A 288,358-nucleotide genomic window follows, 5' to 3' on the forward strand; every position below is an offset into this window, starting at 1 on the left:
AGTCCCCACAACCTTACCTTTGGAAGCATAATTTAGTTAGGAATCTTCAAAACTATAAGTTCTATTTAGGTTGGATGTAAAAACATAAGAAGAGTGATCCTTGGAAACATGTGCAGTAGTTGTGGCTGTCTCCGTTCTTATCTCCTTTACTAAAGATAACCACTGTTGAACTGCTAAATTATTAGAAATGACAATCGACATTAGACAATAGCAAATTTGTACAAAACTCGTACGAAAGTCCAAATGCGTTTCGGATTTTGTACCAGAGTGATAGGATGAAATTTCATCAAAAACAAAATGTGTTTAACTAAAAGGTGAGGATCTTTGATCTTCTTTGAAAATCATCTCTCTCTCTCTCTCTCTCTCTCTCAACATCATTTGAGGCCTCATGTATTTACCTATGATAGCATCCTCGGAAGCCCTGTTTGATGAAAAATTATAGGGTATGAATAAGAGGCTTCAAGCAAGCCACATATGAGAGATAGTGTTTAAACCAAACCTCAGCTACATAGAGTTGACCTCTTGTATTAGGAAGGCCCTAATGTATAGACAAGAATCATTAGTCATACCTTCGAAGGAGAATATAGCTCTAAAGAAGGTATAGAAACAAAAATTAGTATTGATTCTTTTCAAGAAGTTATTTCCAAGGCAGTTTAAGAATCTCGTAGTGCTCATAAGACTTATGGGGAGAAGTTATACATCCTAGAATGGGTCAGTATTAGGCATAGTCGAGAACCCAAGGTTGCATGTATTGATAGGCTAGGTGGAGTAATCACTACCAATAATAAAAATACAATGTATGTGTGTGTGTGTGTGTGTGTGTGTGTGTGTGTGTGTGTGAGAGAGAGAGAGAGAGAGAGAGAGAGAGAGAGAGAGAGAGAGAGAGAGTGGGCGCACATGCGCCACCCTTTCCCCAGGCACCACTCTCAATGTAATAGACCCATTGAGTATGGGCCTACTACCTCATCAAGTTTGATGAGAGCACAACAAACAAGCTTGAAAACAAGCTAGTTGATATACTTTAATAGTACAGTTGATAGTATGACAAAAGTCACGTTTTTAAGAACCATTAAAGCAATGCTTCTTGAATAAGAAATATCAAACAATTTCTCTCTGAATATTATATTCCAATAGGACTATTAAGGCTTTGTGAGCCAATGTATGTCAGTGTTGATAAACCTTTCTCACGCAATCCATTAAGAAGTAGTTTCTCCCTAAAACAAAGATAGTCGATCTAAATTCAAAATCTAACAAGAGGTAGTAAGAATGGTAGATCCTATTTCTTGAAACCATCCAAGTGAAAGGGCCAAAATGGATATGATTAGGAACCCCTTCTAGAGTCAAAGACGAACCATCTAACACATGTCTACCTATAAGGAATTACTAACAATGGTCAAAGACTAAAGAAAATAAGTAAGCCAAAGATACACTCCCAACCTGCCAAGTTTCCTAGGAAGGCCTTGCGTTTAGGGTGTGTGTTGTGCCGTTTTAAGAATAATACTACACACAAAAAGAACACTTTGTTCAAAAGACTATTGACTTTAGACGACATGAAGGTATTTGTACACAAACTTTTGTGCATTTCAATCATTTATGTACAATAAGGTGATAATGACGCAATATTCTAGTTATCCTATAAATCTGGAATAAAAAAAGAATTATTAGATGAACTAGGTCTTCATCTTCAGGGTCAAACTGCAACAAAGCTAATCCTCTTTAAACAAAGATAGAATTCTCAAATGCATCCATAGAAACAAGACAAGAGATTCATTACCTTGGATATCTTTTACAAGTGTCAAAGAACCTATTAATTGTGATCTATGTCGTACCTAAAAGTTTTAAAATTAGCAACTACTTGAGCTAATAGAAAGTTTTTTTGAAGTAAAAGAATTTTCTTTTTGCATTTTGAGATTTTTTTTTGTTTTTTTTTTTTTGTCTTTGAGTTTTAAGTTTTGAATTTTGAATTTTCGTTGTGCTATTAGGCCATCACCCCTAGTAATAGAAATGTTTGAAATCTTTTGTTTAAGCAATTTATGTTTTTCAAAGTTATGTAAAAAACAAACATGTTTTTTTAAAAACCCATCAAGAGGGTAGTTTTCGAATAAATTCAAAAAAGCTCGAGGCTCTTTCTTTTCATAAGCCAATAGTCAATGTAACAAACCATCAATATTCTCTCAGATTAGTATCCAAGTGATCATGAGAGACTTCAAATTATTTTTATGCTTCTTCATAGAGTTAAAAAGTTGTCCACAAACTACCCACTATCTTGTTTGTAAACCTCAAAAGTTAATAGGGAAAAATAAAGTTGAAACTAGACCCACAGTGCAAGGGTCATGTAAAAATTTTAGCAAGGTCTATATAAGTTATTGTAAAATCTACATATGAAAGTCAATCAAACTAATGAGGGCTAGCAATGCTATTAACTATTCTCAAAACATTAACACCTTTTTTTTTTCTAGGGAGAAAATGTGCAAAGGCGGAAATTGGTAAGAGAACATTCCTCAAAAATGCTTACAAGTACCCTTATACTCCGAGGAACACATCTGGGAATAAAACTAGAACTAGATGTAGACTAGTAGGACTCAAGGTACAGACAAAAGGAGACAATAGTCATCGGGTATAAAATCAAGAGGAAAGGCCAAGAGGAGGTGATGAGACTAGTTAGTGAAAAAATTTCAAAAATAGAAAAACACAAATCTGGTGTGGTGTAGAACATATGAAAATGACTACCCAATTCATACACACAAGGTAGATTGATAGAAGTTCGTCAAATTATTCATCATAAAATGATCCAAACACTTGAAAAGCTATATGATTTAAAAGTATACTTTCATTTCTCCATCAGTATAGCTAGAAAATGGTATCAAACTAGAGCACACCAGGTAATCGACAAGACTATAAATAATTCCATACCCTGTGCCTGAGGCAGAACCATTCTACCAAGAGGAATCCTTGTGTTTATCAAAACAAACAAGCGTGGTATCACATAAAGGAGCCAAGTCCTAAATAGATGATTAGTAGCAAAAATCATTGAAAACAAATAGAGCAAAGACAAGTAAGATCAGCTATGTCGCTTCAAAATATGGGATCTTTATTAATTTCAAAACAAATAGCACCATTATGGTGTTGCCAAGAGCAACAAAACCTTCTAAGAAAGTTATGGATAAGAGATCAACATACCAATGTTAAAATTGTAATGTAGTTATACAATGAGGATTAGAAATTTTCAAGGAGTATAAAGACAATTGGAGCAACCTAGTCATAAAATTTAGACACATGCCAAATCAACCAGTCATAGTTAGAATTTCATAAAAATAAATGGCCACAAGTTCTATATCAGTATAAACATCATCATCAAAGAAGTGAAGTCCCCTAGAAAAAAGATTTTTGAGTGAAGCATATTCCTTTAGACTTCCTAACTACAAGATAATCATCAAGGTAGGTCATTCTCACTACATATCATCAAGTCAGCTACTAGAAAAAGCCTCCCCAAAATTCTTGGTACAAGCCAGTCAAAATCCACACAATATCATGCCATTAGGTCTCCCCAATCTTGGAAAATTAAAAAGCCTTTCAAAACATCTTAAGTGCATAAGTGAAGGGTGAGTTTAGGAAATGAAAAGACTATGTAGGGATTCATCGCCTGGGGGGGGTGACGATAGGGAGACATGGCGACCTGTTGAGAGCATACAGAGTAGAGAAAGAGCAGAAAAAACGAGAGAGAGAAGAGAATGACGCAGAAAAATGAGACAAAAGGAAAAAAACGCTATATTTCTTGTATTGAGAGGCTTACATATATAGAGATCTTTAGCCATGCAAATTTCTAAAAGAAGTGGATGCATCTTTGCATGTTCTAAGAGAGTGTTCCTATGGGTTTCACACCAGAGTAGGGCTTGAAAACCTAACAATCCCCCCCTCAAGCCCGAAACTAGACTTAAATGGACCACTCGCATGATACAGAGTTTTAGGGTTACTCTTCAACCGTGAGTTTTAGGTTCTCTCACAACCAAGGGTTTTGGTATACCCATAACCTGGTGCTATGATAATGAACCCCCCCTTAAACACATAGGGTGTAGGCCAAAATTAGCTACTGCGACAGATGGAGTTTTTGGTTTACTTCCAAACCTTCGGTTTAGGTTTACCCAATAACCTCATGAGAAGTGGTTTACAAATGGACTGAGAACTGAATAGATTTTTGGGAGGTCTTACCACTTATATGTGGCAGTGTCTATAACCCGTACAATTTATTTGACTATAAAGGACATAAAATAGGACTGAGTTTAAAGAACATCGTTGAAAACTGAAAGTACTTGAGATTTTGTATCACCATCAACCACATGGATATGATTTTTATTCATTTTGAAGCACTTATTGGAGGGATGATTCGTCTTACCACAATGAGTATAAGGATTTTTTCTAAAATTTGATAATTATTGCGCCCACAAATGGCACAAGATGTGGTACTAGCAGATAATCTGGTTAAAGATGAGGTTGAAGCGCAATTACTGATCGCATATGCATTGGGAATAATGGAAGAATTGGCACGAGATACTCTTTTTCTTCTTCCTACAAGGAATTAATAATATCATCCAAGGAGGGCAACGAATCTTTTTCTTTTAAAACAGTTTGACAATTTGATGAAGTTCTGCAGGTAAGCTATTTAGCAACAAAATAGCTATGAGATCTTCATCCAAAACCGTGGCTTCAACATACACTAGTTGAGCTCTTAAGCACTTCAATCTATTGGCTAATTCAATTATGTTCTCATCAGCACGCATAGCAAGAGAATATAATTGCATTTTGAGTTTCATCATGGAATATTTGGCTTTAGCACCAAAGGGAGTCTCTAGCTCTTTCCAGGCTGCACTACAAGAACTAATGTCATTCAAATAATGAACAAAGTCATCTTTTAGAGAAGTTAGAATAATACCTAATGCTTTCTCATCCTTTTTCTGTTGCTCGGCAGATATTCTCTGGTACTACACCCAATGTGCTTGATCCATCCGTTGAAAGAGGTTTTATGACACTCCACATATTTTTGCACATTTGATAACCTTTTACCTTTATTTTCCAAGTGTGAAAGCCAGATTCAATGAATTTGTCGACTTTCGACGCCATATTGAAGTCTTCAAGAAGCTTGGTAACGAGGGTTGTTGTTGGTTATTGCACCATCTCGAAGAGCGTGTTTACCTTTGTCTTCGTGTTTACATGCTGAGAAGTTGCCAACATCAATGCCCAAGTACCACTTTTTCACCTACATCAATTGCCTTAGGGAGCATTTTGACACACTTGGCAAAGCACCACCGATGGCCACAACAACGCTTTAATATGCTCTTAATCACCACCATTGTCGTCAAGCTTGTGGTTGGACAGCGTTTCAAAACGTTGAGTATTATCCCTAGCCTATGACTGCATATCAAAACGCTGTAAAAGACCTCCACTAGAGGTGTTCTCCCCCAATACGCAGACAACATTTCAAAACGCCATGCCTATGAGCGTTTTGAGAGGGTGTCTTTCTCTGCTGCAACGGTCGACAACATTTAGAGCTCTACTAGGTTTGTTGCAGTCGTAGACATCGTTTTACAATGCCTATGAGGTGTTGCATTGCCTGTGCTCTGATACCACATTGTGAGCGGGATGGAAATACACACAACGCCTCTATAATCACCCGACACACTCTCTTGGGATAATACACACATACACTATGGGGCACCACTCACTCGGCTTACACAACCCACCTGATCAAGACAGGGAACACACCGATGGAGTGAGAGGAGAGAGACTTTCCACTTGCCCACTCAACACACACACACACACACACACACAGAGAAATCAGCTCAAAGAAGGAATATTTATGATGTTTAGATACAATTGAGCTTGGACCGACACCAATGAGGCAAATAGCTCACACCATATGGATGAAATATGCTAGATACAATCACAAATTTGAGCAGAGGCTTCGCTCACAGGAGAAACTTACACTGCCAAAATAGCAAGAAAATAGTGAGGAATTTGGTAAAATGGACTGTGCCATTGCGTCTAGAACGGCCATAAACCACAGTCTACAATATCAAAGTGCTCAAATCCGAGCTCGGATGAGCAGTTTATGGCCAAAACAGGCTCCAAACACAGCAAAAACTGGGTAGCGGTTGTTCATCCTCTTCTCTCCATGTTTTTCTGGTTTTTTTCTCATATTTTTTAGTGTCCACACTTCACTTGTCCCTTGGGCACCTTTGGCCTTTAGATTGACCTCACACGGACCCCGAACATGCCAAAAAATGACCATGCAGTGCGTTTTTGTTACCTTTTTACATCCATCCGCACACTTGGCACTCAACTTTTCCCAATAATGCATTTCGTAATCTCGTGAAGTGGCCCCCAAATATAGTTCTCATGATGAACTTTCTACATAATTCATAACAAGAAAACACTCCCGTTGTGTCCTCACTTATCCACGTGCAAGACTTGATCCCATTCGACCTACTGACACCACTGGATGTCATCTGACGCACCTACTTACCTCATGGCGTGATCCCATTGATAGCTTCCTTGAGAAGTTTACGCTCCACCAACTGCTCATTATTATAATATAAAAACACAATGAAAATCGATGTACTATGTACACGCTGTTCTACCTGTACACATGTGGGCCACACGTAACCACCTGGCTCTGGACAATGGGCAATTCTTTATTTGATTCACCATGCATGTGTATGTACATATGTGCAATCACTTTTTCCAAAAAACTCCTAACGGAATTTGCCCATCCCCTAGCCTGCTAGATCATTCATGATCAACAATAGCAAAAAGAGATCTCAGACTTGCCGCATCATAGGTCTCCTCATCCCTCACAGACATTACTTGTTCTGCAGACAACTCATCTTGCTCCACTATCATTAATCTAGCATTATATAATTTAAGACGCATTCCATTTATCCTTTACTTATGTAGAATCCCAGCGAGGTTAGCCAGCTGATATGTACCATTCAGAAAACACTCAACTACCTTGAAAGGGCCTTCCCACTTAACTTTAAAACTTTTTTTGGAATGTCTTGTCCAGCTTACTATTGTAGCGCAAAACCAAGTCATATTTCTTGATACCCTTACTTCATTTATCTTTGCTAAAGCCTCATCTTGCATATGTCCATAATGTTCCAATGCGCTCATTCTATCTAGCTGAACCTCTTGTAATTGTAAGAGCCTCTCTTTGAATGCATCACTAGACTGCCCAAGCAACTTCTCTAACATCTTGACCGCAGACAACTCTACTTCCACAGGCAATAGTGCTTCCTTTTCATATACCAAATGAAATGGAGTAAACCTGTACCTGTCTTCATCGAAGTACGGTAAGCCCATAATGCACTAGGCAATTTCAAATCCCAATTCTTTGGTGCTCTGTCACTTTCAAAAGAATTTGTACCAACTCATCATTGAATCTTTCATTTAAGCCATTACATTGTGGATAATAAGGAGTGGTATAGTGGTGCCTAATCTTCATCTTCACACATAAAAAGTCTAATAGTTTAGTTATAAATCCTGACCCCTTATCCGAAAGTAGCTTCAGTGGCACCCCAAACTTGCAACATATTTCATCGTACACAAATTTTGCCACATCCTTCGTAGTGATTTGTTTTACTGATGTGGCCTCTGCCCATCTGGAGAGATAGTCCACTGCAGTCAAAATATAGCCTTTTCCCCTGCTTGTGATAGGTAACGGGCCTATTGTAGCAATCCCCCACTTTTCAAACACATCAAGCGCCATAATGGTTTTTCTTAGCTCTGGCTTCAATACTCTCTTCCCAAATGCTTGACATCTATTGAAAGACCTACACCAATGGTGAACATCCTTGTGCAAACTAGGCCACACATACCCCTCTTCCAAGATCTTATGCAAGGTGATCTTTAGAGCAAAATGTCCGCCAAATGCGCCTTCATGATTCTCTTCCAACACTCTATACAGCTCCTCCCGCCAAGGTACATGTCTCAACACGAGATCAGCCCCTTTCATGTACAAGACATCACCAATCAATTTGTACTTGGATGCTCTACGCACAAAACCATACTTACGCACAAAACCATACTTCTTAGACTTCTGAATGTCCTTCGGAATGATTCCTGTTAGCAAAAAATCCTCTTCTTGAGCCAAACTTTCCCAGCCATGATAAAGAGGTGAATTAGTCCTTAACACAAATAGCTCCTCAATCATGCTTTGAGCTGCTTCATGTGCCTCTCCATTTAGAGAACATTCAATGTGTCTGATGCTCCATGCTTCGAACTTTTTTAACAGGCCTTTAATTCTGAAACACATTTCCTTCAATGAGGTGTTCTTGCTCTTCCACACACCCAACACTTGCTTCACAACTAACAAGGCATCACCTTTTATGCTCAACCTTTTAATCCCATGCTTCAAACAAATGTGTAATCCGGCTTCCAAAGTAGCATATTCAGTCTCATTGTTACTATGAGCATCCAATTTGAACCCTCTCTTATATACTAGCTTTCCCTCTGGATCGTAAAGTGCTATACCCCCTGAAGCCGCATCATGGCTCTTTCTGTATGAGCCATCAAAGAACAACACATGTGCATTGTTGATCTATGGTACTTCTTCAACTACCCTTCTCACCACATCTTCCTTAATAAGAAGGGGATTCTCCTTGTAAATCAACAAATCAGCTAGGGTAGCTCTTGTATTGTCTTCCACTAAAAAAGAGAACTCAAACTCTTGCAACTCAATTACACATTTCTTGACCACATTTGACATGTTAGTGCCATTAATTAATTGTGGAAAAAAGGTGTAACTCGTTAAGAAAACAAAAGGTCGTGGTAGCAAGTAATGACAAAATCGTCGACAAGCAAATATTACATTGGCCATCACTAGCTCTACTTTCAACAATTGTCTTTCTGCTACCAACTTCACTCGGCTTGCACAATACACTGGCCTCATATAATGGCTGCCCTTCCCCTTTTGCAATAGCATGGCTCCAATGACATCATCCCCTACTGATAGATTTACATAAAACACTTGCTCCCAATGAGGAGCTTGCATGGATGACAGCCCCCCTAACACCTCTTTCACCTCTTGAAACACTTCTTCACACTTGTCATCCCATTGCAATGGATCATGCTTTGCCACTTGTTGTAATGGATAAAGGAGTTGTGAAGACAATGGAATAAATCGCGCCATGTACTTGACTTTGTGTATAAAGGTTGCCAATTGCTTTGTACTCTTAGGTGATGGAAGAAGAATGATAGACTTAACCTCGTCTGGATCAGCCTCAATGCCATTTTTTGACACCATATGGCTCAATAACTTCACCCTTGGCTGTGCTAGATGACATTTCTTTGGATTTAGTTGTCCTCCACATTCATCATATCGAGCCAATACCATTGGCAGCTTCTCATGGTGTTCAATCCTACTACTGTAGACACAAAAGTCGTCCATAAAATCTTTAACACAACTACCAATGAATGGTGACAATCCCCAATTTGCTCTCTCTTGATAGAAGGGTGAAAGCATGTTAACCTGTCGCGCTTTTTGTGCTAGTTAGCAGTTTCAAGTTAGCACATCTTCGAAAGTTGGGCGTCCGGTAAATTTTTTACAAATAATAGCAAAATTTGTCGGAGGTTGTACATTTGGATTTCTTGTTTCAATTGCTTTCTATTGATATATCATATATCATAGATCTTGGAGATGTAGCTCAAGTTATTGTACTAGTTAGCATATGTCAAAATTGTGCTAGTTAGCATTGTCCGAGACATGAAAAAGCATGACAGGTTAACATGCTTTCACCCAGAAGGATGGTCCATTTGACAACCCAAATGGCAATACCGTTTAGCAATAACAACCTCACGGCATAATGAAAGTTGTCTTTGTTCGGTCTCTAAGAACAATCTTCAATTGAAATAGCCTGAAAAACCATCACACACACTGTACCTCTCATAACCTGCCACTGAATCCAAGATTTGATCGATGAATGGAAGAGGATATGGGTTCTTCTTGGTGGTTGCGTTTAAGGGTTTAAAATCTACACAAATCCTCCACTTTCCATTCTTCTTTGGGCTGACTACTACTGGACTCACCCATTTTGTAGTCTCTACTGGGACTATGAACCTTGCCTTCAATAACTTGTCCACCTCTTCCCGCAAGGCTTCCATCTGCTCTTGACCCATCCTTCTTAGCCTTTGCCGCACTGGCTTAGCACCTTCCTTCAGCTCTATATACATCTCTTCTCCTTTGAACCCTCTAATCTCTTCATATGAAGTAATGAACAAATAAAAAAAACTAGCCAGCTATCTCCTTCTCCATAGCTGAGAGGTCTCCACTGATCATTTGTGTCATCGATTCCTACTTCTTTGAAAATTCAACCTTGGTTTGCATCAGCCCTTCAATCACTTCATAAGGCCCTTCACTTTCATCTGCAATCTCATTTGCAAATGCAACTAAACCAGACTCATGGATTTCTTTGTCCATTAGAAGAAATGCAACATCAACATCCTCATCACTGCTGGTAGTACTATCACTGTCCTCGTCAGACAATGTGGAATAGTCTTCATCACTAGACTCATCCTCATCTTCATAAAGTTCCTCCAATAGTTTCCTTGTGTCCATATTATATAGCTTCTTTGCACCTGTGTTTCCATAGAGGCTAATCGTACCATGTCTCCAATCTTAAACAACTCCCACTGTACATAACCATGGTGTGCCCAGTATAATAGGAAATGCTCCCAACCCCGCTGGCATCAAATGAAAATCAACCACTACCTTTGCATCATATGCATCCACTTCTAAGCTCTTTAGAACACCTAAACATTTTTCTTTTTGATGGTTTGCCAATCTGATCCGGAAGCTTGCCACCCCAGTCACTATAAGACACATCTTCTCAACGCATGAGTGTGTTATGACACATATTTGGGCTCCACCATCAACATAACCTTGTCACATATTTTTTCTTCAGTGCCACACATCTACTATTGGGCAAATGTCTGGTAGCTCATCCATCGCCAACACCTTCACTGAATCTCTCTCTGATTCTTTCTCCATTTGGTTAACCATCCTCTTCCACTATCGCTTTAGCTTAAGCACCATCTCTATAAGCTGCCCAAAAGTAACCTTGTCACATATTTTTTCTTCAGTGCCACACATCTACTATTGGGCAAATGTCTGGTAGCTCATCCATCGCCAACACCTTCACTGAATCTCTCTCTGATTCTTTCTCCATTTGGTTAACCATCCTCTTCCACTGTCGCTTTAGCTTAAGCACCATCTCTATAAGCTGCCCAAAAGTAACATCTGCTTTCCTGCTAGTCAAATCCTCCTTCAAGTCATAGATTAATTGCCCATCTCCTAGTGCAAAATCTGAAACATGAAACTTGCGATGAGCCCTTCTTTTCCTCTTGGCCTTGACATCCTCGTCTTCATGGATCTTTCCCTTCTTCTTACTAGTACCTACACCATTTCTTCCTTCCTTATCTTGTGTGGTCCACTTCCCAATAGGCATCACTAACGTATCCTCCAACTTTGCTACCTTCTCCAAGGTGACCACACTTATCACTTTTGTCTTTCCCTTTTCCTCTTGGGTTAATCCATTGGTTCTTTCTCTTCCCTTAATTAAAATGCCATAATCATTTGACCTAGTCAGCACATGTCTTGGTAATGGATACATGTCTCCCCCCATCCTTGGTGGCTTATCACATTGTGGGCTGATGTGGCCCAACTCTCCACAATTATAACACGTGAGCGTCTGCCTCCAGACCCTACCATTGCTTTGTCCAGCACCATTCATGGGTTTTTCTTCACCTCTTGGCTGATTTGCAAACCTCACACGACCTTGATTATTTCTCACATTACCTAGCATGTTTCGGCTGAGATTCTTCATTAAATATACCACTTGCCTTATGTCTTGCCTTAGCCTATCATTTTGCACTGTAGTGACCATTGCTAGCATAACCTGAGGAGTAACAAAAACCACTGGTTCATGATGAACCCCTAGCATGCGACCTTGCAAAGAATCCATAGGCTCAAATTCATACCTCCTGGGCAAAGACTCTACTCCTAGCTGACTCATTCTTCTCAGCTTCCACTCTTTGTTCCTCGCTACATCTAGTACATCTTCATATGTCCTAAGCTTTTTTAGCTCCACTCTCCAACGTATAAAAAGACCATCCAAGAACCTGTCCTTCTTCATCATATCAGGTGGGGATACCTGTGGTGCTGAGGCCTTGCACATCCTGATTCCTCTCCCATGCCATTGAAAACTTATGTATGTACTCATCTACTGGCTCACCTTCCCTTTGCATCAAACCCTGTACTTCTTGCCACACTTTGTCAGGATCTTCTATCTTCACAAACTCCACTTCCAATTCATGCCTTAGATTGTCCCAACTTAATCTCACAAGTGGATCAGCCGCACGCAACTCCTCTTCAAATGCTTTGGACCAAACTCGTGCATCACTCTTTAAATAAATCTGGAGAAGACGTAACATTTGCGCAGGATTGTGAATCTAGTTGCTAATGCAGGCCACCTCCATCTTTTCCAAAAAGTCATCTATACCTTCATCACTTCTTCGATGAAATTCCGGATAAGAGAAACCCATGGCTACCCAAGTTTCATTGCTTTGAGAACCCCTTCTAACACAGGTGCAAGAACCCAAAACTTTTACTAATTCAAGCCACAAAAACTTCAATGGAGCTCAAGATTTAGAAAAGGATGAACACATGCACACCAAGTGAGTTATCATAGTTAATCATCGGAATTACAACAGGCAAAGGAGATTCCATTATCTCTCTTAATCTTCTTGGCCCAAACATAAAGACTATGCGCTGCTGGTAAAAAATCTTCATGTCCACATGAAAATTTATCTCGATTTTTTGTGCAAAATGAAAAGGAGTGAACTGAGGTTCGTTATGATTATCCATTAAAGGCCAACCATGCAGCTCCGAAGAAAGAACACTTGACTAATTACCCTCTGATTTTGCCAAAATTTCAGCAGCATAACAACATAAATGGCTCAAAAGACCAAAAAACCAGCCATCACAACTTGGAAAAAAATTTGGCAGTTTCCCCAGAATTAGAGCAATAAAAACCCAAAATATAGACTATATATGTATGCATAACCTGCCAACAATAGCACCCAAGCATCAAGTAGGAATCACTAGTACATAGCCTATGATGAGGTCACGAAAAGGGTGCTCCAGCTAGCTGTGTCACCGAAAGGATGTCACTTTAGAATCCCCCAGTTCAATAAAACCTCACCACGACCCTCTCACGAAGGTTTATGCAAAAATCGTATAGTCAAGTCTCAGAAATGACTATCTTCCAGCCAAGTCTCATAAATGGTTGGAACTGCCAAATAAAACCAAGTATGGCTTCACAAAGGCGTAAAATGGCAATATCCACAAGTAACGTATAATACCAGACAATGCGCTCAAACAAACGCCAAATGATGTATACCCACGACAATTGCAAGTGACTCCCTCTTGCCTGTATATCACTCTACTCCAGCTACCTGTACCTATGTGAATCACGTGTACCTATACATGTACCCTGTAATATGTAACCTGTAATCTCAAAGTTGAAGGTACTCGAAGAAGATCCTCCGTGGGGGCACCAAAAGAATGTGAGCGGGATGGAAATACACACAATGCCTCTATAATCACCCGACACACACTCTTGGGATAATACACACACACACACTATGGGGCACCATTCGGCTTACACAACCCACCTGATGGAAGTAGGGAACACACCGATGGACTGAGAGGAGAGACTTTTCACTTGCCCACTCAACACACACAAATACACACACACACACACACACACACACACACAAATCAGCTCAAAGAAGAAATATTTCTGATGCTTATATACAATTGAGCTTGGGCCAACACCAATGGGGCAAATAGCTCACACCATATGGATGAAATATGTTAGATACAATCACAAATTTGAGTAGAGGCTTCGCTCACAGGAAAAACTTACAAAACCAAATTAGCAGGGAAACAATGAGGAATTTAGCAAAATGGACAGCATCATTGCGTCCGGAACGGCCAAAAACCACAGTCTACAATATCAAAGTGCTCAAATCCGAACTTGGATGAGCAGTTTATGGCCAAAACACGCTCCAAAAACTGAGTAGCGGCTCTATAACTGTCTTGCGAGGACTTATTGCACTAGCAACAATGAACTCGACACAAAAGGCAATAGCAAAACATGTGGCATGAAGGTTTTGCAAATCATTTTCCATGAAGCAAAGTTTATTTTAATCTTGAAAGTTTAACCACATGATTTTGTGTCCACAACTTAAAAGTCTATTTTTCTATAGCCTTCAATATTTTCTTCGATGTGTCAGAGGCAACCCAAGTTTTCTCGATATTATTTTCTTGTAGCACAAGGCTTAGTCCTCTAGAATTAGTTGCATCTTCACAATTATTGTTAGATTCTTTGAGCCATCAACATTGGCTACAACCTTTCTCGAATAGGTGGCAGTCTAATCATTGAGAGGATGTATCTCTCAACCCAAAAAACATTGTATGCTTTCTCAAAACTATATTTACAGGATGGAGGTATTTTCTTCGTATAGTTGGTCAAGTTTTCTCGATGTTTTTTCTTGTATATTATCCTCACAATTGCTATCACTATCTTTGAGTCAACTTTGGCTACAACCTTTGTCAAATAGGTGGTTGTTTAAATCATTGAGAGGATGTATCTCTAGTAATAGTTGGTCCATCCATTTAAATCATTATTGCACATTCTCAAACATTGGCACAAACTTGAGCACCCTTAAATTAAGTATGGCATTGTTGCTTAAACTTTTCATAAATTGCATTTTGTTGTTTCTAAACTTTCCACAACATGCATTATTTTGTTACCATGCACATTAGTTTATTCTTTAATATACATGGTGCATCCTAGAAAGGAGAATTTCAATCACATCAAATGGAATGCCACGTGTCATGAAAATCCAGCTCAAAATGAAATCCGAGCATGAACTGAAATGCACTTTGCATACTTTTATCTGTGAAATGTTTATTAGTAGAACATAATTGACACACACTAAGGATACTTATGACCAAGAGCTTTGGTCTAGGCAAATCAAGATGTTTGTCCTCTTCATCATTTGGCATGAGAGTTGATCCAATCATAGAGATGTTTGCTCTGGATTCTATGCACTCTACTCTCTAATAAGATCACTTTCAAGAGTTGAACTTCAAATGCTCTCCCCTTTGCACACCATCCTATGGTCTTTTACTGTTCCCTTGCAATGGGTTGGCATGCAATATTGCAATATATCTGTACAAGTGCACATATCTATATATCGCGATTTGCCAAGGGGGGAAGAAGAATCATTTGCATTCACCCCGGACAATGAACAAGTGCTGTTTGGTTGTAGTTCCATTACCGTTTAAAGAGTGGCCATAACTATTACATCTAATTTTCGAAAGGTACCTTCAGGTCATGCAGATATGGCCACTCCTTGGGACAACCAACAATAAATTTCAATCCAAGCACACAATGAATGAATGAAGCTTCAACCACACTAAGTAATCACCATAATGCAATAAAAAATTCCATCCCATCTACCAACTCACTTTCCTTGAAGATCGTATACTCCTTCCTATTCTTACATTGTAAGAATATTTTTAAACACAAACAACAAAACGTTCGTTACTCTTACTAATGAGAGTACACAAGCAAATCGACTTTCCTGTTCTTATTCTTAGATTGTGAGTCAGAACTCAGACAAGATACTAACCTGGATTTCTTTCGCATGGAGCGTATTCATGTCAGAAAGCAACAAAATAACTTACTAAGAATCTAGGTTTTAATTGAGAGCTAAAGATACAAAAACCATAAAATTAAGTTCTGTAAAAGTGGACTAAGTACTACAAACACAATTGAAAAGAAACTTTATGGATATTACACTGGTCTTCTTAAAGGAAGAAGTTACGCTCCACAAACTTGAAAAGATTAATCAAACCTTCAATTACTTCTCTCTCAATTGCCACTAGACTCAACATCTCAACACATTCATGTATAACAAAACATTACCTGCAAAATTGAGAACTGAAATCTTTCTGCACTAATTAGAATATCCATCCCAGGAAATACGTTGATATCCGCCATCACCGATTTACTGTTACAAATTGACTCTGCAATGTATCTCAGATCCATCCTTTTTAGGTATCAAAGAATCAACCACATTCTTTCCTGTGGCTAGAACTGCTCAATTAGAGGACAAAAGAATACAATTTTGACCATGCTTCATCTCCATGGTTTGCTGATGCGTGCCTATATGCTGTTGCGCCCTAAAGTATCTGGTTAACACCAGGTAACTTTACTCCGATCTTTTGGGGGAGGGAAGATCTACAACTACGCTTGAAACACCTCTTCTTATGTTTAGCAGCCTCTGAAACTCCTCCTGACTGGCACTGATTAGGTTCTTAGCAGCATCAAAGGTTGTTAAGCGGATACTGCTCACATAACGCATTAGGTATTAATATAACCATGACAAAGGTTCTTGCCCACATTTACATATGAAGAAAGCCCACTTTATAGCATGGGTACCCAAAACTCCACCTTTTTCCCGTTTCCCCATATTGTTGTTGTTTCCATTCTCCCCACTTCCTATACTTACCCGAAACTTCTGAAAACTTCCTATAGTTACCCAAAACTCAACTTTTTTCCTGTTTCCCATTCCAGATATTGTTGTTGTTTCCATTCTTCTCACACCCTACGGTTACCCGAAACTTCTGAAAACTTCCTATAGTTACCCAAAACTCAACTTTTTTCCTGTTTCCCATTCCAGATATTGTTGTTGTTTCCATTCTTCTCACTTCCTACGGTTACCCGAAACTTCTGAAAACTTCAGTTTGTTTCCATTTTCGTTTCTGTTACCGTTTCCATAACTAAGCATTATAGACATTATCATGGACCTTAACAAGCCTGTATGAGCATCAGCTCCATTGTGCATACCATTTCGTTTCCCATAGCTAAGCATTATAGACGTTATCATAGACCTTAACAAGCCTATATGAGCATCAGCTCCATTGTGCTTACTGTAGCCTACATATTTTTGTCAATTTGACTGATGTCATCAATGCCCAATTTTGTGTTTGACTGATGTCATTAATGCCCAATTTTGTGTGTAGAACTACAAATGCTCCCACATACATCCCCCATTTAAACAGAGGTTTGCATGCATATACATATGAAACCTGCACCCTTCAATTGCGTTACCTGCTATTAGGAAGATTTTTTAGTGCATTTGGAACAAACCCTCTGTACAGCCCAACAAGACCATCGCTTGCGACAATACCTATCGAAACAACCCCAATGTCACCCAAATTATCAAACTCGAAAATAGATATAGATGAGATCATTAGGAGGAGGATAAGAAAAATAACAATGAAGCATTGCTAATACTGGCCTGGAATTGCATCCCACACAGAGAGGTAAGGAGTCCCTTTCATTTGCAGCTGCCTTCTAACAGTGTCAAGAGGATAACACATTGCGGTTGCTAAGCTAGCTGATAAAAAGGCAGTTAGGAAAGATGCTGCTGGAGTCTTCCTCATCTCTTCAGGAAGAGACTGTTTTATCCTGCAATTGCAGTGATTAGAATCCGCATGATTGAAGGCAAACATGAAAACCATCACTGCTCTAGTAGCAACTTACAAGTCAAATGCACAAAAATTTAAAGCTATATAAGGGGCAATGCCAAGGAGAGATGGGCCAAGGCCCCTATAGAAAGAAGACAAGCCTTCTTCTCTTAGCATGGTTGATGCTACCTACACAGAGTCAAGAGCCACAATATCAGCCATGATAACAATCTAATGGCGCGCTTAACAAATCATATGCAGACCTGAGCCATAGTTTTACAAGCAGGATCTACAGCCAAACGTAAGCGAAGAACATCCAGCGGATAAGTGACCTGTGTAACAAACAGCCCACAAACATGACATTCAATGCCGATCCCACGTATTAAACAATTAATCACACAAGACGAAGGTTCCTCAGTATTGACAGCATACTAAGCTCACACACACACACACACACACACACAAAAAAAAAAAAACTAAAAAAAACTGAGAAACTTCAAGGAGCCTTAAAGCGGCAGAATTTCACCAAAGTTGAAGTCATGCCTGCACATGCTCCTGCCACTAACCGGCCAGCCACTGACAGCTCCTTATTATTGCCTTTGAAAAGCTTCTGTTAAGTTGTGAAAAGTAAATACATGATGCAATCACAGAACTTAGAAGCCAGTGACATATCCTGCAGCCAGCTTACTTTGCATGTATAATTACCATTAAACTCAACAAACATGCATTTGATTCTTTAAAAAAACAGACCCACCTTGTAAAGCTCGTAGGACAAAAGCTGGACAGCACTGTAAGGTATGACCCGAATCACCTGACAGAAAAAAATTGTAGTTAAAGAAACTGCACATAATCATAGAGGAGAACGTGAACTGTATTGCAAGCAGTGAAAACTCAAGTTTGAAACCATACAACCGGGTCTGCAAGGAGTACCTGAGGCAAGTTCCCCTTCCAATAGCCTTGCATTCCCTCTTCTTTCCCAATTTTCATTGCTGCCTGAAAGATTGTTATCTTTAGAATTTAGATATCATCATCACTCTTAAGGAGGATAGAAAATTTTTAATGATGTATGTTGTCAGAAGAAAACTTTCAGTAACAAATTGGGAATGAGATAGAAAAGAAGAGATGTTACAATCACAAAAAGGACATTAAAGCAAACTGAGCATCTAGAATTTTGTGGAGATCAAGACAACTCCAGTAAATAATGCATTCATTTAAAAGATGGGCGGCACCAAAATGTGGGAAAGGATGTTTGTCAGAGTTCAAGAAGCCGTGTGAGTTCACGAGGAGCAGGTTAAAAACATAGAGGGCACCCCATGCTAACTGAAAGAGCAAAACTGGAACAGACTTTTAATACGACTGAAACTGAGAGAGAGAAAGATTCCACACGGTAGACACAGACTGGCGGAGTTCCACTCCGACGTGCAATGGCCCCAAAACCCTAGCGCCCCTTCCGGTATTTCGTTTATATTGATCTTCATAGAGTACAACTACCGGAGGAACGCACTTTGCAATCTACTACAAAGCTGATCTGCAAAAGTGACCCTCAAGGCGGTTTAAAGGCCTCTGGCTGAAAAGCAACAGACACAAAAAGCTGGAACTGGAATTCAACAGCATCTACTAAAAACCTAGTGCCCAAAATCTGTTCGACTTTGCATTCTCATCATCTCCCAAAAAGAACAGGTACAAAGATATAGACGGCATCCGACATCTCCTGCGTCAGTGACGTGGCAGCTGGACGGACGCCTGGGAATTGCGCTGATTAATGACATGACAGCAGCTGTATGGAAATTCCACCATTTGCACTGCTGGTGATAACATGGCAACTATACGGATTTCTGAAACTCGTGCTGGCTGATTTGGCAAATTTTAGCGCTATCTTTTTGGAGCAGTTGCTTTTGGGATAAGATGCTTTTAAAACTTACGCTTTTGGGGATCTGCTTTTGGCATCCCATGTACTCTTTATAAGTGCCCACAGGCCACTCTTCTGAGAGCATCTGGACGCAGAGTCTCGGAGAGAGTTGGACCCTCGGGAGTTGTACCTTTGCGATTCAATAATAAAGAAATATCGAAAGGGGTGCCAGTCCTGCCAATACATCTTGGCTTGGAACTCCGCCACACCGTGTCATCTTTTCTCTTTTCCTTTCAAGTTGTTTTGTAGTACTTAAGTGTGAAGTTTGCAGTTATCTCTGTGTTTTCGTCCGATCACTCGCCATAAGTGATTATAGAAAACACGGTCAAACAACTCTCCTTTGAATAGAGTTGGAAAAATGCAGCTTTAGCTACTCTCTAAGGGCCAAAAGACGCAAGTACAATAGACTTTTTGAGGGGGTAGAAAACACAGCAGGACCACCACCTCTCCTAATCCCAAAATGCAGATGTAGAGAGCTGCCCAAGGTGGGAAACACGACTCCAGACCCATTCTTGTTGCTAGCGTTTTGTGTGCACCACATTCTCTCCCTAGCGTTTTCTCTCACCTCCATCGATCTCTCTCTCATGCCCTCAGAGATCCCTCTTCCTATAGCTAGCACTTCCTCATCCTTGCCATGTGCACCCCCTCTCGGTGTGGCACTGCGTGCGGTGAGTCCCCGTGCACGTTCAGTGGGCAGTACACACTAGGAGCTTGATGACGAGGAGATCCATCGTGATAGATACAAGATATATTGGCTGCCCGATACAGAGAGGAGGTTTGCTCGCAATTGCAGACAAGTTCATCACCCGATTCACCCTTTTCCGTTGCACCTTTGACAGTAGTTGCCTTCCAAAATCTCCATTTAATGCAACATTGGCCATTTCCCACTTAGTTGGACAATATGGGCCTAGTGCTGAGAATGCAAGGATGCAGCATGTTAGTGAGGCAAGTGTCTGAATGCCACAGCACTAGTACATGTCACAAGTTGGTGACGTGGCAATGCCCAACTGGAAGGAATTGGCCGCGAGAGCAAGAAATTGAACGCTCAAAAGAACTGAAGAAATTTTGAACCCTGAAGATATGGCGGAGAGGCCTAAAGAGGGTTAGGAATAAAAACCTAACCCCTACTGACTTGGAAGAACTTATGGAGCACCGGCCGAAGGGCCTAACCCAAAAAAAAGTCAAAGCTTGAAATCCATAAATCGTACTAACATGATGATGTGGCAGACTATATGGATTTCTGTGTTTTGGCAGATTTTGGGGGTTTTCGCGTGGAGCTTTTGAGAGCAGATGCTTTTGGGTGATGGTACTCTTGATCAAAAGCTTGAACTCTGGGCTGAACTTCCATAAATCGCACTGACATGATGATGTGGCAGACGGTACGGATTTCTACGTTTTGTGCTGGTAGATTTTCGCATAGAGCTTTTGATAGCAGATGCTTTTGGGTGATGGTGCTCTTGAACTAATGCTTTAGGGGCTCTGCTTTTGGGCATCCCTTGTAAGTTTATAAGGACCCATGGGACCACTCTTCCGTAGAGCATCTCGACGCAGAGTCTCCGAGAGAGTTGGACCCTCGGGAGTTGCACCTTTACAAAGTAATAATAAAGAAATACCGAAAGGGGGGCCAATCTTTGGGACCAGTGCGTCTTGGCTTGAAACTCCACCATGCCATGTCGACTCTCCTCTCTCTCTATTCAAGTCAAGTTCAAATATTTGCAATTTCTATTCATATGTTGCTATTGATTTCTCGCTTAGAGTGTCCAAGCCTATAACAGTGGTATCAAAGCTCAGGACGATTCTTCTCCTACGAAGAATCCGATGCTTTCTGCAGCACACATGGGTTCTCACGAAGAATCTGACAAAGACGACACCCCTCGGACCTTCGGTCTGCGGGGAGATGAAGAAAAGCTGAAACCCAACGTGGGAACAAAAGAAACCAACGGAGGGTTTAGCAAATTTCCGATGGGGAATCTCTACAGAGCGGAGTACAAACGTCAACTGCAAGTTGACACGTGTGAAACGATTGACAAGTACTCCAAAGACTCGAAATATGTGAATCACCTATAGAATTACCCAATTGATGAGATTCACTCGAGATGTCCAATTCTCCTCTCAAGATAGTGAGGAGGCAAAAAGAAAAGCCGAGTGCAGAAAGCAAAAACTATACTCGCCGAAAGAGCTTGACAAAGCTCTAGAAAAAAAACAAAACTGTCATAAAATCTAATATCTAACTAACCCAAATGATTTTCTCATATTGAATTGATCATTTAATGTGGGAGAATAAATGGGAACAAGAGTTGGAATATAGACATATGCTTATGGATCTATCTCAACACGCGACCAAAGGCAATGGGTCCAAATGGGAGATGGTCTGTCACAGAGCAATGCCAACTAATGGAGCTTGAGAGACCTTAGGGTTAGCTTCATTAAAGACCTCCAAAGGTTAGTGTTAAAAGTCCTTAGAGCTACCGCCTTAGGTTAAGCTAGGCCCATGCTTTAGGTGTTTAATAGTTAAAGTGCTAGGCATGCTTGATGGCTAAGGTCCTTGGCCAAGCAGGCCCTGTGCTTGAGGAGACAAAGCTGAGCCCTACAAAGAGGGGGGCGAGCCTACAACAGTGTAACACGGAACGGGCGGAACACAATCCAAACGTTCCGAAACGGCGTTCCGAACGAGTCCCGCTCGAAACGGAGTCGAGAACGGAACACCATTCCAGAACGGGGTGTAACCGGAACGGGGGGAACGAGGCAGAACATGAGGCGGAACGGCGAAACGCGGGACGGAACGGGCAAAAGTAGGCATTTGGGGGCAAAAAAGTAGGCTTTTGGGAGTAGATTTGGAGCTGTTTGAGAAACATATTTAGTGTAGTTTTGGGGGCAGTTCAGGAGTTTATTTGGGACTAAGCTCAATGGAGGTAATTCAAGCCTTACTTTGGTCGACCATTCCCGTTCCGGCCCCCCCTCCTCCTCACCGTTCCAGACCCTCCCGTATTGTTCCCCGTTCCCGTTCCAAGTAACTATGGCCCACAAGCTAGGGGCATGAGAGAGAGAGAACCCATGCTCATACTGTACTTGCTGACTAATGTAAGGTGCAGCGGAATGAATGTTTAACTTTGCTCAAGATGAGTGCTCCGAAATGTGCTCAAGGTTCCTTTTGTTCTTATGGAAGGGAGAGCCTTCCATTCTTAATGAGAGAGTGCAATGATCATAAACAAAGTGAAAGGACACTGTGTGTGAAGTGTATGAGACTGAGAGATAGAGAGAGAAGAGAAATACGACACCGGAGACGTTGTAAAACCCTCCTCCGAAGGCCCCACTCTCGTCGGCGAGAGTGGTCTACTATTGATTGCACAAACTGGTACAAAGTGGATGCATGTGACTGATGCAAGTCTAGGCTAGATCGATGACGACGACGGGGATGGCGAGACCAATCTAAGGGCTGAAAACTGACGCTTTTGTACTGCTGTCCAAAAACACTACTGGCTGAAATCTGAGGCTGGTTTGCTGCTGTCCCAAAAACGCTGATATGGGCTGGTGCTTGCGGCTGAAATCTGCTGGTCTTTAGGGGGGTCAAGGCTGAAATCTGCTGGTTCTTTATCTGCTGAAAAATGCCATGCAAGGGGAGGGCGATTTGGGGATTCTAGGAACCGCTAGGGCTGCAATCCGTCTTGGAGGAAAAACGCTAGCAGAATGGGGATCATGGCGATGATGCTTGCTAAGGAAAACGCCGAGGCTGAGGTTATCCTGGCGGTGACACTTCTTAATGAAAAACGCTAGGCAATGGATGTCTTGCTTGGAGGAGAAAACGCCACCAAGGGTTCTTGCTAAGAAGTTGCCTTTGAGCGATGGTGCTCCTGCTGCCTCTTTTGCCAATTAGTGCGAGTCTAAGTTTGCTTATATACAAACTTACTCAATTTGCCCTACCTACTTTCCAACAAAAGTCACTTAAAAATAATAAGTGAAAAATGTCAAAAATAAGGAAAATAGGCTAAATGCACTAGAAAATTCCCTTGAAGGATTCTGATGGATTCTGATGGGAATGCTTATGATCATGCTTTGTGCAACCAGAGGATATGCATCTACACTAAGTGACTGGGCATGCACGGTTTACGAATAGACTCACAAAAGTGCCAGATCACCTCTAATCTAAACTGACTGGACTGACTGAACCCTTGTCGTCTTGTAGCTTGTCCACGGACACATAGGGTTGGATGTGTCACGTGACAACTAAGGTGCTTGAGAAGCTTCTCATGCTTGGAGGGTAAGGTGCTTGAGGGGCTTGAGTCAAAGAGGTGCCCTACAAAGGAGGGGGGAGCCCCAAAGCTAAGGGAATGTTTGACTTAACCTCTCACTCACCCAAAGGCCACCCCTTCCTCAAGGGGCACATGGACACATATCAGGTTCTCCCCATGCTTATCCACATGGTGTGCTTCAATCCTATTGGCTAGGCTAAAGAGGGGTCCAATGAGCATTTAGATTAATTAATCAAATATCTAGGTATTATAAGCCCTCTATCTCAAGAAGCAAGGAGGACACTTGTCCTAATGTTACCCTTGTTGCTTAATGTCACAAACTGGTGACGTGTCATGGCCCTGGAAACTATGGTAAGCAGATACAGACACACCTCGGCTGGCTGGAAAAACAGGCCCGGAAAATCCACTGCAGTGCTGACGTGGCAGTGTACGGACCTCCGTGATTTGTAGCAGGAACTGCGGCAGCATGCTGACATGGCAGAGCGTACGAACCTCCGTGATTTACAGCAGCTGTACGGATTTTGCTTTTCCTACGCAAGGTTGAAAATTAGAAGTTTTTTGGGCATTGCTTTATTTTTGACAAGCTTTTTACTGAGAGCTTTTGGAGCTCTGCTTTTGGGCATCCCTTGTAATCAATAAATAGGTGGGTTGGGCTCTCACAACTTAGAGCATCTGGACGCAAAGTCCATGAGAGAACCCTCCCACTCCCTTGTACTTTGAACTCAGATTAATACAAAAAGAATTACCAAAAGGGGCATCAGTCTTTGGGGCCAATATCTCTAGGCATGGAACTCCGTCGGACCATGTCGAATCAATTGTGAACTGTGAATTGTTTTGAAGTGAATCTCTGTTGTGTCGCGATAGAATCTTGACTTGGAGTGTCCAAGTTTGTTACAGTGGTATTAGAGCGCGGCCGATTTCTCTTCTACCAGGAAATCCGATCCTTTTCTCGTGACACTTATGGATTCAAACAGAGAACAGCCGACTTTTTTTGCATCTGGGGATGCGGGAAGAGATCACGAAGAAGATTCTCACGAGGAGTACGGCCCGCCTCAGCCTACTCAGGCGGAGATTGAAGAGATGGAGCGTCGACAATTGGTTGACGATGCGACAAAGATGATGATCAATCTTGCAAAGGATCCGAAATTTGCAAAATTTTTTACTCAGACATCCTTTGACGAAGTGCACTCTCAATGGCAGAAGACCCCAGAACCACCCCTCAAACCGGCACTCAAGAAACCTCCTACTCCGAGGATGTTTACAAAGCAAGAATTCGCAGAGGTGGTTGATACACAGATTACACAACTTTTTGACGCAACCAACAAAGCCAAAAAGCACGACAAAAAGCGGAAGAAAGGAACTGACTTCCCGGGTTACTTGGGTCGTCAATCTGCTTTTGCCTCGGCTAGAAAGCAGAAAAAGCATGTCAGATTTGAAGGAGTATCCAGTTCTTCTTCTTCTTCTTCTTCTGACAGTTCTTCTAGCTCTTCTGACTCGAACGAAGAAGACAGAAAAGGAAAAACGCGAAGCAAAAAGCAAAGCTTCGGCAAGGGCAAGAAAAAGACAAAGAAGCCTAAGTTTCGCCTAGTTTCTGAGAGTTCTACAGAGGACTCGTCTTCAGATAGTTCGGACTCCGATGATCACACATTTTATGCAAAGAAGAATTTCTATAAAACCAACCAATATGATTTTCTAGAGGATCAAAGCAAGAAAGTTTAAGAATTTAAAGAAGGTGGACAATCAATTAAATTTGACACGTTTTCTGGATTCCGAGATGCTTCGAGGGCTTTGGCCTTTATATAGCAATTTGATATAGCTTTCTCTAGAGGGCGTTACTCAGAGCACACCAAGATTCGGAGGGCTACCTCTTACTTTAAGGAAAATGCTCGAACATGGTGGTCCACCCTTCTCTTGAACAAGAAAGCGCCAGTTAAATGGCTGAAATTTAAAAGGCTTTTCATTTCTTCTTGGTTGACTCGAGAGTACGAACGCGACATACGAACTGCTTGGAACCATCTTCGGATGACCAAGACCAATACCTTGGAAGCATATTACGAGAGATTTTGGAGCTCTTTTCTACCCGCTTCTTCATTTAAGAAGATCTCATTTAAAGAACAGATTGAGCGGTTCACCTTGGGACTTCCAACGGAGATCCGAGATCACTACTTAAAGCAAAAGTCAAATTCTATTCAAGAACTGATGAGTCATGCGAAACGAGGCTTTGCCATACACTGAGGCAGTTTGACTTACCCCACAAATGAGGTCATGATGCAGAAAACAAAACAAACTTCTAAAAATGAAAGTAGAAAGAAGAAGAGCCCCCAACATCAAAAAGATAAGGATGGACGACCCCGGCTCACTCCGGGGGAGTGAGCCAACTACATCAAAGAGGGGAAGTGTTTCCTGGGCACATCTTTGCGAAGTGCCCTAAAAAGGCACAGAAAGAACAAGATGAAGAAAGGCCAGAGAGTTTGAAAGTAGCTCAGGAACGTGGACGAAAAGGCAAGATGAAAACAGGACTGGTTCCAAATTGCATGGGTACTGACCCAAGCACGATTCATGAGAGTACAAAACTTTGCCGAGCTTGGGGCAAAGTGAAAGATCAAGAAGCCCTGATTTTCTTTGATGGAGGAGCCAAGACCAACTTCATTTACCTGAATTGGCGGCGCGGCCCGAGATTACACCCGATCGGATGGGGCCACAAGTAGAGGCAGTTCTAGCGGCACCCGGCAGGGACGTGGCCATTACACTTGTCATTGGCAAACTTTGGTTGCATTGTCAGGGGTATTTGGGGCACGAGGACTTCTACATAATACCCTTGGAAGGTTGTAATGTCCTCCTAGGTGTCCCTTGGTACCATAAGAACAATGCTGTGGCTGATTATTGGGCAAAGAAAGCGACTTTGACTACAGAAAAGGGCCGAACCATTGTACTTGATATAAAACTTAAGGGCGACTTGAAGATCATTGTTACCATATACATGTGGTAGTGATGTGTGTGAACATACTAGGACCGCCGGGGCATTTTTTCCCTCTTTAGGAGGTTTTTTCCCCGTGCATTGTATATACACCCATCACTCTAGGGCTATCTATCTTTCCATTGCACACTAAGTAACACACTCTCTATTGTGTGCCTTGAGCTTCCTTCGTCTTCTCCAAGTTGTGTGTGTTTCTCTGCAACCCTAATTTCAACAATTGGTATCAGAGCAGGTCACGTCCTCCCGGGCTTAGTCGCCAGCTGCTCCAGCACACGCCTGCTCACTTTCTCCGATTTCAGTGAGCTTTGGCAAGCGTTTGCAGGTCAACAAATATTTTGATTTGGGCTCATTTCGGCCTCCGTTTCCACTACAGGCAGTACTGCACATGCTATTTCATCATTTTGTGCAAAATTTCTATCAGTGCCGTTTTCTGCATAACAGGTGCCTTATAGTCTTCTACGGTTTGTGCTATATAGCACAGGTTGTTCCTGCTCCGTTTCTCCTATTTTTGGGCAGTTTTCACATCAGGTGCAGTATTTACCATGGCTGACAACAACAACACAGATGTGTTCAAGATGTTTGCTGCTGAGGACAGGTTGGATGGGGACAACTACCCTATGTGGGCTTATATGATGCAACATGTTCTTGTGTCAAAGGGTGTCTGGAACATTGTGCAGGGCATTGATGTACGTTCTGGTTCTGAGGATGTAGGCGATGTTGAGGATGTTGCAGGTCTTGTTGCAAGGATTGCAGCTGTTAGAGTTGTTTTGCCTACGGCAGAACAAGCTCGTTGGGATATTAAGGATGCGCAGGCTCATGCATTGATTGCGTTGTCTGTGAAGCGCACCATTGTTCCTCACATTCGTTCAACAAAATCTACAAAACAGGCTTGGGATATTCTAGCAAGTCTTTATGCAAGCCGCAATGAGGCTAAAATTGCTTTGCTGCGTAAAGAGCTAAAGTCGAAGATTATGCATGAGGAAGATGATATGGACACTTTCCTTGCTAGTGTCAAGGATATCAATGAGCAACTTATTTCTGCAATTGAAGTCATTTCAGACAGTTTCCTTGTGCAGACTGTTCTTGATGCCTTACCAGATTCCTACCAGACTTTTGCTAGTACTTGGAGACTGATGACCCAAGGAAATCCTGAAGTTATTAAGTTTGATGCATTATGCACATTGCTGTTGCAAGAGTCACTTTCTAAAAAAAACAGGACTAGGCAGCGTGCAGTTGAACAAGCTTTTATTGCTTCTCAAAGAAATGGTGGTAACAGTAATGTAGCCACTTCTTATGGTTCTGCTGCGAGTGGCAAAATTTTTGTTCCTAATGCTTTTGCTGGCAGCACTTCGTCTGGCAATTCTGGTGATAAGGGCAAAAAGAAGATGCGTTGCCATTATTGTAAAGCCAATAATCACTTGATCAAGTCGTGTCCTAAGTTGAAGGCCAAAGAGGCTAAGAAGAAAGAGGGTGGTTCCACTGCAAATGCTGGTTCCACTACAAATGCAGCCATTGTTGAGTCTTCTGTGAAAGAAGACTGTGTTGTTGATGTTGATGCAGAATGGGCTTTTAGCGCAGAGTGCACTTACAATCCTGCTGTCCATGATGCATGCTTGTCAGTTGCTGCAGATTCATATGTGTGGTATTTCGACAGTGGTGCTACAAAGCACATTACCTCACATCGTGAATTGTTTACCTCTCTCGAGTCTATCCCTCATGGGAATTCAGTCACTTGTGCCAACAACGCCTCTTATCCAGTTCAGGGAGTTGGAAAGATTGTGCTCATTGCTGCTAATGGCAGTTCCTTCACACTTGTTAATGCACTTTATGTATTTGGGATCAAGAAGAATCTCTTGTCTGTATCCGCACTTGCTAGACTTGGACTTGTAGTCAAATTTGTGGATGACAGATGTACAGTTCATGATCTCAGTTCTGGTGATGAAATTGTTGCATCTGGGCTTTTGTGCCGTGGGCTGTATAAGCTCACTTTGTATGACAAGTGTGGACAAAATTTTGCAAATGTTGTTGCAGATTCAAGGGCTATTTCAGATGCAAAACTTTGGCATGTACGTTTTGGTCATCTGAATTTTGCCAGTTTGCTGCGTTTGCAGAAATCTGATATGGTTGCTTCTTTGCCGCCTCTTGAAGCACCTGTCAAACATGTTTGTGAAGGCTGTATTTTGGGTAAGATGCAGCGTTCTAAATTTCCAAAGGATGGTTCAGTTCGGGCCACATGCAGGTTGCAGCTTGTGCATAGTGATGTTTGTGGGCCCATGCAAACTCCATCCTTGGGCAATTACCTATACTTCGTGACTTTCATTGATGATTACTCCAGGCATGCATGGGTATTTCCGCTTAAAGCTAAGTCAAGTTTTTATGTGCTTCAAACAATTTCTGGCTATGGCTGAAAATGTCTCGAAATGTACTATGGGCACCCTCCGTTCCGATCGAGGGGGGGAGTATATGTCTCATGAATTTAATGCATTTCTGGCTAGTCGTGGGATAAAACACCAATGTACAGTGCCTTATACACCTCAGTAAAATGGTGTTGCTGAGGAAAAACAAGTCACTTACGGAAATGGCACGATGTATGGTCAAAAGTCAAACTTTGCCGCATTCTTTTTGGCTTAAAGCCATCATGTGTGCCACTTATGTACTTAACAGGTGTCCTATGAAAGCTTTGCAGTCTATTACTCCATATGAAGCATGGCATCATAGAAAGCCTTCTATTGAGCACATGCGTGTTTTTGGCTGTTTGGCATATGCTTTGGTGCCACAAGTGCAACGCAAAAAATTGAATGATAAGGCTGTCAAGTGTATTTTTGTTGGTTATAGTGCTGAAAGCAAAGGTTACAGGTTGTATCATCCGCAAACAAAACGTATTCTGGTTTCTCGGGATGTAGTGTTTGTGGAAGATTCTGTTCAGCCCTTGCTTTCATGTACTAGAGACAGTAATGTAAGCTCACAGGACATTTATGACACTTTGTTGCCTCTTTTCAGTGGTGGAAATACGAATGTAGGTTCCAATGAGGCAAATGTACAGCCTATGGGGGTTTCTGAAAATGTTTTAGATCAGTCTATTACTGATGCAAATGTACATGATGTACTTGATGAAGAAAGGACTGAAAATGAGCACGCTAGAGGTATGCCAAAATGGCTGGTGCACACTTTGCGTGACAGTAAATTGGATGCACCTTTGTCTAGTCGTACTCGTTCAGGCTCTCGCCATGCATCTTATGCATCAGATTGTTATGCTTTGGCTGTGTCTAGCTTACATGATGTTGAGGAGCCTCTGTCTTTTGATGAAGCACAGAATTCAGAAAATTGGATGGTTGCCATGCAATCAGAATATGATGCACTTATAGAAAATGACACATGGACTTTATGTGATTTGCCTCCTGGCAAAAAGGCCATTGGTACGAAGTGGGTTCACAAGTTGAAACGCAAGCCGGATGGTGAGATCGATCGCCATAAGGCACGACTTGTTGCAAAAGGTTATGCACAGCAAAAAGGCATAGACTATGAAGAGACTTTTGCTCCCACTTGTCGTATGACTACTATACGTTTTCTTTGTGCATTGGCAGCTCATTTTGGTTGGGATGTACATCAATCAGACATTGTTACTGCTTTCTTGAATGGTGACATATTTAAGGAAGTTTATGTAACGCAGCCTCGCGGTTTTGTCATAAAAGGACAAGAGGACAAAGTGTGCAGATGTAAGAAGGCTTTGTATGGGTTGAAGCAATCTCCTCGTGCTTGGTATGAGAAAGCTGAGACTCATTTGGTTAAACGAGGCTTTCATAACAATCCAATAGAAAGCACATTGTATGTAAAGCGTGAGGGTGATGTACTTCTCATTGTGGTTCTTTATGTTGATGATTTGTTGATCACTGGACCAAATGAGAGACATACTGCTGAATTTAAGGCTGATTTGAATGCTACTTTCAAGATGAAAGATTTGGGGCTGTTGCATCATTACTTGGGTATACAGTTTAAGCAATGTGATGGTGGTATTGCCTTGTGTCAAAAAAGTTACATAGAGACATTGCTATGTAAGTTTGGACTTGAGGATTGCAAACCTATTGCCACTCCCATGGAAACAGGTTTGAAGTTAAGTCTACATGATGCTCGCAATCCTGCTGATGTCACTCTTTACCAAACTGTTGTTGGTTGCCTCATTTATGTATGCAACACGAGGCCAGATATTCAGTTTGCAGTCTCACAGGTCAACAGATTTATGCATAGCCCAAGGTCTAAGCATTGGCAGGCTGTCAAGAGGATTTTCCGCTACCTTAGTGGCACTTTACATCTTGGCTTGTTTTATCCCAAGGGGGTATCCTTGCCGCCAGACTTACATGCTTTTTCGGACTCAGATTGGACTGGTTGTTTTGACACGCGAGTGTCCACAAGTGGTTTTTATTTCATGCTTGGCAGTTCATGTATATCATGGTTGAGCAAGAAGCAACCTACTGTGGCCACTTTGAGTTGTGAGGTTGAGTACAGGGCAGTCTTCACAGCTACGGTTGAGTGTGTATGGCTCAGACGCCTTATGGCTGATTTGGGTGTTGGACAGGATACTGCCAACACTATCTACACTGACAATCAGAGCGCATTGGCAGTTGCGAGGAACCCAGTTTTTCATACTCGCACAAAGCACATTGAGATGCATTACCACTATGTCAGGGAGAGACTCTCAGCAAGAGAGATCAGCTTGGCTTATGTGCCAACACAGGACAACCTTGCAGATCTTTTCACAAAGGCATTGTCTCGTGAGAAGCTTGAAGCTTTCCGCAAAGCTTTGGGCTTACTCCCCTTTGTGGACTGATCTTGTCCTCAGGGCATGACACTTCCCTTTACTCATGTGCCAACTCTCGTTCACCGCATCACTCTAGGGGGGATTTGTTACCATATACATGTGGTAGTGATGTGTGTGAACACACTAGGACCGCCGGGGCATTTGTTCACTCTTTAGGAGGTTTTTTCCCCCGGGCATTGTATATACGCCCATCACTCTAAGGGGGGATTTGTTACCATATACATGTGGTAGTGATGTGTGTGAACACACTAGGACCGCCAGGGCATTTTTTCCCTCTTTAGGAGGTGTTTTCCCCCGTGCATTGTATATACGCCCATCTCGGGCTATCTATCTTTCCATTGCACACTAAGTAACACTCTCTATTGTGTGCCTTGAGCTTCCTTCGTCTTCTCCAAGCTGTGTGTGTTTCTCTGCAACCCTAATTCCAACAATCACCCCATTGATTTGATACCTGGAAGCACACCACCGAACCGGCCACCTTACCGTGTGAGCCGAGCCCAAAATAAAGAAATTATGAACCAGTGAAAGACCTCTTGGAAAAGGGTCTTATCCAACCAAGTACTTCACCTTACTACTCTCCGGTGTTGTTGGTTTTGAAGAAAGAAGAATTTTGAAGAATGTGCATTGACTATAGAGCTCTCAACAAAATCACCATCAAGAACAGATTTCCGATTCCTAGGATCGATGATATTCTAGACCGACTACACGGATCGTCTTGTTTCAGCAGGATCGATTTGAAGAGTGGATATCATCATATCGGAATTGCGCCGAGAGATGTCTACAAGACAACTTTTCGATGGACGACTGTTGGTTTATTTGAGTTTTTGGTGATGCCTTTTGGCCTAATCAATGCTCCAGCGAAATTTAACAGAATGATGGGCAGGATTTTTCGAGAGTACGGACTATTTGTTGGCACTGTTTTTAACATCATTGTTTTCTCCAAGGATGCGGTAGAACATAGAGAACATCTGCTACAGGTCTTTCAAGCACTACGAGATCACAATTTGGTGATTAATGCAAAGAAAAGTGATTTTTTCCTACTCGAGATACACTTTTTGCGAAACATTGTCTCAGTAGGAGTGCAGATGGACCCGACCAAGATAGAGACTATCCGTGATTGGCCCGATTTAAAGAATGTCAATGAAGTTAGAAGCTTCTTGGATTTATGTTCGTACTACTGGCGGTTCATTAGAAAGTTTGCAGAGGTTGCTTCCCCTTTGCATATCTTGACACAGAAAGGAGTCTCTTTCTAGTGGGGACCCACATAGGTGAATGCCTTTCAGACATTGAAAGAGAAAGTGACTACAGGACCAGTTTTGACTTTTCCGATTTGCAGAAGTCATTCGAAGTATATTGTGATGCTTGTGGTCGTAGTCTGGGTGCGGTCTTAATGCAAGAAGGCCATGTGATTGCCTACGAGAGCCGATTGTTCTGAACGCCGGAATTGACTGCACAGATATATGAGAAAGAGCTTTTGGCGGTTATTCATGCTCTTACTCAGTGGCAACATTAACTACTCGGAGCAGATTTTACTGTCTTTACAGACCATCAGAGTTTACGCTACTTGTCACAGAAGCAGCTATCGGAAAAGCAGATGCGGTGGGCGAACATCTTGTCACAGTTTCACTTCCAGATTGTCCACGTGTAGGGACAAAAGAACTTGGTGGCAAATGCTTTGTCTCGGAAGTCCTTGGTTCTGACTATTTCGGCGATTCATCATAGGAACTTTGAGGATATGGTCGATCAGTATGCCGCAGATACAGATTTTGCAGATATTTTCACTCGGTTACGGAATGGGGAGGTAGTAGCCGGATATTCCATTTGGGATGGCTACTTGATGAAGAAAACGATGTTGATGAAGAAAACCATGTTGTGCGTTACACAACCGTTAAGGGAAAAGGTTCTAACCGAATGCCACTATCCACCATTTACAGGTCACCGCGGCATTGCTACCACCTTGAAAGGTATGGAGAGATACTCCTTTTGGCCGGGACTCAAGAAGGATGTGGACGATTGTGTACGCAGTTGCTTGGTATGCCAGAAGGTCAAGTTTGACAGGCATAAAGCACAGGGATTGTTACAACCTTTACCCATACCCAAACGTGTCACGTGACACATCCAACCCTATGTGTCTGTGGACAAGCTAAGCATGACCAGGGTTCAGTTCAATCAAGTCAGTCTAGAATAGGAAGTGATCTGGCACTTTTGTGAGTCTGCTTGCAGACCATGCATGTCTAGACACTTAGATTAGATGCATATCCTCTGGTTGCACACAGCATGATCATCAACATTACCATCAGAATCCATCAAGAGCTTTTCCCAGTGCACAGAACCTATTTTCCCTATTTTTGACATTTTTCACTTATTATTTGAAGTGACTTTTGTTGGGAAACTGGGTAGGGCAATTTTCATAAGTTAATATATAAGCAAACCCTAGCGCTAGCATTTCTGGCAGAAGAGCAAGGAGAACACGGGCACCAGTTTTTGCAGCAAGCTTCTCCCTCTCTCTCTCAAGCATGATTCATAAAGAACCCTGGCATTTTCCCCTCAAGGTTAACCAGCGAATTTCAGCATTGCATTTCAGCGTTTTTCAGCAGCCTTGGACAGCGCTATTGCAGCCTTAAGTTCAGCGTTTTAGCCCTCATCTCAGCACTTGCAGAATCAGCCAATCCAGCATTTTTGCAGCAGCAGAGACAGTGTTTTTGCAGCAGCAATTTCAGCAACCATTAACCAGCGTTTACAGCTTGGAAGGGCAGCGTTTTTTTCAGCAAGCAAGACCTGCAAAATCAGCAATCGAAACCTAGCAAGGGTAGCGTTTTTCAAGCAAGAAAACCAGCGTTTTTCCATCAGCCAGGCAGCGTTTTTGACAGCAAGAAAAAACAGTGTTTTCAGCATTCAAAGCCACAGCAGCAGATAGAGGGTCGTCATCACCGTCGTCTTCGAAGCATTCAGTTTTCCGCCTTAGTATCACTTAGATTTGCATCAACACTTGTACCAGATTGTGCAATCAATAGCATAGACTTCTCTCGCCATCGAGAGAAGGGCCTTCGGAGGAGAGTTTGACAACTTCCTGGTGTCGTATTCTTCTCTCTCTATCTCTCAGTCTCATCACCTTCATTCACAGTGTTCACCCACTTTGTTTGTGTCCATTGCACTCTCTCACTAAAGGAACGGAAGGCTCTCCCTTCCGTAAGTAAAAGGAACCTTGAGCACAGTTCGGAGCACTCATCTTGAGCAAAGTTCAACATTCACTTCCGCTGCACCTTACAAAACGCCCCTTGGAAAGTATTGCTATGGATTTCATTTTTGATCTCCCGAAAACCCAGAGTGGGCACAATGGTAACTGGTAACTGGACTGTTATTGACATCTTGCTCATTTCATTTCAGTGAAGAAGACAATTAAGCCGGATCACTTAGCGAGACTGTTCATTGCCCAGATATTCAAATTACATGGCATGCCTGAGACAATTGTCTCTGATAGAGATCCCCGATTCACGAGTTTGTTTTGGAAGGCTATTTGGGAGAACATTGGCACGCGGTTGTAGTTCTCGTCAACTTTCCACCCGCAGACAGATGGGCAATCGAAGATTGCAAATTCAGTCATACTGGATTTATTGAAGTCTTACATTTCAGATTAGAAGACTCAATGGGAGAAGTATTTGCCCTTGGTGGAATTTGCCTACAATAACACGATTCACTCTTCGACGGGGAAGGCGCCATTTGAGATTATTGAGGGTGCTACGAAGGTTCCACCCTTCCTAAGCACGCAAGATAAGATTTTTGAAGCCGACCAGTACACAAGGGACTTGGACACAGCTTTTGCCAAGGAAAGACACAAAAAGGCAGCAGATTGACATCATCGCGATTTGAAATTAAAGGAGAACGATTGGGTGCTCTTACGTTTTGAGAAGGCACGCCTGAGAAAGAAAAAGGGAAAGGAGCGGCTTTTTCCAAAGCTTAGCATGAGATATTATGGACCTTTCCAGATTTCTGTAGCGCGGATAGTGTGTCGTGCTCTCTACAATGGACGCTCCTCAGTGCAATGTGCATGACATCTCACTCAAAACACAATGAAAACAAAGGAAACATAGATAACAGCTGATCAACACAGAGACACTACAACAGACCATCACATATGGACTCGACTATCTCAAAGAACCAATACAGAATCTGGCGTGGCAGCACACTCAGCTCCAGCCCAAAACTCACGGGTACAAATGGGGAGTCGAGGCTCAGATAGGGATGGTGCAAACGTGCTGTGTGTATAGACTCACTACTCTAGACGACAATGTTGGACCATATATAAAGAAGATGATAATGATGACCCAACAGCTACTACTCATATGTCCAACCATAAAGAGCCACCAACGGCTCATACATGTCAGCCATCTAAGTCTATATCCAAACTGAGTGGTGGTGGTGACTTGGCCACGATGTCCACTAGACCACTATCCGTATCCCTGCCCAGCCCAGAGAGTCTGTCCAATGTGAACCAGACCAGACCTACTGTACTAACTGTGTGTCCTGTGAAAGTGACACTATAGCTTGCTGCAGGTTGCCCGCCACAAGACTACTCACGGTCTCGGTGAGAGGAAAAAACTGTGAAAGAAAACCACTAGGTACTGCATCCGTAAATCTTTCGTGGAGCAGGTGCGAGGTCCAAGCATGATCTTACATGCCTCAAAAGTGGGGTTAAAAACACTACACTGCTTGCAAACACCTTAAGCCTTTGAATAGGCCAGAACCCAGTATGATTGCATAGTCCAAGAATCCCAATTGGCAAAACAGAATGAGGCTCCACAACAAAGAGATATGCTCGGTTTGGATCCAGCTATCTGTGACCTAGTCCATGCTTGCATATGAACCTTGCAACACTTTCTGCAACAGCACGCTTCTTGAAAAGAGGGATGACCATAAGCTCGAGTAACACCGCAAATAAGGTTAAGCTCCATCGTGATGACAGAACAAAAAGCATTAACAGCAACGGGATGGCAACCATGTGAATGCTTGAAAGCCACAAGGAAACAGCCAAAAAGGCTCTTAAGCTTGCTCGTTTGCTGAGGGTGAGGAGAAGCCACAAAGGGATTTTGCGGGCCATGTATGGCAAGGGCGATTACATGGCCCGGGCGAGGGGTGGGGGGTTAGGCTAGATAGGGGCAAGGGGGCTAGGGGGGCTAGATATGAGATGGGGAGATTGGGTGGGTAGGGGCGAGGGGGGCTAGATAGGGGCGAGAGGGGGAGATTGGGTGGTTAGGGGCGAGGGGGGAAGGGGGTAGAGACGAGTTTTTGGGGGGGGGGGGGGGGGGGGGGGGGGTAGGGCAAGTTGGGAGAGAGGGGGGACGAGTTGGGAGAGGGGGGAGGGGCGAGTTGGGAGGGAATAGGGATGAGTTGGGCAATGGGGGGACGAGTTGGGAGGGGGTAGGGACGAGTTGGGCAACGGGGGGGGGGGGGCGAGTTGGGAAGGGGGTAGGGCGAGTTGGGAGAGAGGGGGAACGAGTTGGGGAGGGTAGAGCGCGTTGGGAGAGAGGCGAGTTGGGAGAGAGGGGGGACGAGTTGGGAGAGGGGGAGGGGCGAGTTTGGAGAGGGTAGGGACGAGTTGGGCAAGGGGGAGGCGAGTTGGGGAGGGGGTAGGGACGAGTTGGGGGGGAGGGGGGGGTAGTAGGGCGAGTTGGGGGAGAGGGGGGACGAGTTGGGAGAGGGGCGAGTTTGGAGAGGGTTGGGGAGGGGAAGGGGGAGGATAGGGTAGGTTTGAGGGGATAGGGGTAGATAGGGGCGATGGCACTCAAGTAGAGAGATAACATGATCACTATCACGGAATTCACCAAGCCTGAAATCACCATTTTTTTTGTTGTATCCCGTCTTGAGGCAGCTTTGTGAAGGGAGTTCGCTAGACACAGAGGAGAGCTTTATTCTGGTCGGAGAAGCAGACACCGATGTGGCTGATGTTGAAGGTTGATGAACTCCTGTAGAGGGGATTTCTTGCCGCTTCTATGATTCTTCATAGTCTCACCAAATCCAAAGGCTTCCCCCAAGGGCGTACGGGGAGTAGCTTCTGTGACTCAAGTGGCTCATTAGGTTTACATACTGTGGAAACATTGGAAGAGGGTGTACCTTCCGGCAAAGAGTGAATAGAGACTCCATAACAAGGCATAGATTTGGTAGCATCTGCCACAAACTGTGACGTGGCGGTATGCCCAGTACACACACACAACAATCTCTAGTCCGAAAATTCCACCGCAGATGCTGACGTGGCAGGCTGGCTGTGTACGGCAGGCTTTGACACGTGGCAGGCCCGTACGGTAGGGCTGGAAATCACGGGACGTTTGGCGGGTAGAACCAACGGCAACTTTTGCATTGCTTTTGGCTACGCAAGAGGAGAGAGAACCCTTTGCTTTATTTAACGCAATTGAGGGAGAGAGAAAGAAAACCCCTTTTTGCTTTATTCTTAAGGGCAGATTTTTATGGCAAGCTTTTGAAGCTTTTGGGGCTCTGCTTTTAGAATCCCTTGTACTCTTTAAATAAGTAGGCAAAGGCCTCTCACAACTCAAAGCATCTGGACGCAGAGTCCAAGTGTGAGCGCCTACCCGCACTCTTGTACTCTGAGCTCAGATTAATACAAAAAGAAATATCGAAAGGAGCGTCAGTCTTTGGGGCCAATATCTCTAGGAACGGAACTCCGCCAGGCTAGTGTCGAATAAATTGTGAACTGTGAACTGTTTTGAAGTGGTATTTGGTGTTGTCACAGTAGTTCTTGACTTGGAGTGTCCAAGTCTGTTACAGCGGTATCAGAGCATGGCTGATTTCTCTTCTACGGGAAATCCGATCCCAATTTTTTTTCCGCGACAGCTATGGCTTTAGGCAAAGATCAGTCGACTCCCTCTGCATCCGAAGATGCGGGAAGGGATCACAACGAAGATTCCGGCAAGGAGTATGGCCCGCCTCAGCCTACTCAGGCGGAGCGTCGAGAGATGGAGCGTCAACGATTGATCGGCGACGCAACAAAGATGATGCTTAATTTTGCCAAGGACCCGAAAATGGCAAAATATATGAGCAAGACCTCTTTGGAGGAGGTGCACGCGCAATGGCAGAAAACCACAGAACCACCCCGAAAACCCGCTCTCAAGAAACCTCCTACTCCCAAGAAGTATACAGAGAAGGAATTAGAAGAGGTGGTTGATGCACGAATTGCTCAGCTTTTTGACGCGCAAAACAAAGCTGAAAAGCACGACAAAAAGTAGAAGAAAGGCACTGACTTCCCGGGCTATTTGGATCGTCAGTCGACATTTGAAAAGGCAAAGAAACAGAAGAAGCGTGTTCGATTTGAAGGAGTACCCAGTTCTTCTTCTTCTTCTTCTTCTTCTTCTTCTTCTTCTGACAGTTCTTCTAGCTCATTTGACTCGAGCGAAGAATACCGAAAAGGTAAAAAGTGAAGCAAGAAGCAACGCTTCGAAAGGGCAAGAAAAAGATAAAGAAGTCTAAATCTCGCCCAGTGAGTGACAGTTCTACAGAGGACTCGTCTACAAACAGTTCAGACTCTGACGACAACAACTTTTATGCAAAGAAGAAGAATTTTTATAAAGCCAACCAGTTTCTGGAAGACAAAAGCAAGAAAGTTTGAGAGGTTAAGGAAGGTGGACAGCCAATTAAATTTGACACGTTTTCTGGATGTAGAGATGCTTCGAAGGCTTTGTCTTTCGTACAGCAATTTGACATCGCTTTCACAGGAGGGCATTACTCAGAGCACTCTAAGATTCAAAGAACTACCTCTTACTTAAAGGGGAATGCTCGAACTTGGTGGTCCACGCTTCTATTAAGCAAGACTGCGCCAGTTAAATGGCTGAAATTCAAGAGGCTTTTTATTTCTTCTTGGTTGACTCGAGAGTATGAACGCGACATACGAACTGCTTGGAACCATCTTCGGATGACCAAGAAGGATACCGTGGACGCTTATTGCAACAGATTCTAGAGCTCTTTTCTACCCGCCTCTTCATTTAAGAAGATCTCGTTCAAGGAACAGATTGAGCGGTTTACCTTGGGTCTACCTACAGAGATCCGAGATCACTGCTTGGAACAGAAGTCAGCTTCCATTCAGGAGTTGATGAGTCATGCGAAACGGGGTTTTGCCATTCACTCTGGCAGTTTGACCTACCCCATCGATGAGATCATGACACAAAGAGCCGAACAGACTTCGACAAATGAAAGTAGAAAGAGAAAGAGCAACCCAGAAAAGAAAGATGCACGACCCAAGCTTACTCGTCAAGAGTGAGCTCGCTACATCAGGGAAGGGAAGTGTTTTGGATGCGCGGAAACTGGACATATCTCCACGAAATGCCCTAAAAAGGCACAGAAAGAACACAACGACAAGGACGACGAAAGGCTTGAGAGTTCGAGAGCAGCTGAGGAACGTGGAAGAAAAGGCAAGATGAAAACAGAACACGTTCCAGATTGCGTGGGTACCGATCCCAGCACAGTGGACGAGAGTACAGAACTTTGCCGAGCTTGGGGTAAAGTGAAAGACCAATAGGCCCTGATCTTCTTTGATGAAGGAGCCAAGGCCAACTTCATTTCACTGGAATTGGCGGCGCGGCTCGAGATCACTCCCGATCGGATGGACCACTTGCGGAGGCAATTCTAGCGGCACCCGGCAGGGACGTAGCCATTACACCTGTCATTGGCAAATTTCGGTTGCATTGTCAAGGGTATTTGGATTATGAGGACTTTTACATAATTCCTTTGGAAGGTTGTGATGTTCTCTTGGGAATTCCCTGGTACCACAAGAACAACGCCGTAGTCGACTATCGAGCGAGGAAAGTGACATTGACTACAGATAAGGGTAGAACCATTGTACTCGATATAAAACTTAAGGGCGAGTCTGTCCCTATTGTATCGGCTTCGGCCATTTCTAAATTGATGAAATCCAATTTGTTTGTTTACTCGATCTTTTTGAAAGAGTTTAGTGATGAGGATAGGACAAATATGTCTGAACTTGATAAAGAACGCCAAGATTTTCTCCACTCTCATGCCGATTGCTTCTCAGAGGGCCTCCCAGGCGAGTTACCACCTGCTCGTCCTGAAGATCATACCATTGATCTGATTCCTGGAAGCACACCACTGAACCGGCCACCTTACCGTGTGAGCCGAGCACAGAACGAAGAGATTATGAACCAAGTGAAAGACCTCTTGGAAAAGAGTCTTGTCCAGCCTAGTACTTCACTGTATTGCTCTCCAGTGTTGTTGGTTTTAAAGAGACGGACTTGGAAATGTGCATCGATTATAGAGCTCTCAACAAAATCACCATCAAGAACAGATTTCCGATTCCTAGGATCGATGATATACTCGACAGATTACAGGGAACCTCGTGCTTTAACAGGATTGATTTGAAGAGTGGATATCATCCGAGAGACGTCTACAAGACAGTCTTTCGAACGACTTTTGGGTTATTTGAGTTTTTGGTGATGCCTTTTGGCTTGACCAATGCTCCTGCGACAATTAACCGCATAATGGACAGGTTTTTTCGAGAGTACAGGCTATTTGTTGGCACTTTCTTTAATGATATCATTGTTTTCTCCAAGAATGAAACAGAACATAGAGATCATCTACTTCAGGTCTTTCAGTCATTACAAGATCACAAGTTAGTCATAAATGCAAAGAAAAGTGAATTTTTCCTACCATAGATACACTTTTTGGGACACATTGTGTCAGTAGAGCAGGAGTGCAAATGGATCCGGCCAAGATAGAGACTATCCGTGATTGGCCTGATTTGAAGAATGTCCATGAAGTTAGAAGCTTCTTGGGATTGTGTTCGTACTACAAGCGGTTCATTCGAAATTTTGCAGAGGTTGCTTCCCCTTTGCATATCTTGACACAGAAAGGAATCCCTTTCTCGTGGGGACCCACAGAGGTGACTACCTTTCAGACTTTGAAAGAGAAATTGACTACGGGACCAATTTTGACTTTGCCGGACTTACAGAAGTCATTTGAAGTATATTGTGATATACCTTCATAAGTTTAGAATAGTTTGAACTCACGAATTATAAGAGGAATAAAGCACTCATAAAACATAAAAGCAAGGGACACAAGAAAAGAACAGAAAAACAAAAACAAACAAACTAAATCACTTAGTTTGCTACGAAACAAAACTAGATAAAACAAAACATTATTAACTTAAAAATGTTTTTAGAAAAGGCATGTGTAAAATAAATTGACGCAACTTACTTGGCTTAAAACAAGTACTGAACTTTAAGCAAAAAAGGATAAGACATCTTAAAAACCTAATACTAGAAATCAAACTTCACACAACAACTTCTAAAGGAACACATTCTTAAGTCCTCAGGTAAGCTAAATACGAAATCAAAAAATGAATACTACTACAAATCTACAAAGAGCAAGAACCAAACTTGACAATATGTGATCTCAACTTCGCTGCTTGTCCAAACAGGAAGAATAAGATTATCACCTTTGTCATGCATAGCTTGGACAACAGCTATGACATCCCTACTCACGTCGTCAGTGCCCAAGAGTAGGTGCAGGTTGTGATGCTTGTAGTCGTAGTCTGGGTGCGGTCTTAATGCAAGAAGGCCATGTCATTGCTTACGAGAGCCGATTGTTCTCAAGGCCGAAATTGGCAGCACAGATTTATGAGAAAGAGCTTTTGGCGATTATCCATGCTCTTACTCAGTGGCGGCACTACCTACTCGGAGCGGATTTTATTGTCTTCACAGACCATCAGAGTTTGCGCTACTTCTTGTCACAGAAGCAACTATCGGAAAAGCAGATGCGGCGGGCGAACATCTTTTCACAGTTTCACGTCCAGATTGTCCATGTTCAGGGACAAGAATTTGGTGGCAGATGCTTTGTCTCGGAAGCCGTTGGTTCTAGCTATTTCCGCGATACATCATAGGAGCTTCGAGAATATGGTTGACCAATATGCCACAGATCCAAATTTTGCAGACGTTTTCACACGGATACTGGATGGGGAGACAATAGCGAGATATTCCATTCGAGATGGCTACTTGATGAGGAAAACCATGTTGTGCGTTACACACCGTTGAGGGAAAAGGTTATGACCGAATGCCACTGTCCACCTTTTACGGGTCACCCCGGCATTGCTACCACCATGAAAGGGGTAGAGAGATATTTCTTTTGGCCGAGACTCAGGAAGGATGTGGACGAGTTTGTGCGCAGGTGCTTGGTATGCCAAAAGGTCAAGTTTGACAGGCATAAAGCACAGGGGTTGTTACAGCCTTTGCCCATATCCACCCGCCCCTGGGAAAGTATTGCAATGGATTGTGGGGGAGCAGGAGAGAGAGCCCACTTGCTGTCCTATGCAATGAGAGTGAAGGAGAAGAGGAGATTGGCGCAGAAAGAGCACACGCAGAGAAAACATGAGAGAGAGAGAGAGAGAGAGCTCGTAGAATTTTTGGGAAAAGCCACGCTCTTTTCTTTTGGGCTTTACATTTGAGTATATGAGTAAGTGACTAGGGGGCCATTCACACTAGGGCCCCCTCACTTATAAGTCTTTTTAACTTATAAGTTATAAGTACAAGGCACTTAGGCCTTTATTCCCTAACAACCTCCCACCTAAAGGCAATGTACCTTGGGAGATCAAAGAATCAGCTAACTATGATACAACAGCTGATCATGCACTTACTCATCCAACACCCATCATCTGACGGCAATATGCAAACCGCTCTGCTGGAAGACTCTTGGTCAAAAGATCTACAGGATTGTCATCTGTGTGCACCTTGACAAGTGTAATGCTCTTGTCATCAAGCACACTCCTGATAAAATGATACTTCACCTCTATGTGCTTTGTCTTGGCATGAAAAACAGGATTCCTTGCAAGCATAATAGCACTCTGACTATCACAGTGTAGCACAGGAACCGGTGACTTAATGCCAAGCTCTTCTACCAAACGCATGAGCCACAAAGCTTCTTTGCATGCCTCAGTGGCAGCCACATACTCAGCCTCAGTGGTAGACAAAGCAACACATTTTTGCAGTCTAGAAATCCAAGAAACTGCACCTCCTGTGAATGTAAACACATATCCAGAGGTAGACTTCCTGCAATCTGGATGTCCAGCAAAATCTGCATCTGTAAAGCCATGCACAGATGTCTCACTCTTCCCAAAACAAATGCACAAGTCTTTAGTGCCTTTCAAGTATCTCAAGATACACTTCACTGCTTCCCAATGCTTTTTGCCAGGATTGCTCATGTACCTGCTTACCACTCCCACCGCAAATGCAATGTCCGGACGTGTAGCAACCATAGCATACATCAAACTGCCAACGGCTGATGCATAAGGAATCTTGGCCATTTCAGCCCGCATATCATCTGTGTTTGGACAGTCATGTGCAGTCAGTTTTACATATGGAGGCAGCGGAGTACCAAGTGCCTTTCCCCCATCCATATGAAAACGATGTAGCACCTTATTAACATAATCTCGTTGAGATAGATACAGACGCCTGTTGGGTCTATCTCGAGAGATACGCATGCCCAAAATATGATTAGCATCACCAAGATCCTTCATGTCAAAGCGATTCTTTAAGCTTTGCTGTAATGCATCCAACTCCGTCACATGTTTACCCGCAATAAGCATGTCATCAACATACAAAATCAGCAATAGAAGAGATCCATCATTTGCCGTTTTGATATACAAATAGTGATCAGAATTACTTCTTTTGTATCCTTGAGACCTCATGAATGTATCAAACTTGTGATACCATGCACGGGGAGACTGTTTCAAACCATACAAGCTCTTCAAGAGTCTACATACTTTCTTCTCTTGCCCCTTTGACACAAAACCTTCTGGCTGCATCATATAGATCATCTCAAGCAAATCGCCATGCAAAAACGCTGTTTTGACATCCATTTGCTTTAACTCCATATCTTCAGAAGCAACCAGTCCTAAAACAAGACGTAATGTGGCAAGCTTTACAACAGGAGAAAAAATCTCATCAAAATCCACACCATGCTTTTGCTTGTACCCTTTAGCAACCAAACGTGCCTTGTACTTAGAAGAAGCATTAGATGTGACCTTGGTCCTGTAAACCCATTTACATGGCAGAGCCTTATGCCCTTTAGGCAAATCAACCAAGTCCCATGTATGGTTTTTCTCCAAAGACTGCATTTCCGAAACCATTGCTTTGAACCATTTCTTACTGTCTTCCCGTTGCATAGCCTCTTTATAGCAAGACGGCTCACCACAATCAGTAAGCATGACATAGTCCAAAGACGGTTCATATCTATCGGGGGGCCTTGTCACCCGAGTAGACCTACGCACCCAATGATCCATTACAGGTGGATTTTCAGCCTGTAAACCATCAAAAACAGCAGGCTGTTCAGCCGGTTGCATCGCAACAACGGGCGGTCTAGGAGCATCAACCTGTTCCCCTACCTGTGGTGCATCAATGGCAACTTGTTGGGGCTGATTTTCAGCAGCTAATGGCTGATTTTCAGCACCATTTTCAGCATGTAAAGGCTGCTGAACATTGGGCCTTCTTGGCTGTCCATATGTAACATCTTCACGAAAAACAACCCGGCGCACTTCCTCGACCTTTGTGGGCTGTTTGTGCATGCAATTCTCATTGAAGATGACATCATTGCTGCGTATGATTTTCCGTAATGCGGGATCCCATAATCTATACCCCATTTCACCATCCTCACCATATCCTAGGAAAATGCATTTATGAGACTTTGGTTCTAGTTTGGTGCGCAGTTCACTCCGGATGTGAACATAGGCCTCACAACCAAACACTCTTAAATGTGCATATGAGGGTGGCTTGCCAGACCACACCTCCTCAGGCACCTTTCCACCCAAAGCCTTGCTAGGTGAGCGATTAATCAAGTGAATAGCTGTTTGCACAGCTTCTGCCCAAAAACCATGAGGTAATGCAGCATGTGACAGCATACTCCGAACTTTCTCTTGGATAGTCCGGTTCAATCTTTCTGCAACTCCATTCTGAGAGGGATTAAAAGGAGCCGTGAGCTCTCTTTTAATACCTTTAGTAGCACAAAAGTCAATAAATGCTTTTGATACATACTCCCCCCCATTGTCTGAGCGCAAAGACCTAAGCTTCTTTTCAGTTTGATTCTCAACAAACGCAAGAAACTTCTTGAAAGTATCCAAAACATCGCTTTTAGCACGTATTGGATACACCCACACCTTACGTGTAGCATCATCGATAAACGAGACAAAATATTTCTTTCCCCCTAAGGACAACTGTGGCATTTCACATACATCGGAATGCACTAAGTCTAACCTGTCAGACTTCAAAGAAATAGACCTTTTGTGCGGTGTTTGACTGTGCTTACCATAAATACAGTGCTCACAATGAGAAAAATCAGCATACCTCAAACACGGCAAATAACCACAACGAGACAGAGTTTCCATTCCTCTTTTACTCATGTGTCCCAACCGGCCATGCCACAAAGAAACACTTGGCTGCTCGGTTACGGCGACAACATGGTCACGCACACTAGATACATGCAAAGGATACAAAGTGTCCGATTTACAACCCTTGGCTACAATCCGTGCCCCTTTACAAATTTTCCACTTACTATCACCAAAAGTGGTGTGATAGCCTGCATCATCTAGCTGCCCTGTACTAATCAAACTCTTCTTGAGTTGTGGCACATGACGCACTTTGTGCAAAACAAAAGTCATACCATCAGCAAAAGAAAACTGGACACTGCCAATACCTGCAATGTCACATGCATAGTTATCTCCCAAATAAACAGTGTCCTGCACCTCACCTGAGTATTGTGTAAACCAATCCCTATGAGGTGTTACATGAAAGGAGGCACCTGAATCAAGAATCCAAGTATGCATGTCCACATCAGAACCCATAGCAAGGGTATGTGCATCCACATAAGAGGCATTGAGTACATCAATGCTGCTGTCACTGTCACAACTACTAGCAACATTGATTTCCTCAATCAACACAGTGCTCTTCTTGGCATTTCCCTTGTCCTTTGCATCAGTTTCAGCACCCTTGTTCTTCTCTTTCTTCCACTCATAGCATTCCCGTTTATAATGCCCTTTCTTTCCACAATGATGACACACAACATCTTTCATACGAGATTTGCTGCGTGCCCTGTCCTTACTGTCAGATTTCTCCCTCTGTTGAGACCTGCCTCTCAAGTGCAATGCATTAGAAGACCCACCTGTGGTGTTCTTCCTGTTCATCTCTTCCATCAAGAGAGAACTCTCTACATCTGCATACTTAAGTGATGCACTTGAGTTACTAAGAGCTGTCCGAAATACATCCCAACTCTCAGGCAATGTGCATAGCAGAAAAGTAGCTTTGAACTCCTCATCAATCGTGAATTTCAGCTTTGTCAGTTGGCTGAAAATAGAATTGAATTCATTGAGGTGCACTGACATGTGCGTGCCCTCCTTCATGCGGAGATCCATAAGCTTCTTAAGCCAATACACTTTACTGGCAGCACTCTGCTGTGCATACAACTCGTCTAAACGCTTCCACATGCCCCATGCTGTCTGCTCATTCTCTACATTGAAGAGTAAATTGTCAGACACCGAAAGCATGATCGTGGAGCGAGCTAACTCGTCCACTTCTTCCCATTCTTCAACCTCCATATCAACCGGTTTCACACCCTGTAACTTAATAGGTTTCGCCTGTTTCTTCTGCAACTTCACATTATAACATTGCTTCTTCCATATAGCAAAGTTATGGGCACCTTCAAGCTTGCGAATGTGCAACAAATTGCCACTTTCACTGCTAGAAGCCATTCTGAGTGATTGCAAACACTGAAACCCTGTTTTGCCGACCTAAACACGCCCAAATGTGTTACAGAAAAACAGCGAGCAAATTTCACACGAAATCACCTCAAAACGGCGTACATTCACTGCCAAACCCTTACCAAAGGTTTCCACAAGGTGTATACATCATTTGCTTGCTGAAATTCCCTGTTTTAGGGCAAAAAACAGACCTGTAAACACCTGTTTTGCTGAATTTTCAGAACCTCGTTGGTGGAAACACCTGTAAGATTGACCTGTGAGACTTGCCCTAATGAAATTGCATCAAATTGACCCCGAAATTGGTCAATTTCAGCAGAAATAGGCTGCTGTTCGCCAGTTTTTGAAACCCTAATTTTGGGAAAACTGTCACCGGAGGTCGATTCTACACGGTGAGAGGATCCCTTCGCGACAGAGTTGATCGAAAACGGTTGAATATCCTTCCCGCAGCGAGCAAGAACAGAATTCTGATCTGTGTTGCGAAGATGGCTCTCTTGGAAACCCTAAAGCTCTGATACCATGTGTGGGGGAGCAGGAGAGAGAGCCCACTTGCTGTCCTATGCAATGAGAGTGAAGGAGAAGAGGAGATTGGTGCAGAAAGAGCACACGCAGAGAAAACGTGAGAGAGAGAGAGAGCTCGTAGAATTTTTGGGAAAAGCCACGCTCTTTTCTTTTGGGCTTTACATTTGAGTATATGAGTAAGTGACTAGGGGGCCATTCACACTAGGGCCCCCTCACTTATAAGTCTTTTTAACTTATAAGTTATAAGTACAAGGCACTTAGGCCTTTATTCCCTAACATGGATTTCATTTTTGATCTCCCAAGAACACAGAGTGGTCACGATGGTATCTTGACTGTTATTGACAGATTTAGCAAGCAGGCTCATTTCATTCCAGTAAAGAAAACAGTCAAGCCTGATCACTTAGTGAGACTGTTTGTGGCCCAGATTTCAGATTACGTGGCATGCCCGAGACGATTGTCTCCGACAGGGACCCCAGATTTACGAGTTTATTTTGGAAGGCAATTTGGGAGAACATTGGCGCGTGGTTGTAGTTCTCGTCATCTTTCCACCCGCAGACTGACGGGCAATCTGAGATTGCCAATTCAATGGTTTTATATTTATTAAAGTCTTATATCTGTCATGGATGCTTGAGAGTCAGTCGCCGCCTGTGTCATCGCCTACATCATCACTAGAAGGCTCTAGAAGAATCTAGAAGGATCTAGAAGATTCTAGAAGGTTCTAAAAATATAAAGGAGATTCTAGATAGAAGCTTGGAGAAGATTCTGGAAGAATCTAGAAGTTTCTTGAAAGCTCTAGAAAGTTGAAGAAGGATCAAGAAGTTTCTAGAAGCTTGGACAAGATTCCGGAAGGATCTAGAAGTTTTTGGAAAGCTCTAGAAAGTTGAAGAAGAATCAAGAAGGTTCTAGAAGATTCTAACCTCCTCAAGAAGAACCTAAAAAGTTCTAACCTCCTCAAGTAACCTCCTCAAACACTAGTATAAATAGGGGTCTTGGGCCACAAGCCCCTCAGTCTTGCCAACACCAGTTGTGAGCCTCCTATGAGGAAATCCCTCTTCTAGTTCTTATGTTCAAGTCTTGTCCTTGCAATCAAGCCTTATCTTGTACTCAAGTCATGTAATCCAAGTCTTGTATCTAGCTCTCTTAATAAAGTATCAAGTCTTGTAATCAATATTAAGCTTATCATCAAATCCGAGCTCTTGTACATTGTGAGCGCCTCCTCTTACTCTCTTCTAGCTCTATACACGCTCATAACAGTTTGGCAAGACTACCATCTCTTAATCTTCTCAAGCCATAATGGAGCCGACGATGGAAGGTGTCATCAGCGCATTGCAAAGCATCCAAGCTCAGTTACAAGAACTTCGCGAGAGTAACGCTCAACTTCAAGCAGGGCAACCCCTAATCTTGGGACCGGCGTTGCAAAATCTTCAACGTCAAATTCAGGAGCTTCAAGAGACAAGCACACATCAAGCACAAGCTGCAAGATCTAGCTATTCTCAACAACATAAGAAGGAGCCGAAGGTCAGCATCCCTGAAAAATTTGATGGGACTAGATCAAAGTTTAGAGGTTTTCTCCAACAAGTGCGTCTCTTCATTCGAATGCAACGAGAGCGTTATCCAGATGATGCCTCTTAAGTAGGCCTTATTGGGACCCTCCTCTCGGGTACGGCTCTCTCCTGGTTTGCTCCCTTACTTGAAAAAGAATCTCCTCTTCTTCATGACTTTGAAGCTTTTGTGCGGGAGTTCTCTGCAACCTTTGGGGATACTGATAGAGCAAGGGTTGTTGAAACCAAACTTAGAAATCTCCGCCAAGGATCAAGACCTGCATCCGTCTATGCATCCGAATTTCAACAGCTCACTTGTGATCTGACTTGGCAATGAGGAATATTTCATTAGCCAATTTCGGTGGGGATTAAAGGATGACGTAAAAGATCTTTTATTGACTATGCCAAAGGTTCACACACTAAGCGAGTTCATCTCTCGAGCAATAGAATGTGATAATCGACAATTTGAGAGGAGACAAGAGAGGCGTCTTGGGGCACCATTGCGACCCCAAACAGAAGTGACACGTAACGGCTACACACCTCAACAGGGCCATGAATCAAGCATTGAACCCATGCAAATTGATTCAGCAAGGTTTCAACCTCTCTCAGCCCAAGAGAAGCAAAGGCGACGAATTAATGGCTTATGTATATATTGTGGAGAGCAGGGGCACATAGTTCAGCAGTGTCCAAGAAAGAGAAGGATGAAGGTTCATGGTGCAATGACCTCAACGTGTTCGGAAAACATGGACGTCCACCCCCAATAGAGACCCACCGGTTGGACAAAAGACAAGCAAAAAAAGGTCTCTTTCTTCCCGCCGATTCCACTTCAAGTTTTATGCTACCAGTCAAGATCCATATGCCGGGTAGGCACATGGATTGTGAAGCATTACTAGATTCCGGCGCAACAACGTGCTTCATGGACAAAGAATTTGCAAAAGAACAAGGCATACCACTTGTGGAGAAGTCTAATCCAGCAACTGTAGAAGTCGTTGATGGTCGTCCCCTCGCTTTAGGGGATGTCAGGTATGAAACTCGCCCCATAGAAGTAACATTGCAGGAGCATGTTTCAAGAATAGCGTTCAATATTATACAAGCCCAAGCAGTCCAATTGTTATTGGGCTACCGTGGCTTGAATTACATAATCCTGACATCGATTGGAGGGCTCGGAGAATTAAACCACGAAAAGTCCAAAAGAAGAAGGGAAGGCAAAATAGGCCTATATATCTTGGAGCCAAGGTCTTCATGCATGCAGCCAAAAGGTATCCAACTTTCCTGATATTTGCAACACCAACCGACACGTCGACGACAAAAATCATGGAGGCATTGCCACGTCAATATCAAGATTACAATGATGTTTTTGAGAAGAAGAATACAGACCTCTTACTAGCACATCGACCCTACGATTGTGCTATAGAGCTTCAGGAGGGAACCCAGCCCCCTTTTGGCCCAATATACAAGCTATCTCAAGATGAATTGGTAGAATTATGGAAAAATATTGATGAGAATCTTGCTAAGCGGTTCATACGGCATTCAAAGTCCCCAGCAGGAGCTCCAATACTCTTTGTAAAAAAGAAGGACGGAACTCTCCGGATGTGCGTGGATTATAGAGGCCTAAACAAGATCACCGTCAAGAATCGCTATCCCCTTCCCTTGATCCCAGAGCTTCTTGAGCGCCTTGGCAAAGTAAGAATATTTACAAAAATAGATCTTCGTGGTGCTTACAACCTAGTCAGAATCAGAGAAGGCGATGAATGGAAGACAGCCTTTCGAACAAGGTATGGCCACTATGAATATACCGTCATGCCATTTGGTCTCACAAATGCCCCAGCTGTTTTTCAACATTTAATGAACGATATCTTTCGGGAGTATTTGGATTATTTTGTGGTAATATATTTGGATGATATCTTGATATTTTCCAAGAATCAAGAAGAGCATGAGCACCATGTACGATTAGTGCTTGAAAAGCTTCGTGCATCAGGGTTATATGCAAAGTTGGAGAAGTGCTCTTTTCATCAATCTAAGGTGGAATTTCTTGGTTATGTAATTTCTGAAAAGGGAATCTCCATGGATCCAAAGAAGGTTCAAACGATCCTTGATTGGGAGACACCCACCTCGGTAAGAGATGTTCAATGTGCAATTTTTTATCGTATCTTTATAAAGGGATACTCCAAGGTGGTTACAGCACTCACAAGGTTGAGAAGGCCATAATAAGTTTGTCTGGGACTCAGAGGCCGCGAAAGCATTTCAGACTCTCAAGCAAGCTTTCACGACCGCACCCATTCTAATTCACGCAGATCCTACAAAGCCTTTCATCCTAGAAATAGACGCTTCAGATTTTGCCCTTGGCGCTATTCTATCCCAAGTAGGAGAGGATGGTCAAGTACATCCAGTGGCTTTTCATTCCCGCAAGTTCTCAGCTGCAGAAATCAATTATGAAATCCATGACAAAGAGCTCTTAGCAATCATCGACTCCTTCGACACTTGGCGTCACCTACTTGAAAGAGCTCCTCATAAGATCACTGTCTATACAGATCACAAGAATTTGGAATACTTCATGACATCTCGCGTCTTGAATCGTCGCCAAGCCAGGTGAAGTGGTATCCTATCAAGGTTTGATTTTCTGATCTCTTATAGACTTGGCGGTCAACAAGCTAAGCCAAATGCCTTATCAAGAAGATCCTACCTTGCACCTAGAGAAGGCGACGCAGCATTTGATCAACAAGAGTCAGTGATTTTGAAACCTGAGCATCTTAAGCTAAACGCCACCATGAGCCAAGCTCCTGAAGATTCTACTTTTCTTTCTAAGGTGAAGACGCAAATTGCCAAAGACCCACTTGCTCAGAATATAAGACAACAACTACAAGGACAAGAGGTTAATGAGGACTTTCAAGAAATTGATGGACTAATTTACTATAAGGGTCTTCTCTATATTCCGCCAGGACCAACACGCTTGGAGGTACTTCAGCAACGGCATGATCTTCCATCAGCAGGGCATTTTGGGGTTAATAAGACAATTGAGTTTCTCTCCCGTGACTTTTGGTGGCCTCAAATGTGGAAGCTTGTCAAGGAGTATGTAGGCACTTGTGACACTTGCAATAGATCAAAGGCCCCTCGTCATCGTCCTCATGGGTTACTCCATCCCTTACCCATTCCAACCAAACCATGGTCATCCATCTCCATGGATTTCATTGTAGAGCTACCCTTGTCACAAGGATTTGACTCCATTTTAGTAGTCGTGGATCGGTTTACAAAAATGGCACACTTCATTCCAACCACTAAAACCATCACCAGTGAAGGTACGGCCAAACTCTTTCTACAGCATATCTATCATTATCACGGATTACCGGATGACATAGTTTCTGATCGAGGCCCACAATTCATCTCTAGCTTTTGGAAAAGCTTATTCAAGCTACTCGGAGTACAATCAACCTCTCCTCAGCCAATCACCCACAAAGTGATGGACAAACAGAGAGAGTAAATCAAGTTTTGGAACAGTATCTACGTTGTACTATCAATTATCACCAGGATAATTGGGTCGAGCTCCTACCGCTAGCAGAATTCTCCTATAATAATAGTTTTCATGCCTCCACCCGTCACACTCCATTCTTTGCTAATTATGGTCAACATCCCAAACAGGATATCCACAGACACTATCAAGTCAAGAATCCAGCTGCTATTCATCTTACACAACAAATATCTGCAATTCACAAAGAACTTACAATTCATATCAAAGAAGCTCAATCCAAGTATAAGGAAAGTGCAGATCTCCATCGCATGCAGCATCCAAAATACAAAGAAGGGGATAAAGTGTGGCTCCTCCGATGTGATCTGCGTTCATCTCGCTCCTGTCAAAAGCTTGATTATCGAAGGCTTGGCCCGTTTACAATTATCCGTCAAGTCAACCCAGTCACCTATTGACTCCGATTGTCCTCATCCATGAAAATCCATCCTGTCTTTCATGTCTCAGTCCTAGAACCTTGTCACACATCTAAGATCCCAGGATGAGCCCTACAACCACCTCCTCCGGTTGAGATTCAAGGCCATGAAGAATATGAGGTCGAGAAAGTCCTAGATTCTCGAGTTTCGCGTGGCAGGTTACAGTACTTGGTGCATTGGAAAGGCTATGATGTCAGTGAACGAACCTGGGAACCAGCACACAATCTTCAGCATGCATCTCTCAAAGTCCAAGAGCTGTGACTGTCGATTGGTACATGTGCTAGATGTGTGTACCTAGTGCGTAGGTACTAACAGTCAGTGTCTGCTAAGGTAGTTTATGGCTTCTGTCTGTTTTGCAAGCATAATCGAGGGCGATTTACAATGCTTTCAAGAGGGGGGTATGTCACAATTGTGACGTGGGGGTATCCTCAGTACACACACACACAACAGTCCCTGGTCCGGAAATTCCACCGCAGATGCTGGCAGAGGCTGACGTGGCATTGCCGACGTGGCAGGTTGGCTTGTGTACGGCAGGCTTTGACACGTGGCAGGCCTGTATGGCAGGGCCGGAAGTCACAGCGCATTTGGCAGGCAGAACCAACGACAGCTTTTGCATTGCTTTTGGCTACGCAAGAGGAGAGAGAACCCTTTGCTTTTGGCTACACAAGAGGAGAGAGAACCCTTTGCTTTATTTAACGCAATTGATGGAGAGAGAAAGAAAACCCCTTTTTGCTTTATTCTTAAGGGCAGATTTTTATGGCAAGCTTTTGAAGCTTTTGGGGCTCTGCTTTTAGCATCCCTTCTACTCTTTATATAAGCAGGCAGGGCCTCTCACAACTCAAAGCATCTGGACGCAGAGTTTGAGTGTGAGCGCCTGCCCGCACTCTTGTACTTTGAACTCAGATTAATACAAAAAGAAATACCAAAAGGGGCGCCAGTCTATGAGGCCAATATCTCTAGGCACGGAACTCCACCGGGCTAGTGTCGAATAAATTGTAAAACGTGAATTGTTTTGAAGTGGTTATTTGGTGCTGTCGTAGTAGATTCTTGACTTGGAGTGTGTCTGTTACAGCATCCAACCACTCCAATAGATCCTCGTCTGACCTGTCAAGTGGAGTAGGCTGTTCCAATTCAAGGTTGGTTGCTCGGGACAAAGAACTATGTTGCACGACGGAATCCATGCCTCCTAGGCGAATGGGTTGCATCGGGGAGCCAGGAGTATATATCCACATGGCATCGTTTCCCCAATCATGAAGTGCTTTAGTGTGTCGCAGCCATGGTCTACCGATGAGCAAGGGAAATCCGCCCTCAACCTGGGGAAGACAAACCACAACAAAATCCAAGTTAAAAGTAAAGTCGTGTACCTGCAGAGGCACATTGTCCACTATGCCCACTGGGTAGACTGTTCGTTGGTCGGCCAATGTAATTGTGAAGGGAGCAGGGCAAGTAGGTTGTAAACCTAGAGCTAACATGGTGAACTGGGGCATTAGGTTGATGCCAGATCCACCATCCACTATCACTCCTGAGAATTGCCGACCCAAAACGGACACTGTCAAGTGAGGGCTTCTATAATCAGTGAGGGGAGCAGCGGGATTGGATATCATATAGGACTCTGATGGTCGCATTGGGAGGGGCCCGCCGCTAGGACTTGCTCCGGGGTAAAGGGATTGAATAACTAGGGTGTCACTTTTGAAACTCGCATCTAGTCGCAGCATGTCATAGAGGGACACTTGTTGGAAGGTGTTCTTCAAGACTGTCTCTGCTGTAAGCTTTTCTTGTTCTACCAATGGTTTCTCTAGTTCTTTTATCTTCTGTAGATCGGAAACTGCTACCAAGAGAGCTTCATCAATATCGGAGAGCAAAGATTTGGATTCTTTCTTGGCACTAGGGGATGGCTTGTCCACAGCTGAAGGCGCGATATCCACTGTTGTGAGAATGTGTGGGGGAGTTGAACTTGCTGGAATGCTAAGACCGAGAGCGGCTCTCTGGGCCCGAGTGAGGACACCCGATGGCTCCTCTACCAACTGCAACGGCTTATTTTGAGGGTAACCACGTGGGTAGAAGGGGACGGCTAAGGAACGGTGCTAACTGCTATCAGATTGAGCTTGGGAAAGGTAAACTCATTCTGGCTTTGACTTGGGTTCGAAGTCGTGGATGCACGAAGTTTAGAGCGATCCTTACTGTAGTGATCCTTCATATCAGGGCAATGACGGCAGGGAGGGGACCCTTCTGGCGGGGGCATTTGCTTTGGTAATGCCCATATTCCCCGCATCTGTAGCACAAAATGGGCCGATTCAATGGGCGAGTCGAAGGGCGAGGTGGTCCTTGCTCTTGGTGCATGGAATTGGAGGTGGAGGCATAGAAGCTGTGAGGTGGTGAGGGAGCATGGGTATGATAAAAGCTCTGAGAGGAAAAAGTGCTCTCCATACCTTGCATAGGAGGGGCTGACAATAAAGGTGGCATGTGGTGTAGATGGCCACAAGGAGAAACCATGTTGGATGCAGGTGCTGGCCCTTGTTGAAGAGTAGGACCAAGACTTTGATGTATTTGTCGCAATCCCTTGAGGTAGTAGCAGTCCTTGTCCTCATGTCCAGACTTTTCACAGAAGTGGTAATAAACCCGAAGGGGGCATTCCTGTGGAGGGTGCCCTGGAGAGCGGCATGAGCTACACCAAACCATAACCTTAGTCTCCTGCTGAGACTTGAGCTCTTCTAGCTCGTGCTTGATCTGTTCCAATGCCTCGTGATGTGGAGGCTTCTCCTGTCTAAGAGAGAAGGACCTCTCTTCTTGAAGAGCTCGCTATTGATGAACAGTTTCCTAGCTCCCTCTATCCTAGTAGCAGCCGCGATAAACTCCTCTAGAGTGGTGTCAGGTCGGAGACTCTCTCAGAGTTTTTGCTGGGAAGTTTTGGGAAGAGCCTTCTCCACCCACTTCTTAACTATAAATTCACCCGATTGCTGAGGAAGCTCACATTATCCCTGAAACTCAATAGAGACGCCAGTGACTTTAGCATAAAAAATTGGGGCAATCTGATGACAAAGGAGTGGAGCGACTCCCCTCTTGTGCATACCCGCTGCACCAAATTCCACCCAAGCTGAGTTTGGGGTTCCATCGGAATAGACCATGCTAAACCGAATGCTTCCAGATAAAGGTTCACAATCTGAGGAGTATCTGCCAGGTCCTCCTCCATCCACTTCGCAGCCAATGCGGGATAGTTCTTGAATTTAACCAAGAACCGCCTTATCACTTTACCTTTTATCTTTCTATCTTTATGTGCCAATATCTGTTCTAGGAGGAGTATCTTCTCGTTTTCCTCCACTTCTGGTTGTTCATCTGGCTCCCCATCATCGGGCACATCGCCTTTACAAGGCTTCAGGAGACTCACATGGAAAGCATTGTGAATCCTCCAAGTATCGGGCAGCTTCAGTCTAAAGGAGACATCATTTATCTTTTCGGAAATTGTAGCAAGCTACAATGTCACTTTCACAGGACACACAGCTAGTACAGTTGGTCTGGTCTGGTTCACATTGGACGGACTCTTTGGGCTGGGCAAGGATACAGACAGTGGTCTAGTGGACATCGTGGCCAGGTCACCACCACCACTCAGTTTGGATATAGACTTAGATGGTTGATATTTATGAGCCGTTGGTGGCTCTTTATGGTTGGACATATGAGTAGTAGTTGTTGGGTCATCATTATCATCTTCTTCATATATGGTCCAACGTCGTCGTCTACAGTAGTGAGTCTATATACACAGCACGTCTACACCATCCCTGCACATTTGAGCCTCGACACCCCCATTTGTACCCGTGAGTTTTGGCCTGGAGCTGAGTGTGCTACCACGCCAGAGTCTATATCGGTTCTTTGAGATAGTCGAGTCCATATGTTCTGGTCTGATGCAGTGTCTCTGTGTTGATCATGTTGTGTCTCTGTGTTGATCAGCTGTTATCTATTGTTTCCTTTGTTTTCATTCTGTTTTGAGTGAGATGTTACGCACATTGCACTGAGGAGCACCCATTGTAGAGAGCACGACACACTATCCGCGCTACAGGTGCTCTCATTTTTGGCACGATCGGTGGGACCTCAACTGAAGTTTCACTCTCTGTTGAAGTACAAATCGAGGAGCTAGTTGGGTTTTACCTAGCCTCGCTTACTTTGCCTTACCCAGTGTAGCCTGCTGGTTTGGTCCAGTTTCACTCTAGACAGCTTACTCTAGCTGACCTAGTCTCTCACCCTGCTGGTCTGGTCCTCTCTCGCCCTGGTCCAACCAAGCTCTCGTCCTGGTCTAGTCCTTCCTTGTCCCTGGTCCAACCAGGTGGTCTAGTCACTTGCCCTGGTCTATTAGAGTGTAGACCTGTGTTCAGCCAATTAAAAGTCTTTTTGCCCAAAGCTTGGTTGGGTTTGTGGCACTGCATGACACATACAAGGCGGTTATTTGAGCGTCAAAGCGCACTACTTAGTCCTCTGAAGCATTACAACAGAAGACGTCAACCCTTGGTACGTAGATGTCATAATAACTAATATCTAGATCTCCTAAATTATTTTCTCATGTTAAACTGATCATTTAATATGGGGAAGTGCCAGGGGAGAGAAAGCTAGAATATTGGTAAGGCTGGGAGATGAGGCCACAGTAGGGATCCCAAGGAGGGAGAATAGGGATCCAAAGGGGGGCCATCTGCAGAAGAGCTATGTACATGAAATGTGCTCCAAAGACCCTAGGGTGCAGCACATTAAGACTTCCAAAATGCTAAGGTTCCAAATTCAAAGTGTAAGTCCAAAGGGTTAAAGCTAAGGATAAATTGGATGGTTTGTGTACTCTCCAAAGTCAACACACATCCCTACACGTGAGGAGGCGAGCCCTAAAGGTAGGGGGATGAGAGAGAGAGACTAAAAAACTTACACACACACACACACACAAGCTCCCATTTGAACACAAAGGGCATAAAGGACACATGTTAGATGCCTAAACTAGTTGCCCCCAAAGTGTGCTCAATTCTTATTGGATGACCCTTGAAGTGGACCAATGAGAATTAGGCTAGAGTAAATTTAGTCTAATTAATTTTAAAACACTTAATAAAAAGAACCAATGAAAATTAAGTCTCCTGGATGATTATTGGACAACCCGTGAAGGGGTCCAATAGGAATTGAGCAGCCCAATGGGCTACTTAATTCCTATTGGACAGAGTTGGGAAAGGTCCAATGGGGATTTAATTCATTTAAATCAATTAAGTTTAATTGATAAAGCTCTCTCAAAAAGGGAAAGAAGGATGTCAGAAGGCTCTTCAATTTACCCCTATTTTCCTATTGGCTAAGCTTGGCACTGTCCAATGGGGAGCCTGCAAGAGGAAATAGCAAGAGGGGTCGACCAAGAGAGAGAAAGGCTGATTTTGCAAGGCATTATCACACACACAGTCTATGTGAGAAGCAAGAAAAAGACTATCTCTTCCCGAGCTTTAATGGAGAGCTCATCCCTCTCCAAGCTTGTGAGATAGAAGCCTACATCGACACACTCTTGGCATGTGGATGCAAATCCAACCAAGAGCCAAGCTCCAATGCATGCTCATCTCTTCTACCAAGCTAATTACTAAGCTAAGCTATGCTAATATGAGTGATTATGTGAGGAGATGTATATCTTTCTCGTAAGACTGCTCCTTCTTCCTCTCAATCTACTCTCATACCCTGCTAGCTCTCACCATCTTCGAAGGTGTGTGAGGTCTTGGGTCTGAGACCGGGGATAATTGATGTTGTGTTTGCTAAGTGTTTTGCTTAGTGCATGAAGCTTTCATCTTCATTGCACTAGCTAGTCTTGAAGGAACACAAAGAATTGTATAGTACAATGTCTCTCTTGATGGGAGAAGCCATAATACAAAGCCTTTTGGAGGGGGGACCGGCTCCATGTAAATCCGGTCCTCAACTGTTGTCAATAGCTTAATTTCTCTCTCTTTTGAAAGTATTGTTCATGCTATCTAACTAGGTGTTATGCTTTTTGTTGCTCTCTCCACCCAAGCACTCTTGTAATTCTCATTAGGAATCTATTCTAATGAAATGCCCACTATGTTCATGTTAATTTCCGCTACACACAAGTTTTTAGGCCATTAAATGTTACAGTAGAAGTCCACCAACCTCATCACCCATACCTCCACATACAACATCATCCATTCCTCCATCCGGTTCTACATCTTGTAGGTCACCTTCCCCAGTAAAACTCTCTCCCATTTTGTTACAGCAAGCTATTGAGCAACGGGCTCCTGAGCAAGAGGCCATGGAGGCGTTGTCTAGTGTTTTGGCCAAGGTAAACATCAAGTTTCCTACTTTCAAGGGACTCTCCTCAAAAGATGAAGCCATGCAAGGAGGTTTGTATCTCTCTGTAGAGGTCGTGGTCTTAATAGAGAAGATGCTTATTTGGTACTCTTTCCATCTACCTTGGATGGCTTAGCAGACAAGTGGTACAGTCAGTTTGCAGAGAACCATTTTGCAACTTGGGACAGCTTTAAGACAACAATTCTGTGCAGCATTCAGGCCAGGTGACTACCAGGAAAAGGTTTTGGATGAGTTGGCCAACATGGTGCTCCAGCCAAAGGAGACTTTTGCAGAACCAAAGAGATGGAAAATGTTCACTCAAACAACAAATAGATAGATTGCATGACGATGCCGATGCGATTAAGTTCATTAATAGAGTATACAATACTGACTTTTTTATAAAAAAAACCCTGCTTGTGCCCCTGCTTGAACTCTCTCTCCCTTTAAGCCATCTCTGATTTGCAGCCTCTCACTTGGCATCTGTATCACTGCTTAGAAGCCTCCACTGCCTTGCTCATGGCCCTTTTCTTTTGCTCGCGAAGGCCACCCCAACCTCCAATACTCTCCTTCAAAGCAAGCCCTTTGGCGGCTCCCTCCCTCCATGCTACCGCCTCTTTGACCTGCAGCTCATGGCATTCACCCACCTCCTGGTCGGCCTTGTCCGGACAGGCTGGCAACCACCCACTACTGGCGGCCCTCCTTCCTGCGCTATCGAGCAACCTATAGGTCCGTTTTGTAGCTTTCCAAGCCCTTGAGGGGTCGCCCTATGAAGCACGTCTGTTGCTCCCTCCTCTTTTAGCGTCAACCCTTGACACCCATTTTCCTATGCAATTGGCGGCCCTGTACAGATCCCCAGTACCCGCCACCTCCAATCCAGCACTCCTCATCCAACCTGGCCCGTCCCCTACACCTCCTGTGGCTCTGCACCAGCCCTCGATCATGGCGTCATGTGGTCCTCCCCACCTGCAGACCTGTAGCGCTTTTTCATGCCCTGGTGGCCGCTTTCTTTGATGGTGCTACTCTCTTGCAGCCCATTTCCCCCCCCCCCCCCTACCTTAACTGGCGCACCCCGCGGCCCTCAGCCCGTCTACTGCAGCTCATCACCCCGGTGATGGCCTTTTTCTCCCATCTGCTCCTACTAGCCACCCTTGGCGCTCCTCTGTGATGTCCCTCCTCTTGGCATGCCACCCCGTGGCCCTCCATGCAAGCTGATGCCTATTTCAATCTGTAGTCGCAAGCCGCTCTTCAACAATGCAAACTGCCGAAAACCGCCACGCTATGCAGAGTAGTCCTTTTGTTTTTTTTTAAATTCTCAAGATATCTTTAGCGAGCCTTTAAAAACTCTTCTAGGTGTTCTTTCACGCACAATCGACTGCCGTGTGTCGTGTCGGAACTCACTGCTTTATATGATACCACATAATTCTATGTACCAATGGTCCTCTGGCCACAAATAGATGGAACCCGCTCCGCAAATTAAAATTGGTTCATGGATGGAGAGATCTTCGCCAGGAGAGTTGACGATCGATACGGCCGTCGACCAGCTTGTGCTACCATAACTCTCCATTGGAGATGTGCCTTCTGGTATAAAAAAGCCTTTAGCTCAACAAAGTGGAGCATTCGTATCGCATACATAGCAGGTCACCTCCATGTGTTGATAACCTTTAAGCTCACCAACCAATAGAGCTCAAAATCCACAATTTGACCTACAAAATGCTAAATTTGGCATACATATCCCGACCATGCTTGTTGTACCTTGCATCAAATAGCCGCTGAAGCGCTATGCCATCTTCTTGCAGATATCCATGCACCAGCTCCTGGCATTTCCATGAGCCGACCATCTTCAGATGTACCATCATTGCCCAACCACTCGTTGAGCATTTATGCTCAACCATAGCATTATTTAGATATTATATCATTGCATAAGAAGAGAACTGATAGATACTATGTACAAGAGCTAGATAAATAGCAGTGGATAGATAGAGAGAGATTCATTGTCTGCCGTAGCACCCGCCTGGGTCAAATGGAAAGCCAAAGGCTCTCCCAAGCATAGTGTAATCTCCACTTGGATCAAAAACTAAACATTGGCCGTGGCCATCTGTCACAAATGCGGGCACCACGTGCCAATAGAAAAGAACAGACTGAACAAACTCTTTGCACTTCAATAACAACTGAACTGAGAGAGAGAGAGAGAGACAACACGCGACACGGAGTGGCGGAATTCCACCCCAGAGAGTATTGGCCCCAAACCTTGGCGCCCCTTTCGGTATTTCTTTATATTGCATCATCAAAGTACAAGCCGGTACTCCAAACTCTGCACCTTCTCCAGGAAGCATGCCAGAGAATGAGCCCTAGCCTCATATTTAAAGGCCCTTGGCCTGAAAAGCAGTTATAGTAAAAAACCTTTAAAACTCAAAAGCTTTTGGTCCAAAAAGCAGTTTACATGAAAAACTTTCAAACTCAAAAGCTTATGGTCCAAAAAGCAATGCCAAAAGCTGCCAGCGTAAATCACGGAAATCCGTACAGCCTGCCACGTCATCATGTCAGCGCAATTTTCGGAATTTGTCTACTGCCTTAGGGTTAGGGCTTCTGGCAGAAATTAGGGTTTGCAGGTTTTAGGGTTAGGGTCTTCAGAATTAGGGTTTGCAGCAATTAGGGTTTCTGGCAGAAATTAGGGTTTGCAGGTTTTAGGGTTAGGGTTTCCAGAATTAGGGTTTCAGCAATTAGGGTTTCTGGCAGAAATTAGGGTTTGCAGGTTTTAGGGTTAGGGTTTCCAGAATTAGGGTTTCTGGCAGAAATTAGGGTTAGGGTTTTTCTGCACTCGGGCAACCACGTCATCACTCTGTGACACTTCCTCTGTTGCTTGTTCTTCTTAGGGTTTAGGCCCCTCAGCCGGTACCTCCGTTCTTTAGTAGGTCGACACGTCAGCAATTTGTCACACCATCCACCTGTAAAGCATGCATATCCCAGCCTTCCTTTGCACTTGTCGGCCAATAGACACGCCACCCTTCCAGCTCTTCATAGCATGGAGCTATGTCACCCTGCGTCCATAAGTCTTCCTGCCAATCATAAGCATACTTTCGATCACTTGAAGCACCTGTACCATAAGCAGCTATCCTGTCATCTGCTAGAGAACCCTCCATATCATCATCTTTATCATATGAGCATTGAAACCTGCATAGTACACCCTGCAAAGAAACCTGGAACAACATAGCTATCAACAACACAACACATAGCTTCAATGCCTTGCTATTTGCTTCCACTTGCTGCATAACCAAGCAAACATGTTTGCCTTGCAAACCTGTATCCAAATCTTCTAAAATTGGCACAAAAACCAACTCTTCAGACTTAAGAACATGACCTGCTAGAGCTTCAACCTGTTCTTCAAATACCTCATGACCTGCAAGGTTGGTGTCCCCTTCCTCTTTGTATGGAGCCTCACTCTTATAGGTTGCACCTGTATCTGTTTCCATAGAGTCATTTGCCGGAGCTAGCTCTCCACGGCTACACACAAACTCTGGAACTACATTGTGCACCTCTACATGCCCCCCAAGACAAGGTTGCCCCACCCCCTGCATAGATAAATCAACTTGACCTACCACAGCTTCTGCTGCTAGCTCCTACAAGTCATCCTCAAAAACCTGCTCTGCAATCAAGTCGGACGCACAATCAAACCATACCTCTTCTGTTAGCAAGGACTCAATATCACCACAAGATATAAGATAGGGCCGCTCGACTAGCCGGCTCACACAAGGCATTTCCATACTTGCGCTATGCTTCTCCTCGACCTCCAGCTAGCTGATAGGCACCACGTATACATCTTTCTCCACTTCATCTACATGAAAAACATCATAAGTCTCATACCTAGAAGAGATAGATTCTGTCTCCCACATGCTATCTGTGTCCAAAGCATTGCTAGAGCTCGAATCCACCTCGGCTTTCTCCACAAAACTCACCGGCTTTGGCACTTCATCTATCTTCTCCACTGCTTGCTTTTCGGAAGTCACTTGGTCAAGCACATCAGGCGGTACTTGGTAGACTCCTCTCTGCAGCTGCTGAGGCCTCATAGGCCCACACAGTATCATCTCTACTCTGTCATCACGCCTATCCACTGCTACCACATGTGCATCAACAAAGGGTCGGATTACCTGAAGCTCTTCCCTAGCAGTTGGCCTTGGCACCAATGGACTCGCCAGAACCTGCTTTGCCTGCTACTTCTTTAAAACCTTCTTCGTTCTGCTCTGTGCATAGGCTATTGCTTCCTCGTACGTGCATGGTCCATCTATCTCGACTTTATCCCGCACTTTTACAAGCAAGCAGTCTATAAACTTGGTCATCTTCACAAACTCTGCATTCTCTGCAGCAGTTACCTTAACCAATTTGCTCCATACGGCCTCGAACTCCCACACGAATGCTCGGAAATCACCGTCAAGGCTTTGCTTTAGGTTGTCCATCATCTGCTTCACTTCACTCCACTGCGTGTTGGCCACATACCGGCTTCGGAATGCCGCTTCCAATCTGCTCCAATCCTGTTTTTCTTCAGCCCGCAAGCCCTCGTACCATACCTTTGCTTTTCCACGAATCAGGGCCACTCCCTCTTCTCTTGACAAGCCGCTTTCCAGCACAAATAGCCCATAGTCCTGCAACCACACTTCTGCATCTTCAACACCTGTAAAAGTCGGAAAACCCGACCACATCTTGCTTAGCAGCACTTGCTATTTAACACTGGTATCACCACAACACTGTCTTCAACTTTATCGAGAAGCTATCAGTAGCTCCTCAGTGGGGGCACCACAAGATGGAAAGGGGGAAACGAGAGAACCATCAACACACAATCTGAATGCCTCTATATAGCCCAGTGATTTCACAGCACCCCAATCCCCTATTTAACACATATCTCGATACACAATCTGCAACCTACTATTGTCCAAGCCCAAACCCGACCAACCCTAACTGTATACACCCGGTTGCAAAGCATACAATCAATTATCTTGACCTTTGACCCTTCAAAGCACCATATATTCACATATAAGCAATCACGACAAGTAATCTCGACCCCTTCAAACACCTCAAAACTATTGGTAGACTCAAGCTTGCTCACAAGGTTTCATCCTCAACGAATGTACCACAAACATATAGGAGACACCACCCACTTGATACACACCAAGATTTCGCACATATCAGACACCATAGGCTTTGCTATTCTTTGCACATATCATACTCACACGCATATACAATCATAAACGAATGGGTACGGGAACCAAAGAGATGGAAAATGTTCACTCCAACAACAAATAGATAGATTCCATGATGATGCCGATGCGATTAAGTTCATTTAAAGAGTATACAATAATTACTTTTTTTGAAAAAAAACCCTGCTTTTGCCCCTGCTTGAACTCTCTCTCCCTTTAAGCCATCTCTGATTTGCAGCCTCTCACTTGGCATCTGTATCACTGCTTAGAAGCCTCCACCGCCTTGCTCATGGCCCTTTTCTTTTGCTCGCCAAGGCCACCCCAACCTCCAATACTCTCCTTCAAAGCAAGCCGCTTGGCAGCTCCTTCCCTCCATGCTACCGCCTCTTTGACAGGAGCTCATGGCGTTCACCCACCTCCTGGTCGGCCTTGTCCGGACGGGCTGGCAGCCACCCACTACTGGCGGCCCTCCTTCCTGCGCTATCGAGCAACCTGTAGGTCGTATTTGCAGCTTCCAAAGCCCTTGAGGGGTCGCCCTATGAAGCACAACGTCTGTTGCTCCCTCCTCTGTTAGCGTCAACCCTTGACACCCATTTTCCTATGCAATTGGCGGCCCTGTACAGATCCCCAGTACCCGCCACCTCCAATCCAGCACTCCTCATCCAACCTGGCCCGTCCCCTACATCTCCTGTGGCTCTGCACCAGCCCTCGATCATGGCCTCATGTGGTCCTCCCCACCTGCAGACCTGCATCGCTTTTTCATGCCCTGGCGGCCGCTCCCTTTGATGGTGCTGCTCTCCTGCAGCCCATTTCCCCCCGCCTACCTTAACTGGCGCACCCAGCGCCCCTCAGCCCATCTACTGCAGCTCATCACCCAGGTGATGGCCTTTTTCTCCCATCTGCTCCTACTGGCCACCCTTGGCGCTCCTCTATGATGTCCCTCCTCTTGGCATGCCACCCCGTGGCCCTCCATGCAAGCTGATGCCTATTTCAATCTGCAGTCGGGAGCCGCTCTTCAACCATGCAAACTGCCGAAAACTGCCACGCTATGCAGAGTAGTCCTTTTGTTTTTTTTTAAATTCTCAAGATATCTTTAGCGAGCCTTTAAAAACTCTTCCCTAGGTGCTCTTTCACGCACCATCGACTGCCGTGTGTCGTGTTGGAACTCACTGCTTTATATGATACCACATAATTCTATGTACCAATGGTCCTCTGGCCACAAATAGATGGAACCCGCTCCGCAAATAGAAATTGGTTCATGGATGGGGAGATCTTCGCCAGGAGAGTTGACGATCAATACGGCCGTCGACCAGCTTGTGCTACCATAACTCTCCATTGGAGATGTGCCTTCTAGTATAGCAAAGTGGAGCCTTCGTATTGCATACATAGCAGGTCACCTCCATGTGTTGATAACCTTTAAGCTCACTGACCAATAGAGCTCAAAATCCACAATGTGACCTACAAAATGCTAAATTTGGCATACATATCCCGACCATGCTTGTTGTACCTTGCATCAAATAGCCGCTGAAGCGCTATGCCATCTTCTTGCAAATATCCATGCACCAGCTCCTGGCATTTCCATGAGCCAACCATCTTCAAATGTACCAACGTGGCAGTGTACAGACCTCCGTGATTTGCGGTGGGAACTGCGGCAACATGCTGGTGTGGCAGAGCGTACGGACCTCTGTGATTTGCGGCAGCTGTACAGATTTTGCTTTTCCTACACTAGGCTGAAAATTAGAAGCTTTTTGGGCATTGCTTTATTTTTGAAGAGCTTTTTACTGAGAGCTTTTGGGGCTCTGCGTTTGGGCATCCCTTGTAATCAATAAATCTGTGTCGCGGTAGAATCTTGACTTGGAGTGTCCAAGTTTGTTACACTTGATATGCTTTACGCATATGATTGGCTAGGCTTAGAGGAGTCCAATCATATTCAAGCTTGAGCTACAAGGGGGGGTCGACCAAGCTAAGCAAGGGGCTTGCTTGAGGGGTATACACCCTCTCACACAGTCATTTCACACATTATCACTATGTGAAAGTGCAAGAGCTCCTTCTCCAAGCTTGAGAAGTTGAGAGCCTACATCAACACTCTTGGCTATAAAATGAAAATCCAACCAAGAGCCATGCTTCAATGCTATGCTTGCCATCTTCTTCATCTCCATTACTAAGTTACTATGCTATGCTAAGCACTATGAGTGATGGTATGAAAGGACAGTACTTCTTTCTTGTATGTTACTTCTTCTTCCTCTTCCCTACCCTCATTCGCTGCTAGCTCTCTCCACCTTCGAAGATGTTTGAGGTCTTGGGACTGAGGCAGGGTACAAGTTAATGCTTTCATTAGATAAAGTTACAGGCATAATTGTGGTGCATAAAGCTCTCTATCTTCATTGCACTATCAAGGTCTCAAGAACACAAAGCGTGTATTGTACCAAATCTCTCTTTATGGGAGAAGCTATAATACAAAAGCCTTTTGGAGGGAGGACCGGCTCCACATAAATCTGGTCCTCAACTGTTGTCAATTTCTCTAACCCTTTCTCTCTCTCTTTTACAAGTATTGTTCGTGCCAAGCTAATTAGGATTGATGTTCATTTTGCTACCTTAAATCAATTATTCTTCTTATGCTCTTTAAGAATTCTCTTAAAGCAAATGCTCACTAGTAATATTTCCATTTCCATTACAATCAATGTTATAGCCATATTCCATGACATTGGTATCAGAGCTATTGGTTTCTCTTTTCTTGCTTAAGAAGAGAAGTCCTTAAGTTGTCCATGAAAGGTTGGACCTGTTCATTGCAAGAGGGTAAGTGGAACAGGGATCTAACTTGGCTGAAAAGGACTTAGTTTGAGGTACACCATTGGGAACTATAGACTTAATAATGGAGTCTTTCGGGGCTTGCCTTCGGCTTAAACATTATTGAGCTACTAGCAAGCTTAACAAGAACCATAATCAACCGAGCAATATTAGACCCTCTCCACTACTCTTTGCAATCAACAGTCTCTAAACCACGGATGTGGCTGCTTGAGAGCTAATTTTCAAAGGTAAAGAAGAGTAGCAACTAAGGTTTTCGAGGGTACCAAAGCACAAAGTAGCATATACATAAATTTAGTTAGCATGGTTGATAATAATAAAGAGAGTAGAATGAATACTGACAACTTTGATTTTGCACATGAACGTGCTACTGATGATGCCCCAATGTTTGTGAACTATTATCTTGTTACTAGGTTGCAACAAGCTATGGGCAACCCTGCCTTGCAAGCCGAAGTTACCCAACAACTTCGTGCTTATAGGATTTCCCTACCTCTCCATGAAGAGAGAGAGAGAGCTTAGGAAGCCTCTTGTTGAGACTTCCAAAAGAAGACTTCTCTCTTCAATAAGAGAAGAGGAGGAATCCAATGAACGAGAAAGAAGTGAATCTTCGAATTCCTTTGAAGATGCGGCTCCACGAAGAAGGCAGTCTCGACGATCGCTAACTCCTCCCAAGAGGAAAAGATCATTCTATAGTCCTTCTCCTCGTCACTTCGAAAGGAAAGAGAGGAAACAAAGGAAGAAAAAGGCGAGAAGAGACATCGCAAATCCTATCCTGCTTGAAAAAGGTGCCACAAGCTTAAGAAGTTCAAAGAGGGAGGAAAGAGTATCTCTTTTCTCACCTATGATGGAACCTTTGGTACTACTGACAAAGTATTGGCCTTCATCTAGCAACTCGATGCGGCCTTTGGAGACGAGGGCTTCACTGAATCCTCCAAGCTACGTCATGTAGCCGTACTTTCAAAAATCTGCTCGTCAATGGTGGGCTAGCCTTCGTGGCAACGGCGAAGCTCCAAAGACATGGAAAACTCTATGACTTTCCATCATGAAGCAATTCCTTGCAAGCGACCCCAGAGATAAAGTGCTCACCGAATGGCACAGTTTAAAGTTACTCTCCAATGAGTCTATCCACAAATATGTAGACAAGTCTTGGGATTTACATTTCAAAGCTACAGTCTTTCAAAAGATAGACTTGGCCGAGCAAAAATAGCAATTTTGTGCGGGATTACCTGAAGAAATGCCCGAGTATGTCAACTCACAATGGCCTAGTTCTATCACCAAAGTCATCCATCACACTATGGTTGCTTCTCGTATTAATTTCCAACAAGGAGCTAAGAGGAATGCCAAGCCCATGGAAAACAAAGATCGAAATGATTCAAAGGGGAAGAACAATGCTCAAAGTTCTTCCCAAGGCAATTCCAACAACAACAACAAGCCCAAGGAGAAGGGAGTCTATAAAGGTAAAAATAAACTCTCCTGAGAGCTAGAGGCTTTTCGCAAAGATCACAAATGCTTTAAGTGTGAGGAGCAAGGACATGGTTATCGTTCTTGTCCCAAAAAAAATGCCCGCAATGAGACTCCTAGAGCTTCCACTGTCGAAGCTCCAAAAGAAGATGCTCATTCCAAAGGGTCATTCCTTTCCTATGCTTGGGAAAAGGTGAGGGAGCATGATGCCTTCATCCTATTTGATCCTCACTCTACTCACAACTTCATATCAACGGAGTTGGCCACAAAGCTGGGCATACAAGATTTCGAGATAGGAGATACATTATATTGTAACTGCCAATGGAGCTTTCAAAAGACAGCAAGCCTCCGTTGGACCGTTACTCCCTTGATTGGGAAGTTGAGGCTTCATGTCCAAAGCCACGTCGACAAAGAAGACATTTTCAGCTCTCCTCTCCAACATGAGGATGTTATCCTAGGGGCACCATGGTTCAATTGCATGGCTGCCAACATGAAGCTCCCTGAAAGGAGAATTTATTTCACCTACAGTGAAAAGAACATGTATATAGATGCCAATGAGTCGGGTCGTACTATACCTCTTGTAAATTCACCTGCTTTTGATAACTCAATAGAAACCTCTTTTTCCTCGTACATGCTTTTTTCTAAATGATGCTAATGTTTTAACAAAACAAAGCGGTAGGAATCAAGAAGAATTAGTCTAATTTTCTAAATAGATTCCAAGACGTATTTATTGATGACATCCCTATGGAGTTACGTCCAAAACGAGGGTAAAAGATCTGTTTGAGGTTCGACCTACTTCAGTAGGATTGATCTTAAAAGTGGCTATCAACAAATAAAGATAGTGAATGAAGATATCGTAAAGACTGCGTTTCGTACAACGTTTAGTCTTTATAACTATCTTGTCATGCCTTTTGGTTTAACAAATGCTGGTTCAACCGCCTAATGGAGAAAATCTTTAGACCCTACCGCAAGTTCACTAGAGTATTCTTCGACGACATTATCATCTACTCCAAATCTTTTGAGGAACATAAGCAACACCTCTAGGTAGTTTTTCAAGCTATGAGGGAGAATAAACTTTTCATTAACCAAAAGAAGAGTGAATTTTTCCTCCGAGAGATTTAATACTTAGGTCATATTATCTCTGAAGATGGTATCTGTATGGATCCAACCAAGCTTGAGGTAATAAAAGGAAGGCCTAACCCAAGAAATCTACATGAGCTACGAAGCTTTATTGGTATGTGTGCATACTATAGACGCTTCATAGCTAAATTCTCCCAAATAGCAAGGCCACTACATGACTTGGAACAAGAAAAATGTTAAGTACATATGGACTACTAAAGAGCAAAGTGCTTTTGAGAAGCTTAAAGAAACACTTACCTCTCAACCCGTACTTACACTACCACGTCTCTCAAAACCTTTTGAGGTCCAATGTGATGCTTGTGGAGATTGCCTTGGAGCAGTTTAGCTTCAAGAAGGGCATGCCATAGCATATGTGTCACCAGCGTGTGACTACTATCTATCGTTTTTGTTCATTTCTTTCTTATTATTTATTTACTTTCACTTTTTGGAAACACCCCTCGGGAAATCTAACTGCCTGCATTGCATAGCTAGTGTGGAACTGTCCAGAGTGAGTCCAAGCCTGAGAGCAAGAGAGCACTAAGGTTGGACAAGGACTATGGTTAGCCAAAAGGGGGTCATTGACTAGCCAAACTGGAATCCTTTGCTACAGAGGCTATATTTCAGTTTTGGGTGTGGCTGCAGGGTACAAAGGGGGTCAGATGACCTAGAAAGATACAATGGCAGCATCTCCTAAAATTTAGGGAACTGCTATTTTGGGACGTAAAAATGTGTTTACGTCATTACCTCCGGAATGACAAGGGAAACATTTTCTTACTCTGCCGTGAAGTCAACTGGGCAACCGGTTGGGAGATTTTTAGGCGGCAACCCCGAAACGGGAAATGACTTGTAAATGTGCCAAGTGGACCATTTCTGTGCACTTTCCTCATGCAAGAGAAGGTGGCACTGAATTTGAAGGGAAAAGAGGCTCATTTGCAGATTTTGTCACAGGTTAAGAGCTATGGAGTGCTTCCTTTCCCTCTTACGTACAGTGCGGTGCCAGGAGTGATGCCCTGCACGCTACGCACTGCCCTCTCTCTCCTCTATGGCAGTATGTTATGCCCCTCTAGTGGGCTTTTCAATTGACCAATGTACAGTTGTGTGGGTTCATGCGCAATTGCCGAGGAAAGAGCCTCTTCCACAGGTACTGGATTAGCTAGCGGCTAATCCCCCGCAAGTACAGGTGAATTCGGAGAGGTTTCACGCCAGAAATCTCGTCCGATTCAAAGGGCAAGTAGCCCTACAGGTGCGGGAGCTCGAGGACTTGCTACGGATGCGACCGGCACGCGAAACGGAGCCCGAAACAGTAAATTACAGCCTGCTGTGTATTTTTGCAGGTTTAGGGTTTTGGCCCTAAACGGTCCCTAATACCCCCAGGAGGTTCGGGGACGCGAGAGGACCGCCGTACAGGTGATGTGGCGCATTTTCGGGGCTGAAAACAGAGAATTCAGCGTGCTGCAGATTCTCGCCAGGTTTTGCAAGGTGCCCGTATGCGTCGGGAAAGTCATTCAATGCGTGGGAATACTGACTGTGAAGGGTCCTAGTACAGTTATGCTGCCGAAATCGGGCTGGAACAATTAAAATTCAGCCAAGCTTGTGCGGGGTAGCTTGTAGGGAACCACAGCGTTTATTCCCTCTTTTAAACAATAAAGAAATACCGAAAGGGGCGCCTAAGTTAGGGGCCAATCTGGTGTCGGTCTTCTCATACAGGTGCAATCTAGCCTGTATCCCTCTCCCCTTTGTTGTGTCTTGAAAGTACAGGTAAAGTGGGCGACAAATTAAATAGGTGAAAGCAAATAAGGTTTAAGTCTAAAGTCTACCGCCCTTTTTGAAAGTACAGGCCGGTTTCATGGTTCCATTGCCGGGATTAAATCACTTTTTCCCATAGAAGTGAGCCTTGGTCAGTTTGGGCTTGAAGACACAGGGGATCATAGACCAGACACAGGGAATTGCAATTATGGCTGACAGACCAGATGATGTGACTGAAGAGGTTTCCCCTTCACAGGGTCAACAGACACATGAAGTGGGTGAGTCTTCAAGACCACCACAGACGGATGATGATATATTCAAGACCCAGTTGGCTACTGCTGTGGCTATGTTCACACAAGTAATGCAGAATCCGAGGTTTTTAGCCTTTCTGCAACCTTCTCTTCCGTCTCAGCAAGTTGGGTCACTGGATCATAATCAAAAGCCTGTTAAGCCTCGAGCACAGGTGATTCATACTACAGAGTCAACGGAACCACCTGTACACTTGACGGAGAACATGCAGTCTCCAATACCTGTGCCTAAGGTGCAAGAACAGGTGGCTGAGATGCCAGTCTTTCAAGCTGTACTAGTTCAGCCAGCCACTTTTTAGCAGCCTATAGCTGGTTCTAATGGGCAGGGAAGCAACCTATAGGCTATGCAACAAGTCTTCCCACCACCTTCAGTACACTCTGGCTATTTTGGAGGTGGATCGGTATTCCAAAGCATGGCTGGTAATGCACCTGGAAATCAATTTTACACGCCAGGAACAGTGTTCGGGGGTGCTCAAACGATGATGCCTAACCCCATGTATGGTGTCACGGGCATGCTACCAGGGTTTCAAAGCACTCAGGCCAATTTGGGATGCCACAGGCAAATTTTGGTATGGCTGGAATTACAAATCAGCAGCCAAATATGGCATTTCCAGGTCAACTTAATTGCGGTCAGGGAACACAAATGAACCCTAACAGTGTTCCCATGTTTCAGTCACTTCCATATGACAACTTAACACCGCTAGAGAGGCCAACTCCATACAAGGAAGGTGGCAAAGGTGTGACATTCAAGACCTTTACAAGGTTTGATGACAGGAAGAAGGCTCTCTCATTCCTCCAGCAGTTTGACAAGGCCTATGCCGGGGGAAACTTTACAGAGGCTTCAAAGGTCCGCAAGGCAGCCACTTTCTTGACAGGGAATGCGGGACAATGGTGCACAACTTTATTGCTTCAAGGGCAAGCTCCGTCCACATGGATTTACTTCAAGCAGATTTTTGCAACAGCATGGTTATCTGATGACTTTGAAGCAGATGTCATGACAGAATGGCACCAGCTTAATGCTGCCACTTGCAAGAATCTGGATGACTACAATCGGAAGTTTTGGAAACCTCTACTTCCAGTAACTTCCTATAGGTTTGTGCCATTGACAGAACAGATTGAAAAATACTGTTGTGGCCTACCCAAAGGATTGAGAAAGTATTGCACGAAGACCAAAGTCACTACTTTGACGCAGCTCATCGAGGTAGCAAACGAGGTAGCAAACACTGGCAATGGTTTGCTCAAGGGAGAAGATTGTGAATTCAATACTGGCATCAAGGAAGGATCAGCCAAGAAAAATTCAGCGAAGAAGCACGTTCCCAATGAGGTTCCTAAAGGGACTCAGGAGCCAGCCAATGCAGGGAAAGGCAAAGCTACGGCTGAATCAGAAAAGGGACCAGCGAAGAAATGGAAAAGACGTTTTCCTCGCAAGTCGGAAGAGCAAAAGAAGGTCCTCAGGTCAGAGAACAAATGCTTTATCTACGAGCAGCCTGGCCACATTGCTTACAAGTGTCCTACAAAGAAAAGGCTAGCTGATTCTAAAGACAAGGAGGACAGGAAAGGAAAAAAGCCCATGGCTGGTCTAGTGTCAGATATGGTGGGCGACAAGCCAAATTCAGATGCAAGTGAGCTTTGCAGAGCAAGGGGAAACGTCAGGGATCAAACAGTGTTTATCTTCTTTGATCCAGGTGCAAAAGCCAACTTCATTTCCCCCTGAAGAGATGGGGTATACAGCAGAGGCAGGTTTGGCATGTCCTGGCCATACAGAGGCTGTGACACCCATCATCGGAAAGTTGCGCCTACATATCGAGTCCTATGTAGATGCTAAAGAATTTTACATCATGCCACTGATGTGATGTGTTGTTAGGTATTCCTTGGTTGTTTCGTGTACAGGGAATCATGGATGCCTACAACAAAAAGATCATTGTACAGAGCAGGGGAAAGACTCACATTCTGGATGTAAAGCTTAAAGGGGAGTCTATTCTCACTGTATCAGCTTCTGCTATTACTAATGAAAACGCATCTTTCTACGTACTTGGTTTTTGCACGTGAAGTGTCAGATTCTGATGAATCAAATTTATCTGTGCTAGATAAAGAAAGGTCAATGTTTTTACAACAGTATAGTGACTGTTTTTCCATTACCGTCTCAATTACCGCCAGAGAGACCCGAGGACCATGCGATAGATTTGGTGCCAGGCAGTACAGGCAGTAGCCCACCAAATAAGCCTCCGTACAGGGTTAGTGCGGCTCAGCAGAAAGAGATGATGGGCCAAGTACAAGAGCTGTTAGAAAAGGGGCTGATTCAGCCCAGTTCATCTCCATTCTGTTCTCCAGTGTTGTTGGTCCAAAAAAAGGATGGCTCATGGCGTATGTGCATCGACTACCGTGCACTGAACAAGAATACCATCAAGAATAGGTTCCCTATACCTAGAATTGATGACATTCTGGACAAATTAGAAGGAGCAGCTATGTTTAGCAGGATAGATCTAAAGAGTGGGTACCATCAGATCCGCATTAGATCAGAGGATGTGCACAAGACTGCTTTTAGAACAACGTTTCGCCTTTACGAATTTCTAGTGAAGCCCTTTGGTCTCACAAATGCTCTTGCTACGTTCAATAGGATGATGGACAGAATTTTCCGTCCACACCAGCAGTTTGTTGCTACATTCTTTGATGACATGATAGTCTACTCAAAGAATGAAGAGGAGCATAGGCATCACTTGGCCATTGTGTTCGAAGAGCTACGCAGTCATAGGTTGCTCATCAATGCAAAGAAAAGTGAATTTTTTCTGGAAGAGATTCACTTTCTGGGACACATTGTCTCAAAGGATGGTGTCAGAATGGATCTTGCAAAAGTTGAAGCGATCAAGTCATGGCCAAATTTGAAGACGGTGCACGATGTCCGCAGTTTCTTGGGACTATGCTCCTATTACAGAAGGTTTATCCGAAATTTCGTTGAGATTGCTTCACCTTTACATGCTCTTCAAAAGAAGGCAGTCACCTTTAGATGGACACACAAAGAGATTTCAGCTTTTAATCTCTTAAAGGAAAAGATGACTTCAGATCCAGTCATTGTGTTGCCAGATCTTAGGAAGTCATTTGTGGTCCAGTGTGACGCCTGTGGTAGTAGCATTGGTGCAGTGCTAATGCTGGATGGCAAGGTAGTAGCCTATGAGAGCAAAATTTTGCAAGGGCCAGAGATGACCATGCAGGTCTATGAGAAAGAGTTACTGGTTGTGATTTATGCGCTCTTAAGTTGGAAACACTACCTGCTAGGTGCAGATTTCATTGTCCAAACGGACCATCAGACCTTGCGATACTTCTTGACACAGACAAAGTTATCTGAGAAGCATATGCGATGGGCAAATATCTTGTCCATGTTCCATTTTCAGATTGTGCATGTGGAAGGCAAGAAGAACATTGTGGCTGATGCCTTGTCAAGGAAGCCACAAATTTCAGCTGTGTCAATTCCTTATCATCATGAACTTGATGATATGAGGGAACAATATGCAAATGATGAAGATTTTGCAAGGGTCTTCGAGCAGCTAATGGATGGACAACGTCATGAACACTATCTTCTTAAAGACGGGTTCATGATGATGCATGGCAGATTGTGTGTTACAAAGCCATTGCAACACAAAGTTATAGAAGAGAGTCATGTCCCACCGTATGCAGGGCATCGTGGTATCGATGCTACAATTAAAGCGGTTGAGACATTCTTCTATTGGCCTACATTGAGAAGAGATGTGGATGCCTTTGTGCGAGAATGCCTAATTTGCCAGAAGAGAAGGTAAAGTTTGACAGGCAAAAGGCACCACGGTTATTGCAACCACTACCTATTCCAGATAAACCATGGGAAAGTATTGCTATGGATTTTATCTTTGATCTACCGAGAACGAAGACAGGAAACGATGGTATTTGGACCATTATTTGCAGATTGAGCAAACAGGCTCATTTTATTCCTGTCAGGAAGAAGATAAAGCCAGATCAAATGGCACGCTTGTTTATGAGCAATATTTTCAAGTATCATGGCATGCCATAATCGATTGTTAGCGACCGTGATCCACGCATGACAAGTTTGTTCTGGAGAGGCTTGTTTGAGAATATGGGCACCACGCTCAAATTCTCTTCCTCATTTCATCCTCAAACAGATGGGCAGTCAGAAGAGGCAAATTCTATTGTCCTAGATCTACTAAAGTGCTATGTGTCAGAGCATAAAGGAAAGTGGGAGTAGTATTTGCCATTGGTGGAGTATGCATACAATAATACAGTGCATTCATCAATTGGCAAGGCACCTTTTGAGATAGTTGAAGGTGGCAAGAAAGTTCCTCCCATACTGCATACAAAGGACAAGATATTTGAAGCAGATAAGTATGTTCAGGACATGGATGAAATGTATAAGAAGGTCAAAGTGGCCTTAGAAAAGACTCAGGCAAAGCAAAAGGAAGCAGTTGATCGTCACCGTCGTGAAGTGGTATATTCACTTGGTGATTGGGTGCTTTTACGCTTTGAAAAGGCAAGGTTAAAGAAGATGAAGGGCAAGGAAAGACTGTTTCCAAAGCTCAGCATGCGTTACTATGGGCCTTTTCAAGTGTGTGACATAATCAGTGATGTTGCATATAGGCTGAAATTGCCTAACAGCTGGAAGATTCACAATGCGTTTCATGTGAGTCTTCTCGGACCCTATGTGGATGATGTGCCAGAAGATATGCCAGCTGATCCTCAGCCGGAAGTCGAGGAACTTGACGAGATCTTGGTCCCGGAACAGATTTTGGCACATAAAGAAAGAAAAGTGAAAGGCAAGGTTGCTAGGCGTTACCTGGTAAAGTTCAAAAACTATCCACCAATGGATGCTAAGTGGATGGAAGAAGGTCAACTTGCAGAGTCACCAACTGTGTTATCACTTTACCTTGAAGCCTTCGATCTGCAACCTACCTTGACCCCTTGAGTTTCAAAGCTACATGGATTGTCAGTGTGACGATGGCTTTTGAAAGAAATGATGTACATGGTATTTTAAAGTGAGCTCAAATGAAATACCTGTTACATGAATGTTAGAGATGTACAGATTGTCAGTTTGGCAATAGCTCTTATGGAATGTCCAAAAGTATGGTTAGTGCTATAGAAGTGAGTATTTCTTGTCAGTTTGTCAAGGATACAGTAATTGCTTCTATTAAAGGGTACATGTGTAACTGCATTCTTAAACTGTCGGTTTGGGTATGCTCGAAAGTGTTACGGGATCCAACGTGTACTATAAGACAGTGGCAAAATGTGTTAGCTATCATTTTGTCATTGGAAAGTTAGTGACTCAAAGCAATGGCAGAGTGCGAAGCTACCACTATGTCATTGGGACAGGGTTCACACGCAGGCAATACATGTGTCGACGAGGTGTTGAATACACCAGGGTTGACAATGAGCATGTATGTGTCGTACATGTGTCGACAGGTGTTGAATACATCAGTGTTGACTGTGAGCATGTACGACATAGATGCAAACGAGGACGTTTGAGATTTCAAGAGGGAGCTATGTCACCAGCGTGTGACTACTATCTATCCTTTTTGTTGATTTCTTTCTTATTATTTATTTACTCACTTTTTGGAAACACCCCTCGAGAAATCTAACTGCCCTGCATTACATAGCTAGTGAGGAACTGTCCAGAGGGAGTCCAGGCCTGAGGGCAAGAGAGCACTAAGGTTGGACAAGGACTAAAGTGGGGTCACTGACTAGCCAAAGTGGAATCCTTTGCTACAGAGGCTACATTTCAATTCTGGGTGTGGCTGCAGTGTACAAAGGGGGTCGGATGACCTAGAAAGATACAATGACAGCATCTCCTAAAATTTAGGGAACTGCTATTTTGGGACCTGAAAATGTGTTTACGTCATTACCTCCGGAATGACAAGGGAAACATTTTCTTACTCTGCCGTGAAGTCAACTGGACAACCGGTTGGGAGATTTTTAGGCGACAACCCCGAAACGGGAAAATGCTTGTAAATGTGCCAAGTGGCACCTTCTGGTGCACTTTCCTCATGCAGCAAGAAGTGGCGCTGAATTTTAAGCTGGGAGAGGCTCATTTTCAGATTTTGTCACAGGTTAAGAGCTATGGAGTGCTTCCTTTCCCTCCTATGTACAGTGCGGTGCCAGGAGTGATGCCCTGCACGCTACGCACTACCCTCTCTCTCCCCTATGGCAGTATGTTATGCCCCTCTAGTGGGCTTTTCATTTGACCAATGTACAGTTGTGTGGGTTCATGCACGATTGCCGAGGCAAGAGCCTCTTGCACAGGTACTGAATTAGCTAGCGGCTAATCCCCCGCAGGTACAAGTGAATTCGGAGAGGTTTCACGCCAGAAATCTCGTCCGATTCAAAGGGCAAGTAGCCCTACAGGTGCGGGAGCTCGAGGACTTGCTACGGATGCGACCGGCACGCGAAACGGAGCCCGAAACAGTAAATTACAGCCTGCTGTGTATTTTTGCAGGTTTAGGGTTTTGGCCCTAAACGGTCCCTAATACCCCCAGGAGGTTCAGGGACACGAGCGGACCGCTGTACAAGTGATTTGGCGCATTTTCGGGGCTGAAAACAGAGAATTCAGTGTGCTGCAGATTCTCGCCAAGTTTTGCAAAGTGCCCGTATGCGTCGGGAAAGTCATTCAATGCGTGGGAATACTGACTATGAAGGGTCCTAGTACAGTTATGCTGCGGAAATCGGGCCGGAACAGTTGAAATTCAGCCAAGCTTGTGCGGGGCAGCTTGTAGGGAACCACAGCGTTTATTCCCTCTTTTAAACAATAAAGAAATACCGAAAGGGGCGCCTAGGTTAGGGGCCAATCTGGTGTCGGTCTTCTCATACAGGTGCATTCTAGCAGCCTGTATCCCTTTCCCCCGTGTTGTGTCTTGAAAGTACAGGTAGAATAGACGACTAATAATGGGTGAAAGCTAAATCAAAGTTTGAAGTAAAGTCTACCGCCCTTTTTGGATTGAACAGGCCGGTTTCAATAACTGTTTGGTAACGCATAACTTTCCATGCATCATGAGAAAGTCATTCTTAAGCATATAGTGCTCATGATGTTGCCCATCAACAAGTTGGTCATAGATCCTTGCAAAATCTGAATCTTCAGCATATTGTGTCTTCATTTCGTCTAGTTCACAATGGTACGGAATTGACACTGCTGAAATTTGGGGCTTTCGTGACAACGCATCAGCCACCACGTTGTTTTTCCCTTGCACATGCACAATCTGAAAATGGAACATTGACAAGATGTTTGCCCATCGCATGTGCTTCTCAGACAACTTCGTCTGTGTGAGAAAATATCGCAAGGTTTGATGATCCGTTTGGACAACAAAATCAGCCCCTAGCAGATAGTGTTTCCAACTAGTGAGAGCATGAATTACTGCCAGCAATTCTTTCTCATAGACTTGCAAGTTCCTTTCAGTCTTCAAAAGAATTCTGCTCTCATATGCGACTACTCGGCCATTCTGCATTAGAACTGCAACAAGACTATGGCCACATGCATCACACTGAACCACAAAAGGCTTGGAAAGATCTGGCAAAATGATTACCGGATCTGAAGTCAGCTTCTCTTTCAAGAGTTTGAACGCTAAAATTTCCTTGGCTGTCCACTTGAAAGTAACTCCTTTTCCTTGTAGTGCATGGAGTGGAGAAGCAATCTCAGCAAAATTTCGGATGAACCTCTTGTAGTAGGAACATAAGCCTAGAAAGCTTCGAATGTCATGTATGGACTTCAAGTCTGGCCATGATCTGATTGCTTCCACTTTAGCGGGATCCATGCGTACCCCATCCTTTGAAACAATGTGCCCAAGGAAGTGAATCTCTTGCAAAAAGAATTCAGTCTTCTTCGCATTAATGAGTAGCCTGTTCTTACGTAACTCATTGAAAACTGCAATCAAGTGATCCCTATGCTCCTCTTCAGACTTCGAATAGACAATCATGTCATCAAAGAAGGTACCCACGAAGTTTCTATGTGGTCTAAAAATTATGTCCATCATTCTATTAAACGTGGCAGGAGCATTTGTGAGACCAAATGGCATAACAAGAAACTCATAGAGACCAAATGTTGTCCTGAACGCAGTCTTATGGACATCTTCTGGCCTAATGCGTATCTGATGGTAGCCACTCTTTAGGTCTATCCTTGTAAACAATGACGCTCCCTCAAGCCGATCAAGAATGTCATCTATCCTCGGTATGGGGAACCTGTTCTTGATGGTATTCTTATTCAAGGCACGATAGTCAATGCACATGCGCCATGAACCATCCTTCTTCTGCACTAAGAGTACAAGCGAACAAAAAGGGGATGAACTGGGCTGAATCAGCCCCTTCTCTAAAAGCTCGTTGACCTGACTCATAATCTCTTTCTGCTGGGCTGCACTAACCCTGTATGGTGGTCTATTCGGTGGCCTAGAACCTGGCACAAGATCTATGGTATGATCCTCACGTCTCTCAGGAGGTAACTCCCCTGGCAAAGAGTCCGAAAAACAATCACTGAAACCACTCAAAAAAGTTGACCTGTCTTTATCTAAGGTAGACAAATTAGATACAACTTGAGGTACTTCTTTTGCAAAGATCAAGTACGCAGAAAGATGATTCTTTATTACAGATGAAATAGCAGAAGCAGAAACAACTAGAACAGACTCGCCTTTAAGCTTTACATCAAGGACATGAGTCTTTCCTCTATGTACAAGGGTAATCTTTTTGTTGTAAGTATCCACCATAGCATGCAACCTGTAACACCACGAGGTACCCAGTAACACATCACAGCCCTCAAGTGGCATAATATGAAATTCTTCTGCATCCACATAGCTCTAAATGTGCAGACGAAGCTTTCCCAAAATGGGAGTAACAAGCTCTGAATGACCTGGGCATGCCAAACCTGCTTCCCCTATCATACCCATCTCCTCTGCACGAATGCCCAACTTTGATGCCAATTCTAGTGATATGAAATTTGCACGGGCTCCTGGATCAAAGAAAACCAGCACTGTCTGGTCTCTAACTTTGCCCCAAGCTCTGCACAGCTCCGTGGCATCTGTGTTTGGCTGGTCTCCAACCAAATCTGGAACAAGTCCTGCACTTGGCTTTGGCTTCTTCCCTTTATGGTCTGACTTGTCATCCTTATCCTGTGACTTCTTCTGTGGGCATTCATTTGCAAAATGTCCTTCCTGTTCACAAATGCAGCATTTCTTGGCCTCCCTAAGAGCTTTCGGTTCTTCAAAAGTTTTGCCAAAAAAATGCCTCTTTTTTCCTTGTCCTCGTCCCGAAGAAGACTTAGACTGCTTCTTGGACGTATCACCTTCTTCAGTGGAGGGCTTCTTTGTGGGAGGCTCAAAAGGCTTTGCTGCAACATTGCCCCTGGCTGAAAACTGTTTTCCCTGGGACCCTTTCTTGTGGCTATTAAATCCATCGAAATCTCCCTTCGACAGATTGCTGGCCACTCTTGCATTCTCTATCAACTGAAACATATTCATGACAGTAGTCTTTGTGCAATAGTCCTTGATTTTCTTGGGCAATCCGCAACAATACTTCTCAATTTGTTTTGACAATGGCACAAACCTGTAAGAGGTGACTGGCAACAGTGCGGCCCAAAACTGTTTATTGTACTCTTCCAGATTCGCACACTGTTTAGCATTCAACTCGTGCCATTCTGTCATCACATCCACTTCAAAAGTGTTTGTCAACCATGCAGGCGCAAAAAGCTGTTTGAATTGGACCCACGTTGTTGGGGCTTGACCCTGGTTCAACAATGCGGTCCACCATTGAAGCGCATTCCCTTTCAAGAAAGTGGCAGCCTTGCATATCTTTGAAGATTTCGTGAAGTTTCCTCCAGCATAAGCTGCATCGAACTGATGTATGAAGGTCAACGCCTTCAATTGATCCTCAGTTCCTCTGAAAGTTTCAAACTTCACTCCCTGCCCACCTTCCTTGTAATCCTTAAGTTGACTCAAAGGAGCCACATTATCATAAACAGGTGCCTGTAACAGTGGTGCTCCATGAGTGTTCATTCCAGCACTCGCATCGACTGTTTTCCCTGTCATATCTGCATTTTGTACGTATGGCTGCGAAAAACCAGCCATACCAAATTGTGTTCCAGGCACTCGAAACTGGCCATAGGCACCCTGAAAACCTGGTTGGACACCCATGTTCGCGTACATAGGGTTACCCATGCATGTTTGCATTGTCCCGAACACATTCCCTGGCATATAACCTGTGGAAGGTCCAGCCATAGCTTGAAACACTGAACCACCTCCAAACTAACCAGGATAAGTATTAGGTAATGGAAGGGTCTGACGCATAGCGTGTTCATTACTCCCTTGACCATTCACAAACGGTTCCTGTCCAGCTAAAGCAAGCTGCTTTGGATCATTGGACACCGCTAGTTGCTCAACCACATGGGCTTTCCCTCGAGCATCATGAGTCCTCTGCGCATTGGAAATCTCCTTTTCCTGCAACGGCTCATTCATGCCCTCTGTAGGAGGCTGAAAACCCTATGTCGGAGACTGTAAGAACTTCTGCATCCTTGGGTTGTTAGCCAACTGCTGAAACATGTGAGTATGGGCGAGCAAGTGAGCTGCTCGATCCCCCAAATATCACCCACAGCCCATTAAAAAGGAGAATATGAAGAATCATCTACCCATAAATAGGGCATCCTCGATAACTGGTCCGAGCATTGCCTAAGACCTACCAAAAGAGCCAGGTAGTTCTGAACGTTTCAACAACGTGATTTCAAACATTTGAAACATGATTTAAAATCTCAGGCCACTTAAAGAAGATTTAGAACGTTGACCTTTGTCATAAAATTTTATTTTATTTTTAAGAGAAATATATAACTAAATTCAAATAGACCACATTTCTCTTACATATCACTTTCAACTAGTTAAAAAGTGCCATTACCCATTAGAAATTCAGATAGACCACATTTCTCTTAGATATCACTTTCAAAGTGCCATTACCCATTACAAATTGGAGTTTCGTTTTTTATAAAAGTAAGAAGAATAGAGGAGATTCGAGCCACAAATTAAAGCTCCTTTCCGTTGTGCGGCAGGGATCATACAGAGTGGACTCTGCACACAGTTCTTGACTGGCTCCAAGTCCAGGCTACTGAATTCTCACACCACATAGGGGACCTGGGGGTGACAGATCTGATACAGACACTTTGGCCTTAGCCTAGATTTGTGTGACGCCGCTGGATGCAACAGGTTGCACACACATTGTGGTGCACTTGTTCGTTGACACTCAGAGCCTGCTATGTATTTGTACACGAGGAGTTCTTCAACAGAGGATGTAGCCCTATGGTCTGCACGCTCGGCCTAGGCCTTGGTGGGACAGTCACTTCAGATGCGTTTGTCTAGAGGTTGCTCGGATGCGGATTACCCCCCATCCAAACCGGCCTCAAAGATAACGACGTTGGCTGCTGCTACAGCATCTGTTTTTTCTCACTAACTCCATGAGGATCATCTCATGAGATGTGCAGGGATTAGGAGGGCCCCAGTTTCAGCGTCAGGGGGGTCGGTTGAAGGAGCTTCGGTGATGCCTTGTGGGTGGTAAGATTGATACTCTTATGCTACAGGAGTATCATCTTTGTGAGAGCCACATTAGACGATGTGGTTAGATTTTGCGTGGTCGCTATGAGACATTTTGGTTAGTTGCGTTTGGATCTGGGAGGGGTATGTATGACTATTGCGCACTCACGGCAGCACGCCATTGTGGACAGAGGTATTATTGTGCCAGATAGAGCTCAGTGAATTACTATGCAGGTTCAAGGTTGCCTCATGTGTTTCTAAACATATATGCACCCAATGTGGCAAGTGCACGAGCAGAGTTTTGGGCTCATGTTGTTGAGTCTTTGCCGCATGCAAATCAGTGGTGTGTTGGGGGGGGCTTCAACATGTTGGAGGACCCCTCGGACAGGGTTGGAGATGGCCATGCTATTGTGCACGAGGCTGAGTTGGCAGCTTGGGAGCGGCTATGTATGACTTTGAGGGTTTCTGATGTTTGGCAACACTCAGGCTTTGTGAGGCCCCCCAGACAACCTGTCTTTCTCTCACTCTGACCGCAGAGTAGGAGGAGTGAATCTATCTCGGATAGATCGCTTCTACGCCAGTGACCACATCTGTGACATGGGGCAAGGACTACTTTTTCTGACCATGGACAAGTGATTCTCACTGTAACAGACAGACAGAGGAGGGGGGGTGCGATGCTACACATCCCCAAAAGGATCTTGCTGGATCCAGAGTGTAGAGAGCGAGTGGAGGCACTTTGGACAAAGAGCTTGGACACGCATGACACTCCTGCTGGTAGAGTGGCCTCTGAACTGGCTGAGCTTAGTCGCTTCTTCCTTCAGGAGTCTGCAGCTCACTTGGCTGCAGCTAGGGAGAAGGAGAAGCATCTTCAACGGGGCATTGTTTCCTTGCAAAGGATGCAAGAGCAACATCCGGACAGTCCTTGGTTGGAGGAGCAGATGCAACAAGATAGTTAAGAGTATGAGTTTGCCTTCCATCGGTAGGCATTTCAGTGGCCCCAAATGGGTGACAAAGTTACTTGGGATTGTTTTGAGACAGTGGGGCCACGCCATGCGCACACCTGTGTTAGTCAATTGAGGAGACCCAACGGATCAGTTGCTTCAGAGACTAAAGATATGCGTGTAGTTGCTACTCACTTTACCGTGATCTGTTGTCAGCTGAGCCTCAGTCAGAGCGTCAGGATGCATGCAGAGAGCAGGTTTGTGCACAGATGCCTTGCCTTCTTACTGAGGAGATGCGACAAGAGACTTGACTAGAGGAGCTCCATGAGGTTCTCAGAGCACTCCCCCCGAGGTAGTTGTCCAGGGAAGGATGGTTTGACTCCCAGCTCTTTCTTGGAGTACTAGGACTTGCTTGGTTCAGATCTTTGAAGCGCATTCCAGTACGTTTTGCACACTAGCAAGATGCCTGACAGCATGAGTGAGGGCTTAATCTACCTGATTCCCAAGGAGAGAGTCTCCTTGAATGAGATTTAACAGTGGTGACCCATTATCATCCTCAACTCATCCTACAAAATTCTAGCAAAGGCTATGAGCTTGAGGATTCAACCACTACTAGAGAGCATTATACATGGGACCCAGACAGGTTTTGTCAAGGAGTGCAGTATCCTTAACAACATCTTCACTTTTTGGGAGGCGTTTGCCCTCGTGCGTCTACCTACAACAGAGTTGACTGGGACTTCGTGGAGGGCACTCTACACAAGATGGGTTTCTCAGATGATTCGATCAGAGGTGTGTCAATTCTCTACAGGCGTGCGAACAGTCAGGTGCTTGTAAGGTCTCTGACCCCGATCAAAAGAGCACCATTGTACCATGAAATGAACATAATGGAATAAGTCACTATTTTTAGCATTTTTCCAAATTCTATCAGTGCCATGATGTTTAGAATGTTTTAAAGCTTCGAAATGTGAATTAAAATAATTTTTGTAAAAAAAATTCCAAAAATAGAAAGTTTTTGGTCGCCTGACCCGTCTAGTTTTGACCGTCTCAAAAAACTGCACCCGTACCCCGAATTTGAAAAAATGCAATTTCGGACCCCGGGGGCTGCTAAATATGACAGGTACTCAGTCCAGTACGTCTTAGTTAGAGCTCCGTATAGCAATTTACGACATCAAAATCTGATTCGTATGACCCGTTTTAGCCTAAAACCAATTTTTCATAAAATTGTCCGGGGAGGCACCGGGGGCTCGGAGCTGTGTGGGAACAGGTTCCAGGCCACTCTAGACCAGCTTTAGCAGCTAGGGGGCGCCCTCTTGCCTTGTGGGAGTCTTTGGGAAGTTTCCAAGCTTGCAACTAAGTGTGAGAACCAGTTAACTAAACCAACTGGACACTTGGTGGGTAGGCAACTAGACTTGCCATGCAAGGACTGAGTGCTCACTCAGATGCTTATAGCAGAACAAATCGATTTTCAGCTTGTAGAAACCTATTTAAAGGCCCACTCTCTCTCTCTCTCACACACACACACACACACATAGTGCACACACACACAGTGCACACCCACACACACTGGGAAGGTGCTGCCGATACACACACCTTTTGAAGGAAAAGCAAGGAGGGAGGTGCTGTCGAATTCTCGCCTCAAGAAGCTTGATTAGATCAGAGAATCAAGAAGATTATCAGCCCTTAATCACGGTAACCACGGTTTAATTAATGCCTTCTGTAAATTCTTTTCATTACCATCTAAATTCCTCGTCTATTATGCTTATTCCTAGTCGTAATTCTTTATAATTACTCTCTAATTTCTCCTTAACCATATTCTATTATGTAATCATCATCCCATAGCTGAATTATCAGCCATTCATCACTCTTAATTAACGATTAAGTGCATGATTATTAGAATTTTCTCTCTCTCGGTAGCATAGTAATTAATCGATAAGCTGGTAATTGTGTAGATTGATGAGAATCACTCTTTCTATCATTCATTAATATCGTAGCTAAATTAAATTCATTTCCCTTATGCATTAAGATGTAATTAAGGAAAAATTAATCCGTCGTTAAGTCTCTAAGAGTTGACTTTCCTCACACCTATGCATAAGGTGAATCTGCACCATCTATTTGCTAAGAAAGAGATTAATCATACTTAATTCATCTCTCTGGTAATTCCATTAGTTAAATCCTATTATTCTTAATCATGTAAGCCGAGTAATTATCTTTAGATCCGGTTCCCATAGGATTATGTGTCATTCATAATGATTGCTATATGGGAAATCTAGACCTCTCATATAGGAGGGATTAATTAATGTTGCTAATCTATCTATTGGGTTGTTATGACGCTTGCAAACCTTAGCTTTTTCTCCAAGCTAATTAATTAAAGTAGTGAGTAAAATGGCTCCGGTTAAGAGAACTCGCTTCGGTGGTGCCCACGACTGCGAGGCACGAACAAGCAATGTCAATGGGAAGGGAAAAGCTCCCATGGAAGAACAAATACCGGCCATCTCACGGGCCATCGACGAAGAAATGAAAGAGGTAGGTCATAATTTCATTCAAGTTGTTTAATTTAACATTGCACACGTTTAGTTAGGAATGAACATATCCCCAAACATGTTGGAGAAATCCGACGGAAACCTCGGCATTGAATTCATTGTACATTAAGTTCTAAAGTAGGAAGGAAATGATTGATGGGTATGCTGGTTGCAATAGGAAAGAATGTCTGCTAGGGAAAATTTAGCTCGACATATTCATTTTATTTCCAATGTTGAATCAGTCCTGACCCCCCTACTGATCACAGGGGACAGAGTTCCTCGTTAAGGGCTCTTGAATCCACGACTTGCTTTTTATGCGGTGGATACCCACGACTTGCTTTCTATGCGGTGGGAACCCACGTCTTGCTTTCTATGCGGTGGGAGTGTCCATGACGTGCTTTCTATGCGGTGGACATACCTAGTTGTATGGGCAGCTCTCGCTGGAGGGGGGGATGTTGTACCTCCAGAACATTGGAATTTTAATGAATAAGTTTGAGTAGAATTTTTACTAGAATTCTGTCTTAGTGTTGTTTGCAATACTGGTTGAAGGGCTGTCTTAACGAACAATGTGCTTCGGAATTAAAACAATGAATGATTATGTTGAACAACCTTTGTGGTAGTAATTAGGTCACACAAGTGTGAGTGTGGGGGTGGAAAGTGGAAGCTTGGCTCACGTTGCCAATGCCTACGAGATGGGTGGTCCCGATTGGTCGGGAACTCTCTGTCTCCATTGTGCTTACTTCGATATTAGTAATACTCATTGCCCCTAGAGCGGTGAAATCTCGAGGGTACGTGTCTCTGAAACATGGGGAAAAAGGCGCTCGGGGTTTCTCTCCTCTTGGAAGGTGGGTCTTAGAATCGCTAGATAGTTTAAGTACGCTTCCCCTGCGAGGTGGAGCTAGATCTCCTTGCTAGTAGGCTCGAGCTCGACTCACCTGTGATGATGAGAGATCGTCTGCTAGTCAAACCCTGAACCATTTTGTTTGCTTCCGCAATAGATCTAGTGGCCACCAAGTTCACCATTAGATCCGCCGTCCTGATATGGCGGGGTGGGGACCTCACAGTGCTCTTGGCAGGGGAAAGAGGGGAACTCTTATTGCTCACGCATTCGGTCAGACAGGGTTGCCCTCTAACCCCTTTCCTCTTTCTGTTCTATGCTGAGGCGATGAGCGAATTGTTGACTTCTCAGCAGGTTGGCTTGCGTGGTCTTGAGCTCCCTATTAGGACAGATGAGCTTCTTGACGTTGAGTTTGTCGACGACTCAACCTTGTGCTTGGAGGGCCAAGAGGCCAATCTGCACATATGTAAGCAGGCTTTTCAGGTGTTCTATTGTGCATCAGGAGCACTAATCAACTAAAGGAAGACACTAGCTTTCTGAGTTGGCAGTGCTCCTATGCCTAATTGGTCACCAGGTGAGGGTTTTAACTGGATTCGTCCAGGGACTGCACTTCATTACTTGGGTTGTCACATTGGCTAGACTTGTCCCCTGAGCAGCAAACTGCTCCCCTCTTTCTGTCCATTAGGAGGAAGTTGTTGCATTGGAGTTCGGCACAGCTCTCTTTGGAAGGCAGAGTTGTAGTGGCCAGCTTGTTGTTGGCTACTATGTGGTACATGACGTCTTGCTGGATCTTCTCGAGCTCCTGTATCTGTCATGGAGGATTGAGAGTCGGTCTTCTTGAGTTTCCTATAGGAAATCACTAAGGAGATTCTGAAAAGTCTTGGAAGATCTTGGAAGAAAGTTCTAGAGGACTCTAGAAGACGGCATCATCGCTTATGACATCACCTGCATCATTGTTGATGTCATCGCTTGTGTCATCATCTGCATCATCGTCTATGTCATTCATTGTGTCATCGCCTACATCATCGTTGATGTCATCGCCTATGTCATCATCTGCATCATTGTTGATGTCATCGCCTACATCATCGCATGTGCCATCACCTATACCATCGCCTTGCATCATCGTCTGCATCGTCACTAGAAGAATCTAGAAGGATCCAGAATATTCTAGAAGGTTCTAAAAGTATCAAGAAGATTCTAGAAGTTTCTAGAAACTTGGAGAAGATTTCGGAAGAATCTAGAAGTTTCTGAAAAGCTCTAGAAAGTTGAAGAAGGTTCTAGAAGAACTAGAAGGATCAAGAAGGCTCTAGAAGATTCTAACCTTCTCAAGAAGAACCTAGAAAGTCCTAACCTCCTCAAGTAACCTCCTCAAGCACTAGTATAAATAGGAATCTTGGGCCACAAGCCCCTCAGTCTTGCCAACACTAGTTGTGAGACTCCTATGAGGAAAGCCCTCTTCTAGTTCTTGTCTTATGTTCAAGTCTTGTCCTTGCAATCAAGTCTTGTCTTGTACTCAAGTAATGTAATCCAAGTCTTGTATCTAGCTCTCTTAATACAGTATTAAGTCTTGTAAGCAAGATTAAGCTTATCATCAAGTCCCAAGTTCTTGTACATCGTGAGCGCCTCCTCTTGCTCTCTTCTAGCTCTATACCCGCTCATAACAGTATCAGCCAGCTAGAGAGGCTGATCAGGAACTTTCTTTGGTTAGGGCGCGACACCCACTTAGCTCGGGTCAAAGTAGCCTGGCAGATCATCACCACCATGTTCTCGGGGGGGCTTGGGATCATCGACCCAGCACAGCAAAGCAAAGCAGAGCCGTTCTTGAGAAGTTTGTTGTCAAGGGACTGCTTCCAAGGGAGGAGCTATAACCAGCCTGTACAACTTAGAGGGCGGTACTATTTCAATTACCTGTTAACTTTACACAGAGCACTGAGAAGGGAAGAGAACACAGTTGCGTCCAGCGACTAGAATGTCACTGCGCACACGAGACCGACACCTTGTAGGCCCCAAAGACTGGCGCCCCTTTCGGTATTTCTTTATTCAAATTAAGATAGACGATCCGACCACTTCGCACAAGCTTTCACAAAGCTGTCCAAACCTGGCGAGGGCTGAAAACGCAGGTTTTCGACCTGATTTTGGTAGCATAACGGCGCAAAAACCCCTGTAGGACAAAAGCACCTGTCTAGGACGGATTCCCTCGCTATCTGGAAGCTTTCTGGTGAGCTGTCACAGAAATTCAGCGGGCTGTAATTCCCTGTTTTTCACTGCGGGTGCCCAAAAGCCTGTACATGCATCCCAAGGCTCTCACGAGGCTCCCCCGGGTTCCCTTGCAATTTAGGTGCGAAACCCTAAACCTGCAGAAAAACACAGCAGGCTGTGATTCGCTGTTTCAGATCGTTTTTAGCGGAGCGAACACGCCTACGCGTGTCCCAAGGGCTCCCGCACACAATGGGATAGTTCCACTGTGAATTGGACGAGTTTTCACGTGAGAAAACTCTCCAAAGTCGCAATCTTTCGCGATGGAACTGTGCGTACCTGTGGGGGATTAGCAATTAGCTAATCCGGTTCCTGTTCAGAAGGCTCTTGTCTTGGCAAACGCACATAAACCCCCAGAACTGTACATGTTCATCTGAGTAGCCCAACTAGTGGGGCATTACCATATGTGCCAAAAGGGAGAGAGAGATGCACGAGAGCAAATCATCGCGCTGCATGAGACAGAGGAGGAGGCAAGCTTTCCATTAAAGCTGTAGACCTGCACCCACTACTCACACACACACTGTAGATCAAAAATCAGCCTCCTCTCTCAAATTGGGCGCCCCCTCTTCAGCTGGAAGTAGCAAACTCCCCAAAAGCTGCCATGTGTCCAGTTTGCCCCTTTTGAGTTAATTCTCTAGTTCCCACTGACTTATAAAGTTGTGAGTGACTTTCCGAGTGGCCCAGATTTCATTTGGCGCACACAGGCTTCCATACTCATCAGAATTCAGTGCTAACTGGCCCGACCAGTCCCAAATTGACCGACCCAGACTCCCGCTGCGAGAAACCTATTCGGCCGCAGCCGTTTCACACTGGCCATGCAATGTCCACTTGCACCTTTTCAAGGGTTCCGGGGAAAACAGGTAAAAATAGAAATAAATAAAAATATCTAGTACTTATTTACGGAAGGCAACAGGAAAAATACACCTCCTGGTGACAGGAGCCCTAGAAGGAGTTGTTGCTTCAACGGCTTCGAGCTGGAGTCCCTCATGCAGGAGGCCCTTGAAGCCCTTCCATCAAGTGGATCTTTACAAAGATGCGCAGAGTTGGTCTGAGCAGGAGGCTAGAGGATCAATTTGCTGCGAGCTTGCTTCGATCTTGGGTGCAACTGCGGAGTGGCCTGGAGCAGCACCAGCCCACTTGCACGGAGGAGCGTTTGAGACAGCCCCTTGTTATGATTAGCACTCAGAGAGGCCACCTGGTTGGACATTATAGAGGCTTTACCACCTTAGTGGCTCACCCCTCTAGAGACAGCAGCTCCCATATGGATGGGGGTCTTCAAGCGATTGAAGGTCCTCATCGCAATTCGCGCTTGCTCGAAATCCGCACCCCCCATGTTCTTTGAGATCCAAGGCGAGGGTTGTCTACACAGAGTCTCAGTAGAGGCTCCACAAGTTGCAAAGTGTTGTTTTCAGAGGATACGAGTAGAGGGCATCTGTGAAAGGACCTGTGTCACAGATCCTAACCCAGTAGATCTTGAGACAGGCCACTCACGGCTTTGGGCTTGGGAGAGCTGCCCTCTGGCACGAGTGCAGTGGGACCCTGGATAGTGGTTCTGGAGAGACTCCTTCTCTTCAGCCGATCACCCTAGGATCGCCTTCTTTCAGTACACTTTTCGACTAGGGCGACACATACTGGTAGCACGGAGAGAGGCTCGTCCTACTACAACACTTCATTGGCAAGAGGAGGGTCTCACAATTGAGTTCTTGTCAAGCTTTTGGGAGTGGCTGTGGGACTCCAGACAGCCGAGGCAAGTCACTTTGTTCGAGTGGCTAGCTGCACACAGAGCTACAACAGTGGGGAGTTGGTTAGTACATAGTGGCTTTTCGGCAGCCTGTGCAGCTTGTGACCATCCTTTGGAGAGTCAGCGTCACTGTCTATGGGACTGCCCCATGGCACAACATGTTTGGCTGCGGGTTCTTCGACTGATCGCGAGCTCTTTCCACAGTGCAACAGTACACTTGGGGTGCTGCTGCCTGGTCCACCCTCACGGGCCCTGCGCTCCACTTTGAGCTATCCTCCACTAGCAGGATGATAGTGATCCGGGGGGGTCGACCTACACTTCAGCCTGCCATAGAGCTTACCCCCCAGGAGTGGTGCAGTGAGAGAGAGAGGTGTGTTGGGAGCTCGTCTATGGCCTGACACTCTGGTTCATTTGGTTCATTTAACACTTCCGCATCTTCGAGGCTCGCCCTGTACCACCGAAGGAAGCTGCTCGTGACTTTTGGTTGGAGTTGATTCATACTCTCAGGGGTCAGTTCAAGAGACTTCAGGGCAGCTCCGACCATATGCGGCAGTATGCGGGAGCGTAGAGAGGCATTCCTGCGACTCTAGCACCCAAGGCCTTTCTTCACCATGGTCCATGGTGCACCCAGATGGCACTACTGGCCACCTATGTGGCTCTTTCCTCCTCCCATTTTGAGATCTAGCCCCATTGTACATATTTTGTTCACTTACTAGGAGAGTCTCCCCATACTTTTGATGTAGCCCTCTCTAGAGGTGGTTTTGTAGCCCTATGGGCAGTTTTTATTAACTAATGGAAGGATCTTTTTCCGAGAAAAAGATCAAATATGTAATCAATATCGCATCATTTTACAAAAACTCTTAAAAGTTTCATGAATTTTATTACAAAAGAAACGTTATAAACGTCCTTTTGAAAATACGTTTCTTATTATTTCCAATGCGTCCTAAATACAACCTTTCAAAAGAGACCATCCTCACAATGCTGGGCACAGCCACAAGGAAGCCCTCTCACACTAAATGTGGGCAAGAAACCCACCAGACGACTTTCAAACTCTTAACAAGAATGGGGGACTCCGGAAGAGGGAAAAGCAAGGGGAGGGATGGAGAGTCTGGAGGAATTACAAAAATGGAGGTGCTAGGCTGGCCACACTAGAGGTTTCATTGAAGTGCTAGGCAGACACAAAGGCCCTGAAGATATCCGAGGAGAGATGAACATTACGTACAAAAACCTTAAAATATACTTTTTTGGACACTTTCGATTCTCAAAAAGGGCTTTTGATAACCAAAAGGGTTCCCAAATGCATTCCAGAACAGGGCAGGAATGCATTCCCTTCTTGAAATGCAAACTAAAACAGCACATGGACAGAATGGCATTTTCAGAACATAAGGGGGCCAAAGCGAGTTCCAAGGGCCCGAAAAGGGCGTTCCCTATTTCTAGGGCCTTGGCATGCAGGTCTTGTGACCAGACTTGACAAGGTTGCCATACTAAAATCCCCTAAAATTTCCTGCACTTACCTTGGTCCTTCGTACAAAGGAGTAATAGCATGCCAGTGACATAGCTTGTGTGTGTCTATCATGAGGTAAGGATACCTATGTCCATCAGACATTGTCTCGCACTTAAAACCAACGTGCATGTGTTTGACTATCGTGAGGTAAGGATCATCAAAATCTTGTCTCACCCCACAATTTAGCCTTCAGTAAAGTCTAATAAAAATGATCCTTTGCTCCCCCCTATCCTCCACTTTATGGAGTGCAAAGCTCCTTCATACATACCTCTAAAAACCCAATGCTCCTCTTTGAGATTTCTTGTGTTGCTTTCACTGCATGAACCTAAAAAAACCACTATAATGTCAGCAAGGTCAAAGCGAAAACCGTTTAATTGTGTGCAAGAAAAACATGAACAGTTCGTAAACATATGGAAATAACAAATACGGAACTTTCAAGAGCTTATGCAAGAAAAAAGTTTTAACAGAGCCCCAACCTTATCATTGGCACAACTATTAAGAACTTCAGGCAGCATGATGACTACAGTAACTGCTTTTGTACACCATATAGAAATTTCAAGAATGCAACATTTAGGATACCTATCACAACCCAGGAAAAATCATGAATCCACAACCTAAGAAATGTGGATTCCATGGAGCTACACTCACAAACATGACGGATGCAGGAGGATTTGGTGACTTTCCACTAAAGTCTTGAGAAATCTAACTTGACTTGCATATACTTTGATCGACTTTCCCCTTGCTCGTCGTCAAAATTACACCAACTGCCAATATTCCGGAGCAGGACAAGACACTTACATAGGGGCAGACTACTAATTTGGTAAATTGTCAAAATCTCTACGTGCAATGAGTTATGATTGAGTTATTAAAAGCTTTACATACAACAACGTAGAGCATGATTTAGACATACAACGCTATTGCACGAATGCAGCCAGAATTACATAGCAAAACTAGCACAGGCCGAATGGCACAAACTGGGCAACTTGCAACCTTGGACACGTTTCTTCACAAAGATCTCAGGAAGTGCCCCACTCTGAAAAATTGGTGACACTCTTCGCAAGTAGACGCAACTGCTTGCTGATCAATTAACTGCAATATCTCATGCCTACTCCTATTGACATTGTGATAAAATCACCTCTTCAAATCACAACTCTTACCTATTCAAATGTCATGGTTGTCAATCTCTTGTTTGTAAAACTCCTTTGCAACTACTGCCTCAACAATGGCAAACTAACCCCTCATCTTGAAGGCATACCCACCTGTAATAGCCCCGTACAACTAAGAGTGCTTAATGCTTATAGAACTTGACAAAATATTAATCACAACACTTCAAAGAGACAAGAGGCAAAATGAGGGTTGAAGATGGGCAATTCCTCCCCAAAGGAAATAGATTTCTACTCAACCCAAGTACCTTAGGATTGACCTCAGTTACAATCAACCAGAGAGTGAGTTAAAGTAGACTCACACTCGTAGATCATGCAAGATGCCATGTACACATGCATAAAAGTAAACATACGTAAACTTCTCAAACATATGTACAAAGATAAAACTTAGCTATTGCGTATGCTAGAGAAGAGATCTAATGTCTTGGTTGCTTGTAGGATGAATAGAACAACGCAAAACTGAAGGGAAACAACAGAATTTTCAAATTTAGAGGTGCACTGCCCTTAAAACAACAAGCTACACACAGAGAGAGAGAGAGAGAGAGAGAGAGAGATGTGGCTTCTTGAGGATGAAGAAATAGTAAGCGTAGAGACAGATGGTGATGGTAATGAAAGGGGGTTCTTGGGCTAATGGTAGAGGAAAATTTAGCAACTAGGAGATGGGGAAATGAGAGGGAAAGAGGCTTTATTTATAGAGAAGTTGCCTCGGGAGAAAAGGTAAAAGTTCAAAAGAATTGTGACAAGTATTTAGTAAAACATAAAGTTGGCATGACAAGTGTCCACACACTTCTCTCTTCCTTTGAAAGTTTTTTGGCACATATCCACACACTTGCCTCTTCCTTTGAAAGCTTTTTGACAAGTGTCATCTTTTGGAAAGTTTGTGATAAGTGTCCCGCCACATGTCCTCCTTTTGGAACCTTCCTTCTAGAATCTCCCTTCTAGAATCTTCTAGAAGCTTGCAGCTTGAAACTGCTAAATACACACATCAATATGGGTATCAATTGGAAGCTCTTTCCGAGTACTGCTTCAAAACATGGATTTAACATCTCTATGAGGAGATAAAGCATTCAATGCATTCAACCCACATATGCATAATGAACAATCTTCATGATCATGCCATCTTGTTGATTGTAACTGTCTTTTCTGGCGGATCTAGCCCACACTCCTAGGCATCAACCCTTTCTATGTGCAAGTATGATCCCAATATGCACGAGTTACAAGTCACAGGCGCCCTATTGGGTTATCTAGGTGGGAGTGTACACTATCTATGTCTGTGTGGATCCACCATAACCTATGACTACTCATCGGTGAACATACTAAGGTGCACTGTTCTAGCTATCTTGTTTTACAAAAGGAACACACACTTGTAAAATTTAAAATTAATAGAAAAAGGATACAAGTTCTTTTCTATTGAGATGTGACAGTCCACCCGCTCTTATCCAGCTGTCCTCAGCTGAAAAGCTTCCTCATATTGTTCAAGAATCTCCGAGTAAGCCCGCATGAAATTTTCATCCACCCACTTGGCATCGACTGTGGGTAAATCTTTAACCTTCAATAGAAATTTATGTGTCAGAAAGCCGCTTCTTGTAGTTAGATCCTTATGAAAGAGGATTTGTTCGGGTCGAATGAGTTGCTCTGTGTCTTCAATTTCTGGGGGATCGTCTGTAATAGGCTCCTCTGGTATTGGTCCCATGTAAAGCTTTAATAGGCTTACATGAAACGAATTATGTATCTTCCAATGACTTGGGAGTTCGTTTGTACCGTACTTTATAAATTTTCTTGATGACCTTCAAGGGTCCAAAGTATCTTTTCGACAGCTTCGGAAAAGACCTTGTTTGCCCTGAACTTTGCTTTAACCTGTTCTTATGAAACTTTAGTAAGACATATTGTCCTTCTTTGAAAACCAAATGCCTTCGTCGCTTATCTGCTTGCTTCTTTTGTCGTTCTTGGGCAGCTTTGATAGTGGCTCGGACTTGATTCATAGCTGTCTTCAAGTCCGAAATAAACTCGTCAGCGGCAATAATATTGTCTTTGGTACTAATAATAGGTGGAGGTATTATTCTTCCTTGCATTATTTCGTTTGGAGCCTTCCCTGTAGAGGAGTGTTGGGTGTTGTAGGCAAACTCCAATAGAGGTAAATACTTCTCCCACTGTGACTTCGACTCGCTAACATAAGCTTTTAACATATCAAGTAAAGTGAGATTCATGACTTTAGTTTGCCCATCCGTTTGTGGATAAAATGATGAGGAGAACATTAAGATTGTTCCCAAATTCTCAAATAAAGCACACCAGAAATTACTGGTAAACTTGGAGTCCCTATCAGAAATGATTTTTGAAGGCACACCATGCAACCTAAAGATATGTTGTATAAAGAGTCGTGCAGCTTGTGAAGACTTCAATTTATGGCAAGAACTGAAATGTGCTTGCTTACTGAATATATCTATGATGACCCAAATCATGTCACTTCCTTGTGATGTCCTTGGAATTCCTGTGATGAAATCCATGGTGATAGACTCCAAGGACCATCTGGTACTAGCAAAGGTTGTAATAATCCTAGAGCCTTTTGTCTTTCAAACTTTGATTTTTGACAAACCAGACATTTTTCGATGTAGTTGCGTGCATCCTTTCAAAGTGTTGGCCAATAGAAAAAGCACTCTAAAGCACTTAAGAGTGGTTGCTTGTCCTTTATGTCCTGCATAAGGTGGTTCATGACTTTTTGTAAGTACTTTTTGACGAAGAGGGAGAGTGATGCATAGCCAATTATCCATAATGAAATATCCATCTTTTATGCAGTAATTTAAATAAGGCTCTCGTTCTTGCAACTTCAACCATAATGTTTGAAAATCAGCATCCGTGTCATCATAGGTCTTTTTCCTACCATAAAAGTCTTCATGATGAGCCATTGTGATGGTTGAAATTCAGGGGACTCTTGAAAGTGCGAGCGTCTGCAACCACATTGTGCTTTCCAGGAGTATATAAGATTTGAAAATGAAACATAGACAAAAAGTTTTCCCACTTTGCATGCCTTTCTTGTAAGTGCTTTTGAGTGTTGAAATACTTCAAGCTTTGGTGATCAGTTCTTACAATGCATTCATTGCCTAAGAGATAATGTTTCCAATTCTTCAAAGCATGAACCACAGCCAAAAGCTCTTTCTCATAAATATCATACCTCTTCTCTGCATCATTTAGGCATCGGCTTTCAAAAGCTACTGCATGTCCTTCTTGATTCAGCACAGCACCAATGCAATTGCCACAAGCATCTGCTTCAACCACGAATGGTTTTGCTAAGCCGGGGATGATGAGAATTGGGCCTGAAGTGAGTGCAATTTTCAGCTTTTGAAAAGTTGTCCTCTCTTTCTCCTTCCATTGAAAAGTGCGATTCTTCTTGGTTAGGTCATGTAGAGGAGAAGCAATGTGGGCAAAATGCTTGATGAAGCGGCGATAGTAAGAGCATAACCCCAGAAAAGATCGCATGATCTGGCCATTCTTGGATTATTGTAATCTTCTCTGGATCCATTTGAATGCCTTCTGAAGAGATCACATGCCCAAGATAATTTATTTTATGCATGAAGAACTCGCTTTTCTTACCAGTGATGAGAAGCTGATTCTCATGAAGAAGTTGCAAAACAATTTCTAGATGTTACGGATGCTTTTCTTCATTCTTGCTAAACACAAGAATATCATCAAAGAAAGTGCCAACATATTGGCGGTGACCCCTAAAGATGCGCTCCATCACGCGATTGAAAGTTGCCGGTGCATTAGTTAATCTGAAAGGAATCACCAAGAATTCATATAAGCCAAAAGAAGTACGGAAAGCAGTCTTGTGGGTATCTTGTGGAATCACCCTGATCTGGTGATAGCCGCTCTTTTGATCAATCCTGCTGAAAATCTTGGCGCCAGCCAAGCGATCCAAAATGTCATTAATTCATGGAATGGGAAAACTATTCTTCACAGTTATTTTATTGAGTGCCCGATAGTCAATGCACATTCTGAAGGTGCCATCCTTTTTCTGAACAAGAAGAACTAGAGAACAAAAGGGCGAGCTACTAGGCTTAATCAGCCCACGACTAAGTAGGTCTTCCACTTGCTTCCTAATTTCCTCTTGTTGAGGACGGCTCACTCGATAACGCGCAATGTTGGGAGGAGAGCTACCAGGGATGATATCTATTTGATGATCTTCGGGCCTTTTTGGAGGTAGTTGATAAGGAAGATCTTCTGAAAAACAGTCTTGTTGTTCGTGATTTTCAACATGCATCTTATCATGACTATCAATTACAAAAGCAAACAACATTGCACAATATCCTTAATTGCTCTGGAGGCTTAAGTATGGCTTACCATGGGTATGGTGTCCCCACTTACGCCTGCTTTGATCTCGTACTTTTTGCCTTTATGGGTGAACTCGACGGTCTTCTTTTAAGAGTAGATGGCTGAGTCCACTCTATGGTTCCAAGGCATGCCAAGTATGACATCTGTGGCGTCAAGATCTGCAATGCAAAAGGCGTCTTGATCTTTGAAACCTTGAAGCTCAAATTTAAGCTTGCGGATGTAGGGTACAACTGTCTTCAATGTGTCTTTGTCATTGGCATTTAGGGCTTGGTGAATCTCTAGGGGTGTCTCCATGTCGTCATTGTTCAAACCAAGTTCTTTGGCTAAATTCCAAGAGATGAATTTTCGTTTGCCGCGGGATCGATTAGAAACAAAGCCTACTTTCCTTGAAATTGTCTCCAAGTCTTAAGTAATTGACGCATTGCTGGAGTATGGTTTGTATTGCCAACCACATCTCGTATAGCGTTGATTTTGGCCATTGGCTTGGCTTTATCTTCAGAAGAAACCTTGTTGTTCCTTTGTTTGTACTTATCTTCATAAGAAACCTTGTTGTTTCCTTTGTTTATACACTGCTTTGTTATGTGTTCCTCTTTAGCACATTTGAAGCACTTCCCTTCTTTCATATATTACTGTTTCTCTTCCTCAATAAATTGCTTCCTTGGAGGCTATAAGGTTGAACAAAACTGAGGAGCACCAGAATATGAGTAGGGTTTCATCTTCTTTAAATTTGGAGCTGATTTTTGGTGCTGATTTTGTCCTCTTTAGAGACTGAATTTGCTTCCCAATTGGTTGGCCTCTTCTTATTTCTCTTTGAAAGAGAGTCTCCAGTATTGTGCTCCAACTCCCATGTCTCAGCATGGTCTATGAGTTCCCTAAGATTAGAGCAAGAGTAATGATTTAGAGTAGTGCGAAGTTTAAAATGCAAACCTCCCTGAAACTTCCTTAATTTTTCAAAGTTGCTGATCTTCTTGAAATGTTGGACTTTCAAAAGTAGCTCCCAAAACCTCTTGATGTAGTCTTCTAAAGATTCATTTTTCCTTTGCCATAAGAGGTCCCACTCCATCTTCACATCCCTCTTGAAATGGACAAGAAGAAATTGGTACTGCAGCATGCGGACAAAACTTCGCCACGATCTTGGGGCAGCACGATCATACTCCAATCCCATCCACCAAGTGTGAGCTAGATCGGTCAAATATAAAGCTGCAAACTTAATCTCTCCTTCTCTTTATATTTCTCACGACCATACAATATTTGAAATTGACGAACAAATTTTAAAAGAAAATTAGGATTTCGTGAACCATCATACGTAATAAACTTGACCGTCTTCTCAAGTTGTGAGAGTGACTTGGTCTTCTTCTTCTTGTGCCTTCTTCCATGCCTAGATCTCGAAGTAGAGGAGAACGAACTTGTCTCCAAAGATGAAGAAGAGGGTGCAGAATATCGACGTCTTTGCCTTCAATGAAATTTTCTGTATGGATGAGGTATCTTCTTGTCGCTTGATGATGACCCATCTGAAGATTCACTAGATCAATTTGACGAAGAGAATGTACTTCGGCTTCGATGGCTTCTCTTCTTTGAGATAGAGCGTCCTCTTTTGCCTCGTCAATTCTCCTTCTTCACGGCTAACGGGCCTCGTGATTGGCTCCTACCATTAAGATTGCGTTGCTTTGCTGGCTGCTCTTTCTTGGTTTCATTGGGCTTCTCGCCCTTGTCGAGTTTGAGAAGTTGTTCTCAGATGGAGCGGTTCTCCTCTTGCAAACTTTGAAGAGCTTGTAAGATAGCAGTGTTTGTGTCTTCCATTAGTAAAATAAGAAATGGTCAGGCAAGGTGCACACAAGCAACTATAAGCACTAGTAGCGTAGGGGTAAGGATCAAGCCGAAGCTCTGATACCACTGTAATAGCCCCGTACAACTAAGAGTGCTTAATGCTTTAAGAACTTTACAAAATATTAATCACAACACTTCAAAGAGACGAGAGGAAAAATGAGGGTTGAAGATGGGCAACCCCCCCGAAGGAAATAGATTTCTACTCAACCCAAGTTTCTTAGGATTGACCTCAGTTACAATCAGCCCGAGAGTGAGTTAAAGTAAACTCACACTCGTGGATCATGCAAGATGCCATGTGCACATGCATAAAAGTAAACATAAGTAGACTTCTCAAACATATGTCAAAGATAAAATTTAGCTTCTTCGTATGCTAAAGGAGAGATCTAGAATCTTGGTTGCTTGTTGGATGAATAGAAGAGCGCAAAACTGAAGGGAAACAGCAGAATTTTCATATTTATAGGTATGATGTTCTTAAAAATAGCAAGCTAGAGAGAGAGAGAGAGAGAGAGATGTGGCTTCTTGAGCATGAAGGAATAGTAAGCGTAGAGAGAGATGGTGATGGTAATGAAGGGGGTTTCTTGGGCTGATGGTAGAGGAAAATTCAGCAACTAAGGGATTGGAAAATGAGAGGGAAAGAGGTTTTATTTATAGAGAAGTCGCCTCAAGAGAAAAGGTAAAAGTTGAAGAGGATTGTGACAAGTGTTTAGTAAAAGATAAAGTTGGCATGACAAGTGTCCACACACTTGTCTCTTCCTTTGAAAGATTTTTTACGAGTGTCAAATATCATCTTTTGGAAAGTTTGTGATAAGTGTCCTGCCACATGTCCTCCTTTTGGAACCTTCCTTCCAGAATCTCCCTTCTAGAATCTTCTAGAAGATTCCATCTTGGAACTGCTAAGAACACACATCAATATGGGTATCAACTGAAATCTCTTCCCAAGTACAATACGGTTTTTGCTTCAAAACATGGATTTAACATCTCTATGAGGAGATAAAGCATTCAATGCATTCAGCCCACATATGCATAATGAGCAATCTTCATGATCATGCCATCTTGTTGATTGTAACTATCTTTTTTGGCGGATCTAGCCCACACTCCAAGGCATCAACCCTTTCTATGTGCAAGTATGATCCTGATATGCACGAGTTACAAGTCACAGGCGCCCTATTGGGTTATCAAGTGTTCTATTTTCTAAGAGCAATAAACACTCCACTAAGGTACCATGCTAGAACACCCAGCTCACTCCTGAGGAGTCTGACCATAACAATTGATTTCTGCCAAATGTACTTCCCTGTCACAAACCAGTGACGTGGCAACCCAAATACACACACACTGCTAGCTGCAAAATCCCGTAAAACGTGCTGCAAAGCTGACGTGGCACTTTCGGAATTCGCAGCACAAAACGTGGGCAGAATCGTACGGAACTGTTGACATGGCAAAAGCGTACGGAAATCCAGCTTTTTGCTCTACGCAATTTCCTACGCAAGGCGAGAGAGAGAGAGAGCTTTTTGATAGTTGCTTTATTTTAAGCCTCTTTTAAAAGTGGACAGCTTTTGACGCTCTGCTTTTAGCATCTCTTGTAAACCTTTATAAGTGTGGGCAGGGCTCCCACTCTGCAGAGCATCTAGACGCACAGTCTAAGAGTAAGACCCTCCCACTCCCTTGTACTTTGAGGACAGATTTAATACAAAAAGAAATATTGAAAGGGGCGCCAGTCTCTGGGGCCAATATCTCTAGGCATGGAACTCCGCCAGGCCGTGTCGAATCAATTGTGAATTGTAAACTCTTTTGAAGTGAATCTATGTTATGCTGCGGTAGAGTCTTGACTTGGAGTGTCCAAGTTTGTTACAGTGGTATCAAAGCGCGGCCGATTTCTCTTCTACCGGGAAATCCGATCCTTTTTCTCGCGACACTTATGGATTCAAACAGAGATCAATCGACTTCCTCTGCATCTAGGGATGCGGAAAGAGATCCCGAGGAGTATGGCCCACCTCGGCCTACTCAGGCAGAGATTGAAGAGATAAAGCCTTGACAATTGGTTGACAATGCGACAAAGATGATGATCAACATTGCGAAGGATCCCAAACTTGCAAAATTTTTGACGCAGACATCCTTCGACGAAGTGCACTCTTAGTGGCGAAAGGCCGCAGAACCACCCCTCAAACCGGCACTCAAGAAACCTCCTACTCCGAGGATGTTTACAAAGCAAGAATTCGCAGAGGTGGTTGATACACGGATTACACAGTTTTAAGCCAAAAAGCACGACAAAAAGAGGAAGAAAGGAACTAACTTCCCGAGTTACTTGGGTCGTCAATCTGCTTTTGCCTCGGCTAGAAAGCAGAAAAAGCATGTCAGATTTAAAGGAGTATCCAGTTCTTCTTCTTCTTCTTCTTCTTCTTCTTCTTCTTCTGACAGTTCTTCTAGCTCTTCTGACTCGAGCGAAGAAGACAGAAAAGGGAAAACGCGAAGCAAAAAGCAAAGCTTCGGCAAGGGCAAGAAAAAGACAAAGAAGCCTAAGTTTCGACCAGTTTCTGACAGTTCTACCGAGGACTCGTCTTCAGATAGTTCAGCCTCATATGATCACAGATTTTATGCAAAGAAGAAGAATTTCTATAAAACCAACCAGTATGACTTTCTAGAGGACAAAAGCAAGAAAGTTTGAGAATTTAAAGAAGATGGACAGTCAATTAAATTTGACACGTTTTCTAGATTTCGAGATGCTTCGAGGGCTTTGGCCTTTATATAGCAATTTGATATAGCTTTCTTTGGAGGGCATTACTCAGAGCACTCCAAGATTCGAAGGGCTACCTCTTACTTCAAGGGAAATGCTCGAACATGGTGGTCCACCCTTCTCTTGAACAAGAAAGAGCTAGTTAAATGGCTGAAATTTAAAAGGCTTTTCATTTCTTCTTGGTTGACTCGGGAGTATGAACGCGACGTACAAACTCCTTGGAACCATCTTCGGATGACCAAGAAAGATACCTTGGACGCATATTGCGAGAGATTTTGGAGCTCTTTTCTACCTGCTTCTTCATTTAAGAAGATCTCGTTTAAAGAACAGATTAAACGGTTTACCTTAGGACTTCCTATGGAGATCCGAGATCACTGCTTAGAGCAAAAGTCAGATTCATCATTCTATTCAAGAACTGATGAGCCGTGCGAAGCGGGGCTTTGCCATACACTCAGGCAGTTTGACTTACCCCACATATGAGATCATGACGCACAAAACAAAACAGACTTCTAAAAATGAAAGTAGAAAGAAGAAGAGCCTCCAAGATCAAAAAGATAAGGATGCACGACCCTGGCTCACTCCGCGTGAGAGAGCCAACTACATCAAAGAGGGGAAGTGTTTTGGATGCGGGGAAGGACACATCTCTGCGAAGTGCCATAAAAAGGCACAGAAAGATCAAGATGAAGAAAGGCTAGAGAGTTCAAAAGCAGCTGAGGAACGTGGACGAAAAGTCAAGATGAAAGCAGGATTGGTTCCAGATTGCATGGGTACTGACCCAAGCACGATTGATGAGAGTACAGAACTTTGCCGAGCTTGGGGCAAAGTGAAAGATCGAGAAGCCCTGATTTTCTTTGATGGAGGAGCCAAGGCCAACTTCATTTCACTTGAATTGGCGGCGCGGCTCGAGATTACACCCGGTTGGATGGGGCCACAAGCAGAGGCAGTTCTAGCGGCACCCGGCAGGGACGTCGCTATTACACCTATCATTGGCAAACTTCGGTTGCATTGTCAGGGGTATTTGGGACACGAGGACTTCTACATAATGCCCTTGGAAGGTTGTGATGTCCTTCTGGATGTCCCTTGGTACCATAAGAACAATGCCGTGGCCGATTGTCGGGCAAAGAAAGCGACTTTGACTACAGAAAAGGGCCGAACCATTGTACTTGATGTAAAACTTAAGGGCGACTCTGTCCCTATTGTATCGGCTTTGGCCGTTTCAAAATTGATGAAATCCAATTTGTTTGTTTGTTTACTCGATCTTTTTGAAAGAGTTGAATGATGATCATAGGACAAATATGTATGATCTAGAAAAAGAACACCAAGATTTTCTCCACACTCATGCCGATTGCTTTTTGGAGGGCCTGCCAAGGGAGTTGCCACCAGCTCGTCCTGAGGATCACCCCATTGATTTGATACCTGGAAGCACACCACCGAACCGGCCACCTTACCGTGTGAGCCGAGCCCAGAATGAAGAAATTATGAACCAAGTGAAAGACCTCTCGGAAAACGGTCTTATCCAATCGAGTACTTCACCTTATTGCTCTCCGGTGTTGTTGGTTTTGAAGAAAGACAGAGCTTGGAGAATGTGCATTGACTATAGAGCTCTCGACAAAATGACCATCAAGAACAGATTCCCGATTCCTAGGATCGATGATATTCTAGACCGCCTACAGGGATCCTCTTGTTTCAGCAGGATCGATTTGAAGAGCGGATATCATAAGATCCAAATCGCGCCGGGAGATGTCTACAAGACAGCTTTTCGGCCGACTGTTGGTTTATTTGAGTTTTTGGTGATGCCTTTTGGCCTAACCAATGCTCCAGCGACATTTAACCAAGTGATGGACAGGATTTTTCGAGAGTACAGACTATTTATTGGCACTTTCTTTGACGACATCATTGTTTTCTCCAAGGATGAGGCAGAACATAGAGAACATCTACTACAGGTCTTTCAGGCATTACGAGATCACAAGTTGGTGATTAATGCAAAGAAAAGTGAATTTTTCCTACCCAAGATACACTTTTTGGGACACATTGTCTCAGCAGCAGGAGTGCAGATGCACCCGGCCAAGATAGAGACTATCTATGATTGGCCCGATTTAAAGAATGTCCATGAAGTTAGAAGCTTCTTGAGCTTATGTTCGTACTACCATCGGTTCATTAGAAAGTTTGCAGAGGTTGCTTCCCCTTTGCATATCTTGACATAGAAAGGAGTCCCTTTCTCGTGGGGACCCACAGAGGTGACTACCTTTCAGACATTGAAAGAGAAATTGACTACACGAAGTTTTGACTTTGCCGGATTTACAGACGTCATTCGAAGTATATTGTGATGCTTGTGGTCGTAGTCTGGGTGCAGTCTTAATGCAAGAAGGCAATGTCATTGCCTACGAGAGCCAATTGTTCTCAAGGCCGAAATTGACAGCACGGATATATGAGAAAGAGCTTTTGGCGATTATCCATGCTCTTACTCAATGGCGACATTACCTACTCGGAGCGGATTTTACTGACTTCACAGACCATCAGAGTTTACGCTACTTCTTGTCACAGAAGCAGCTATCGGAAAAGCAGATGCGGTGGGCGAACATCTTATCACAGTTCCACTTCCAGATTGTCCATGTGCAGGGACAGAAGAACTTGGTGGCAAATGCTTTGTCCCGCAAGCCGTTGATTCTAATTATTTCCGCGATTCATCATAGGAGCTTCGAGGATATGGTCGATCAGTATGCCAGAGATACAGATTTTATAGATATTTTCACTCCGATACGGAATGAAGAGGTAGTTGCAGGATATTCAATTCGAGATGGCTACTTGATGAAGAAAACGAAGTTGTGTGTTACACAGCCATTGAGGGAAAAGGTTCTAACCGAATGGCACTGTCCACCATTTACGGGTCACCACGGCATTGCTACCACCTTGAAAGGTGTGGAGAGATACTTCTTTTGGCCGGGACTCAAGAAGGATGTGGAGGATTTTGTACGCAATTGCTTGGTATGCCAGAAGGTCAAGTTTGACAGGCATAAAGCACAGGGATTGTTACAGCCTTTACCCATACCCACCCGTCCCTGGGAAAGTACTGCAATGGATTTCATTTTTGATCTCCCGAGAACACAGAGTGGGCACGATGGTATCTGGACAGATTTAGCAAGCAAGCTCATTTCATTCCAATGAAGAAAACAGTCAAGCCGGATCACTTAGCGAGACTGTTTGTGGTCCAAATCGTCAGATTACATGACATGCCTGAGATGATTGTCTCCGACAGAGACCCCAGATTCATGAGTTTGTTTTGAAAGGCTATTTGGGAGAACATTTGCACGCGGTTGCAGTTCTCGTCATCGTTCCATCCGCCGCAGACTGACAGGCAATTAGAGATTGTAAATTCAATCGCACTAGATTTATTGAAGTCTTTCATCTCGGATCAGAAGACTCAATGGGAAAAGTATTTATCTTTGGTGGAATTTGCCTGCAATAACCATAGTCACAGGGGACGCTTCAGGGGACGGGGAACGGGGGACAAGGGACGAGGCCCAAATGGATTTTGTGTAAAAAAGAGGGCGGGACGACAAGTGGAGACGAAAAAGTGGGGACGGAAAGCCCAAAAACGGGCGTCCCCTGTGACTATGGCAATAACACGATACACTCTTCGACAGGAAAGGCGCCATTTGAGATTATTGAAGGTGCTACGAAGGTTCCACCCTTCCTAAGCACGAAAGATAAGATTTTTGAAGCCGACGAGTACACGCGGGACTTGGACACGGCTTTTGCCAAGGTCCGGGAAGCTTTGCAAAAATCTCAAGAAAGACACAAAAAGACAGAAGATTGAAATCGTCGCGACTTGAAATTAAAGGAGAATGATTGGGTGCTATTACGTTTTGAGAAGGCATGCCTGAGAAAGAAAAAAGGAAGGGAGCGGCTTTTTCCAAAGCTTAGCATGAGATACTATGAACCTTTCCAGATTTTCGAAAAGATAAATGATGTCTCCTTTCGATTAAAGCTGCCCGATACTTGGAGGATTCACAATGCTTTTTATGTGAGTCTCTTGAAGCCTTTTAAAGGCGATGTGCCCGATGATGGGGAGCCTGATGAGCAACCCGAAGTGGAGGAAAACGAGGAGATACTCGTTCCAGAACACATTTTGGCACATAAAGATAGAAAGGTAAAAGGTAAAATGATAAGGCGGTTCTTGGTTAAATTCAAGAACTATCCTGCATTGGATGCGAAGTGGATGGAGCAGGAGGACCTAGCAAATACTCCTCACATTGTGAACCTTTACCTTGAAGCATTTGGTTTAGCATATATACCTAGATGAATCCAAGATAAGCCCAGATTCACCCTTAAAAGGAAAGTGCAAGGTACAGACCCATGGTAGTCACCCACAAGACAATATAACCATCAGCTCCATCATGCATAGTATTGACTAAATACCACGACATCCCCACTAACGTCGTAAGTGCCCAATAGTGGGTGTAGAACTAGGTACTAACATATGCTCCCAAACACGACACACACCACACACACACACACATGAGCATACATCAACACAAAGTTTAGCGTACTGAGTTTCTGTCATGACTCCGGAGATCAAGGGCAGACTCAGCCATAATGAAGCCTAGCACTAAAAGAAGCATTAAATCGAAAAAATTAGCACAAAAATGAGGTAGTTGATAGAGCATACGCACCGCAAAAGATTGAAGGAATTAGCACAATATCAACTGGTCATAACTCGGACGAAAACTTCACAATGTGAAGTCTGCATGTCCGCTATACGACTAAAAAATATACCTAGATGAATCCAAGATAAGCCCAGATTCACCCTTAAAAGGAAAGTGCAAGGTACAGCCCCACGGTAGTCACCCACAAGACAATATAACCATCAGCTCCATCATGCATAGTATTGACTAAATACCACGACATCCCCACTAACGTCGTCAGTGCCCAATAGTGGGTGTAGAACTAGGTACTAACATATGCTCCCAAACACGACACACACCACACACACACACACACACACATGAGCATACATCAACACAAAGTTCAGCGTACTGAGTTTCTGTCATGACTCCGGAGATCAAGGGCAGACTCAGCCATAATGAAGCCTAGCATAGTCTATTCCAAAATTGAACCCCGAACTCGGCTCGACGGAATTTGGTGCAGCGGGTATGCACAAGAGGAGAGTCGCTCCACTCCTTTGTCAACAGATTGCCCTGATTTTGAGACTAAAGTCACTGATGTCTCTTTTGAGTTTCATGGATACTGTGAGCTGACAGTATTCTGCTGTATGACTTTATGAACTGGAATTCTCGATAATATGATACTCATTTGTTCTTGACTTGTCTAAGTGCAGGAACTGATAGACGAAATGACTGTAGCATTTCGATTCGAATGATCTCGATAATCATTGCAATAAGGATTAGTAATCAGGCATCTATGAGGTCTTGAGTGGATCTAGATGCGATTGCTAAATACGTTGCAGATTAATCATGGTTTGAGATCTGAATGAATTTTTTAATGTGATTTGTCATGTGATGTCCTGTGATGTCAAGTGATGTCCTTTGATGTGACTGTCGATTGGTACATGTGCTAGATGTGTGATCTTAGTGCAAGGTAGGAACCGTACGTACGTACGGGTCTGTACGGTACGGTACGTCCGTACCGTACGGTACCGTACTGTACTTTTTTCTTTTTTTTTTAGGATAGGCGGTGCTGTGGGTAATGTGTGGAAATAAATTCTATTGTGGCAGCAATTTTTGGTTTGCCCTTCTTTAGCCTATCCCAACACCTAGTTTTGTAGACATTTCGACACAATTTGCATCTATAGAGCACACACGAACGTCATTGCGGTGGTGAATATAGGAGGGCAAGCACGATCAGGAACTCGTATGAAAGCTTCGCCTTGGTTTGTAGGATAGTGAACTAACATCCTTGGAGTGATACTTATGAATTTTCAATCAAGTACAGACCGTATTGTAGGTTTTTGGCATTTTTTTTAAAAAAACTACGAATTTTACATACCTAACAACTCTATCCATTCGGTACTACGTACAGGTCGTACCGAATACATACCGTACCTTACCACCTTGTCTTAGTGCGTTGGTACTAACAGTCAGTGTCTGCTAAGACAGTTTATGGCCTCTGTCTGTTTTGCTGGCGTAGTCAAGGACGATTGCAATGCTTTCAAGAGGGGGATATATCACAAACCAGTGACGTGGCAGCCCAGATACACACACTGCTAGCTACAGAATCCCGTAAAACGCGCTGCAAAGCTGACATGGCACTTCCGAAATTCGCGATGCAAAACACGGGCAAAATAGTACGGAACTGCTGACGTGGCAAAAGCGTACGAAAATACCGCTTTTAGCTCTATGCAATTTCCTACGCAAGGCTTGAGAGAGAAAGCTTTTTGATAGTTGCTTTATTTTAAGCCTCTTTTAAAAGTGGCCAGCTTTTGGGGCTCTGCTTTTAGCATCCCTTGTAAACCTTTATAAGTGTGGACAAGGCTCCCACTCTGCAGAGCATCTGGACGCACAGTCTGAGAGTGAGACCCTCCCACTCCCTTGTACTTTGAGCACAGATTTAATACAAAAAAAAATACCGAAAGGGGCGCCAGTCTATGGGGCCAATATCTCTAGGCACGGAACTCCGCCGGGCCGTGTCGAATCAATTGTGAACTGTGAACTGTTTTGAAGTGAATCTCTGTTGTGTTGCGGTAGAGTCTTGACTTGGAGTGTCCAAGTTTGTTACATTCCCTAGGTGCACAAGACACATTAACCAAAACCCCAGCATTGCTCACCATGTTGCTGTCTCATCTGCAATCCCCTGCAACATTGCAGGTATCAAGGTTGTGTCACACTCACACACCACCCTGATTTTCTACACCATGTGCTTTGTTTTCTGACCACCTTAGTAAAGTACCGTGCTCCTCAACAAATCTGCTCACTTCTAAGGAGCATGACCCAGTGATGTGGATTGAAAGTAGCAGCAAAAAACGCACCAAAAACAGCCAGACAGATATTGGAAAATATTCCATTCAAGAAGCAACAGATTTCCAGCAAGGAAAAATTTGTGACCCAGAGTGTTGTGGTGACACGTCCTTGTCTTGTTTGTGCAAGACAAACTTGACATTAAAGGTGCTTGAAATGGCACCATACCTGCATTAATAATTTGATTCGGTCCAAAGGAGCTGTAACAGTCTTGGCTGTGGCACCAGCAACTGCACCTGCCAAGAAAAGGGAGACATCCTTGGGGATGTAAGAGAGAAGGGCAAGAGGGTGGCTTAAGAGCTGCTCACTAGACGGGTCATTGATCTCGCGTGTTGTATCTACTTCCTGATGGTACTTGTTGACAGGTGCAAATGTCAAGCTTGCCATAGAGATACTACAAGAAGGCCCAATTCCACCTTTCTGCATTTTACCCGTTGACTTGTCGTCCAGTGAGTCTGGCCTAGAATCAAAATATCCACCCATTTGTGGCTGTTCCCTTGAACCTACGGACACACATGTTGAACTCGCACTTGAGAGGTTCTTGCACCGCTCAGACACGTCTCTCTGCAAGCAATCCTTTGCATTCCCATCTTGGTGGTGATTATTTGTAGGTGCAAATACAAAACTAGTGGTTGCATACCCAGTAGAGACCCTTTTCAGAAGTTGTTTCTTTCTTGGCATAATGCATGGGCCATCCATGTAGCTGTGGTGGACACCCCTGGCGAGGTCGGAAGGACACACAACGTTCTTTCTCCTTCGGAAAATGTTGTACACAGAGTGCAAAATCTTGATGGAAGCCTCTTCTAAGGCCAACTCATGTGGGTCTTCATGAGAGAGGGCAGAAACGCCCTTCAGCTCCCTTGCTTTCCGCAATGAAACGTGGTTGTCAAGCACCATAGCTGAGAGACGAATGAGTTCTTTTGCAAAACGCAAAAATGGCAGATGGAAGGGTCAAATGTACCATGGAGGAAGAGAAAAGCTGGAGATGGAGAGACAAGTCCGCTTCCTTCATAAGCAGTGATGTTTTGTTCCTTTAATAACTAGGCCTTTCAGAGCATGACAAACGACAGAAAGAGGTCGGTATATAAGGCCCTAACAAGGGAGGAATAGAAAACTTTAAGCCTCACCTTTCAACTGTACGTGTGTGTCTACTATCACACATGCAACTCCCAGAAGGAAGGAATAGAAAACTTTACAATGAGCCTCACCTTTCAATTGGATTGACTCGAAGGCTTTTCGAACCACTTAGGCTGGGTTCACAAGAGTCAGCAGGAGACGAATGCAAAGAACGTGACTCCACCATGGAGCTTGCCCATTGGCCCCCAAAAAATTTGCACAAATTCGGACCCACAGAAACATTTGTGAAGCCCTCCCTCTCGAAAAGAACAGTGCTACCACCTACTCTTCAGCGAGGAATGTGGATCTAGTTGATCAAACTTGATCGAGTGGTTGCATCCCTAGCAACTCTACCACTACAACGTTGCTCATTAGACATGAGAAGTATATATTGTTGTCTGCGCCTCTTGTGAACGAGAGGAGAGGTGGTAGATCAAAAGCAAGGTTTCTCCTCGCAACTAGTCTAAACCCACCCTTAAGTGGGCTCACCATCAACACACTAGAGACCCTATTAAGGCAATCCCTCCAAAAAATTTCCTACTTCATTCACCCGACGCAGTCAAAGAAACATGTCTTCGTCATCAATTTTTGGAAAAAATATAGAAAGATTTTTTCTTTCAATTTGGCAAATTGGAAGCTGCTATGAGTTTCTACTTTGAAAATAGAAACTTTCATGGCCTTTGTCTACCCTTCTCTCTATCATGGCATTAGTCGAAGCTCTCTCTCTCTCTCTCTCTCTCTCTCTCTCTCCAAGCTCAAGAGAAGGAACAAGCATGTGGTAAGTTTTGGAGAAATATAAAGGGCAAGCATGTTGAGAATTTCATTAACCTAACTCTTATGGACATGTATATGCATTGCAAGAATCTATGTTAGCGACCAAAAATTGGAAAAGATGTTGGAAAGATGTCATGTCATGGATCTCTTTGATGCATGTCTTCCTTCTTTACCATTGGTGATGTATGTAGAGGGCTTAAAAATTTGGCCACGCAATTGTAAGGCAAGAGATCTTCAAGGTATCAAGTCCAAAATGCTCAAATGGACAAGCAGAGAAACATATTGTTGGATATGTGATATGTTTAACCTTGCGCTTCAGCATGGCATCCCTCACGATTGGAGTAATTTGGATCAAACCTTCGCATAAAGAGAGAGACGTGAACAATGCAAACAGCCACTAGACTATAACGGTTGGTTCTCTTATGGCAAGGTTGTTTGGATGTGTGTCATGGAATTAGGAAATGAAGATAAGTGAATGGGTTGAAAAGAATGGTAAATGTGCATATGGGCAAGCAGGTTTCCAAAAACATCGAAGGACCATTGATCACCTTGTCACTCTTTGAGTTCTCATGGAGGAAAGTTGGTTGAAAGGTAAAGGATTGCTTTGTAGACTTCAAGAAAGCAATTGGTACGGTTCCAAGAGAATCTTTGGAAATGTATGGAGGAACTCCAAGTGCCAAATAAATATTTGTTTGCAATTTCTTATAATTATGGGAAGGTGATGGGTTGAGTGCATACGAGAGAGGGAATCTCAGAATTTTTCAAAAGTACTATTGTGTCAAGCATGGATGCCCACTCTCTCCAACTCTCTTTGGGCTACTCATTTTTTGAATTGGAACACACGGTACTTGAGTCTATGTAGCAAGAAAGCATTGAAGAGATTATGATTGGGAATGTGGAGATCATGCTTTTGTTGCATGCAGATGATATAGTGCTTTTGGTCCATACTTTAGAAGATGCACAAAAATCTTATGATTGCCTTGGATAACTTTTGCTTGCATAGTTGACTGATTGTTAATGGCTCCAAAACAAAGGTTATGCTTGTGGAAACTCTCAACAATGAGAAGCCATGCATTGTGTACAATAACGAGTCCACTGAAATTGTAGAGAGCTTCAAGTACCTTGGGCTTGAGGTTTTAGCCAATCATGAATGGAATGCTTGCAATACACATGCTTGCACTATGTGGCACTTGGAAGCCAAGAAGAGAACCTACTATGTATTTGAGAACATGAGCAATGCAGGAGAGATCAAATGTTGGGTTCTCAAGAAATACCTATTTAATGCCTTGGCAATAGTGATGCTTCTTTATGGAGTTTAAGTATGGGGTCATCGCATCTCTAAGTCTACTTGAACAGAGTTTGAGAATGTCCAAAAGTGCTTTCTCCTGAACTTTCTCCAAATCAAGATACAAACACCATACATGCTCGTATTTCTTGGGTCCGTATCACTTCCCATTGAGGTTATGGGTATAGAGAGAGTAATGGGGTACATGGTTAAAATGCAACAGAAGCCTTCACATCAACGTTCAGTGGATGCACATGATGTGTGCTTTTTGGAGATGATATTCTTCATTTTATGGTGGCATATGTGGGCTGATTTTCATCTATTTTTTAGCATCAATAGGTGCCATATTTTGGCTGGTTTGCATCCAGATTCTTGCTAGTAATTTCCTCGGTTGATGCACTTTTTGTTTCAGATTGCAGGACTGTTTTCATGTTCAAAGAGTTGAGAATTTAGGGAAGCTCATGTATTGTTTAGTGTGGTTTGACGCGCATGGTTTGCTCTTGATACTAGCATTGTCTTTTTTATTTTGACGGATTGGTCGAATACTGCCATAATTTTGTCAGATTTTCCAAGCAAGTTCATCATTTATGTGCATTGGTTTGTAGTCGATTTGATTGCATTTGGCACTTAGTGGTTGCTTTACCATAGTGTTTTTTGGAAATGCATTGTGAGAGTGTTTGCTCTTGAGGGCTTGAGTGTCTGCTCATCAGATTATGTCATTTGACACGTATGCGATACTCTCTTCAGAAAGGGAGATTTTTTATGATAAATTCATTGGGTACCGCATGGTGCTTACATAGGCTCTTGTATTAGATCAGTCTTGGCATCATTTGAGTGGCTTTTCTCACTTGTCTCATGTCTTATTATATTTATTGCCATATTTGTTTTGACAAATCTCTTAGACAGCTTATGCCAAAATATATGTATTTTGAGAGTGCTTGCTATATCTGTTAGCCAAGCTTTTGCTATTGCCAATAGATTGATTTGTGCTTGATCGTGTTCATCAGGCTATCACCATCGATTTGGCAAGTACATCAGTTTCAAAGTTTACGCTTGTAATACATATGGCCTATGAACTTTGAGAATAGCGGAATTAGAGTGAGCATTTTTGTGAGATTACTTTGAGAACTTGGAGGGTGAACTTAATTGATGGTAGAAACATAGACATAGTACTTAATTAACTTGGCATGAACAATATTTTTGCAAGAGAGAGAGTATTAGAGAACATGACAATAGATGAGGACCGGATTTACTTGGAGCCGGTCTCCCCTCCAAAAGGCGTTTGTATTATAGATTCTCCCATCAAGAGAGACTTTGTTACAATACAATCTTTGTGTTCCTTGTGACCTTGGTGATGCTATGAAGATGGAAAGCTTCATGCATCACGAGCTTAACATAAACTTTGCAAAAATCATTAACTATGCCAAGCCTCGGTCCCAAGGCCTCAAACACCTTCGAAGGTGGAGAGAGCTAGCGGGGAATGAGGGTAGGGAAGAGGAAGAAGAAACATTCCATAGGAGAAAGAAATAGTTCCTCACTTATCATCACTCTTCTTGCTTAGCATAGCATAATAGCATAGTAATGAAGATGAAGAAGATGGCAAGCTTAAGCATTGAAGCATGGCTCTTGGTTGGATTTGCATTCCATAGCCAAGAGTGTTGTTGTAGGCTCTCCACTTCTCAACAAACTTGGAGAAGGAGATGGAGCTCTTGCATTTTTCACTCCACACAATGAGAGAATGTGTGTGTGTGTGTGTGTGTGTGTGTGTGTGGGAGAATATACCCCCCTATCATGCTTGATCCACACCTCTCTCTCTCTCTCTCTCTCTCTCTCTCTCTCTCTCTCTCTCTCATATTATTTTATTATTTCATTTGGACATGTGTCCTCTTTTTCCTCTTTGAGAGAAAGAAATTAATTATTTATTTTTATGTATCTAAATTCTCATTGGACCCCTTTAAAACCTAACCAATAGCATTCAAACACATCATGAGGGCCACATGTGGAGGATCATTTGAACACGTGTCTTTTGTGTTTATTAAGTCATTTGGTTGAATGGAATACTTCAAGGACTTAATCAATCAAGCATGGCATGTTCATGTCTCTTATCTTTGAATTGAATACTTCAAGAACTTTAATCATTTAAGCATGTGAAAAACACCTCAAGCTTTTGGGTAAAGTTCCCACTAAAACTTAGCAAGCCAACAAGCATCTCATGCTTGGGTAGGATTCCCACCTCAAGGTCAGTCCTAGCTTGCCTAAGGTCAAAGGACTTTTGAACACTAACTTTTGGAGGTCTTTAATGAAGCTAACTCTATGGTCTTTAAGCTCCATTAGGTAGCATTGCTCTTTGACATACCATCTCTCATTTGGACCCCTTTACCATTGGCCCCGTGCTGAGATAGATTCGTAAGCACATGTCTATGTTCTAACCCTTGTTCTCGTTTATTATCCCACATTAAATGATCAGTTTAATATGAGAAAATCATTTGGGTTGGTTAGATATTAGATTTTATGACAAAACTTTTCTACAAGGTTTGATGGCTCAGACTTCGAGTATTGGAAAGCAGGTATGCATGATGCATTGATTCAGTTGGGCTAGGTGTTACCACTGCAGGGCATGCATACTAGGCTAGAGTCTATGATTGATGATGAGTGGGAGGACTTGGACTAGCTTGTATGTTCAACTATCACGTTGCACCCTTGTGAGTCTGTCTATCACATTGGTTTGGATGTATGTGCAACTAGAGATTCATGGCACAGATTGTGCAATGATTTTGGCATAGATGATGAGTCTAGAGAGATGCCTATAGTTAAAGGACGATATCATAGACACAAAAAAGATTGTGTGTTGGCATGGTGATCATACAGGGCATGTACATAGGCACTATTCTCAAAGGATGAGATAGTGTACGAGACAACACAAGAGAGATGCTATCACTTTGACTGATGTGGGAGCAGAGGTAGCGTATGAGGCTAAACATGTGGAAGATGTCAAGTTTTATTTTATGTTTACTCTTGATTTTCTTCCGTCAGTTGATGACACATTACCTTTGCATTGGATACTAGATGTGAGTGCTAGGTTTAATATTGAGTCATGAGTGGTTTATCACATATGCTAATGGTATAATTGGATGTGTGTGTTTAAGACTTATGGTTCAACGCATGACATAGTCGATGCAAAAGATGTCAGGCTATCATTGTTGAGTGCTGCATCATACGTTCTGCAAAATATACGCCATGTGCTAGGTTGATGCAGAGCTTGATCTCTATGCATCAGTTATAAGACAACGAATGCCAAGCAATGCTGAACAAGCATTATTTCAAATTGCATCAAGGACAGCTAGTCATAGCGAGAGGTGTTTAGTGTTGGCATGATTCATGCGATGCGAGTATCTCGTGTTTGAGATGGCGTAGTATTCGTGAGTAAGCAACCATGTAGAGAGACAAGGCATGTCTCTTTTTTAGATAGATTACATGATTGCTCCAGTCGGTGAGCATTTTGAGCAAGTTATAAAAACTATTGAGCAACAAGACTTTTCATTGGTGGATGCAATGATGGATATGGATGGCTTGAGCACTCAGGATACAATCGTGATTCAGTCATTTATGGATATGCTTAGGCCAGAGGCTGATGCATGTGAGTTAGAGCTGGCCATTGATCTTGACATACAGGGTCCAGGATAGACATATGCTTTTGGTACGCATGTGATATGTGATGGACACAAGGATGGATTCCGGGGATCATAGTTTGGGTGTCAGGATGATTGCCATGAGTGGAGTTTTGAGCCAGGTTTGAGTGATCTAGTCAAGTTGGCAAAGATTGTCAGGATGGCATCAACATTTGGGAGTCTCATGTATGAGATACTGATCTTAAGACCCAAGATTGCATTTGCAATAGGTGCATCTGGAGTGGGAGTAGTCAATCATGCAGTGGCTGATACTGGCTTGGACCATAGGGCACTTTGTAGCATATTGTGAGATACCTATAGGATGTGTACGGCTTTGGTGAGGAGTATGTGGTTGATCGCTCTATACTTCCTCTACAATTTGAACCGGATGCACACAGATTCAATGAGCCAGTGGGCGTTGGTTGAGGTCATATTTGATGACGACCTTGTATAGGTTTAGTACTGTTTTCTTTCGTTTTCTCCCTCACAGCCACATTGGCCTTTTTGTGGGAGGTTGTTGGGGTAAAGCCCCATGTGTCCGGTTAGGCTAGGCGCCCCGCCCACTTCACCTATTTGTTTACATACATAATAGAATAAGGGGCTCACACATACAAGGTGAGTTTTTTGCCCCTGCAACCATACGTCTCCTCTTCTCTCTTCTCCCATTGTTGCACACATACACGCACGCGCTCTCACCCACATACTTCACTTCTCCCCATAAGTCTTATGACCACTATGAGACTTCTCACTAAAACTGACGTAGAAATTGCTTCCTTAAAAGAATCAATACTAGTTTTGTTCCCATAACATCTCTAGAGCTATATTCTCCTTCTAAGGCATGGATAATGATTCTTGCCCATACATTAGGGTCTTCCTAATACAAGGACTCACCTCTATGTAGATAATGTTTGGCACAAAGACTATTTTCCTCACTTTCATGACTCCTTTGGAATGCCCACGTAGTGTTTTACCTCCAAATGGAGTGTGTGTGACATGATGTAAATCTCACCTTTGCATTCTCTAATTGGTTGCCTCATGCCGAGGACCCTGAAGATTCCTATGCCTTTGGAGGTACTTCACTCACTCACATATTCTACTCCTAATGGGGTTGCTTGTGCTAATAGTACCCCTTTGTCTAACTTCACTCTATACCACCTAACCAATCTTGAGGTGAAACACTTTAAATGCAATTAACTTTTGAGCACGTGCATAGTGCACGCGCGCGCACCCCCCCACACACACACTCATACTAGTGCTACTTGAGGTGCCATCATCTTAGGGCTCTTCTACCTTTGAAGTCTTACTTTATGGGTAATAATTTATGCACAAAGGGGTGTCCCTCTAAATATTGTATGTTTGAGGTACTGCTATTTCAAGGTCTACATCTAATATTTCAAACCTATGAGTATTTGCACTTTGAGTTTTCTCAATGCACACAACAATTTATTTAAGCCCTTCTACTAATTCCCCAAATCATGATGATGCCTTGTAGTCTTCTCTTGGTCCTATTTAAAGGTACCCTTTGTAATGGGCCTCTTGCCTTAACACTATCACTCCATTATGGAGTGCTTTTTGCATTGACCTAGTGAACCCCCTCGTCAATGTCCCTCACTTACTCCTTGAAACTTGGAGAAGGCACTTATTTTTGCCTTCTTGTCATGTGGCTTGCTTTAGGATCTCTCCCTTCCATTCTCTTCATTACCATATTGGGAGTTGCCCCCTCCACTGTGCTACCATCGCACGACGTTACTTCCCTTGACATACTAATGAGATTGTTTGAAGGATTCTTGTACCCGTGCTCTTTGGATTAGTGGAATCTCATACACAGCTGCCTCTTTTTTCAAGGTATGGTCTATCACTTCAAGGCTTTGCTGCTTTGTCCTTACTCACACTGTTTTGAAGGAGCACACCGAGCTAATTTTTGGTCACCGATTTCGTATTCTCTCTTTGGTATGCTACCATACTTGAGTGGTTTTGGATGTGTCTTAGGCATCCTCTATCCTACACTCATTCCCATACACATTGAAGGTATGACTAGTCTACTATTAATTCAAATCAATCATAAAAATCTTGCTAAAAATTTGCATTTAAGGCCTACGTGGATGTTAATTTTTCCATGTCTTGTACTGATTGACACTAGGGTTGGATGGGCTAAGATTTAGCATTATGGGAATGAAGGCTAACAACACTCCACGAAGTCCCCCCACTTCTATATAAGGTGAGCAATTTCTCATGCATTCCACTTTTGGATTATGGATACACTTTGGGATAGCTTCAATACTATGGCCCTAGATTGAGTAAAGGAATTTGATTGGCTTAAATAGAGGATTTAACTTGGTTCAACCTATCTTGGCTTGGATTGCTTCTCAATATTCTGTTTGCATTGATTGTGTACTACTCACACCTATAGAACTTTATGGCTATGACTTGCTTAGGGTGGTTCTCTCATTGGTTTCTTGCACTTAAATGGATAAATTTGATTAGTTAAGGCTCAAAATGGTTCTGATTGGTTTAGCTACCATATCCTCACATTTTGGTTGGCTCTATAAAAATTGACTTGATGATGCTACTGATTGAAAATGGCTTTTGATTTGAGTTTGATCCTTGTCTGACAAGCTTGACTGTGACCTACTAACAAGGGATGCAACGAATGAATTTATAAATTTTTTAAAACTCTTAGTAAGTTTTTGATGGCTAAATAGCTCTAACCTTACTTGTGCTTATTGTTTGGGGGTGTAGGTATATGTTTTGGTATATCTATATATGCTATACATGTACGCTCTTAAAAAACCTCACAAAGAAAAATTTTATGTAAAAAAAAAAGTATGATGATACCATGACTAAAATTTTTCTAAACCTGATGCATAATTGCCCCTTAGGACTTATTGGGTGATCCCATGTAAAGAAGAAAGGGTTGCTAGTGGTGTTAGCTTTTCTTGATAGGTCTAGCTCAAAGATTTGAGCTTTAAAAATTGAAAGGTATACCTAATGGCTTCAAAATAAATTTATTCACTACTTACGTAGTGCAAGGACATTCTAAAATCTAAGGAGAAGAAAATGCTAAAGGGAAAATAAGCAAAGAAAAACACAAATTATCAATGTGCACTCAACCATCTCTCTTTATATAGACCCAAAAAGTCTTTTGACTTTCCACTTCCATGGGTATGTTGGGTTTTCAAGCCCTACTCTGGTGTCAAACGTGTAGAAACACTCTCTTAGAACATGCTGAGATACACTTCACTTCTTTTAGAAGTTTGCACGGCTAAAGATCTTTATATATGTAAGCCTCTCGATACAAGCAATATATCATGTTTTTCTTTTTGTGTCATTTTTTGATGCCATTCTCTTATCTCTCTCGTTTTTTCTGTCCTTTCTCTGCTCTGGACGCTCTCAACAACTCCCCATGGCTCCCCGTCATCACCCCCCCTAGGCGGTGAATCCCTACACGTTGTTAGGAGTTTTTTGGAAGAAGTGATTGCGCATATGTACATACACATGCATGGTGCATCAAAAAAAGAATTGCCCATTGTCCAAAGCCAGATGGTTATGTGGGGCCCATATGTGTACATGTACGATAGCGTGTACATAGTACATCGATTTCATTGTCACTAGTATCAGTGTGGTTTTCTATAATAATGAGCAGCTGGTGGAGCGTAAAACTTCTCAAGGAAGCTATCAGCGGGATCACGCCATGAAGTAAGCAGGTGCATCGGATGACATCCAGTGGTGTCAGGAGGTCGAATGGGATCAAGACTTGCAAATTGTGGGAGATTCCTCTTGGAACATGCAGTTGAAACACACAACCACCAAAATAGCCACACAATAACAACTTGGAAATGCTTTGATGCATCCTATACATGTTAAACAATCGTGACAGAGCATCATATTGATAAGCAAAAGGAATGGTAGGTTGTAACAATAGAGAGCATTGACATGAAGGACATGGATGACGTAGTGTTTTTCATTGAACCAAATTTATAAATTGGAACACAATGTTTGTAATCACTATTGAATTAATAATTAGCATAAAAAACGTACAATCTTGAAACAGTTTTCATGTTGTACAAGATTGAAGTTATATGAAAGTCTAGTCCGAACATGTGTTGATAAAAAATAGTGAAACTAATCAGAACCTAGGCCGAAACTAGAACAATGTGCATCACATATTATAATGTGTTGCATTTCTATCTTTGTTGGTTCTTCAAGTCAATCAAATGTAAATTCATGGTTGTCCCAAGAACTGTTGCTCCATCATCATTGTCGCCACCTATTCAGGGTGGCTATGAAGTTATTGTACAGTGAGTGGTATCAAACAAAAATCATTAGGAGGTCTTAACAACTACTTACTAAGATTTTAACGACATTTTGATAAAAAGATATAGCTCGTAGAGACTAAAAATATGTATCTCAGATCAAGAATGAGATACAAAAAATCCCAAATTTGCAATTCTCTTGGCATATTATCCATGGATTCATAGCTATTCTCAACATAGGCATCAAAGATGTCTCAGGAGGATTTGGTAATTTACTAATGTACATGAGTATGGAAAGAAGTAAAGAATTAAAAAGGGCCACATTAAGAGAACTATGAACACTCTCACAAACTGCTAAAACTACACACTTCTAAAATGTGGCTTTGCCATTCATTCAAAACACATAAGGTCAAATTGGAAACTCATCTCGTGAAAACTTGATATGATTTATAGCTTTTGCAAGGTACGGATAGATATAGCTATATAGTCTACAAATTTCAAATGTTGCTTTCTGCTTTGATTCTCAGAAGGGTTGACTACTACATACATATGGTGATTATCCTTATGTTATTTACATTTAGGAAAATCAATAGAATATGTTCTACCTATTCTTTTACGAGAAAGACCCTTTAAACCATGTACAATTTCTCCTACCAATTGCATGATAGGTTTAACATTTGTGCACTCACACATAGCTACAAGCATAGTCATTTCTTAACATTCTTACGGTCAAGCAAGGCTTCCAGGAGCTGTTAGGAAATAGGGCATAGCTAAGTAGATATTAGAGTAGTTTACTTAATGGAGAGAGATAATTTTTGCACACGAGAGACTATAGAGAGAGAGAGAGAGAGAGAGAGAGAGAGAGAGAGAGAGAGAGAGAGAGAGAGAGAGAGAGAGAGAGAGAACACAATATACATGGTTCACCCAATGTGGGTTACATCCAAGGGAAAACAACCACTCAATGGATTTAGTACTTCAAATTAGAAGTATGTTACAAAGTGCACCTTTTTTCATCAACTTCACAATACAAAATGTGTGTAGAAAAGGCCTCCTTTTGTAGGCCAAAAGAGCTCTCCTCTCTCATGAGAGGCAACCATGTGCGGCTGCCCTTGTGTAGACAAGTCCAAGTTGGACTCTCCAATGCGTCCATGTGTGGTTGCCCTTGAGAAGACAAGTCTGCCTAGAAATCGACCACCACTGGCCATTGAATTCGGCCACCGGCCATTGACCACCGACTACTGGACACCACCAACAACCGGCCGACCATTTTTTGACCACTTTTCGATTGCCGTGCAACCATAATATTCCGGCGAAAAGGGATCATTCCGGTGGACGTGAATTTTTGGTTTTTTGGCGAGTGATTTTTCTTACGCATGATGGCTTCTCCTCATACAGGGGGCCTTACAAATGTGCATTTTAACCACTAAAAATTTACAAGAGGTAAATCAGGCTCCATACTTAACAATCTTCCACTTGGAGACTGATCTCCACACCAAACCTGTGACTGCTTTCCATCCTCGCTTGTTATCCTTGAATGTCGATTGAAGATGAGCACCTTTCCTAGCTTTAGTTGTCCCTCTTCCAAAAGAGTACGTATGAAGTGATATCTCACCCTCAATGTGTTTTTTACTTGAGTAAAAGGATGAATTGTTCGCAAGATGGATGGCGCTTTGACTGTCACTATACAAGACTAATTGTCTTGCTTGTATCCAAGCTCCTCCAAGAATCTGTGCAGCCACATAATTTCTTTGCTTGCCTTCGTCATTGCTACATGTTATGCTTCCGTGGTAGAAAGTGAGACCACTTTCTGCAACCTTAAATCCCAACTTACTATTGTGCCTCCAATCATGAAGACGTAACCAGTAGTGCTCCTTCGAGTATCTTTGTCACTTGCCATATCTGCATCAGCATACCCTTGCAAGAAAATGTCAGTGCCTCCAAAATAAAAAGCATTTGTGGTTGTCCCCTTTAGATACCTAAGTATCCACTTCACAGCTTGCAAATGCTCTTTACCTAGATTATCCATGAACCTACTCACAACTCCCATTGCATGTGCAATATCTGGCCTTGTACAAACCATAGAATACATTAGAGAACCTATCGCTGTAGCATATAGAACTTTAGACATATAGGCTATCTCATCTTGTGTCTTTGGACACATATTCTTGGTTATTTTAAAGTGACTAGCCAAAGGTGTAGAAATCAATTTTGCATCTTGCATTGCAAACCTTTCTAGTAGCTTCTTGATGTAATCCTCTTGAGATAGCTTTACTATCTTTTTTGTCCCATTCCTTGATACCTTTATATCAAGTATCCGCTTTGCAACACCTAAATCTTTCATTGAAAAAGATTTAGACAACTCCTCTTTTAGTCTTTGATATCCTGCATGTTAGCACTTGCAATCAGCATGTCATCAACATACAACATTAGGATGATGGACTTCCCATCTCCCAAATTCTTTGTGTAGATGCAATGATATGAGTTGCATCTTTTAAATCCATGATCTAGCATCCATCAATCGAACTTTAAGTACCACTGTCTTGATGCTTGCTTTAGACCATACAAGCTCTTCTTTAATCTGCAAACATTTTCTTTTTACCCTTTACTTCAGACCCCTTTGGTTGAAGCATGTAAATTTTCTCCTCCAAGTCACCGTGAGGGAATTCCGTATTTACATCTATTTGCTCAAGATTCAAGTCATGAGCAGCCACAAGGCTTAAGACAAAGCCTAATTGAGTTCATTTTACAAGCATGAGAAAATATTTCATTGAAGTCAATACCTTTCTTTTGAGAAAATCCTTTTATTACAAGCCTGGACCATTACCTTTTCTTCCCACCTTCTTCTTCCTTCAACTTGTACACCCATTTGTTTTGCAGTGTCCACTTACCTTTAGGCAACTCAACCAACTCCCATGTTTGGTTGCGATGTAATGAGTCCATCTCCATTTGCATGCTCTTCATCCATTCTTTTTTGGACTTGTTTTGCATAGCTTCTTTGTATGATTCCGACTCTCTTGAATTTGAGATCAAGAGATGGTTGAAACAAGGAACAAACCTTTCTGGAGCTCTACTTGCTCTCGTAGATTTTTGGGACATAGTTGAGTCTTCACCATCATCAAGCTCCATGTACTTTGTTGGGATCGGAGAGCACACACACAGAGAGCCAGCAAGAAGAAGGAGGTAGACACAGTGTGTGGCGGGGCGGTACTCACACTACAATGTGTAGTTATGAGTATGGTTATTATGAATGAGTAAAAGAATGGATGTACATGGGCAGCTGAACAACGGGCAACCGGGCACACAGGCCTTTAACCCAACAATCTCCCACTTAAAGGCAGTGTGCCTTTAAAGTGGCCAAAGTACAACAAAAGAAGTCAAGCCATACCCATCAGCGATCTACAGTGTACAAACCGCTGTGAGGCTAACGACTTCGTGAGTAGATCAACAGGGTTATCGTCAGTGTGTACCTTGACAAGCTCTATGCGCTTGTCCTCTAGCACCTCTTGTATGAAGTGATACCTCACCTCAATGTGCTTTGTCTTCGCATGGAAGACAGGATTCCGTGCCAACGCTATGGCACTCTGGCTATCACAATGTAGCATCGGAGCATCACCAACCATACCAAGATCTCTCACTAGTCGTGAGAGCCATATGGCCTCCTTGGCAGCCTCAGTGGCAGCCATATATTCAGCCTCTGTAGTGCTCAAAGCAACGCATGGCTGTAAACGTGATGCCCACAAAACCGGTCCACCTGCAATTGTGAACACATAGCCACTAGTAGACTTCCTCGAGTCCACTGACCCTGCATAGTCTGAATCTGTATATGCGCAAACAGACATATCCTTCTCGCCATAACATAGGGACAACTGTGAAGTCCCTCTCAAGTATCTGAGAATACCTCTCACTGCATCCCAATGATGCTTGCCCGGGTTAGACATGTACCTGCTAACCACACCAACTGCATGAGCAAGATCTGGACGCGTAGCCACCATGGCATACATCAAGGAACCAACAGCTGACGCATAGGGAATCTGAGACATCTCTGCAGTCTCCAAATCTGTATGAGGGCAATCATCATGGCTGAGTTTTACATATGGAGGCAACAGGGTACTAATGGCCTTCCCCCCTTCCATATGAAAAAGCTCAAGCACCCTGTCAATGTACTCTTTCTGACTAAGAAAGAGCACCCTGCGAGAACGATCACGAGTGATCTGCATACCCAAAATATGATTGGCATCCCCAAGATCCTTCATGGCAAAGGTCTTATGTAGCCTATGTTTCAAGGCATCCACATCAGAAATACACTTCCCTGCGATCAGCATGTCATCCACATACAAAACCAAAACAATAAGACTACCATCTGCAGCCCTGCAAGTATAGAGGCATGGGTCCTCATAATTGCGTACATAGCCCAATGAACTCATGAATGCATCAAACTTACGATACCATTCACGAGGTGATTGCTTCAGCCCATACAAGGTCTTAAGAAGCCGGCATACCATCTTCTTTGAACCATGAATAACAAACCCACTTGGTTGCTCCATATACAAATCCTCGTGCAAGTCCGGATGTAAGAAAGCTGTCTTTACATCCATTTGCTTCAACTCCATGTCTTCTGTAGCTACCAAAGAAAACAACATACGCAAAGTAGACATCTTCACCACTGGGGAGAAGATCTCATCAAAATCAATGCCCTTATGTTGCTTGAATCCTTTAGCCACAAGCCTTGCTTTGTACCTAGGCTTTGCATCCATTGAACACAATTTTATCTTGTAAACCCACTTGCATGGTAGTGCCTTCTTACCCTCTGGCAAAGGAGTAAGCTCCCACGTATCATTTTGGACCAACGAATCCATCTCTGACTGCATAGCCTACTCCCACTTGAGCTTGTCAACACTAGACATGGCCTCATCATAGCATGATGGCTCCATGCAATCAGTCAACAATACATAATCCATAGAAGGCACAAAACGATGAGGCTGTCTTGCACGCAGTCTGAACGTCTCAAAAACTGTGCAGGAGGTGCATCTGGCTGTCCCACATCTACATGATCTCCCAACAAGGGTTGATCTCCACCTGAGGGTCAATGGGCTGCCCACGAGCAGCCATGGGACCATCATACCGATGAACATCCTCCTCAAATATCACACGCCAAACCTCAACCGTTCGCGGTGATGCTCTATACATAGAGTCCTCATGAAAAACAACATCATGGATGCGCACAATCTTCCTGTCAATAGGATCCCACAATCGATAACCCATCTCACCAGAGCTACCATAACCCAAGAAGATACATCTCTTGCTCTTTGGATCCAATTTGCTGCGTTTTGCCTTAGGTACATGTACATAAGCTTCACAGCCAAAAACACGAAGGTGACCATACGAAGGTGGCAAACCTATCCATACCTCTTCAGGCACTTTGAAGCCCAAAGGAACACTAGGTGAACGATTTATCAAATGCACAGAAGTGGCAACTGCTTCAGCCCAAAATCCATATGACAAACTAGCCATAGAAAGCATACTACGGACTTTCTCCTGTATAGTCCTGTTCATGCGCTCTGCCAAACCATTTTGAGGAGGTGTATAGGGAGCACTAAGCTCACGCCATATACCCTTCTCAACACATAATGTAGTGAAAGCATGAGACATAAATTCACCCCCATTGTCCGTACGTAAGCACTTCAACTTACAACCTGATTGGTTCTCAACAAGAGCCAACCATTGCTTAAATATATCAAACACCGTATCCTTCTTACGAATGGGGTATGCCCATACCTTCCTGCTAGCATCATCAATGAACGTAACAAAGTACATAGCACCTCCAAGAGAAGCATTGGACATCGGCCCACATACATCACTATGCACCAAAGCTAGCTTTTCCAAGGATCTGTGTGGAACACTCTTCTTATGAGAAGACCGAGCATGTCGACCATAAAGGCAATGCTCACAAAACTCAAAACCACCAAAATCTGAAACGGGAATGTAATCCGCACGTGCCAACAACTTCAAACCTTTCAGTGACATATGCCCCAAACGCTGATGCCATAAAGAAGCAAGAGGTTGCTCACTGATCCCCACAATGTGATCAGCCACACTAGCTACAGAAAGGGAATACAACGTATTCCTCTTAGCACCTTTAACCAAAACAAGGCTGCCCTTAGTGAGCTTCCAACCTCCGTCACCAAAAGATACATTGAAACCAAGTGAATCCAACTGACCCACACTAATCAAGCTTTTTGCAAGAGCCGGCACATGACGCACACCCTGCAAGACAAACGTAGTAGAGTTTGGCATAGCCAAATGAATATCCCCAATGCCATGAATCTGCATAGAACGCCCATCGGCAATCCTGACAGTACCTGTGCTCGAAGCATCATAGTCATGAAACCACAACCTATGAGGCGTAACATGAAAAGAAGCACCATTGTCAATGACCCAATCCATAGGCATACTACTCTCATGAGTGAGAAGAAAAGCATCATCAAAATAGGATGCAAGCAACACATCACCAAGCTCTTCACTAGTAACACTAGTCGGAGCACATACATGGTCATCTTGAGAGCTACACTCTCCTTGTGTTGCATTTAACTCCTCAATCTTGACATTGGACTTAGGCTTGTCCTTAGCATCATGGTATTTCTTCTTACCATCTCCATTTTCCCTTTTCCACTTGTAGCAATCCTTTTTGAAATGGCCTTTTCTACCTCAATGAAAACATTCCACATCCTTTTTACTTGTGCCTGCACGGGACTTGCTTCTAGATTTACCCCTGTTGGACTTATACTTGTCCATAGTCCTGCCTCTGACAACCATTGCACTAGAAGACTTACTACCTGCATTATTCTTTCGATTGATCTCTTCCGTGAGAAGACTAGACTCCACATTAGTACTTGTCAACTCATCCACAGGAACAGAGTTACTTATGGCTGTCCTAAATGTGTCCGATGACTCAGGCAACGTGACAAGTAAAAACATAGCTTTTACATTATCCTCAAACGTAATTTTCTGCGTAGCAAGTTGGCTGAAAATTGTATTAAACTCATTCAAATGCGCATTCATGGAAGCACCTTCCTCCCTTCGCAAATTAATAAGCTTTTTAATCCAATACACCATAGAAGCAGCCGAATGCTTATCATACATATCGCAAATCCGCTGCCATAGCTCATAAGCTCCACCCTGTGCATCTTTTACATTGTAATAAATAGACTTTGAAAGGGAAAGCGGGCACACAGGCTTTTAACCAAACATACTCATCACCTGTATCTTTTGTTTGTTTTCTTTCCAAGTAATCTTTGTACATATTTTGTTCATTGAAAATGACATCCCTACTTCTAAAGATTTTACCATCTTCAGGATTCCATATGTGATATCCAAAGTCAGCTTCTCCATAGCCAATAAAGAAAAACTTTTTGGGCTTTGCATCTAGCTTTGCCCGTAGGTTTTCTATCTAAGTGCATGAAAGCCTCACACCCAAAAACTTTGAGAAAGGCATAATTCACCGGTTTACCTGTCCATGCCTCTTTTGGGACTCCCCCATCCAATATTGTTGAGGGTGACCGGTTGATTAAGTACACAGACGTACTTACTGCTTCTGCCCAAAGCCCAACCGGTAGGCCTGCATGTAGACGCATTCTTCATGCTCCATAACTGTTTTGTTCATCCTTTTCAAAATGCCATTTTGTTGAGGTGTCATTGGGGTTTTCCTTTGCCTCCGAATGCCATTGCTAGCACAAAAGCTTTCAAAAGATTGGCAGCAATATTCGCCTCCATTGTTGGATCTGAGGCATTTAATCTTGGTACCTGTTTCATTCTCCCAAAGGCTTTCCACCTTTGAAATATGGAAAACACATCAGACTTGTTCTTCATTATATAAATCCATGTTTTCCTAGTCACATCGTCTATGAATGTTACATAATACAATGAGCCACCTAGTGATGGTGTACTTGTAGGATCCCAAACATTAGAATGAACCAATTCAAGTTTTTATATTTTCTTTCATTTCTTGAGTTTTGAAATTTTACCCTCTTTTGTTTATCGTAAACACAATCTTCACAGAACTCTAAGTCCACTTCTTTCAAACCTCATAAAAGCTTCTTCAATTGAAGGTTTTGCATTCCTTTGGCACTCATATGCCCAAGCCGATAGTGCCATACTGCACTGTCGACTTCTTAGATGTTGCACAAGTTAAAGATTGCATGCTGACAGTACATAAGTAAAGTGTACCAACCTTTTCTCCTTTGGCACTCATATGCCCAAGCATCTTGCTCTACTTTACCTATCACATTGGCCTTTGATGTTGGCTTGCTGTCTTGAGACTCCAACTCCTTCTTCTTCTTGGACCAGAAATCCTTCTTGATGTGGCCCTTCTTGCCGCAGTTTCAACATTCAAGAACCGACTTTGTGCATGACTTGCTTTGATCATGATTGTTTTGGGTTTTGAATCTCTCCTTCAATCTTCCCCTCGTTTCTACTGACAGTACAACACTTGACGATTCACCTGTGCTTCTCCTTCGCATTTCTTTGTTTAGGAGAACACCCACAACATCATCAAACTTAAGAGTCTTTGTGTCATAGACAAAGTTACTTATAGCCATCACAAGGCTGTCCCAACTATTCGATAGAGACGATAGTATAAGGAGGGCTCGCAATTCATCGTCGAAATTGACCTTCGTCGATCAAAGTTGACTTATGTTGGTTTAATGTCGTTTAGGTGCTCTGCAAATTGAACCATTCTCTGCCATTTTTAGATTGAACAAGCGCTTCATGAGAAATACCTTATTGCATACCGATGGTTTCTCATAGAGTCTGTCAAGTACTTCATCAAGGCCTCCGTGGTTTTCATCTCTAAAATGTTGAAGGCCACCGTTGACGCCAAGCTTAGACGGATTGTTTCTAATGCCTTTTGGTCAAGAACAATCCATGCTTCATCTGCCATCATTGGGGGCTTCTTTGTAAGACAGCCTAGTGGAAAATAAAGGTCCTTGTGGTAGAGGTAGTCTTCAATTTGCATCTTCCAGTGTTGATAGTTTTTATCGTTGAACTTCTCAATCTTGAGCTTACCTTCCTCCGCCATTACTTCCACTCAATTCAAGGAATCCTTTCCTTGAGATACTTTAGCTACGAGAAAACCTTGCTCTGATACCAATTGTTAGGAAATAGGGTGTATCTAAGTAGGTATAGAGTATTTTACTTGATGGAGAGAGATAATTTTCACACACGAGAGATGATAGAGTAGAGAGAGAGCACACACAATATATGTGGTTCACCCTATGTGGGTTACGTCCACAGGAAAGCAGCCACTCAATGGATTTAGTACTTCAAATTAGAAGTAGGTTACAAAGGGATTATACCCTTAATGGAGCTCCTGCCTTGCTTCACTCTCACCACCTCACATACACCTGTTTCATCAACTTCACAATACAAAATGTGTGTAGAAAAGGCCTCCTTTTATAGGCCAAAAGAGCTACCCTCTCTCATGAGAGGCAACTGTGTGTAGCTGCCCTTGTGTAGACAAGTCCAAGTTGGACACTTCAATGCGCCCATGTGTGGCCGTCCTTGAGAAGACAAATCCGCCTAGAAATCGCCCATCGCCCATCGCCCATTGATTTTCGCCCACCACCCGCCGGCCATCGACCAACTGGCCAACCGACCGGCCATTTTTCAACCACTTTTCGACAGCCGGCTGGCCATAATCTTATGAACTGTTACCATATACATGTGGTAGTGATGTGTGTGAACACACTAGGACCACCGGGGCATTTTTTCCCTCTTTAGGAGGTTTTTTCCCCCGAGCATTGTATATACGCCTATCACTCTAGGGCTATCTATCTTTCCATTGCATACTAAGTAACACACTCTCTATTGTGTGCCTTGAGGGATAGTTCCTCTAGGTGTCTTAGATGGTGGCTGAAAAACCATTTCTGGCTATGGTTGAAAATGTATCGAAATGTACTATAGGCACCCTCCGTTCCGATCGAGGGGGGGAGTATATGTCTCATGAATTTAATGCATTTCTGGCTAGTCGTGGGATAAAACACCAATGTACAGTGTCGTATACACCTGTTAACCCTCACGGCTCACGGACACCCTATCACCTACGAGACGGACGTTGTAACCTACGGTGGACATTGTATTATTTATTTGGTAGAGTCAGGTACCGGGCTTGTCGGTCCAATAGGAAAAGGGTAAGAGTGATCGCCGATGAGAGGCGCACTCTAACTGGGACATTCAAGGGATTAGTTGGCTAAGCATGGGCGCCCAAGTGTGAATGGGGTGAGCTCATATAAAAGCCAACTAAACCTAAAATTCACTCATTCTCTCATTTGTGCAATAGAAGAGTGCTCTTGCTCCATCTCCATCTCCATCTTCTTCTTCTTCACCTCCTTGTGTGTGTGTGTATGAGAGAGAGAGAGAGAGAGAGAGAGAGAGAGAGAGAGAGAGAGAGAGAGAGAGATCGAGCATTGCGGCGGCACGACGGCGGTGAAGCGGTTGAGCACGACGTAGCAGCGTCTCCTTCTTCTTCGCGGCGAGGAATCCTCCACGGCAGGAGCATAGAGCGGTGAGTGACACACCATTGCCCTCTTTTGAGCTTACTAGTTAAGCTAGTTGTGTGCTTGGAGCCATCAATGGCTCGCACACAGTGTTAGGCAAGGCCCTTGCTTCAACAGTGCGGCAAGGAGCGCACATTTTTGGCACCACTGCCGGGGAATCGCCCTGCACTAAGCCCAAGAGGCACTTTGTGCTTCTCCTATGAGTTGTCTGTAGTAGGAAAGAAGAGGAAGAGGAAGAGGAATGAGTTATTTTTCTGCAAGTTGTTAATTTCTGTATTGTCTGCAAGTTCTGTGATTTCTGCATAATGTTGTGTTTTCTGTTTGCACACAGTCTTTGCACAATTAGTAGTCGTTAGCTTGTTCGCAGTGAATGAATGAGTAGGAAGGCAGTTTCTGTTTGCACACAGTCTGTACACAGTTTTCTGTCAAGGTTTGCCTGCACACAGTCTTTGCACAGTAAGGCAGTGAGAGAGGAAGTAGGTGGACAGTTAGCCCACTGTCAGTAAGCAGTTAGCAGAGTGGTTAACAGATTAGTTAGTGGTTAGCAGCACTGTTAGTAAGTAGATAAGGTAGTGAGCTGTTTGTGAGTTGTTGACAGAGAGGTTAGGTAGGTGTTGACAGTGTGTGTGGCCAAGAAAGGGTCACCTAAACCGCGCGTGGTTGTCGCCAAAAAAAAAAAAAAAAACCAAAAATATTTAAGCGTGAGTGACTGGGGGGCTACACTAAAATTTTGATCAGGATCGATATCATTTCCCGCCCAAGCCCAAGCCCAAGCCCAAGCCCAGGCCCAGGCCCCAGTCCTCAGTCTTATGATATATACTATACTCACTCTTATATATATACCCTACCCCCTCAAGAGGAATGAGAGCATGTGGGGCAAGTCCTCCACTCTCCTCCCTTCTCTTCCCACTTGCACCCTTAGACTTTCTAATTTGGGCCTAGTTCCCTACTAGAAATTGACGGTTTTAGGGATTCCGAGGGCATAAAGTGACCAAACGGAGGGCTGTAAAGCACGACACGTCCCTCTGATCGAGACGTTCGTTTTGAGCTATCATACATTCTATTCTATAGCTGGGTTAGAAAAAAAGGACCAAAAAATCATAAAATAAAATAAAAATTTAAGAAAAGACTTGGTTGCAAAACACCCAAAAATACTAGGTGAGCAGCCTTCACGGGCACTCACTGACACTTCTAGGCGATCCAAGTCATATGAACCTACGCTCTGGACGAGTGTTAGAGCATGAGCATATTGGTAGTGCCTCCATTTACGCGGGCACCCATTATTCCTCCACCCTAGGTTCTGGACCTTCGGCCGGGACTCAAGGTAGCGCGACCCAAGATCCTCATATCGCGTCTAGTGATTCTTCCTCTGACTACGAAGTCATGGAGGGGTATCCTACACCAAACCCTGATAGTTCAAGTCAAGACATGCATGCCATGGGCCCACGGCCCGGGTCCAGCGTGTTTAGCCGCTTAAAAGAGACCCTTAGTAGAGCTACTCGCTTCGAACATGCGGTTAATGAAATAAATGAAGGGAGTGGGGAAGGCAATTCGTCATTCATGACTAAAATAGACCCTATGCTTCTTGAGAGTGTGCATGTGAATGTTCCATCCACTACACCTCCTGATCCTTTAAGACTATCTCCCTCTGAGGTTTTACTACCCGATGGTAGGAGTCTTGCCGAAGTACAAGAGATCGAACGCTATATGCAAGCAACAAGGGAGAGGGAAATTGAGAACCTACGAAGGCTAGAACAAAGTCGAGCCCTGAAAGCAAAGGCTCATATGACAACAATCATGCCAGCCGAGCAACCGAGTGCTCCCAAGGTAGCAGTCACGGAGGGGCAAGCGATGGGGAGCAATAATGCTTCCACTTCGAGGGAAACCTCCAGCACGCCAGGCCTAGATGGGATATTCCTAAACAAAAATTGGGAGTATGACCTACAAGCCAAAGCTTTAACTGATCGGTACACAGGACACACCTATCATGTGGGTTGGTTAGATGTTCTACAATCCACATCGGGTGCTACTAGCATAGATGAGCAACAACAGAAAGTCTGTGATGTCCTCCATAGGATTGTCGAGTTAGAAAGACAGAACAAAGGGGATCAACATGCCTTCAACAGGCCTAATGAGATTCTTGGATACGGGAAAGGCCAACCAACCAACCCTATCACAAATGGAGACTCCCTCAGTGAGCCCCATTGATCCTCCATATGTTGTTTCGCCAGGAGCCTCAGTACAATCTGAGCCCACAAGTGGCAGCTTTACCTTCCCAGATCTAGCTCATCTTTCTCTTAATGACACTACGGCTACCATGCATATCCCAGTGGTGAGAATGGCAAGAAGTACACCATGGAGTTCATTTGTTAACACTGCGCCGATGCCTAGTAGCACAGTGCCCCCAACTATACCTACATGTATGTATCAATCATGTGCACCTGTCGTACCTCAGCCTCATGTAGCTCCTACACCTCCGATTATTCCAAGAGCTTACAATCCACAATGGAATTATCCAAGCTCTTATACAAGTGGAGCCATGCCATTTAATAATAACATGCCATATCAGGCACCCCCTATGCCTAGGGCCACGCCTGTAAACTTTGGACCACCATCTGGTACACCACCATACGAAATATGGGACCCAAGAGCTGCGCGTATGCCAAGGCCAAGGCCAACTCCCATCTCACATGTGGTTCCAGGAGCACATACACCCATTATACCTGCTCAAATAGGAGATTTGGCAGCAGTTGCTCAAACTATCGGTCGCTCTATTACGGAAAACATGCGTAGTGCACCTGATAGAGAGCCTAGGAGCAAGGCAGTTCAAGTAGCTAAGCTCACACAGAAATTCAGTGGAGACGGAGATGCTAGAAAGCATATGGAAGTCTTTGAACATGTGTGCGATTCCTTGGAAGAGCACAATGAGCTACATAAGTGTAAGGCTTTGAGTTTGACCCTAAGCGGAAAGGCTGGAGATTGGTATAGAACCTTAAGAGTAGAAGAGAAAATGATCTACTCTACTCTTAGGAGACTGTTCTTAAAAGAATACATACGAGAGGGAGTACTTTGGGGTGTAGCCTCTCAGCTCCAGAAAGCCCAACGAGAAGAAGGTGAATCCGTGAGAGACTTCATTAGTCGCCTAAAGAATTTGAATTCTCGATGCAATCCAAACGAGCGATTCAACAACAACCAATTGCTCGATAGATTCATTAGGGGACTACGACATGAAAGTATTTATAATGGCCTAGTCATTAGAGGTATCACTACTTGGGAAGCAGTCACCATGAATGCAATTCAATTGGAGGATAATTTAATGATTGCAGGAGAAAGAGTGTCTACCGAGCCGAAGTCTAGTAGCTCGCAAGCATCAGGGCATGAGCCAATGAAGATAAAGCCAATCGTGAAAGAGCAAACGATATATGAGATGACTTTGGCAGATCTCACCAAGGCCATCCAAGAAATCCTTAGGGGTAATCGTGCTCCACAAAACACTCATATGTATCCAAGAAGGGAGCAACAATGGTGCTCAATCTGCTTGGGCCCACATACTACGAGTGAATGCCCTACTTTCAGAGTAAAGTTTAACGGGACTTGTAACGCGTGTGGTAGGTATGGCCATCAAGCGAAGGATTGCCTAATGCTTAAACGCATAATGGAAAATAGACCGCCTATAGCTTGAGCAGACTCACCTCGAGTTCCTGCATTGATGCCTACCCCACCCATGGAGCAACAGTTGCCATTACAGCACATGGTCCCTAGAACCCAAAATGTGGTCCTAACCACACCGTTGCCACCTCCAGTGCTAGGACCGCAACCCCCTCATCCAAGAGTTACACCTATGAACCAAATAGGTTGCGAGTCATCTAGTACTTATGTAGATTGCGAAGAGGACATAGACTCTAGTATCACCTATGGAGTCGACATGCTTGAGGAGCGTCCCGTGTACTATATGGAAGACCATTGGGGACAAATCAAACCGGTATATCAAGCTACTGCGCTAGCAACAAGAGGCCAAAACATTAATAGTTTCGCCAGGAGACCACCTCTTCAGTGCTACGAATGTGGTGGACCACATCGAGTAGCTGAGTGCCCCATTAGAATGCAAAAGAATGCCGCACTAATGCAAACAAGTCAAGGGAGTGCATTGGAAATGCCAATACTCACTTGTAATCGTTGTGGCATAGATCATTTGATCGCACAGTGTCCTAACAATCCAAACGCACCAAAAATCACACCATTGAACATAATAGAGATTGTTGATGGGACACCACCAACTATAAACATAGCACCAGTGAATGCACTCACACGGTCGATGCTCCAAAAGCAAAATTACATCCTCGAAGAGAGAGATGCTGCATCCATTGGCCGAGCGAGAAAGAAGAAAACACGAAGAAAGAAATCCCTTAATGCTTCTAGCTCAAAACCTAGTTCAAAGACTAACATAGGGACAGGAGAGGATCCTGTGTATATGAATGACCCTGAGGATGACTCAGATTCGATAGAGACCACGGAGACCAAAACTGTTACTACAAAGGAAAAAGCCAGTGAGGAGGATCACGAGAGGGAATTACGACGAACACCAAAAGAGTATTCAAAGTTAAACCACCCAGTTGCAAACCCCCAAGATAAGCCACGAGAGACAAAAAATGAGGATTGCAAGAGAAAGATTGGAACCTATCCAAACCCAACAGTGGAAATTGAACGAGTCCAACAACTGAGGGGTTTGGTGGAAGAAACTCAACGAACATTAGAACCTAAACCCAAACATATCCAGATGTCGGACACAGTGTTTCCCACACAAGTTCAACCTCACAAGAACTACAGGCCGTTAGCTATACCCAGTATCATTCGGGAAGAGAGTGAGGGTAGGACATCTGAAAGTGGACACACACCTTTCCTACTAGAGAGAATGTTTGGTGAGGGAATGCCCGACCCCCTTGAGGAAGTGGAGATTCCATCTTCACCATTCTCTTGTCAGGGTCCTACGTCCCACAAGATGCCATTAAATGTTGCCAAATTGATGGATTTCATGTCTTCAGAAGTTAGAACCACCATCATGTCCAAACTATATAAAGACCCCGAGCTAGTCTCAGCTCTTCGAGCCTTCCTCAATGGAGAATTACAGGCCGGATTACCACAGTTTGCACATATGAACAAACCTGACTCAGTAATGAATGATGAGGAACATTTAGCACCACCATCTGACCTAGCGGGACATGAATCTGTAATAAAAGTACCCGTTAACAAGTTGGGGCAATACTTTGAAGGTGATGAATCTAATGCTACTCTACCAATCACTACTAAAGGATTAACTGTAAAGGGGGTCCTTGACGGTGGTGCGGGAGTCAGCATGGTGACAAAGAGTTGTTGGGAGTCTATGGGGCGACCTCACCTTGAAGCCACAAGCGTAGTGGTAAAAAGGGCTAATGGATCTATTGTTACGCCTATTGGAATGCTAAAGGATCTCAAAATCAAGGTCTTGGGACACAAGGTAAGGCAGACTTTCATTGTTATGGATTTTTCCAAGCATCCTATGTCATTTGAGATGATCTTAGGGCGTCCATTCATGAGGGAAGCAAAAATGGTGCATGACTGGTCCAAAAACCACGTCTACTTACAGTTCCAAGACTCTATCATTCGAGTTGATCTTTTAAGTGGTCGAACGCATCCTCTAGGAAATAAATTCATCATTGATAATCGATCAGACACAACAATTCACTCAGCTCCATTATAGTATTGTTACACGTGTAACGAAGACATGGATATTGGGGAGAAATCTCCTTATATGGATATCCTACCCGGAATGGCTGAGTCAGACAATGTCGATTGGGTACACCTAGCGGCAACTATAGATACATGGGGAGCTAGAGGAACAACCTGGGTAACACCAGATGGGGAAGAGATACCACACATTGTACCAGTCAACATGTTAGGTGTAGCGCATGTAACATCCGATGATAAGAAAGAGGCACGCCTACTTGAGAGTGAAACCGATGATTCCTCAAAGGCTTCAGGCCAATACACATCAGAAACGGAATCTCAGGGAGAAATGGATTCAGAACCTGAAGAAACATCGAGTGAACCAAGTATAGAAACTGAACACTCAAGGCCTAGTACGACCATCTATGGTAATTTATATGAGAGTGAAGAAGATACAAGCAAAGGCCTATCAGGCGAGTCGAGTTCAAACATTTACCAAAATCAAAACCTTAACAAGAAACAAAGGTCATATAAGAGACGACGATATCGAGCAAATGTGAGAGCTAGGATAAACAAGGAAAGATCTATTGCAGAATGGCTTAGCTATCTAGGGGCATGTGATGCTCATCGAAAGCTAGTAGACAATTGGGGTGAACATCTCCAGAGTGTCATGTGGTGCAGCCCGCAACCCATTGACCTCACTCGATTGGAGGTTACAGAGTCGAAATTGAGTCGAACTATAAGAAGACGTCAAAACCGAGAGTTAGCACAACAACAAAAGGAGGCAGAACTAAAAGAAAGGTCTCCGTCAGGACAAGAGCCTGCTGACTTACATACGGCTCCTGAACATTTTAAATCTTGTACCACGGGGGAGCGAAAGGTTGTGTATGCCAAAGCCCAACAAATACCTATCAATGGAAGCAGTGGAGTCTATGATGGTCCAACGGTAGTTAAAGAGATAGAATTAACAGAACTAAGTGAGGAGTCTAAACCAGTCTTTATTGCTCAAGACCTTACCGAAACTGAAGAGGCTGTACTTAAGGAGCTCCTCAAGGAATACAAGGATATCTTTGCTTGGACATATCATGACATGAAGGGCGTTCCACCTTCTGTGGTGCAACATACAATTCCCATGATCAACATTGCTAAACCCGTCCAACAACGACCCTATCCAATGAATCCTAAGTACGCCAAAATTGTACAAGAGGAGATTGAAAAACTTATCCAATGTGGATTCATATACCCTATTGAGCACTCAGAATGGGTTTCTCCAATAGTCATTGTGCCAAAAAAGAATGGGAAACTAAGAGTGTGCGTGGACCTCAAGAAAGTTAATACAGCTACTAGGAGAGATCATTATCCCTTGCCATATTCAGAACATGTGCTTGAGAGAGTTGCGGGCAAGGAAGCTTATAGCTTTTTAGATGGGTACTCCGGTTACAATCAAATCACAATTGCATTAGAGGACCAAGCTAAAACTACTTTTATCACAGAGTTTGGAGTGTTTGCATTTCGTGTTATGGCTTTTGGCTTAACAAATGCCCCTGCTACATTCCAACGATTAATAAACACTGCGTTTAAAGAATTTCTAAGGGAGTTTTGTGAAGCTTTCCTAGACGACCTTTGTGTTTATTCTTCTTGGGAGAAGCATTTGTTATATCTACGAAAAATATTTGAAAGGTGCAGATTTTATCGCATCTCATTGAACCCTTTCAAATGCCAATTTTGGGTTAAGCATGGAGTCATTCTAGGGCATATAGTGTCCAAGAACGGGATATCCACAGATGAGAGTAAGATTAAAGCCATTGCCGATTTGCCACCACCTACTAACTATAAAGGAGTTCAAAGATTTATGGGCCATGTTGGTTATTATCGAAGGTTTATTTTAAACTTTGCCGAGATAGCGCGTCCATTGTACAAGCTTCTTATCGAGTTTCACTGGACGGAAGAATGTCATCAATCTTATGAGTTATTAAAGAAGGCCCTAACAAGTGCTCCAATCTTGCGAACACCTGATTGGAATGTACCTTTTCATGTGCATATTGATGCATCAAATTTTGCTATTGGGTGTGTTCTAACTCAACCAGGAGAACATAAATTGGACTACCCTATTAGCTTTGCAAGTCGCCAATTAAATGATGCCGAGATGAACTACACTACTACAGAGCGCGAAGGTCTAGCTATGATTTACGCAGTAAAGAAATTTCGTTATTACCTTCTTGCTACCAAGTTTGTGTTTTATGTTGATCATCAAGCATTGCTATATTTGGTAAACAAGCCATGTTCCACAGGTCGAATTACACGATGGTTGTTAATTCTTCTTGAGTTTGACTTCACCGTTGTTGTGAGGCCTGGGAGGAAACATGTCATGGCTGATCATTTATCTCGTATCCCTAATGGCAAAGCTCCTACAGGGGTTGATGATGAATTGCCTGATACTTCTTTGTTCATTGTTGAGACAATGTCTGAATGGAGCGAAAAGATTGTTAACTTCTTAGTTAATGGTTTTCCACCCAAAGAGCTGCAAAAAGATATAGCTCAAAAATTAATCAAGGAATGCGAACCCTATTGCTTACTGGCTAGAACTCTCTATAAGAGAGGAAAAGATGATGTTCTTAGACGTTGTGCCCGCGAGGATGAGTATTTATATATTCTACAAGAGGCACACATGAGCGTAGCTGGTGGTCACTTTTCAGGAAAGTTGACTGCGCGAAAGATCTTACAGTCAGGCTATTGGTGGCCCACTATGTTTAAGGATGCATCACTTTTTGCAAAGGGATGTGATGAATGCCAACGCTTCAACAAGCCACAAAGAAGGGATAGGATGCCTCTACATCCCATCAAGGTAACCCAACCATTTGAAAAGTGGGGCTTAGACTTTGTAGGACCGATTAGTCCGGCTGCACGTAACACGCAATCACGATATATCATTGTGGCTACCGACTATGTAACCAAATGGGCTGAAGCAAAAGCAACACGAAAGGCGGATGCAAAAACAATAGCTAAGTTCCTCTTTGAGAACATTATCACACGTTTTGGATGCCCCTTTGAACTTGTGAGTGACAATGGAACTCATTTTATAAATGAAGTAATAAAAGAACTCACATCAAACTTCATGAAATCTCACCACAAGTCTACACCCTATTATCCCCAAGCAAATGGCCAAGCTGAGAGTACCAACAAAACTCTCATCTCCATTTTGACAAAGACAGTCGAGGCTCATCGCACTGATTGGGACCTAAAGCTTACATCAGCTTTATGGGATTATCGTACTGCGTATAAAGTTGCTATTAATTGCACACCGTTTAAGATGGTGTATGGCCAAGAAGCAGTTATGCCATGGGAGTTTGTCATTCCTAGTCTTCGAGTAGCTTCTCAAGAAGGTTGGGATGGTAACCCCTTAGTGGAGCGATTATATATCCTGGAAATGCTAGATGAAGAAAGGCAATTAGCTGTGCGAAATGCTCTAGTGGAGAAGGATAGGAGAAAGAAGTGGTTTGATAGCCATTTAAAGGATAAAGACATCAAGGTTTGTGATAAAGTTCTTATGTACGGGGTACGTAATGAAAAGAAGAAATTGAAATACGCTGGTAAAAGACCATATCGAGTGTGTGAAATTACCCTGCAAGGGACCATTCGTGTGGAGACTCTAGATGGAGTTGAAACCATTGGATTCCTTAATGGGAGTAAATTCAAAAGATATTATGATCCTCTAATCCAGGAAGAGTTGCAAGCCATCCATCAAAAGAAGGCTGCCAAGGAACAATCAGAGCTTTAAAAAATCCAAGCAAGAGTTGAGGCTCGAGAACGACAACAACGTCTTAGACGCCAATGAGAGGCTAATCTGGGAATCACGCAAGCATTTTTCGAGGACATAGATGACGACTCATTAGAATGTGAGCCACCCCTACGATACCCAATTGAGCTAAATAGCCCCTATGGGAAAGTACTATACAATGCCTTATTAGATACGGGAGCACAATTTGTTATCCTATGGAGTTTGGTGTCAATTAGGGAAATCGACCCTATCCCCAAGTACGATGCAAGTCAAGGGCATTAATAAAAAGAAAACTGCTATTCTTGGAGTCCTTCAGACCCCTGTTGTCTATGACAATGGATGCATAGTGCAGAGGTTTCTAGTCATGCCCGCGGGAGCTATGGAAGGCAACGTAAACCTGGGACGCACGTGGATGTTGGCAACCAAATGCACTATTGATTGGGATACTGGTAGTGTCACGACGCGACCACCGACTCTTACCCCTATCATTCAAGCAAAGTCACCTACGTTGCAAACTCTAGCAAAGTTGAAGGATAGCCAACATTCACAAGCCAAGGTGGTTAACTCGTCTTTGCCGGCTACCCATGAACCTAGCACTTCAACACTTGTAGTTGCAGCAAGCAGTAATATTGCAAGTACTCAACCTGCACGACCTAAGAGTACATATCAATGGGTCCCCAAGGCCTTACTTCCAACTACCTCAACCCTCCCATCCATTCCAAGAAAAAATTTCCCCGGAAAACCAAGAGCGCGCCCTAGGAGAGTCAAGACCAAATCACGATGGATTCCAAAACAACTATTAGAAGCCCAAGGCTACTATGATGGAAATGAGCAAATTTGGGTACCTAAACGTAAAATGTGTCCTTCCCTATCAACAACAAACCCATATGAGTCAAACAGTGTAACGCTAAAGCCAATGGCAGACCGTGGGAAGGGAAAGATCACAGAATGCTACACACCTAGTCCAGAGCTAGTTTGGGCTCCAAGGCAAAACCAATTTATTCCACCTAGCTCAGGAAGGGGGGAGTTCCATGAAGCTTCTAGCTCCTCATGTAATACATCCATAGAGGTAAAAGCTTCTACATAGCCTCCATCTATAGTAGTGGACCTCCATGAAGCTACAAAAGAATCCACACCTCCTAGTGTTCAAGAATCACCTGATGAACCACTTCAAGTTCGATCGTGGGAGAGTACCTTACCACCCTTGCAACTTGACGAGGCACCTAGGGTAATAGAAAACTACTGGCAAAAATCCTCACCTATTACCAACTGGAACAATTGGTTTCAAAGGGTGACGACATCATTTCAAACGGTATGATCTACCCAAGGAAGGGGGGAGTGTTTGTGGACATCCATTATTCACTTGCCTCCCTCTCAGCCTTTCTCCGAGACCTCTTAATCTCCAATCTTAGGGAATGTATATATAAAGCCTTATACTCACAAAAACAAGATAAAAAAGTAAAGGAGCAAGAGCCATAACACAAATCATAAAAACAAATTATGCACAAGAACACGACCCTTATAATATTTTCACTCTAACCATCATCTATTTGCGTGTACAGATATGGCTAGTACGCTTGAGTCATCCACTCCTGCCTTGGGTGAGAGGTACCCTCGTTACTTTTCACAAATATTTCACATGGTCTTTCGAGTGCTTGCATGTGAATGGGATTTGATAGGTACGCTAGCATGTGAGAGGAATTTTGAGGAGTTAGAATGGCTGATACGTCTCTTGACCACGTCTGATCCATACTTAGTAGAGAGCGTTTCTCCCATTGCACAAGCCTACCCTTTTGACCAAGATGACTATAGGCGTCTAGTGACCTTCTTAGTAAACATGGGCACCTATGATGAAGAAGAAAACTTATAGGACTACACGGATGGCACATATGGTCTCATGGATGATGACTTTGTTTATCTCGACGACGAGGATAGGGGTTTAGCCTTAGGGTTTCCCCCCAACCTCTACAATATCCTATTCCCTTGACTCTCTAGGGGGAGTGCAAATAATTAGGTTAGGGTTCCTTATGTTTTTTGTTGTGTTCAATAAGTGTTGGTACCTTTTCCCACTAATGTGCCTCCTGGAGGCATTCCTTTTGTTTCCTAGTGTGTACAGGAGCGTGTTGCTATTGATAAGATTTGGACCTTCATGGAATCTTTATCTCGACTCACTCTTCAAATCAAGCGCGACCATCGACACAAACAGGTGTTTCTTGTCCATTAGCATTGCCCCTTATCTTTTTTGCATCTATGATTGTCTGCTTTAATTGTGATTGGTAGCCTAATATTCACCGCATTTGCTTAGTATCAAACATTTAATTCAATGTAATTTTTTGTCATAATCACTTGTCTAGGTTTAAAAATCAAGCAGTCCGACTAAGCTAGTTTGACCAAGTTAGGTGTTAGAGATCTTCTCTTAATACCATGGGGAATGCCTTCCTAATAATCAATGGTTACTTAGGTTCTTAATCCGATTTAGGCAGCATTGTGTGAAATGTACTAAAGCTTTCTAGTGGGCTTGACCCTATTGACCTTTCGGTTAAGTATTATAAAGGGAGTTTAGTAGTGTGATGAGCCTGGGGAGGTGTATCAGTGTTATATGACCCCCCAAAGTTACAAAATTAAAATTCTGAAAATGAACAAACAAAAAATCAAAGTGCCACACTGTAAAATCTTAAGCTGGAAGAGAAATCTCAGCTTGATTTGGTACTTCACTCACATGTATTGCCTATGGTACTAGAGCCCTAGAGGTTCCTAGTGTGGGCGCTTTTCCTTGAAAAGCAAAAAACCCAAGGCATACAAAATAAGCACACACATCAAATTGAATCACTGTGAAAACACTTTGGGGGGTCAAAGAAAAGGTAATCAGTCAGGCGATGATTTCATGAGAAATTCCTTTTATCGTAGCTTAACTACAAGGTCCTCTAGGTATAGCCTCTAGTCAGCCCTCGAACATGAAATACTTGGCTCTCGCGATTAAACAACTTAATTGACCAGAGAAAATTAAGAAGCTTACCCATGGTATTAATAGTCGATCTCTAGTGCCTTTCGACCGTTAAATTAGCGACCCCAGACTTGTTTAATTTTTTACCTTTACATCTGTTTATGCATTTGATTACATTGCAATTTAATGCTTATTGTTGACAAATTGTTTAAAATTCTGTTACCAATCAATTGTCTGCCTAAAATTGCATATGCTTTTTAATCGCTTATGAAAATGCAATAACTGTGCAATGTTGTTTGATTTTGCAGTGACTAATGAAGGCTAAGGACATCCATCTCAAATGCTCTTCCACCTCGACCAATGAGCTTCAACTCAATAGCTTCCGAGGACGGAATCTACATCAGGAAGGGGGGCATGTTAACCCTCACGGCTCACGGACACCCTATCACCTACGAGACGGACGTTGTAACCTACGGTGGACATTGTATTATTTATTTGGTAGAGTCAGGTACCGGGCTTGTCGGTCCAATAGGAAAAGGGTAAGAGTGATCGCCGATGAGAGGCGCACTCTAACTGGGACATTCAAGGGATTAGTTGGCTAAGCATGGGCGCCCAAGTGTGAATGGGGTGAGCTCATATAAAAGCCAACTAAACCTAAAATTCACTCATTTTCTCATTTGTGCAATAGAAGAGTGCTCTTGCTCCATCTCCATCTCCATCTTCTTCTTCTTCAACTCCTTGTGTGTGTGTGTATGTGAGTGTGTGTGTGTGTGTGTGTGTGTGTGTGTGTGTGTGTGTGTGAGAGAGAGAGAGAGAGAGAGAGAGAGAGAGAGAGAGAGAGCGATCGAGCATTGTGGCTGCACGACGGCGGTGAAGCGGTTGAGCGCGACGTAAAGGCGTCTCCTTCTTCTTCGCGGCGAGGAATCCTCCACGGCAGGAGCATAGTGCGGTGAGTGACACACCATTGCCCTCTTTTGAGCTTACTAGTTAAGCTAGTTGTGTGCTTGGAGCCGTCAATGGCTCGCACACAGTGTTAGGCAAGGCCCTTGCTTCGACAGTGCGGCAAGGAGCGCACAACACCTCAACAAAATGGTGTTGCTCAGAGGAAAAACAGGTCACTTACGGAAATGGCACGATGTATGGTCAAAAGTCAAGCTTTGCCGCATTCTTTTTGGCTTGAGGCCATCATGTGTGCCACTTATGTACTAAACAGGTGTCCTACGAAAGCTTTGCAGTCTATTACTCCATATGAAGCATGGAATGATAGAAAGCCGTCTATTGAGCACATGCGTGTGTTTGGCTGTTCGGCATATGCTTTGGTGCCACAAACACAGCGCAGAAAATTGGATGATAAGGCTGTCAAATGTATTTTTGTTGGTTATAGTGCTGAAAGCAAAGGTTACAGGTTGTATCATCCGCAAACAAAACGTATCTGGTCTCACGGGATGTAGTGTTGGTGGAAGATTCTGTTCAGCCCTTGCTGTCATGTACTAGAAATAGTAATGTAAGCTCATAGGACATTTATGACACTTTTTTGCCTCTTTTCAGTGGTAGAAATATGAATGTAAGTTCCAATGAGGCAAATGTACAGCCTATGGGGGTTTCTGAAAATGTTACAGATCAGCCTATTACTGATGTAGATGTACATGATGTACTTGATGAGGAAAGGGCTGACAATGAGCAGGCTAGAGGTATGCCAAAATGGCTGGTGCACACTTTGCATGACAGTAAATTGGATGCACCTTTGTCTAGTCGTACTCGTTCAAGCTCTCGCCATGCATCTTATGCATCAGATTGTTATGCTTTGGCTGTGTCTAGCTTACATGATGTTGAGAAGCCTTTGTCTTTTGATGAAGCACATAATTCATAAATATGGATGGCTGCCATGCAATCAGAATATGATGCACTTATAGAAAATGACACATGGACTTTATGTGATGTGCCTCCTGGCAAAAAGTCCATTGGTACGAGGTGGGTTTACAAGTTGAAACGCAAGCCGGATGGTGAGATCGATCGACATAAGGCTCGACTTGTTGCAAAAGGTTATGCACAACAAAAAGCCATAGATTATGAAGAGACTTTTTCTCCCACTTGTCGTATGACTACTGTGCGTTTTCTATGTGCATTGGAAGCTCATTTTGGTTGGGATGTACATCAATCAGACATTGTTACTGCTTTCTTGAATGGCGACATATTTGAGGAAGTTTATGTAACGCAACCTCGCGATTTTGTCATAAAAGGACAAGAGGACAAAGTGTGCAGATGTAAGAAGTCTTTGTATGGGTTGAAGCAATCTCCTCGTGCTTGGTATGAGAAAGTTGACACTCATTTGGTTAAACGAGGCTTTCGTAACAGTCCAACAGAAAGCACATTGTATGTAAAGCGTGAGGGTGATGTACTTCTCATTGTGGTTCTTTATGTCGATGATTTTCTGATCACTGGACCAAATGAGAGACATATTGCTGAATTTAAGGCTGATTTAAATGCTACTTTCACGATGAAAGATTTGGGGCTGTTGCATCATTACTTGGGTATACATTTTAAGTAGTGCGATGGTGGTATTGCCTTGTGTCAGAAAAGTTACATAGAGATATTGCTATGTAAGTTTGGACTTGAGGATTGCAAACCTATTGCCACTCCCATGGAAACAGGTTTGAAGTTGAGTCTACATGATGCTGGCGATCCTGCTGATGTCACTCTTTACCAAACTGATGTTGGCTGCCTCATTTATGTATGCAACACAAGGCCAGATATTCAGTTTGCAGTCTCACAGGTCAGTAGATTTATGCATAGCCTAGGGTCTAAGCATTGGCAGGCTGTCAAGAGGATTTTCTGCTACCTTAGTGGCACTTTACATTTTGGCTTGTTTTATCCCAAGGGGGGATCGTTGCCTCCAGACTTACATGCTTTTTCGGACTCAGATTGGGCTGGTTGTTTTGACACGCGAGTGTCCACAAGTGGTATTTTGTTTCATGCTTGGCAGTTCATGTATATCATGGTTGAGCAAGAAGCAACCTACTGTGGCCACTTCGAGTTGTGAGGCTGAGTACAGGGTAGTCTTCACAGCTACGATTGAGTGTGTATGGCTCAGACGCCTTATGGCTGATTTGGTTGTTGGATAGGACACTGCCAACACTATCTACACTGACAGTCAGAGCGCATTGGCAGTTGCAAGGAACCTAGTTTTTCATGCTCGCACAAAGAACATTGAGGTGCATTACCACTATGTCAGGGAGAGGCTCTCAGCAGGAGAGGTCAACTTGGCTTATGTGCCAACACAGGACAACCTTGCAGATCTTTTCACAAAGGCATTGTCCCGTGAGAAGCTTTCCGCAAAGCTTTGGGCTTACTCCCCTTTGTGGACTGATCATGTCCTCAGGGCATGGCACTTCCCTTTACTCATGTGCCAGCTCTCGTTCACTGCATCACTCTAGGGGGATTTGTTACCATATACATGTGGTAGTAATGTGTATGAACACACTAGGACCGTCGGGGTATTTTTTCCCTCTTTAGGAGGTTTTTTTCCCCGAGCATTGTATATACGACTACCACTCTAGTGCTATCTATCTTTCCATTGCATACTAAGTAACACACTCTCTATTGTGTGCCTTGAGCTTCCTTCGTCTTCTCCAAGCTGTGTGCGTTTCTCTACAACCCTAATTCCAACATGAACGATGGCTTCTCCTCATATGGGGGCCTTACAAATGTGCGTTTTAACCACTAAAAATTTACAAGGGGTAAATCAGGCTTCATACTTAACAGGAGCATGGCTCCATATATATGTGTATGCATTCGATGCATATTTATTCCACAAAAAAAAACACTTTGCGAGGGTGCAGGATGCTCCGACTTCTCATGCTAGGGGTGATGGTCTTAAATTTAAGTTTCAATTTGAACTTACTTCATTTATTTTAGGATTTTCTATAATGTCAACTTGACAAGCAGGCATTGCTTCAATCAAGCATAGTTTGGCAATTTGCTACCTTTGATAGCTAAGCCTCAGGAGATATCTGTCTGAATAATGGGCACCTGGGTTAATCATTCCAGCACAGCCGGTAATCTAAGCAATCTTAATAAGCGGCACGATTCGGCAAGGCCGATTTTTTGTTGTAACAACTTGACAAGGTTGATTTTCTTCTACATTGACATCGGTTTGTTAGTAGAAGAAGCTGTTAGATATTAATATCCGCTCCATCCTATCTTATTCATGTAATTATGTGAAGCACGGCTTTAATTTAGGGCATATTGCTTAAAAGATTCCAAAGTTTGGAATATGCTATTAGCATATGGACTTTGGAAAACTTGGCAACATGTTTACCTGTTTGAACGTTGGTATGAACCAAATCCCAAGAGCATACAAGGTACATACTCACCAAATTTCTCAGCATGCATGGCTAGGAGCCACATTCAAGCGATGGCAATATATCTCATAGAGCGGCAAGTACTATCCATTGATTTAGGATCCAAGATAATGACATACACAGGATATAAGCTCACAGTATGGTTTGCAATGACCAATTGTGATGTATCCATGCCAGTACACATCGTGCAAAGCACATAGGACATATGCTCACATGTGAAGATTATCATTGTAGCCAAGGGATTATCACACTCTTGTATTGATATGCATGCATAACATGCCAGTATTGTGGACTCATTCCACTAAAGCATAGTTTACGCGTTCGCTATAACATAAGCTACTTTGCTCAGAAAGAGTTGAAGCTAGTATAATTACTTGTCATTGTTGTATATGATCACAAAGATGAACTATTTATGTACACAAGGTGCTAGCAATACATATGATGTTTTCTATGGATAGCAAGTAGGCATGGCCTTGCTATCACGCAAAGTAATTCATGGAACAACATGAATCGACTAAGAGAGCCTTAAAGTAGGTAATCTCTTGTTTAAAGTCCAAGAAAATTTTGTCTGACTATTTTCTTTTGTTAGGGATTATTTTGAGATTCAATTGTGAATAAGAGTCCAACTTGAGAAGAGGTTCCTTAGTTGCAACACTGATTATATCTCTGGGAGTGGTATTTTTCGGGATATGACCCAACTAATACACAATCACTTCAAAGGTGTTGAGCATCAAAATTTGATCTCATCACACTTCTACTTTCAAGGAAAGAAATCCACAAGTTGCTAAGGGGTAGTGGATCAGCTCAACTTCCAAAGTTGACTTCAATTACTATTAGACATGGTAGATTGTAATGGTCACCATTGCCTACTAGTTAGAGCTGCTTTCATATAAAGTATATCCAAGGGTTTTTAATAAAGGATTTTGGATTGCAAACGCAACACCTAGGGTTACAAGTACAACACTGCTTGATTTTCACAATTTTTTTAAATTAGTGTTACTAGACCTTTTCAGGTAGGAGATTTGGTCATGAGCATTGGACTACGGGTAAGTGCACACTACGTTCAACCTCTAGGTACGCATTTGATCTGGTTTTATTTCTCAGTAGGATGTGTTAGCTTAAATGATTTCATTCATTTTTCTATTCCTAGACATGACAAGGTCATGTAGAAGCAAGTATCTTAGACTGTACTATCCGCAACACATTTTTGTATTCGGTAGTGGATTCGCATGTAGCATTTTGTTTGGCACATGTTGTCATAAGAGAAGCAACATGGTCTAGGAACTCAAGGAGTTTAGTTTAGCTAGTGTGGGGTAAGAAAAACGAGGGTCCCTCTCAGTAATGTCGCAAAGTGCTTAAAGTTACCTTCACACAAAAGTACATCTCGTACTTGTAGGATGTTCTTTTTTTGGACATCCTTATCTGAGACATATTCCACATGTGGAGAGTATGGTCTTTCGGATTGATACTGGCACTTGTTCTTTGAATTTTGTGTTGCATGACAAAGTCCCTAGGTGCTGGTCAAATTCGTTTATTAGACCATTTTGAGCACATGGTATCAGGAACAATTCCAATGGCAAAAAATTGTTGGATATTAAGTAACATTTGTGAAGGTTTCAAGTATTATTAAACAACTTTAATGGATAGTTGTTTATATATGTAGCAAAGTTATGAACTAGTTCACTTGGTACCTAGGTGTGATGGGACTTTCACATTCTATTATGGTCCAAATAAGTTAGCTCGGTTTTCACGTGGATATTATTTAGATTTCCCCCGTGACCCGTGAGCATAACATTAGCCATAAACACTGGCAAGTATGGTTATGGATATGCAAGTTCGGATCTATTTTTGTTGAATGCATGCACAATAGGTGTTATGGACCCTAGTGTTCAGTACAGGCTGATTTGGAGCGGCATGCACATTCATGACATTAGTAGCTTCTACAATATTTCTGTCATAATAATCAATATCTAGTTATCCTAAATGATTTTCTCATGTTAAAGTGATCATTTAATATGGGGAAGTACTAGGGGAGAAAAAGCTAGAATATTGGTTAAGCTAGCAGACCGGCCACAGTAGGGATCCAAAGGAGGGAAAATAGGGATCCAAAGGGGGGGCCATCTGCAAAAGAGCCATGTGCAACGATGGGCTAAAAGACCCTAAGGTTCAGCCCATTAAGACTTCCAAAATGCTAAGGTTCCAAAATTCAAAGGTTGTGTCCAAAGGTCAACCTTAAGGGAATTGGATGCTTTGTGTGTGTACAAAAAAGTCTTTGCAATCCCTACTTGGGAGGGGGCGAGCCTTGCATGTAGGGGATGAGAGAGAAAGCTACACACACACACACACACACACACACACACACACACACACACACACACACACACACACACACACACACACACACACACACACACACACAAGCTCCCTTTACACAAAGGGAATGAGGGACACATGTAAGCTCCCTAGGCCAGATGCCCACAAGGTGTACCCAATTCCTATTGGATGGCCTTGGAGGTGGACCAATGAGAATTAGACTAGAACAAATCTAGTTTCATTAATTTAAAAGCACTTAATAAAAAGAACCAATGAAAATTAAGTCTCCAGGATGACTATTGGACAGTCTCCCAAGGGGTCCAATGAGCATTCAGCAGCCCAATGGCTTGCCTGATTCCTATTGGCCAGGAGGCAAAGGGGACCAATGAGAGTTTAGTTGAATTATTAAATTACCTAAAGCTCTCACAAAAGGGGAAAGGGGGACACATGTCAGAAGGCTATCACTTATGCTGCTTAATAGTCATTGGTTTGACTTGGGGAGGTCCAATGAGGGTAGAGCAAGAGCAAATAGCAAGAGGGCTCGCCCAAGAGAGAGAGGGGGCTGATTTTTGCAAGGCATTATCACACACTCACACAGTATCATGTGTGAAGTAAAGAAGACTATCTCTTCCCAAGCTTTAATGGAGAGCTCATCACCTACTCCAAGCTTGTGAGATAGAAGCCTACATCGACGCACTCTTGGCATGTGGATGCAAATCCAACCAAGAGCCAAGCTTCAATGCATGCTCATCTCCTCTACCATTCTAATTACTAAGCTAAGCTATGCTAATATGAGTGATTATGTGAGGAGATGTACATCTTTCTCATAAGATACTCCTTCTTCCTCTTAATCTACTCTCATACCCTGCTAGCTCTCACCATCTTCGAAGGTGTGTGAGGTCTTGGGTATGAGACCGGGGATAATTAATGTTGTGTTTGCTAAGTGTTTTGCTTAGTGCATGAAACTTTCATCTTCATTGCACTAGCTAGTCTTGAAGGAACACAAAGAATTGTATTGTACAATGTCTCTCTTTATGGGAGAAACCATAATACAAAGCCTTTTGGAGGGGGGACCGGCTCCATGCAAATCCGGCCCTCAATTGTTGTCAATAGCTTAATTTCTCTCTCTTTTGAAAGTATTGTTTATGCTATCTAACTAGGTGTTATGATTTTTGTTGCTCTCTCCACCCAAGCACTCTTGTAATTCTCATTAGGAATCTATTCTAATGAAATGCCCACTATGTTCATGCTAATTTCCGCTACACACAAGTTTTTAGGCCATTAAATGTTACATTGGTATCAGAGCACAAGGTTTCTCTTTTCTTGCTCAAGAAGGGAGGTCCTCAAGCTAGCTATAAATGGTTGGTATTATTAATTGCCTGTGAGTAAGTAGAATAGGGATTTTTCAGCCTTGCAGTGCGCCTGCCTTCGTGTAGTTAACGGGGCATCACCGTCGAGAGCTATGGTCTTAATAGTGGAGTCCTACGGGGCTTGCCTACGGCTTAACCACTATTGAGCTATTAGAAGCTTGACAGGATCCGGTGCTGTTTTGGTGTTGAAAGACCCTCTCTTCTATTCCTTGCAATTAATGGTATTCGAGCCACGGGTACAGTAGCTTGAGTGCTTTTTCTAAAGGGGTAAAGAGGAGTAGCAACTAGGGCTTGAAGTGTCAAAGTACACCTAAAAAGTTTACACCTAAAACTTGTTAGAATGGCTGACTATAGTAAAGAGAGTGAAATTAATGTTGATAACTTTGATTTTGCTAATTAGCAAGCTACTAATGATGCTCCGATGCTTGTTAACTATCTTGTTTCTAGGCTTCAACAAGCCATGGGCAATCCATCTCTCCAAAGTGAAGTGCAACGGCAGCTCCGTGCTCACGAGATTCTCCAAGCTCATTGCCATGACGAGAAAACACCTAGGAAGCCTCCTTGTGAGACTTCCAAAAGAGGTCTCTCTCCGATTCGGGAAGAAGAAGAGAATCCATATGAAGGGCTCAAGAATTTACTTCTTGATGATGCATCTCCTTCCCAAAGGAGAACTCAAGAGCCTCCACCGAAGGAACGAGAAAGAAGTGAGTCTCCCGCCACCTTGGCAGAGATGGCTCCACGAAGATGGCGGGCTAAACGCTCTCCATCACCACCAAAGTGGAGAAGACCATCTCACTCTTCTCCACACCATAATTCAAAGAGGGACGATAAAAAGCAAGAGAAGAAAAAGGCGAGAAAGAGGACACCCTCTTCTCCATCTTCTTCATCCTCTTCCTCTTATGAAAGTGATGGTGAAGACGACGAAGATCAAGACAAGAAAAAGGCGAGAAAAAGGTCACCCTCTTCTCCACCTTCTTCAAATTCTTCACCTTCTGAAGAAAGTGATGGGGCAACCTTTGAACCATCAAAAAGAAGAGGCCATAGGAAATCCTATGCCGCATGGAAGAGGTCGTCCAAGCTGAAGAAATTCAAAGAGGGAGGGAAGAGCATCTCTTTCCTTACCTATGATGGTACCTTTGGTGCTACGGACAAATTCTTGGCCTTTATCCAACAATTTGATGCGGCGTTTGGAGATGAGGGCTTCACGGAGTCCTCTAAGCTACGCCATATAGCTTTGCACTTTCAAAAGTCTGCCAGGCAATGGTGGTCTAGCCTACGGGCCAAAGGTGAAGCTCCACGAACATGGAAAGCTTTAAGAGCTTCCATTATGAAGCAGTTTTTGGCCACCGATGCCAAAGACAAAGTACTCACCGAATGGCGAAGCTTAAAGCTCTCTCCCTATGAATCCATCCACAAATATGCAGACAAGTTTTGGGACCTACAACTCAAAGCCATTGTCTTCAAAAAGTTGGATTTTGGAGAGCAAAAGCAACAATTTTTTGCGGGCTTAACCGAAGAAATGGTGGAGTATGTCAACTCCCAAAGGCCACGTACCATATCGGCGGTAATACACCATACTAAGATGGCCTCTCGAATCAATTTCCAAACGGGGGCTAAAAGAAATAATAAGCCCATGGAAAACAAGGGTTCCAACGGGCCTAAAGGGAAGGACAATGTTCAAATGTCTCCTAAGGGCAACTCCAACAAAGCTAAAGAGAAGGGAGTTTACAAAGGTAAGAACAAACTCTCTCCTGAAGAGCTTGAGCGTTATTGCAAGGATATCCGGTGTTTCAAGTGCGGTGAACAAGGGCATGTGTACCGCACTTGTCCCCAAAAGAACAACCGCCAAGATCCTCCTAGAGCTTCCTTGGGTGAAATCCAAGAGGAGGAGACTCACCAAACTCACCACAAAGGATCTCCTCTATGCCATGCTTGGGGAAAGGTAAGAGAACATGATGCTTTTATTCTCTTAGACCCTGGTTCTACTCACAATTTTATATCTATAGAGTTGGCCACCAAGCTAGGCATACAAGCCTATGAGATGGGAGATTTCCTACCCGCAGACAGTGCTTTCCAGGAGCAAGAAGCTTCAATCACTCCCTTAATCAAGAAATTGAGGCTTCACAAAGCTATGTGGACAAAGAGGACTTCTTTATCTCTCCTCTCAAGCATGAGGATGTAATCCTAGGGGCACCATGGTTTGACCGCCTGGCTGCCAATGTTAAATTCCCTGAAAGGAGAATCTCCTTTAAGTTTAGGGAAAAAGACATGTATATAGATTCTAAGGAAATGGGTAACACTATCCCCATTGTACATACACCAGCTTTCAACAAGTCAATAAAGAGCTCTATTTCCGTGTACATGATTTTTGTTAAAGACTCTCAAAATGAACCTAATGCTTTAGCAAAAGAAAATAAAAGCAACCAAAAGGAATTAGAGTTATCCAATTTTCTCAAGGGATTTCAAGATCTTTTTATTGACGACATCCCTTGTGAGCTACCTCCTAAACGAGGTAATGATGACCATGTAATTGAACTTCTTCCAGGAAGTTCACCGCCTAACAAACCTCCTTATAGAGTTTCTCAAGCTCAACAAGAGAAGATTATGCGGCAAGTGCATGAGTTAGTTGAGAAGGGCATGGTTAGGCCTAGCTCATCTCCATTTTGCTCACCTGTGCTATTAGTGCAAAAGAAAGACGGCACATATCGAATGTGTGTCGACTATAGAGCACTAAACAGGATCACTATCAAGAATAGGTTTCCCGTTCCACGGGTAGAAGACCTATTTGATAAGCTACAAGGATCGACCTACTTCAGTAGGATTGACCTAAAGAGTGGCTACCATCAAATAAGGATAGTTGATCAAGACATTGTAAAGACCGCATTTCGCACCACATTTGGTCTTTACGAATACATTGTCATGCCTTTTGGCTTGACCAATGCACCAGCCACATTCAACCGCTTAATGGAGAAGCTGTTCAGGCCTCATCGAACCTTCACTGGAGTGTTCTTTGATGATATTATCATCTACTCTAATTCATTAGACGAACATAAGCAACACCTCCAGGTAATATTTCAAGTTTTAAGAGAGAATAAACTTTATGTTAATCGAAAGAAAAGTGAATTTTTCTTGCAAGAGATTCAATATTTAGGTCACATTATCTCTCAAGATGGCATCCAAATGGATCCATCAAAGTTAGAGGTAATAAAAGGGTGGCCTAAACCAAGGAATCTTCATGAACTAAGAAGCTTTATAGGTATGTGTGCATACGATAGACGCTTCATAGAAAAGTTCTCACAAATTGTGGGACCATTACATGACCTAACAAAGAAAAGCGTTAGGTACACATGGTATGCTAAGGAGAACAACACTTTAGAAAAGCTTATCTCTCAACCTGTGCTTACACTACCGGATCTCTCAAAACCATTTCAGGTCCAATGTGATGCTTGTGGTGATTGCTTGGAGTTGTTTTGCTCCAAGAAGGGCATACCATAGGCTATGAGAGTCGAAGGCTCAACCCTGTTGAGCAATCTCTAGGCATATATGAAAAGGAACTCCTTGCAGTTCTACATGCCTTAGACTCATGGAAGCACTATTTATTGGGGACTCCTTTCATTCTGCAAACGGATCACCAAAGTCTTAAGTACTTCATGACGAAAAACAAGCTCTCCAACAAACAAATGAGGTGGGAAAATTTCCTTTCGCAATTTCATTTTCATATTGCTCACATTGCTGGCAAGCATAATCAAGTAGCTGATGCACTCTCAAGACGGCCGAGAGTGAATGCGGTTTCCATAGCAACTCACAATGATCTATCTTCAATGATAGATGAGTATGCTATTGATCCCGATTTTAGAGATGTGATTTCATGCCTTGCATTAGGGAAGAAAGAAGAACCATTTACTTTACAAGATGGTTATCTTCTCTACGGCAATAGACTATGTGTTACTAACTCACAACGTGAGAAAGTAATGTATGAATCACATGCTCCACCTTATGCGGGGCATAGAGGGATTGAGTCTACCTTAAAGGGAATTGAAACATATTTCTATTGGCCTACCATGAAAGTGAACATACAAGAGTATGTTTCTAAATGTGTGGTATGCCAAAAGACAAAATTTGATAGAGGGAAGCAACTTGGATTGCTTCAACCCTTGCCAATCCCTAATTCACCATGGGAGACCATATCCATGGATTGTATCTTTGGATTGCTGTTGGAGCCCCATTGGTCCAACTGTTGTAATGAGCTCATCTTGTAAAGCATATCAAATTCCCATTTTATGTCAAAGACGTCTTATCATTTTGATCCATTCGTCTGGGTTATGTAAAGATTAATCAGTTAGTCAGGACTCAGATTTGTTCCCACTTTGTAATAATGAGCAAGAGAACCCCATGTACATTTTTGAGCTAAGGTGACTAAAGTATAAAAGTCACCTTAGAACCATTTTTGAATAACATTTGAATATTAATCCTGTGTCGTACGAGTCTGAGAGAGAGGGAGAGAGAGAGAGAGAGAGAGTGAGTGTATCTTATCCTCTTCGCTACGTGCTTCTCCCTCACCGGATTCACGACGCGACCACACCATCGCGATAGTCTCTCCGAGAGCTACGCGCCCACGCTACGCATTCACCGTTTCGAGTTGATCGCGATCGATCCTTCCTCGAGCTTGTTTTGCTTGTAAGTAGCACAAACGGTGTCTGTTTTCAATAATCAAGTGCTTTATGGAATGAGAAAGAGATTAGCTACACATAGATACTCATAAACTTAAGTTTTGCCCACTTTTGGATTATGACCTGTTAGTCTATCGCGACTGTATTCGAGATAACTAGGGTTCAAATCTGGTGAGATTAGACTTATAGGTAAGTATATCCTAATGAGAGGATGGTGCCTAGTAAGTTTAATGTGATTCCGAGTTCATTGGACGTGTAAACTGTGTTGTGAGCGTTTAGGGATAGAGTGGGTTGCATTCTACCAGGGTTAGTGATTGATGCATCATAAAAGTGCGTATGTGTGGATTGGTCTCAGCCTCTGACAAGCTAACGAGATTGCCTACGTGCACCTACGGGTTAGTCGTGTCATCGGATGATAAGTATGTTGTCTGTGTCGTGCTCGTGAGTATGAACAGGGGAGTAGTTTTTCCCTAAAACATTGGTGCCGCTGCCGGGGACACAAGACCTTAAGTAGGGAGATCTACGTCACTCGTGTGATGGTTAGCTTACTTTAGTTTTGACTAGAGAGAGCTTAAACTTTTAGAACAAGATCCAGGATAGAGTATCCTGATGTCTAGTGGATAGCCAGGAAGCCTGTGTCTTGCCGAGGGTCTGCGACTAGTTAGATTTAGTTAAGTATGATAATGTGGAGTTATGGTTTTTGGTTTTGAGTGCTTGTTATACTTGTGAAGAAATAGAGTAGAAAAACGCTGTAAAACCGCAAAAAACAAACAAAAAGAAGAAACAATAAGGCAGTTGTTTGCCTTGAAAGCAAAACCCACCCCATATACCCTTGAAAGGGGTGAAAAGAGTCGACATTGAAATTTATGATCCAACACTCGAGAAAACATAAAAACTGCGACCAAAACCAACAAAAAAAGAAACAGGTGATTGTCATAAGGAAACACTAAGTGAACCTAAAGAGGCCAAGAAGAGATATAACCATTAGCCAAGGGTAAACTGACTGTGTCATGGGGTATGACTGATGTTCACAAGTTTAAGATGAAGTGTCATCAAATTTGCATCACTTCAAGTGCAATGGAGTTGTGAATTGTCAGAGAAAAGTGAAATTTGTGAAGTGCTTGAGTTTGAGGTCAAAATAAGTCCAAACTTCATAAAACTTGGGGGATAGACTTATATGGGCACAGGGAACAAGACTATGCAAAAAAAGACAAAAAATTAAGTCCCATTGCTCTCTGCCTGGTCTATCGAGATAGACTGATGAAGGTGGTGATTGACTAGCAACAAGCAAAAAACCTTTACACCACAGGTTTAACACATCAATACAAGGGTACTCACAAAAATTGAGTGAATTTGAACACCATTTTGACCACAAAACTTCAAAACTGGTGTTTAGAGTCTGAATTCAGAGACAAGGGCAAGAAGTCTTTGACCAAATGTCCAAACAGTGCCAAAATTGGTCAATGCACTACACAAGGGGAGGCTGAACCAACTCTGGTGAAAACTTGAGAAAAATGCTAAAATTGGAGAAAGTGCCTAGTCTATCGCGATAGACCAAGGAAATTGTTGCTGGGGAACTTTTCTTTCAAATTTTCCCTAGGGAGAGTTTTATCAGGGCCTAAATAGCACACACACCAAAATTCAAGGCATTTAGAACACTGAAGGTCAATCTGAGGGTCAGATAGAGAATCAAGCTCCGACTGAAATACTAAAATGGGACCAAAACCCAACCCAAGTGTCCAAACTTCATAAAACTTGAGGGATAGGCTATAGAGGGTAACTAGAACTCAAGGGTAAAGTCACAATTTTGAATTGACTTGTGCTGAGCAAATTGTCAGTCTATCGCGATAGACTAAGAAAGTAGTGAATTAGACACTTTTTGCAATTTGTGACTATACTGCTAGGACATACTCTCTATATAGATCCCAGCCATCATTTCATATTTGAAACTGGGCCACCAGAAGACTGACTAAGGGGTTGCTGTATATACTTGAAAGATTTTTGGTAATTCAGGGAAAACCCTTGTGAACAGACTAACCATCCTTGTGTAGATCCCAGAAGGAGATCAACACAAAGCCATACAGGAAGAAGGAGTCCAAGTAAGCTTTAAGTTTGCAACCAAACTTTCATTCTTATGTATTTAAGGTCAGGAGCCTTTGTTAAGTCGGGAGCTAAAAGTGTCAAAAGTCAAATTAGCACCACGTCCACCGAAGAGAGTGTAACTCAGACGAGGCTAGACCCATTAGCACCAATCATTGAAGAGGGTAGTGATACTGACACTTCGTCGGAAAAGTCCTTCTTCATGACGGGGAGTCAACAGCCAGGAGGTTTCAACGGTGAAGGACCAATGCCAGGGGGGAGCACCTCCCTACATCCTTTAAACGAAACCCAGTTCACTATAATCTTCTTGGAAGGAACTAACTCGAGGGGAGCCTTAGTTTATTCTGACTATCGAGGACGCAAGTGTATTTGTACTGAAGAAAGACCGATTCAGAGACTAGAGATAATTCGAGTCTATGATGATGGTGACAAATTCCGAGACGAAAAGGGGAACCACTATCTGATAGTGAGTAACCCTGAGGATTACAACAGATATGGGGATAACGTGGCAAAAGGGAAAATGGTTTAATAAACCCAAGAACCGCCTCCTACATCGATCGACCTAGAGCGCTTTTTATGTATGATAAGAAAACAACCAGGGTCCCAACCTATAATGAGAATGTAGGGATTTACAAGCATGAAAGCGAGGGAATAGTCTCTTACTTTCGATGCAAGGAACCCTACCCAAATGAATTAAGCAAAGACAAGGTTCTTTTTCTTATTTTCTTATGAAACTGCTATGGGGAAGGATATTGTTTTTGTTGACAGATACGGGCGAGAATACAAACGTATTCTCCCAGAAGAGGTTGAAACGGCAACAGTTCCGGGAGCATCGACCTATGGCCCCGACGAAGTACCAAGAGCCACCTACACCCCTAGCAAGTCGACTAATCCCTTTTCAGAAGAGTATGACGCTACCTCACATTCTACCCGACCACCGACGTCCAACTACCAGGACCAACCAGCTACTCAGCCATCATTACAGGCATGGCTTCGACAGAGTGCTACATTAGAACAAGACCGAACCGGAGAGGGTTATCAAACCGCACGAGGATTAAGGGATCTACAAGAACCACCACTCTATGCACAGTATCAAGGAGAGAGTAAGCCAAAGACTCAGGGGTCAACTGAGCTTGGAAGAACACCCCGAGAACGAGTTCGGAGAGATGAACCATCTCTCACGAGAACTGTTAGAAATTATGGATTAGGAGCACCATTGGGAGAGGAACCTGGCCACTACAGAAGAACAGAGGAGGTATATTGGCTAGGACGGGGAGATCCCATGATGAGATTTGTAGACCATCATAGAATTAGACCTTCTCAAGTGCAAAAATGGGTAAATAAGAAATATACGGGAAGCAGGGATCCGAGAGATCATGTAGTAGCCTTTGTGCGTGTAATTAGAGCTGAAGAGGTGTTAGACTTTCCTACCCAATTTGCAGGATTCGGTTTAACCTTAGAGGATGATGCTGCTACATGGTTTGACTCGGTGGAGCGAAGAGACTTTGAGTCTATGGAGGAAGGGTTTGACGAGTTTATCGAGGAATTCTCACAAAGGGGGATAGCTCATAATACAGTCTCGCAAATCCATAAATTCAAACAGAAAGATGGAGAGTCTGTGCGAAAGGCGGCCCTCCGATTAAAAAGATATGTTAAGTTCTGCCCTGTGGAAGAACTGCCAACTCAGTCCAGACTTATGCTTATATTTATCCAAGGACTAAGGAATGTAGATCTTCAAAATGACTTACATATGAAAAGGAGCACTACGTTGAATGATTTAACCAAGGAAGCTCTATACCTTATGGACAATTGTGCGGTCTACAAAGAGGGTGAGTTCAAGGATCTTGATGATGATTCTTCCTCGCAACAAAGCGGAAGCAAGTCTGCTAAGACAACACTGAAAGGAGAAGTGGCAGTAACCCAAGAGAAGCTTGTAGAGGAGGTGCTTAAAAAGATTAACTTGTATTCCAAACCACAAGCTAAACAACCAAAATGGTGTTCGATTGAACAAAAATGGACAAACCATGGGACGGAGGAGTGTTATTATAACAAGGGATATGTGAGAGAACGACCATATGCTCCGCAAGCTCATGCGACATCTCCTCAAATCCCACCGATGCCTAGATATCAGACTGGCAATCTACCAGGACCTGGAGGTGCAGAAAGACCACAACCAGTGTTGGGACAACAACCACCCCTACCAGGATTATGACCAGTCGGCATAAGATACACACCCACAGTAACTGAGTTGGATGAGAAGGATTTGGTACCTATGCATGCATACTACGACGAGCCCAATGGATATGTGGCAAACTCTGTCTATTATCCACCGGACGAACCCTCTACACCAGAACCATGGAGCATGATAGGAAATACAGGACCACCAACTGCTGCACAGGCAGCGGGGGAAGGACGATATAGCATGGATGAAAGAACACTGTTGTTCATAGCCAACGGTGGCATGAGCGGGCAAAGAATTGCACACCAACAAAGAGGAGCTCCAGAAGCACCTCAACAGCCTAAAGGACCATGCTACAAGTGTGGTGGAGACCATTGGCTGAGGGACTGCCCTCATGACAAAATCATTAGGGTCAACGCATATTGCATGGAGTGTGGAATTACTCACTTGATCCTTGATTGCCCTAAAAACCCGAGCAAAGGAGCAAAAACTACCTTGAATATGCTGGGAGCGCTACCTTCCAGTGGAGGGTCAGAAAACGAAACTCTGATTCCTGTTAAGGTCTTGACAAGAGCCCAAGCAAGGAAAAATGACAATCATCCCAAGAGTAACGATGAAAATCAAGACTCACAAGTCTAGCGTCAGACGTTATAATCCTTGGAAAGAACGAAGAGCGAAAATGAAAGCTAGACGTGAGCGAAAACAAAAAGATATAGAAGCTGAGCTAACGATAGCTCGAGAGCAACTTAAATAGCAAAGAGATTCCGACTCTCTAAAATCAACGGAAGGACCAAGAAGTGCAAGCTCAGGAGGGTCGGTATTGGTAGATAAGATCAATGAACCCTTAGATGCAATCTTGCAAGCATATGAAGCAAGATTGAAGAACAGACAGACTCTAGAGCAAAGATGGATGACATATCCATATCCAGAGATAGAAAAACAGAGACTAGAGATGTGCAAATAGCTGATTGAAACTGCACAAGCTTTACTGGAGCCTCCACCTATGGAAGCAGGAGATAGAGTAATCAAACCACCAAACAATGAAACACCTCACAAAACCGAACAAAGGATACCCGACAAGATAGAAAACATTAAATCCGTGCCGGATGTAGAGGATGCAAAAGACGTACCTAATAGCACTGATGAATCACTGAAAGATTTTCCACCATATTCCCCTATTGTGGAAGAAAATTGGCTTGAAGAGCTATGGGAAACGGTGCGAAAAGCTCAAGAAAAATATGAGACAAAAACAGTCGAGTCAGTGCCTTTCTCGGAGATGAACTTGAATAAGCCTCCATGGGATTTAGAAGTTAAATCATTTCAAGGGGATAACGGTTCAGTTGCATCCAAAGATAGCAGACCACAATCACTCAGAACTTTGCCATCATATATGGGGGACTATGAGGCAAGGTCAAAAATTCGAAGAGTACCTTCTCAAAGAATAGGTAGGTCAAATCAATTGGACACTAAAATCCTGACAGACTTGTTGACCACTCCGGTCAAGTGTACAATCACATTGGCAGAATTGTTAAAAATTAGGCCAAGCATATGGACAGAAGTGGGCAAATGTCTTGAAAAATTTGGCATAAGGACGCCTCTTAAGTTCTTCGAAATCGAGCTTAATGACACAGAACCGAAGAAAGTCAACACTAGACTAGTGCCACTCAACAAGGTAGGAGAGTATTGTGAAGGTGAAGACGGAAACACAACCCTACCAGTTGAGTATAACGGCATAGAGACTAAGGCAATAATGGATAGTGGAGTTGGCATTGCCATTGCGACCAAAATGCTATGGGAAAAATGGGGAAAACCAGCAATACGAACAACTAGAATGAAATTCCAACTGGCGGATGGGCACATAGAAAGGTCTATAGGATTGCTTGAGGCAATTGTGGTATCTTCCCGTGGCATAGAGTACGAACATACCTTTGCCATAGTAGATTTCGGCAAGAAGAACAACTATGAAATTATCCTTGGTAGGCCGTTCATGAGGCAACTCAAAATGGTGCAGGACTGGGGGTATGATTATTTGTATCTAAGACATGCTGAAACTACTACACGCGTAAACATGAAAAATCATAGCTACCATGATGTCAAGAGAACCCCTGTGGAAGAATTTGACTCAGCCACCATTAGTGGATCAGAAGTCCCAGCGTGGCTTTGTAAGAAAAAGGAGATATGGATGTGCGGGGCATCTCAATGTAGTGAATTTGACAACAATGAAAGGACACTGGAGAGGGTCTTGGAAGACGATGCCTATATAAGAGAACCTTTTCCTGAAGAGAAGCTCGAACCCCTAGAATGGTCTCAAATTTTGGCTACATTGGATGTATGCGTCAATGAAGTCACTCCCACCAAATTTTGTGATGAGAATGGCTACGATATCATACCATACTACATGTTGAGCAAAATTGTGGAGGAGGACGAGAACGATGGAGATACTGAGAATATGAGGATCCATAAAACAGAAACGAAACTTGAGATTAAGATAGGGGGCTATGTGGACATCCCCACTTCAGAAATTAAGCAGGAAGGAGAAGAATTTTATGATTCTTCTGATCAAAGTGAAAACAAGGATAACGCGGATGACGAGAAGTCGGAAAATACGGAGGGAGACGACAATCAAGATCAAGACAATGACGTCTTCTACAATTTCCCAAACCAAAGTGAGAGACGCCAAAAAAGATACAAGAGTAAACGATACCATATCAGTCCACCAACCAGGTTTAGACCCATGCCGGAGTTTAAGGGTAAGACACATTTCCTTATGAACATTCATGCTGTTGATTGTGTTAAGGATAAAGTGTCAGGAAGATTTCTTAAGGTTGTTGACTCAGGATTTAAATCCAGACTGTTGAAACCTAAGAAAATCAGCAAACCAAAAAAAAGAGTTGCAACAGAAAAACTGAATGTCTGTGGTAGCCCAATTATGACGAAAATTGAAAGGAAAACAAGATACAATGAGTTGAAACAAAAAATTAAAAATGTATGGACAACTGAAATGGAAAGTAGCGATGGAACGAACGAGAGTGATGGGAGTAAAAAGATAGATGTACCTCCTCACTATTGTAAGTACACCATTCAGGAAAGAAGATTGGTGGTTCAGCAACCAATGAGGGAGCCTAAATCAAACGAGTCCTACGATGGGCCAGAGAACGCCAAGAAAATAGACTTAGCAGAGCCAGGAGAAAATCCGCGAGCTGCTTACATTGCCACAGATTAAGTCGAGAAGAAGAGGACTTACTGATCAAAACACTTAAGGAATTTCGAGATGTATTTGCATGGTCGTACAAAGATTTGAAGGGAGTGGATCCTAACATTGTGAACATTCAATCCCTCTGAAGTCTGATGCAAAGCCAAGCAAAAAACGTCCATACACGTATAATGAGACATTCACAAAAAGGATAAAAGAGGAGATAGACAAACTTATGGAGGCTGAATTTATTTATGAGATAGAGCACACGGACTAGGTGTCCCCGATAGTGGTGGTACCCAAGAAAAACGGAAAATTACGAGTGTGTGTCAATCTCAAGAAGGTAAACGTAGGCACGATAAGGGACAACTACGCTCTTCCTATCACTGAACACGTCCTGGAACGAGTGGCAGGAAGCAAGCCTATAGCTTTATGGACGGATTCTCTGGTTATAACCAATTGGGGGTCAAACTAGAAGATCAATACAAAACAGCAGTTGCAACAGAATGGGGCATATATGCGTTTAGGGTAATGCCATTTGGCGTGACCAATGCTCCAACCACATTTCAGAGATTAATGACACACGCTTTTAAAGAATACTTGCGAAAATTCTTGGATATTTACATGGACGACTTGTGTGTCTATTCTCTATTGAGAGAAGACCATATAGATCATCTGAGAAAGGTATTCGAAAAATGCAGAACGTATAGGATTTGCCTCAACCCAGAAAAATGTGTATTCATGGTACGACAAGGTAAAATCTTAGGCCACATAGTGTCGGCTAATGGAATTACCACTGATGAAGACAAGGTAAAGGTGATCATAGAATTGCCAAGACCAAACGCTGTACGAGAGGTACAATCATTTATGGGACATTGTGGATACTACCGACGTTTTATCTACATGTACATTGTAATAGCAAAACCCTTGTATAGTCTAATCACGCTCTTCATTTGGACAAATGAATGTGAGGAGTCATTCCAGAAACTGAAAGATGCACTAGTATCTGCAGCAATTCTAAAAGCACCAGATTGGTCAAAGATCTTCCATGTACATGTAGATGCTTCGGCATTTGCAATAGGCTATATATTAGCACAACCAGATGAGGGTAAGACGGACTTTCCAATCAGTTATGCTAGTAGACAACTCAACAGTGCAGAAAAGAATTATACTACCACTGAAAGAGAAGGATTGGGTATGATATATGCGGTAAAGAAATTTCGGCATTACTTACTCGCGAACAAATTCACATTCTTTGTGGATCATCAGGCACTCTTGTACTTAGTAAACAAACCTTGTAACACGGGACGAATTGTAAGATGGTTCATTGTGTTACTGGAGTTTGATTTTACGGTAGTAGTTAAGAAAGGAAAAACGCATCAAAGAGCAGAACACCTTTCTCGACTACTACATGGCGAAAAAGATACGGGGGTAGATGATGATCTCCCAGACGCATACCTGTTTAATATAGAGATGATATCGAAATGGTTAGAGCAAATTATTCCGTTGCTGACATATGGAATGAATCTTGACGACAAACACACGGTGGAAGACGTTAGACAAGCACGAAATTACACAATGCTTGCGGGAAGAATGTACCATCATGGAAACGATATGATTCTAAGGTTGTGTATAGGCCCAGAGGAGTACGAAGCGTATCTAGAGGAGGCCCACACACAAACAGTGGAATTCCATAGAGGAAATCAAATGATGTATGAACAATTAACAAGACCTGGAGTGTATTGGCCAGGAATGGCAGGCGATGTAGCAAATTACATCAAGAAATGCGACTTTTGCACATCCAATACCACCGTGGATTATGCCACATTATACCAAGTGACAGTAGCACCCGCATGGAGTCATGCTATTGTGGAATATTTGACTAATAAGGAGCTTCCAGGAGATTGGTCTAAAGCCAGACAAAAGGCTCTACAAATCGAAGCGAATAGGTATACCCTCATTAGTGACCAATTGTATAAAAGAGGAACTGATGACCAGCTGAGGTTAGTTCCTCATGAAAATGACTACTTTCCATTATTGGAACAAGCTCATGCAGGCATAGCAGGAGGTCATTTTTCAGTAGAGAGAACCGTAAAAATCATTATGGTTGCAGGTATATGGTGGCCGACCATGATTCAAGATGCAGCAGAATTCGTGAAAAGGTGTGATGAATGTCAACGCACTAAGGTACCAGTTAAAAGAGACGAAATGCCCTTAAGACCAATGATGAGTGCTTGAGCATTCGCTAAATGGGGATTGGACTTTGTTGGTCCTATCACTCCACCAGCGTATCGTTCACAAGCATAATATATCATAGTGGCCACGGACTACATGACCAAATGGGTGGAAGCAAAAGCCACAACGAAAGCAGACGCTAGAACCACGGCACAATTCTTATATGAATATGTGTTTACACGTTATGGCCTTCCAATCGAGCTGGTGAGTGATAGAGGGACACACATTGTAAATGAAGTTATCCAACATCTCTTAAATGAGTTTATGGTAATTCATCGCAAATCTGCACCCTATCATCCAGAAGCCAATGGCCAAGCGGAAGCGACCAACAAAATATTGTGCACGGTTCTTACGAAACTGGTTAGTGAAACAAGAACAGGTTGGGATCAAATGCTCTATTCGGCATTGTGGGCTTATCGAGTTGCATATAAAACAACACTCAATGCTACACCATTTAATATGGTATATGGGTTAAATGCAATATTACCTATTGACTTTTTGATCCCCACACTAAGGGTAGCCAAACAATTGGACTGGACGGGACATGAACTTTCAGAACAGTTAGAGGACCTTGAAAAATTAGATGAGTTACGACTCAATGCTGTAGCGGCCATATATGCAAAAAAAGACAACAGAAAGAGTTTTTTGACAAACATGTCAAGAACAAGGACTTTAAAATGGGAGACTATGTCTTGGTATACACCCTTAAACAACATGCCAAAAAGCTAAAGAAAAGGGGAATGGGGCCTTATTTGATCCAAGAAAATCGTCCAGCGGAGCAGTAAAACTGTCGACACTAGATGGAAAAGAAATGCCGAACTGGATTAGTGGGTGTCATTTAAAAAAATATCATCTACCTTTAACACCGGAAATGTTGTTTCAACTGCATTATGGAAAAACCTATAGACAGGAACAACAAAGAATTCAGGACCATGCACAACAAAAAGAAAAGGATCGGATTGCTAAACGAAAGCAGTTTCTCATGACAATAAACATGGTCACCCCAATGATGAATGACGAATATCCTCTTTCAACATCCCAAACGATCGAAGCGGATATACAAAGCGACGAATTAGAAAATACCATGACAGACCTTAGGGCTCAGGACGATAGTATCCTGGACGACTTGGAAGATACATGGTGTAGTCCTTACATAAAAGCTTATGCAAGCACAAAACAAGTTGAAATCTATGCATTGCTTGACATTGGAGCAAAAATGAGTGTCATCAGCTTTGAGCTCTTTCAGAAACTTGGACCAATGAAGACGACCCCAGAGACACACCGGTTGAAAGTAGCATCGGGTGATGAGGTGACCACGTTGTGGTCTATTATAATACCAATCACAGTGCAGGCACACCCGTACACTACAAAATTCCATGTACTGCCACCAAGTAGATCAGCAACGCCGTGTATCTTAGCAGTGTCATGGATGAAAGCTAACAGGGTATTCATTGACTTGGATACTAATGAAGCACTGTTCAGAAATGAAAACTTTTCAGAACCCTTCTTATCATATAAACAATTCATGTCAATGAGGAAACAAAAGTCAATACAACCGCAAAGATCTGCCCAACAACAAACAAAGTTTACAAGTCCAGCAACGTCTTATAAAAAATCAGCAACCATGCAGGGAACCAGGCAAGTTTGGGTATGGCCCAATTACATCAAAAGAGGAAATACAAAGTTTGGATAAGGCACGATAGCCTAATTCCCATAAAAAAGGAGTCAGAAGAACAGACAAAACACCGAAAGCCAGCAAAACTTCAAAGAATTATAGTCAATCTGTCAAATACGCAACGGAATATATTGGTATGGCCGCCAAAATTGCCAATTCAAAACGAGCCAACAACACAAGAAGGGCGGCCAAAGATGACAAACGAGTAGTTATCTACAACTGTCAAGGTCATGCAACATCATGCAAACAGCACGAGGAAACAAACAAAATCAACAACAAAAACTACAAGGATGTCTAAGACCCAAGTCATCAAGGCAGAAAGAAAGAATGTTCCACCAGATACGACAATATCGACTTCAAAGGAACCACATACGCCAATTAAAAACCAGTCGAAAACAATCAAACAAAGAGCGGAAGATCTACAACTACTCCTTGCAAAGAAAATCTGCCAGCCAACTCAAGCTACCACAGGAAGCCTCAACGACAAATGCCAATAAGCGAATTGCTTATACCTTCCTCCTGCACCGCATAAATTCTTTCGACATGCATTGACTGCACATGCATATAGGGCTATATTACAAGGCCTGCATTAGCACGAGTTCAAACCCATGCACATCACATACCCTTGACGATACCCTGTCGTCCGGGAGGACTCCAACTAGGAGGGGGGGAGGCATTCCAAATGCGGACTCATGTCATATATTAGAGGGCAATGTTTGTGAGCAATTTTTCAACCATTTTTGCGTTTTATTGTGTGATTTTTGGAAAAAGAATATGCCCTCATATTAATCAAAATTGGGGACCAAATCATCATTCATGAGCCCTTAGGGATGTGTATAGACTATAAAGAGAGTCAAATCTGGCCAAAAAATGTTTTAAAAAAAAGCAAAAAATAGGCCAAGGATGACGATAATGAGCGAGTTTGTACATAGACGAGAGAAAAGTGAGCTGCAAAGTGTTTTGCTTTTCATTGGTATTTTTCTAGGTTAGAATTGCTATTTTCGGGTTATTTTGGGATTTATTTGCTTTATTTTAGCCATTTTCTAGCAAAAATTATAGAAAAAAAAATTGTAATCCAGATGGAAACACAAAAGAAGAGACGCCTGATCAGAGCAAGGTAAAGAAGACACAGAAAAAATAGGGAATGCAAAGGTGACAGGGCAAAATGACCACCGTCATGAAGGGACCTCCAACAGGAGAAATCTACAAAACTGGTAAAACTGGAGCAACCGAAGTCCAAATGAGGAAATTTGCGAGCCTAAACCGCATCTCGCAAAAATTTATAACCACAGGTAAAAGATTGGAAAATTTGGTGTCGGAGTCTCGATTACATATAGAGAGGCTAGGCTAGAAATCCCTCATTTGAGTCATTTTCCATAGTGAGAGAGAGAGAGCTCCCTACAACAGTTGAGACTTCCAGGAGCTCATCCATCGCGCACGGTCACTAGATCGACATCAGATATGAGAGGTATGCTCGTCAACACTGACTCTAAGTGTTGTTTACTTCAGTTAGTCGCAAAACCTCGCCGGGATCACAATCACAACCTGTGCACACATAGGTAGACCGGTTGTTAGGGAGACCTAGAGGCCACCAAATGGAACCAAAATTGAAAGGCACAATGCCTATAGCTTAGGGATCGAGCCTATGACCTCGGAAAGCGTGAAGGAAGCCGCTCAGAAAACCCTAATTTCACAGGACCTGCAAAAGGGCAACTAAACCAAGGTGATCGAAAATGAGCCAAAATTCATAGACAGCAAGCCAATAACCTCGACAAACCGACTGAAGGGTTAGACTATGAAAAAGTTCATCAAAACGGAGCCTAAAGTCCCTATCTGAGGAAAACCGCACAAAGCGTCACGATGCTCTAAAGGGCCGACCAAGTGACAAAATGACACCAAATTCAACAAGGTACATCCAAAAGAGGTCAACTACGAGATGGAATGTGTCCACTCGCGAAAAAAGCTCTTCCACTAGGGCAAATGCCGGCAACAGACCAGAAGGATGTCCAAATGGTCGTTCTTGGTGTTGTAAACACCAAAACAACAACTGACTGCTTGGATGGAAGGTCAAAAGGAAATAAAAGACAGCTGGAATCATACAATGACCAAAAGGAACCGCGACCATCACCTAAGTGGTCTACTTCGACTCTAGGACCAGCTAAGTGCTGCAAACAGGGACTACACTCTGCCAAATTGATTAAAACTTGATGTGTGTGTCTAGGAGGGCCTATTAAAACCATGGTGGTCAACTAACATCAAGAAAAAATTGGTAAAAATGACCAAGTGCTAGTCTATCGCGATAGACTTGAATTTACACTTAGACAAGTGAAATTTTGACTTTAGCTTCATGAGGGGTGCTAACAAGGATTATTAACCACCAATATCAAGTCAAAGTGCAAGAAGGATCTTTTCTGGCCAAAAACTTAGTCTATCGCGATAGACTTGCTACACCAATTATTGGGGGAAAGACTTTTCAAAATTTTTACAAGCTAGACTTGGGGAAGCACATGAAGGCAGTACACCAAATTTGGTGACAAGATGGACTCATATGGCAAGCTGAGAAAGACATGCAGACAACTCAAAGTCAGAACAGGACATCTCAAGGGCAGACAGGTAAAATTCTCATGTGAGGGGTCAAGAAACCTTGCATCAACTGGGAGAAGGCAGACATATGGTCACAGAGCCAAAAAATGACAAATTGGTACTAAGTACCAGTCTATCGCGATAGACTAAGCAGAGGGATACTAGACCATCTTATAAAAAATTTGAATTATCGGTTGTCTTCAACATGATGCAAGAGGACCACCCAGTAAGTTTGAGCCCAAAACAACACAAAATGAAGGAGATAGACCAACATCTCCTTGGCAGGAATCTGGAAAAGTGGGAGTTGATCTAAAAAGGGGTCACTTGACATTCATTTGAGGTGAAAATGAGATTAGATCATGTGCAAGGTATGGGAAACCAATTGGTGGAGGCACAACTGCAAAATAGGACCTTGGTCAAAAAAAGGTCAGTCTATCGCGATAGACTGAGCAAAAGCTGCAAATGAACAGATTTTGAGCCTGGGATTATAGAGTGACCTTACATGCCTTGTGAGCATACACCACCCAAATTTCAAGGCATTTGGACTTGTTCTCCTTCACCAACAACATCAATTTGAGGCCGCCAAAGTCGCACAATGGAAGAGCTTGTCTATCTGCTAACATTTTACCTTAACTAATCTTGGGACTAAGAAGGCTCATCTAGATGCATGATTAAGTAATAATAAATTTAGGAGAGTAGTACTATGTTTGTGCATTAACTGTTAATTGTGAATACAGGATCTATGGAGGCTTCTCCGGGAAAAAGAAAAGGCAAGAACCTGGCAACGGAAGGTGCAGTACCCTATGCACTTCTACCCAATTCCTTAAAGCCAGCAGCCACCTCGATACCTGCAGATGTGCAACAGGCAGCAGCCTTTCAGATCTATCAAGGTTCATATGTGGATGACAAAAGAAACTTAGTGGATACAGTGATGATTCCCAAGGAGGCAGAGAATTACTTGAAAAGATCACCGCAAAGGTCATGGCAAAAAAAAGTTGGCTTGTGGAACTTTGTATCACTACCACCAGTAGAGATAGATTTCAAGAGGGTACAACATCTAATAGAGACTATCCAAGAAGATGGAACTTGCAAAGTGGCAGGCATGGATAACGAAGTGATGGAGATCCAGATCACCAAAGAGATCATCAAAGAGACATTGAAATTGTCAGATCAAGGAGCCAACATGAGAGAAAGAAGGAAAAACCTCAGAGTCTACTTGCAAAAGTCCAAACTACCTTCTTTCGAACTCATAGCAAACCCGGAAGTAAGAGAACTGACACAGATCTACAGTCACTGTTTGTTGAGCTACAACAAAAGACCGCCAAGATACACTACACCACACGGGATCATCTCAACCACACTCACATGGGCTATGGGAATGACCCATGAGTTCTATATAGATCATGCGTCATATCTGTTTGAAGAAATGACAAAGCTAAGGCCTGCAGGACAGACCAAATTACATTGCAGGAGGAGAAGTCCTAACCAGAGTAATATACCATGCCATAGGCGCGGCAGATCAGTTGCCACCTGCCCCTCATCAGAACGACTGGTTGGTATTAAGGGAGAATATCGAAGATAGATCACAAACGAAAGTACCGGCCTCTATTAACACCATTGGAGGATGCAAGCTGGAAAGAGTAACAACAAGTACACAAGAAAAGATGGAAGAAGAAAGAAAAACCCAAGAGGAAGATTCCCGACTAAACAAGCGGAAAGCGAAAATGGAAAACAACACCAGGTTGCAGAAGATAGCAAAAATGGAAAGGATGCTAGAAGGATTTGCTCTAGAAAGATCTCTGCGAGGCGATGTAAGTGCCACTTGGAAACCTTCTAGTAACACTTACACACTGAGAACAAAGAATAGAAACAACCCAGCTTTTGAGTTGGACTGGTTCGAGAGGTACATCCAAGAAAGAAATGCTAGGGACGACGAACCAGAATTGCTACTAGAAGAGGAGGATCTCCAAACTTTGAGAGATCAGTTAAGGCCAACTTCACGTGATCAGGAAACACCGCCGCCATCTCCAAGGCCAGATACAAGTGAGAGGCAATCTAGCCCACCTGCTGACTCTACTTCGCATTCAGAAAGTTCACATCGTGATGACAGAGTTCACACACCTCCAAGTGAAGAAGAAGAGGAAGAAGAAGAAGAAAGAACAGATGGACACCCAAACACTGGAACCATATCACAAAGTGATAAAGGCAAGCAAAAGGAGGTGGATCAGACTAAAGATAAAGCTTCCTCCTCTCAAGAAACTGAGCTGGAAGCTACTATAGATGAAGATTTGTAGTCAATGGCGAAAATACTAAACAGAACAAGAGTGCACAGTCAATGGTTAGTTGATCAGAACCGGTCCAACAGGATGAAGTTACAAAAAACCCATGAGGAAGTTCTGAGACCGCAAGAGCAAAGGGAGGACACTCTAAAGCTGATCAGCATCAGAGATGCTGAGATCTTGGGGCTCAAAGGCACAGTAAATCTCCTCAAAGACAATTTACAGGAGTCGGAAGACTTCAATGCCATATGTGAGGATACAATAAATGTATTCCTTGAAGATGTCAGTGACAGAGATGAACACATCCAAAAGTTGGAAAAAGAAAAGCAAGATGCGCTGGAGACCATCAAAAGTTTGCAAGTCGTCATCGATGACTTACAAATTGAAGTCAAAGATTTGAGAGCAGTAACATATATACAAGCAAGAGAAATCGAACGAGCTAAGAAGCAAAAAATGTCGCTACCAACACCACCGGTAGTCCACCCAGAAGAAGAAGTGGCTGCACTGAAAAGGGAGCTGGAGTTGGAAAGAAAACAACGTTTAATGATTGCTGAAAGTGCGCTTAGAGCAGAAGATCAACTACAAAGACAAATTTCAGACTTACAAAGTGAACAACAACAAGGACCAGCTCCTGACAGAGAAATGGAAAGCATTGTTAAAACAGTTAGAGGAGTATGCCGCTCAAAAAGAAATGGAATTTCAAGCTCTACAAATCAATAGTAGAACAATGGCCGCGCAAATCGCAAGTCTACAAACTGCAGGGCAACACCAAGGACAGGTACGAGTGCACCTGGAGCAAGCAACAACGAATTTGGCTGGACTCGCCGAAGTATATGGGGGTCAAGATGAGTACGAGTAGGATTCAGATGAACAGAAGGCACCAGATACATAGACTCATCAAACCGGCTCCAAACACCAAGAGACAGAAGAAGATTCAGTCACGAAATTGGAAGAGCAAAGGCTGGCCGAGCAAATGGAAAAACAAACAGAAATGATATGGTACAAGGCAATGCAACTCGAAAAGGAGTTGCTACAAGGGCTTTCCAATTCGGGCAAAACAGCAGCAGAGCTACGGAAGGAATGGAATGCACCTATGTTACCCTATGCTCTGCTGAAGTACGAAACTCTAACACATCAACACTAGCTCGAAAAAGAAGAACAAGTGCTAGTTTTTGAAGGAGAAGTACAGGATCGGGAACAGCAAAATAGTATAGTAGACAGCCAGCCAAAGTGGAGGCGTCAATGGCTCTTGGATCATCCTAATAACCTGATCCACTTAGTCAACGCACCACATGAGCTAAGGAATGACAGAACTTTTTGCCCAACTCCCCGAACATACACCTACAGCCAACATAAAGCACTACAGAGCAGAAATCCGACATGGCTAAATTATCCAGTAATGCCAGGGCCAGCAAAGGGAGAGAGAATATCCGATTCTTACATGGTGAAAACCCTACAGGGCGCCATCGCAGAATTCGGAGGCTCTCCCGACCTATCCTGCAAGATGCTATGTAAAATAGCTCAAACATTTTTGGCCTGTCTCATAGTCTTCTCAGAAAGCTGGACATCAGAGTATATGAATACTGAAAGAAGCATCTCAGAGTTGTCATACGATCTAAGTGGGCCACCGACAGAACCAGTATTGTATGCCTACTTCAAACGGCTAATGTTTCTGCCAAGCTACCATCTCCAAACCTTTGAAGAAGCATTTTACACAGGCTTCTTCATGTACAAGTCAAAAATTTTTGGCCCATTAATGGCAAGCGAGTCTATGCGATATGATGCGTTTCTACATCAAATCAACCAAGAAAGACGACAACGACAATGAAGACAAAGACAATCATGTCGTGGTAGACATGAATTAGGAGGGGGGGAGTGTTGGAGCCCCATTGGTCCAACTGTTGTAATGAGCCCATCTTGTAGAGCATATCAAATTCCCATTTTATGTCAAAGACGTCTTATCATTTTGATCTATTTGTCTGGGTTATGTAAAGATTAATCAGTTAGTCAGGACTCAGATTTGTTCCCACTTTGTAATAATGAGTAAGAGAACCCCATGTACATTTTTGAGCTAAGGTGACTAAAGTATAAAAGTCACCTTAGAACCATTTCTGAATAACATTTGAATATTAATCCTGTGTCGTACGAGTCTGAGAGAGAGGGAGAGAGAGAGGGAGAGTGAGTGTATCTTATCCTCTTCGCTACACGCTTCTCCCTCACCGGATTCACGACGCGACCACACTATCACGGTAGTCTCTCCGAGAGCTACGCGCCCATGCTACTCATTCACCGTTTCGAGTTGATCGTGATCGATCCTTCCTCGAGCTTGTTTTGCTTGTAAGTAGCACAAACGGTGTCTGTTTTCAATAATCAAGTGCTTTATGGAATGAGAAAGAGATTAGCTACACATAGATACTCATAAACTTAAGTTTTGCCCACTTTTGGATTATGACCTGTTAGTCTATCGCAACTGTATTCGAGATAACTAGGGTTCAAATCTGGTGAGATTAGACTTATAGGTAAGTATATCCTAGTGAGAGGATGGTGCCTAGTAAGTTTGATGCGATTCCGAGTTCATTGGATGTGTAAACTGTGTTGTGAGCGTTTAGGGATAGAGTGGGTTGCATTCTACCAGGGTTAGTGATTGATGCATCATAAAAGTGCGTATGTGTAGATTGGTCTCAGCCTGACAAGCTAACGAGATTGTCTACGTGCACCTACGGGTTAGTCGTGTTATCGGATGATAAGTATGTTGTCTGTGTCGTGCTCGTGAGTATGAACAAGGGAGTAGTTTTTCCCTAAAACAATTGCCTAAGTCTATCCATGAGAATACGGGAATATGGACAATAGTAGACAGGTTCAGTAAATAAGCTCATTTTATACCAGTCAAAAAGACTATCAAAGCCCATCAAATGGCAACCCTCTTCATTTCACAAATTTTCAAGTACCATGGCTTGCCAATGTCCATAGTGCCGGATAGAGATCCTAGAATGACCAGTAATTTCTGGAAGGGTCTCTTTTGAGAATTTAGGGACAAGGCTAAACTTCTCTTTGGCCTATCATCCACAAACAGATGGCCAAAGTGAAATAGCTAACCTAACAATTCTCGTTCTACTAAAAGCCTATGTAACGGAAGTAGATCAAAGATCCCAATGGGAGAAGTACTTACCCTTAGTGGAGTATGCTTACAATAACACTGTACATACTTCCACGGGAAAAGCACCTTTTGAGGTAATTGAGGGAAGATCAAAAAGTCCCTTGCTACTTAAGGTACATGGGAAGATCTTCGCTGCAGATGAGTATAGCCGAGACCTACAAGAATCTTTTCAAAAGATTAAGGATGCTATCTCTATCTCACAGCAAAGGCAAAAGGCTGCTGCTGACAAGCACAGAAGAGCCCAAGCCTTTAAAGAAAATGATTGGGTCTTATTAAAGTTTCCCAAGGCTCGATTAAGGCACACGACGGGCAAGAATCCTACGGGACACCAAAAGTACTATGCTAAACTAGCAAAAAGGTACTATGGTCCCTTCTAGATTCTTAGGCTAATCAATGAGATGGCCTATCAACTCAAGTTACCCAATCATTGGCTCATACACAATGCTTTCCATGTGAGCCTATTAAAGTCTTACAAAGGAGATCCACCTCAAGAATCAACTATTGAAGACCCACCGGAGATCGAGGACCAAGAGGAGGTGCTGCTACCCGAGTCCATTCTCCGACATGAAGACAAGGTAGTAAGAGGCGGTAAGACTATCCGACGATATCTTATTAAGTTTAAGAATTATCCTTTTGAAGATGCTAGATGGATGCAAGGCATACAATTAAAGGATAACCTAAACCTTGTCAATGCTTACAATGCTTCCCAAGAGTAAGCAAATGTACAAAATGTTAAAAATGAACAAAGTTTTTTTTGTCTTATAAGACTCTTTTTTTCTTTATTGTGCACAAAAATGAAGTAGTATACATGCTTAGATCAAGTTTGCGGAGACGACGTCTCCCAAACACCAAGTAGAGCTTGTCACTCTACTATGGAAGACTGATAGGACTAATGTGCAGACATGCTTGTGGCAGCCTCAGGCTCTCAAGCACCAAATGGACTAGTCATCCATTTTGGAATGATGTCGTAGGGTAACATAGGGATCCTCTACCCGCTAAGAAAAGGACTCATGAATATGCTTTATCTTCTCTGCACCATAGTTGAGGACGACTATGATTTCAAGAGAGAGGTAATGTCATAATAATCAATATCTAATTCTCCTAAATGATTTTCTCATGTTAAACTGATCATTTAATATGGGGAAGTACTAGGGGAGAAAAAGCTAGAATATTGGTTAAGCTAGCAAACCAGCCACAGTAGGGATCCAAAGGAGGGAAAATAGGGATCCAAAGAGGGGGCCATCTGCAAAAGAGCCATGTGCAACAATGGGCTAAAAAGACCCTAAGGTTCAGCCCATTAAGACTTCCAAAATGCTAAGGTTCCAAAATTCAAAGGTTGTGTCCAAAGGTCAACCTTAAGGGAATTGGATGCTTTGTGTGTGTATAAAAAAGTCTTTGGAATCCCTACTTGGGAGGGGGCGAGCCTTGCATGTAGGGGATGAGAGAGAAAGCTACACACACACACACACACAAGCTCCCTTTACACAAAGGGAATGAGGGACACATGTCAGCTCCCTAGGCCAGATGCCCACAAGGTGTACCCAATTCCTATTGGATAGCCTTGGAGGTGGACCAATGAGAATTAGACTAGAGTAAATCTAGTTTAATTAAATTTAAAAGCACTTAATAAAAAGAACCAATGAAAATTAAGTCTTCTGGATGACTATTGGATAGTCTCCCAAGGGGTCCAATGAGCATTCAGCAGCCCAATGGCTTGCCTGATTCCTATTGGCCAAGAGGCAAAGGGGTCCAATGAGAGTTTAGTTGAATTATTAAATTACCTAAAGCTCTCACAAAAGGGGGACACATGTCAGAAGGCTATCACTTATGCTGCTTAATAGTCATTGGCTTGACTTGGGGAGGTCCAATGAGGGTAGAGCAAGAGCAAATAGCAAGAGGGCTCGCCCAAAGAGAGAGAGGGGGCTGATTTTTGCAAGGCATTATCACACACTCACACAATCTCATGTGTGAAGGAAAGAAGACTATCTCTTCCCAAGCTTTAATGGAGAGCTCATCACCTACTCCAAGCTTGTGAGATAGAAGCCTACATCGACACACTCTTGGCATGTGGATGCAAATCCAACCAAGAGACAAGCTTCAATGCATGCTCATCTCCTCTACCATGCTAATTACTAAGCTAAGCTATGCTAATATGAGTGATTATGTGAGGAGATGTACATCTTTCTCATAAGATACTCCTTCTTCCTCTCAATCTACTCTCATACCCTGCTAGCTCTCACCATCTTCGAAGGTGTGTGAGGTCTTGGGTATGAGACCAGGGATAATTAATGTTGTGTTTGCTAAGTGTTTTGCTTAGTGCATGAAGCTTTCATCTTCATTGCACTAGCTAGTCTTGAAGGAACACAAAGAATTGTATTGTACAATGTCTCTCTTGATGGGAGAAACCATAATACAAAGCCTTTTGGAGGGGGGACCGGCTCCATGCAAATCCGGTCCTCTATTGTTGTCCATAGCTTAATTTCTCTCTCTTTTGAAAGTATTGTTTATGCTATCTAACTAGGTGTTATGCTTTTTGTTGCTCTCTCCACCCAAGCACTCTTGTAATTCTCATTAGGAATCTATTCTAATGAAATGCCCACTATGTTCATGCTAATTTCCGCTACATACAAGTTTTTAGGCCATTAAATGTTACAATTTCACACTTTATGTGTAGTATCTCTATGAGATTAATTATAGATCTATCAATCACTAAGAGGTCATGTCTTGGTTTGGGTGCTTGTAGATCAGCTCGCTACAGTTAACCAAGGCGGTTGTTCCTAACACCGTTGATTAATTAGCACTATTGCAAAGAATTGTGATCCCTATTTAGCAGTCATTTTGGAGGACTTTCTAGAAATGGTGGGGAAACACATCTTAGTACTGTCAGTTATCTATAGAGGATAGGCAATTTACACGTATTAATCTTGTGCTAAAGGATATGCTAAGCGCGTATGTTAGCACCATGCAATCCAATTGGAAAGTTTATCTCTCTAGTTGGAGTTCGCTTACCATGACACAAGGCATGTTGCGAGACTAAGTTTAGCCTCATCATATTTAAATCACATTCTCATCCTTGAACACCGATATGGTGGGGTTGTTTATTGTTGAACAAAGATATTAAGTGAAGGACTTATACCTTGCTGATGAGTTATGTCAGTCGGCTACTTTCATGGAAAGTGAAAAGAGGTACTTTTTGGGATGCATCTTTGTTGTGATAACTCATTTATCATACTTGAGTGAGTACTAAATGGATTCTACAAGCTATGTTGGATATGGGCCATTTACACAAATGATGACAAAGGGAGAACAATGTGGAAAATCAAGATGCTCTTCTTGATTTCATTGAACCTCCTAATGAACCGTATTATGGTCAAATGGACAGTTGGGTCCATGAAGGATGCCACTGCCAAAAACATTAGTGTTCTTTACGCGTTATCACCACTTTTGTTTTTGAGGATGGAAATGATTCTCCAAGGGGGGAGTAATGTCAGGCCAATGGCCAAAGGGGTTTGAACGACTTAGTACGGCTAGGAGTCGAGGGAAAGGCATAAGGTTAGGGGTCCTACTTGAAATGTCCAAGGGCTATAAATAGGGAGGTTGGGAGGAGATCATTATGCTTGACACCCTTTGGTCTCACACAACCATCAAGATGTCATTGTACTTGGTAAATGACTAGGAGTATGAGGAAAATGGGCTAGTTTTAATGGTTGCTAAATGAATTTGGAAGACAACAATAACTACTCATTTTAGGCAAGCAATGCACAGACATTGCTTTATCAAGTGATCATTAGCCTTGCAATAATGGCAACATATCTTCTTCTTTCCCTTTTCACCAGGTGATTTGCCACTCACTGAAGAACCATGAGAAGCATCTACATTGCTATTACGACATTTTCTTTGAGCACCAACAAAAGCCTGTTCAACTGCATGTTGTTTAGCCCTGTTCTTTCTTAAAAGTGACTCTTGAAACAGCAAAGTGCATAATGCATCAAAATTGACAACATCAAGTTTTCCTTGGGTCATAAGACTCCAAGTACTAGCAAAAGTCAGGTAAGAGTCTATCAATGCATCGAGAACAGTTTGCACAAGTGAAGTGTCAAAAATGACTTCGCTTGTAGAAATGAGTTTCTCATAAATATCCTTGATACCAAAAAGAAAAGTGTCCATGTCATCTTCTTCTTGCATAATATTTGACTCCAGCTCTTTATGCATCAATGCAATTTTAGCCTCATTGCAGCTTGCATAAAGATTAACCAGAGTATCCCAAGCTTGTTTTGTTGAATTTACTGAGCAAATGTGAGAAGTAGTAGTGTTTTTCACATATAATGCAATCAATGCATGAGTGTGTGCATCTCTAACATCCCAACAAGACTACACATCCATAGGCAAAACAACTCTATCATCAACATACCTACAAGAACACGCAACATCCTCAATAGAGCATGTATCCATGGAGGAAGGCAGAGACATACATCAATGCCTTGCACAGCATTCCAAGCGCCTTTTGATGCAAGAACATGTGTCCTCATGTAAGTCCACGTTGGGTATTTACCTCCATCCAATTTATCCTCGGCAACCAACAAACATCTTGAAAATATGTGTGTTGTCATCAACCATGGTGAGTGACTACACCTGCTATAAAGACTGCCCTGGAAGAGAAAAACAAAGCAGAACTAGCACGTACTATATAGCACAACCCAAAGAGGATTATAAGGGACTTTTTTGCAAAAAGTTGCACTGAACAAAATTCTGCAGAAAAGGACGAAATTGCATGCGCATTTTGAACTTGGAGAATATCAGAATTAAGAGAATTAGAGTGAGCATTTTCATGAGACTACTTTGAGAACATAGAGGGTGAGTTTAATTAGCAATAGCAACATAGCTGTTATACTTAATTAACTTGGCATGAACAATACTTTTGCAAGAGAGAGAGTTAGAGAACTTGATGACATTTGAGGATCGGATTTATGTCATAATAACTAATATCTAATTCTCCTAAATGATTTTCTCATGTTAAACTGATCATTTAATATGGGGAAGTACTAGGGGAGAAAAAGCTAGAATATTGGTTAGGCTAGCAAATCGGTCACAATAGGAATCCAAAGGAGGGAAAATAGGGATCAAAAGGGGGGGCCATCTACAAAAAATCAATGTGCAACAATGGGCTTCAAAGACCCGAAGGTTTAGCCCACTAAGACTTCCAAAATGCTAAGGTTCCAAAATTCAATGTAAAGTCCAATGGTCAAACCTTAGGGAAATTGGATGCCTTTGCGAAGACCTAAAAGTCCCTAGATGGGAGGGGGCGAGCCCTTTTAGTAGGGGATGAGAGAGAAACACACACACACACACACACACACACACACACACACACACACTTGCAAGCCCCTTAACACAAAGGGCATAGTGGAAACATGTTAGCTCCCTAGCCCAGTTGCCCCCAAGGTGCATTCAAATCCTATTGGATGGCCATAGAGGTGGACCAATGAGAATTAGGCTAGAGTACATTTAGTTTAATTCATTTTAAAACACTTGATAAAAGAACCAATAGAAATTAAGCTCTCTAGAAGACTATTGGACAGTCTCCCAAGGGGTCCAATGAGCATTCAACAGCCCAATGGGTTGCCTGATTCCTATTGGCTAGAAGACTAAGGGGTCCAATGAGAGTTTAATTGGATTAATTAATTACCAGGCTATCACTTATGCTTCTCAATTATCATAGGCTAAGCTTTGCAGGGTCCAATGGGGTGCCAGCATGAGTAAAATGCAAGAGGGGTCGACCAAGAGAGAGAGGGGGCTGATTTTGGCAAGGCATTATCACACACACTCTCACACAATCTCATGTTTGAAGCAAAGAAGAATCTCTATCCTTCTCAAGCTTTAATGGAAAGCTCATCATCTACTCCAAGCTTGTGAGAAGGGAGGCCTGCAGCAACAACTCTTGGCTTTGTGATGCAAATCCAACCAAGAGCCAAGCTTCAATGCACGATCATCTCCTCTACCATGCTAATTACTAAGCTATGCTAAGATTTTATGAGTAATTATGTGAGGAGATATACTTCTTTCTCGTAAGACCACTCCTTCTTCCTCTCAATCTACTCTCATACCCCGCTAGCTCTCACCATCTTCAAAGGTGTGTGAGGTCTTGGGTCTGAGACCGTGAGGGAATTGATGTTGTGTTTCATAAGTGTGTGCATGGTGCTTGAAGCTTCCATCTTCATTGCACCACTAAGTTATTGAAGGAACACAAAGTATTGTATTGTAAAATTTCTCCCTTGATGGGGGAAACTTATAACACAAAGGCTTTCGGAGGGGGGACCGGCTCCATGTAAATCCGGTCCTCAAATGTTGTCAATAGCTTAATTTCTCTCTCTTTTGAAGTATTGTTCATGCCTATCTAACTAGTTGTTATGCTTTTTGTTGCTCTCTCCATCCAAGCACTCTTGCTATGCTCATTAGGAATCTATTCTAATGAAATGCTCACTATGTTTATGCTATTTTCTGCTACACACAAGTTACTAGGCCATTAAATGTTACATTGGTATCAGAGCACAACGTTTCTCTTTTCTTGCTCAAGAAGGGAGGTCCTCAAGCTAACTATAAACGGTTGGTATTATTAATTGCAATTGAGTAAGTAGAATAGAGATTTTTCAGCCTTGCAGTGCGCCTGCTTCAAGCAGATAATGGGGCATTACCGTCCAGAGATATGGTCTTGATAGTGGAGTCCTATTGGGCTTTCTTTGACTGGAGCGGTATTGTTTTGGTGTTGAAAGACCCTCTCTTCTATTCCTTGCAATTAATGATATTTGAGCCACGGGTACAGGAGCTTGAGTGCTTTTCTAAAGGGGTAAAGAGGAGTAGCAACTACTAGGGCTTGAGGTGCCAAAGTACACCTAAAAAATTTTACACCTAACAATTGTTAGAATGGCTGACAATAGTAAACAGAGTGAAATTAATGTTGATAGCTTTGATTTTGCTAATGAGCAGGCTACTAATGATGCCCCTATGCTTGTTAACTACCTTTTTTCTAGGCTACAACAAGCCATGGGCAATCCATCCCTCTAAAGTGAAGTGCAATGGCAGCTTCGTGCTCATGGGATTCTCCAAACTCCCCACCAAGGAGAGAGAGTACCTAGGAAGCCTCCTTGTGAGACTTCCAAAAGAGGCCTCTCTCCGATTTGGGAAGAAGAAGAGGATCTGCTTGAAGGGCTCAAAAATGTACTACTTGATGATGCATCTCCTTTCAAAAGGAGAACTCAAGAGCCCCCACCAAAAGAACAAGAAAGAAGTGAGTCTCCTACCACCTTGATGGAGCTGGCTCCACGAAGATAGTGGGAAAAACGCTCTCTATCACCTCCTAAACGGAGAAGACCATCGCACACCTCTCCACACCATAATTCAAAGAGGGATGATAGAAAAAAAGAGAAGAAAAAGGCGAGAAAGAGGTCACCCTCTTCTCCATCTTCTCCATCCTCTTCCTCTTATGAAGAAAGTGATGGTGCACACAAGGAGGAACAAGGCAAAAAAAATGCAAGAAAGAGGTCACCCTCTTCTCCATCTTCCTCAAATTCTTCATCTTCTGAAGAAAGCGATGGTGCAACTTTTGAACCACCAAAAAGAAGAGGCCATAGGAAATCCTATGCCACATAGAAGAGGTCATCCAAGCTCAAGAAGTTCAAAGGGGGAGGAAAGAACATCTCTTTCCTTACCTACGATGGAACCTTTGGTGCTACGGACAAAGTCTTGGCAGTCATCCAACAATTTGATGCAGCGTTTGAAGATGAGGGATTCACGAAGTCTTCTAAGCTACGCCATGTAGCTATGCATTTTCAAAAGTCCGCCAGACAATGGTGGTCTAGAATAAGGGCAAATGGTGAAGCTCCAAGAACATGGAAAGCATTAGGATCTTCCATCATGAAATAGTTTTTGGCCACCGGTGCCAAAGACAAAGTACTCACTGTATGGCGAGCTTGAAGCTTTCTCCCTATGAATCCATTCCAAATATGTACACAAGTTTTGGGACTTACATATTAAAGCCATTGTTTTCAACAAGATGGATTTTGGAGAGCCAAAATAACAATTTTGTGCAGGCTTAACTGAAGATATGGCGGAGTATGTCAACTCGCAAAGGCCACGCACCATATCTGCGGTCATACACCATACCATGGTGGCTTTGCGAATCAGTTTCCAAATAGGGGCTAATAAGCCCACGGAGAACAAGGACCGTAACAATGAGCCTAAGGGTAAGGGCAATGTCCAAAAGTCTCCTAAAGGCAATGCCAACAACAACAAAACTAAGGAGAAGGGAGTTTATAAAGGCAAAAAGAAACTCTCTCCTGAAGACTTGAGTGTTATTGTAAAGACAACCGTTGTTTCAAGTGCGGGGAGCAACGGCATGCTTATCGTGCTTGCCCCAACAAGAATACACAAAATGAGCCTCCTAGAGCTACCTTGGTTGAAATCCAAGAAGAGGAATCTCACCACAAAGGATCTCCTCTATGCCATGCTTGGGGAAAGGTAAGAGAACATGTGCTTTTATTCTCTTTGACCCTGGTTCTACTCACAATTTCATATCCACAAAGTTGGCCACCAAGCTAGGCATCCAAGCCTATGAGATGGGAGATGTCCTACCCGCCGATGGTGCTTTCAAGGGGCAAGAAGATTCAATCACTCCCTTAATTTGGAAATTGTGGCTCCATTTCCAAAGCTATGTGGACAAAGAGGACTTCTTTATCTCTCCTCTCAAGCATGAGGATGTAATCCTAGGGGCACCATGGTTTGATCGCATGGCTGCCAATGTTAAATTCCCTGAAAGGAAAATCTACTTTAGGTTCAGGGAAAAAGATATGTACATAGATGCTAAGGAGTTGGGTAACACCATAAATTTTGTACTTGAGAGTTCTTAAAAAAATTGGGTAAACACTAGCTCGAAATGAAAAAATTTAACTTTTGACCAAGCTATGAGCTAGCATATACACAACTTTTAATCCAAACAATTGGAATGGCTTTAACTAGCCAAATTGTGCACTTTTTTGCAATGATGACCCCTTCTTGGATCAATGAGAGTACTCTCCTGCCACACCCCTTCAAAATAACTCAAATCATTAGTGCTCTTAAGCATCTGGTCATTCAAAAAAGCACTAAAAGCATGCTCAATCACAAGCTCAAAATTTTACTGCTCTCTCTTGATCATTCAAGAAACTTAAATTTTAGTGCTATGTAAAGATTTGCAATCAATTCAAGCACCTAAAAGATTACAAACAATGCCAAGTTTAAGCATAAAATCCCAACCAAACAAGACCACTCATCATTTATCAATGTGATTCTCATGCCCACATGCATATTACAAAGAAAAAAATTATTTTTTGCAACCAAGCTTCCAATCGAGATGGCACGAAACCAATGCATAAGGCTCATATTGGTGCATTTAAAGTTCATTCATGTATTGAAGTTCTCAATCAAAGCACACCTGAAACCAATGCCCACTCCCTTGCTCTTAAACTAGCAGATAGAGCATACATAGGAAAGGAGAGAGAGAGTTTTAGGATGAAGGAAATTTGAACTCTCTCAATTTCTTAATCACAACCGAGTATGATACTTCATGTCCATTAAAAACTCTCAATTTTAGTGATATGCCAGGTCTTTCGCAGTTAAATCAAGCACTAAAAATGTACAATCAATGCCAAGCCCTCAAATCAATGCTCAAGCACGAAAGTGCAATGGATATTAGCGCTTCGTAATAATGGTTGAATTCAGTGACCTCAAGATGTCAAAAATTTAAGACTCGAAGAAAGCCCATTCCTTTGAGCTAATGCAAATTTTTAATTGTTGATCAAAGGCTCAGGCTAAGTGACCTTTTTAGGGGCTGCAAGTGTTGATTTGGTGGGAATGCCCTTCTAACACCCCTTCTTTTTCTTTTCATTTTTCATTTAATTGCAAAAGAGTAACACTTTAATGCTCTTCAATGGCGGCATGCCAAAAAATGACAGAGAGTGAGCCAGTGGGTGCAGGGAGCTCGGGCCTCAGCTGACGGTCCTACACGGTGTGATTGTGTGTGTGTGTGTGTGTGTGTGTGTGTGTTTGAAGATGCGCGGATACTAGTGAGCAAGGCGGGGTGGGCCAGTGACAGCGTCTGTGTGTGTGTGTTTTGTTTTTCAACTTGCAGCAATTCTGTAGCAGGCTGCAGGAGATGCACGTGTCAGCAGGTGTGCGGGGGTGTGTGTGAGAACTCGCCAAGGCGGGACCAGGTCACCAGGTCAGTGTTAGAAAAAAACCGGGGTCTAGTGTATTTTAACCGGCTAAAATTATAAAATCCCGATTAGTTTTTGAGCTTGCCTTTAAGAAAACCGGAAAATTTACACAAGTTTAACGGCAAAAGCTTCAAATTTTGACCTAAAAACCGGGAGAATTTCAAGTTTCCCCTTATTTGGTTCGGTTAGGAAAAATGTATTTTTCTAGCCCTGCACCAGGTGTGCGCTTCTGCAATTAGAAAGTGGCTGGAGCGAGAGTTGCGGGCCAGAGCAAGGCAAGTCTCGAAGGTGAGTACATGGCAGAATCTGCAGCAAAAAACAAGGGTGTAGAGTGGTCTTAGAGCGCCTTCCCATAGAGTCTCCAAATTCGCCGCTGAGCGGGCCTTCGAAACGAACTGCTTTTCCCATACACCCGGCTAAACTGCCGAAAAGGTTGAAGCAGCTGCTAGTCTGGTGGGTGGTTGAACCACCCCCCACAATGGCCGCCGCGCATCTTGACCGGGGGGAAAAGGTAACTCACTGACTGTAGGTCGGTGACCTTCACAGCGTGACCTGCAACGACTGGCTTGGAAGGTAGGCGCCAATTGTTTAAACTTTATCCATAGCCAATGCCCGGTTGCAGCAGCGCGTGGGAATGGCGGTATTTAGCTGGCAGCACTCTCCACGCTGAGCGCGCATTCTACTGGCAACGCTTTTCTCCATGTTATAGGAAGGCGCTCTTAGTTGGCAAAAGCTGCGGGTCTACAGGTAGTCAAGGATCTGCAGGTGCATGCACCTACTTAAGGCTAGAAAGCGCTCACGTAGTTGTGAATTCTGTGATGAGCCATTAAGTGGCAAACAAATCGGTAGCAGCAGCGCATAGTTGGCCAGGTCATGTGTGTGTATGCGATGGCGTGGGCCAAGCCAGGCAGGAGATCACAGGTTGCGTGAGTGTTTGTGTGTGTTGTGAAAACGCCAAACCAAAACACCTGCCCCACCGGCCTTTTGTGAGTGGGAGAGTGAGCATTTTGTGTTTGTTTTTCAAAAAAGAACCTCCCTCTTTAAGAGGTGTTTCCCCCGAAGCTCCTAATGTAGTGTGAAAATTGATCTCAGTTTTTGAGTATGGTAGAACAATCTCAAAACCATAACTTCATTTGAAATTGGATTGCACATTCTAAACATTTAGGTCAATGAACCGAAGCACATTACCATTCTCGTTCATCTCACTTCAATGTGATGATTTCTTGAGCACGCATATTGAGTTTTGAATTAATGTATGGGCAAAACCTTGCTCAAATTTGAATTGATTTAAAGTGTAAGTGAAATGGTCAATTCATGCATGATTTCCTCACAATTGCAAATTCAACCCCATGTAGTTATCATTGCAACCAAAGTTTCTCATTCTCAATATCCAAAATCATTCAAACCCATCGAGGCTTGTCATTTTTGGTATGCACAGCTATACAAGTGAATTTTGGGTCACAATTACACACACAAATGAATGCAAAACTGCCATGTTCATTACATTGTTCAATCATTAGCATGGCATACACTAAAACTCCACAAAATTGAGTACCAATTGAGTGCTTTATCTCAATTCTCAAAGCCAATTGTGGCACACACATCAACTATTTGGCCAAATTAATAATCATAATTGGTAAAAAAAAAACAATTATTCATTCAAGCACCGGATTGCACATGCCATTGAGTAGGCACACACACCCAAATGCAAAAATTACATCAATTCCACATTGAAATGCACAAATTGCAAACTTGATCAAGCATAAATGAATGCATGCATGCTCAATTTCTAAAAAATTATCACGATTTTAACCCAATCAAGCAATTGATACACTCAAAAATTAAGCACTAAAGATCAAATTTGGCTCAATTTGCATTGAATTTAGGCTTACACCTAATGATTGCACACACTTTTGATGCACATTTCACAATAAATAATCATTTAGGTGTACCAATTGACCATCAATCATTGAAAATCAAGTGGTCTTGGATAGGCACACACACTGAAATTTTGCCCAAAATTTTGGCAATTAAGCTTATCCAATGATTGAATAAGCCTAGCATACACATCAATTGCATGATTTCATACTCATATACCATCAATTCCATCACTTTATATGCATGCACACACTCAAGATTAAGTGCACACACACTTGAAGTTTTAACAGTTTTTTTTCCCTCTTTGGTGCACTACACACATAATGTTTTTTATGCACACACATGAATTCTTGATGAGAATTAAGCATTATTTTGATACACACAAAGTTCATTAGTCAAAATTTGACTATCAATTTCATTCCAAGTGAATCAAATTAGGTGCAAAGTGTAGTTCAATTGAGTTACACACCTAATTTTAGCAAATAATTGGCAACATTGAACCACATTAATCAATCAAGAATTGACTTGAGCAAGTGAGTGCACTTACATTGTATCACACTCTAAGCCATTCCTTTGCTCCACTCGAAGACGCATCAGTGCATACACAAGTGTGTGCACCATCAAATCGGCTCTAAAGTTGACCATTGTAGGTCAAATAATCAAACACTCAAATCATCAAATTAAGCATAAATTAGCACAATTAACATGATTAGAGTGATGATTCCACCTCTTACAAGGGGATTAATCATACATTGGTAGCGGTTAGGTTAGCAAAGTTAGTCAAAACTAGTAGAAATTAGCATGGAATTAGCACAATTAACATCGAAATGAAGCGAAATTAGCAAGGGTTAGTATGAAATGAGTGAAATTGGGGTTTGGGGTATTCATAACTCAACAATTAGCTTCAATTTCTTACACAAAATCATCAAATCAAACCAAAATTGAGTTACACACACTCAAAAACTGAGAAATTAGTAGTGAAATCACTCTATTCTAAACATCCTATACTCACTAGCTTAGGTTATCGATCACCGGTAACGGCGCCACATGTTGGGAGGCGTTTTAGCATAACCTAATCGCAACCCACACAAAATTATCAAATCCGTGGATCGGAAACCCGGCTAGGGCATGAAAGCACGAGCATTGAATGAATAGAAATAGAGGATTCAAGAGATCACCTCTCCAATGCAAGTAGAGATTAGCCATGGCAAGACTAACTCTAATCATTCTCTAATCACTAATCTATCAACTCCTACACACATCAAGTCCACCAAAGTCCGACTTACCATAGACTAAAACCAAGCACACGAATTCTAAGCACACACTAATTACATTGGTGTTGGTCTCTCCAATCACCACATGTCAATCATGGCACTTCATCAATAGCTACACACACAGGGTGAATGGTGCTAGAGTTTCATAAAACCTATCTACACACAAACAAACAATTGGGCACACACACTAATTACAAGATTAAGACCCAACTTAATCAACCGAATTAGTGATGCTAAATGTCACAAATTGAATGCTTATAGAAGAATAGGAGTGGTTAATAGCAAGAAGTACATACCTCTCTCAAATCTAAAATAATGAGAGTGTAATACTACTTCATGACATAATGAAATGTAGAGAAGAAGTAGACTAATGAGAAAATAGGAATTAGATTAATCAAGAAGAGCTTACTCTAATTACAAATAGATTAGCACTAGCCTCTTAAGCATGGATATTAAGCTCAAGGCTAGGCCATAGAGTGAACACTCAAGAGAGAGAGAGAGAGAGAGAGAGAGAGAGAGAGAGAGAGAGAGAGCTCTCAAAAGTGGATCCTCAAGAGTGGATACACAAGAATGAAGTCTCCTTTGCATAAAGGCTTCCTTTTAAAGGCTTTCACCACAATCCCTTCTACTATGGGTTTAAGCTTGAGCCCTCTAGCTACCATATACAACTTTGGAACTCCAAGTGAGCCCAAGACTTATACAAAGTGTGCTAGAAATATTATGCACAACCATAGCATATCTCCCGCTTGATGCATATTCGGTGTAGCTTGTGTTAGCCGCTGCTAACACAGTCCCAAATCTTTCATCTTGAAAGTAGCATTTTAATCAGCCTTAAATTCAAGAATATGTCTCTCATTTGGTTCAATGATCAACAAATCATCTACATAAAAAACCACAATGAGAAGTACATCACCCTCACACTTTACATTCAATGTGCTTTCTGTTGGACTGTTACGAAAGCCTCGTTTGACCAAATGAGTGTCAGCCTTCTCATACCAAGCATGAGGAGATTGCTTCAACCCATACAAAGCCTTTTTACATCTCCACACTTTGTCCTCTTGTCCTTTCTTGACAAAACCGCGAGGTTGTGTTACATAAACTTACTCAAATATGTCACCATTCAAGAAACCCCCATAGGTTGTACATTTGCCTCATTGGAATTTACATTCGAACTTCCACCACTGAAAAGAGGCAACAAAGTATCATAAATGTCTTGTGAGCTTACATTACTATCTCTAGTACATGACAGCAAGGCCTGAACAGAATCTTCCACAAACACTACATCCTAAGAAACCAAAATACACTTTGTTTGAGGATGATACAACCTGTAACCTTTTTTTTTCTGAGATAAAGATCCTTCTATTAGTTAATGAAACTGCCCATAGGGCTACAACCACCTCTTCAAGAGAGGGCTACAACAATCATAGTGGGGAGACTCTCCCAATGAAAAAACAGCATATGTACAATGAGCTAAATCAAGAAATGGGAGGAGGGAAAAGCCACACAGGTGGACGACAGTGCCATCTGAGTACACCCTGGACCACGATGAAAAAAGGCCCAGGATGCCAGAGTCAATGGAAAGCCTCTCTTCGCTCTCGCATGCGGTCAGAGCTGCCCTGGAGCTCTCGAGATGTCCTGTGAGAGTATGGATCATCTCTAGACAAAGAACACGAACAGTCTCTACTGGTGGTACAGGGTGAGACTCAAAGATGCGGAAGCAGCGGGCCCGCCAAATGAACCAGAGTGTCAGGCCATTGATGAGCTCCCAGCACTCCTCTCTCTCACTGCACCGCTCCTGTGGAGTAAGCTCTGTGGTAGGCTGGAGTGTAGGTCACCCCCCCGCATCACTATCATCCTGCTGGTGGAAGATAGCTCAAACTGAAGTGTCGGGCCCGTGAGAGTGGACCAAGCCGCTGCCCCCCAAGTGTACTATCGAGCCGTGGAAAGAGCAGGCATCAGTCAAAGAACACCAAGCCACACCTATTGTGCCACAAGACAGTCCCTAGTGATGCTGACTCTCCACAAGATGGTCACAAGCTGCATGCGGCCGAGAGACCACAATGTACAAGCCAGCTCCCAACTGCTATAGCTCTGTGTGCGACCATCCACTAGAACAAAGTGACTCACCTTGGCTGTTTGGAGTCCCACAACCTCTCCCAAAAAGCTACCAAGAACTCAACTGTGAGACACTCCTCCTGCCAATGAGGTGCTGCCAGTAGGGCGAGCCTCTCTCTGTAGTGTTGCCAGTATGTGATGTCCTAGTCGAACAGTGTACTGAAAGAAAGGGACACCTGGGTGGTCTGCAGAGGAGAAAGGGTCCCTCCAAAGCCACTCTCCAGGATCCCACTTTACTCGTGCCAGTGGAGAGCTCTCCCAAGCCCACAGTCTCCAGTGTCCAGTCTCAAGAGCTGCTCGGTCAGGATCGATGACACAAGTCCTCCCACAGATGCCCACCACTCGGATCCTCTGAAAACAGCACTTTGCCACCTGCAAGGCCTCTACTGCAACTCAGTGTAAGCGTCCCTCACACTCAGATAGCCCGGGCCAAAGTGGCTTGGCAGGTCATCACTCTTTCTCGGACCTTTTGGGCATAGCCATCCATAGGCAAGCTACCTTCCATCAGGGGTCTTCAAAGCCCCAAACATCTTGATCATCAATAATAGACATATCTATGCATGATCTCCTAGATGGATCGTCCCTTTCCATATCAACAAACTTGCATGAATGGCCATGCCAAAAGCAACTGGATGCAAGAAATACCTCATCATGAGATGAGAGTCCCTCATCTAGAGGCTCAACTTCATAATCATCAGCACTGGTGTCATGATCACCATTTCTTGGAATACGATCAAGAAACCTCAACAAGAGGCAAGGAACTTGTATACTAACTTGCATCACATAACAAGGGGGTTGCTTCACTCTTTGCATCCTTTCATATGCATACCTCCCTACTACCATCAGAGAATTCTAGCACTTTCTTCTCTCTAGCAGCACTTCGAGACTTAGCTAGTCTTATGGGTTTCAACGAGTCAATAACTCTCATAAATGGAGAGAGGTCAAACACCCCTGACTCATCACAGGAAGTTTTCTCATGAGCAAATGTCCCATCAAGTGAAATACAATCAATAGACTCATCTACCAAAAACATACTTGCATTGTAATCGCTCGACTCAGCATCACTGCAATAACCACTCTCGACTAGCAGTAATTCCTTTTCACCTTGGCCTTAATCTTCCGCATAAACTATTGCTTAGAAATCCTCATTTATGCCACCATTGGTGCAAATCACCACATTCGGCATACATATCCTACCTTCTCCCGAAGTTCTTCCGTAATCAGTCCTATATTCACTTCTACATGCTCTTCACAATCTAAAAGGGGTTTCTCAACCCCTTGTATTATAGCATTCACTTCACGTGCATAGGTAATAGTATCCACATCATCATACATGCTGACATCCTCTCCGATTAGCAAGGATAAGTTGCTATCATGTACATCCTGCTCTATACACTGGTTCGCCAACTTACAAGGCTATTCTTGCTCATGCAAAATCGGCATTGAACACCAAATTGAATACACTGCTCAAGACTACCATTAGAGACCTTGTTACCTGCATTCCCTCCGTCATTAAGATCATTATCATCGTAATCAGACCCTTTCTCTTCCATGTCAACTTTGTCAACATCTTCTTGAACCTCACCTCCACAATGCTTTCCTCGGCCTTCAACTAGAGGCTCTTCTTGTGGTGGAAATTTTCCATGAAGGCTTCAGACAGCCCACCCATTTGAACATCAAGCATACAACTCTCTGCATGGGTCTTGACAGGAACACCTTTGCTAACAAGAACATTTGAACTCATGCACATCTGCATATAGAGGTCATCTACTCTTTCAACACCTAGAATGGACGGAGGACACTTTACACTTGTTTCAATGCATAGCTTCTTCTCATTTTTCAATGCCGTCTTCAAAACTTTGCTCATGGACTTCCTCTCCTCTTCTTCCACCTTGGCCTTGAGAATGGGCAACAATAATCTCGTAAACACCTGGATGCACTGGCCGTTTGTGTAAGGAGTATAAAACTCCTCTCTTGACATGGCATCAACATGCAGTAGTGAATCCTTCCAACTTCTCCAAGCATCATCGAATCTTGACCAAAAAGATCTACAACATACTCATCCTTTTGCATAAATAGACTCGTCACCTGCTTCCATGCTCCCTGATGTGGAATCACTCGCTTGAAGCGCTTGAAAAAACACTTCTTGAACCTTTCCCAGTCATCTCTTTCATCTTTTGGGAGGCTTTGAAACCAGTCTTGAGCATCACCTCGAAAAACCAAATTGTCATCGGCAAGCTTCTGCGCTGTAGTCGCACTCCTTGACATAAGGATATCAACTCCCATTCGTATGATGCAAGCCAATCCTCTGCATTTTTTGAAACCTGAAAATTGATGGTTGGAATGGTATCACCATCATGAACCCCTCTTTAATATCCAAAATGTGAATACATAACTGCTTGAACTTCAATTTATGAGTGCACAATCGGCAATTCTCGCTCCCCAACGCGATCACCAAAAGATTGGAGAGAAGGGTGGCCAGATGCACACACTCCAGCACTCAACAGATATTTGCAAGGCCTCAAAGTCACGGTAGCCAATGTGTGAGGATAGTATTTTCTCAATGTTTGTGTTGTCCATCACTTGTGAAGCCATTAGTTTATTGTGGTCTAGTTTTCCTTTACGCAAGCCTATCCAAATGGACCCTAAAACTTTTTTGTCATTATCTTAGTAGTCTTGAAGAAAAGATTCTCTAAGTTTAGTGCAAATCTTCTGTTGCTATGCATCAATTCCCACTACGATACTTGTTGATATTTTTGTAGTGCTTGTTGCGAGGTTCACCATAAAATATTGTGGGGAAACTCAGATCTTCAAAATGTTCATCCTTGGAAAGGCTTAGATGGTTTTTTCCTTTGCATGGAGCAACGAAGAAAATTTTATCATTGTGATCATTAGGAAATTTTGGAGGTCATTTGGAGGGCCTTATTGAAGAGAGAGAAAATAAGGTGCAACCAATGAGCACCAACCTTACGTAACATAGAAATGCATGGAAAATATCACAAAAATGAAAGAAAGCATTTACAATATTGAGATTTGTCCCATTTTCGTAAGGTAACTTCCCGGTCTCACAAAGTAGGGCCCATTGCCAGTAGCCGTTGTGAGCGGGATGAAAACACACACAGAGCCTCTATAACGACCCGACACACACTCTTGGGAAGATACACACACACACACACACACTATGGGGCACCACTCGGCTTAGACAACACACCTGGCCGAGACAGGGAACACACCTCTGGAGCGAGAGGAGAGAGACTATCCACTTGCCCACTCCACACAGACACACACACACACACACACACCCAAAAAACTCAGCTCAAAAGAGGAGAATTTCTGATGTTTAGATACAATTGAGCTTGGGCCAACACCAATGGGGCAAATAGCTCACATAATATGGGTAAAATAAGTCAGATACAATCACAAACTAGAGCAGAAACTTCGCTCATAGAAGAAACTTACACAGAAAAACAGCAAAAAAAGAGTGAGGAATTTGGCAAAATGGACAGTGCCATCGCGTCCGGAACGGCCCAAAACCCTAGTCTACAATGTCAAAGTGCTCAAATCCGACCTCGGATGAGCAGTTTACGGCCAAAACAAGCTCCAAAAACCCCAAAAACACACCTGCGGCTGTTCCTCCTCTCTTCTCCACGTTTTTTCTGGTCTTCTCTCTGTTTTTTCAGTTCCCACACTTAGCTTTATTAGTTGGGTACCCTTGGCCTTTTAGATGACCTCAAACGGACCCCGAACAGGCCAAAAACTGACCTCGCAGTGCATAGTTGTCACCTTTTTGCATCATTTGCACACCTGGCACTCAGCTTTTTTCCAATAATGCATCTCGCCACCACATGAAGTGGCCCCAAAAAGTGGTCCTAATGATGACCTTTCTGCATAACTCTCACAAGAAAACACCCACGTTGTGTCCGTCCTCATCCGCGTGCAAATATTGACCCCGTTCGCCCTCCTGACGCCACTAGATGCCATCTGACGCACCTGCTGACCTCATGTCGTCGGCCCGCGGATAGCTTCCTCGAGAAGTTTTACGCGCTACCAACTCCTCCTTATTGTAGAAAAAACACACTAGTACTGATAATAGTGAAAATCGCTGCACTATGTACATGCTGTCCTACCTGTACACATGTGGGCCCCACGTAACCACCTGGCTAAGGAAAATGGGCAATCCTTTATTTGATGCACCATGCATGTATATGTACATATGCGCAATCCCTTGCTCCAAAAAACTCCTGACATAATTTGCCCATCCCCTAGCCTGCTAGATCATTCATGATCAGCAGCAGCAAAGAGAGATATGAGACTCGCCGCATCACAGGTCTCCTCATCCCTCACCAACACTGCTTGATCCACAGACAGCTCATCTTGCTCCACCATCATCAATCTAGCATGATACAATTTAAGACGCAACCCATTTACCCTTGACTTATGTAGAACACCATTCAGGTTAGCCAGCTGATATGTGCCATTTGGAAAACACTCCACTACCTTGAAAGGGCCTTCCCACTTAATTTGAAACTTCTTTTGGAAGGTGTTGTCCAGCTTACAATTGTAGCGCAAAACCAAGTCATGTTTCTTGATACCCTTACTTTTAACCTTTTCATTTATCTTTGCCAAAGCCTTATCCTGCATCTGCCCATAATGCTCCAATGCGCTCATCCTATCCAACTGGACCTCTTGTAACTGCAAGAGCCTCTCTTTGAATGCATCACTAGGCGACCCAAGCAACTTCTCTAACATCTTGACCGCAGGCAACTCTACCTCCACAGGCAATAGTGCTTCCTTTCCATACACCAAATGAAATGGAGTAAATCCTGTACCTGTCTTCACCGAAGTACGGTAAGCCCATAATGCACTAGGCAATTCCAAATCCCAATTCTTTCCTTGGTGCTCTGTCACTTTAGAAAAAAATTTTACCAACTCACCATTGAATCTTTCATTTAAGCCATTACACTGCGGGTAATAAGGAGTGGTATGCTGGTGCCTAATCTTCATCTTTGTGCATAAGAAGTCTAGTAGTTTAGCTCTAAATCCTGGCCCCTTATCTGAAAGTAGCTCTAATGGCACCCCAAACTTGCAACATATTTCATCATACACAAATTTTGCCACATCCTTTGCAGTGATCTATTTTACTGCTATAGCCTCTGCCCATCTAGAGAGATAGTCCACTGCCGTCAAAATATAGCTTTTGCCCCTGCTTGTGATAGGTAACGGGCCTATTGCATCAATCCCCCACTTTTCAAACACATCAAACGCCATAATGGTTTTTCGTAGCTCTGGCTTCAACACTCTCTTCCCAAATGCTTGACATCTATTGCAAGACCTACACCAATGGAGAACATCCTTGTGCAAACTAGGCCATACATACCCCTCTTGCAAAATCTTATGCAAGGTGATCTTTAGAGCAAAATGGCCACCACATGCGCCTTCATGATTCTCTTCCAACACTCTGTAAAGCTCCTCCCGCCAAGGTACACGTCTCAACACGAGATCAGCCCCTTTCATGTATAAGACATCACCAATCAATTTGTACCTGTATGCTCTACGCACAAAGCCATACTTCTTAGACTTCTGAATCTCCTTTGGAATGATTCCTGTTAGCAAAAACTCCTCTTCTTGAGCCAAACTTTCCCGGCCATGATAAAGAGGTAAAGTGGTCCTCAACACAAATAGCTCCCCAATCATGCCTTGAGCTGCTTCATGTGCCTCTCCATTTAGAGCACGTTCAATGTGTTTGATGATCCATGCTTTGAACTTTTTTAACAGGCCTTTAATTCTGAAGCACATTTCCTTCAATGAGGTGCTCTTGCTCTTCCACACACCCAGCACTTGCTTCACCACTAACAAGGCATCACCTTTTATGCTCAACCTTCGAACCCCATGCTTCAAACAAATGTGTAATCCGGCTTCCAATGTAGCATATTCAGCCTCATTGTTACTATGCGCATCCAATTTGAACCCTCTCTTGCATACTAGCTTCCCCTCTGGATCATAAAGTGCTATACCCCCTGAAGCTGCATCATGGCTCTTTCTGTATGAACCATCAAAGAACAACACATGTGCATTGCTGATCTGTGGCACTTCTTCAACTACCTTTCTCACCACCTCTTCCTTAACAATAAGGGGATTCTCCTTGTAGGTCAACAAATCAGCTAGGGTAGACCTTGTACTATCTTCCACTAGAAAAGAGAACTCAAACTCTTGCAGCTCAATTACCCATTTCTTCACCACATTTGACATGTTAATACCATTAATTAACTGTGGCAAAAAGGCATAACTCGTCAAGAAAACCAAAGGCCGTGGTAGCAAGTAATGACGAAATCGTCGACAAGCAAATATTACACTGGCCATCACTAGCTCTACTTCCGATAACTTTCTCTCCGCTACCAACTTCACTCGGCTTGCACAATACACTGGCCTCATATAATGGCTGCCCTTCCCCTTTTGCAATAGCATGGCTCCAATGGCATCATCCCCTACTGATGGATTTACATAAAAAACTTTCTCCCAATCAGGAGCCTGCATGGCTGACAACCCCCCTAACACCTCTTTCACCTCTTGAAACACTTCTTCACACTTGTCATCCCATTGCAATGGATCATGCTTTGCCACTTGCTGTAATGGATAAAGAAGCTGCAAAGACAATGGAATAAACCGTGCCAGGTACTTCACTTTGTGTATAAAGGTTGCCAATTGCTTCGTACTCATAGGTGATGGAAGAAGAATAATAGACTTCACCTTATCTGGATCAGCCTCAATGCCATTTTCTGACACCATATGGCCCAATAACTTCACCCTTGGCTGTGCTAGATGACATTTCTTTGGATTTAGTTGTCCTCCACATTCATCATATCGAGCCAATACCATCTGCAGCTTCTCATGGTGATCAGCCCTACTGCTATAGACACAGAAGTCATCCATAAAAGCTTTAACACAACTACCAATGAATGGTTCCAACACCCAATTTGCTCTCTCTTGATAGAAGGAAGGTCCATTTGACAACCCAAATGGCAATACTGTGTAGCAATAGCAACCCCATGGCGTAATAAAAGTTGTCTTTGTGCGGTCTTTAAGAGAAATCTTCAATTGAAAATAGCCTGAAAAACCATCACACACACTGTACCTCTCATAACCTGCCACTGAATCTAAGATCTGATCGATGAATGGAAGAGGATATGGGTTCTTCTTAGTGGCTGCGTTTAAGGGTTTAAAATCCACACAAATTCTCCACTTCCCATCCTTCTTTGGACTGACTACAACTGGACTCACCCATTTTGTGGTCTCCACTGGAACTATGAACCCTGCCTTCAATAACTTGTCCACCCCTACCCGCAAGGCTTCCATTTGCTCTTGACCCATCCTTCTTAGCCTTTGCCGCACTGGCTTAGCACCTTCTTTCAGCTCTATATGCATCTCTTCACCCTTGAACCCTCTGATCTCTTCATATGAAGTAATGAACAAATCAGGAAAACTAGCCAGCATATGCAAAAATATATCCTTCTCCATAGCTGAGAGGTCTCCACTAATCATTTGCGTCATTAATTCCTACTTCTTTGACAACTCAATCTTGGTTTGCATCAGCCCTTCAATCACTTCATAAGGCCCTTCACTTTCATCTTCAACCTCATTCGCAAATGCAACTAAACCAATCTGCTGGATTTCTTTGTCCATCAAAAGAAATGCAACATCAGCATCCTCATCACTGCTGGTAGTGCTATCACTGTCCTCATCTGTCACCGTGGAAGAGTCTTCATCACTAGACTCATCCTCATCTTCATAAAGTTCCTCTAATCGTTTCCTTGTGTCCATATTATAAAGCTTCTTGGTACCTGTCTTTCCATAGAGGCTAATCGTACCATGTCGCCAATCTTGAACAGCTCCCAACCCTGCTGGCATCACATGAAAATCAACCACTGCCTTTGCATCATATGCCTCCACTTCTAAGCGCTTTACAACACCCAAGCATTTTACTTTTTGATGGTTTGCCAATCTGATCCGAAACCCTGACACCCCAGCCACTGTGAGACCCATCTTCTCAACACATGAGTGTGTTATGACGCATATTTGGGCTCCGCCATCCACATAACCTTGTCCCAAATTTTTCCTTTTATGCCACACATCTACTATTGGACAAATGTCTGGTAGCTCGTCCATTGCCAACACCTTCACTGAACCTCTCTCTGGCTCTTTCTCCATTGGGTTAACCATCCTCTTCCACTGTCGCTTTAGCTTAGGCACCATCTCTATAAGCTGCCCAAAAGTAACATCTGCCTTCCTGCTCGTCAGATCCTCCTTCAAGTCATAGCTTAATTGCCCATCCCCTAGGGGAAAATCTGAAACATGAAACTTTCAACGAGCTCTCCTTTTCCTCTTGGCCTTGACATCCTCGCCTTCATGGCTCTTTCCTTTCTTCTTACTAGGACCTGAGGCACTTCTTCCTTCCTTATCCTCTGTGGTCCTCTTCCCAATAGGCATCACTAATGTATCCTCTAGCTTTGATGCCTTCTCCAAGGTGACTACACTTAGCACTTTTGTCTTTCCCTTTTCCTCCTGGGTCAGTCCACTGGTTCCTTCGTCTCCCTTAATTTCGATGCCATAATCATTTGACCTAGTTAGCACCTGTCTTGGCAATGGATACATGTCTCCCCCCATCCTTGGTGGCTTATCACATTGCGGGCTGATGTGACCCAACTCTCCACAATTGTAACAGGTGGGTATCTGCCTCCAAAACCTACCATTGCTTTGTCCAACACCATTCCTAGGTCTTTCTTCACCTCCTGGCTGATTTGCATACCTCCCTCGACCTCGATTATTTCCCACTTGACCTAGCATGTTTAGGCTGAGATTCTTCATCAAATCTACCATTTGCCTCATGTCTTGCCTTAGCCCATCATCTTGCACTGCTTTAGTGACCATTGCTGGCATAACCTGAGTAGTAATAGGAACCACTGGTTTGTGATGAACCCCTGACATGCGCCCTTGTAAAGACTCTATAGGCTGAAATTCAGACCTCATTGGCAAAGACTCCACCCCTAACTGGCTCATTTTCCTCAGCTTCCACTCTTTGTTCCTTGCTACCTCTAGTGCATCTTCATATGTCCTAGGCTTCTTTAGCTCCACTCTCCAACGTATATTCTCCCAAAGACCAGCCAAGAACCTGTCCTTCTTCATCATGTCAGGTGGGGGTACCTGTGTTGCTAAGGCCTTGCACATTCACTCCCATGCCAATGAAAACTTACGTATGTACGCATCTACTGGCTCACCTTCCTTTTGACTTACAGGTGGATCAGCCACATGCAACTCCTCTTCAAATGCTTTGGACCAAACTCGTGCATCACTCTTCAAACAAATTTGGAGAAGGCGTAACATTTGCGCAGGGTCATGAATCTGGTTGCTAATGCAGGCAACCTCCATCTTTTCCAAAAAATCTTCCACATCTTCATCACTTCTTCCATGAAACTCTGGATAAGAGAAAGCCATGGCTACCCAAGTTACAATGCTTTGAGAACCCCTTCGAACACACGTGCCAGAACCCAAGACTTTTGACTACCCAATCCCCAGAAACTTCAATGGAGCTCAACTTTAGATAAGGACAAACACATGCACATCAAATGAGTTTTCATAGTTAATCATCGGAATGACAACAGGCAAAGGACATTCCAGGATCTCTCTCAATCTTCTTGGCCCAAACATAAAGACTATGCGCTGCTGGAAAAAGATCTTCCTGGACACATGAACATTAATCTGAATCCTTTGAGTTAAATGAAAAGGAGTGAAATGAGGGCCATTTTCATCATCCATTAAAGCCAACCATGAAGCTCCCAAGAAGGCACACCTGACTCAACCTCTGATTTCAGCAGCATAACAGCATAAATGGCTCAAAATACCAAAAAACCAGCCATCATAACTTGGGAAAATTTCGACAGAGTTTCCCCAGAAGTAGAGTAGTAGGAACCCAAAATATAGACTGTCTATGTATGCATAAACTGTCAACAATAGAACCCAAGCATCAAGTAGGACTCACTAGTACATAGCCTATGGCGAGGTCACAAAAAGGGTGCTCCAGCTACTTGTATCACCGAAAGGATCTCCACATTTGAGAATCCCCCAGCTCAATAAAAACCTCACGCTATCGACCCTCACACGAAGGCTAATGCAAATCGCATATAGTCAAGTCTCAGAAATGGCTGGGACTGCCAAATACAACCAAGTATGGCTCCACAAATGCGTACAATGGCAGTTTCCACAAGTAACATACAATCCAATAGACAATGCGCTCAAATAGGCGCCAAGTGATGCATTCCCACAACAACTGCAAGTGACATCACTGCTAGTATATCACTGTACTCTAGCTATCTGTACCTGTGTGAATCACCTGTACCTGTACCTGTCCCTGTAACCTGTAACCTGTAACCTGTAATCTGCAACCTGTAATCCCGAACCTCGAAGCTCGAAGCTCGAAGCAGAAGGTACTCGAAGAAGATCCTCCGTGGGGGCGCCAAAAGAATGTGAGCGGGATGAAAACACACACAGAGCCTCTATAACGACCCGACACACACTCTTGGAAAGATACACACACACACACACTATGGGGCACCACTCGGCTTAGACAACACACCTGGCCGAGACAGGGAACACACCTCTGGAGCGAGAGGAGAGAGACTATCCACTTGCCCACTCCACACAGACACACACACACACACACACACACACACACCCAAAAAACTCAGCTCAAAAGAGGAGAATTTCTGATGTTTAGATACAATTGAGCTTGGGCCAACACCAATGGGGCAAATAGCTCACATAATATGGGTAAAATAAGCCAGATACAATCACAAACTAGAGCAGAAACTTCGCTCATAGAAGAAACTTACACAGAAAAACAGCAGAAAAAGAGTGAGGAATTTGGAAAAATGGACAGCGCCATCGCGTCCGGAATGGCCCAAAACCCCAGTCTACAATGTCAAAGTGCTCAAATCCGACCTCGGATGAGCAGTTTACGGCCAAAACAAGCTCCAAAAACCCCAAAAACACACCTGCGGCTGTTCCTCCTCTCTTCTCCACGTTTTTTCTGGTCTTCTCTCTGTTTTTTCAGTTCCCACACTTAGCTTTATTAATTGGGTACCCTTGGCCTTTTAGATGACCTCAAACGGACCCCGAACAGGCCAAAAACTGACCTCGTAGTGCATAGTTGTCACCTTTTTGCATCATTTGCACACCTGGCACTCAGCTTTTTTCCAATAATGCATCTCGCCACCACGTGAAGTGGCCCCAAAAAGTGGTCCTAATGATGACCTTTCTGCATAACTCTCACAAGAAAACACCCACGTTGTGTCCGTCCTCATCCGCGTGCAAATATTGACCCCGTTCGCCCTCCTGACGCCACTAGATGCCATCTGACGCACCTGCTGACCTCATGTCGTCGGCCCGCGGATAGCTTCCTCGAGAAGTTTTACGCGCTACCAACTCCTCCTTATTGTAGAAAAAACACACTAGTACTGATAATAGTGAAAATCGCTGCACTATGTACATGCTGTCCTACCTGTACACATGTGGGCCCCACGTAACCACCTGGCTAAGGAAAATGGGCAATCCTTTATTTGATGCACCATGCATGTATATGTACATATGCGCAATCCCTTGCTCCAAAAAACTCCTGACACCGTCAAGTTGCTGAAACCTGACTACTGATTGATAGCTAACTCTCTCCCTTCATTAAAAGATATCCACTATCTTTATGAAAGGCTTTCAAAACTCATTCTCCCTCTATTATAGCTATGGCTTCCTCTTCTTCCCGCCCAAGAAGTTCTAGAGGTTGCTCTACACTGTCCCCAACTAACCTCACCATTAGTGTGCCAAGAAGACCATGTAGTAGCATAATCACTATCTTAATCTCAAACTCTCTCACTACAAATAATAGGTGGCAAGAGTAGAGGATAAGCAAAGGTTATTGGGTTCTTATGTAGTCAAGAAGGAGAAAAAGCTCGAAAGCAGCAAATATGTTTCGCTCTGCATGGAAAGTAAGAGTTCTGGATTTCAAAGTCGAGGTTGGTAAGAAGACTGTGAAAGAGGTCTTTGTTCAACATGTTTTCACTCACTCAGATGTGATTGTTAATGGCGGCGATGTCTCCATGGTGCATAATCCACGATGCAACTATGAGTTAATTATTTAGCATTCCTCTATAAATGTTATCTTACATTTCAAATAAGAATATGTTTTTGTCTTCTTTTATTACAGATATTTAAATAGGTTATAGAGATGTTTGTATTTATTTCTATTCCTTTACATTCACAAATGTCTATCCTTCCTCATATGAGGAATGGGAGCCACTGGAGTGCATTATAGGTCTCATCTCTATGACCCATGCTCATATTGGGGTTTTGCAATATGCGGGTAGAACTAGCAAAAGCCTTGCAGACTAGGGTATTTTCTTCTATGACCATTTCTACCAACTCAATCAACGGAATCAGAGAGGAATGTTGGTGAAGGTTTCACTACCAACCAATTGGAACTCCATGGATTGGCATATTCCCGACACAACAATGAGTGAGGCATTGAGGAGCAGGCTCTATAGGGATGTTCAGAGGTCTCTCCAAAACTCTGCACCCACTAAATTGGTGAAACTTGAAAATTTATGTCCTATTGGTCTCTTTGTTGAGTTATTTCATACCTGCAATGTACATGTTGCTAAAACTATGCTGCTCTGCAAATCTTTTTATTCCCTCTTGTGTGATAAGCTTCTTGAGCGAGGGTGGTATGTGAAAGAAATAGATGGCATATGCTGCGAGATTGCTCTTGACACTTTTGATTGTCAAGTATATGCTTGCGACACAGACATTGATAATTTCCTTTTGGTACAAGCGTTCTCACATTGTTGAAGGTTGCTATGTGCCTATGGATCAAGAAGCAGCAAGTTTGGCAAACAATGTTGTCATAGACATGAAAGTGGTGGACAAAGACCTAAATCTTATGACAGTAATTACAATAAGACAACAATGCAATCTTTTGCAACTTCGACATGACATAGTGGAGGAGACTACCGAGTTGACTCCGTAAACTTTTATTTCTTGCTGGGCAGACGAAGAGTAATGCAACGAAGGGAGAAGCATTTTTTGTGTAGAGATCTTTCTGGTCGTATTCAAATTCTGCCTATGTAATTTAGCCTGAATGGCTTCTACAAAGAGTTACTTTTTTGACTAGTTTAATCTTAATATCAAGTGTTTTCTCAAGGCTCTCTCTCTCTCTCTCTCTTTCTCTCTCTCTCTCTCTCTCTCTCTCTCTCTCTCTCTCTCTCTCTCTCTCTCTCTCTCTCTCTCTCTGTGAGTATTCAAAACACATAGACAGGTAGACAATATCAATTTATTGTATAAACAATGAATTGCTAAGTATATTTGTAAGTACAAATTCCAATGTGCTCAATGGGCTTAAGTACATTCCTTGCAGGTATGGGACCAAAATGTCCTCTAGGTAGAAATTGTGAAGATGCCCTTCACATGAAGGTGGGGATATAGTAGTGCCGGGTGGATTAAGTAAATCCTTATGTGGTGTGTCATCAATCAACAAAATATCGAGAGCATCATAAGGCACATTGATCTATTCAAAGGGCTTGTAGAAAAGTGGTACATTAGCTTTAGTTGGGTGGAAATGTCTCGCAATAGTATTACAATTTCTTTGACTATACACAAAATAAAAATTCGATCTCTGAATTTCAGCCAAACTGCAAACTATGGAAACCAGATTCAAGTTTTGGGCCTGCATTGAAGACCAGATAGCAACCCTAAACCGTGGAATCAAAAAATTCAAAAATTCCTTTATGCCTGGTCGAATTACTACTCTGAGATTTCCCAAGAAGAAACTACATAAATCGGAGATCTTTGTATGTACATTTGTACGACTGTTGTAGCAGCAACAATCCATTGAGATCCAAAATAATTAGTCTCTGTAATCATTGTGTGCATACATATAAGTAGTTAGAAAAAAAAGAGAGTATATTATTTACGTACAATGGATATTACTGGAACAACCATATCTACTTGAAGCAAGAGTCCATGCCGATCATTTCTAATGTTGACATTCTGTTGTTGATTGTCGATGTTCCCTTTTGTATTGCCAAGGGTATCCACCTCTTGTGGTTGTGCAGTACAGGACTCTTGTGTTTCCATGGCCGAATGGTTAACTTGTTCTATTGTCTATTCCTGGCTTTGATTTGCAACGTTGGCCTCCTCCTCTACCTGGTCTAGACACTCTGTATCTTCTCTCGGCCCTGAAGAGCTCTTCACATCAGCAATTACAGGAGATTGGGCCACCTCATATTGATCATGTGCCTCATCCTGTGCCACAATAATAGGCACTCCCTTATTCTCCTCTACTTGGCCTAGACCCTCTGTTGCATTCCTCGGCTCTGAAGAGCATTTTACATGTGCATTTTTAAGATCTTGGTCTACTTCACATTGATCAACCCCAACTTCCGTTTCAACCGCTCCAACTGCAAAGCAAACCTGTGTCTGTTTATCTAATATGGGGCAATTTTAGGGATTTGGTTTCCAGTGGTGGAAACTGGCATGACTTCCTCATCACCGGTCATTGTTAAAGTTATTATATGGTCGTCGACAAAATTATCTTTTGCATCTAAAACTCTTGGAGTTGAAAGAGATAGTAGATGCTGGATCATTGATGCGTGGTACCTTTGTAAATATTCCCATGTATAATTTTCCATAGCATTCTACAAAATTAGGTTAACTTGTGGTCAATACTTCGATTAATAATAGCACCAAGTTGGTCCAAACCATAGCATGGAATTACCTTAGGCATAAACAGATTCAAAGCAAAAAAACTCTGAAGTATGTACTCTGCGTGGAGAAGACATCTCCAACCACAGGAATTTAGATGTGCTTGATTAGGCACTTCGACAGCTTTAAAGGTTGCCCTGTAGAATTCATGATTTCCACAAAGCCTTCCATAGACATGAAGTAATCTTTTTACACATCTATGAACATTGAGAGTTATTTTTTATTAACAATATTGAGGTCATTATCCATAGCCCAAATAAAAACACAAAGTTATACCAACACTCACACTCTTATCTCTGAATGTGTTCCTCGTATGGAGTTGATAGTCCATACCACTTGTTTGTCCAGTTCAATGCATATAAGGATCCAATGATTATTTGATTCGTATGGAAACACCAGACTTGTGACCTGAAGCATTGGACAATGGACAAACCATCTCTCCAATATGCCATGAGGGGTGTTTTTTATTCAGAGTGGCACAGACAACTCTGGATCTAAAACATGTATTTCAGTATGGGTTTGTTGAGGGAGTTGGCTCTTTATTAAGCCACAATCAATAACAAAGATTTAATTAGAGACCAAATACAACATTAAAGGATCTTAAAGGTAGAGAAGAGCACTTACTTTAGGCATAAATAAACAATAGAGTTTGTAATTTGTGCATTGGGATCTTTCAAAATCCCAATATCAACAGAATCCAGAGCTAATTGCCGAGTACCATCAGCAAGGGGAATGGTTGCTAACAGTCCTTCCTTCATGGAATGTAAAATATCGTTGTTTCTTTCATTCAAGTCTGTGGTAACTTGCCCATAATTTCTCCTTTGTGCCTCTTCATCAGCGGCAGTAGTCTGTATCCTCTTTAATTTCTCTGATTCCAAGTTACGTCTTTCTTCTTGCTTAGCTCTGGCTCTGGTGTTCATATCATGAGTTACCTCGTGAATCTTAACCCCATGATCCCGTCGACCTGGTGGTATTAGCAATATATCCTTCATTTTAGGGTCAATAAACTCATTAAGGATGAGGAGCTTATCGTATCTCCAACGTACTCTCTTGAGCGTCTTACTGTCCTTGTCCATTATTGTGACCCAGTGAGCATGAGCAGCAACAATGGTGATATCATTAAAGTACTCCAGTACAAAATCTTATGTTGCTTCTTGAAGACAGAGCAAAGCAACAACCTTTCATCTCATTGTACTAGCACATGCTTCCTCAAAAATTTGCCTTACTGCTCTTTGGAAAGGAAGTCAAGGGACACAAAGCTCAATACATTTTTGAGCTTTTCTGATCTCTCTAAAAATACCCATGTTTCTCTGAATATTCTTCATTCTTGGTCCCTTCAAAATCTTGATTGGTTTGCCTGAACTTTTCTTCTTACTAGCAGACCTTCCACACGCTTTCTTTGCAAGCCCTGGTCCTTTCCCTCTTTCCTTGATGTTGCCTTTGTTCTTGCCATTCCACTGTAAGGATAAATGCAAAGGATCTCTCTCTCTCTCTCTCTCTCTCTCTCTCTCTCTCTCTCTCTCTCTCTCTCTCTCTCTCTCTCTCTCTCTCTCTCTGAGTGGATCACGACATGCGGGCTGAAAAATGAGAAGACAATATAGCCTATCGTGTGCCATGCACCAATTCTTGAATTCCTTCTCTCTCTCTCTCTCTCTCTCTCTCTCTCTCTCTCTCTCTCTCTCTCTCTTCCCCTCTGTGTGTGTGTGGATCACGGCACGCACAGTCAATATTGAGACGGGTTAATAGCCTTTTGCCCGCTGTGCTCCACTTCTTGTGTTACCTCTCTCTCTCTCTCTCTCTCTCTCTCTCTCTCTCTCTCTCTCTCTCTCTCTTTCGAACCAACCAAGCACTTAAAAACACTTTCTCTCACTCTGTCTCTCTCTCTCCCCCCCCCCCCTCTGTGTCTTCCTCTTTCAAACCCAACAAACACTTTGAAATCTCTCTCTCTCTCTCTCTCTCTCTCTCTCTCTCTCTCTCTCTCTCTCTCTCTCTCTCTCTCTCTCTCTCTCTCTCCTACTCTCTCCTACATCAACAAACTCTCTGGAAATACCTCTCTTGGTGGATAGAAGTGGTTTGAAATGAGTGTCGAGGCGGATTCCTCTATGTGCTATTTTGAGTTGATTGAAAACGCTTGAAGGAGCTTTGCATCTTGGTTGCAGAGGTCGTCTTGGAGGTTAGGTCTCTCTCTCTCTCTCTCTCTCTCTCTCTCTCTCTCTCTCTCATCATCATGAATCCAAGTGTGCATTTGTTACCATAAATAGTACACGCATTTTTTGGTTGTGAAAAAATATTTATTGTGGTCATACCAACCATTTATTGCATGTCGGTGTGCTTTGTTAAAAACGCTAACGGTAAAGTCTATTATTGTATGAAAAGGGGGGGGGGGGGGGGGAGAGAGAGAGAGAGAGAGGAGAGAGAGAGAGAGAGAGTAAAACTCAGTAAAGGGGAGAAGAGAAATCATATTGGAAAAGAAAATACAGGCATCGAGAGGAAGATAGAGGGGGGAGAGAGAGAGAGAGAGAGAGAGAAGTTAAAAAGGCCTCTACCTCCTAGAAGGTGCATTAATCAAAAGCGTGAAGACCACCAACAACATTCCCAGTCCTTGAATCTCTACTCCAAGAGCAATGTCTAGTCCTGGCAAAGGTAAAGGCAATCTCTTCACTTTCATTTGGTCCATAGTTTAATTGTGTCTAGGAATTGTGCTTCAAAATCTAAAAGACCATTTAACATTTCACCAACCAAAATTGGATCACGGTGCTCCATTAGTGTTTTGAAGATTCGTTTATGTACCTCGCGCGCCGTGATCCACTCTTGAAATTGTACAAAGGTTTCTTGATGTTTTGGTAGCTATTACTTTGTATGAAAGCCAATCAAGTGGATCACGACGCGTGTTAACCCTCATGCACATTCCTATCACCTACGACGGATGCTGTATTATTTATTTGGTAGAGTCAGGTACCGGGATTGTCGATCCAATAGGAGAAGGTTAAGAGTGATCGCCGATGAGAGGCGCACTCTAACTAGAACATTCAAGGGATTAGTTGGCTAAGCATGGGCGCCCAAGTGTGAATGGGACGAGCTCATAGAAAAGTCAACTAAACCTAAAATTCACTCATTCTCTCATTTGTGCAATTGAAGAGTGCTCTTGCTCCATCTCCATCTTCTTCTTCTTCATCTCCTTGTGTGTGTGTGTGTGTGTATGCGCGCGCGCGCGAGAAAGAGAGAGAGAGAGAGAGAGAGAGAGAGAGAGAGAGAGAGAGAGAGAGAGAGAGAGAGAGAGAGAGACAGAGAGAGAGTGTGAGAGAGCATTGCGGCGACACAACGGCGGCGAGGCGGTTGAACGCGACGTAGTGCGTCTCCCTCTTCTTCGCGGCAAGGAATCCTCCACGATAGCAAGCGTAGAGCGGTGAGTGACACACCATCGCCATCTTTGAGCTTACTAGTTTAGGCTTGTTGTGTGTTTGGAGCCATTTGTGGCTCGCACACAGTGTATCGGCAAGTTCCTTGCATTGACACGTGCGACATACGCGCATATTTTTGGCGCCGTTTCCGGGGAATGTCATACACTAAGCTTGAATGACACTCTATGCTTCTTTTGTGGTGCAATTTCAATTGTAGGAAAGGTAGGGAAGGAAGGTGTGTGTGTGTTGAGAAGAAGGATTTTGTGTTGCTACTGTGTATTTCTTTGTTAATGAAGTTTTGAAAGGTTATTATGTTTTCTCTGTGTAAGGTGTTAGTATTAAGGTTGTTAGTTCTGTGTAATGTAAAGTACAGTAAATAGGAAGTAGATCTGTGAGAGCTAATGAAGTGTGTTAGTGTGTAACAGTAGGTGTATTAGTTGTGAGTAGGTAGGTAGAGTGTGTGTATGCTTGTGTGCAGGCCACGGCGATCTTATCCCAAAAAAAAATTTAAAAATTTAAAAATTTTAAAAAAAAATAATTAAAAAACAAAAAGGGATTGGGAATATCTCCCAGACCCAAGCCCAAGCTCACGCTCAGGCTCAGGCCTCAATCGCCCTTTAAAATTACGTATTTTAGCTTCACACGTAGCATAAAATTGAGGACCAACGGAGCTTCAGGTGACCGAACAAACAATTAAAAACATAAAAAAACGAGTGAAAACGAACGCCTAAAAAAGTAAGCGGTTAACCTTCGAGGTTATTCGTTGACGCTTGTAGGGTGTCAAAGGCACATGCATCTGCGCTCTGGTCGTGTGCTAGAGATGGAGCAACTAGAGAGAATTTCGACGTACGCGAGTTCTCATTATCCACCTACTTTAGGTTCCGGGCCCTCAGCAAGGAACCCAGGTAGTACAAACCAAGACCCGAACATAGCGGCTAGTGACTCTTCCTCTGACTACGACGTCATGGAGGGTTTCCCAATGCCTAATCCCGATAGCTCAAGCCAAAACATGCATGCCATGGGCCCACCGTCCGGGCCGAGTGTGCTTAGCCGCTTGAAGGAAACCTTTAGTAGAGCCACTCGCTTCGAACATGAAGCTAATGATGTAAATGACGGGGGTGGGGAAGTAAATTCTCCATTCATGACCAACGTAGACCCTATGCCCTTAGAGAATGTGCACGTGAATACTCTATTCACTGCACCCCCTGACTCTTCAGAGTTATTTCCCTCCGAGGTCATATTACTCGATGGTAGAAGCCTTGCCGAAGTGCAAGAGGTTGAGCGGTATATTCTTGCAGCAAGGGAAAAGGAAGTCGAGAGCTTACGCAAGGCGGAGCAACGAAGAGAGTTAAAAGTGAAAGCTCCTATGTCAATATCTTTGCTAGGAGAGCAATCGAGTGCTCCTAACTTAGCAACCGCTAAGGGCCAACCCCTAGAAAGCAACATTGCATCTATCTCAAAGGACACCCCTAGCACCTCAATCCTAGATGGAGCATTCTTAAATGAGAAATGGGAGTACGAACTACAAACGGAAACTCTAACCGACCTATACACAGGTCACACCTATCACGTGGGTTGGTTAGATGTCCTACAATCCACAATGGGTGCTACTAGTGTGGAGGATCAACAACAAAGAGTTTGTGAGGTCATCCATAGGGTCATTGAGTTATAGAGACAGAACAAGGGGATCAACATGCCTTCAACGGGTCTCATGAGATTCTTGGATACAGGAAAGGCTAAACAACCGACCTTATCCCAAATGGAGACTTCCTCGGTAAGTCCAATGGATCCTCCATATGTTGTTTCACCAGGGGCCTCGGTGCAATCTGAGCCCACAAGTGATAGCTTTACCTTTCCAAGTCTAGCTCATCTTTCCCTTGATGACACCACGGCTACCATGCCTACCCCAAAGATGGGCATGCCGCGAAACATGCCATGGACCTCATTTGTTAGTAAAGCACCACTACATGGTAGCTCAATGCCTGCAACAATACCTACAAGTGTGTACCAATTGTATGCACCTATGGGTCATCGCACTCATGTAGTCCCTACCCCTCCTGTTGTTTCAATAACCTATGCTCCACAACCACAACACCCAAGTTCTTATTTCCATGGGACTATACCGGCTAGCATTAGCATGTCACATCTGACGTCTACTATGCCTAGGGCCACACATATGAACTATGGACCACCACATGGCACAACATCGTACCCAACGTGGAACCCAAGGGCTTCCTATGCGCCAAGCCCAATGCCAATACCTACTCCACATGTAGTCTCTGGAGCACCTTCACCCACGGTGCCTGCTCACTTAGGTGACTTTGCAACATTTGCTCAAGCTATTGGTCAATCTATTGCAGAGAATATGCGTAACACGACTGATGGAGAGCCTAGAAGTAAGGCAGTACAAATAGCCAAGATCACACAAAAATTTAGTGGAGACGGGGATGTGAGAAAGCATATCGAAGTGTTTGAACAAATATGTGATTCTCTAGGAGAACACAATGACCTGCATAAGAGTAATGCTTTAAGCCTAACCTTAAGTGGGAAGGTTGGGGATTGGTATAGAACCCTAAGGGTGGAAGAAAAAACGATTTACCCTACTCTTAGGAGACTGTTCTTGAAAGAATACATACGAGAGAGAGTGCTTTAGGGAGTAGCCTCTCAACTCCAGAAAGCCCAACGAGAGGAAGGAGAGTCGGTGAGAGACTTTATTAGTCGCTTGAAGCATTCTCGTTGTAATCCAAATGAGCGCTTCAATAATAATCAATTGCTTGACAGATTTATTTGGGGATTACGACATGAGGATATCTACAATGGCCTAGTCATTAGAGGTATCACCACTTGAGAAGAAATCACCACCAATACGATCCAATTGGAGGATAATTTAATGATTCAAGGAGAAAGAGTGTCTGTTGAGCCTAAATCTATTAGCTCGCAAGCATCGGGGCATCACCCAATGACCCTAAAGCCTATTGCTAAGGAGCCAAAGATATCTGAGATGACTTTAGCAGATCTCACCAAGGCTATTCAAGAGATTCTTAGAGACAATTGTGCTCCGCAAAACAATCATATGTATCCAAGAAGGGAGTAGCAATGGTGCTCAGTATGCTATGGACCGCATAGTACCAGTGAATGCCCTACTTTTAGAGTAAAATTCAATGGGAACTGCAATGCATGTGGGAGGTATGGTCATCAAGCTAAGGATTGCATAGTATTTAAGCGTGAGATGGCCAATAGACCAACCTTAGCATGGACAGACACACCTCGAGTGCCTGCATTGATGCCGGCCCCACCTCTTGAACAAACAGCACAACACATGGTCCCCAGGGCCCAAAATGTTGTTCAAACAACACCCTTACCACCTTCAGTTCTAGGACCGCAAGCACCACATTCGAGAATCACTTCTGTGAATCAAGTAGGTTGTGAGTCATCTATTGCTTGTTTGGAAGGCTGTGAGGAAGATATAGATCCTAATATTGCCTATGGGATGGATGTGCTTGAAGAAAGTCCACAATACTACATGGAGGACTGTTGGGGACAAGTCAAACCTGTATATCAAGTAGCTCTTGCGGCAAGAGGCCAAAATATCAAAAACACTGCTAAGAGACAACCTCTTCAATGCTATCAGTGTAGAGGTCCACATCCTGTAGCCGAGTGTCCTATTAGGCTAAAAAAGAACGCCACACTAATGCAAACCAATCAAGCAAGCACGTCTACAATGCCGATACTCATGTGTAATCGATGTGGCATAGATCATTTGATTGCCCAATGTCCAAATAATCCAAATGCAACGAAGATTACGCCATTAAACTTGATTGAGGTTACCGAGGAGCCATCACAAAGTACACCTGTGGACCAGTAAACATACTCACATGATCGATGCTCCAAAAACAAAATTATTATCTTGAGGAAAGAGACACGGCATCAATTGCCCAATCTCAGAAAAGAAGAAAACACGAAGGAAGAGCTCGCAAAAAGCAGTGAAGTCAGACCCCGGTTCAAAGACCAACATAGGGACTGGTGACGACCCCGTATATATGAACGACAGTGAAGAGGATTCTGATTCAGGTGATCGAGCGAGTCAAGCAATTAAGGAGTTTGATAGAAGATACCCAAAGGGATCTAGAACCAGCACCTAGGCAGATCTAGATTGCAGACACCGTGTTCCCTATGCAACAACAACTCACCAAGCCCATAGACCCTTAGCCATACCTAGTGTCATCCAAGAAGAAAGTGACTTAAAGTCATGGGAAAGTGGGCGTACTCACTTCTTGATGGAAAGAATGTTTACAGAGGGACTACTTGATCCTATCGAAGAAATGGAGATCCCATCTTCCCCAAGTCACGGGACTGAAGCCCAAAAGGTGCCATTAAACATTGCCAAATTGATGGATTTCATGTCTTCAGAAGTTAGAACCACCATCATGTCCAAACTATATAAAGACCTCGAGCTAGTCTCAGCTCTTCGAGCCTTCCTCAATGGAGAATTGAAGTTTGGGCTACCACAATTTGCACAGATGGATGGAGCTAGGGAGATGCCAATAGAGGAGGAACACTTAGATCCACAACCCAACATAGATGAGAACCTTGTTATAGAAATACCTGTTAACAAGTTGGGAGAATACTTTGAGGGTGATGAATCCAATGCGACCATACCAATCACTCCTAAGGGATTAACTGTGAAGGGAATCCTTGATGGTGGTGCTGGGGTTAGCATTGTAACTAAAAATTGCTGGGAAACTATGGGAAGACCTCACCTTGCGACCACAACTATTGTAGTGAAGATGGCCAATGGGTCTATCGTTAAACCTATTGGGATGCTAGAAGATATCAAGATCAAGGCCTTTGGACATAAAATAAGGATTACCTTCATTGTTATGGATTTCTCCAAACACACTATGGCATCTGAGATGATCTTAGGACGTCCTTTCATGAGGGAAGCAAAAATGGTGCATGACTGGTCTAAAAACCATGTCTACCTACAGTTCCAAGATTCTGTCATTCAAGTGGATCTTGTAACTGGTCCAGCACATCCTCTAGGAAACAAGTTTATAATTGATCATAGATCTGACACCATAGTTCACTCGGCCCCATTGTAGTATTGTTACACGTGTAAAGCGGACACTGATGTCAGGGAAGATTCTCCTTATATGGATGTACTACCTGGGATGACTGAGTCAGACAATGTGGATTGGATCCACCTAGCAGCAACCATAGACACTTGGGGAAATAGGGGGACAACCTGGGTAACACCTGAGGGGGATGAATTGCCCGTATCCTTAAATATGCTACAAGCAATGCATATAGCTTCTTACAAGACTCATCCTAATATAATGAAGAAAACATACAAATGGGTCCCTAAATATTCTTTAGCAACCATGGTTGATGCTAAAAAACAAAAGCCCACATTTTTGGCGCCTTGTAAGAAACGTCCCACTCGCTCCAAGAAATGTAAGGAAACATGGCGGTGGATTGCTAAACGACTATTGGAATCCCAAGGCTACTATCAAGGAAATGATCAAATCTGGGTGCCAAAACGTAGATTGTGTTCTTACTTGTCACCTGACCCATGTGAGCCCAATCCCGTAGCTCCAAAACGAATCAACGATTGCGGAAAGAAAAAAATCGCAGAATGCTACACACCCGCTCCGGAGCTAGTTTGGGTACCGAAGAAAGAACTATTTGTTCCACCTAGCTCAGGAAGGGGGGAGTCCCATGAAGCTTCTAGCTCCTCATGTAATACATCCATAGAAATAGAAGCTTCGACACAACCTCCACCTACCATTGTACATATCTATACAAGCAAGAAAGAGTTTGCACTTCCCGTTGTAAGTTCACCACCTATAACATTGTTGCAAATAAAATCATGGGAGAGTACCTTACCACCCTTGCAACTCGACGAGGCACCTAAGGTAATAGAAAACTACTGGCAAAAATACTCACCTAGTACCAACTGGAACAACTGGTTTCATGCGTTTGATTATATTGCAATTTAATGTTTATTGCTGACAAATGGTTTAGAATTCTACTACAATCAATTTGTCTGCCTAAAACTGCATATGTTTTTTAATTGTATATGAGAATGCAATTACTGTGCCAATGTTGTTTGATTTTGCGGTGACGAAGAAGGCTAAGGACATTCATCTCAAATACTCTTCCACCTCAATGAACGAGCTTCAACTCAACAGCTTTTGAGGACGGAATCTACATCAGGAAGGGGGGCATGTTAACCCTCACGCACATTCCTATCACCTACGACGGACACTGTATTATGTATTTGGTAGAGTCAGGTACTGGGCTTGTCGATCCAATAGGAAAAGGGTAAGAGTGATCGCCGATGAGAGGTGCACTCTAACTAGAACATTCAAGGGATTAGTTGGCTAAGCATGGGCACCCAAGTGTGAATGGGGCGAGCTCATATAAAAGTCAACTAAACCTAAAATTCACTCATTCTCTCATTTGTGCAATTGAAGAGTGCTCTTGCTCCATCTCCATCTTCTTCTTCTTCATCTCCTTGTGTGTGTGTGTATGCATGAAAGAGAGAGAGAGAGTGTATGTGTGATCGAGCATTGCGGTGGCACGACGGTGGCGAGGCCGTTGAGCGTGGCATAGCGGCGTCTCCCTCTTCTTTGCGGTGAGGAATCCTCCACGACAGCAAGTGTAGAGCGGTGAGTGACACACCATCGCCATCTTTGAGCTTACTAGTTTAGGCTTGTTGTGTGCTTGGAGCCATTTGTGGCTCGCACACAGTGTATCGGCAAGTTCCTTGCATTGACACGTGCGACATACGCGCACAACACGCCAGTAGTATTGTGGAGTTTTGTTTATGTGTTCCGCTTTCCGTGATCCACTTGATTGGCTTTTTCTCTTCACAACTATAAAGCTATTTTGCATTCAAAGGATATACACATGCTTGTGTTATTGCGTGTATGATTAGTTGGAAGTAATTGTGAGATACCTACCTATTGTTTTTTCAATACTTATATGATCATGTGGTGTTCTTCTTGTTATTTATGTTTGGAGAAACTTATATTTCTCAGTTGAAATAAATGGCATGGTTACGAACTCATAGGAGGAAGAGACAGAAAATAGTCCTGAGCGCATCGTTGGCCAAGAAAACATTTGGAGAAGACTATCAGAACTGTTAAAAACTTCAATGAAGAGGAATCTAGACTTCACGGAACCCATTGATATAATATATGGTGGAGAGCCTGCCATGAGTTTTGAGGAGCTTGCCATGAGTTTGGAGGATCCTGGTACTGATCCATCTGTCGAGATGGAGTCCCCGTCTATTCCAAAATTTACTTTACTGAACTCACTTAAGAGAGATGTGGATTTTTCAACACCTACTGTGCAGAGTGCCCAATGTGTTGCAACAATCCCAAAGAAAAAAGAGGCAGTTATTTATGAAGACCCTACAATGATCGATGAAAGGATTTTAGATTTGCAGTTTCGTATGGGACTGGTGATAAGTTTGACTTGGTCTCCTGCATATACTGTAACTCGCTCTAGCTTCTTCTCTTTAAAAATCTCACACTCATCTAGCTTCAAAACAAAATGTAGAACGCCACTTGTCTCTTCGAATGTGATATTGTAGAACTCTACCATTCTAGTTTGCAACAAAGTTAGGTCCATGAAGATATTGTTGTACTCATCATAAGTGATAGTAGTTCCCTGTGAGCAATAAATATCTTGAATATGAAATGGACATCCAATGAAGTCGTTCTGTTCATTATTGAGCTGGAGTCTTTCCTTCCAAACACTTGCAGCTGCTGGTAAAAGCTTAGACTTTATTCCCTTCTTCACAAACATGGAAGAGATAGACTGTTGAATAGCTAAGTAACCTCTTTTACTAACGCCAAGGGACTCCAATGTACCCTGTATTTTCTTGGCAGGCACTGCATTCTTTGAGATGAATCTGTCAACGACATCGCGTTGCAAAACCTTAAACTTTTTGTCATGCATTATATTCTTTGCAAGACCACTAGTTATCAATGGCTTTAACTGCTTTCCTACATTGGCCTTCGGGTCTATGTTTTCTTTGTCTCGATAGATAGAATCTCTATAAAGAAAGCATAACTAACATAAGCAAAAACTTAGATTAGTTTAAATTAATTAGATAGTTTACAATGTTCACCTCATTGCTTGGATTCTTTTCTTAAGGCTGCCAGAGCCTACCTTCAACGTTTCAAGATTCTGTAGTTTCTTCTTTCACACACGAGTGCCTAACATTGTGTCTTTGTTTTGTAATGACCGTACCTTTGTTCGCAAGACCTGTGATTCTTGTGTGCGATGCATTACAGTCTTTTGGTCCTCATAATGCAAGTTTCAAAGTCTCTGAATCTCATTTGCTTGGTGCTTCACCATGTCTTTATAAGTTTGTGATTTGTTGTTGACATGTAGGAAAATGAGTGTATTGGTGCATCAATTGATGCCTTCATGTATGAGGTCACAAATTTATTGTAGGTTGAGATGTTCTCAAGCACGGCAGGAGGGTGTGTAGGTCGATTATTTACTAGCTTCCTTTTTAGCCGTTTAACCTTTGCAGTGATTGAAGGATGGTAAAAAAATCTCCTTCTTGGCAAGCGGACTAAAATTGCCTAGAAATTGATATAGGTAGTGCATATGGTTGTTGTGCAATCAATTCTTCCAAGACATGTGTGTGTTCAGTATTCCAAGAGTAGTATTTTTGTTTACGTTTCTGATTGTTTGCCCCCCGCTAAAAGAAAAGGGAACCATGACGCTTGATGAAAATCATTTTGTGGAGTTGCATGGAGGCTTCTTTAGCATTTTGGAAAGTTGTTTTCTTGCAATTATCAATTGGTGTGCCGTAAAGTTCAACTTCAATGTTCAACTTCAATGCAAATGAGAAGATATGGATTATGGCATGCACCAATCCAATAGATGTTTTGCATGTGTCAAGTATGTGGATCAATGTGGAATTATTTTATGTGTTGTCAATAAAGATGCTCAAGAAAGGAGTGTGCACCTTATGTGTTAGTTTCTTGGATGGCTTTAAACACTGCAACCTTCATTTTTTCCAGAGATGAACGGGATTTAACCATTTTGCTCAAAACAAGGACAATGTCACTATTCATAGGGTGATAGTTGTAGAAGTCTATATTCGTTTCATTTTCTTTTATGCAATTGCAATCAATTGGATTAGCTGGAAGCTGTAAATTTTCCATGGTGAATGAAACTGTAAGTTAAAAAGCAAAGCAAGAACAAATTGTAGAGCTATAGAGGAAGGAGGATGAGGAAGAGGAGAGATAGAGGCAAATAGTGTGCCAAGCCTAGGAGGAACAATTAGGTAGGCAAAAAAAATACGTATGCACACACTTGCAAGGAAAGAGAGAAAATTGGAAATATGTATATGTAGGTTTTGATCATTTGAAAATTTATAAATGTAGTTTTGGTTTGGAGGGGAAAGGAAGTTAGTAAGATGACGTGGTACAAGAGGAATAAAACTTAATGGGAATAAAAGTGTATTTACCATGGGAAGGCAAGGAACATAGATATATGTGTGCCAATTGTGAGGCTCATAGTACAGTAGGAGTGCGAAGTGCTAGAAACTTTCAAAGACTTTACCAAAGGGAAGCTACTTCATATAGGAATGCAATTTGAACCTCATAATTTCTTAGGTATCTTTTTGAAAAGTAGTCACAAGGTTAGAATTGTCAATAGTGAAGACTCTAGATTGAGAAGAAGAGGCTAGAAGCTCACTTGCATTGAACACTTTTCCTTATGAAAGTCAATGAAACTAGATTTAACGCTCAAGACACGGTCCACTATGTCCACTACTAAGTGGATAGGTATAGACATATTGTTATCCAACAAGATTTTGCCTTCAAGATTAGGAACAGGAACCACAGCTACATTCTTGGAGCAAACTGAGAAAAAATCCTCACCATCTTGGAGGTGAACCTTCGTTGATTTGCATTGTGCACAAATGCGATCAACTAAGGCAGAGTTTATATTAAAAAAGCGCAATATGCTATTCACCTGTACACAGGGAAGGAAGGAAAGTGTTAGGTAGGAAAAGTTTCACCACTTGCTTAAACTTTCATTGTGTGCTTACCTGTTGTCCATAACCATCCTCTTGGATATGAGCTTTATATGCGATTTTCAACTCTTCCTTACGTCATGTGCTACAGACAATTGTAAGAATGGTGATGTTATTATGGAATGTATTTTGAGAATTGGATACTAACACTTATGGTCATGTGTGCATGATGTAGTAGGTCAAGGTAGCTGTGTCATGGGCAGGGGGCTGACAGTAGATAGCAGGACATGGAATAAGTTAGTAAGAATTTAGTTATTTCAATAAAATCTTTATCCCCAAAGTGGAATGTAAATAGCCTCATTTATGAGTTGTCCCTTTTTGGAATTAATATAAATACGTGCCTAGAGGAAGCCAGCTCACTCTAGGCATGGGGGGATGATTGTACCCAATGCTCTCTCTCTCTCTCTCTCTCTCTCTCTCTCTCTCTCTCTCTCTCTCTCTCTCTCTCTCTCTCTCTCTCTCTCTCTCTATGTGTGTGTGTGTGTGTGTGTGTGTGTGTGTGCGCGCGTGGCACCCTCGGTCTGGAGGGGCATGCATGTGAGTACAAGATGTGATTTCGCCATCACAACATCCCTATTTGCAAGAGTGGTATTCAAAGCACTCTATCTACTTGTACTGACTATTTCTTTTGGCCTGACATGAAGCACTATGTTGCACAGTTTGTCTCACACTGCATTGTTTGTGAACGTGTCAAGCGACACCATGGTAAAACTTATGGCCTTCTTATGCCACTACCTATTTCAAAGGGCCCTTGGGAAGAAATTTCCATGGATTTTATCACAGGTTTCCCACCCACCTCTTTGCACAATGATATGATATGGACTGTTGTAGATAGGTTTAGCAAGCAAGCATACTTCATTCCCTATAAAAAGACTCTCACTGCACCTCAAGCTACAAAAATATTTTTGAATCTATTTTTTCCTCACCATTGTTTTCCTAAAGTATTAATTTCTAATCGTGATGGTCGATTTTGCAATCATTTTTGGTATGCACTATTTTAGGCTCCAAAATGGACTTCACATCTGCTTTCCACCATGAAAGTAATGGCCAGATCGAAGCTACCAATAGTACTATCCTTGACCTCCTTAGGGTCTACACAATAGGCAATGTAGCAAATTGGAACCAACACCTTCCTCTCCTCCAATTATCTTACAACAACAACACTCCCCACTCTGCCACCCCTTCAAGATTGTCTATGGTAAGAAGTTGCATATTCCTATGACCACCCTCACTAGTAATGTTCCTACCGCTAACACCCTTGCAGAAGATCACGTTCGCATTTTGCAAGAAGTCACCACAACTATCCAAAAAGCCCAGACACGCTACACAGCACAAGCCCACAAAAAGCGTAAGTTCATTGAGTTCAATTTAAATAATTATGTTTGGTTGCGTATTGACAAGCATCGTTTGAAGAACATTGAAAAGCACACCAAGGTCAAGGTAGCCCCTAGATTTTATGGGTCCTTCAAGATCACCAAAATCATTAATCCCAATGCATACATGCTTGACATTCCACATCATTGGTGCATCCACAACTCTTTCCATGTTAGTTTGTTGCACAAATTTAAGTGTACCCCACCTATTGCACCTGTTTTTGACGACCCACCCTTACTCAAAGATGATGAAGAATTATTACTTCGTTGATCATGACTTCACTACTACACGCATCGGTATACAATATCATAGATATCTTGTTAAATATAAGAATCAAATCTGTCGAAGAATGACAATGGCTTCCAGTAGCCACTTTAAGTCCCATGTACCAGCACTTGATTTCTGCATATCGCAATCACAGTAACGCATTTAGGCCTGACAAGGCACCTTTAGGCAATGCATAGCATCAACTTTGGTGGAATGGTTTGATTGTTAGTACATGGAATGGAATACAATGATTGTACTTGATTGGTACATCGGTTGCTTTTTATGGAATTGATCCAAACACATGTTGGAGCTCCTACGGCTTTGATAGGCAGGTCTCTCCATTATACAAGTGATCTGGAAATTGTTGTTGTTGTTTACATGTGTGTTAGAGTTCCTACACCTAGTGAGACAGGACTCTCATTGATATTTACATGTGGAACTGGCCCACCACATATTACTTTGCTACTGTTATGAATAATTGAGGTCAGTTGCTTTTGTTACCTCAAGGTATGTTATGGAATGGATTTTGAGAAGTTGGATACTAACAATTATGGTCATGTGTGCCTGATGTAGCAGGTCAAGGTAGCCGAGTCATGGGCAGGGGGCTGACAAATAGATAGCAGGACATGGAATAAGTCAATAAGAATTTAGTTATTTCAATAAAATCTTTATCCCCAAAGTGGAATGTAAATAGCCTCATTTATGAGTTGTCCCTTTTTGGAATTAATATAAATACGTGCCTAGAGGAAGCTAGCTCACTCTAGGCATGGGGGGATGATTGTACCCAATGCTCTCTCTCTCTCTCTCTCTCTCTCTCTCTCTCTCTCTCTCTCTCTCTCTCTCTCTCTCTCTCTCTCTCTCTCTCTCTCTCTCTCTCTCTCTCTCTCTGCATGGCACCCTCGGTCTAGAGGGGCATGCACGTGAGTACAAGATGTGTTTTCACCATCACAAGATCCCTATTCGCAACAGATGTCCAACACTAAAAGAGTGTTGTTGCATCCAGAGAATGAGCCAATATTGTGTGCCACGAACATGGGGTGATCCCCACTTTCAAGGGTGTGTATAATTGAGTAGTAGTCTTTTTTCGAGCATTAACAAAGCTTAGCTAGAAGCACCATGAACACATCTAGATTTATAAGAATAGGTGTTTTAGCAAAACGCAAAGTAGATTCTTTGGTACTTACACTTGCTCAATCTTATACATTGGTCCATCTGCAATCACTAGTTCCTCTTGGGAGACACCAAGATTAGAGTTGTTAGAGTGCCCTTGGAGCACAACAAAAGCAAGTGTTCCAAAATGTGTTTGTGCCTTGTGTGTGTAGAGAGAGAGCTTCAGCCAAAAAAATGATGGATCTTCACTTCAGGGAAGAAGCTGAGGGTCACCTCGAAAGGGTTTGCCTTTGTGACTAGAGTGGAGGAATTGAAGAAGAGTGACTATGGTGAGGTGCAACCATCTGTTTTATTCTTCTTTCTCACTGTGACACCTTACACATGTATGTATTCTTCTTTAATACAAAGTTTTTTCACAAATTGTGGGAATTGATCACTTACGGACTAGTGTCATTATTTCGTGCATCAACTATGTCGAATTTTAAAAACCTGGCATACTTAACCACTTCTGCACTTTGTGTGTATGTGCCATACTAGTTGAGTATGCAACCCTCTAGAGCAAAGGGAGATCTAGTTTCTGAAATATCGGCAATGTGTAACAAAGGATTTTGTTCGACAGCACAAAAGGCACTATGGACAATGTTGGAGTGCTAGTTTCTTGGATTGAAGACTCCAAGCCACGTTTGATAGAACCCTCAAGCAGGATAAATGATGTTGTGGCAACAACTTGTTGGTTCAAGCAGTCCAATGCACCTTCGGTGGAGCAAACAATGCACATGGTTCAAAGCATGCTCCATACAAATTTATGATAAAACCTTATAGATGAGTGTGATCAATTGGGAGTTTGAGTAGCTATGTTTACCTTAACTTTGAAGTGAGCTCGAGAAACACCATCTTGCCGTGAAATTTCCTTGAGAGGCTTTGATGGGACACCAAGCAAAGAAGAAGAAATAGGACTAGACGGAAGGTGTCCAAGAGTGGTGCCACTTAACGAAGCTACACGTAGGCTCTCGAGAACCTTCTCGCAAGGTGTTGCAGATGATGCACCAATTTCATGGGTGTGCCTTTGAAAAGCTCTACTGCAATGCAATAAAATAGGTACGTACATACCAAAGGGGTAATTTATAAAATATAAAAACAACAATCAATAGGATAAATACAAACAACTTTGGCAAAAGGAAATAACACCTTCATCACCACCATCATCAACGTCCATGCTTTGAACATCGGTTGTTGCTTCATTGTATCCAAGTTCATCAGTGCATCCATGCAAATCATTAACATCATCATCAAAAGAACATTGGGTAGAGGTTGAGGCAACCATGCCCTAGTTTGTGTGATAGACGCGAATGAATGTCTAACAAAATCATGCCCTTGGTTGTTTACACCTAATGCGAGAATGGAGCAAAACCATATGATGGCACATGAAGCATGTAGAAAGCCTCTACAAGACGGAAATAGATAAACTTCCCTCCACTCCCAACCCCTTTGTTTCTCTTTCTTCCTCTCGAAAAGTATAACTTGTATTCTCTTTCTCTCTCTCTCTCTCTCTCTCTCTCTCTCTCACACACACACACACACACACACACACACACAATAAAAAATAAAAAATTATGCACCATAATACATAAATTCCCTTCTTTATAGTCTCACTCTCATACCATCAAAATTGAAGCAGCCCATTACTAAGTATTTAGCTCACATACATTAGGATAATGAAACAATGTCCAAAAAGTTTGACATTTGGTTTGGTTGCTTAGCCAAGGAAAAAGATTTGAGAATCTTAAAAACCTGTCAACATTTGTCATGTTCTCAAATCTGTGTTTTCATCAACTAAGGAAAACAAAGGTCAAATCTTCAAGACACATATTGAGGTCCCATTAGAAAATTTAAGTAAAGTTTCCAATTTCTTGTGAGTGGAGTAACCACAGTTTGTCACAATAAAGTGCTTTCCCTTGTTAAGTTTATGTTTTGAAATAGTGCACACATAAAAGCGTAGAAGGTAGGGATCTAATCTTGACAATGCATGTCTTTACTTTTTCCTTCGAGAAATTGGAGCTATGTGCAAGCCAAAAGCAGAGTGGCCATTGTTAGACTCAATAAGAGAATACAAATCAAGTTGGCAAGCTATTTTTTAACTTCCAAAGTGTTCCACTGCAACGTACTTGCGGTGAGTGAAGTCCTCCTCCCACCAATGATCCCCTTCGGCACGATCGCAATCGATGAAGCCTTCCTCTTGTCAATACTTCCTTACCGCCTTCCCCTCCCCTCTCTATTTCTCATTCCCCCTCCCTTCTCAAAGAGTGTAACTCAAATACACAACAGTTTCTCTCTCTCCCTCCCTCCCTCTCTCTCTCTCTCTCTCTCTCTCTCTCTCTCTCACACACACACACACACACACGCACACGCGCACACACATACCCACAACACATAACTTCTCCTCTTCTTTATACTCTCTCCCTTATACTTCCATCAAAATGAGAGCACTCAATTATTGAGTATCTAGTTCGTATACACTAACTCAATAAAACAATGCACAAGAAATTTACATCTGCCTTTGTTACTTAACTCATAAATATACATATTTCAAGAGGGAAAATTTTGAAAATCTTAGCATTTGAGATGCTTCCAATTTCCAAGTCTCTTTCTCATTAACCAAAAACTTTCTCATTAACCAAAAAAAGACAAAGGACCAAGTTTCCAAGAGATATTTTGCAGCCTCATAAAAAAGTTTAAATAAAGTACGTAATTCTTTGCGAGAAAAATAACATGCAAGGGATCAATTTGTACCTCAAAATTAGGGCACACCAACGTAAATGCAATCTCTCCATCACAATACACATGGGAAACAGAGATCCATTTAATGAAAAACGACGACATTAAATGGCAAGGCTAGTGTGTTAAGTATGGAGCCTGATTTACCCCCTGTAATTTTTTGTTTAAAAAATGCACATTTGTAAGGCCCCCATTATGAGCAGAAGCCATCATGTATGAAGAAAAATCACTCTTTAAAAACCAAAATTTTCACGGACAGTCTCGAGCAAAGCTCGAGACTGGCTTCGCCTGAATATAATGGTCAGATGGCGATCGGAAAGTGATCGAAAAATGGCCAGTCGTTTGGCCAGTTGGCCCATGGCCGGTGGCCAATTTCAAAGGCGGATTTGTCTTGTCAAGGGCGGCTACACACGGCTACCTCTCATGAGAGAGGGTAGCCCTTTTGGTCTATAAAAGGAGGCCATTTCTACACACATTTTGGAGTGTGAAGTTGATGCAACAAGGTGGGTGTGAGGTGGCGAGAGTGAAGCAAGGCGAGAGCTCTATTAAGGGTATAATCCCTTTGTAACCTACTTCTTGTTTGAAGTACTAAAGCCATTGAGTGGCTGCTTTCCCGTGGATGTAGCCCACATTGGGTGAACCACGTATATTGTGTGGTCTCTCTCTCTCTCTCTCTCTCTCTCTCTCTCTCTCTCTCTCTCTCTCTCTCTTCTATAATCTCTCATGTGTGATGATTTGTCTCTTGCATTAAGTAAACTACTCATTCATCTACTTAGCTACGTCTTATTTCCTAACAACTGGTATGAGAGCAAGATTTGCTCGTAGCTAAAGTATCTCAAGGAAAGGATTCCTTGAATTGAGTGGGAGTAATGACGGAGGAAGGGAAGCTCAAGATCGAGAAGTTCAATGGCAAAAACTACCAACATTGGAAGATGCAGATTGAAAACTATCTCTACCAGAAGGACCTTTATTTTCCACTATGCAGTCTTGCAAAGAAGCCCGCAACGATGACAGATAAAGCATGGATTGTCCTTGACCGAAAGGCACTGGGAACAATCCGGTTAAGCTTGGCATCAACGATGGCCTTCAATGTTTCAGAGATGAAGACCACGGAGGACTTTATGAAATCACTTGACGGCCTCTACAAAAAACCATCAACATCCAATAAGGTAGTTCTCATGAAGCGCTTATTCAATCTAAAGATGGCAGAGAATGGTTCAGTTGTTGCAGAACACCTAAATTCCTTTAACACCAACATTAGTCAACTTCGATCGGTGAAAATAAATCTCGATGACGAAGTGTGAGCTCTTCTTATACTATCGTCTCCACCGGATAGCTGGAACAGCTTTGTGATGGATATAAGTAATTTTATCTCTAGCACAAATACTCTTAAGTTGATTGTGTGGGTGTTCTCCCAAGCGAGGAAATGCAAAGGAGAAGCACCAGAGAGTCATCAAGTGTTGCACTGTCTCACTGGAAACAAGAGGAAGGCTTAAGGAGAGGTTCAAAAATCAAAAGGGTCGTGATCACTCAAGGCGAAGCAAGTCACGCACAAAGTCACTTCTTGAATTTTGGAACTGCAGCAAGAAGGGCCACGTCGAGAAGGATTGTTGGTCCAAGAAGAAGGAGTCGGAGTCTCAAGACAACAAGCCAACATCGGAGGCCAATGTGGAAGGTAAAGGTTTTCTAATTTACAAGAATTAGTGTTTGATCTACTAAAATTAGAAGGCTACCTCAAAGACTAGGGCTATGATCTATTATGTCGTAAAAGTGCACATTATTTGTTGCTTGCATGTTTTTGCTTTGCTTTGCTTAAATGGTGATACATTCCAGTAGAAGTAAGAAGATTGGCTTCACAGGTGGCCAGTGGAAGTGGACAGCGTCGTTGACCTCGCCCGTCAGCAGTGACGTACATGACAGCTCATTGACCACTGACAAGCAATATTGGACCAATATCATCGGTCGAGTAGCTTGCGCGATTGAGGAGCAATGACGACTCGTGTCAGAAGAAAAGGATAATGACAAAACTGAGCGTAACACACTGCGCAGGCTCCTAGGAAATTGAAACGGCATCGAATGGGGACATCGCCAACATTAAATGGCGAAGCCAATGGTATCTGGTCGTGCCACTTGTGTGCGACAGCCTCGTGTAGAGATTCAAGAATCGCTCTGATTATGAGAAAGACCTTAATGCCAACAAAAATCAAGAGAATATAATACTATCCAAGCCAAGACACGTGTCGAAAGCTTAAAATTGGACGACCTTCACCCATAGTACAACAAGGCCTTTAGCATGCCAAAAAAGGTGAAAGTGTATTTGTGTGACACTCAATAAATACCCAATGCCCCTCTTTCAAAGAGAGAAGTACACAAATGTCAACACCCTCTCAAGAGGGTCTACAGGGTCTACAAGACAGAAACAGTAAAAAAGAAAGCGTATTCATATGTGACACTAATTAGCAAGCTTTATCAAACGATCCACAATTGTGTTAGGAAATATGACGTAGCTAAATAGATATTTGAGTAGATTACTTAATGGAGAGAGATAGATTTCACACACAAGAAATTATAAAGTAGAGAGAGAGAGAGTACACACGATATACGTGGTTCACCCAATGTGGGCTACGTCCACGGGAAAGCAGCCACCAATGGCTTTAGTACTTCAAAACAAGAAGTAGTTTACAAAGGGATTATACCCTTAATGGAGCTCCTGCCTTGCTTCACTCTCACCACCTCACACTCACCTTGTTGCATCAACTTCACACTATGAAATGTGTTTAGAAATGGCCTCCTTTTATAGGCCAAAAGGGATGCCCTCTCATGAACCATATGTAGCCGCCCTTGTGTAGATAAGTCCAAATCGGACCCTTCAATCCGCCCATGTGTGGCCGCCCTTGAGAAGACAAGTCCGCTTTTGAATTCGGCCACCGGCCATTGACTTCCGACCACCAGCCCACCGATCTGTTGTTTTCCGATCACTTTTCGGCCAGAATATTCCGGCGAAAAGGAATATTCCGGGCCCAGATTTTTTGCCGTGGAAATTTTGGTTTCCGGCGAGTGATTTTCCTTCGCGCTTGATGGCTTCTCCTCATAGTGGGAGCCTTACAAATGTGCGCTTTTACCACAGAAAATTACAAGGGTAAATCAGGCTCCATACTGAACAATCTCCCACTTGGAGACTGATCTCCAAACCAAACCTGTGTGACTGCTTTCCATCCTGGCTTTTTATCCTTGAATGCCGATTAAAGATGAGCAAAAGCTCAACTCCTCCTCGTTGACCACCTTGTAAACATGTCTGCAGGATTTTCACTTGTATGCACCTTTCCTAGCTTTAGCTGTCCCTCTTCCAAAAGAGTGCGTATGAAGTGATATCTCACCTCAATGTGCTTTGTCCTTGAATAAAAGGCTGAGTTCTTTGCAAGATGGATAGCGCTTTAGCTATCACTGTACAAGACACAATTGTCTTGTTTGAATCCAAGCTCTTCTAAGAATCTGTGAAGTCACAGAATTTCTTTGCTTGCCTCCATCATTGCTACATACTCTGCTTCCGTGGTAGAAAGTGAAACCACTTTCTGCAGCTTTGAAGCCCAGCTTACTGTTGCGCCTCCAACCGTGAACACATAGCCAGTAGTGCTCCTTCGAGTATCTTTGTCACCTGCCATATCTGCATCAGCATACCCTTCTAGAAAAATATCAGTTCCTCCAAAATACAAAGCATTTGTTGTTGTCCCTTTTAGATACCTAAGTATCCACTTCACAGCTTGCCAATGCCCTTTACCTGGGTTTTCCATGAACCTACTCACAACTCCCACTGCATGTGCAATGTCTGGCCTTGTCCAGACCAGAGCATACATTAGAGAACCTACCGTTGCAGCATATGGAACTTTAGACATATAGGTTATCTCCTCTTGTGTCTTTGGACACATATCCTTTGTTAGTTTAAAGTGACCGACCAAAGGTGTAGAAATTGGTTTTGCATTCTGCATTGCAAACCTTTCTAGTACCTTCTTGATGTAATATTCTTGAGATAGCTTATTGTCTTCTTCGTCCTGTCCCTTAATATTTTCATGCCAAGTATCCTCTTTGCAGCACCTAAATCTTTCATTGAAAAAGATTTAGACAGCTCCTCTTTAAGGTCTTTGATGTCCTGCATGTTAGCACTTGTAATCAACATGTCATCAATATACAACAATAGGATGATGAACTTCCCATCTCCTAAATTCTTCGTGTAGACGCAGTGATCCGAGTTGCATCTTGTGAATCCATGATCCAACATCCATCAATCAAACCTCAAGTACCATTGTCTTGATGCTTGCTTTAAACCATACAAGCTCTTCTTTAATCTGCAAACCATTTTCTCATTACCTTTTACTTCATACCCCTTTGGTTGAAGCCTGTAGATTTCCTCCTCTAAGTCACCGTGAGGGAATGCCGTATTTACATCCATTTGCTCGAGATTTAGATCATGAGCACCCACAAGGCTTAAGACAAGCTTAATTGAGTTCATTTTTACAACAGGAGAAAATATTTCATTGAAGTCAATACCTTTCTTTTGAGAAAAACCTTTTACCACAAGCTTAGACTTGTACCTTTTCTTCCCACCTTCTTCTTGCTTCACCTTGTACACCCATTTGTTTTGAAGTGCCCGCTTACCTTTAGGCAACTCAACCAACTCCCATGTTTGGTTGCGATGTAGTGAGTCCATCTCCAGTTGCATGCTCTTCGTCCATTCTCCTTTGGATTCATGTTGCATATCTTCTTCGTATGGTTCCCGCTCTCCAGAATCTGAGATCAAGAGATAGTTGAAGGAAGGAATAAACCTTTCTGGAGGTCTACTTGCTCTTGTAGATCTTCGGGGAATAGGTTGAGGCTCCTCATTTGGTTGACGTTGTTGTACATTGTCACCGTTTGCAGTCCTTGAGTCTTCACCATCCTCAAGCTCCATGTACTCATCACCTGTTTCTTTTGTTTGTTTTCTTTCCAAGTAATCTTTGTACATATTTTGTTCGTTAAAAATTACATCCCTACTCCTTAAGATTTTACCATCTTCAGGATTCCATAGGCGATACCCAAAGTCACCTTCTCCATAGTCAATGAAGAAACAATCTTTGGACTTTGCATCTAGCTTTGATCTTAGGCTTCTATCTATGTGCATGAAAGCCTCACACCCAAACACTTTGAGAAATGCATAATTCACCGGTTTACATGTCCATGCCTCTTCTAGAACTCCCCCATCCAATGCCGTTGAGGGTGACCAATTGATTAAGTACACAGACGTACTTACAGCTTCCGTCCAAAGCTCAAGCGGTAGGCCTGCATGTAGACGCATGCTTCGTGCTCGCTCCATGATTGTTTTGTTCATCCTTTCCGAAATACCATTTTGTTGAGGTGTCCTTGGGGTTGTCCTTTGCCTCCGAATGCCATTGCTAGCACAAAAGCTTTCAAAAGCTTGGCTACAATATTCACCTCCATTGTCGGATCTGAGGCATTTAACCTTCGTACCTGTTTCATTCTCCACAAAGGCTTTCCACCTTTGAAATATGAAAAATACATCGATTTATTCTTCATGACATAAACCCATGTTTTTCTAGTGGCATCGTTTATGAATGTTACATAGTACAATGAGCCACCAAGTGATGGTATACTTGCAGGACCCCAAACATCAGAATGAACCAACTCAAGTTTTTTATTTTTTCTTTCATTTCCTGATTTTTGAAATTTCACCCTCTTTTGTTTACCATAAACACAATCTTCACAGAACTCTAAGTCCACTTCTTTCAAACCTGGTAGAAGGTTCTTTGTTTGAAGGATTTGCATTCCTTTGACACTCATATGCCCAAGCCGATAGTGCCACACCGCACTATCAACTTCTGTAGTTGCTGCACAAGCTAAAGGTTGCGTGCTAACAGTACACAAGTAAAGTGTACCGAACTTTTCTCCCTTGGCAACCACCAAAGATCCCTTTGAGATCTTCCACCGTTTGTTTCCGAATGCAATGTTGTGACCTTCATCGTCCAATTTTCCTGTAGAGATCAATTTTTTTCGAAGAGAAGGAACATGCTTAACATCTTTAAGCTTCCATTCATTTCCGTTAGCAGTTTTGACAGAAATTGTACCTTTGCCGACAATCTCACAAGCTTCATCATCTCCCAAGTATACATACCCAAAATTACCTTTGGTGTACTCTTGAAAATGTTGCTTGTGTGGTGTCGCATGGATGAAGCCCCGGAATCTACTATCCATGAATTAGATACATTGTCTAATGAAAGAATTAGAGCATCTTGATCTACTTTACTTGCCACATTGGCCTCCGATGTTGGCTTGTTGTCTTGAGACTCAGTCTCCTTCTTCTTTTTGGACCAGCAATCCTTCTTGACGCGGCCCTTCTTCCCGCAGTTCCAACATTCAAGAACTGACTTTGTGCGTGACTTGCTCCGTCTTGAGTGATCACGACCCTTTTGGTTTTTGAACCTCTCCTTAGGCCTTCCTCTTGTTTCCACTGACAATGCTTCTCTTGTGCTTCTCCTTCGTATTTCCTCGCTCAGGAGAACACCCACAACATCATCAAACTTAAGAGTATTTGTGCCAGAAATAGAATTACTTACAGCCATCACAAAGCTGTCCCAACTATTTGTAGAGATTATAGTATAAGGAGAGCTCACACTTCGTCATCGAAATTGATTTTCACCGATCGAAGTTGACTTATGTTTATGTTAAAGTCATTTAGGTGTTCTGCAACTTAACCATTCTCTGTCATCTTTAGATTGAACAAGCGCTTCATAAGAAATGCCTTATTGGATGCCGATGGTTTCTCGTAGAAGTCGTCAAGTGACTTCATCAAGTCCTCCGCGGTCTTCATGTACGAAACATTGAAGGCCACCGTTGACGCCAAGCTTAACCGGATTGTTCCCAGTGCCTTTCGATCAAGGACAATCCATGCTTCATCTGCCATCGTTGCGGGCTTCTTTGCAAGACCGCCTAGTGGCAAATAGAGGTCCTTCTGGTAGAGATAGTCTTCAATCTGCATCTTCCAATGTTGGTAGTTTTTGCCGTTGAACTTCTCAATCTTGAGCTTCCCTTCCTCCGCCATAACTCCCACTCAATTCAAGGAATCCTTTCCTTGAGATAACTTAGCTACGAGCAAACCTTGCTCTGATACCAGTTGTTAGGAAGTATGACGTAGCTAAATAGATATTTAAGTATATTACTTAACGGAGAGAGATAGATTTCACACACAAGAGATTATAGAGTAGAGAGAGAGAGAGAGAGAAAGTACACACGATATACGTGGTTCACCCAATGTGGGCTACGTCCACGGGAACGCAGCCACTCAATGGCTTTAGTACTTCAAAACAAGAAGTAGTTTACAAAGGGATTATATCCTTAATAGAGCTCTCGCTTTGCTTCACTCTCACCACCTTACACTCACCTTGTTGCATCAACTTCACACTATGAAATGTGTGTAGAAATGGCCTCCTATATAGGCCAAAAGAGCTGCCCTCTCTCATGAGAGGCAACCATGTGTAGCCGCCCTTGTGTAGATCAGTCCAAATCGGACCCTTCAATCCGCCCATGTGTGGCCGCCTTTGAGAAGACAAGTCCGCTTTTGAATTCGGCCACCGGCCATCGATCCACCGATCGATTGTTTTTCGACCATTTTCCGACCGCTGTCCGACCATAATATTCCGACAAAAAAAAATATTCCGACGAGTTGCCTCTAATTTTTAATCAGGCTCCATTCTTAACAAATTGCACCCAAAATACAACCCTTTACTAAGGCCTTATGTAGTCTTAAAAGAAAAGAAGTTTTCTATTGTTTTCACTAAAAGGTAGATCTAGTCGGTATAGGAAATAATAAATTGCAAATGTATGCCTAACTCTCTTCTCCTAGCTTATTTCAACAGAAAGTGGTTAAATTTAACTAGAATTATATAAGGTGAATCTTCACTTTGGCATTATAAAAGAATAGAATACAAGAAAGGTTAAGCCATGTGAGACTCTGAAAAAAAAAAAAAAGACCATTAATATGTGTGTAAATAGAGAGAGAGAGAGAGAGAGAGAGAGAGAGAGTGTTTAACTGAAATAATACAAGGTGAAGCTTCACTTTAACATTTTAAAAGAATAGAATGCAAAAAAAGATCAAACCATGTCAGATGTAAGTTGGGTGTCCCTGAGGAGGTAGGGCGCGACAGTCCTGGCTTGGCGTATGTGCATTCGTCTGTGCTTGCCCCTCTTTTTTTTTTTGCTCTAGTGGAGGACGCCCCTCTATGGCCCCTTGCGAGCTAAAACGATGTCCAGATCTGTTGGTGACTCTGGTGGATGCACTTTTCGGCTTGACATTGGTTGTGTTGAGTGGGGGGTCTGTGGGCAGCAGCCCCTCTACTTGTGACCTGCATGGTTGATGTTAATCCGTGACCTACAGATATGTGGCTCACCATTATCAGCTAGGTTTTGGTGAGGGACAACAAGGTTGGATTCTTTGTCGGTGATTTCCTTTGACGTGCGAGTGGTCCGTGCTTCGTCTTTGCTTCTTCTTTTTTTATGAGCCCACTGAGACACTCTGTTGGCGGATGGTAGCTGCTCCAATTTGGTGATATCTTGGACTTGAGGATCCGTCTCTTCTACACCAATATCGTCTTCCTGTACTGGTCTTGAACTTTGAGCTCATTGGCTTATGAATGTGCTCCATGACACGATTTGTGCATGGAGCTATGCTTATAAATTTTTTTATTTTTCTTAATATATTCACTCACATAATGAGTTTGGGCCAAAAAAAAAAGATGTAAGGTGTGAAATAAAAGGTGAAACAATAGACCCATTTAATATATTTCACTCAAAAATACATTTAAGATAAGATTCAATCACCCCTATGAGAGAACTGAAAACATTGAAAGGATGCCTAACTTAACTCTCCTCTAAAACTTGTTTTAAAAAGCCAATGAATGTAGCTTCGGAAATCTCCATTTGAAGTACATGATTCCCTTTTTTTTTTTTTAGGATTTTAAGGCTCTTTCTTTTGAGGGACACATATCTCACAAATATAGATTTGCCAAAGTGTCTGATTAAGGGGAATCTACAAAGATTTTCTGGCTTGGAGTGAAATGAAAAAGGAAAGGGCATTTTGAACAAAAAGCTTTCAAAAAAATATAATGCTCATATGAGCTTGAACGAATGTTTTTAATCTTTCAAGATGTTGACTCTGGTGTTTTGGGAATTTTGGAAAATTTGGACATTATAGGGATTTTTGAAATTTGAGGGGTATTTTGGGAATTTCCATGAATTAGAGGGTATTTTGGTAATTTTCCCTAAAAGATATTAGTGGAGTCTTTTTTTGGAAGGAAAAGGGAGGTGGGGAGGTGGAAAGAGAGAGAGAAAGAAGAAGATTTTTTTTTTTTTGGGTGGCGATCATATGGGTTGGCATGTGGCGCACAATGAAAGAGGCACACAGAGAGAGTGCAGGCAAGAGGTGCTAACACAACCAACAAGCTAAAGGTGAAGCAAAGGGAGAGCGGGGGTGTTGAAGGAAGAGCGTGCATGGGGAGAGAGAAAGCCGGATTTTTTTTTTCGTGAATTGCCTGCGTGAGAAGCGGCACAGGAGATTTTTGGGGAACCTTTTGTGTGTGTGTGTGTGTGTGTGTGTGTGTGTGTGTGCACACGCGTGCGCAATAGCAACGAAATCTGCTGAGAAGGGGAGGAGGTGGGTAGTGTGCGGCAGGTGTCCCGCTGGGAGCAAGAGGGAGGGGAGCAGCTTAGCAATCACGCCTGCATCTTGCGGAGCAACACACAGCACTTGGCCTCATTGGTGAGGATGCCATATGCCAGCACTGATGACAGAGCGGTGCAAGGAGAAGGTGGTGACAGGGCATACATGTTGTAGATCTACCCGCCTAGGAGGGTGCAATACAGGGAGGGGAGGGGGAGCCAGTACGTAGCAAGACTTTAAATTTTGGCATCTTTCAAAGATTCCATCTAATACATACCGAAAGGACCCAGATCCAAATAGAAAGTAATTAGAATAAGTACATGATTCCTTTCTTTTCAAGATTTTTAAAGCTCTTTTCTTTTGAGGGACATATATCTCACAACTAGAATTGTATGACATTCACCCATATGGATACTAAGCCTTTGGCAGGCCAAAAACCTTCAAATATAGGCAATTATAACTCTAAAACTTTGCCTCTTGGGATTGTCTAAGCTTTTAGAAGAAAAAAATTTAGTTTATGTCAAGCCCGTCTTTGTAGAAGGTGGAAAAGGCACAAGGAACTGTGCCCTCATGGCGATCATCTACACTACTCTATTACGATGAAGAGGATGTAGGGACTCCACATGGCACAAAAAGAAGCTCGAAAAGAGGGTGTGTTCGTGAGGAGGTAGCTTACCCTCAAGACTAAATAACACAAGGTCTTGAATGAAGACCCCGTCATGGGATCCATGACAAGGGAGTGTGTGTACAAATGCTTTGAGGGCAACAAAATGCACGTGCCCGCGTGGTTAGCTCGTCACGTTGCCAAAGTCCAGGTCGCAAGTTCAAGTCATGGGAGGGACATTGACCTCGCATTTTTGTTGGCTATTGCTCATCTCGAGATGCCCACATGGACGGCAAGGCAAGGCATTTTTGTTGGCTGTTGATCGTCCTCGAGATGCCCGCGTGGCCTGCTTGCCATCGATCCCATGATGGGGTCTTCATTGAAGACCCCCTGCCCTTTAGTCACGTGGGTAGCCTACGGCAAAAGGCTCTCTCGGCCTCCTTCCCTCAGCACTAAAGGGCACGGGGCATTAAATGAAGCCCCAGAGGTGGGATCTACGGCTGAGAAGCTCGGGCACAAAAGCAGAGGCATACAAGGCCGTAGGATACACCAGAAGTAAACTAGGACGCCGAAAAGTAAACTTGGACATGGGCACACCTGGCCACGTTGACTTATCATGCGTTTGTTGCCCACCATGGTCAACATATGCGCATGGGGGGCCGGATAAGCCATGCGCCTTGCCCAACGCCCACCCAGGTTCGAATTGTGCGAGCAGCACCCCACGCCCCATTTTTTTGAGCCCTCGAATCTCCTTGAGATTCATGCGCGCACCCTCAGACGTAGATCCCATCTCTTTGCTCCCGTGCCCTTTAGTGCTAAGGGCCTCTGTGGGGTTGGTCCTCTCTTCTCGACGATCACAGGATGGTCATACACTTGAGAAGAGACTGCTACTCTCCACTCTGTAGCTTCAGGCTAGCCTCCAGCTGGTGACGAAGAATTAGAGTCTCTGTCTCTCTCTCTCAATTTGCTTGATCCCAACTGCACTGCGTCTTTGCCTGGCTAAGAACGTCGATAAGCTGCGGAGATCACTCTGCGGTAGCTCTTCCATGTAGAGAGAGAGAGAGAGAGAGAGAGAGAAGAAGAGAGTTTTAACGTCGTAGGAAACTTATTAAATCAATCTTCCCTGAAGATCTCACGCAGAGATGAAGCTCTTCAAATTCAGACCTCTCCTTCATTGTTGAATCCTCCTCTTATTACACTTTGGGCGAATGCATCGATTGTATTTTGCATACACAAGAGCCAACCATTTTCCCTAGCGTGGACAAATGCATCGTTCGTATGCTGCAATGCAGTGCATCTGTACAGTAACAAAGACCAGAACTTGCAAGAAACTCGCAAGGGCCAACCTTACCTTATTGAGCTAGGAAAGGGTTTGATGCACAAAAGCAAGGAGAAAGAAACAAAAAACCTTTGAAAGGACTTTCATTTTACAAAGGCATCTTTGTATTTTAATCTAGTAAAGAGAGCAGCAGTAAATGTGAAGAGGTTGCTAATGCTTGGGAGCTGATTGTCATCACCACTCACAACAAATAGTAAGCGATAATGGTCCCAAGAGGCGAGGCATATCTTATCACCATTTACCAGACCGGAATCAACATATAGAGAACTGCAGGCTGCTGATAAATATCAACATGGCAGCTGTTGTGTGAGCTACCCACATTGGCCACTACACAATGCAAAAGAACAGGGGCAGTGAGCTCTTGCTTGTTGAACATACTTCTAAAATACTACCACTTTACTGTAGACTGGCCTTTTAACTACATCCTCAGAAAACCAATGGGCAACCACACTGACCAGTACAATCCATTTCTGCACACAAGGTTCATTTAAGCAGCAGCTCATTGACTACCTTCCTTCCATCTATTATTGCTTCTTTAAATTGGAATTAATTTCAAGACTACTTACATGCTTGTTCATGACTTTGTTTAAAGATAAACCATTCAATAGGAGTTCCGCATGCATCCTGTCATGAAGGACAAAATGCATGAGAGAGAGAGAGAGAGACTCCCCAAAAAAAAGAGAGACAGAGAGAGAGAGTGCTTATGGTTCATATGACTTGCCAGAAACAATTAGGGGCGTCAAGATCTTGAAGTCCTTCCATTCTCATTATCATATGACATCATCAGGTTTCTCCTTCACAAAAATATAAAAGCTTCTTATAAGTTCTCTGCCTCAGCAGTTGGCTTTCTACTCCAAATGTGTAGTAATCAATGTCTTAAGAGCCCCTAGAAATTCTCCATCAAAAATCAGGCATGCTCCGACAACTTCCTGGGGACCTTTTACTGGTACTCATGCAGCTGAAGGTGGCGTGTTCAGGCAATATCAACGCCATCGGCCATGTTAGACGAACAGGTCAGTTGGGAGATGGACGCCCACGTAGGAAACCGGGCTGGTGCAGAGAACTATCATTATTAAGAAACTAGATAACTCACCAGAAAATGCAGCAGGCACTACTCAGCAGGAGCAGCACAACATGAAAGAAAAATGCAACATGCGAAAAAAAAACAAAAACAAAAAAGCTTAACCACCCGCGAACCGTTTGTGAATAATATAATCAAAACAATTGATCAATCTTTTGAATGGGGAAGCATGGGAGGAGAATAAAAGCATGCTTACTTGTAAAAGCATGGATGGGGTCTGAACCTGGGTGTTGCTTCTGATATTGCGAGAAGTTGATTTGGCATAGGGACTGTTCGTGATATCCCAGAAAGTGCGTTTTCTACAAAAATGATCTCTTGAAATTGAATGGAAGCTGAGGGCTGGGTTCGGACAAGGGGCAACTGGACTTCTCATCAGAACTTTCCTCTTGATTGAAGAGAGTGTCAGTGGAGTCCTCAAGGGAGTGTTGCCACACTTTATTTGTGGTGGTTGAACATCTGTAGTCACATAGTCAGGATGTAAATTCACCAGGCCTTCTACATGGTTGCAGGTATAAGAGGAGTCAATTGAGACCTCATCTGATTTATTTTCTGTACAATTTGAAACATGCTTTTCTTGTGAGGCAGCATCAATACCTGAGTCCACCTTGTTCTCTTTCAGAACTGATCTGCCTACAAGAGCTGCTGAAGGACTTCTTATCACTGCTAACGAGCCATCATAGACAGCTGCTGGAACTGCAGCCACTGTCTTGCTCTCTAGGCTGAGTACCTTCTGCTGCAGCTGAGCAACTTGCATCCGCAGCTGTTGGTTTTCTTTCTGCAATTCTAATACAAGTTGTAGCTGATCCTGACCTGGCCCAGGAATTTGTTCCTCATTTACTAAAGGACCCTGTAAGAACTTACATGAGAAACATTCAGTATTTTCACTTGGCCTCCATCGAACAGCAAAAAGATAAGGAGGGGAGGTGATTGACAATGCTCACCTTTGTGCGGATCTCTTTGGCACGATCAGCCCAATAGAGTGTGTTTTGTGTTTCACCAAACGAGAGGTTACTTGGACTCACGTTCGCTATCATAGCTGTTTGGCAGGCTCCACCTAAAGAGTCCTGAGATAGAAATTAATAAAATATGAAGGCATATAAATACAAATTAAATACTCTCCGGCGAATGCATGTCAATGCATCTCTCTTAGTTCCTAGTGATTGAGCGTAGATCAGTATGGTCAATGACACAAAGAACAGCATAAGAAACCCTCAAGGCATCAATTACACTTGAGTCCCAGACAAGGGAATAACCTTCAAAAGCTGAGTAAGCTTAGAATTGCGAAATGGTATATGCTTTTTCCCCTCTACAAGAGCACTAATGCAACTGCTCAAAGCCAGCAATGACCGGTTGATGTTGGCCCCTTCCAAGGACCTCAGAGTGCGTTGGTCAGTTGCTATTGCTCTTTCTGACCCTGCAAGATCAATGAGAGAGAGTTTTCCAATGCGAGTCACAAGATGCGAGTCAACGTAGGTGCTGTACTCCACTATCACCTGACAACATGCAATTCTGCGTAAATGAGTGGGCAAAGGCAACCATACTCAGATACAAAGTGCTAACTGCATTGTTTGGATGATTGCCTGGACAGTATCAAGCAAAAACCTGTAAGATTGCGTGAGATCTAGAGGAGGTTTCATTCAGACGAGTGGGTTCTGTGGTCCTATTCAGGTTACCCTCCTGAAGCAATGCCATGACCTACACATTACAACATCACGTTACATCCAGCTCCTAACAAACACCAGAAGCTCAACGAAGCCAATTTCACCTACCTCATATTCCGAAAACGCTTTGTATTGAGTAATTCCAGCAACAACTACCCCCTGGTTGGTGAAAGAAGGCCCTGATTAGCTTTGATCATATAAAACACCTGTTATTGAGAAAGGCATATGTGGTGTGGGTTTCATCAAGTAGTACCTGCTTCACATCTTCTCGAACCACTAATGCTCTACCAGGAGAAAGCAGGTCTCTAACTGTCTCATTGTAGACTTCCAAGTAAGATAAACTTACAGAAAGCTTTTGTTCTGTGCTTCTTTGCTTTAACTTTGCAAAAAGGTCTTTCATTGCCAAAACCATCACTCCCGGATCATGCGGAGTTCCCAGCATGGTGAAGGTTTTGCCTGCACCAGTTGCTCCATAGCAAAAGACAGAGGAATTTTGTCCTTCTAAAACCCCTTCCACCAACCGTGCTGTGCTGTTGATCATACACGTAGAGTTAACAGGTTAGCAGATTCATTCCCCCTATGGTACTAAACATACATTTGGCATCATGAAGAGAGAGTGCACCTGCAGCGGTATATTTCTTCCTGGCTTGTGTCACCTGGAAAAGCGCCATCAAACGCAAAGTAGCGACCTTTCAATCTCTTCAACCTCAAGTAGTCAGATTCTGAAGCTGCTTCAGTGAGATATACCTCTCTTCTGTTAGCTTCTCTAACACAACAGCGTGCCCCTACAGCTTTCTCTTTGCTTGACATGGGCCTGAGCCTCACATAAACCTTAATTCTATCTGCGTGACCTTCGATTGCATCCTCTTGCATTGTCTCCAGGACAAGTTTTTTAGAGGCCCTGAAACCTGAAATATTTGCATTGTCAATGCTGTTGCGTGGCTTGTACAGCTTTCTGTAGCTTGGACTAGTCTTGTACTGCAAGCCTCCAACAATTTGAGGGCTATGTATGAGCTTTCCTTCATCAGGAGGAAGGAATTCTCTGCTAAATGGCGTGTCTTTGTTTGCCTCATCTTCTTCAATGTGTGTGCTCAGCCTAGGTATGGCAGCAAGTGTCTGTCGTCGTTGCAACGAAGAATTTCTGGTGCTCAAGAGCTCAATGCTATCATGGCTGCCACCACGCATACCCAATGGGAGGGGATGCATACAGCTAGTCTCATTTTGTACTGTTTTTGTTGGCTGTTTTGTTGAGGGCTTCAGCAGTTTGCCTCTTGACATGGATCTGAGGTTACCAAGGTGAGATGCAGATGAGAGGGTATCACAACTCTCCATACTGGAACTATCCAAATCCATCTCAACAAGATCATTTCTAGCATTGTAACCAATAGACTTGGAGCGAGAACGGATGGGCATTCTGCAGAGACCCACAATACAATAGAGGATCTGAAGCTGCAAAAACGTTACCCTATGCTGGAAATTTACTGATACATTCTCCTGAGCATAGTCACAATTTGAGCAGCTGCTTCACATCAAATTCCTAATTCAGCGAGCGTATCTCATGCTCTTTGCACCCAGAAAATTAGGTGAAATAGGCAGTACGTTGTTCCCAAGCAGCAACTGCAATATCAGGGACCCTAGAGTTGAAAAATAGTTACAACTCTCCATACCGGGAAAGCATGATAGGACGAGAAGCAGTTCGGACAGCAAAGGCATCAACCGTTCGGCCACACCACGGTGAGGAACATCCTCTTGCTTTTCTGTAGCCAAAAAGCCCGGGAAGTGTTGAAGCAGAATTTGCAGAAACCCTAGGACGTGTAGGAGGAAAACTTCTATTGCTTTGCGTCCGTGTGATTGTGTGGCGCTCTGAACTTGCTGAAGTGAGCTGAAGAGGAAAAGACAAGGAGGCGATGGAAGCTCCGCCGGCGACTTGTCAGCAGAAGAGAGAAGTATAGGTATGGACCCCGAGCTCGGCGCCGTTTGCCAAACTTAATAGTTTTAAAGGCAGACTTGAAAGTCAGCCTCTCAAGTGTCAGTCTCTCTCTCTCTCTCTCTCTCTCTCTCTCTTTCCGTCTCATTTCGAAACTGGCGGCCAGGCTTTAAATTTCAAACCTCAGCTCCAAGCCACCTCTAACGTCTCTCACTAGCCTAAAATTTGTAAGGGTCTGTTCACGTCCTAAACCTGGCTTCCAACTAGTTGTTGGACCTGCTCTGCAAGCACAAGGCCCATTTCCAAACACACTAACACTCTTGGTCTAGAGCGTTAGAATTATCAACACCCCGAAACAAAAGCATTGCAAACGTGACTGCCCCATCTCCTGCCTTACGTGTGAAATGAGCCACATATAATCCCCCCACCCTCATTAAAGATTGGTGGCATCTTGTTGTGCGGTTGTTGTCCCACTCCTCCTCAAGATGGAGCGAGTTTTCACCCAAATGCTTACAACCCCAATGATTAATTTTAGCAATGGCACCACGTAAACACAAAGAGTTTGCAAGTTACATGCAATTGGTAAATCTATGCACCATATGAACATGCCCTTTGAGCATGCCAACACTACTTGTGATGAAGCAATTTCATCTTCAATGTTACTTGTGATTGAAGCAATTTTGCCTTCAATGTTACTTGTGATTGAAGCAATTCCGTCTTTCAACATGGAAGTGCCCAATTCACAGAACCACCAGAGTGATCATGCATAGACAAGGGGAGGTGTGTGCTCACAAAAACATGTTGAGCAGAGGGAGGATGTAACAGTTACAAAATCGTAGCCATGTCCTCTCCGATGCCCCTCCCAAGCCCCCATTTATCTAAAATTCCATGTTCTATCAACATTTGTTTAGAAACTTCCTTTCGCTACTCTCCACACATGGAACGTGCCTTGGCACGAGCCACCAGAGTGATAATGCATAGACAAGGGGAGGTGTGTGCTCACAAAAACATGTTGAGCAGAGGGAGGATGTGACATTCACAAAATCCTAGCCATGTCCTCTCCGATGCCCCTCCCAAGCCCCCATGCTATCTAAAATTCCATGTTCTATCAACATTTGTTTAGAATCTTCCTTTCGCTACTCTCCACACGTGGCACGTGCCTTGGCATAAAGAAGATAGCCCTCCTCTCGTGCAGCTAATGTAGGACCACATTCCTCCTTTGAAGGAAATTGTTGGGGTAGAAAGACATGAAAGCCATCATCTGGGTCCTTGCCTCAGAACATCACAATCCCCAAGCAATGCTTGTAGAGCAAGGCATGAGTGCTCCTCAAAAGCCTGTAGGAGAGGCCCTTTCATGTAATCAGAGCATCATTTTTCTTTGTATAGTCATAAAGAGATTCAAGCTAGATTGTGAATCCCAAGCCCTTGTTGGCATGGTATGTAAACACACACACACACACACACACACACACACACACACACACACACACACACACCCCAAATCTCTAAAAGTGTGGTTTATAGAGGAAAGACAGGTTTAGGTCCTTCCTAAAAATTATCATATTACCTTCTACAAGAGTGAAGAGTAGGTGATCCTTGTTATTGGTGATCCCAACCTTCATTTCACTAGTATCCTTTCCTCAATACCATTGCCTCTTTAGTGGACAAAGTCTTGGGCACACGAACTAGTAGGAAATCCAATCCCCTTGTGCACCCCCAAGATTGACTTTTACCTAGATCCATCCCCATGGAGTTGGATGACATGACTCACATTGCACAAGCAACGGTCAATGAAGAGTAGCAGTCCTCTCACACACGTGCCGTGGATAATGGTGATGAAGTCAATCCCGCCAAAGAGGGTGGAACTGTGGAGTCATGTGGTAGCCCATGTGGCATTTCGTTCTTATACATCGAGCCAAATGCACCACCACCTCTGTATGGTTTGACCCATCTTTGTTGGGGATATATTGGAGCAAGTTTGTACACGCTTTTATTGCCAATGCAAAGCTAATTTACTTTGTGTCTACATCATTCTCTCATTAAAGTCTTTCTTGAATGCTAGATTGATAAGTTCTCCATGGTATGTAGCAAGTTATACTAGTTGAGCTTTGCATGCTTTGGGCCTTGGCAATACGAGAAGCCACTACCCTTCTTGATTAGCTAGCTCATGATTAGAGGAGCTTAGGTTTGCCTTAGTGCATTTGGGTTTCCTTTATCCCTCTCCTAATTTCTCACTAGCATTCCAATAAGCTCGATGTAATTTCTTTGATTAAATCTTCAAGTCAAATTTGGATGAATCAATTTTGATTCGACCATGCTCTATTGATTGGTGATTGGTAGGGAAAAAATTGACTTTGAGCATTTGATTAGCTACTTGAGAGCCATAGGATGTATTTTTGCTTCATTTTACATCCATTTTTTCATTCTCAATAAAACCTATTGTTGATGTGCTTTCATCATTGATCGTTGTGCCTAGAAGGCTCTCCCTTCAACTCCCCGTTGGACCTTTCATCTGTAAATTTGACCTTCTTTAGCACCATCAACTTCAGTGCCAAAAACTTCATGGGTGTGGGTGGGTGTGCGTGTGTGTGTGTGTGTGAAAGAGAGAGAGAGACCTTGCCATATAAAGAATGAAACCTCATTTTGTGGGCTCCCTTTCACACAGAGCATATGTGGGCCACTTGGCTAGCCTAAGAATAGTAAATTCACAGATGTGTGAGTCCATTGCAAAACCAACAACACCTATCGATCAAGAAAAGTTTATCAACGAAATGGTCAAGAGGTTACCTCCTCTTGTAAATGTTAATCCGAGGGAGCCTAAGTGGTGCAAAATCGAGAGAAAATGGACAAACCATACGAGAGAAGTGTGTTACTATAGCATGGAATATGCTAGGGAAAGGTATGTACAACATGTTCCAATAGCACCTACTCCACCTAGATACGTTACAAAGAATGCACCAAGTTCAGTAGGAGTTCCAAGACCACAGCCTGTCTTAGGACAACAACCTCCACTACCAGGTGCTACAATGCTTGTAGACATGAGATATATGCCGATGATGGAAGCATATAATAAAAACAAGTGCTAGTACCAACTACAATGTATTATGACAACCAAACTGGGCATTGCCCTTCAAAGCGATAGAAGGTGAGAGAAACACATGGAGTGGTGAGGCCAATACAACCTCCACCTCCTACGTTTGGACTTAAGAAAGAAGGTATGAGATGGATGAAAGGACATTGGGGTTCATGGTGAATAGAGGCTTAACTAGGTCAAAACTTGTTTATAGCTAAGAGAAAATGTAAGAAGAAGTTCCTCAACCAGAGATAGATTGTCACAAAATCCGTGACACTCACTTGGTCAAACAATGTCCTCAGACGGAGATCACTCAATAAATTCCTATTGTCTTGACTGTGGCATCATTCAATTGATCCTCGACTATCCAAAAAACCCAAACCGAATCAGAAAGATCACAATGAATGTTTCAGGAATCGTTCAGCTACCCAATAGCTTGAAAAATGAAAATGTTGTACCAGTTTAAGTAGTTACATGAGCGCAAGCTCAAAAGGAAGTTGTTTAGAACCCAGAGACAAAGAAAATAAAAATTGACTCGAGTCCAGAGATTAGTGAATCAAAGACCGACACACAATGAAATTGGTAGGTACTCTTTATAGGACACACTACTCCGTGAAAGATAGCATGGGATGATTGTAATTATGAGAGGTGTTAAGAGGGAGAAGAAATGCTAGCAGGCAAGTCTAGAAGAAAAAGTTTTTGTTAATGGTTTTTTGACATGCAAGAGAAACTCTTGCCCTCTTGAGTCTAAAACAAGCCGAAACTAGTGTTGTATGACGCCCACCCTGTACACACATTGTTGCGAGAGCGAATCACACCACCTATAAAGTGCATGCAACACTACCTAGATCAACATAATGTCAATCGAGGACAGAGATGACACGATACGCACACTGAGGCAATCTCTTTAGCTTGTTAGGCTCGGATCATCCCACACATACAACACTTTGCAAGGCCAACTAAACCACAATTAGGAATCTCATTGCTCTCAACTACACCACCAACCCACATGCACACTAATAGAAGGAAATTCACCAACTCATACCATAATCGTACAAGACTTAAGGAACACCATCCCCTCACTAGGATACACCTATCCCAAAGCCTCTACACTTAAAACCGTGACTCTAGACCCATCTACAAAAAACGTGTATGAAGACATAGCAAAATTTCAGAAGTGCCCTAAACTGAAATTTATGAGTACCTATGTGTAGCTTATGTCTCCACGATTCTAACGACTACTTGCACACAAAAAATAGACATCGTTTGATATACTTACAACCACAAATAGCTCGTAGATGTATTATCACGCTTGCTTCGTTCCACGTGGAATGTCTGGCGTTATTGAGTAGCTCTCGTTGAGCCTAGCACAATGGTGCATTGAAATATCCAATGCAATGAGCAAGTCGAGAGTTGTGTCAGGATGAAGCTCACACTCTCTCTCTTTCTCTCTCACACATAGTCAACGACAACTTAAAACTTGATTATGATAAATGTTCTCTTTACAAAATGACCTAGGTACCTTATATAGTGATTTGATTTTGATCTAGATCATTGAATTATTTGCTAAAGTGCTCGTTTGCATTCATGATCTCTGAAAAGTCTGCTTCTGAGGAATGAATGCAATAAAAAGAGTTATGTTGACATTTCTGCATGACTGATTGGTGTTGAGCATATAAGAGGGCTTCTGCAAGGGTTCTGTGAAGAAAAACTAGAATTCTGTAAACTTGGACATTATACGCGTATAATGTCTCAAGGGGCATCTGGCGACCAAATTTAAAAAAATTGACTGCATCAGTGTGTTCAGAAGCGGGGTTTTACCCTAAGTATACATTGAGACTAGAGTTTTGACCAACTCTTGACACCCAAAAGACAAAAGACGGAGTGTCTGAAATGGAAAAAAGAGAAACTAATGATTTTGAGCACATTTTTGCATGAAAATTAGTAGAAGTGCTTGAAAACCAGTGCTTGAGGTTTGGGGATGCTTGTGAATGAATTATATCCAAAAATTTATCGGCAGACCTCATACGCGCATGATGTCTCAAGGGTGATTTTGGTAGTCAAAATTAAGTTTTGAGATTATACCCATCTTTTGCATGTTGTGTTGAGCACATACATCAAATTTCATATCATTTGGGCTAATAGATTGAGAGTTAAGGGGATTTTACTCTTTCAGGGGATTTCCTTATGAAAAGTGATGATTTTGAGCAATTTTGACATCCAAAAATTGTTGTGAGCACATATTCATGTTCTACACACTAAGGGGCACGTGTGGTAGAAACAGAAGTCCATTCTGACCACCTAGACAACATATGCGTATGATGTCTTAGAGGCCAGATCCGAGGTCAAAAGTTACAACTGAGTGCACCCTTGTGATCTACAACATTTAGGAAGCATATAGGCCAAATTTCATCCAATTTGAAGCAATTTTGGGCTTGCAAAGACCATAAGGCGCATCTCGGCAAGTGAATGCTTGTATTGGCCATAACTTGCTCAAAAAGTGTCAAAATTTAGTTTTGAAACTTGTTGTGAGTTGCCAGTATAGTGGAGGAACCTCTGGAGTGAAATTCACTTCATTTTGATCAGTTAGATCATATGTGTATGATGTCTAAAGGGCACTTTTAGGGTTCAAAATTGAGATATGAGCTTATTAGGGTGTTAAGCACCACAAGACAAGCTTACTGACCAAGTTAGGGCCAATTCTTAGCACATAGACATCATACGCGTATAAAGTCTCAAGGCCAGATCTGATAGTCCAATTGCACTTTTGACCACACAGGGGGTTGGGAAATGATGTGTTAAGATTGCTTGCAGAATTTCAACTCATTTGGACACGTACTTTTGCAATTAAAGAGATTTTTGCAGATACAAGAAGGTAAAGGTGAAAAAGTGATGATTTTGAGCAATTTTGACATCCAATTTTTTTTTGTAATCACATATTATTGTTGTATGCATCAAGGAGTACCTTGGGTAGAAATCTAAGTGAATTTTGAGCCAAAAGACTTTATACGCGTATAATGTTTCACAGGCTAGATTTGGGTCAAATCAGACATTTGAGTATACCTCAGTGTCCTAGAGCATAAAAGAAGTCCCTATCCAAAATTTCATTGCATTTGGAGCTCATTTGAGCTTGTAAAGGCCAGAAGCTAGAAGACAGATCTAGATAGATTCATGCTTGTGTTGATTATACTTGCCCAAAAAATATCCAAATTGAATTCTGAAAGTTGTTGAGAGTTGCCCAATTGACAAAGATCCTCTGGACTAAAAATCACTTGATTTAGCCACAATAGACATCATACACGTATGATGTCTCTAGCCCTAATTTGGAGGTGAAAACTCACAGTGAGCTTCTAGAAGTGTTAAGCTTTGTAAAGTAAACCTAGTGACCAAGTTTCAACAAATTTGGGTCACATTTGGTCAAGATACAAACAAAAATCCTTGATCCAGAAACTGTTTTGAGTGTTGTTTCAAGTGCGGTTCACCAAAACTGCTCTAACTTTTGACAGACAACTCCAAATTGAGTCAGGTATAGCCAGGAGAAAAGCTTGTGGGCAATAGGACTGAATTTAGAGCTGAATTTTTCCAGGTTTCCTAATCCAAACTTTTAGGGTACCCAGAGCTAGTTTCCATAGACCAAAAGAGTCCCAAATTCCTGACTTCTGAGAGACCTGATCAAGGGTAAAAAGGGATAAGTTGCACTAGGCCAAAGGTGCTTATTAAGGACTATCTTGAGAGTATTGAGTGGGCCTAACATTAAGAAAGCTAAGATCATCATGATGAAAATCCAATCTACCATCCTCTTGTAGATATGACCAGAGGTATGGCAAGCCAAGCTAGAAGTGCTGAAATGCCAATCTATTTACATTTGGACACAAACCCAGCTACATTGCCACCATGGATGTACCCAAATGCAACCATAGAAGATGACTTTTATAGAGGTGGATATTTGGTCAATGAAGGACCACGGATACCTCCACCAAACATGATAATTCCAAAAAGGGAGCCACTTGGATTCCCCTCTAGAGTGATAACGAAAGAAGAATTGGGAGAGTCTATGGTAGACTTGTAGACAATCGATGAGTTAGACCATCCCAGATCCAGAAATGGGAAAACAAGAAATACACCGAAGATAAAGATTCGAGAGATCACGTAGCGGCTTTCCAAAGAGTAATTAGAGCAGAGGAAGTTTCAGATTGTGCGACACAGTTTGTGAGATTTGGACTAACTCTAGAAGATGATGCGGCTACATGGTTTGACTCAGTGGAAAGATGGGATTTTGAGACTCCAGACGAGCTGTTTGAGAAATTCATCGAAAAATTCTCGCCGCAAAAAGACATAGCTCATAATACGGTCTCACAAGTTTACATGTTCAAACCAAAAGAGGGTGAATCAGTACGAAAAGCGGCATTACGACTCAGGAGATATGTCAAGTTCTGTCCAAGAGCGGAACTTCCTAGGCAAGCACGATTAATGGTGATCTTTATCCAAGGAATGAGGCATGCGGGTCTTCAAAAAGATCTGCATATGATAAGGAGCTTGACGCTAAACGAATTGATCAAAGAAGCTCTTTATTTGGTGGATAACTGAGAGGAATATAACGAAAAGGATTGTAATATCAAGAGGATGACACATCCTCTCGGCACAATGATTCACAAATGAGTGATTCCATTGCAAGCGGTACCTATCGATCAAGAAAAGTTTATCAACGAAATGGTCAAGAGGTTAGATCCTCTTGTAAATTCGGATCTGAGGGAGCTTAAGGGGTGCAAAATTGAGAGGAAATGGACAAACCATATGAGAGAAGAGTGTTACTATGGCATGGAATATGCTAGGAAGAGGTATGTACAACCTATTCCAGTAGCACCTACTCCACCTAGATATGCTATGGGGAATGTGTCGAGACTAGTAGGAGTTGCAAGACCACAACATGTCTTAGGACAACAACCTCCACTGCCAGGTGCTAGAATGCCTATAGACATGAGATATACGCAGATGATGGAACAATCTAACAAACAAGCAGTAGTACCAGCTACCATGTATTATAACAACCAAAGTGGGTACTTTCCTTCGAAGCGACAGAAGCACATGAAGTGATGAGGCCGGTACAACCTCCACCTCTTGCGTTTCAACTTGAAGAAAGAAGATATGAGATGGACAAAAGGAAATTGCGGTCCATTGCTAATAGAGGCTTAGCAAGGTCAAAGCTTGTTTACAACCAAGAGGAATTGCAAGAAGAGGCTTCTCAATTAGATTGTCACAAAAGCCGTGACAACCACTTGGTCAAACAATGTCCTCAGATGGAGATCACTCAAGTGAATGCCTATTGTCTTGACCGTGGTGTCATTCACTTGATCCCCAATTGTCCAAAAATCCAAACCGAGTTAGAAAGATGACAACAAATGTCTCAAGAATTGTTTAGCTACCCAATAGCTCGGAAAATGACAACGTTGCACCATTTCATGTAGTTACAAGAGCGCAAGCTCAAAAGGAAGCTAATAAGAATCTAGAGACAAAGAAAACAAAAACTGACGCGGATCCAGAGACGGGTGAGCGAAAGACCGACTCACCTAGTAAAAAAAACAAGAGCAAACAGAATAGCTGGAAAGCTAGAAAGGTTAGGATGAAAGCACGTAGGGAGCTAGATCAAAAATCTCTAGTTTAGAAGCTTACCCAAGTTGAAGAGAAGATAAGACAACATGAGGAAAGAGTTTCACCTTATCTTATGCTGATGTCTCAGCCTCCAGAAGAACCATCCATAGATGAGAAACCGAGAAGTGCTAGTTCGGGAGGATTAGTGTTGGTTGAGAAGGTTAATGAGCATTTAGATGCCCTCCTAAAAGCCTATGAAACACGACCCAAAAACAAACAAACCCAAGAACACAGGTGGATGACATATCTATATGTGGAACTAGAAAAGGATAGGCCGCTTGAAATGTGCAAGAAAATGATTCAAACAGTCCAAGATTTACTAGAACCACCAGTTGGAAAACCTGAGGGTGCGATCCTTGTCCCACCTACACCAGTAATCCCACCAGCCAGGAACAAAAAGAGCCAGATTCCAGTCACGAGTATGGACAAAAGCTCAAGAACCCCGCATTAGAACCAAGGATAGTGTTGAAAACCACGGATAACTCTTCCAAGGGATTTCACATAGCTTTACCTGAGAGCTATAAAGAAATAGATGGTCTTGACAAATTGTGGAAACAAGTCAGAGAGGCCTATGAAGCAAGTGAGATAAGCAGACGAGTAAACCAAACGGGTAATGGAAGAGGAGTGTCTCTTCCACCAATAGAGGAATTTGAGGCTAGATCTCAAATGAATCTAGAAGTGGAATCATATTGGGGAGACAAAGGATCTGTACAGTGTATGGACAGTCATCAACCCCATTCGCTAAAAACACTACCATCCTATACGAGAGAGTACGAGGCCAAGTCGGAGGTTGTTGTAGTCCCATCACAGAGACTATCTCCCAACAAGGTCATCAATTCGAAAGGGCTGATAGATATTCTATCCACACCAATTAACTGTATAATAACGTTAGCCGAATTTCTCAGAATACGACCAAACATGTGGGCTACTATGGAAAAATTCCTAGAGAAATTTGGTGTCAAAAAACCAATGACTCAAATCGAGGAAGGGATCAAAGAGCTTGAAATGCCTCAGCTAAACACTAGGCTAGTCCCATTAAACAAGGTTGGAGAGTATTATGAAGGAGAAGATGGGAACACCACTCTTCCCATGGCAATCCTTGACAGTGGAGCTGGAGTTTCCATCGCAACAAAAGAGGTCTAGAAAACATAGGGAAAACCAGCAGTGAGGGCTACAAGGATGAAACTGCAGCTTGCAGACGAACACATGGAAAGGCCCATAGGATTGCTAGAAAAAGCAGTTGTTACTTCTTGTGGCATTGAATATGAGCAAATCTTTTCTATTGTTGACTTTAGCAAGAAGAACAACTATCATATCATTCTAGGAAGACCATTCATGCGACAATTGAAAATGGTCCAAGATTGGGGATATGACTATATATACCTGAGACATATGGAAACCACGACAAGGATAAATCTTAAGGACCATAGTTACAAAGATGTGACGAGAACACCTATGGAGGAGTTTGATTCCGCTACTGTAGCAGGATCAGAACTTTGAGCATGGTTGGGTAAGCCTAAAGAATTGTGGATGTGTGGAGCTTTGCAATGTGGAAGCTTAAAGCGAGAGGAAGGCATCCTAGAAAGAGTAATTGAAGATACAGATTACATCCCAAAACCCTTTCCTGAGGAAGAATTAGAGCCACTTGAATGGAAACACATCTTGGCTACTTTGGATGTGTGTGCTATTCAAGACGATCCAACAAAAAGTTTTGTGATGAAAATGGCTTTGATGTCATTCCTTACTTTGCAATGAGTGTAATCCAGGGAAACGAAGACAAAGAAGAACACAAGTTCTACGACTTTGTAGAACACTTGGAGCTTCAAGAAGATGTCGACACTGGAAAACCACACAAACCAAAAGGTGACGTGAACAACACTTTAACAAATGCACGGTTTTATGATTGTCCAGATCAAAGACCCAGGAAATAATGTCATCGCTACAAAAAAAAAGTGCATCAAAAATGGATTCCAAAATCTTCGGTGCAAACGCAACTGCAACAAACATCCTCATGCATGGCTCCTATAAATGAAGAAAAGACTCAGCCAAAAAGAGCAAAGCCATGTCAAGGAGCTACCAACACTCTAATCAAGTGGATACCCAAGTCATCCCAGAAACAACAACCCAAGAGCAAGCAAATAGTCACTTTCCATAACCAGCTAAACCACAAAGGGAAAGTGCTAGAATGCAACCTTGCTGAGGATAGTAGCGACAGTGATGATTCTTTTGACATCCCCTACCAGGGACTCAGGTCATCACTATGGCCATCAAATTTTGTGACAATCAAAGAAGGCCAAAAGAAAAGAACAACAAGTCAAAACCAAAAAGCTAGATAGATATGGATACCCAAGAGTCAGATTGGCCAAAAACAGGTATGGATCAAGAAGACAAAGATCTCTGATGAAAAATCACAAGATACAACGCCAAAAGAAAAACAATTGAAGCCTACAAGAACATCTAAGAAAAACACAAAGTCGCAAGCTTTCAAAACTCAGATTCGGGTTCCAAAGAAGTTGACTCAAGCACAAAGAGGTCACGAGTTCATTTGGATTCTGAAATGGTTAAATGGTCAACTTTTAAAGTATTAACTCCCACGGTCTGAATCTCACAGCCAACCAAGTGTACAAAAGCTGAAGCAAAGACCACTGAAGACTCACACAAAGACAAGGATGATCCCAAAGAAGTCTCTTCAACCACAAACGAAGCAGGGACAAGTATGGGTTCCCAAACGAGCAGCATCAACGAAACAACCAATAATCAAGAAGAAGTGGGTCCCAAAGGGAACCAATAAACCTATTGTCACGGCACCGCCGCTTGAATTCTTTCAATTCCTTCTACGGTTATAGTACAGTTAGAAGAGAATCCACTACTGCCAAATACAAAGACCAACCACAAGGCTAAACTAGATTCCAAACTAGCATCAAACAGATAAGTCAGCCTTCAAAGAATCTCTACAACCTTCCATCCAACAAACGACATAAGAGCTTCAAAAAACATCACATTGGTTAGAATAGGAAGCCTCGTCAACAAATGCCAATACGCAAATTGCTTATACCCACATCTTACACATCATAAATCTTTTCCATGCATTGACTGTGCATGCATAATGAGGTTACATTACAAGGCCTGCATAGGCACAATTTTTGATTGCCCAAGCACAACACATACACTTGGTGATACCCTGTCGTCAAGGAGGACTCCAAATAGGAGGGGGAGAGGCATTCTAAATGCGGACCTAATATATGAATATTAGAGGGCAATGTATTTTGTGAGTTGTATTGAATTTTTGCGTTTGATTGTGATGAATTTTTGACAAAATTCAGAGTATATGCCCTCATAATAGCGTTACAAGAGAAGTACGGGGAAAAAAACCATATATGAGTGCCTAGGGACATGTGTACAATATACATAGCGTTTAGAATTCTATTAGAATGATTTTGCTTTTTGAGTTGAGTTGATTTTTGGTTTTATTTTGTTATTTTTGAGATTAAAAAAAGGGGCAAAAAAAATCCATAAGAAAGGACTGAAGAGATGTCGAGCAGTACAAAGAGAAGCAGGATCAGGAACATGAGGCCAAACATGACTAAGAATGATCATCAAACTCCAGGATGGACTATAAGGACAAAGGAGGTTGGCGATGCGACTAAATAAAAGCACCCATCAAGTGTAAAATTGCCATCAGACACTTCACACGACGATAAGGCCGTATACAGCAAGTAGATCTTTATACTGTAATCTTCTATCTTGTATGTGACTTAATGAAGCCTAACGAACAAAAGGGACTAACAATACTGACAAGAACAAAAGGGGCAGAAATGACAGATCAATCATTGTTGCAATAAATGTCTATAGGAGCAACCAGGGAGCAAGATAGATTCTGGTCATCATCATTGATTCTACATGTGTTTAGCAGCCAGAAGGTGCCAGCGATGCCCATTAGACATTTTCGAGACTGAAATCCAAAAAAGTTAGCTCGGAAAGCCAAATACAGATCAAAATCAAGCCAAACTTTGTCCGAAGACTATGCATAGAGAGTACAAGCTAAGGGTTCAAAAAAACAAAAGGGTCTAACCCTAGTCAAAGATGCAATTTTTTCAAATTTGAAGCCATGATGCCATCTACATACCCTGTACATCATGTATATGAATTTTGGGGACAGATGGACAATGATGGCTTATAGATGGGCATCTATCACGAATGATGACGCAAGTTACTAACTTGGGAAATTAACAGGGGTTTGTCGGAATTTAATTAAGTCATGTATCAAGTAGAAGCAATATAATGATTTACACAGCACAAAAGCTAATAGTGTCAAATGCGACTTTGATCACCTTAATGTAGGAACAAAGGAGTCACCAACGAAGAAGAACAGACACAAATGGAAACAAACCAATCTTCGCAGGGTTACATATCTTGTCCTTGATGAGACAGATCAAATGCTAGGCATGGTTTTTCAACCTCAAGTTAGAAAAAATAATCTCCCAAATTCGGCATGACAGACAGACTTTGCATTGGAGTGCAACTTGGCCTAAAGAAATCAAAGGTTTAGCTAGACAATTTAATACAGAATCCTTACAAAGCTGTCAATGGTTCTCAAGATCTGAAAGCCAATCATTCAATTCTATAGATTGTAGAAGCTGTTTCTCAAATTGATAAAGGCACAAAAATGGTTGATGTTTGTCATCAATTATGATTTTCTTGAATCATGTGAAGACTATGTCCATCAGATTGGACGAACAAGACAAGCTTGTGCAAAGGCTACAACCTATACTTTCTTTACATCAGCAAAACGACAACAAAGACCGCATCGACATCGACAACCAGGTCATGTCACGGACGACAGGAATGCAGAGGGGGGGAATGTTGACTGTTGGGTCAACAACACAACATAACTCAACAAAGCCTTATTCTCTGAGAGTTATGGAATGCAGAGGATTATGGTTATAAACATCATTTGTAATAAGTAGGTAGTCTAGTTGTAGAAGTCGCGGTGCAACGGCACTTCCATCTTGTGACCCCTCAAACCCTATTTTTGGTTAACCTAAGGTAGCCTTAGTATATAAGGTACCTAGGTCACTTTTGTAAGGAGAACTTTATCATAATCATAAGTTTAGCGCTGTCGTCTGCTCTGTGTGAGAGAGGACGAGAGAGAGCGTGAGCTTCATCCTGTCGCTATTCCCCGCTCGCTCATCACATTGGAGAACCGACAACACCATTGCGCTAGCCTCGGCAAGAGCTACGCGGCGACAACGCCAAGCATTCCTCGTGGAACGAAGCATACGTGCTCGTGCATCTACGAGCTATTTGCGATTGTAAGTATATCAAACGATGTCTGTTTTCTCCCTGTAAAGTAGTCGTTAGAATTGTGGCGACATAAGCTACGCATAGGTACTCATAGATTTCAATTTTGGGCACTTTTAGAATTTGGCTCTGTCTTTATACGCGTTTTCAATAGATGGGTTTAGAGCTAGGATTTTGAGTGTAGAGGCTTAGGGATAGGTGTATCCTAGTGAGGGGATGATGTTACTTGAGTTTCGTATGATTTTGGCATGATTGGTGAGTTTCCTTCCGTTGTGTGTATGTGGGTAGGTGGTGTAGTTGAGAGCAGTAAGACTCTAGATTGTGGTTTAGTTGGCCTTCCAGAGTGTTGTATGTGTAGGATGGTCTCAACCTGACAAGCTAAAGAGATTTCCTCCGTGTGCCTATCGTGTCATTTGTGTCCTCGATTGACATTATGTTGATCTAGGTTGTCTTGCATGCACTTTATGGGTGGTGTGATTTGCTCCCGCAACACATGACGCACAGGGTGTGTAGATGGCTATCATGGCTTCAGTTTTGAAAAAATTGCATCTTTGGCTAGGGGTTAGACTTTTATCCCTTTTTATATAAAAAGAAAAACCCTTAGCTTGTATTCTCTATTCATAGCCTAATGACAAAGTTTGGTTTGATTTGGACTTGTATTTGGCACTTTTTGAATTTCACTCGCGAAAATGACTAATGGGCTTCTCTGGCACCTTTTGGCTGCCAATTACATGTAGAAACAATGATGATGGCCAAAATTTGGCTTGACCATTGGTTTCTCCTGCAAACATCTATCACGATAGATGACTGAATTGCCATTTTTGCCCCTTTTTTTCTTGTCAATATTGTTAGTCCCTTTTGTTTGTTAGGCTTCATTAAGCCACATACAAGATAGAAGATTTATAGTATAAAGATCTACTTCCTGTATACGGCTTTGTAGTTGTGTGAAGTGTCCGATAGGCAACCTTACACTTGATGGGTGCTTATGTTTAGTTGCATCACCAACTTTCTTTGTCCCTATACGCCACCTGGAGTTTGATGACCATTCTTAATCATTTTTTGCCTCATAGTGTTGTTGAAGGTTGATCAACATTCATTTCTTACCTCTCACATTACCCATTGTGAATATGACTTTTGAGGTATACCTCGTGAAGTGTCATCATTTTCTTGTACCTTCTTCAGTCTGTTCTTTACGTGGATTATGGATTTTTTCCTCTCTTTTTTTCTCAAGAAAATCTCAAACAACAACTAAATAAAACCAAAAATCAACTCAACAAAAAGCAAAATCATCCGAATAGAATTCTAAACACTATGTACACTGTACGCATGTCCCTAGGGGCTCATATATGGATTTTGTCCCCGTACTCTTGTAACGCTATTATGAGGGCATATACTCTGAATTTGTCAAAATTTTATCACAATCAAGCGCAAAAATTCAATGTAGCTCACAAAATAATGCCCTCCAATATTTATAATATTAGGTCCGCATTTAGAATGCTTCCCCCCTTCTATTTGGAGTCCTCCTTGACGACAAGGTATTGTCAAGTGTATGTGTTGTGCTTGGGCATTCAAAAGTTGTGCCAATGTAGGCATTGTAATGGAGCCCTATTATGCATACACAATCAATGCATGGAAAAAATTTATGATGTGCAAGATGTGGGTATAAGCAATTTTCTTATTGGCATTTTCCGGCGAGGCTTCCTATTCTAAGCAATGTGATGTTCTTTGAAGCTGCTGTGTCATTTGATTGATTGAAGGTTGTAGATACTTTTTGAAGGCTTACTTATTTGTTTGATGCTTCTTTGGGATCCATTATGGCCTTATGGTTGGTTGTCATATTTGGCATTGTTCGGCAGTAGTGGGTTCTGGCTTGAAGTGAGCTCTCTTCTAAATGTACTGAAATTGTTTGAAAGAATTCAAGCAACGGTGCAATGACATTAGGTTTATTGGTTTCCTTTGGGACCCACTTCTTTGTGATTACTAGTTGTTTTGTTGATGCTGCTTGTTTGGGAACCCATACTTGTCCCTACTTCGTTTGTGTTTGAAGAGACTTCTTTGGGATCCATTTTGTGTTTGTGTGAGTCAACAATGGTCTTTGCTTCAGTCCTTGTACACTTGGTTGAGGATGGGATTCAGACTTTGGGAGTTGATACTTTAATCTTTTTGGAATCCAGATAAACCCTGATCTCTTTGTGCTTGAATCAACTTCTTTGGAACCCAAATCTGATTTGCAAAAGCTTGCAACTTTGTGATTTTCTTAGTCGTTTTTGCTAACTTCACTTGTTTTCCTTTTGGTGTTGGATCTTGTGAATTTTCATCAGAGATCTTGGTCTTCTTGATCCTAACCTACTTTTGGCCAAGCTGGCTCCTTGGTATCCCAATTTGTTGAACTTTTTGGCTTTGACTTGTTGTTCTTTTCTTTGGGCCTTCTTTGGTTGTTACGGAAGCTACTAGTGAGGGTGATGACCTGAGTTTTTGGTAGGGGATGTCATAAGAATCATCACTGTCACTACTATCCTCAACAAGGTTGAATTTTGGCACTTTCCCTTTGTGGTTTGGCTGGTTATGGAAAGTTACTGTTTGTTTGCACCGATTGCTATTTTCGGGAGGGCTTTTCTAGCCAATTGATTGGAGCATTGTTAGCCCGTTGACATGGTTGTGTTCTTCTTGGTTGAGTCTTTTCATCCTGGATAGGAGCCACATATGAGGATGCTTGTTGCAGTTGCATCACCACCAAGGATTTTGGAATCCATTTTTGATGCATTTTATTCTTGTAGCGGTGACATTGGTTCATGGGTCTTTGATCTGTCATAAAACCATGCATTAAGTGTCGTTCATGTCACCTCCGGGGTTGTCTGGATTTCCATTGTTGACAACATCTTCTTGAAGCTGCAAGTGTTCTACGGAGTCGTAGAACTTGTCTTATTATTTGTCTTTGTTTTCCTAGATTACACTCACTGCAAAGTAAGGAACGACATCATAGCCATCTTTGTCACAAAACTTTGTTGTTGGATCCTCTTGAATAGGGCACACATGTAGAGTAGCCAATATGTGTTCCCATTTAAGTGGCTCTAAAGCTTCCTCAAGAAAGGGTCTGGGATATAATCCTTATTTTCAATTGCTCTTTCTTTAAGATTCCACAATGCGAAGCTCCACACATCCATAGTTCTTTAGGCTTACCCAACCATGCTACAAGTTATGTTCCTGCTATAGTAGTGGAATCAAACTCCTCCACAGGGGTTTAATTCATCTCCTATGGTAACTATGGTACTCCAAGTTTATCCTTGTCATGGTGTCCATATGTCTCAGTTATATACCCAGTCTTGGACCATTTCAGTTGTCGCATGAATGGTCTTCCTAGAATGATATCATAGTTGTTCTTCTTGCCAAAGTCAACAATAGCAAAGGTGTGCTCATACTCAATGCCACATGAAGTAACAACTACTTTTTCTAGCAGTCCTATGGGCATTTCTGTGTGTCCGTCTGCAAGCTGCAATTTCATCCTAGTAGCCCTCACTACTAGTTTTTCCTATTTTTTCAAGATCTCTTTTGTTGCGATGGCAATGCCAGCCCTGCTATCAAGGATTGCCATGGTTTTTACACCTTGGAATTCCACAAGAAGAGTGGCGTTCCCATCTTCTCCCTCATAATACTCTTCAACCTTGTGTAATGGCATTGGCCTAGTGTTTAGCCGAGGCATTTCCAGTTCTTTTATCCCTTCCTCAATTTGAGTCATTGGTTTTTTGACGCCAAATTTCTCTAGGCATTTTCCCACAGAGCCACATGTTTGGTCGTATTCTGAGCAACTCGACTAACGTGTACACGTGACTGGGGTAGATAGAATATCTATCAACCCTTTTGAATCAATGACCTTGTTGGAAGTTAGTCTCTGTGATGGGACTATAATAACATTTGACTTGGCCTCATGCTGTCTTGTATAGGATGGTAGTGTTCTTAGCAACTGGGGTTGACTGTCCATAAACTGTATAGATCCTTTGTCTTCCCAATACGATTCCACTTCTAGATTCATTTGAGATCCAGCCATAAATTCCTCTATTGGTGGAAGAGACACTCCTCTTCCATCACCCGTCTGGTTTATTCGTCTGCTTATCTCACTTGCTTCATTGGCCTCTCCGACTTGTTTCCACAATTTGTCAAGACCATCTATTACAATCCTCTGGTATAGCTATGTTAAATCCCTTGAAAGAGTTATCTATGGTATTCAACACTATCCTTGGCTCTGTTGGGTCCTTGAGATTTGGTCAAAGTGCCGACCTTGATCAAAGGGAGGTTCACAAAGAAAAATTCTCTCTCTCTCTCTCTCTCTCTCTCTCTCTCTCTCTCTCTCTCTCTCTCTCTCTCCCCCAAAGAATCCGATCAAGCACAAACAATTTTTAATTTGAATTTTCATACTTATCATTAATACATTTGACATCAAGTTGTTCAATTATGAGAAGTAGGTGGAGAGTCTCCAAGGCTAAGACCCCTTCATAGCACAATGGGAGAGAAAGGGATTGATAAGTCTATGATGAGGTCTTTCACACTTGCTAAACAAAGCTTAGGGGTTACCTTATGAGAAAAATCCTATGGTCTATTGTCAAACCTCCTAACAATCCATCATCTCATGAAAGTAAAAAAAATTAGAGCCGTGAGTGCACAAAATTTGGCTAAAAATGAACAAGATCCTGGCATCATTATCACTTCAATACATGGGAGTTATGTGCACTTCATCGATGAACGTGAATCTCAACTCAAGCTTGGGATATATTAGAAAATGATTTTGCAACCAAAACATAATTAGACAAAGGTCAGCGTAATGAAGGAACTCTACAAGCTCAAAATGGAACCAAATGGAGACATAGCTAGCTTGGTTAATAGACTCAAAATCATAGTGGATCAGCTCACATACACAAAACGTGAGGTGTCATAGGAAGATAAGATTTCAATGTTTTTTAGTGCTTTGCCGACTCCTTTTGATCACCTAGTCACAAGCTTAGAAGAGAAAGACCCAACACTAGAAATGCAACATGTAGTGGATTATCTACAAGCCAAGGAAAAGAAGCACGAGAAGGAAGCACATTTAAATTCAAGGAGAGGGGCCTTAGTAGCTTCATTGTCATCCTATGCATCTTCACCAAATAATAATGTCAAGACTTACTTCAAGAGTAGGTGATTAGTACATATTGCTTTCTCACTAAACCATGCATTTATTGTGGGAGGTTGGATCTTCTTCCTTCCAAATGTTAACTAAAGGACAAGGAAAACACCAGCACTAGCAACAACAAGACCAAGTTATCGGCACATGTGGTAGTAGAACAAGAAGAGAAGGAAGAGATCTCTATGATCAAGGTGTGCATGCATGGATGTATGCATGCATGCATGCTTGTCGGGAAGGGGCTTAAGCAGGAGCACAGATTTGGGTGGAGCATAACGAGTATAATAGTGTCATGCTCCTTATTATATTGATCATAAAGAATAAGGTTAGATATGTCAGTCATGGGCATCCGGCCAGTAAGCGTGAACCAATGTCTCCCACTAGACAAGATAGCCATATAGCCTCCTTGCTTACATCAAAAACTGCAACATACTCTGCCTATGTGGTGGAAGAAGTGCAATCCTAGAGACATGATTTGCACGAAACATTGGCTCCATCAAGAGGAATACATATTCATACATGGATCTTTGGCTATCAACACAATCCACATATTCCACATCCGTGTAGCCCACTATGGATGCATCAATGTTCCCAAAGCATAAGCACTTTCTTGATGTAACCTCAAGGTATCTTAGAACGTGCTTCATTGCTTCCCAGTCCTTTCTGGTAGGATTTGCCAGAAATTTGACTACTCACAAAAACACTGGAAAAAAGGACATTTGACTAATAACGACCCCAACAAATCAAAGAGAAGACCAGCTACTGTCCGAACCAAAGCCAAAGACAAACACCAAGACCAAGCTTGCACGAGGGCATGCAAATATTAGGAAGGGGGGAATGTTGCCAGTTGGACCAAATGGGCACCCTCCTATTCGATCCCTTCTTCATGAGCCCAAAAATTTTGATGTCCCATCATTGTTCTTTCAAAAAGCCTTGTAATTATAAGAGAGTCTTTGATTTTAATCAGATAATTTGTAAGCCAGCTTGTGCCAAATCTGAGTTGTAAAGTCTATAAATGAGTATGAGCCTTGTAAAGTCAGCCATTGGCATAGAGAGCCCTAGGTATAAAGCTCATTTTTTGTAAGTGGGAAAGAACACTTATCATTATCACAAGGTTTTTTGAGTTTTGGAGTGTACGATTGAGAAAGGCTATTCTCACACACTTTGTAATCATTCTATCTTGAGCTCTAGTAATTCAATTTTGATTCTAAAACTTGCATTGTGTTCCTTGTCTACTGCTCTTTCATTCAAGTGCAATCATTGGAAATTCTGTTGTGGTTTGCGACTACACGACGTTGGCAAGCTAAATCGACTAATTTGAGTGCGTTAATGGTTGTTTTGTGACATTTCAACCATAGGAGAGTGTTCCTAGACCATAGGGTGACCTTTTTGGTATGTTCTATTGTAGTTTTTAAGACCTTGATCATGATGGATCGTGATTTTGGTACCTCATTGGATGTCATAAAATCTAATATCTAACCAACCCAAATGATTTTCTCATAGTAAACCGATCATTTAATGTGGGAGAATAAACGGGAACAATGGTTAGAATATAGACATGTGCTTATGGATCCATGTCAACACGGGGCCAAGGTTAAAGGGTCCAAATGAGAGATGGTTTGTCAAAGAGCAAGGGTAGCTAATGGAGCTTAAATACTTTAGGGTAGGCTTCATTAAAGACCTCCAAAGGTTAGTGTTAAAAGTCCTTTGACCTTAGGCAAGCTAGGGCTGTGCTTGAGGTGGGAACCCGGCCCAAGCTTGAGGTGCTTTTCGTGCTTGTTGGCTAAGGTGCTTGAGGTGCTTAATGACTAAGGTGCTAAGGTGCTCCATGACTAAGGTGCTTAAGGGGTTCAAGGTGTTCCCAAAAGTCAACAAGATCCCTACTCAAGCGGGGGCGAGCCCTCATTGTAGGAGCATGAGAGAGAACACACATACCCTCACACAAGGCAAGCTTGGTCTAAAGAAGCAGCAAGGACACTTGTCAAGTTCCTCTCCATGTTGCCCTCATGGTGTGCCTAAAGCCTATTGGTTGGCTTCTCAAGGGGTCCATTGATAATTTAGCTAATTTAATTACATTTTTATGCATTTATCAAGTCCTCTCTCTCAAAGGGGAAAGGGGGACACTTGTCCCAAGGCTAGCATGGTTGTTTGATTTTACTAAAGCATGTAATTGGCTAAGCTTGTAGGGGTCCAATCAAATTCTCTCATGAGCTACAAGGGGGGGAGGGGGGTTGACCAAGGAAGCTAGGGGCTAGCTTCGGGGATATACTCTCCCACACAGACACACACACTACACACAAAACACACACACACACACACACACACACACACACACACACTCATTGTGTGAAGTGCAAAGTACAAGAGCTCCATCTCCTTCTCCAAGATTGTTGAGAAGTTGAGAGCCTACACCAACACTCTTGGCTATGGAATGCAAATCCAACCAAGAGCCATGCTCCGATGCTTAAGCTTGCAATCTTCTTCATCATTATTATGCTATTATGCTATGCTATGCAAGAAGAGTGATGATACATGAGGAACTATCTCTTTCTCGTATGTTACTTCTTCTTCCTCTTCCCTACCCTCATTCCCCGCTAGCTCTCTCCACCTTTGAAGGTGTTTGAGGCCTTGGCACTGAGGCCAGGGGTGGTTAATGCTTTTACAAAGATTTTCATCTTCATTGCATCACCTAGGTCACAAGGAACACAAAGATTGTATTGTACCAAGTCTCTCTTGATGGGAGAATCTATAATAAAATAGCCTATTGGAGGGGGACCGGCTCCACATAAATCCAGTCCTCAACTATTGTCAAGTTCTCTAACTCTCTCTCTTGCAAAAGTATTGTTCATGCCAAGTTAATAAGTATAATAGTTATGTTGCTACCGCTAATTAAGTTCACCCTCTATGTTATCAACAAAGTAGTCTCATGAAAATGCTCACTCTAATTCTCTTAATTCCGCTATTCTCCAAGTTCATAGGCCATTTTCATTACATTGGTATCATAGCTATTAGTTTCTCTTTTCTTACTTTAGAAGAGGTCTCCTTAAGTTGTCCATGAAAGGTTGGAGTTGATTATTGCAATAGGGTAAGTGGGACAGGGATCTATTATCTTGGTTGAGAAGGACTTAGTTCAAGGTATATCGTTAGTGGGAACTATAGTCTTAATAATGGAGTCTCTCGGGGCTTGCCTTTGGCTTAACCATTATTGAGCTACGAGCAAGCTCAACCAGGAACCATAATCAGCCGAGCAATGTTAGACCCTCTCCACTAGTCTTTGCAAGCAACAAACTCTAAACCACAGGTGTGGCTACTTGAGAACTAATTTTCAAAGGTAAAGAAGAGTTTCCACTAAGGTTTTTGAGGGTACCAAAGCACAAAGTAATCTATACATAAGTTTAATTAGCATGGCTGACAATAACCAAGAGAGTACAATGAATATTGATAACTTTGATTTTGCACATGAAGGTGCTAATGATGATGCCCTCATGTTTGTTAATTACCTTGTTACTAGGTTGCAGCAAGCTATGGGCAACCCTGCTTTGCAAGCCAAAGTTACTCAACAATTTCGTACTTATGGGATTTCCCTTCCTCTCCAAGAGGAGAGAGAGCTTAGGAGGCCTCTTAATGAGACTCCCAAAATAAGGCTCTCTCCCATGAGAGAGGATGAATCCAAAGAACGAGAAAGAAGCAAATCCCTAAGTTCCTTTGAAGATGTGGCTCCACGAAGACGGTGGTCTAGACGATTGGTTGCCAACTCCTCCCAAGAGGAAACAGTCAACCCTTAGTCCTTATCCTCATGTTGGGGGTTCCATCGTTGCAATGTCCGAGCGCCCAAGGCCTTTAGGACTCCACCACTTACGGATATGCAACCTAGGCACAATAATAACTGACCTATTCTTTACATCTTGGAACTCCCATTGAACCCGTAACACATTAAAATATTACAATGGCTTGGAATTTACCATACGTGACCATTTTGAGAAAACGTGAAAAATGTGTAACTCCACTGAGGTTCTAAATTAGGGTCTAATATCTGGATGACCAAAGGGAAAAAACCCAGTGGAAAAAAAGTGCCTTTGGGATACGCACATTATTGGGGCACTTATTAGCATGGGAAATATTAATAAAGTACTCAAGGGAAAATTTGCTGATAGATATGGAATTAAAAGGGCAGAAAATATGAGAGGGTAGCATGATGGAACATTGATTTGCTTATTGTAGTCCACTCAAGGTGCATAGGTGGAAGCAAAAAAGAGTGTCTAATGCATATGTCCAATGATGGGACATCCTATTTATGCATACACAGAAATGCATGGAAAACAATATGTTGTGCAAGAAAGATTTTGAGGGGTTCTTCAAAAAGATGGTGTAGCATATGACATGGCTTTGCAAGTTGGCACCCCTTTAAGAAAGGTTTTCATTGATGAGGATATGTGCTCTCATCTTATTGTGCACTGTGTGTGAGTGTTGGACTCTACGACACTCCACCAAATGTAAGTTAATAGACTTTGACTCTTATGCCCATCTCATCTAGCGTGAGTAACATGACTGAGATATGCTCAACTCTTCCAAATTGAGCGTAAGCCTAACAACTACGACTCTTAGCACATAGTTTAATATGACTTGAAGCTTTGGGACTAATGCTTTGCTCATTTTATGGCTCAGCAATCCGACTCTGACTATGCCAAAGAGTGTTCTTTGCACCCTGCGACTTGAATTTTTACATTCTTGTACTTACTACAAACATTTCTTCAGGTAAAAGTAAGCTTGAATCCTCAAAAAGAGGATTAGTGAAAGACCAAGTTGGCATTGAAGGTTTCTTTTGCCATACCTGTTTTATCATCTTTGAATCTGCATTCTCGTTGGTTAGGTTGTCCTTCTTTGACTGTGAAGACTCCATTATCTGTTTGATTCTCTAAGTAGGCTTGTTTTTTATAGGAGTCTTTGATGATGTTGTAGATCTTTTCTGTGTGTCCGCATCTGGCTTTTGACTAGGAGCACTAGAAGACTTAGGAATCCAAATCTCTTGATGACCTTTATGCCTCCATTGTTGACTTTATTTTTGTTCTACGTCTTGTTGAGTTCTTGAGATCTTCATGTAGGTCTGGTGTAGTTGCAATTGGCTTGTGGTTGATTGGTAGCCAAATCTTTGTATATCCTGTGTAGAATCCTTGTTTAAGAGGAAGATTCTTCGAGATCTGTCTTTTTTATGTATCCTCTTGAGAGTTGTGGTAGACGTTAGCATCATTCAATGTTGTTCTGTTGTATACTTGCTTCTTAGGTATCCTAAGATATTGTTGAGGTTGATACCTTGTGGGCCTTCTGTCTTGGTAGGGACTTGAAGTTACTTCATATGCTCTAACCTGTGGTTTTGGCACCCATATCTATTTATTACCTTCATAGTACTCCTGTTCTTTTAAGCTCCATTGTGATGCTATCCATCCATGTGTTTGTCTTTATGTGTTGATTTCCTATCTTTAATCCAAACCGGATCATTGACTTTGACTAAACTGCTCTGAACAAACACTTGCTTGACTTTCCTTCGTTTTCTTGAGTACTTTGGCTGAAATATTGTTTTCTTGGGTGTCTTCTTAGAGGTTTCCGTTGAGTCAGCAATTGAATTGAAGTTTTGAAAGCTTGACTTGCTTGAAGAAGCTGATCCATGAGGGTTCTTTGATGTAGAGGTATATTCTATCACACCTTCTTTGCTAATCGATGGAAGTTCCACTTTAGCTTTACCTTTGCCTACAAGATTTGTCTTTGATTCCTATGACTTCTACAACTCTGATTCGAGCATTAATGGTACATGTAATTTTTGCTTGCTACCTCTTGGAAAAGAGAGTATTAGCATTTTATCTTCTTTGTAGACCTTGTGTTGGTCTAACCACTGATATCCAAGGATGACATATGCAAGCATTTCCTTTGAAGGCTTCACCTGAAACTTTAACTGCTCTTCATGATTTTGGATGCTAAGGGTAGCAACCATTTCTTTTTGACTTGTAGCCTTACCCATGATTTCTCTGTTACCTGGCTTGTCCTGAGTAATCTCTAGAATGCTCTGGATGTTATCTGCAACCATATTGTACTTTGCTTTGTTATCCAGTAGAGCATTGCATCTGACACTTGCTCCTTTTGTACTGCTGATAACTACAATTATCCTTGTTGTTGGTTCTATTGAAGATCTTTGTCCAGTTTTTCCATGGTCTCAGCTTGATCTAATTGTGTCTCTATGGAAGGTGACTTGAGACTCTCTTTTCCAATTTGACTTACATCAGTCGATTCAGCTGGCAATGTCTGATTGATATGTGGACTTCCTATTGTTTCTTCTTGGTTGTCTGTAACCTTGTTCTTCTTAACTTCTAGCTTTGGCGGCCTTCTCTGCTCAATAGATAACGTGGTTTCCCTTTGCTCTGTTTGATTTGCACTTGTTATTGCCTGATTTGCTTTAAGCTCTTGTGAATTTTTGATTGATGGAGGTGAATCATCTTCAATAAGATCTACTTTAATATCAGTCTCCATTTTAACTGTGCTTGAGGACTTTGTGATGTCCCGCAAGTGACCAGTCTTGTTCTTCATTCTTGGTTGTCTCTGAAGACTGCATCTTGTTTGCATTCTGTATCTCTAGCATCTTCTGGGCCATTGGCATTCCCATTATGATGTCGTCTAGCATATCCTTTGCTGTGATCGCATGAAATTGAGCTATGATGATTTGTGAACTTACTTCAATAGTGGTGGAGATGATTCCCCAGCATTCTACTCGTTTGTTTTCTGATATATGCTCACAATTTCAGGAGCATCTTCCAGCTGTGGTTGGCCAAATCTTTTCCAAGTGCGAAAGGACATCAGGTTCTTATCTAACTGAAAATCTACCTTCAATTCTCTTGAAGCTTTTCTTCGTTTTCACAAACAATGTTGCACTTGATCGTCTTAGGATTCGTGTCTGAATTGACTACTTTTGTTGTGGCAGCATCCTTTGGTTGAGCTTTATCTACATTTTCTTTGCTTTGATCACCTGGTTCAATCGATGTTGGCTCCATTGGCTGTGATATTGCACTTTTTTGCAATTGTTGAGCATTGTCTACCTGCATCTGAGTAACCTTTGATCTTAACAGATCCATGGTACCATCTGGCAGAATCTGTCTCTTCAGAGGAGATTTTTGTGGTGACCTTTGTGTAACTTTCTGGACTTTAGCTCCCATTGACTTTGACTTTTGTGCCACCTGTTCTGGCAGCTTGAGGCTTTGCATCATCTTTAGATAGTCTTTGACTTCAGTCACATGTGCATCTTGATATGCATATGTGAGCTTGGTCACATGTAACTGTTTGAACACTATGGGATTTGTTGACTTTTGGCTTTGATTTGTGGAGATCAGCTAAAACTTTTGTCCCTGATGATCTTCATAGAAGCATTTCTCTGCTGACTCTGATGGAATCTGGGTCAATTGGAAACTTCCAACCACGTGGTCATTCAATGGTTTCTGCCTTGAAGGGGTCTATGGCTAGAAGCCCTAGGGCTTCTAACTGGTGTAGCATTTCGTGGTACATAAGCTGAGCTTGATGGATTTATAGCTCCCCCCTTCCTAGGGTGATCACTATAGCTTGCTTCATTATAAGAGTTCAAAATAGTTTCGCTCTGGTTTAGGTACACTTTGGGTAGCACTTTTGACATTTGGCATCTGCAAACCTTCTACATAGTTTCCTATGTATCTTCATGAAACATGACGAATTATTCCCCAAGTCAAGCTGTAGATAGCGTTATCTTTGCCCTGATATTGTCTATCCCATGGGTCTCCTTTGATATGAGCTTATGTGGTTTCAAGACCCAAGGCATCATAGATGCTAGACTCTCGTCTATATCTACGACTGTTTTGGTCAAAGTATATGCTTGTTTGGTCACAACATCAAAGCTTGATTTTTGATGGAGGAGAGTTTGGCTCTGCACAGATTTCTGGGTTCACTCGGGTAATATCCTTCAACTCTAGAGAGGATGGGCTATAATAGATTCTTTCCTCTGAAATGAACCATCCTTTTTTATCTATCATTGGACGCACTTCTATGAGCTGGTATGTGGGTCGTTCAAACATTGGTTAATCCTTTTTGTACAGATTCCCTTTTTGGTCTACATAGTGTGCATATGAATGATGTGTACCATACAATGCTAACATCATTCTGTTTGATGTGTCCCTTAGACTCCTGAATGATTGCACACTTGTGGCAGTGGATGCAAAATCATTTGCAAATTTAACAATATTTTCAAACTTCGGTGATATCTCGACACTTTACTAAATTTATGCAAGAATTTGTTGTTCAAAGAATCAATTTTAAGCTTTTCAGGTGCCTATGCATCTTTAAAAAACTCGAATGAAAGTGCAATTAGCATATGGATACATGGAGAAACCGATTGGAATATTAGAACAAATCATTGTATCCTCGTGTGGCATAGAGTATGAGCACACCTTTGCCATAATGAATTTTGACAAGAGCAGCAACTTTGACATCATATTGGGCAGACCATTCATGCGTCAGCTCAAAATGGTACAAGACTGGGGCTATGACTATATCTACTTGAGACACAAAGAGGTCAAAACAAAAATCAGTGTCAAAGATCATAGTTATAGAGATGTAGTGCGAACCCCGGGGGAAGACTTAAACTCCACAACTGATTTGGAAAGCAAAGTGCATATTTGGATGTACGGAGCTCCTGAGAGTGGAAGTCTTAGAAAGCAAGATTGCATCCTAAAGCATTCAGTAGAAGATGAGGCATATGTACCAGAACCTTTTCCAGAGGAGTTATTTGAACCCTTTGGATGGGATCAAATACTGGCGACTCTTGATGTGTGTGTGAATGAGGAGACCCTGACTAAATTTTGTGATGAAGATGGGTATGATATAACTCCCTTATTTACGATAAAGGTGTTGAAGGAAGCTAATGAAGTTTGTGAGTGTGAGAGCAAAAAAGTTGAGACAGATTGCTACATCATGGAGCATGGTTCCAAGGTGCAAACGAAGGAAGCAGAGCAACCACAAGAATATGTCATCATTGACATACCTGAAGAATTGACAAAAGCTGTTTTAAAGAAGGCGACTTCAGAAAAAGTGCAAATGAAAGCAGATGAAGGAAAAAAATTTCCAAGTTCAACGTCAAATGTTCAGAAAATGCAAGATCAAGAGAAGAACAGGGACAATATATGGAAAGTATCCTCATAGTCCCCTGTACTCAACTTGAGTACGGCTTCTGCCATGCCAAATCTAGGAATCGTCGTTTTAGAACTTGTGTACACTATCTCCTCTAGCTCTGTGATTGGCGGCTTTCCCATCATCATCCATGTTTCATAAGTCATTAGATTCTTTGTCGCTTTTGGATCTATCTCAACCGAACATGTGATTTTGAGTCTTGTTTCTCCGCATATGCTGAATTTGATCATCGTAGGAGACAGACGATCTTCTTCTTTGTCCCTGTTCTTCTCTTGATCTTGCATTTTCTGATCATTTGACGTTGACCTTGGAAATTTTTTGCCTTCATCTACTTTCATTTGCACTTTTTCTGAAGTCGCCTTCTTTAAAACATATTTTTTCAATTCTTCAGGTATGTCAATGATCATTTGAGTTTTCCATGGATCCATCCGCTAATTGCAGTTTCATTCGAGTTTTCCAATTTTCTATGTACCTTGCTTGTTGGCAGTTGATGTGTCCTTCTTGTATAGATTTCTTGGACAATCTTCAGAAAAATGTCCATCTTTTCTTCCACAAGCTGAGCAATACACCATGACTGGTGGTATTTCAATTGGTTCTGGCTTCAATTGGTTATGTCATGTCGAGCTCTTGTTGAGAAGTTTTTGCTTCTATGTTTACCAAGTTGTTGGCATCTTCTTTTAGAACATTGGCATCAAGCTGTAGTTTGCTTCATCTTGACCTTTGTACCGTCTTTGGTTTGGTTCTCCAATTAAGCTGGCTTCTATTGGTTGAACTGTTGGATCTTCCAATTCTGGTTCTCTATTATAGATCTACCACTGTAGTCCATGTACAATGATCCTGATTGCATATGCACTAAATGGATGCTTTGTTGACTCGTGCAGATTTCTAGATAAACACTTGGATCAATTTTTTGCACTTCTATCTGCACTTCATCTTTGAGCTTGCAATACCTGGCTCCACTGAAGTTTGTGAACATCTGGGAGTTCTCAGAATCTGGCTTTACTATGATCAACAGGATCTTGGCTCCTGTGCTGCTTTTACTGCTCATCAAGTATCTATGGTCTTCTGAATCTGTGTACAAACATTTATCTCCATTGTAGCCATAACGCTGCAAAATTTGCTCTGTTGCACTTGTACCTGTATTACCATTGCTACTAGCTTGTTGTGCTGTACTTGAACTCTTGGCTCGATTTGAGTCCATTTTGACTGGTTTATGCTGTACAAACTGTCTTCTAGCACATTTTGGTATAATTAGAAGAATTTTTGCTGCTCGTACTAGCCTAGTCTGCAATCGTATACGAGTTTTGTCCCTGTTCGTCCGATCAGAAGCTCATTTGCAGCGCAATCACTTGCACCTGCTCAGTTCTTGCATGCAAAATTTTTGAAATTTATTTGCCTCTCTACTGCTTCGAATTGGTCGTTTTGCTTGCTTTTTTGGGCTGATCTGATTCGCTTTTGTGCTACATAATTTTGGTTTGCGGTGTTTGCTTGGTATGCGGTACTCTTCTTGGCTGTGCTTTTGCTATTTCTTACTTTTTTCGGGCTCGTTCTGGGTTTTCTGGGTACTTCCGACACTTTCTTTTTATTTTTTCTTATTATTTGTGAAATTTTGAGTTTTCTAAAATTTTCAATGTTTTTATGATTTTTTACGCTTTTTTTGGAAAGTTTTGATTTTTACAATTTTTTTTGTGAATTTTGTAATTTTTCTATCATTTTTTTTGAAGGTTTTTATGAATTTCTTGATTTGTTGGAATTTTTTGAACAATTTTAGATTTTTTATGAATTTTTTGTAACCTGTTTAAGTTTTCTATTATTTTTGTGACTTTTTTTCTGTGAATTTTTTATTTTAAAAGAATTTTTTGTGCTGTTTATGAATTTTTTGATTTTATGGTGATTTCTTTGATCAATTTTGATTTTTTTTAAAATTTTGATAATTTTTTAAATGATTTTTAATCCCCCCCTTTAAAAAAAATATTTAATTGGATTTTTTGATTTTTTATTCTTTTTATGGGTTTTATTCTTTTTGTGAATTTTTATTCTCTTTTTTGATTTTTTGACTTTTTTATTTCTTTACTATATATATATTTTTTACATTTTTTGTGATTTTTGTTCTCTTTTTTGATTTTGTGATTTTTTATTGATGATTTTTGAATTTTGATTTATTTATTATAATAGAATAAAATAAATAAATAAATAAATACCTACCTACTTACCTGGCTGCACGCGGAGATGACTTCGAAACCGTCACGAGACTGGCTTGGCACGCAGGAGCGTGTGGTTGAAGGAAGGGCGTGTCAGCGGCGCGCTCTATGAAGTGGGAGGGAGAAGAATGTGCAGGCAGTCAGAGAGAGAGAGTGGGTGGGAGTGTGTGTGTGTGTGTGTGTGTGTGTGTGATGGGTGGTGTTCACCCGTCACGAAGTGCGAGAGAGTGCGACGGCAACAGAAGAAGAAGAAGGAAGAAGGATTGTTTTAACGTCGTAGGAAACTATCCTAAGAGATCGTAAAGATCTATCCGACGCGGAGAATTCATGCGCCAAAAGGCACGGGGCGTGAATCCTTGTTTAATTTATTTTAATGTCCAAAAATGCCAAAAATAAGCCGAAAATTCGCCGAAACTCCAAAAAATTACCATAAAATCCCAAAATTTGCCAAAAAGTCCAAAAATTTAGAAACCTTAGAAAATCATCGTCATTCACAACCGAACCTTTTCAGTACGCAAAAGCACACCAAAAATAGCATTTTTTACAGTAAATGCAATTTGCGACACAATCGTCAATCCGGCCCCCCGAAATAGCGAAACACTCAAAACTCGACCATGGAGGGCACAAATACGAACAAAATGATGCCGTAAATACGCACACACAAAATAGCTCGTAAAGCTCGCAAAATATTAAATTTTTGTGAAATTAAGCGAATATTATTGCAAAAGTTAGCAAAAATCACAAAAATTATCCAAAAAATACCCAAATGTTTTTACAAATTCTCCATACATTGGGGACTAGTGCAGCCAAATAAAATCACACAAATCACATGAATTCAATTGCCAAACAATTTCATCAAATATATCAAGACTAGGCAATTAAACCGACAAAATCAGGTCAAAAATTAACGCAATTAGAGTGTGTAAATTCCTGTTTTGAGCACAAAAATGTAGAAATCAATCATTACACACATCAAGTATGCAATTAAAATATGAATCAATCATGCAAATTAAACACTTTTTAGGCACATACACACAATAAAAATTTGGTAGTTTTTACCAATCTTTAGGTGCGCACACAAAAAGGTTAAACTTGTTGAATTTGTAATGTGACTTCACAAATCATTAGTGGGCATGAGCACAACACAAATCAATAATCACAATTGGAAAATCATAACGCACACATTGATTTTTTAGTGCACAAACATGTGTAAAATAGTGCACACACACCTAAACTTAGGCATACACACACTCAATTAGAATGCACACACACTTGATTTTAGTGCACACACACACTTAAAATTGACCATCCAAGCATGCAATTAGCTCAATTAGACACCCAATTAGCAATCCACAATCCACAATCACCAATTAGCAATTGAAACTTGTCAAATTCATACGCCACCAAATCTTAAAAATTTCGGCATTACGACGGCATGAAAATGAATAATCACAAAATTTTCAATCCATAGCATCAACATAGCATAGCATTACATTGCATCAACATTACATTGCATCATGGTGGGATCTCTACACATCCTTAGATTCTAGGGAGGTTGAGAATACCACCTTAATTACCTTTCCATTGAAGATCAATTGAATGGTCGAATGCTCCAATCCTTCATAGTAAATTAGTAAGTTAGCAAAAATTAATCAAATTAGCAAGGGGTTAGTGTGAAATTAGAGTGTGTAAATACACAATTGGCAAGATACGGTGACACATTAGGGAATTATGAACACATTGCTTCATGCACACACATTCAAAATCCACAAAAACATAAATACACGAGTGAAATTAGTGAGGGAACGCATTTGATTATGCCACAATTACACTAGCATAGGCCATCGTCCTCGACAGCGGCGCCAAATGTTGGGGGTTTCATTGTTGCAATAGCTCTAATGACCAACAAAATTGTCAATACAGAGGGATGAGCTACCCGGCTAGGGCATGGAAACACTCACATGGTTAGTGAGCTAATCGTGGCAACACAAATGGTTAACTCTACGAGGTGAGCTTCTCGGCCTACGGAGGAGCTAAGCCACAATGAAGGGCAATCTCCATATCCACTTCTCTCTACCTCCAATCAACCCAATCACACACACTACCATTGCAAGACGCACACAACACTAATCCTATCATGTAACACACTAATCGCAAGCACACACACAGATATATTGAGAACCACACTCTAATCAAACCTACATGCACACACAAGCAAAAGAGGGCAATCACACAAGATTAGAGAGGGATTAATCATTAATTAGTTAAGATCTAGCTAATCTAAGCATCATAGGCAATCATAAGAAGCATGAGAGAGGCATAGTGAAAGAAAATGAATCATTATTAGTGTTAATCAAGTCTCATGAGCAAGGAGAAGCTCAAGGACTCCATAGCCACACACCTCAAGAGCTCTCACCAAAGAGTGCTCTCAACAAATGAGCTTGAGAACCCTAATTTCCTTTACACACTGCCTTATGTACCTTAAAAATATGCAATGTCCGGGTGTCCAAGGCCTTTAGGGCTCCACCACTTACTGAATCTGCAACCTACGCACAGTAACTGACCTATTCTTTACATCTTGGAACTCCCATTGAGCCTGTAACACATTAAAATAATACAATGGCTTGAAATAATTCGGGAATTTACAATACGTAACCATTTTGGGAAAACGTAGAAAATGTGTAACTCCAATATTTATTGCTTCTACACTTTGATCTTTGATGTGCATTCGTACGTCTTTGGTCTTTAACAACTTCTATTAACTAACGTTGACTCAATTAACACCTCGTCACTCCGAAAGGGAAGAGAGGAAACAAAGGAAGAAAAAGGCAAGAACGAGGTCACTCTCTTCTCCTTCTCCTTCCTCCTTTTTCGACTAAAGCAGCGGATATTCTCCTAGAGAATACAAGAGGAGAGGACATTGCAAATTCTACCCTGTATGGAGAAGGTCCCAACAACTCAATAAATTCGAAAAGGAAGGAAAAAGTATCTCTTTTCTTACCTATGATGGCACCTATGGTCCTACCGACAAAGTATTGGCCTTCATCCAGCAATTTGATACGGCCTTTGGATGAGGGCTTCACAGAGTCCTCCAAGCTACACCATGTAGCTATGCACCTTCAAAAATCTGTTCATCAATGGTGGGCTAGCCTTCATGGAAACGGCAAAGCCCCAAAGACATGGAAAACTCTACAAGTTTCCACCATGAAGCAATTCCTTGCAAGTGATGGAAAGGACAAAGTGCTTACCAAATGGTGGAGTTTGAAGCTGCTCTCCAATGAGTCTATCCACAAATATGTGAACAAGTTTTGGGATTTACATCTCAAGGATATTGTCTTTCAAAAGATAGACTTTGTCGAGCAAAAGCAACAATTTTGTGTAGGATTACGTGAAGAAATGGCCGAGTATGTCAACTCTCAATGGCTTGGTTCTATCACCAAAGTAATCCGCCACACTATGGTTGCTTCACGCATCAATTTTCAACAAGGGGCTAGAAGGAATGCCAAGCCCATGGAAAGCAAAGACAAAAGTGATGCAAAGGGGAAAAACAATGCCCAAAATTCTTCCCAAGGCAATTCCAACAACAACAACAACAACAATCCCGTCCATGGAGAAGGGTGTTTACACAGGTAAAAATAAACTCTCTTTTGAAGAGCTAGAAGCTTTCCATAAGAACCAAAAATGTTTTAAGAATGGGGAGCAAGAACATGGCTTATCGTTCTTGCCCCAAAAGAAATGCCCGCAATGAGACTCCTAGAGCTTCCATAGTCAAAGCTCCAAAAGAGGATGCTCATTGCAAAGGATCACCTCTCTCCTATGCTTGGGGAAAGGTAAGGGAGCATGATGCCTTCATCCTGTTTGACTCTAGCTCTACTCAAAACATCATGTCAACGGAATTGGCCACTAAGTTGGGCATTCAAGATTTCGAGATGGGAGATACTGTGACTGCCGATGGAGCTTTCAAGGGACAACAAGCCTCCGTTACTCCCTTGATTGGCAAATTGAGGCTTCATGTCCAAAGCTACATCAACAAAGAATACTTTTTTGTCTCTCCTCTCCAACATGAGGATGTTATCCTAGGGGCACCATGGTTCAACCGCATGACTGCCAACATGAAGTTCCCTGAAAGGAGAATCTACTTCATTAGCTACAAGGAAAAGAATATGTATATAGATGCTAATGAGTCCGGTCATACTATACCACTTGCAAATTCACCTCCTTTTGATAAGTCCATGAAAACCAAGCTTTCCAACAAACAAATGAGGTGGGCAAATTTTCTTTTGCAGTTTTATTTTCATATTACTCACATTGCTGGTAAGTATATTCAAGTGGCCGATGCACTTTCATGAGACAACCAAGAGTTAATGCGGTGTCTATAGCAACTCACAATGATCTATCTTCCATAATAGATGAGTATGCTACTGATCCCAACTTTAGAGGCATAATGTCAGCCATTGCATTGGGGAAGAAAGAAGAACCATTCACCTTGCAAGATGGTTATCTTCTCCATGGCAATAGGCTATGTGTTACCCACCTCCTTTGTGAGAAAGTCATGTATGAATCCCATGCTCCTCTCTATGCAGGGCATAGAGGCATTCAACCTACTCTTTGAGGAATAGAGACGTACTTCTATTGGCTTATCATGAAAGTAGACATACAAGAGTATGTCTACTTTCAAAATGTGTGGTATACCAAAAGAACAAGTATGATAGAGGGAAGCAACTTAGATTACTCTAGTCATTGCCAACCCCTAATTCACCATGGGAGAGTATATCCATGGATTTTTACCTTTGGATTACCCAAATCTATCCATGGGAATACGAGAATATGGACAATAGTCAACAGGTTTAGCAAGCAAGCACACTTTATTCCTGTCAAAAAGACTATTAAGGCACACCAAATGGCAACCCTCTTCATATCTTAGATTTTCAAACACCATGGATTTCTAACATTCATCGTGTTAGATAGAGTTCCTAGGATGAACAATAATTTTTGACTTTGAAAACTAGGTACAAGATTGAATTTCTCTTCAGAGTCTATCACCCGCAAACGGATAGCCAAAGTGAGATAGCCAATCTTACGATTCTTGATCTACTAAAGACTTTATGTTACAGAATTAGATCAACGCTCTCAATGGGAAAAGTATTTACCTCTTGTAGAGTATGTGTACAATAACACTATCCATACTTCTATGTGAAAAGAACCTTTTGAAGCCATAGAGGGAAGACCTAAAAGTCCCTTGCTACGTAAAGTACATGGGAAGATCTTCGCTGCTGATGAGTATAGCTGTGACCTACAAGAATCTTTTCAAAAGATTAAGGAGGCTATATTCATCTCTCAACAAAGACAAAAAGATTTTGCTAACAAGCATAGAAGGGTCTTAACGTTCAAAGAAAATGATTGGGTCTTACTTAAGTTTCCCAAGGATCAATTTTGAAAAACGACGGGCAAAAATCCTACGGGCCATCAAAAGTATTATGCTAAACTAGCAAAAAGATACTATGGTCCTTTTCAAATCTTCAAGCCAATCAATGACATGGATTATCAACTCAAGTTGCCCAACCATTGGCTCATACACAATGCTTTTCATGTGAGCCTACTTAAGCCCTACAAAGGAGAGCCACCAAGAGAACGAATTATTGAAGACCCTCCAAAAATCGAAGACCAAGAAGAGGTGCTACAACCCAAAGCTATCCTTCGGTGCATGAAGACAAGGTACTACGACATGGTAAGATTATCCAACGGTATCTTATTAAGTTAAAAAATTATCCTTTTGAAGATGCTAGATGGATGCAAGGAATACAACTTAAGGATAGTATGAACCTTTTCAATGCTTACAATGCTACATTAGAGTAAGCAAATGTACATGTTTCTTTTAAATGACCAATGTTTTTATCTTATAAGACTAATTCTCTTTTTCTTCTGCAAAAATTAAATAATATGCATGCTTAGAATCATGTTTGTGATGACAACATCTCTCAAACACCAAGTATAATTTGTCACTCTACTTTGGGAGAATGAAATGGACTCAAGAGCAGACATGCTTGCAGCAGCTAAGTCTCCCAAGCCCCAAATGGATTAGTCATCCATCTTGGAATGATTTCGTAGCATAAAAAGGGATCCTCTACCTGCTAAGAAACATTGACTAATGACTAAGGTTTTATCTCTTCTACCTCATAGTCGAGGACGGCTATGGTTTCAAGAGAGAGGCAATGTCATAAAATCTACTATCTAACCAACCCAAATGATTTTCTCATATTAAATTGATCATTTAATGTGGGAGAATAAACGGGAACAAGGGTTATAGACATGTGCTTATGGATCTATCTCAACACGCGGCCAAGGTTAAAGGGTCAAAATGAGTGATGGTCTATCAAAGAGCAAGGTTAGCTAATGAGCTTAAAGACCTTAAGGGCTAGATTCATTAAAGACCTCCAAAGGTTACTGTTAAAAGTCCTTTGACCTTAGGCTTGACCTTAGGCAAGGGTTGTGGTTGAGGTGGGAACGTAGCCCAAGCTTGAGGTGCTTATTGTGCTTGCTAACTAAGGTGCTTGAGGTGCTTATGACTAAGGTGCTTAAGGGGTTCAAGGTGTTCCCAAAAGTCAACAAGATCCCTACTCAAGGGGGGCAAGCCCTCATTGTAGGAGCATGAGAGAGAACACGCACACCCTCATACAATGCAAGCTTGGTCTAAGAAGCAACAAGGACACTTGTCAAGTGAACTTTTGGATACTAAGTAGGGCTTATTTTTGGAAGGTTCTCTTTGAGAATTTGGTTACTAAGTTGAATTTCTCTTAAGTCTATCACCCACAAAATGGATGGCCAAAGTGAGATAGCAAATTCAATTATCATTGATCTACTTAAATCCTTAGAATGACTTAAAGACTTGGAACGGTTAGATGAGCAGAGACTAGCTACCATAACACATATGTATGTCCATAAATGGAAACAAAAATTGTTCTTCGACTCACCTTTGCTAACAAAAAGTATTTAAGGCAGGAGATTTGGTCTTGGTTTACTCGCTAAAGCAACACATCCTTGAATTCAAGAAAAAGGGGCCTGATTCTTTCGTAATCAAGAGTGTTTTACCATGTGGGGCAGTCAAACTAGCCACTTTAGATTATAAAATAATGAAAAATTGGATTATTGGATGTCGCGTTAAAAAGTACCATTGACCATTGACTAATGATCTCTTGCAAAGAATGCATGCAACAAAAGAATAAAAGCTTAAATGATGGCATGTGATTGAGGAGGCTTAAGAGGAAGCACACATTTCAATATTGAAGGCAAAAGCCACAATTAGCCCAACCCTAAAATTTTGCCAATCAATACACTTCAGTTTCACCCTCAATACTTTACTCAATCTTTAGCTGAAGATGAAGTGGAAATAGATGATGAATGGCTAGATGGATTAGACACGAGGATAACAGTCAAATTGAAAGATGGATTCAGAGTCAAAGCACTCACAAACACAAGTGCTTGACTTAATGCGATAAATTATTCAACATACAAAAAGGTGACCACCCAATCATTGGAGCACTGTAGGACTAAAGTCAAAGGCTATCATAAACAATTCCCTCCAACATGGGGTTTGATCAATCTCAATATCTTCGTGCATGGATTTCTATGCCCACATTCATTTATCTGCATTCCTGATGAGTATATATGAATAAAGACAACGTACTAGGAGTTCCACGGATGAGAACATACAAGGGGTTCCAAAATTGGGATGACAAGTACCGTTTGCTCACAGCCACAAAGAATGAAAAGCCACTCTCAACACTCCTAAGGTATCAGAAAACAAGATCAAGTCAGCACCAATGTCAACTATTCGACATAGATCCATCCTCATAGCACATACACGTAACAATCCAGGCAATTTTGGGTACCAAAAGCTCAACTACACAATAATCCTAAGCGTGGGTGTTTGTGTGTTGATGCGTGATTTTTTTACAACTCAAAAGTCAAATGCCCTTATAAGTGAAGAGATAGGGGATAACATAATATGATAACCCTTAGGTGTGTGTAAATATTGTAAATATCATCAAAAAAGGCAAAAATACTACAATTTTTCCTCTTTTTGCGTGGTTTTTGGTCAAAATAGTGATCAAAATGGAGAAATCCACAAAAATATGGCCAAGTCTAGTGTTTTTGCTTGTTTAGATAATTCTTGGATTGGTTTTTTATTTTTTGGATTGCTCTAGTATATTTCTTTTAATTTCTTAATAGAAGAAGTCAAAGATAAAAAATAAATAGCAAACGTCAGTAGCCATGGAAAATGCCTGCACCTGATGTGAAAACTGCCTAAAATGAGGAGAAGCTGAATGAGACCAGCATGTTGGACTGCTTGATTTTTAAATCTAAACAAGTGATTATGACAAAAAATTACATTGAATTTAGTGTTTGATACTAAGAAAATGTGCTGGATATTATGCTACCAATCGCAATCAAAGCAGACAATCATAGATGCAAAAAGATAAGGGGCAATGCTAATGGACAAGAAACACCTGTTTGTGTCGATGGTCGCGCTTGATTTGAAGAGTGAGTCGAGATAAAGATTCCATGAAGGTCCAAATCCTAACAACAGCAACACGCTCCTGTACACAATAGGAATACCTCTAGGAGGCACATCAGTGGGAAAAAAAGAACTTTGCTAATCACTCAACTCTAAAATAGAAACACTCCTATTGTATTAATCCTACCTACCCTCCATCACTCGAGTGATGAGGATCAAAGGTGTTTTATGACATAGGTTTCTGTTTCAATGTACCGGATGTGAATGTGTAGGTCTGAGTCAATGTTTTGACTTTTATTGTGCATACTCGTTTGCTAATTGCTCTTGCTCTTTATTTCTTTTTTATTATTTTTGTGAGTATAAGGCTTTATATGTACATTCCCTAAGATTGGGAGATTGAGAGGTCAGGGAGGAAGGTTGAGAGGGAAGCAAGTGAATGATAGATGTTAGCAAACACTCCTCCCTTCCTTGGGTAGATCATGCCGTTTGAAATGAGCTCGTCACCCTTTGAAACCAATTGTTCCAGTTGGTAATAGGTGAGGATTTTTGCCAGTAGTTTTCTATTACCTTAGGTGCCTCATCGAGTTGCAAGGGTGGTAAGGTACTCTCCCAGGATTGAACTTGAAGTGGTTCATCAGGTGATTCTTGAACACTGGGAGGTGTGGATTCCTTTATAGATTTATGGAGGTCCACTATTGTAGGTCGACGATGTGGAGAAGCTTTTACCTCTATTGATGCATTACATGAGGAGCTAGAAGCTTCATGGGACTCCCCCCTTGTTGAGCTAGGTGGAACAAATCGTTCTTTCTTTGGTACCCAAACTAGCTCTGGAGCGGGTGTGTAGCATTCTGTGATTTTTTTCTTTCCGGGATTGGCGATTCGTTTTGGAGCTACGGGATTCGGCTCACATGGGTCAGGTGACAGGTAAGAACACAATCTATGTTTTGGCACCCAAATTTGATCATTTCCTCGATAGTAGCCTTGGGCTTCCAATAATCGTTTAGGGATCCAACGCCACGTTCTCTTACATTTCTTGGGGCGAGTGGTACGTTTCTTACAAGAATTTTGTTTTTTAGCACTAGCTATGGTCGCTAAAGAAGCCTTAGGGACCCACTTGTATGTTTTCTTTGTTATATTAGGATGAGTCTTGTCAGAAGCTATATGCATTGCTTGTAGCATATTTAAGGGTACGGGCATTTCATCCCCCTCAGGTGTTACCCAGGTCGTCCCCCTATTCCCCCAAGTGTCTATGATTGCTGCTAGGTGGACCCAATCCACATTGTCCGACTCAGTCATCCCAGGTAGTACATCCATATAAGGAGAATCTTCCCCAACATCAGTGTCCGCTTTACACGTGTAACAATACTGCAATGTGGCCGAGTGAACTGTGGTGTCAGATCTATGATCAATTATAAACCTGTTTCCTAGAGGATGTGCTTGACCAGTAACAAGATCCACTCGAATGACAGAATCTTGGAACTGCAAGTAGACATGGTTTTTAGACCAGTCATGCACCATTTTTGCTTCCCTCATGAAAGGACGTCCTAAGATCAGCTCTGATGCCATAGTGTGTTTGGAGAAATCCATAACAATGAAAGTAACTCTTATTTTATGTCCAAAGACCTTGATCTTGAGATCTTCTAGCATCCCAATAGGTTTAACAATAGACCCATTGGCCATCTTCACTACTATGGTTGTGGTCGCAAGGTGAGGTCTTCCCATAGTTTCCCAGCAATTTTTAGTCACAATGCTAACCCCAGCGCCACCATCAAGGATTCCCTTCACAGTTAATCCCTTAGTAGTGATTGGTATAGTCGCATTAGATTCATCACCCTCAAAGTATTGTCCCAACTTGTTAACAGGTATTTCTATAACAAGGTTCTCATCTATGTTGGGTTGTGGATCTAAGTGTTCCTCCTCTGTTGGCATCTCCCTAGCTCCATCCATCTGTGCAAATTGTGGTAGCCCAAACTTCAATTCTCCATTGAGGAAGGCTTGAAGAGCTGAGACTAGCTCGGGGTCTTTATATAGTTTGGACATGATGGTGGTTCTAACGTCTGAAGACATGAAATCCATCAATTTGGCAATGTTTAACGACACCTTTTGGCCTTGAGTCCCTTGACGTGGAGAAGATGGGATCTCCATTTCTTCAATAGGATCAGGTAGTCCCTCTGTAAACATTCTTTCCATCAAGAAGTGAGTACGCCCACTTTCCCATGACTTTAAGTCACTTTCTTCTTGGATGACACTAGGTATGTCCAAGGGTCTATGGACTTGGTGAGGTTGTTGTTGCGTAGGGAACACGGTGTCTGTAATCTGGATCTTCCTAGGTGCTGGTTCTAGATCCCTTTGGGTATCTTCTACCAAACTCCTTAATTGCTTGACTCGCTCAATCTCCTCTGTAGGGTTTGGGTAAGTTCCTATCTTCTTTTTGGATCCTGGCCATTGTGGCTCATGAAGATCTTCCTTGTTGGTTTCTATGTTAGTGGTCGTTTTGGTCTCCATGGTTTCACCTGAATCAGAATCTTCTTCAGCGTCGTTCATATATACGGGGTCGTCACCAGTCCCTATGTTGGTCTTTGAACTGGGGTCTGACTTCGTTGCTTTTTGCGATCTCTTTCTTCGTGTTTTCTTCTTTTTCTGAGATTGGGCAATTGATGCCGTGTCTCTTTCCTCAAGAATATAATTTTGTTTTTGGAGCATCGATCGTGTGAGTACGTTTACTGGTACCACGGGTGTACTTGGTGATGGCTCCTCGGTAACTTCAATCAAGTTTAATGGCGTGATCTTCGGTGCATTTGGATTATTTGGACATTGGGCAATCAAATGATCTATGCCACATCGATTACACATGAGTATCGGCATTGTAGACGTGCTCGCTTGATTGGTTTGCATTAGTGTGGCGTTCTTTTGTAGCCTAATAGGACACTCGGCTACCCGATGTGGACCTCCACACTCATAGCATTGAAGAGGTGGTCTCTTAGCGGTGTAATTGATATTTTGACCTCTTGCCGCAAGAGCAGCTACTTGATATACAGGTTTGACTTGTCCCCAATAGTCCTCCATGTAGTATTGTGGACTTTCTTCAAGCACATCCATCCCATAGGCGATATTAGGATCTATATCTTCCTCATAGCCTTCCAAACAAGAAATAGATGACTCACAACTCACTTGATTCACAGAAGTGATTCTCGGATGTGGTGGTTGCGGTCCTAGCACTGGAGGTGGTAAGGGTGTTGTTTGAACAACATTTTGGGCCCTAGGGACCATGTGTTGTGCTGTTTGTTCAAGAGGTGGGGCCGGCATCAATGCACACACTTGAGGTGTGTCTGTCCATGCTAAGGTTGGTCTATTGGCCATCTCACGCTTAAATACTATGCAATCCTTAGCTTGATGACCATACCTCCCACATGCATTGCAGTTCCCATTGAATTTTACTCTAAAAGTAGGGCATTCACTGGTACTATGCGGTCCATAGAATACTGAGCACCATTGCTACTCCCTTCTTGGATACATATGATTGTTTTGCGGAGCACGATTGTCTCTAAGACTCTCTTGAATAGCCTTGGTGAGATCTGCTAAAGTCATCTCAGATATCTTTGGCTCCTTAGCAATAGGCTTTAGGGTCATTGGGTGATGCCCTGATGCTTGCAAGCTAATAGATTTAGGCTCAACAGACACTCTTTCTCCTTGAATCATTAAATTATCCTCCAATTGGATCGCATTGGTGGTGACTGCTTCCCAAGTGGTGATACCTCTAATGAATAGGCCATTGTAGATATCCTCATGTCATAATCCCCTAATGAATCTATCAAGCAATTGGTTATTGTTGAAGCGCTCATTTAGATTACAACGAGAGTTCAAATGCTTCAAGCGACTTATAAAGTCTCTCACCAACTCTCCTTCCTCTCGTTGGGCTTTCTGGAGCTGAGAGGCTACACCCCAAAGTACTCCCTCTCATATGTATTCTTTTAAGAACAATCTCCTAAGAGTAGAGTAAATCGTTTTTTCTTCCACCCTTAGGGTTCTATACCAATCCCCAGCCTTTCCACTTAAGGTTAGGCTTAAAGCATTGCTCTTATGTAGGTCATTGTGTTCTCCTAGAGAATTGCATATTTGTTCAAACACTTCTATATGCTTTCTCACATCCCCGTCTCCACTAAATTTTTGTGTGAGCTTGGCTATTTGTACTGCCTTACTTCTAGGCTCTCTATTAGGCGTGTTACGCATATTCTTAGCAATAGATTGACCAATAGCTTGAGCAAATGTTGCCAAGTCACCTAAGTGAGCAGGCACCGTGGGTGAAGGCGCTTCAGAGACTACATGTGGAGTAGGTATTAGCATTGGGCTTGGCGCATAGGAAGCCCTTGGGTTCCACGTTGGGTACGATGTTGTGCCATGTGGTGGTCCATAGTTCATATGAGTGGCCCTAGGCATAGCAGACGTTGGATGTGACATGTTAATGCTAGCTGGTATAGTCCCATGGGAATAAGAACTTGTGTATTGTGGTTGTGGAGCATAGGTAGTTGAAACAATGGGAGGGGTAGGGACTACATGAGTACGTGGACCCATAGGTGCATACGATTAGTACGCACTTGTAGGTACTATTGCAGGCATTGAGCTACCATGTAGCGGTGCTTTACTAACAAACGAGGTCCATGGTGTGTTTCTTGGTATGCCCATCATTGGGGTAGGCATGGTATCCGTGGTGTCATCAAGGGAAAGATGAGCTAGACTTGGAAAAGTAAAGCTATCACTTGTGGGCTCAGATTGCATTGAGACCCCTGGCGAAACAACATATGGGGGATTGATGGGACTCACTGGGGGAGTCTCCATTTGTGATAGAGCGGGTTGTTTCCCTTTGCCCGTGTCTAAAAATCGCATAGGACCCATCGAAGGTATGTTTATTCCTCGATTTTTCCTCTCGGACTGGATAATCCTATGGATGACATTGCAGATCATTTGTTGTTGTTCCTCTAGCCTCTAGTGGCACTAGATGTAGATTGTACAACTTCTAACCAACCCACATGGTATGTGTAGCCCATGTATAGGTCGGTCAAAGTCTCCGTGTGTAGGTCATATTCCCAATTCTCATTGAGAAATACCCCGTCCAAACTTGGTGTACTAGAGGGTTGCCGTGAGGTGGATGCAATGTTGCTTCCTGTGTTTTGACTTTTAGTCACTGCGACCTTAGAGGCAACTTTGGAAGGTGGTAGCTCGGTAGGGCCCTCATTAAATGAGGTAGGTAGAATGTCCACGTGGACACTCTGAGAGAGTGTGGGGTCTACAGGAGATGTGAATGGTGATTTTACTTCCCCACCCCCTTCGTTTACTTCACTAGCCGTAGGTTTAGAGCGCGTAGCTCTACTAAAAGTTTCCATCAAACGGCTAAAAACACTAGTTCCAGGTTTTTGGGCCCAGCTAGGTACGGTTTCATTTGTTCCCCCGGGGCTTTGTGTAAGATGCTCTTCCATAATATCGAAGTCAGAGGAAGAGTCGCTAGCCGCTATATTTGGGTCTTGGGTTGCACTACTTTGGGTCCACGCCGAGGGCGTAGACCCTAGGGTGGAAGGATAGTGAGTACCCCCCGTAAATCGAAGCACTAGCTAGTTGTTCGGACTCTAGCACACGACCAGAGCGTAGATACATGTGCTTTGGGTGGCCTACAAGTGTTGGCAAGTACCCTCAAAGGTTACTTGCTTTGTTTTGTGGGTGTTTTGCACCCCATTTTCTACTTGATTTTTTCTTGTTTTTGATGTTTTTTTAATGTTTGATTTTTTTATTATTAAAGTGTGTGATAGCTCGAAACGAGCGTATTACTTAGAGGGTCGCTGTGTGCTTTACAACATAATTTTCGGGCATCTTACGTTCCGTTGGTCCTCAAAAATCAATATTAGCTACGTGTGAAGCTAAAATTCGTTTTTTTTAATAAAAAAAGGCGACTGAGGCCTTATGCCTGAGCGTGAGCTTGGGCTTGGGTCTGGGAGATATTCCCGATCCCGGTCCTGCCTTTAAAATTTTTTTATTTTTTATTTTTTATGTTTTTAATTATAAAAGGATAAGGTCGCCGCGGCCTGCGCGAGAGCACACACAGACTCTATCTACCTACTTCTAACTAATATACCTACTCTTACACACTAACACACTCTATTAACTCTCGCTAATCTACTTCCTACTTGCTGTACAGAGAAAACTAACTACCTTAATACACAGAGAATAAACACAGAACCTTTGAAATCTCTATTAACAAAGAAAACTAACTACCTTAATACATAGAGAATAAACATAGAACCTTTGAAAAGTCCATCAATAAAAAAAACACATAGTATAACACCAAATCCCTCTTCTCAACACACACACACTCCTTCCTTACCTTTCTTACAATAGAAATTGCACCACGGAGAAGCACAGAGTGCTACTCGAGCTTGGTGTATGGCATTCCCCGGCAACGGCGCCAAAAATGTGCGCATATGTCGCACGTGTCAATGCAAGGAACTTGCAGATACACCGTGTGCGAGCCACAAATGGCTCCAAGCACACAACAAGCCTAAACTAGTAAGCTCAAAGAAGGCGATGGTGTGTCACTCACCGCTCTACGCTTGCTTCATGGAGGATTCCTCACCGCGAAGAAGAAGGAGTCGCCGCTTCGCCGCGCTCAACCGCTTCACCGTCGTCGTGCCTTCGTAATGCTCGACCGCCCACACATTCCCTCTCTCTCCCTCTCTCACTTTCTCTCTCTCTCACACACACAAAGAGATGAGGAAGAAGAAGAAGAAGGAGATGGAGCAAGAGCACTCTTCAATTGCACAAATGAGAGAATGAGTGAATTTTAGGTTTAGTTGACTTTTATATGAGCTCGCCCATTCACACTTGGGCGCCCATGCTTAG

General features: G+C 42.5%; 4 protein-coding genes and 2 pseudogenes across 8 annotated transcripts; 2 read left to right on the plus strand and 4 right to left on the minus strand.

Moving 5' to 3' along the window:
• Positions 1–16,057: 16,057 nt before the first annotated feature.
• On the minus strand, positions 16,058–111,657 carry LOC147451597 (putative envelope ADP,ATP carrier protein, chloroplastic). Of its 2 annotated transcripts, XM_086517501.1 has the most exons (10): positions 110,743–111,656; positions 93,822–93,878; positions 18,527–18,589; positions 18,351–18,407; positions 18,123–18,206; positions 17,860–17,928; positions 17,673–17,785; positions 17,428–17,597; positions 17,238–17,316; positions 16,058–16,471 (listed from the first exon to the last, which is right to left on the minus strand). In XM_086517501.1, the coding sequence occupies exons 1-10, from the start codon at positions 111,469–111,471 to the stop codon at positions 16,336–16,338; spliced, it is 1,557 nt and encodes a 518-aa protein (XP_086373627.1). In that variant the 5' UTR covers positions 111,472–111,656; the 3' UTR covers positions 16,058–16,335. The 2 variants fall into 2 exon arrangements, with proteins under 2 accessions (XP_086373627.1, XP_086373628.1); XM_086517502.1 differs by lacking the exon at positions 93,822–93,878 and having other exon boundaries at positions 110,743–111,657.
• On the plus strand, positions 51,120–53,565 carry LOC147451598 (uncharacterized; annotated as a pseudogene).
• LOC147451599 (uncharacterized) lies at positions 62,904–64,298 on the minus strand. The gene has a single exon (XM_086518733.1). The coding sequence runs from the start codon at positions 64,296–64,298 to the stop codon at positions 63,813–63,815; it is 486 nt and encodes a 161-aa protein (XP_086374859.1). The 3' UTR covers positions 62,904–63,812.
• Positions 111,658–204,060: 92,403 nt separating the features above from the next.
• LOC147451600 (uncharacterized) lies at positions 204,061–205,480 on the plus strand (annotated as a pseudogene).
• A 32,293-nt stretch (positions 205,481–237,773) lies between these two features.
• Positions 237,774–238,494, minus strand: LOC147451601 (uncharacterized). The gene is made up of 3 exons (XM_086517507.1): positions 238,434–238,494; positions 238,279–238,336; positions 237,774–238,182 (listed from the first exon to the last, which is right to left on the minus strand). The coding sequence occupies exons 1-3, from the start codon at positions 238,484–238,486 to the stop codon at positions 238,093–238,095; spliced, it is 201 nt and encodes a 66-aa protein (XP_086373633.1). The 5' UTR covers positions 238,487–238,494; the 3' UTR covers positions 237,774–238,092.
• On the minus strand, positions 238,458–242,489 carry LOC147451602 (kinesin-like protein KIN-8A). 4 transcript variants are annotated; one of them, XM_086517506.1, is made up of 9 exons: positions 241,077–242,484; positions 240,708–240,984; positions 240,563–240,613; positions 240,396–240,488; positions 240,047–240,286; positions 239,735–239,857; positions 239,388–239,640; positions 239,017–239,249; positions 238,458–238,762 (listed from the first exon to the last, which is right to left on the minus strand). In XM_086517506.1, the coding sequence occupies exons 1-9, from the start codon at positions 241,865–241,867 to the stop codon at positions 238,727–238,729; spliced, it is 2,097 nt and encodes a 698-aa protein (XP_086373632.1). In that variant the 5' UTR covers positions 241,868–242,484; the 3' UTR covers positions 238,458–238,726. The 4 variants fall into 4 exon arrangements, with proteins under 4 accessions (XP_086373632.1, XP_086373631.1, XP_086373630.1 ...); XM_086517505.1 differs by having other exon boundaries at positions 238,990–239,249; positions 241,077–242,483; XM_086517504.1 differs by having other exon boundaries at positions 238,990–239,640; positions 241,077–242,487.
• Between the last annotated feature and the right edge of the window lie 45,869 nt (positions 242,490–288,358).

Source organism: Adiantum capillus-veneris, chromosome 8 (assembly GCF_014529385.1).
Source record: "Adiantum capillus-veneris isolate H3 chromosome 8, ASM1452938v2, whole genome shotgun sequence".
In the NCBI taxonomy this organism is placed as follows: Eukaryota; Viridiplantae; Streptophyta; class Polypodiopsida; order Polypodiales; family Pteridaceae; genus Adiantum; species Adiantum capillus-veneris.

Coding starts and splice junctions, on each gene's coding strand:
- LOC147451599 (XM_086518733.1), bottom strand. CDS start 64,298: ATGTGGTCGGGTTTTCCGACTTTTACAGGTGTTGAAGATGCAGAAGTG.
- LOC147451597 (XM_086517501.1), bottom strand. CDS start 111,471: ATGGTGCTTGACAACCACGTTTCATTGCGGAAAGCAAGGGAGCTGAAG. Junction 93,879..110,742: donor GAATCAAATTATTAATGCAG/GTATGGTGCCAT, acceptor TGGTTTTTTTAG/GTTCATGCAGTGAAAGCAAC. Junction 18,408..18,526: donor GGAAGGGGAACTTGCCTCAG/GTACTCCTTGCA, acceptor TTTTTCTGTCAG/GTGATTCGGGTCATACCTTA.
- LOC147451601 (XM_086517507.1), bottom strand. CDS start 238,486: ATGATAATGAGAATGGAAGGACTTCAAGATCTTGACGCCCCTAATTGT. Junction 238,337..238,433: donor GACGCCCCTAATTGTTTCTG/GCAAGTCATATG, acceptor CCTTCATGACAG/GATGCATGCGGAACTCCTAT. Junction 238,183..238,278: donor ACAAAGTCATGAACAAGCAT/GTAAGTAGTCTT, acceptor CCTTGTGTGCAG/AAATGGATTGTACTGGTCAG.
- LOC147451602 (XM_086517503.1), bottom strand. CDS start 241,867: ATGCCCATCCGTTCTCGCTCCAAGTCTATTGGTTACAATGCTAGAAAT. Junction 240,489..240,562: donor AAGCGTTTTCGGAATATGAG/GTAGGTGAAATT, acceptor TGTAATGTGTAG/GTCATGGCATTGCTTCAGGA. Junction 240,287..240,395: donor GATCTCACGCAATCTTACAG/GTTTTTGCTTGA, acceptor GCATGTTGTCAG/GTGATAGTGGAGTACAGCAC.